This window comes from Anabrus simplex, chromosome 4 (genome assembly GCF_040414725.1).
Source record: "Anabrus simplex isolate iqAnaSimp1 chromosome 4, ASM4041472v1, whole genome shotgun sequence".
Taxonomy (NCBI): domain Eukaryota; kingdom Metazoa; phylum Arthropoda; class Insecta; order Orthoptera; family Tettigoniidae; genus Anabrus; species Anabrus simplex.
In genome coordinates, this window is record NC_090268.1 from 217,190,074 (window position 1) to 217,478,431 (window position 288,358).

The window sequence follows — 288,358 nt, forward strand, 5'->3', positions numbered from 1 at the left end:
TACGTTCTTGGGTTGTGAAATAGTGGAACTACGTTAACTGTATCACATTCACGCCAGTCCAATGATTAGGCTAAAATAAAGCAACTGATTTTTGCTCGTGGGTCGAGTGTGATGTCGCAAACTTACTTACAGCTTCTTCATGTATAATTTCCTGTGAACAGAAGGGCAAACTTCTGTTCACAGGACCTATTGTCCAGCTATATCAGTGCAGAAGTATGGAAAATCACAATGTTGATCTGAAAGGAAAGAGGGTTTGGCTAGGACTGAGAAAGAAGAATGCCTCATACAGTTTGTGATTTAGACAATAACACTCCTTCAGTTCATCTTTATTACCATTAATTTGAGACATATAAAAGAAACAGAAGAAAAATTCTGATGAAATATCACTAAAATACAAAATGAACTAAGATTAGCACAAACTTTCACAATCTCATGTCACAGAACAACCACCTTACAAGTTAATTGCAGAGAGCATAATACATCTTGTTCCATAAGCTGTGAAAATTCTTCTTTCTTGAGAAAACTACATTTCATTACAAAAATGAACATGCATTGCTTGGAATTTAAATCATGACCTCCTTGGTGACCAACCAACAGTAATGTTATCCAGATACCATGCCCCACTAAAAAGAAATTGTAAATGTTAATTAAAATAAGTATTTTTTTTAGATTCACACAAAATATTATTCCTCATTCAATTCTGGAGTTTGAAAGAAATACCCTACATAATTGAGTGTTTTAACCTGTTGGCTCGGTGGGCCGCACAGGCCCCACTAAATTTAAAAGCTAAAGGTAAAGTCCATTGGGATTTACCTGACCAACTTAAGGATAGTGCTGCACTCTGGTGGAATTATTGTGAACTGCACAGAGAATGATCAGTTTAACACTGTACACATTTATGGACCTGTGACAACAGTTGAAGTGTAGTCTGCACAGTAATGGCAATGTCCGACTTTACTCATATGGTGCGGCAAGATGAAGGTAGGTCGATTGTGTATATTATGAAGGTGTGATTAATTCTGAATATTGTGGTGTAAAATTTATGGATTTCACCACGAAATGTAAAGTAATATGCATTTCACTTAGTGGGACGTATTTATCCAATGAATTGTAGGCGTCATGAGGTCGGTGTTTACCAGACCACATCATGCACATTTCTTGGGTGTTTAAAGTGTCTTATTTCTGAAGGAATGTTTATGCCATTAATTTGTCGTACTTGTTTACGATCAAAGCGTGGTTCCACAACAATGGAACCGTTGGAGTGTGGATAATCCCCATTCGGTACAACAGGCAACATTTCAGGTACAGTGGGGCATGAATGTATGTCGCTGAGAGGCACATCAGTCTGACAGTAATACTGCAAAACCTCGTCAATTCATTGCGACGCAAAAATCCAACTTTGAATTACGCGATTTCAAATTAACCGCAAACTCTTAATTCAGAAATGCCAACCCTTGCTGTGTCACAAAATGTTCCAAGACCTGTTACTGCATGCAATTAACCTTGATTCACATTTTAAACCTTTCAAATGTCATGAAAGAAAACTATTTCCAATATGTACCCAAGGTACATTTACAGTATTCAAATAATGCACTTCGATAACTCACTGACATACATAACGTCACGCAATGAAAGGAAAAATAAGCATGACTGAAAGACGAAGAGAAATCTATGCTGGCTTCCCTGTGCAAGTCCTTTGTCCATTGGATGACTACTGATGCATTTTAGATGCCCTGTACTTCCACGGAAAGTAAACGATGCCCTTAAAACATCGTGGCTTATCAAACTTTCCTATGACGAGGGGAGAAAGTCTCTTGCTTTCGTCTGCATTACAACACAGTACCTGGGCACACAGGAATCAGTGGAAATGAAGAAGCTGACAAACTAGCAGAACAAGGCTCAGAAGGTCCTTCCATACAACCAGAACCGTTCCTGGGAGTATCACTCCGAAGTGTGAAACTGGTAATATCCCAGTGGACAAACCAGCCTCACTTAGACATTAGGAAGAGGCTAACCACAGCAAGGCAGGCACGTGGACTTATCGAAGGGCATAGCCAAAGATATAAAAAGGCCCTAATAAACCTGAATAGGACCAGAATAAGAATAGTAGTTGGACAGTTGACAGGCCACAATACCTTACAGAGACACCTACACATCATGAAAATCAGTCAGGATCCGATGTGTAGAAGATGCGGTATGGAGGAGGCTCTTGCAAGCACTAAGACATTGATATCTTGGCTCATTTTGTGAACCTGGAAGACCTCAGGAATGCCAACATCTGGACACTGGTATCCCGTATAGGAGCACTAGGACTGAACTAGGCAAACCGGTTTAAGGGACACAAAGGGTCTTCACAGACCTATGTGTGGAACCCTGCGAAGGCAGGGCTCAACAATTCCTAATCTATCTATCTATATACAACACAGTAAAGTGACTATCCTTGTACAATTTTCCACCAAGGAACTTCTCTCGTAATTCAGAAATGCCAACCCGTGGCGCATCACAGAGTATTCTAAGACCCATTAATGCATGTAGTTTCAAATGCCATGGAAAAAAATATTTCCAAAATGTATCCAACATGATGCATTTACATTATTCAAATAATGAACTGGGATAAATCACTGGCAAACAAAACCTCACGCAATGACAAAAAAAACTTTTCAATTACGAGGACAAATTATGCTGGCTCCCCTCTACAAATTCTTTTACTTTTTGGATTACTGTACTGTTTCCATTCTTTAGAGGCTTTGTACTTGCACGGAAAATGCCCGACGCCCTTAAAACATCTTGGCTAATCGAACTTTACTATGAAGAGGTGAGGACGTATCTCGCTTCTGTGTGCACTGCAACACAGTACAATGACCCCTACCACTGTACGATTTCCCAGCTGGCATCTCTCTTCTTTGAAACGATAAGCCAGTTTGGGCTTGGCATAAAAAATGCAGTTTTATCGGCATTGACGATATCGTTCAGTGCGTACGAAATGATTATATGAGCCATGCTTTTCCGCAAACTGTGGGCATCGCCAGTGTTCATGAATTCTGCATCTCTGAACACTGCCTGTTACATGATATTGTGGTATTCCTTATGGCGCTGAATGCAAAAGAATTACGATTTCACTCATCTTAGCTAATATGAAGCACACTGTAGACAAACTGGAGTGAGTGTGTGCGCAAAGCTACCCTTGCATGTTCCGGACGACGCGTTCCATCATGGCACAGATAAATTTTGAACTTAAATTACACCGTAAAATACTAGTAGAACCCCTATTTAGCGTTTTTGTAGGGACTGGAATTTTTAACCATGAATGAGGGTTAACCTTAAATCAAGGTGTCAGTAGAAAGAAACCTTTTTCCAGAAATCTTTGACTGTATTGACAAATTGCACCAACACACATTACTTACACGACAACAATACATTGACTTACTTTACCTGTACAAGTACATATTCACGCAACCGTTAGTGTCTCATATTTTTAAATAATCAAAGATGGTAGTTTGCTTTTTAGCAGAACTTTTCCAGAAAACCTTGCCTGTATTGACATAAACTGCACCAACAGACGTAATTTACACAATAATAACAATAAAACAAGGAGATACCTACCATATGCACCATACTGTAATTAGGCGTACACTATTTTATGTAACAAATTAATACAGTAGTCAAAAACCATAGATTCCCAGCACACAACAAAAATTAAAACATCCACAAATTATTTACACAATGACAAATATATAGAGTTATTTTGCCTATAAACAGTACATAGACCTATTTACACAACTGTCATTTTTTGAAATAATTGAACTTAGTAATTTGCTTTTAAGCAAACCCTTTTCCAGATATCTTTGACAAACTGCCAACACGCATACATACAGTAATTTACACAATAACAATAAAACAAGGAGATACCTACCCTACACATTATACTGTTTTTAGGTCTACAACATTTTATGTAACATTAAATTAATACAGTAGTGAAAGATCATAGATTTACAGCACAGTACAAAATCATAACACCCACAACAAATTTACACAATAACAACAATATACTGAGTTACTTTGCCTGTATACAGTACATATTTACACAACTGTCAGTGTCTCATTTTTTACATAATCAAAGATTGTAGTTTGCTTTTTAGCAGAACTTTTCCAGAAATCCTTGCCTGTATTGACAAATTGCACCAACACACATAATTTACACAATGACAACAATAAAACAAGGAGACACCTACCCTATGCACTTTACTGTAATTAGGCCTACAACATCTCCTATAACATTAACCCCCAGAACTCCTAATGGAAGTCCCCGAGACTCTACCATGTCATATTTTGTACTGTTTACGCTTTCCTTTTCTTTACAGGAAATTCTTGTATTATGCTCATGAAAACCGTCTTGTTATGATATAATGGCTTCGTTCATTATTTCATTAGTCATTCTTCATTATTGTGCTGTTTATTTTCACTTTGTTATGCTGATACCTAGGCTGAGACTAATGGTCTAGCCCATCGAGAATATATCGACAGTATTCTGTTGGCTGTTCTGCTGCGACAATGAGCTAGTTTCTACTGTGACAGTACCAAAGTAATAACTGGCTCTTACAAGTGATTTTATATAGCGAGCATGATTCAAGTGAAGGTGTTTTCAGTGAAGACGAATCGGACTATATACCAGAAAGTGATGTAAATGGCAGTGAGGAGGATGATCATGTCAGTGCAGTGAGTGAAATAAACTATGTGAGTACAGTTGCTGATATTGATCTTATTGATTCTGATAGTACACTTCAACCAATATACAGTGTGTATATGGCCAATTCCAGGCGTCGCGTGTTAACATTTGTACATTTCCTTTTAACATATACATGAAACTTACCATCTAAACAAATTGAGTTTGCATAATGTCTAGGTGATACTTAATAAACCCCACAAATGTCATTGTTATAAACCCGATGTATGCGATTTTACAAACTTTTAAACGTAGCGATCGGTGTTTACATGGGACGGATTTTAACTTTGCATACCTTTACGTTTTTTTCTAAATTCTGCGAATTGTGGCAACTTAACTTTTATTAGTGATGTTAATATATAGTAGAACCCCTATTTTGCATTTTTGTAGGGACTGGAATTTTTAACCACGAATGAGGGTTAACCTTAAATTGAGGTGTCAGTAGAAAGAAACCTTTTTCCAGAAATCTTTTATTGACAAATTGCACCAACACACATTACTTACACGACAATATATTGACTTACTTTACCTGTACAAGTACATATTCACACAACCGTTAGTGTCTCATATATAGCACACATTTACACAGCTGCCAGTCTCATTTTTTGAAATAATCAAAGATGGTAGTCTGCTTTTTAGCATGCTTCAATTTTAAGTTCAAAATGTCCATTTCCAATGGGTTTCTCGGTCTATAACAGAGCTGTCCACTTTAAACACTGCAACAAACCTCCTAACAATGTCTATGCTGGCAACAGCTTCACTGAATGATTGTGGTTCAATTTCTTTATTCCTATTATCAGCAGCATCGTCATCTTCATTATTCTGCGTTACTTCCTCTTCGCAAATTTCTTCAACATCCCGGATACCTGTAGTGATGACACCATAACCCACAAGTTCGTTGAAAGTGATGGGCACATTACCAGATACCTGCACCCAGTCATGCATGTCCCCTCCTGCTTCTTTACAGTTTTTGTCATCTGTACCCATTCCATCAAGTCCAGCCTTACGAAAGCAATTTGAGATGGTTTCCTCAGTAACCATCTTCCAAACTCCTGTGAGCATATGCATTGCTTGGCGAATGCCCAATTTAAGAACTTCATTTCTTTCAATAAAAGCAAGTGCCTTAAAGACAAGAGCTTTCCCTTACTTTCTGTTCAGGGTATGAATAATTCCTCGATCCATAGGCTGGAGTCTGCTAGTACAATTTGCTGGAAAGAAATGTACTTTCACATTCTGCAAAAATGCTAAGTCTGTTGGATGAGGACACTTGTCCTTAAAGAGAAGCACCTTCCTGTTTCTAGCACCCAGTGCTTCAAAAGCTTGAAAGAACTTTTTGAATAAGTCCGCATTCATCCAAGCACTGTTATTGCTAAAATATTTACACAGCAGCGTAGCATGGTTTCTGGAAATTTCCAATAACTATGGGATTCAGTTTGTCGATGCAGTCTGTATTACTACATAAGAACAGTAACTCCCTGCTTACTCATTCTTCCCCAATGGCATGGTGCTCCTTTAACACTTAAGGTTTTAGAGGGCATGAGTTGATAAAACAGGCCAGTTTCATCCACACTGTACAAATCCCAAAGTTCAAAGATTTGCAACAAGGATGGCAGCAGCTCTTCTTTCCAGTGATCCACACTTTCGTCGCTAACAGCGGAACACACTCCACATACCACCCTACAAGTAATCCAGCCATCCATTTGAAGCATTGAATTGTTGAAGCCCAACTTTCGCTGATATCGCACATGCTTTTATTTTTATAATTGCCCCATCGATTGGTACGTTTTCCGCACATGCTCCATTGAACCACTCCATCAGCTTAGATTCCAATTCTTCGTACGGTGACATTTCAACACCCCCCCCCCCCCCGCTATTTTGCTTTAAAACCACACTGTACTTCTTGATCCACAATCTTTTCCTTATTCTTTAATATCCCTGACAATGAAGACTGTGCAAGTCCCAGATGTTGAGCCATTTCATTTCCCGAATAGAGTTCACTTCCTGAACATTGTGCCATCATTAGGCTTCGGCCGCAGTCGGCTAAGTTCGAGCTCGCTCATGCGTGTAGCGAGGAATCGATATGGAAGATGATCGATCACGTTATATAAACACTGGGGTCGAGAGTATGAATACTGATAACGGAGGAACACACCTAAATTTGCTCACAACAACGAATGAATCACTGAAAGGGTTCTTATTGTAACCGGAGGATATTGCACATATTAATACAGGAATTTTCGATGGGCATAATACATTGTCATTACTTCTACTGTACTGCAGTGGCCAGATGTGTATCAGAGTCTGACATTTCACTTTTGTTCGCGCTCTGAATTCCTATCATGCCTTGAATCACACTTAGCAAGCTTATGACATCTTTTTCATACATTCTTACGTCCCATAACCGTAATGAATAGAAATAAATACTTGCTAATTTTAAAAGGTCCTAATTCCAAATGCGGGTTTTGCCGTAATTTTAATTACATTAAATCGAATATAAAATTGTATTATTCTTATGGTATCATTTCCGGGACCTGAATTTTCTTCTGTTAAAACGTAGGTTTACGTTATATCTCGAGGTCACGTCAATCGGGGTCACACTGTATTTTTTAAAATGTTAAGGCAGTTTTGAATTGAAAGTCAATTTCGGTAATGGGAGCGACACTGTTCTTTGAATTACGAGTTATCAGTATTTCAAATTAAACAATTTAAATAACAAGTAAAACTCTACCTAATGTCTCCAGGAACAGGAGATTCTTTGAATTAGGTGGGATTTCGAATGAACAGATTTAAAATTATTGAGGTTCTACTGTACTGCAATTTGGAGCATACGGCAAGTGTTCCAACATTCACTGGCCAAGCAGATGATTCTTCCATTCCAATATTTCTTCATCTGTTGGTTTACTTAACTGCTTTTCCATAAATCTTGGCTTCTTTGTTGAGAAGAAACGTGGTTGGCACTCTATACTTCTCTTCCGAGTTGCAGGTGCATTCAAGTGGGAAGAACTGCTCTCACTGTTCTTCAAGGCTTCATGCACCATGGTCATGAGTCTTTCAGCACTTCTGATGATACGTGGCAAGTGTGGATCGTCTACACTTTGTGTAGCACCAATGGAAATTTCAAGGAGCCTCTTAACTTTCTTCTTGTCGTCGACGACTTCACCTACTTCCTCACCAACGGCAGGCAGACACATCGCCATTTCCTCACATAATGCACCAGCTTTCACCTCTTCTGTACTCGGCCCAGTATGTACTGAATCAACCAAATTTGAATAACGTAGGCAGGCGTGAATATGTTTGCAAAAGTTACCACGAATGAGGTGATCCACACATGTACATGTGAACTGATGGATGCATACCTTGCACAAATGACAGCTTAAAGGACAACCATCGCAAGCAGCTGTTTTACTGAAATTTACCCAGTATGGACCTCGAGACTCTGCCTTTGAGGACTGAACTCTCCATGAACCTTCTCCAACATTTTCAATAGCTTCATCCTTCACAAGGACACTCTTTTTGTGGCTTTCAGAGATCATCGCCATACGCATTGTGGGTTTCCCTTTCACCAGTCGTATGAATCTCTCATACATCATGTCTTTGGAGAACCGAAGCAAAATGGACACGCATTTATCAACTCTCCTATTGATCTTACCATCAAGGTAACAGTACTTCAACTTCTTGTGGAAAGCTTCCAAGTACATATTCGTATTTAAACCCAAGCCTTTCCTATAACAAAAGGCCCACATTTCATATGAATGGGCATACTTGGACGAAAAGTACTCATGAAAAGACTGAAGCTCGTCATCGTTGGAACATATCTCTAAAAATGCTTCAAGAAGCTGGTGGAAGATTTCCTCATCCAATTCTACTAGGATGACAATTAATGCCTGCCAAACTTGAACTTGCTTTTCATCATTTCTTATTTTCTTCAAGTTGTTCTTCCACGATCTTAGGATATGCCAAGAGCACAGGAGTTTGTGATTGGGGACAGACATGACTTGAGACCATGAATCTCTTCATTGCAGACTGATCGGTTTTATTACTGATACAAAATGCAATGGGCACTCCAGCACCAAACTCATCCACTATCATTACTGTAGTTAACTGAAAGTCATAGGCATTTGTTCCATGGGTGCTATCCATCAGTACTTTGAAGTTTGTAAATTTCGAGAGCATCATCTTCTGGTATGGTGTCATAATCACAACCAAGAAGTCTTCAGTGTTCAGTTCACCAGTCTCATCCTCTTCCCCTTGTTTCTTATAACAAATTATAGGACAGTCAGAACCCAAAAGCTGTTGCTGCGTTACCCACATGTCCAGACTGACAAAGTCATTTGGATGTGCTCTATCACTGTCAAGATTATAATCTCTAATGATATTATAAATGTCCACCATATCAATAGCATGTATGCGCTCACTTGGAACACCACTCCTAATCTCTTTTAGAATCCGTTTCTTAGGAAGTCCATTCCTAAGTTTCCCAGCAATCAACTCCTTATCAGACCGAGTTAAACGCAGATACTTCAGACAGTTTGTATGCCCTACGTGTGATTTATGGAATATTACAAAAACACCATTACCACTTTCAGACACTATGAGTCGAGATGGACACAGTTTTCCTATTTTAACGCTATTTTCAGCATTAAAGAGTCTTTTACCTTTCCCATGAGTACAGCGCTCACCTGAACGATGACATGCAAAATAATGCCTTAATGACTGCTGGCTATCTCTTGTGCCTGTCGCTTTGGAATAAGAAGACAAAGTTTCTTTTTCCATCTTCTCCTTCCATTGATAGAAATCTACAGAGGAAAGAAGATAGAATTTTCCAATCAGAATATTACTATAATACATTCAGGTGGTCAAAGGCATTCTATCTGAAGAATTCATTATTATCTCAATGAAATATGCACAGAATTTGATAAATATCAGTGTACCTTGTGGAAATAATTACCTGCCATAGAACTGAAAGATAGTTCCTCAATATCCTCTTCAATGTCATGTTCTGACTTCAGGTGTTTACTGAAATCACTACCATACCTGACATGGGCATCACATATGGAGCAGATGGAGGATGGGATTTTCTGCTCTTCAATACCATGCACTTTGGTGACATGCTGTTTGAGCGAATAGGCTTTACAATATATTTTTCCACAGTATGAGCACAGATGTTTGGCCTTATTATCCGGGCTATTGTCTTCAGTGCTGGAATCTTCACTCGGAGATGTAAGAACTGAAAGAACATCAAAATATCCAGTTGCAATTTTTCACGACACAAATAAATACACTACTTAGATTTAAGTCTATAAGGAAAATTACAGAATTCTCAGAAGGAGACTGAAGGATGTTTGACTCTTACAATGGATCTGTCCCATTCAAAAAAAACAGCTTCGACTTAGAAGTCAGCACTGATTATGTCTGTTTAAACAACTCGAGGTGAAGTTCAGGTTTACCTCAGGAATGCAGGCTTCTCAATTCTCTGAACTGACTTGTGAGTAAAATATCAACAATGCCTGTCTGTTAGCCAGGTTGTTCTAAACATGAAAGAGTGATGGAAAGGAGCTAACAGTGCAAATCCCATTATGTGTTCCTTTAGATGTTCCTATCTTTCTTTATATGAAAAAAATATGATGCTCTTTAGATGGGCCCAACATCTAGGTCATTGGCCCCTAGTTACATGATATAGGATACATACATCTTCATTATATGGTGCACATAACAATCAAACACAAGAACAGCAAAACAAATAACAGAACCACACTGCAAGCACATAGTGTCTATTATCAGTACAACCACATGAAAGTTAGGAGACAAACCAGTGCAAAAACACACCAACTATGGAGGGAATGTCCTGAAGCACACGAACAGGAATAACCCTTTCAGACCGTGTTCGCCCAATCGTGCGGGTTCATATTTTATTTATGACTGAGCTTAGATGTTTTGTTGCCGCCACACTGGACTGCAGTGCTTGTGCGGGTCACGTAGCATGTACTTCAGTTTTTATTTAGCCCTTGACCACCAGGGGGCAGGAAGAAGAGTTAGAAAATACAGTTCATCGGCAAGATGGCAGGAATCAGTAATGCCTAAAGTAAATATTTATTTATTGCATTAATATTAATCTAGAAGCTTTACTGAGTATCAGGGTTATGTGAATGATGTTGATCCATGAATATCACTAATATTTGTCACAAATGGAAGATAATCATTGATTTTACTCGAATAGTCTCAAATCGGACGTTGATTAAGAAATACTGTCGTAACTAGCAAGAAATATGTATACGTATTTACTGGCTTTAAATAGGGACGCCATTACATTGCATTCCGCTGCTTGCGCCGTCTTTTGTTTCTTCATGAGGTCCAGGGCTGGCACCGATGAATGGGAGTGTGGGTATTTTGTTGAAAGGAAAATAGCATGATCCCTGGACCAATAAATCGTTTAATGAATCGGTTAGTGCACATGAAGTGACAGCCCATCAAATTACATTGAATGAGGAAAAACAAAAAAAGACACCTAAGAACTTCAGTGAGCAAAGACATCACACACAACAGTGTTAGACAAACAAAACACTAACGGAAGAGCTGCGACGTAGCAGAAATAGTAGTTGTAAGGCAGTAAAGTATGTATTCTCTATAATAAAATATTTCGTATTATTTCTTAATCAACCATCGATTTGAGCCTGTTTCAGTAAAAGCAATTACTATCTTCCATTTGTGACAAATATTACAGTGATGAATATTGAATTTTCACGTCCGCATTGTAATCGAAACAGACTTTCAACGTAACATGACCTAATACGTTGAAAGTCTGTTTCGATTACAGTGATATTTCGTGGATCAACATCATTCACGTAACCGAGTATCAGAATGTAATCAATAAAGAGTGTGAATTATTTAGCGAACGTAAATTGTGAACTTACAACATCGTTCATAATACCATGAGGTTTTGAATGTTGATACGCACAATTGTGCGGGCTATGTTTCCTTACAGGCAATGCATGTGGGAATGCTGGGTGCTGCCACCATAAGGACTCTGAAAGCAGAACTCGTACACTACATGAGAAATTTAATGTATAAGATTTTAATGGTTTAAAATGTTAACGTCAGTTTTCTTTCAGGTCTGAAAGGGGTAAGGAAGCAATAGTCTCTGGGCAAACCAGGAATATAAGGTCCAACAGAGGAGTGGATCTTAATAGAAGGATGATGATGCTCATTGTGTAAAGGGGCCTAACATCGAGGTCATTGGCCCCTAATGGTACGAAATGAAATAACAAAGTTCAAATTCATCCACTGACCAAAAATTTAAAAAATGAATGGATGGACATGGACCCAAGGAAAAAAACAAAACAAAAAAGAAACAATCAAACAGAAAACAAGTGGGATTCGACTGAAAAAAAAAAAAAAAAAAGATCATAAATAACAGTATTACTGACCAAGGGATCACTTATAAAGCACAACCCTGAATCAAGGATGCTTGATGTCTAAAGTGGTAAAAAATCCAGGTCTAGGGCCCCTCAGAATGGTACATGTCGCGAGTAAAGCAGAACCATGGTATTTGTCATGTTGGTGTACTAATCAAAAGTAGCAAAGACTCACTGTTCCACACAAGACGGTACTACTCACAAGTATTGTACTTCGTACAGGTAACGCAGACCTATGGTGTTTCTCACATAATGGCACCAATCATAGCCAACGCAAACCGATGAGGTACACCTAGGTGTACTAACCACAGGGACTCGTACTATCCCGTGCTGTTCCTCACATAGTGGGTACTAATCACAGGCAACGCAGACCCATGGTGTCGCTCATATAGTGGTACAACTCGCAGGCAACACCCAGACCCGCGGTGTTGCTCACATGGCTACGACTCACGGGTACTGGAAAACCCATACTGATTCACCCCCCTGTTGCTACTAAACGCGAACCTATTTCGCACCTAATATAGTGGTACAACTCGCAAGTAAAGGCGACTCATGGGTTCCCCGCGTGATGGTAATAATCAAAAGTAGTTTCATGGTTCTAAGAAAACCATCCCTTGGTCGCCCCTTTTAGTCGCCTCTCATGACAGGCAGGGGATACCGTGAGTGTATTTTTCGTCTGCATCCCCCACCCACAGGGGGTTGAGAGAGGGAAAAAAGAAGAAAAAGGATCAGTCACTTCGAAAAATGAAGTAACGGACGAAGAAAGGCAAGGGCCACAAAGGGCGTGAAAGTGAGACTCCCTAGGCCTCGAATGCTCTAATACCGTCGGGGTCGGAAAAGAACAAGAGCTGACCAAGGGAGGTCGGACAGGATAGACGAAAGTGAGGAGCCTGGCACAAGTAAGTGGAAGCAATACCAAGACTCAGCTAAGGGCTCCGTGGTCGCCAACCCACACTCCCAAGTTGAGAGGCCCTTGGGCCCCTTTTAGTCACCCCTTACGACAGACACGGGATACCGCGGGTGTACTCTACACGTGCGTCCCCCACCCGCAGGGGGTTTAATAGAAGGAATAGAACACTGTAATTAAAAGTAAAAATGTAAATGGTGGGTGGATGTTGATGTTACTGTGTGCTTTAACAATGAGGAATGGTGGATGAGAAATCACATTAGGTTATAAAAGTAAACGTTCTTCTGGAGCCTAGCGGGTGGGGTCCCTGGCTGTCGCAGTGAACAGATCTCTTCTCTACAAGGTATTCCACATAAGATTTGTGACACTTCAAATCCATTATAATGTTATAAAACATACACTGAACATACTGAATTTTACAATTGTTTGATCAAACAGAACATGTTCTAATTCACTTTCAAGACTTTTGAATACCAAGATTTGTCAAGCACTGCAAGCGATGTGACAGGTAAACTTTTGAAGTATTGAAAATTCTTGTTAAGTCTTAAATTTGACCATGTACAACAGGCTTTAATTTTGTGTTACACTGTTTCCTTGTTGCACTCAAGATTGTCTGGGAAGAAGTTAATCCTTCCAAACATACAGTATAATAAAAGTTGAACACTTGAGCTTACTTTTATTGTTTGAAAAGGTCAACTACTACCATATGAGGAAAATGCACTAAAGCAAATCAAAGAGGAATTTGGAAATAGAATCACAATCCAAGGACAGGAAATCAAAACTGAGATTTGCTAATAATAATAATGTTATTTACTTTACGTCTTGCTAACTACTCTTTTACGGTTTTCGGACACGCCGAGGTGCCGGAATTTAGTCCTGCAGGAGTTTTTTTACGTGCCAGTAAATCTACCGACACGAGGCTGACATATTTGAGCACCTTCAAATACCACCAGACTGAGCCAGGATCGAACCTGCCAAGTTGGGGTCAGAAGGCCTGAGATTTGCTAACGATATTGTTATTTTATCTGAGTCTGTAGAAGATCTGGAGAAATTGTTGAATGGTATGGACACATTCTTTGAGGAGTGCAGTCGAATGAAGTCTGGCGATGCAGGAAAATTAAGATTAGGAAATAGTCTTAAAGTAGGTGAATACTGTTACTTGGGTAGTAGAAATAATGATGGCAGAAGTAAGGACATAAAATGCAGACTAGCACAAGCAAGGAGTGCCTTTCTTAAGAAATCTGCTTACTTCTAACACTGATATAGGAAACAGAAAGATGTTTTTGAAGACTTTCGTCTGGAGTGTGGCATTGTATGGAAATGAAACATGGATGAAAACCAGTTCAGAAAGAAAGAGAATAAAAGTTTTTGACATGAAGTGTTACAGAAGAATGCTGAAAGTGAGATGGATACATAGAATTATGAAGTTTATTACTTTGCGTCGCACTGATACAGATAGATCTTATGGCAAGATGACACAGGAAGGGGCTAGGAGTGGGAAGGAAGCGCCCATGGCCTTAATTGAGGTACAGCCCCAGCATTAGCCTGGTGTGAAAATGGGAAACCATGGAAAACCATCTTCAGGGCTGCTGACAGTGGGGTTCGAACCCACTATCTCCCGAATACTGGCCGCATTTAAGCTACTGCAGCTATCGAACTCTATGAATTACGAATGAAGAGGTACTGAATCAATTGGCAAGAGGAGAACAATTTGGCAAAATATGACCAGAACAAGAGATAGAATAATGGGACACATCTTAAAGACACCTAGGATTTATTTGGTTGGTTTTTGAGGGAAGTGTGGTGGTGGGGGGTAAGAATGGTAGGGGTAGACGAAGTATGAATATGACAATCATATTAGAGTAGGTGTAGTAGTTACGTAGAAATGAAAAGGTTAGCACAGTATAGGGTGGGATGGAGAGCTGTATCAAAACAGTCTACGAACAGATTTATATTTATATGCCACCCTCCCCCCACGTCTGCCCCTAGCAGTGCTAGGAATGGCTTACCCCACAGTGCTTTTCTCCAAACATTAAGCCATTTAGCACCAATTTATAAGTTTGAAATAATTAAACAGAACCTCTTATAAATACCGAATTTAACGCCTGCATGCTTTTCACAGTCATTACCGTAATAATGTAGTATGGAAATTCAGAGAGTATCTCGGCAGATTAACTTTGTCTACAAGTTTTAAAATATTTTTGGTGCTATTTACTATGATCATGCTAATAACAGTATGGAAATGTGTATCAAGTAGGTCATAAGTATCTTAACAGATTAACACTAGGTATGAGATTAAAATGTTTAAAGTAGAATCTCTCCTTGGTGGTGATGGTGATTGTTTTAAGAGGAAGTACAACTGGGCAACCATCCTCTATATAACACTAATCAGAGGGAAAAAATGGAAGGGATCCGACACTTCGAAAAATGAAGATATCGGCCGAAGGAAGACAAGGGCCACGAAGGGCGTGAAAATGAAAGACTCCCTAGCCCTCGCAAACCTAATAGCGTCGGGGTTGGAAAAGAACAAGAGTTGACCAAGAGAGGTCGGATAGAACAGATGAAAGTAGGAGCCTGGCACAAGTAAGTGGAAGCAATGCCAGTACTCAGCTGAGGGCCCCGTGGTCGCCAACCCACGCTCCAAAGTTCAGAGCCCCTGGGGCCCCTTTTAGTCGCCTCTTACGACAGGCAGGGGATACCGTGGGTGTTATTCTACCGCCCCCACCCACAGGGGGAGAATCTCTCCTTGGCCTAGTCTGTATTCACGCACATTCCTACTTCGAACACCAGACCTTTATTCTACTGTAGAATCCTTGAGCTGACATATGGCCTGTCATTTCTTCATCAGATTCCTGATGCCAATATCTCTGATGGTTTGTTTTAGAGCCTTAAAAACAAGGTTTTCGATGCCCCATTGGAGCTTTGTCCTGTCCTTTTACTGTATGCCCGATTCATTATTTTGCCTATATTATCATGCCAAAGGGCCTAAATGTAGGGAATGGGTTCTTGTAGACAGGGTTATCCGCAGGGTCCTAAAAGGTAAGTAAACAAAATTGGATTCAGATTGACGGAACTGTATGGATTTTAATATGGAGCGGACGGACAGACATTCTGCTTTATATACAGTATATATAAGTATACATATTGCTACGGCTAATATACTTATCACAAGATTATTTACGCAGACAATATAATTCTCACCTCTAGATCCAGCGCGGAACTACAACAGACATTTAACGTGCTGGTGAAGTGGACAGCTAAGAAACCCTATCTGTTGTTTCCCTAACTTTCTTAAATGATTGCAAAGAAATCTCCCTTGGTAAGTTATTCCAATCCCTAACTCCCCTTACTACAAACAGATATTTGCCCCAATTTGTCCTCTTGAATTCCAATTTTATCTTCCTATTGTGATCTTTCCTACTTTAAAAGACACCACTCAAACTTATTCGTCTACTGATGTCCTCCCACACCATCTCTCAACATACCACTTAAAATACGAGACTCAGAGCCAACAGAAGGGCGGCTATCAACGCAACAGTACCGGTAGATAGCAAATGATAGCTTTCAACAAACATTAAACATTTTCCAGTATCTACTGACTTTTCCTGACAAGGTCTCAGACAACAATATTGCATACCGGTGCTAAGGGCCCTTTCTGCAATAATTCAACTGATGGTTCAGTTTCACCTTATGTTCATGATTCCATCAGCGGCCTTGAACATGTTGTATTTATGACATTCATTTTTTCTGCTTGTGTTTCACGCCCTCATCTCGTTGGCATTATGTCATTGTCACTTTGGTATTCCACTTACAATTTTAAATGAACCATTTTAATTATAATTTTAAAAGGAATAAGTTTTAGTCTCTGACAAAATAGTTTATGGTTTAATCATTGACAGTTTCCATTAACATGTTTGTATAATGTATCATTTTTCACATTTTTATGTTCTGAATTTTAGTAACTGGTTAAACTTTTAGCTTCCATATTAATATAAGGTATACTCTTGAAGATCGTTTTAGGCTGAAGATGCCCTAAATTGAGGGCAAAACATGTCCCATTCAACTGATAGTCTGTTTATGTAACCACTAAGTGGAAAGTACTGAATAGGTGGATTAAAGAATACCTTTATTATTCTTGAACTGTAATTTTCAATACGGACCAAAAATGAGATTTGTAACGCTCCTGTTTTGTCGGAAATTGCCCAGAACAAATCGAGCTGCTTTTCTTTGGATTTTTTCCAGTTCTTGAATCAAGTAATCCTGGTGAGGGTCCCATACACTGGAACCATACTCTAGTTGAGGTCTTACCAGAGACTTCTATGCCCTCTCCTTTACATCCTTACTACAACCCCTAAACACCCTCATAACCACATGCAGACATCTGTACCCTTTATTTACAATCATATTTATGTGATTACCCCAATGAAGATCTTTCCTTATATTAATACCTAGGTATTTACAATGATCCCCAAAGGGAACTTTCACCCCATAAACGCAGTAATTAAAACAGAGGACTTTTCCTATTTGTGAAACTCACAACCTGACTTTTAAGCCTGTTTATCATCATACAATTGCCTACTGTCCATCTCACAACATTATGAAGGTCATTTTGCAGTTGCTCACAATCTTGACTTATTTATTACTCTGTACAGAATATCATCATCCGCAAAAAGCCTTATCTCTGATTCCACTCGTTTACTCATATCATTTATATATATAAGAAAACGTAAAGGTCCAATAATAGTGCCTTGAGGAATTCCCCTCTTAATTATTACAGGATCAGATTAAACTTCGCCTACGCTAATTCTCTGCAGAAGTACCGGTACGTAGAGAAATAGACACAGAAAATGAGAAAATCTACGCTTACGCAGACAATAGGGTCACTGTAACAATAATATTATTATTACTGTAACAAAAAACTTGTAAAACATTCGAACAGCCTTCAACTAACTTACAACATGGGCAGAAAAGAATGAGCTCACTATAAATAGTAGCAAAACTGTAAAAATGACATTCAGAAGAGGAGGCAAACTATCGGCAAATGACATCGTGTATATGAATATTCCGATGAAAAACGTACCATATTTCAAATACTTAGGAATTACACTACAGACGAGTGGAGATGTCTGTGACCTTCACATAAAAGAACGAACCATCGCAGCAAAGGTGGCAATTAATAGCATAAAGAATCTAAGACAACTATCCCTTCCCACATCTATCACACTGTTTCGCTTAAAAATTGCTCCCATCATAACATATGGACTGGAAACCATCTGGACACACCTAAAGAAGAAAAATTTCGAAGACATAGAAAAAGTCAAAGCCAATTTCCTCAAAAGAGCACTATGTCTGTCAAAGTACACATTATCCTGACTTACATATGTACTGGCAAGAGAGCAATTTTTTATCGAAGACCTCCGCCTCAACCTGCTTCTACCAGCTACCAAACCCTACTTAGATATACTGCAGGAACTCAATAAGAACAGACAAGAGATATGGCCAGCGTTTTATTCAACGGATGCGACGATATACAGGGAATGGACACAAACCAAATATGACCTACGTCATGTACTGACAGGATATGCCTAACAGATAAATTCCTTGACCCGGACGATAACTGCAAGTGTAAATTATGTGGAGCCTACTGTCACCGATATCATCTGATACTGTGTAAATATCATATTATTATAACAAATCATACGGCCCTAACAACTTTAAGAGTAAATTAATTACCGCATAGGTCTAATTTAGCGATTCCCAAACTTTTGCATTTGTTGGCCCCCTTTATAAGATCTGCAAATTCCATTCCCACCAAATACCATTATTACACTTATTTTGTCAGAGAGGATTTCAGAAGTACCATATCATAGTTCCCAAACTTGGGGGGGGGGTTACAAGAGGGAACAGGCAACTTTCTTGGAAGAAAAAAGAAACAAGGGATGTGATAAATAGAAAAATGAATATGCATATGGCATTAAAACTTGAGTGACATTCCAATCGACCTGTCACAAAGTACCCCAGTTTACGTTATACGGAATAATGCAAACCAGAATTAGTTTATGTAAAACGCATTTTTATGGAACATAACACAGTAATAATACGAAGTGTTAACTAAATGAACATCCTTGAAGAGAATGTTACATTTTAAGTGATAAATTTCAAAGTGACCTATTTTTTAAACGTATTCTTTCTGTTCATTTTCATAATATAATATGGTGTATGGAATTTCTGAGCAGTGTTCTTCCTAAATGAAGGGCATAATATAAGTTCACTTTTCTCGTGAAAAAGTTGTGTTATACACCATGCGAGTTGTATAAAAACTCAGGACATATACAACTCACGTGACGATCTCTTTCATGTACCGAGAGCCTTTTTGACAAAGAGAATGCTTTCTGATCTGTTTTCCTCGGGCCAAGAACAAGGTCTTGTCCGACACATTGCAACACCTATTATACAGGAGTTACAGTTGCACCACGTGGCTGCTTCCAACACACAGCTGAGCGCGAAAGACTTCACGTGCCTCGTTAGCAAAAAAAAGAATAAAAAAAAAAACATGCCTGTGACTCACATGGCGTTGAAAATGGTAAGCAACTACAATGCTCCTGGGAAGTATAATAATTTAATGGTGGTGCTTACTTAACTAAAGGTGGTGATTATTGTTTTAAGAGGAAGTACAACTAGGCAACCATCCTCTATATAACACTATTCAGAGGGAAAATATGGAAGGGGTCTGACACTTCGAAAAATGAAGGTATCGGCCAAAGAAAGACGAGGGCCACGAAGGGCATGAAAATGAGACTCCCTAGCCCTCGCAAACCTAATAGCGTCGGGGTCGGAAAAAACAAGAGTTGACCAAGGGAGGTCGGATACGATAGTTGAAAGTGAGGAGCCTGGCACAAGTAAGTGGAAGCAATGTCAGGACTCAGCTGAGGGCCCCGTGGTCGCTAACCCAAGCTCCAATGTTCAGAGCCCCTGGGGCCCCTTTTAGTCGCATCTTACGACAGGCAGGGGATACCGTGGGTGTTATTCTACCGCCCCCACCCACAGGGGGATTACTTAACTAAAGGGACTCTTTCAAGAGCACTCAATAAAAAACACCATAAAAGCCAGTCTCTTACGGACTATTTTTGAAAGAATAATAAATTTAAAACAGTACATGAATTAACTTTTGTAATAAAACAGTAAATTTTCAAGTTTAGTTTGAAAACGAATGTTACATACCGGAATGTTGCAGACGTACATGATGAGCCAACGATTTCTTAGTAACATACGAAACCGTACAATGTGAACATTCGAACTTCTTTTCACGAGCTTCTGGTTCAATACCGTGAACAACCTTCAAGTGGCGATCAAGAGAAGATTTAGCAGAGAGCTCGTTACCACAAACTTCACACAAATACAACGTTGGAGTATTTTCTCCAGTCGAAGGGTCAATACCATGAATATTTCGGACATGTGTCATGAGATTTCTCTTTGCCGAAAATTTTTTACCACAATACTCACAGACTGTACTTTCGCATTCATAATCAACGTTTTCGGTAGCCATTGTTCGTACCATACAAAATTCCTCTCAATTAATATTCCGCCGTAACTCCGAACATGCAACACAAATAATTACGAATCAGCTACACCAAGCCACGCTAAACTAACAATGTAGCACGTGGTCAGTCAATGCGTAAAATGAGCCTGTGGTAGGCTCTCCACTCGACTCGTTCCCGCCTTCAAAACTCCTCCCCTTCCTCCCCACCGCCAACAACCGAACTTTGCCGAACCGTGAAGCCGGCCAAGGGCTGGTCTGCACTGATTCAAACGTGTTAAAATGGGAGACAATTCGACGGTGGCGCTCCTAGTGACGACCTGAAAAGTCGCGCAAAAATCAAATATCAATAGAAATGCATATACGAAAATGGATAAATAAATTACGTCTAGAAAGAAAGTATTATTGAGATATTAACTTCGAAGATGCTAAAGCAATTCTGGATAAATGAATGCAGAATTATTTAAAAGGTTATTATTTAAAGACTGAAATTATACATATAAACAAGATGTGAAATGGTCTGCTGTAAAATGGGTTATCATTCATTTGTGGATTACTTTTCTTGCTTTAGCATTCCTGCCTGAACTTTTACGGTTAGACTTATCTTTTTTCTCATTTAAAAACATTGTATCATCACATTAAGACACTTGTCAATAAAAATATCGGCACATTCCTTACACGCATGATGCAATGAATTAACATTTAAAAGGTGGACAATTTTCTTCGTAACTTGAAGCCTACTAACAGAAAGAAAATCTATAAAATCCCGGCTTTAATCTGAGAATAGGGATAAAAGAAAGAAAAGTATGAAAATGTTGTCGATAGTGATGCTTTGAGGAGTATTTACGTACAATTAAAGTAAAAATGTAACATATCCTTGGCTGTATAGTCGAGGATTTTTAAAGTCGCTGGCCTGGAAATGATCTGAACAGATCTTATAATTCTTATATAAGCGTAAAGTCCCTTCTTTCTTGTAGACCTTATCCAAATCACTTCTGTGACATTTCAAAACCCAGATCACACCTACAACACCACATCGGTATTGAAGGTTAACTGCTGCACTATACAATAAAATATAATAATATATTTAATGCAGCCAAATAGCCATAACAGAGAATATAGATTACATTGATGGGTTACATATTTGCATAATCACTTATAGACATTGTTCTTCTTGTACAGAATTCAATGTGGTACTGTTCACACGTTTTTCCACATAGTTTGCACTCACAGTATATACTTGGGTCATGGAAGTGTTTTGATTTGCAGAGTAGGTGATGAAAACCGTGAACTGCTAATCTTGTAATGACATGTCTTAATTCAAAATTAGCTTTTGTCTACGAGCGATCTATCATTGCCCCTGTGCCATATAAGTCTGGATGGACTTCTTCTCTCTTCTCTGTCAGATTTGCTAGCAGTTTCTTTGATGCACCAGTGTTCGGTAGTGGCATACTTGTCCTGAGATCTTCTATGAGAAATGATTCCCTTGCGAGGAGATATACAAGTCTAGATCGTGTCGTTTTTTATACACCTACCACCTTCTTTATATAGTTCGCTTTCACCTTTTCCAAGGTTGATAAGTTCCTAATTGTTAAATGTGTCCAGATAATTTCAATGCCATAAGTCATTATTGGAAGAATTTTTACTCTGAATAGCAACATTGCTGTCTCTAGACTGAGTGATCTAATGTCTTTTATTTCATGCATTGCCATCATTGCTTGAGTTGCCTTTTCTGTGACATGTTTTGTGAAACAATATGTGCTCGATTGCAGGGTGATGCCTAAATATTTGAAGTCTGGTACTATCTTTAATTTTTTTATCGCGAATGAAGGTCTCTGCTGAGGTGGGTACTCTCCCTCCTTTCCTGAAGACAATGGTGTCTGTTTTTGAGATGTTTATGAACAGCTTGTTTTCGGAGCACCAGTTTTGAACGTCATTTACAGTTTCCTGTAGTTTTGTTATGTATAAAATATGCATATTATATTTTAAGCCAGTTAAAATATGGGTCGAGCAGGTCAGAAGATTATGAGGTACTATAAAAATCTCTTTGTCACTGGAAGAATATATATGCAAACATAATATTACTTACACTTTCTTGTCACAAGGGTAGCGAAAGAAAGACTGCGCATTCTTCTCTACTTCATACTTACTGCAGCCAAACAAAGCACATACCTTTCCCCTCATGGTGAGAGGAGATATCAAGGAATGACACATACTACTATTTAATTATGTCAACTCACTGAAAATGCATAATTAACATCAAAAACTTCACACAAAAATACACGTACTCTTATGACATAATCAGTAGTTCTCAGGTCTACTCGCTAGAGAGAGCTCTAATAACTGTCCCTCGATATCCCGCTGAGTTCACAATTAAGTATTTAATTTATTTTCCACCTAGTCGATACAATGATTGCTTAAGGCAATTTTTAATGGTCAAAAGTGGTACATGTTTCGTATATTATCAACATCTTCAGCCACATAACACTGTTTAGATGAAAAATATATAAAATTGACAAAGTAATGCTTTAGAGGAAGTGTCCTTAAAATTAACACTTCCTCTAAAGCATTACTTTGTCAATTTTATATATTTTTCATCTAAACAGTGTTATGTGGCTGAAGATGTTGATAATATACGAAACATGTACCACTTTTGACCATTAAAAATTGCCTTAAGCAATCATTGTATCGACTAGGTGGAAAATAAATTAAATACTTAATTGTGAATCTATTGAAGTGCGATACGGACCATGAAGCTGATTTTATGTAATCCCGCTGAGTGTCGCGTATTGTCTCTACTGTATTTGGTTCAACCTATAGTACTGTAAGCCGTAGTGTTAAGTACTGGAAATACTTAAGTTGTGTGAGATTATGTGTATAATGATGCTGGATGTAGAAAGTTAAACCAGTAGTATTTATTGTCATATTTTCTTTCGTTGTTGTTGTAGGGTATTTATGGTTTAACTTCACTTTATTATCACTTCTAATGTTAAGCTAGTAGTAAGCTCAACCTATAGTATAGTAAGCCGTAGTGTTAAGCACTGGAAACGATATAGGCCTACACCTACATGTCGAAAGAATTGGAGCAAACTCAAGCATTTTAGACAACACATTCCACTCGTGCGTAATGCCGGTTGCACATGCAGCAGGGCGCACCTTGCCTCGTCTCGAGTTCGAATAATGCACGCCTCTAGTATCCAGGTAGGTGTACCTACAGTAGCCATCAGTTTCTGTACTTAGCTTATTCATTCGTGTACTTACCACTGCATACAATGTCAGAATGCGTATCCTTTATATTATACTGTGTCAAAATAGAGCTCGGTAGAAATGAAAGCCCTAGTCGCTTGCTGACACGTGTTTACGAAATGGAGAAGATGCGTAGTTTGCTATTCGCATACTATGCGCAAACAACATTCAGCTCCTTCTACCTATAGGCCTACGACACGCTGCTGAGACAAGGCTCTCGATATCTCTCGAAATATCTTGTGAGAAATAGTGCCTGCGCTAGTCTCGAGAAATCTCGAGACCTCGTCTCAAACTGCCCATCACTACTCTTATTACCATATAGATTTAGTTTTGCAAGAAGGATTTTATGACTTAGGTCAAAAGCCTTTGACAAATCCAAGAATATGCCAGTTACATTTACTGTGTTGTCAATTTGTTTTAATATATTGTTAATCAGTGTCGTATGCTGCTATCAAGACGTAGGCTACCACTAGTCTTAGGTTACCCCTTTTCAATGGTTGGTTTAGTGAAAGTCAAACCTTCAGTGTTTTGAGCTGCAGCCAATAGCGAAGCCTGTTGTGTTGTCAAGGCTGCTTCACAAGCTACTGCCCTGGACTCTGCTACTGCCAATGCTCAACCCCTGATCAGTGGAGATGGTAGCCTAAAGTCCGGCTTTGTGGTGAAATGGATACAATGTTTGCCTTTGGTCCGATGGCCTCCGTTCAAATTTCAGAATCAACCCCCTCACACTGTTAATTCTCCTGGCTTGGGGACTGGGTATTTATGACATCTTTGCCATTCATTTTATCCTTATTAGGACTCCACCAAGCCTATACAGATACCATGCACAATTATTATTAATGAATAAAAATGTTGAATTTTACAGCAGTTGTACCCAACCTTCACTGGCTAATTAGCCTCCTCGGGAGATCAGTAGTGGTTGTTCGACCCATGATCACGGGTTCGATTCCAACCAACAAAGGAGAACACTAACCCTGAATGATTCCATTCCATCTTAGCAGATCTACCTATAAAAAGTACATTGCTCCTATAATAGAAGCCCTGCAGTGTCTTCCTACAAGGATGTAGAAGTAAATACCAGCACTCTGTTATCTATGGTAATTAAGTCAGAAGTATGAGGTGAGGAGGTATATACAATGAGTAATGCAAGGTTGATAGTTAACAGTGGCGATCTGATGGACCGAAGCCTAGCACACCAATGCCCCTGGTCCCCGCTCCTAACGGATATACAGCAGGAAGCCGAGTGGGGTGAGTGGAGGGGAGAGGGACGAGAGTCTGGGCTGCGATATCAGTTTCTGATGCCTTGCTCTCAGAAATACTTTCAATGTTTTCTCTCACTGCTTACACGTTGTATAAATGGATCAATTGTCAGATGCTTTCATTATAATATGCTTTAGACTTCCTTCATTCTCAATTGAGGTTTGGGCTTCACTGACAGCAAATCAAAGTTATACTCCATCTCAAGGCGTAGCCATGCATTAAACTGTCAGGTGACCTCTCAAAACAAAGTGAAAATCAGTGCATCCACGTGTAGTTGTGAGGTACACAGACTACTGCGGGTCATTTGAGCACGTTGTACGTAAACCAGCACATCCCATGAGACATCTTAACGAGGTTCAGGTTGCAAGGGCCGTCGCTTTGATCCAGGAAGGATGGACTTTTCGTCGTGTTGCTGTGGATCTCAATGTCTCTCCATTACTTATTTAATGCTTGTGGAATCGCTACAATGAGGTGGTGGTGGTGGTGATTACTGTTTTAAGAGGAAGTATTACTAGGCAACCATCTTCTATATAATACTAATCAGAGAGAAAAAATGGAAGGGAACCGACGCTTTGGAAAATGAAGGTATTAGCCAAAGAAAGACAAGAGCCATGAATGGTATGAAAAGGAAAGACTCCCTAGCCCTCGGAAACCTAATAGCGTCAGGGTCGGAAAAGAACAAGAGTTGACCATTAGGGGTCAGGTAGGGTAGAGGAAAATGAGGAGCCTGGCACTTGTAAGTGGAAACAATGCCAGGACTCAGCTGAGGGCCCCACGGTCACCAACCCACGCTCCCAAGTTAAGAGCCTCTGGAGCCCCATTTAGTTGCCTCTTACGAAAGGCAGGGGATACCGTGGGTGTTATTCTACCGCCCCCACCCACAGAGGGATCACTACAATGAGACAGGCCAGTTCACAAGGAGGATTGGACAAAGTCGTGGATGCATGACAACCCCACAGGATGATCCATATCTGACCATCTGTGCATCACGGCGTCGTTCAACAACTGCCATAGAACTGAAACAAGACCTCAGGAGGGTCACAGGAGTCACAGTGTCTGACCATACAGTAAGGAACAGGTTAAGAGAAATGTCCTTACAACCCAGACGTCCTGTTTGAGTGACCTGTTTAATGCCGCAACAACGTGCAGCTAACTTTTTGTTTGCCGGTACCCACGTCAACTGGCAACTCCGCCAATGGAGATCTACGCTGTTCACAGACGAGTCCAGATTTCCCCCGACACAGCGTGATGCACGTCAACGTGTATGGGGACGCCATGGTGAGCAGTACATGCCAAATGATGACCAGGAAGTGACCGATTCGGGCAAGGTTCTGTGATGGTATGGGGTGGCATCAGCATTGATGACCAACGGATTTTGTCATCGTCCATGGTATTCTTACCACTGCAGGGTACATCGAGCAGATACTGCTACAGCATGTGTTGGTTGCTGCATACGGCGTTGGCCCTGAATTCATACTCTTGCACGACAATGCCAGGGCTCATGTAGCGCACATCATCAGAGCTGTCTTGCGAGAACTGGACATTCAAGAGATGGAATGGCCAGCGGAGTCTCCCGACCTTAATCCCATCGAGCATGTGTGGGATAGGCTTGACAGTAGTGTTCGTGGGCATCCTGTTCCACCACAGACTCTCCAAGACCTCGAACAAGTTCTCATGGAAGAATGGGACCTGATACCGTAACATGATCTCCGTCAACATATATGGAGCATGCCACGTAGGTGCCAAGCTGTGATAAATGCTCACGGAGGACATACACCATACTGAAGCTCTCCAACTGTGATATAAATCCACCCTGGAGGACCATTATCACTTTGTTTTCACCCCTATTTGGACATTTCCTTTTGTGTTCTGGAAATGCACGCAAATCCATCAATGTTCATTTATATTCTTCCACGGTAAAGAATAAAGATTTAGTTGGTAATATACCTGGGTGTGAGGTATTGTTTTGTGGAGCATAGCATATGTTTAAAAACATGTTCCCCTAATGTTCTTGAACTGTGTATATTTTCATTACATTTCTTTAAAACTGCATCAAGGATGCCATCAATACCAGTACAGAATTTAGCCTTTAGTTCCTTTATAGCTATTCATACCTCATCCAATGTGACCTGATTTAGAAACAGAGATTCACAGCATGAATTTATCTTTTTATTAATTGTTCAAGTACTGACAACACCTAGTGTACATTTTCTGTACTTGATGGTGGAAGAATAAAATATCTAAAATACCTAACCTAGATGGTGTTTCCCCAGTAACATTTCAGGAATCTCCAAAAAATAAATGTATTTGCAACTTCTCCATTGCTCTTATCATGTGACAATGTAATATTTGTATATTCTTTTGCAGCGTTTCCCATTTCTCTCTTTATTATGTCCCACACAGCCATGTTCTTATTAGATGATCTGGCAATAAGTTTATCATTATGCATTTTCTTTGCTTGTCTTATTACTTTTCTTAGTATGTTGATGCACTTTTTATAGTATATTTGGAATTCAGGTGTTGTAATGTTTTGTGTATATGTTGTGTGTAGTTAATTTTTTCTCCTACAAGAGTTTCTAATCCCTGTTATCCAACTACAAGCTGTCTTATATTCAAGCATACAGTTTTAAGAGGAAATGCTATTTCAAAATAGTACTTAAATATGCAGACAAACACCTTAAATTTATCATTTACATTTTCTCATTTATAGACATCAGACCATAATTCTCTTTTTAACAAGTGGTTAATATATGCAACGCCAAAGCCAACCAGGCTACAGTAAAAACCAATTAGTACCTAAACCTCAAGATAAAAATCGGCAACATTTCCAAAGATATTAACTTCCTAAAGGAATGTTTAAAACTAAGTTTAGTGCCTATATTTTAATGCAACTCAATTCAGAATCCATTCATGATCCAATCTATCCATCTCCCCTTCAGCATTCTTCTGTAAAACCACATTTCAAAAGCTTCTGTTCTCTTTCATTCTGAGATAGTTATTGCCCACATTTCACGTCCATGCAATATCACACTCCGGACAAAGGTCTTCAAAACCATCTTAATAATTTGTACTGTATATCAATAAGGATTGCAAGTGATAAATATCATTATGGTTCAACTTGCAATATAATCATAGTAATACCTCGCGACAAACACACTTGTAGGATGCTAATTAATTTATTATTTAACCACCTATTCAATACATTATAGTCTTATACAATCCTACAGGTTTGTTTGTTGCGAAGTATTACTATGACTATCTTTTTTGTTTGTTTGCGTATTATACTGCAAATTTGTGTAGGGTAAGAGAGAGTTACTGTTTAGTTGGAGTTGGAGCTATGGTTTAACAGGAATATACTTGTGACCATGTGTTGTGGGCGACATGCGGTTAGCAGTAAACTGTTCTAACTGTGTTTTAAGGTTGCGATCTCCATGTGGCGTGTGCTCAGTGATCGGCATTTGTTAAAGATGGTGGTGTGTTGATGTGTATATTTTGTTTGTGACAGCAGTGATTAAGGTTATGTGTACGTTTATGTGAAGTTAAGGTGAAATAAATAAGTGTACCAACTGACAGCATTTTGTGTGCGTCTTTGTGGATACTTCAACCTGCTTGTGCTAGTCTACATTTTATGTCCTCCTTACTTCTGCCATCACTAGTTATTCCGCTGCACAAGTAACAATATTTATCTACCCTTAAGATATATTCTGTATCACCTGACTTTGTTCGACATCATAACTTTTCTTTTAGACACTTATTTTCATCTAGACTTCACAAATAAATTCAAAGAAACAAAGCCAAATGTCCAGCTTTTGAAACAAGCTGTGAAGGATTAATAATATCTGCAGTGTCATGCCTGATGAATATTCTTTATTTTCGAAGTATTTTAATGATTAGATGCCATGAACTGCATAAAAAATTGGCCAATGAAGAAATATTTAAATTCTCAAAATGCGCAGATATTCGTAAACTGTGAACGGCCAATTTATGTGCTGTTTTAGTGTTCATGTACAGTTTTATGGTCTGTTATTGTTTTTCCATATTCTTCTGTCACTGCAACTTAAGAAACCCCTGAAAGAGTAGAATAATTCTGAATCTGAAATTTGTAGTTAATTTTTTCTTCACTCTTGAAAATCGACCAAGTTCTACCATATTAATCTTTATACATACCATATTTACTCGTGTATTAGACCTCCCTGGTATTCTGAAAAAAAAAAAAAAAAAAAAAGAAAAGATCTCACGTACAAGACCACCCAATGTAATTCGTCAGATAACGCATCAGAGAAGAAGAACATATACGCTTCGAAGCGGGTACAAGCCTTACTGTAGCTCCGATGACATCACACAAATTTGTGAATAGTTTCGTCTGTACGACACGTGCAATGCAAACACGCGTCAAAGTTATGTGGTGCATCTGTATTTCATAGTTAAGAAATGTCCACCTCTGTAGCGTAGACCTACTGCAGCTCTGATGACGTTGCACGAACAGGTGAATAGTTTCCTGTCCAATCCACGCAATGCAGCATGCATCAGTCATGCTATAATGTCTGTTTTTTGTAGTTAAGAATGTCTGCCAACGTAAAGGTTAAAAGGTTAGCACAATTAGCTTCTGTTTCCGGGGGCCCGAGTTGATTCCCGGTACCGTACTGCCAGAGATTTAAGAATGGCAGGAAGGTTGATATGAGGTAAAAATGGTGCATGCAGCTCCCCTCCATTGGTGGCATGCCTAAAAAGAGCTGCACCACCTCGGGATGAGGAAAAGAGTTTACTTTAGTTAAGCAATATTCATGGATGTTGGTATTAATAGAGAAGGTGTGAACATTATGTGATCGTTTAACATACATACATACATACATACATACATACATACATACATACATACATACATTATCATTATAGACTGTTATGCCTTTCAGCGTTCAGTCTGCAAGCCTCTGTGAATTTACTCAACGTCGCCACAATCCTCGATTTTCAAGTAGTGTTGTGGCCTCATTTAGTTCTATACCTCTTATCTTTAAATCGTTAGAAACCGAGTCTAACCATCGTCGTCTTGGTCTACCTCTACTTCTCTTAACCTCCATAGCAGAGTCCATTATTCTCCTAGGTAACCTATCCTCCTCCATTCGCCTCACATGACCCCACCACCGAAGCCGGTTTATGCGTACAGTTTCATCCATCGAGTTCATTCCTAAATTAGCCTTTATCTCCTCATTCCGAGTACCATCCTGCCATTGTTCCCACCTGTTTGTACCAGCAATCATTCTTGCTACTTTCATGTCTGTTACTTCTAACTTATGAATAAGATATCCTGAGTCCACCCAGCTTTCACTCCCGTAAAGCAAAGTTGGTCTGAAAACAGACCGATGTAACGATAGTTTCGTCTGGGAGCTGACTTCCTTCTTACAGAATACTGCTGATCGCAACTGTGAGCTCACTGCATTAGCTTTACTTCACCTTGATTCAATCTCACTTACTATATTAGCATCCTGGGAGAATACACAACCTAAATACTTGAAATTATCGACCTGTTCTAGCTTTGTATCACCAATCTGACATTCAATTCTGTTGAATTTCTTACCTACTGACATCAATTTAGTCTTCGAGAGGCTAATTTTCATACCATACTCATTGCACCTATTTTCAAGTTCCAAGATATTACACTGCAGGCTTTCGGCACAATCTGCCATTAAGACCAAGTCGTCAGCACAGGCCAGACTGCTTATTAGATTTCCACCTAACTGAATCCCTCCCTGCCATTTTATACCTTTCAGCAGATGATCCATGTAAACTACGAACAGCAAAGGTGAAAGATTACAGCCTTGTTAACCCCTGTAAGTACCCTGAACCAAGAACTCATTCTACCATCAATTCTCACTGAAGCCCAATTGTCAACATAAATACCTTTGATTGATTTTAATAACCTACCTTTAATTCCATAGCTCCCCAGTATAGCGAACGTCTTCACCCTCGGTACCCTGTCGTATGCTTTCTCTAGATCTACGAAACATAAACACAACTGCCTATTCCTCTCGTAGCATTTTTCAATTACCTGGCGCATACTGAAAATCTGATCCTGACAGCCTCTCTGTGGTCTGAAACCACACTGGGTTTCATCCAACTTCCTCTCAACGACTGATAGCACCCTCCCTTCCAAGATGCCAGTGAATACTTTGCCTGGTATACTAATCAATGAGATACCTCGATAGTTGTTGCAATCCTTTCTGTTCCTTTGCTTATAGATAGGTGCAATTATTGCTTTTGTCCAATCTGAAGGTACCTTACCAACACTCCATGCTAATTTTACTACTCTATGAAGCCATTTCATCCCTGCATTCCCACTATACTTCACCATTTCAGGTCTAATTTCATCTATTCCTGCTGCTGCTTTATGACAATGGAGTTTATTGACCATCCTTTCCACTTCCTCTAGCATAATTTCACCAACATCATTTTCCTCCTCCCCATGAGCTTGGCTGTTCGCAACACCTTTTACATTGAGAAGATGTTCAAAATATTCCCTCCACCTCTCCAGTGATTCCCTGGGATCTATTATGAGTTCACCTGAATTACTAAAAACACTGTTCATTTCCTTTTTCCTTCCCTTCCTAAGATTCTTTATTACTGTCCAGAAAGGTTTCCCTGCTGCTTGACCTAGTCTTTCCAGGTTGTTACCAAAATCTTCCCACGACTTCTTTTTGGATTCAACAACTATTTGTTTCGCTCTGTTTCTTTCATCTACGTACAAATCCCTGTCTGCCTCGGCCCTTGTTTGGAGCCATTTCTGATAAGCCTTCTTTTTACGTTTACAAGCTGCTCTCACTTCATCATTCCACCAAGATGTTCACCTTTTCCCATCTTTACACACAGTTGTTCTTAGGCATTCCCTTGCTGTTTCTACTACAGCATCCCTGTATGCCACCCATTCACTTTCTATATCCTGAACCTGCTTACTGTCTACTGTTTGAAACTTCTCACTAATCATATCCATGTACTTCTGTCTAATATCCTCGTCCTGGAGATTTTCTACCCTTATTCGTTTGCAGACAGATTTCACTTTCTCTACCCTAGGCCTAGAGATACTTAGTTCACTACGGATCAGATAGTGGTCTGTATCATCGAAAAATCTGTGGAAAACTATTACATTCCTAACAGATTTCCTGAATTTGAAGTCTGTTAAGATATAGTCTATTATGGATCTGGTACCCCTAACCTCCCATGTGTAGCGGTGAATAGCCTTATGCTTGAAGAATGTATTCGTAACAGCTAAACCCATACTAGCACAGAAGTCCAGCAAACGCTTCCCATTCCCATTAGCTTCCATATTTTCCCCACATTTACCAATCACCCTTTCGTATCCTTCAGTTCTATTCCCAACTCTCGCATTGAAATCGCCCATTAGCACTATTCTATCCTTGCTGTTGACCCTGACCATGATGTCACTCAATGCTTTATAAAACTTGTCCACTTCATCCTCATCTGCACCGTCACATGGTGAATACACGGACACAATTCTAGTCCTAATTCCTGCAACTGACCAATCTACCCACATCATTCGCTCATTTACGTGCCTAACAGAAACTATGTTGCGTGCAATGGTATTCCTGATAAAGAGCCCTACCCCAGACTCTGCCCTTCCCTTTCTAACACCCGTCAAGTACACTTTATAATCGCCTATCTCTTCTTCGTTATCTCCCCTTACCCGAATATCACTTACTCCTAGCACATCCAAATGCATCCTCTTTGCTGACTCAGTCAGTTCTAATTTCTTTTTTCCATAAGCCCCATTAATATTGATAGCTCCCCATCGAATTCCATTTCGTTCGCCAAGTTGTTTCCAAGGAGTCCCTCGCCTGTCAAACGGGAGAGGGACTCCGATACTCCCATAGGTCCGAGGCTTGCTTTTTTCTGAGCTCGGTAAATTCATGAAGCAGGATGCTACCCTACTTGCACATAGTCCAAGTGAGGATCTCCCCTCTAACGGGTTATGGACCACCGGTGAATTGTATAGTCCTAGCCGCCTGAGCACAAGGAGGGCCACAACTCAGAATATGTCCGAGAAGCCCACTCCCATTCCATAGCAACTGGTATCCTCACTCTCAGGACCACTTACTAGGCCACTTAGCCGTTGCCCATGGTTCACGAACTAGGACGTGACTGCAGTAATCCACAAACATGAACCATTTAATATCTCATAATTAAATTGAAATAAGAAATTAAGTGGTTCAACCTATTCAATACAAGTAAATAAGAAATGTAATGTTACATTCTTATTTGGTTAAAGGCGGTACTGGTAAATATTTTAAGGCACAGTGCCGGACATTGCGTGTGTTGTGCTACTCTTCAGGGACTTGCGCCTTGCTACATATAAGTCACTGATCTTCGACTTCTTCTGGATTTTATTTTAAAATCGTGCAGTGCTAACTCCTATCATCTTATATTGCTTCTTGAAAGATTTATCCTTTAATTCTTTGTTTTCCTATGCATTGTTTTTGTATTTTTAAGCGGCTGATGATGACCCAGATTAGTGGTCGAAACCGGTACCGCTTTTAACCAAATAAGAATGTAACACTACATTTCTTATTTACTTGTACTGAATAGGTTGAACCACTTAATTTATTTCAATTTGTAATACAGTTCAATACGGAACATTATGAAATTTTTATCTTTAATATCTCGTAACTCGGACAAATACACATAATTTTTGGAGGGAAGTAGGTTAAAAATGTGATTTAAAAAATCTAATCATAACGATTGTTTTTCTCGGCAATGTACCTAACAAATAATAATATTGATTTTACATCCCCACTAATCACTTTCACAATTTTCGGAAATGCCAAATAAAACATACTATGCGTTAATATAAAAATGGAGACAACGAAAGTATGAAATTAAACATTATGATAATAAAACACCTTACCACCACATCTGTAGATATACATAAATGCGGTAAGCTTTCCTGTTTTTTATTTTTATTCTTTCCATCGTGGAACTCCTACCACTATCCGGGCACTTGATAGCATACCTAACCTAAACAGTGCCATCTCTCTTATCTCAATTACAGCTGTTTAGATGAATTCTGATGTGATAAATGTAGAGAACAAGCATGCAATATACCGTAATTACGCAAATAATCCCCGCCACCGAATAATACCCGCACCCTAACTTTAGGAAGGCTGATTTTGAAAAAAGTGCCACATCGACGCAAATAAAACCCGCACCCCAATTTCGTGCCTCAAATTTTTTTAAAAATATGCGGGTATTATTTGCGTAAATGCGGTACTTAAAAATAAAGGTCTGGCTTTTAACAGCCGCAGTTATCCAAAGAATGCTTCAAGTTATTATGTATTACATTCAGAAGTACAGCTCGTAACATACGCTAGTTATCAGCTGGTGTGTTGGCACGCTTTTTACAGCAAGGCTTTATTCAGAAGGGATGGCTTCTGCTTCACATACACCAACTAGGAATAACAGGCACCATCTCCAGAAACCATTTGCAAGTAGATTCTCACTTTTTGGACCCTAGATTTGGGAACAAAACTATTTTTAGGAGTTTGGAATGACGACACGCCAGTAACAGGAAAGTTGGCAGCACAAGGCGACGATAATTCAAATGCAAGCCGTGATCAGGTTTACTATGTGGTAGACCTACTGCTCAACTGACAGAGACAAATGACTGTCCATTAATTTCGTTTGATTAATATTGCATAATACGATAATAAGATACCTTTATCCCTTTTCTCTTTGGGGTCGAGAATGAAGTGAGACGAATCTTCGTAGTGAGTTTCTATGACCAAATGCCCTTGCTGACATAAACCTCATCAGAGGTGTTAATGAGATGAAATGAATGACGTGATATAAGAGTAACTAAAACTGACTACATTTACTTTATATGTAGGCCAAAAAGTCATGTGTTCACCACTTATTCATCATCATCATCTTAAACCATCTCCAGTTTCCTGGGTGTGGTATATGAGCCTCCTCCATCTCATCCTGTCCTTGTACCATTCTTCCTCTGCCAACTTGTCCCTCTCAGCAGTACATCATTCTTAACTAAATCTATCCATTTCCTTCTTGGCCTTCCCACGGGTCGTCTTCCTTCTACTTTTCTGTCAAATTCCTTCCTTGCAGTTCTGTTTACTGGTATCCTCTTCATGTGACCAAACCACTTCAGTCTTGATATCTGAATCTTATTGAGGAGAGAATCATCTATTCCTACTTCTTCTCTAATTTTCTCATTCCCAATCTTGTCTTTCCTGGTTTTCTGGATCATAATGCGTAAGAATTCATTTCAGCTGCCTGAAGTTTGGAATTATCTCTATTGGTCAGTGTTGTGGTTTCGAGACTGTATGTAAGAATTGGTGTATAATAGGACTTGTACAATGTCATTTTTGTTTTCATGGGTATTTGCTCATCCCACAGCAGGTGTCTTACCTGGTGGTAAAATTGTGTTGCCTTATTGACCCGATTGTTCTCCTTATGTTTTGCTAGGTTGTCATTTGATATAACGCTACGCAAGTATTTGAAAACTGGAATGCTGTCCAGTTGGGCTTCATTTAACATGACTATTGGTTCTGTTCCTTCCCTATACACTTTCATCACCACCGTCTTGGTCTTGCTGATGTTTAAACCATATTTCTTATACTCCTCATTCCAGCTTTGCATTCTCTCTCCCAATTCCTCTTCTGAGTCACTCCAGATCGCAACATCACATTCAAATGTGAAGGCTTGGATATCTCCATGTTCTTTCCTTTTAATAGATTTCATTACTACATCCATTACAATAATAAATAGAAGTGGTACAATGAGCTGCCCTGCTGCACTCCTCTCTTTGTTTCAAACCACATCCTACTTGAATACAGCTTCTATTCCTACTATACAACATTTTCACTTTGTCTATGAGGCTGTCTCGCACTTGAAGTTCTTTCATGCATTGCCAAATTCTTTCCCTTGGTACACTGTCGTATGCTTTCTCAATGTCCAAAAATATTAGAAATAAAGGCTTGTTCTTCTCCCAGTATTTTTCCATTAGCATCCTAATTGCAAATATAAGATCTGTACCTGACCTTCCTGGTCTGAAACCATACTGCTCTTCTTCCAAAATTGGTTCAACAATATCTCTGATTCTGGTCTCTATTATTTTTTCCAATATTTTCAGGACATGAGACAGTAGTGTGATACCACGGTAATTAGTACATTTTCGTCGGCTTCCTTTCTTGAACAGAGGTACAATGATGCCCATCTTCCAGTCCTCAGGAATAGTATTTTCCTCCCATATCTTGTTGAGCAGTCTATAGAGCCATTGGATTCCTGGAATTCCTGCTGCTTTCAGCATATCTGCACTTAGTTCATCTATGCCCACTGCCTTTCCTTTCTTCATGATCTTGAGCGCATTTTCAACTTCAAGCCATGTAATTGGTGGTTCAGTTGTGGTTCCTCGACTTGGCTCTCCTCTATCCATTGTTATGTTTTCTGTATCTCCATTCAGCAGCTTTTTGAAATAGATCTTGAGTTATTGATTAATTTCTCCCTCTTCTTGTGCCAGAGTTCCATCATCACGTTCTATTGCTTTTATGGTCTCTTGATCCCTTCGCTTGTTTTTCACTACTCTGTACAGCAATTTCATATTTCCTCTACTGTCTTCTTCCAGTTTGTCTGCAAACTCATTCCATTTCTTCTCTTTTTCTTCCCTTACAATGTTTCTTACAGCAAGTTTCTTGTTCCTGTATACTCCTTGAAGTCTTTGTATTTCTTGTTCATTTCGTTCTTGTCCCTGTTTTTGTTTTTCCTTGTCCAGTGCCTTCTTTATTTGGTTTCTTTCTTCCACTGCTGTTTTCACTCTATCATTCCACCATGGTGTCTCCTTTTTTCTTTTGATAGAACTTGTAACTCCACATAGGTTTTTGGCTTCTCCAACAAAGGTGTCTTTGAAGGCCTTCCACTCTTCATTAACACTGGTTACTTCACCCTTTGGCAAACTCTGTTGAATCCTTAGTTTGTATTCTTCCTTTATTTGGACTTGCAACTTCCAAGTTTTAACCCTTGGTTTTTTCATAATAATTTTCTGCGTTTCATTAGTCTTATGTTTGAAGTCAACTACCAATAATCTATGGTCACTGTCCATGCTTTCACTAGGGATGACCTTTACATCTGTGATGTACCTGCCACCATCTTTATTCGTGATTACGTAGTTAATCAGTGTTCTGTACTGGCCATCCCAACTGTACCTTGTCATTCTGTGATTGTCTTTTTAAATTGAGAAATACTGCCTTCCAACGAAAATAGCTGGTAAAACTCAGAATACATTCATAAGTTTGTTACAGAACTGTATAGATTGTTTACATGTACAATTTATAGCTCTTCATAGCCCAAAAATTGTGTGTTCACTGCACAAAATTTGAGGTTTTCACATATTGGAATCCATCCCCTTACTCTTTTTGGCTGTAAAAGTGGAAAAGCAAGGGGTCTAATATGCAAGTAAATATGGTATTTTTGTTATCAGTATTATAATTTATGTATATAGGCTGTCACAGGAGGAATGGTCAATATTCATGGATATGACAGGAAAGATCATTTGAAGATAAAAAAAAAAAAACTTCATATGGATATATGACCTATTCCAAATGGTTTGCAAGACAGAACACATTTAATGTACATTTGTTTTTGTCTACTGGCGCATAAGTATGTGTCTTACCCACCCAACAAATTTTCCGCATGTAATATTCGCTATACAAGTGTTTGTGGGACACTGATACATGAAGAAAGTCGCCGTGTGCTGGTAGTAGGACTATGTTGCACCATGAACAAGGTGTTGCTGTTCTTGCACAGGTTACTGAACTGCATGTTCGGAATAAAAATGGGAACTTGGAAGAATACCAGTTTCAAGCAATATGCTGAAAACTCTACAATCAGGAATTCGAGGCGTCAGAAAGTGCCGACGGTATTCCTCGACAGCAGCAGGAGCACTACCATCACAGAAGCCGTAAACATACACTGTATCTGCATATGCTTCATTAGTGTAGATGTGTGGCATTTTAGCCAGCGTGTGTAAAAAAGTTAACCGATGGTTCTCTCCGATACACTCTCAATCGCTCGCACTACTTCACTCACAACACACTATGGACAACTGCGCATTCAATGAACTAGTTAAATGGCAAAAAGACATCCCGAGCAAAGAGGTTGAAAGCAACGAGGTAGGTTGGGCTGGAATAAAACATCAAAGGTTGAGTGGGTAAGACATATGTGCGTGAGATTAAATGTGTTCTATCTCTGAAACCATTCGGAACAGGGCATATGTCTACGTGAAGTTTTTTTTCACATGATCTTTTCTGTCATATCCGTGACTATTCCTCCTGGGACACACTGTATATTTGTATGTTGTATATGTTACGTCACAACATGCCGTTAACTACAAGAGTAAACATAGAGTACTGACTTCAAAAGGCATATAACAAGTTGGTATTTTATTTAAAATCAAGCTTAATAATTCTATATATTTATAATCAACAAATAAAATATTAAAAGATAGTGTAATGTAACTATGTGACTTAAAAATAAATAACTGAATGAGATGATGTGTGGTTTCAAAGTAGGGTTATTCAACTGAATTCTGGCCTGGTGTACTCATTTGAACGTATCCCTTATACACTGTTCCCTCTGCTCAGTGGACACGAGATTCAGACTGATCACATTCTGTGCTGCCACCTCTTCCTCAAGAACAGTCAGCAGTGAGAGTAGGACTTCCATTTCTGGTACCAAGTGGAGGTGATGTACTGCTTAACAACTTTGTAAACCAGCGATTAAAATCAAGTCTAAGTAGCAGTTGCGAGAGGTGAGTCCCACAAGGCTGGGACCGCAAACTGGCGAGAAGTTGAAGCAGAAACTTCAACTGTGTCAAAAACTCGTCGTTCATCTGCTGCAACTCGTTCTCCTCTTCGGCACTCAGCGAGAACTGCCACGATGTGACCTTCACACAGAAAGTCTCACACAAGGAAATAAAGGAGATCAAACTTCTGTGCACAGGATTGGCTTTAAAGCCTATAGTTTTATCAGAAGGAATGAGCGGCAGCTTGTGATCAGGTTTATTCTGAAACAAACAGAACACACGGTACTGATAAGTTTTGAACCATCATATGCGTCCGTTCAGCTCACAACTAGCTGCCTTGGTGGCAGTATGTCCGACTCATGACCCCAAGTTAACAGATTTTTTATTTTCTTTTTTTGTTTTTTGCTAGCGATTCAACATTGCACTAACACATCAAAAGTTTTCAGCTACGAGAGGTTGGGAATGAGCTAGAATTGGGAAGGTAGCGGTGGTATTCATAATTAAGGCACAGCCCCAGTATCTGTTTGGTGTGAAAATGGGAAACCACGTAAATCCACCTTCAGGGCTGTCAATAGCGGAAACTGAACCCACTATTTCCCGCCCACAGCACTGCGACTCTATGGGTAAAGATATAAAAGAATGCAACTTCTAGAATGCTCTTATCAAGGTCACAGCCACATGGGCCAGTGAACTCTTTGCCACTACAACATTCAGTTGGCATGCAATTAAGAAAGTTTTGGAACTTTTTAAATATGGGAGTACAAGAAGAGTGGACATTATTGCAACTGACAAGAAAAACAAGTCAGATTTTATAATTAATCTAACCATACAATATGAAACAAATTCTGAACAACCATAACAAGTTGACCTTAGAAACAAAAAAGATACATGAACTGACAGCAGAATACTTAAAAAAGAAATATACATTTGAGAAAACCTCTATCTTTAGCTTAATGATCAGTAACCGGGAAACTATTCCAGACATTCTGCAAGTTATCCAAGCGGCTAAGCCAGGAAGTGACTGTTCTCGCACTGCAAAGTTCAATACAAATTCTGTGGAGTCATTTATACTGTTTATGAAGATTAACTACAGCAAACTCCTAACTATCCGGTTGCGGATTAACCATACATAGTTTGGCAATTTAAAAAAATAATTAAAGCCTGAGTGGTTAAAAAGCGATGCCTGTGATCCGGGATTTGAACAGCTTCGTGATGTGGTAGAGGACAAGAGAGAAGACAGATTGAGGAACGCGTCATCATGCACACTGAAGCACTGAAATGTGCTGATCTGTCACAAGAGGACGCAAGACAAAATTCATTTGACTATACTGATGACTAGAGAGTGGAAGTTATGCAAAATGCCTTTTCTTTTTACTGGGCTGATGTACTGAAGTGTCACAGAGACAAACATGTTTCTGTGAGTTTGGGAACGGTAGGACCAGTTATTATTTTGCCTTTTCTGCCTAATTTAGCTTCTGTAGCATATTTGATAGTTTAATGCCTTTTTTTGCCTTTTACAGTAGTTGTGGATATTTTTGGCTGTTATTTATGTATGAAAATTAACCAATGGAAAGAAAAAATATATAATTCCAATGTACTGTATCAATAATAAAGAAAAAATTAATTTTAACTTAATGGATAAAAGATACCATTTACACAAACAATATTTTCATTTTACACAAATCTCTACTGAAAACTCCACAAGCCAAATGGTTGAGAGGGTTGCCAGATCCCGTCCTTGCTACCCAAAATTAAGAGCTGGTGGTGATTATTGTTTTAAGGGGAACAACAACTTGGTAACCATCCTCTACTAACATTAATTAGAAAGAAAATGGAAGAGGTCCAATACTTCGAAAAATGAAGGTATTGGCAAAAGAAAAAGAAGGACCATGGAAAGCGTGAAAATGAAAGACTCCCTAGGCCTCATAAATCTAATACCATCAGGGTCCGCGGAAAAAAAGAAACAAGAGTTGACTAAGGGAGATTAGGCAGGAAAGGAACCTAACACAAGTAAGTGGTGTTGTGTGTGTCCTGCGCGCCTGCAAGCTCCGCAGCCCACCGGGCATCAATGTTTTGAGAGACCACGAAGTGGATTGCACGGCTCTGATGTAATCGTCTGTGACGTCAGCCAGCACTATAAATGGAGCAACATTTCCGTCTCTCGAGGCACTTCCACAGTGTCCAACGACCAGACTACACCGCAAGTCAGACACGGAGGTACCCTCTTAAATAAGTGTTCTGAACAGGTGGACTGATTCTGGCCAGAAGGTTTCACCTCAGGACATTGCCTCATGCATTCTGCCTCCTGTAGCACCGTCGAGCATCCTATGCAAGCATTCTGCTACCCATACAAGTCCCCTACAAGTGCTCCGACTTCAATCCAAGCATTCTGCTATTTATGAACCTTAACGCAAGTTCCTTGCAAGTTCTACGCCTCCTACTAGCATTCTGCTAATACGGACTTTCTACAAGTTCCACTTGTCATTATACTAACTACAGATAGTTTTCAACTATCAAGGACATTCCTTCATTTGAGCAGACTATAATATCAAGATAAGAACTGAATGTACATAGGAATATTAACTTGTATAAATGTAGATAGTTCAGACCCTCAGTCTACTACTTTATGTTAGCATTGAACGTGTGCAGCTCATTAAACTTCAAGACAAGTTTCGTTCGTTTTGTGTACATATTGTATGAAAATTTCCGAGCAATAAACTTTTATGTTGTGCCTTGTATATCAAGTTCCTTGTATACAACACAACAATATTGGCGACGAGGAAAAGTCACAAGCAGGTACTGCCAATACAACAATATTGGCGACGAGGAAAAGTTACCAGTGAGTACCGCCAATACAACAATATTGGCGACGAGGAAAAGTTCCGCGTAGACACGCCAACAATATTAACGGAAAAAAAAAAAAGTTACAAGTGGTTACGCCATATCCACAATATAGCGCCGAGACACAAGTTAGGCACGCCAACACTCTGCCAACATTTCGTATTTGTGCAGTGACATTATTCCCAGTGAGTGCCCCGTTTGAACTGAGGACATCAGGCCAACATTTCACGGCACGGACACAGCACATGTTCTCCAGCGCATTCTCTCTGCGCTCGCTCTTTCTCTCTCCCTTCCAGGCGATCGCTGAAGGTCACTCTTCCAGCTGGTTCCCCTACACACTGTTTCGAAAGTTGTGCTCACTGTCTCATCCGTCAACATGGCTAGTACGGAGCAATTAGCAGCTATATTGCAGGCTTTGCAGCAGCAACAACAGCAATTCATGCAACAGCAGCAGTCAGCATTGCTTACAGCCATACAGGCTCTCTCTTCATCCGCACAGAACACCACCGTTCATGCCTTTTCTGTCTTTGACCCAGAGAAAGAAGAATGGTCAGTGTATTTAGCTCGCCTTCAACAGCACTTCATCTGCCACTCCATTACGGACGAGAAGCGCCAACGAGCTCTTTTTCTCAGTTCTGCAGGAAATACTACCTGCGAATTACTGCAGAAATTAAGCCTCGAAGAACAGATCTCGGAAGTTCCTTTCGCACAGCTCCTAGCTCGCATAAATGAACATTATGCTAAGGATCCCCACATTGTAGCAGCTCGCTATAAGTTTTTTCAATGTAGAATGAATAATAATACCAATATAAATGGTCCGTTATTGGACATTATAAATTTTCCAGCTAACTCATTCCTGGTTGCCAGCGTTTCGCCCCCGTGTGCTAGGCTGGGCTCATCAGTTGGCACCTAGCATTCCTACCAAGACGCTGGACAGTGCATACCGTGGAGGCCACTGCGTAGGCTAATTGCAGCCACCGGCAGTGCCAATGCACTATGAGAGACATTGTCTCATTATCAAAAATTGTTGCCTGCTTGGCCATCAGATGATATAGATGCTGATTCCCTATGGGAATCAACAATAATTGTTCCGAATGAGTAAATTTATAATACCAATATAAATGGTGAATTATTGGACATTATAAATTTTCCAGCTAACTCATTCCTGGTTGCCAGCGTTTCGCCCTCGTGTGCTAGGCTGGGCTCATCAGTTGGTACCCAGCACACCTACCAAGACGCTGGACAGTGCATACCGTGGAGGCCACTGCGTAGGCTAATTGTAGCCACCGGCAGTGCCAATGCACTATGAGAGACATTGTCTCATTATCAAAAATTGTTGCCTGCTTGGCCATCAGATGATGTAGATGTTGATTCCCATAGAGAATCCGAAATAATTGTTCCGAATGAGTAAATTTATAATACCAATATAAATGGTCCGTTATTGGACATTATAAATTTTCCAGCTAACTCATTCCTGGTTGCCAGCGTTACGCCCCCGTGTGCTAGGCTGGGCTCATCAGTTGGTACCTCCTCGATCTTCTTCTCCCACTTGAATGTGGGCCACTCCTTGGAGATTGGAGCATGTGTACCCGGGCAGTTGATGCACACAGGTGGTGGTGTGCATTCAACCCCAACATGCTTGCACTTCCCACACATTTTGCAGGTCGTCGAACCTGTACATCGCAATGAGGTGTGACCAAACCTTTGACAGTTATAGCACCTCATTGGTGCCGGAATATATTGACGAACAGTCAGAAGATACATTGCCACGTTTATCCGTTCAGGTAAGGTCTCGGCATCGAAGCTAAGGATGAAAGCACCCGTATCGAGTAGCTTATCACCCACACGCCTCTTCAACCTCTTCACGTCAGTTACACCCCGACGTGCTAGGTACCGGATCATTGTATCATTGGAAGACTTAACCAAATCCCTGTGGAATATAACTCCCTTGCAGGAGTTAAGGATTTGGTGCTTCTCGATTTTCACTTCTACCTTTCCAAATAACTTGGCTTTAAGTAGCCGTCTGGACTGTTCAGCCGTAGATGTCTTGATAAGTACGGATCCATCGCGGAGCTTGCGCATTTCGTAGACTTCACCAGCAACAATTTCTTCGATGGAACTACTGATCATTAAAGGACATTCATGAAGAAAACTCTTACCATCGACCCTGGAAGCAACCAGGAATCGAGGAAGACGTTCGTCACTTACATAATCCACTGGAACTGGAGTATACTGCTTTAGTTTCTTAGCAATCTTAGATGCTGTTTTTTGAAGGGTGCCACCCCTCGATAAAGAAGGAAGAGAAAGAGGTTCCGTTTTTGGTCCCACGAGTACTCCGGAAATATGAGGACAACAGGTTCCCTATGGGAATCAACATTTACATCATCTTATGGCCAGGCAGGCATCAATTTTTGAAAATGAGACAAAGCCTCTTATAGCGCACTGGCACTGCTGTTGGCTCCAAGTAGCCCATGCAGTGGCCTCCACGGTATGCACTAGCCATGAGTCTTGGTAGGTGTGCAATTTACTAACTGATGGGCCCAACTTAGCTCACTGGGGCGAAACGCTGGCAACCAGGAATGAGTTAGCTGGAAAATTTATAATGTCCAATAACGGACCATTTATATTAGTGTTATCCATGCCGCCTCGGGTCCGCATTTACCCGGATAATCAAGAGTTTGCTGTATGTGTGGATATGTCAAATTGTTTAATATGTGCATTATATTATAACCTCTTATTGAAAATAGTATTCTGCAGTGGCAGAAAGAAACTGAAATATACCATATTTACATACCAATCCCATTAAGATGAAGGTCTGACTCAAAACATTCGTGAGGAACACAGTGTGGGCTTGCTGAACTTTCTGGAAATCCTTGGTAGCACGAATAGATGTCTGCAACTGAATATACTGGCTTTCCAAAACATCTACTTGAAGATAATACTGCAGGTTATTAATGAGAAATATTAAATTGTTCCGCAGTTGCCATACCGCTGATCCACGATTCAGCTGCCTGTAAATAAGAAATCCACTCACAAAACAGGAACAGAGAAAGAAATAGTAAAAATTAAGGACAATTAAATAAGAGATTTCCACGCAACATACGCAGTTCTTTCTAACTATCATGCACAGTGTGAAAATGTGTACAAGGCAAGAGTTGTTCTCATCACTTATATTCTTGTCTTCTCCAGTTATGAATCATTTTCAAATGTATCTAAAATTAATTAACTGTGATATTAAACATGTCCCCCCCCCTCATTAAGAGCATCCTCAGCGATTGTAGGTCCAGCATTTTTTTAAATTGTCATTCACTGATTTCACATATACCATATATCCCTGAATCCACGACAACTCACACTTTTTCCTTCAAAAAATTAAATCAGCCTTAAAAAGTGCTTTGTGAAATCATGATCTTATAACGAATTACAAATTTAATCTGACAAAAATAAACACACAGATATCACTTAAATACTTCCTATTTCCCTAATCACTTTCATTAGAGGCATCGGAACCACTTCCATTGATCTGAACATCCTTCCACAGAATGTCATCCTCCCTCCTGTCTAGTGCCTTGGAGACAACACTTCTTAAAGCCCTCCACAACTGATCTGGCCCCAAACTGCGAGGATCCACTCCCCAAATAATGCTACAGGTGGCCCCACTGATTAACAAGTACTCTACGCGGTCCTTGAATGGCATATTTACCATCTTCCTGGGATAACAACAAGGTCTATAAGTGATTTGTTGATTTCCTCTTGCATGTTAGGAATGAGATGACTTTTAAATGTATCTAGAACCAACAGCTCAGGTGTTTTAGGAGAGCTCCAGACCTTCGGTTGCATCTAAAAATGATTCCTTGTGGCAATTGCTCTTTTGGCATATTTTTGCAGATAAAAATTACATATGTTGGTATCTTCCTTCCATCGGTGAGCATGCACATCACTGTCGTACGTGATTTTTCATTTCCAGTAGTATGTACCAATATACGTTTTGCCCCTTTTCTTCCAATGTTGTGTTAGAAGGCATTTCAAAACAAACATTAAAAATGGGCAGTACACTCTGAAGAAAGTAACAGTATAATTTTATCCCCAGATCAAGAAAGAAAGCCCTCACGGTTGCAAATTTGTGTGTGAACTGCAAAACATTGGGGTTAGGGCCTACCACTAATCCAAAATCCTAGTGATAAATTCAAGGAGAGAAAGCCAACGTGTGCTTACATTTTTAAAAATCTTATTAGTTTTAGCACCACATATCTCTTGATATACTTCCCAAGTCTTTTGGAACTTCTTTCAGGATAACAGAAAAGGTGAACGAGAAAGTGTTCAATACTGACTGGCGAATAAGCATTAGCTTTGATGGCATGGACACATCTGTACAAAAGCAAAAGAGTGACTGTCTCTGACATATTTGACAAAGCCTTTATTATTGCCAATCACTGTATTGGCACTGTCAGAAGCAATAGCTATATCAGCAAGCAACAAATTAACAAGCAAAGAAAATACCTGCGCCTGTAATCTCAGTATTCTCTAATAACAATAGAAGTAAAGTGCATACCTGACACTGTTGTACATCATAAAGCAAAACCACAAAACCCAGAAAGCGATCAAGCTTGACATCAATGGCATCTTTACTAGCATCAGCAGTAAAGGAAAATGGCACACTTTGCAAATATTGAAATTTTTTTGGGTGTTATTAGACAAAATTTACTAGTGCAGAAGTTTTTATTTTGCTACAACCATACTTTTGTGCGGTTTTTGAATCCGGAAACATAGCTTTGAGCAAATTTCCTGCAAGATCAAAAGACTGCAATTGGAACATTATGCTCTACAAGGAATGATGTACACAGCAACTCTGAATTTGTAACACTATTTTCCCCACTATTCACAAAGAAATTTGTTACTGGTTTATTATTTGCTTATTTATCATGCGATTTAAGTTTCACAGATTCAATGAGCTTTCTACAATGATCTCCACCTCCATGGGCTGCAGAAATATCACAACACCACACACTACAGAACATATTAACACAAACTTTCAAAGATACTAAGGCCTAACAAGATTTTTTTGGAGCACATTATTTTTATTTGCTGCCCTGTTGTTGGAAGCATAGGCATGCTTCATTTCTCCAGCACAGAACACTTCTTAACCACAAAATAACCAGAATAAGAAACAAGGACCATGTGTAGTCAATGGCAATGGCAAGAACAAAGATCAACTAGATGACCAGAGTGAGGTACGGTGGGAATGAATGTATGCTCCTTGAGCATCGTAATGTTGTCCCATTGTCACTTGGCGCTTCATTTAAGATTTAACTTTTTTTGTCTTTTTTTAAATCTGGAAAGTAAAGCATTGATTTTTACATAATCAATTTGCCATTAAGTGTAATATTAGCAGAAACTCCATAATTGTTGGCAGGTCTGTTTCTGTGTAAAACTTCTTGTCTCTCAAGTATTGTGAAGATAATCTAAAGAGAGCACTGAGCATGAAACACAAAATCTCTTCCAGCCATTTTTATTTTAACACTATGTTAAGTAACTTATAAGAATGAGAATGCTACATTAAATTAATGGAGAGTTTAATGGCATGCACTGTTAACTAGGGTGTGTCTTAAACCCTATTGCTTCATAACACGTTGGGTTTTTGAAACTGATTTAATTTTATGTAGCCATCTTCTTTCATTCCTTTAATAGGTTAAAAATATCTTTGGAGGGCATGCCGAAATTTATTAAAATTTTAAGCTCTGATTGTATGAGTTCAGGTGAACAGGTGTTCCTAACATCAGTCCACTTGATACTGTACCGGGAAATGACTGTGGGGTTTGAGCATGGGAAGGATCTCGGGTAGTGTTCGGTGTATTATGGAGCAGGTACAGAGACGGATAGTATCGCAGGGCAAATAATAGATGGTAGTTCTTTTTGTAAAATTTATTAACAATATCCACAGATATACCACCCTGCAATCTGAATTGAAAGCTCAAATTCGTAGCTAATATTTGCCAAAAATGTAAAATCAAAGATTTATGTTCTGATCTCCTTGAAGTCTGTTTGCTTGAGAATAAAAAAAAAAATAATCATCACTCTTCCATAGACCATGAATAACCTACAGTCTTTCTAATTTGAATGTAAACACAAGATATCACTTTGCACCTGGGATCAGTTCATTATTTATGGTGCTGATCTACAGCCTTTCTAAATTTTAAACCACAAAAATGAACAAACACTTGTCATGGAAAGTTTGATAAATTAATAAAATATTTGGTCTCTTGCTGAGTGTCTTTCAGTTCATTTGAATTGAAAAATGGAATTAATAAAGCACTTGAAAATCCTATTCATCTAGGTAATGTGAATTCAAATTAATTAATAACTTTGAAAATGAATTTATAGCAAAATCTGAACTTCTTTTAAATGAAGATAAAATTATGAATTGATATCCACACGAAGCACTTGTAATAGCACTGCACTGGACTAAGTGCTTTGTAAAAAGTCAGTCAGTTGTGATTACTCACTCAGAATACAAGAAGATCTGCTTACGAGTGTTGGAGTTGGAGACTTGGTGTCTGGAACATTCCGCGGAGTGCGGGCGAAGACTCAAACTCAGCACCGGCGATGTTCAGTGAAGATACCACGTCTATCTCCCTCGTCGACGTCCCTCAATGGGTACCATAACTGAAGAAACCATGTAAATCCCTCGTTGGAAGCAACGTTTGATAGCAGGATCTCGTAGCACTTTTGCCAAGATTTCCGTTGTTCTTGGAGTAATGTCGGAACACGGAAAGTTCAAATGGCACTATTGAATTCACAAATATCATGGATATTAATAGTACACGCCGTCGTAATGCACAGTTATATTTTTACACTGATTTTACGATGTTAAATTAACATTCACAGTCCATGCTGCAGAAAACACAGTTCATGGGTTTGAGAATTAACACAGTTCATAATCGTCACTAATTATGTCAGAAATACGATTGTAAAGTAGTGAACACAGTCCATAAGCACTCGAAAATGTGATTTGTAACAGTCTCTATCCCAGTCTCTGAGCAAATATTATTCACAAAATTAAGGCGATTTTATGGTTGTATTTGCACCACACTAGTCTGTACTATTTAGTATTATTGTCAAAAGTCCTTAATGTTCACTGGGTTTCTCTCAGTGGTGATCGAAAGATCGAGAAAGTGCACAAGGAAAATAGTTAAGTTTTGCCCTGTTATGGGACGAATGTCGAGTAAATAAAGTTACACACAGTTCACTGATATATCATCGTAAGAGAAATATGTCAGACTGGTTGAAGTGGTTTTAAATTATGATTTCAGTTGACGACACGTAATGATGTAGGATATTAACACAGTTTCTAGAAATATGTAGCGTTAGTACAGTTCACGATGTCGTGTACCAGTCCGTAAAATATTGGACACTTCAATTCTCACTTCAAATTATAGCTTTACTCTGTTAATAAATTCACAAGTATACGATAATTCACCTTGAGAAACTTCTAGAATCTTAGCGTCGTCGCGGCGCGGCGGAAACTTTACGTACGGTGCGACGTTCTTTCACTATTTCAACAGCGTTTGAGTACGGCCATGATTATGTCCTCGCGAATCGCGACGGAGCATACTTTCTGCACACACTGTGCACGCACACTAGTCTGTACACGGGACTGGTTATGGCCTTGGCCCAGTGGCCTATATATACCGGTCTGGCAAGCAGCGCTCGAAATCAGGTGATGAAGGGGCGAGTATTCCTCCCAAAATTTAAATTATCATATTTCGAAAACCACTGGATGGATTGACTTCAAATTTGCAGGATTTTACTTCCAGAGCATTAGCTACAATTCAGCGTTGGTCTCGTGTTAATCGGTCTAGGCATTAAAAAGTTCGTGAAAATAGCCGAGAAACTTCTGTAGGGGAAGTAAGCTGCAAGCGGCGCTGACGTCACTTGACCTTGCTTGACTTCCGTTCTCCCTCGTGTAGTGCAGTAGGTACGAGAACATTCTCTCACACAGCTGTTCATGCATCGGAACGGAATTATTATTATTGATTTAAGCCCACTAAGGAGCGCTGGTGACTAGTTCTTCCTCGATGCTCTTCTTTGTTCCCAATATCTCTTGAGCCCTGCTGATAATTTCTCCTTTCTCTCCTGTGAAAGGGGCTTCCGACTTCTAGGAACTCTAGGTGGTGGGGTCCAAGACTGTACCATAGCACAAAATTTGGAACGATCTTCTATATCAATATCTGAAATCCCAACCGAATCCAAGTCCTTCTGTACTTCATTAAGCCACAAGCTTCCAGTCTTGTAGCTTTTAACCAAAGAAAAGATCTTCTTGGTAAGCCTGTTGCTGTCCATTCGTTGTAGGTGTCCATAGAACTTAAGCCTCCTACGTCGCATGCTGGTATTGGCTGATTCTAACTGTCGATACAGCTCAGTGTTCGATTTAAGTCTGTAGGTTCCATCTGGGAGCAATCTCGGTCCATGAATTTTCCTGAGGATACGTCTTTCGGCTTTCTCTAGATCATCCATGGTGCCTTTTTTGTTCATCCGGAGGGTCTCTGAGGCGTACAAAAACTGTGGTCTGACAACAGTTTTGTAATGACAGATCTTAGCATTTTTCGAAATGCACCTCTTATTATAATGGTTGTGGGATAGTTGGTACGCTGCATTGAGTTTGTTACACCTTTCTAGGATGGATGTACCGTCTCTACCATTGGGGTGGACACATTCACCAAGATAGCGGAAGCGATTGACTTTCCCAATCGTTCCATGTATGGTCGTCAAAGGGGGGTTACCGGGATGCCGAGTCTCAAAGTACTTAGTTTTGTCATACGATATGTGTAATCCAGCCTTCACCGCTATCTCGTGCAGGGCTTCAATAGCAATGACAGCATCCTTAGAGTTGTTGGTTAGGATTGCAATGTCATCTGCGAATGCTAGGCACCTGATCTCAATCTTTCGAGTCCCGGCTCCAATGGCAACTGGTTTGATTTCTAGATTCCTCAGTGTACATTCCCAGTTCTTGATGACTTTATCAAGCACTAGATTAAACAGAATGGGTGAGAGGCCATCACCCTGCCGTACTCCAGTTTTTATCTTGAAAGTCCGAGATAGTTATCCCCTGAACTTCACCTTAGATGTTGTATCCGTAAGAGTCTGTTGGATGAGGGTGCGTGTGTTGTAATCAACACCTCGTTCTTGCAGTACGGAGAAGAGTGTCTGGCGGTCGATGGAATCATAAGCTTTTTTAAAGTCGACAAAAACCACAGCGATGTTCATACTCCTTACTTGTTTTAGTTGGAGAATGGTTTTTAGGTTGAAGATCTGCTCGGTACAAGACCGTCCCCGCCGAAATCCTCCTTGATATTCACCAATCATTCGATCACACTGGCTTTCTACATTGTCCAGTAAAATCCTTGACAGCACTTTGTATGCTACTGACAGCAGAGATATCCCTCGGTAGTTGTTGACATTACTGTGGTCACCTTTTTTATGTAAAGGGTGTATGATAGCTGATTTCCAGTCATCAGGGATCCTGCCAGTCTCCCAGCAATCGATCAAGATCTGGTGTATGGCCTCTGTGATCTTATTTCCACCTGCTTTTAGAGCTTCCTCAATGATGCCATCTTCCCCGGGTGCTTTGCAGTTCTTAAGATGTCCGATGGCATTAGCAAGTTGCTGCATTGTTGGTGGGTTAGATGGGAGGTGTATCTCTGGAGGATCTTCAACAGGTAATCTTTCCGTGGGCTCTTCGCAATTGAGCAGCTGCTCAAAGTAGTTTGCCAAAAGTTCCACGTTCTGGCTGTTGCAGGTGACCAACTCCCCGTCCGTATTCTTAAAGTGAAGACATTGTGGTTTATAACCTGAAAGTTCCTCTTTGAAGGCCCGATAAAAGTTTCTGGTGTTGTACATTTTGAATTCTTCATCTAACTTCTCCAGTCTTGACCGATCGTAAGATCTTTTCACACGTCTGATGGTCTTACTCGACAGTTTCCGCATCATTCTGAAATTCTCCCAATCTTCCTTTCGTTTAGTCGAGTACCACTTCGTCCACGCTGCGGCACGCTCATCAACTGCAAGATCGCATTCAGTATCGGAACGGAATTGTATGCTAGAAAATAAAATTTATAAGTGCCAGGGCCTATGCCTTCCTGGTACATCACTTTCAGGGGATTTCATGATAGTAACAAAATCACTGATACTATTAGATGCTAATATGTTTTTCACTCATATTTCTGCCATCATTTTGTCACAGGAAAGTTTTACAGCTGTTTCTGAATCTGCGAATATACATGACATCAATTTATTGCTGCAACCCATACTTGCATAACTGAGGCAAAGATAACAAAGATAATAATCCAAACAATGTGTATATTTGTAATGTTAAGAAGAAGAATTGTTATGGGATCTACTATAATCAAATACCAAATATTAAAAAAAAGAAAGTCTGTACAGGGAAATAAAAAAACATAAGGCTAATTTAACAGTAAAAGAAACATAAGAATACGGAAAATACGTACAACCTGGCAACCCTAGTGTTAACAAAAGTTGATAAAACAACCATTCTGTTAAACAATCCCATTAAACCAGTTTTTTTTATTTTTTTATTTTTTTGCTAGTTGCTTTACGTCTCACCGACACAGATAGGTCCTATGGCGAAGATGGGACGGGAAAGGGCTAGGAGTGGGAAGGAAGCGGCCGTGGCCTTAATTAAGGTACAGCCCCAGCATTTGCCTGGTGTGAAAATGGGAAACCACGGAAAACCATTTTCAGGGCTGCCGACAGTAGGGTTCGAACCTACTCTCGAATACTAGATATTAAACCAGTTTAATGTGATGTAAAATCCTTAACAGGGTTTGAGGGAAACCAGCCTAAGTTTTTAAAAAGCAGGTCTGATAATGTTAAACATGGTATCCTTGTAAATGGAAATGATCATGAAGGTGCCGAATGGCATCCTGCAATACATTGTCCCAAGCATCTTGCCCCTCTTGCTGGCCAGGGCAGTGGATATGAATTGTCCTGTTGAAAAAGCAAATCATCTTCCTGTTGAAGAAATGGCAGAAGCATGGGCACAACAACCTGTGTAATGTAGCGGGCACTGGTTATGTTACCCTGCAGAAACACAAACTGTGACTGTGAGTTGTAACCAATTGCCCCCCACACCATGAACCCTGGGGTGGGACCTGGATGTCGTGGGCAAATGCACTCTGGAATAGGCTATTCACCCGGTCTACACCATACACGTGTATGTCCATCACTTGCATACAGACAGAACCTCCTCTCATTACAGAAGACAACAGAGTGCCATTCCCCTCTCCAGTCAACTCTTTCACGACATAAGAGTAGCCATGCTTCGTTGTGTCAGTGGTAGTCTGGCCAGAGGCACAAATGATCATAATCCGGCTGCAAGCAGACATTTTCCAATGATCCTTGGTGACACAGCAGATGCAACATGTGACCAGATTTTATTACTGGATGATATTCGCACAATGCGTCGATCTTGACGTGTCGGTACTATACGGACATCGGGAGCCTGGTTTACTGGTGTGCGAATGTTCCAAAGACCACTGCTGAAAGCAGCGACACGACACCAATACATTGTGCCCAACATGTGCAGCAAACTGTCAATACATCCATGGAGTTTCCCGCAGGCCCACAATGCGACCCCGTTCAAATGACTGCAGTTGTTCAATAGGAGCATGTACTCGCCGGCAGGGCATGGTTATGCCCTAGAATGAATGTTGCAAACACTGTTCACCTCTCACCTCAGCACAGTTACTGCCTGCAGAGTCAAAACAGAGTGCACACGGACAGGCCTACTGAGCGCCATCTGATCGCAGATGTCCGTGACGATCAACAGCCGAGATTTTCTTCTGGAGATGTGGAGCAAAGTTTTCTGCAAAATGTAAAGAATTTCACCTTGTTTTCTTGACACGGTAAAAGCCAAAAAGCTATATTATCATGTCATTACTAATTTCCGATGATACAATAAATACAAACATGAATACATTTCTGTGTTATGCCCCGTTAAGCCACTGATCATGACGCGCGATGGGGTAGAATAGATAGTAGCCACTGCAACAGACTGTGTCTCATGCATATTCAATTACACTGTTTGTGTTTTGAGCTGTTTACTGGAAGAAAATGGGGAATTCTCTAACAAAGGAAAGAAAGTGGTTTAGTGTTTATTTAACGAAGTGGGAAAATGAAGAAATGTATTTGCGGTTATCTCCTGCGAAGAATAACAGTTTTACAGCAAGGTTCATTACATGCAACTGTGAGTTTTCCATCATATATAATGTCAGGTCAGGAGAAATCCTGCTACCATATGTGATTTGTGACTGACCGGCCGAGGGTTGGGCGGCCAGTACCAAACCTGACAACTTAAGGGTATACCAACGGCTAAGGGTGGAAGAATTCCCTTTAGGACGCTTGATGAAGTCTTTGCATCAGAAATAACACACAAATTCATCAACGAACTGCTGCCTTGTATATGTGGCAGTGGAATGCTAAAGGCTAAGGGAGAAAAACCGAGAAGAAAAATCCTCTTCGGCGATAGGTCTAGCAAGTCAGCTGGTAGAAGTACTATACAAATTGCTTTCAACTGAAGAACAAGCCTCGGAACAAAAAATAACTCAACTGAAGACCAAACTTTGAGTACTTTTGGACATAAACGATGACTTACGAGTCCGAAGCTCATCCGAACAGTATAAGAAGAAACACCAAAAGGAGAAAAAATAACAGAAAAGCCAGCCTTAGAACTGCTACCCTGAACATATTAACACTGACTGGAAAATGTAACAATATAACAGACATGATGAAGCGTAGACACATTAATGTCTTGGGTCTAAGTGAGTCGAAGTGGAAGGGATGCAACACAAAACTACTGAATGATGGATACAAACTGTACGGGTGTGGAGATAAGACAAAAGTAAGGAATGGAGTTGGCTTTGTTCTTCACAAAGACATTGACTGTATTTTTGGTGTTACTTTCATTGATGAGAGGATTATTAAGCAAAGGTGTGTTTGAAAGGAGAATATCTAACAGTTGTGCAGGTCTGTGCTCTGCAACAGGGTTGTAGTGATGAACAATTTATAGCTATCATCCCAACTGTACCATGTTAGCTGAACTTCCTCGAACAAGTAGAGGAGAGTATAAATGAGGAGAACCTATTACTAATGAGTGACTGTAACGCCCAGGTAGGAAGAGATACAACTGGATATGAAGGGATTATGGGCCCATTTGGATATGAGACAAGGAACACAGAAGGAGAACTTCTACTTGATTTGTGTTTAAGGAATAACTTGCTGATACAGAACACATGGTTCTAGAAGAAAGAAAGTCATAAAATAAAACAGTACAACTATGATGGTAGCTATAAGTTGGTAATAGATTACATGATAAATGACCTGAAGAGGGAGAACAAGTGTGAGATGTGAAAGCTACCCGTAGTGAATGTCTTGATAGCAACCACAAGCTTCTGGTGGCTGACTTGACAGGAATCTAGGTGCAGAAGACAAAGACCAGGAAGAGGATACCAAGGATTAAAAACTGGAAGCTAAAGGAAGAGGGCTGTAAACAGAAGTTCCAAGAAATGATAAAAAGCAAGTTACCAATGTCAGAGTCTAGCTGCAGTGATGTGGAATGGAATCATTTTAAAACTAGTTTCATAAGTAGTGCAGAAGGAGTGTATAGAAGAACAAGCAGGAAAGTAATGAATATAGGAACGTCCTGGTGAAATGACAGAGTGAAAGAGGCGATAGCGAAAGGATATAAGGCCAAGAAATTGAGGGATGTTGAAAGAGCCAGAAATAATGACAAAAGTCAAGTGAGACATGCGAAAAGGAAAAAGCTAGACCATGAATACTGAAATAGGGAATTAGAAGTATAAAGGATTGTGAGAGAAGAAAAGAGAAGAGAAGAGAAGAGAAGAGAAGAGAAGAGAAGAGAAGAGAAGAGAAGAGAAGAGAAGAGAAGAGAAGAGAACAGTTCCAACTTCTACTACCTCGTAAAACATCTACTTTGGGATAACAAAGTGCCCATGAGAAGCAAGATGACTCTATATAAGTCATACCTTGTGCCCATTCTCACATACAGTCTAGAAACAAGTATACTGTAAACTGCAGGCATGTGAAATTAATTTTCTATGAACCACCCTCGAAAAAAACCACAGAAGAACCATGTAAGGAACAATGACATCAGAATGAAACTGGAAGTGGACTCGACAGAAGAGAAGCTAAGGACTTTGAAACTAACATGGTATGGACACGTAAAGCAAATGCCTGGCACAAGATCACCACGTGCATGCCTAGAGAGAAGGCCAGTGGGAAGACTTAGGAAGAGATGGCTACACCAGCTGAGAGAGGAGATATTTCTGGATAGACAATGACGGCAGAGACTCATTCAACAGCACCTTACCCAGCATGCTAGAGGGGTTCTGTGATGATGATGATGATGATGATGATGATGATGATGATGATGATGTGAATTATATTTAACTGCTCAAGCCGGTTCGACGTGTACGTGTACGGACCCACAAAACATAAGCCAGGAGCGGTTAGACGTATACCTGTACGGACTAGGGTAGCGATGTTTTAGATGTACATCTGTGTTCCATCTGTTGGTTGTCAACATAAACTTTTAGCACGGCTCGCAGCACAGGGTATCATTCTATGCAGGGGAGTATCTTCTACTGTAATGCGGCAGTGTGTTGGCGTAAAAAGAATTTGTTTCATCAATGTCAATCGTTGTAAACAACATGGCGGCGTCTTTGTATGGTCTGCATTGACCTAATGCAGCTCTCGAACGCATACCAGGTGAAATTAGTTAGTTATGAGAATAATCTGAGTGATAATGAAAGTGTTAGTGATGAAGATTATGCACAGTGGGAAATTACATGTGATGTACAAAATGATAGTAATATAAGTGAATGCTCACCCGAGTGGTCATGGACACCTGTTGATTCAAGTTTTATTCCAAGAAGGTAATTAGGCATTTTTTTTTTACTTTGCATGCCACATATTTGTATGTAAATACAACATCTGCATGATATGAACTACGTATCCTCTTATTTTGAACAAAATCAGACAAGTCGTTGAGAAGTTATAGCTATGTCTGTGACAGCATGTAAAATTGTAATATTTTTCTCAAATTTATTACCACTGTAGGGTAAAACTTGGCCAACTTTTAATACCGGCTTGAAGGGTTAAAGCAACATGCCAAACATAAAATGTGCAGTGCAATCTTATCCTAAGACAAAAAAAAACAAAAAAAAAACCATTTTTTAAAGCAAAACAATCCTGAAGAACATAATGTTATTGGTTTTACGTTCCACTAACTACTGTTGAAGATTTTTAAAGATGCCAAGGTGCCAGAATTTTGTCTCATATGAGTTCTTTTATATGCCAGTTAATCTACTGACATGAGGATGACGTATTTGAGCACCTTCAAATACCAACTTGGAGCCAGAAGGTCAGCGGTCCATCGTCTGAGCTACTCAGCCCAGTCCTGAAGAACAATAACTTTTTGTAATGTTATGTACGTTGATGTTGCACATTTTAACACATAATACAATAAATCTATTTAAATAATTTAAACAGTTATTTTTGTACAAGTCAGTGCTCTTATCACAATCTTTGGAAGAAAGGAAGAAAAAAGCAATTAACACCATTGAAAATCTGACAAGTCTTATCGCATAGAAACAGCATGTTATGATTAAAATGGAAGACTTTGTTATCTATGGTATTTTATCCACTGTTTATTTTAACTGAAGCTCAGTTGCTGTCCGGGTGGGAAGATTGTTACATGAGCACGAGGCAGACACATAATCTGTTAAGTACATGCCTGAAAGTTTACAGGTGGCAGAAATACGAGGACCGAGTCCTAAGTCATGGCAACTATTTTTTTTCTCGTGAACAGGATAAAACACGCAAAATCTAAGATATGCATTTGGAAATATAGGGCATGTACTTATGCAAAGTGATTGAAGACAAATTCTGACTGCCGGAGATTCTCGTAGGAAAGTGACACAGGCCATTGGTAAACATTGTTTTATTATGGTATAGACAGCAAATACACAAGACTACATACAAAGGACAGGTCTCCACTGGTTACAGACCTTCGAAATAATCACCCAAGGTTTCCACTGTGCGTTGCCAAGCGGCGGGGCAGGCGCTAAATACCATTTGCTCCATGTGTATCGCTAACGTGTGACACCTCTCTCCGAAATGCTGTTACGATGTCCCCTTTGTTACCAAATCGTTGTCCACGTAATGGCTTCTTGACTTTGGGGATTAGATCATGCATGCATGCATGCATGTCATTGGCGTGCATTTCTGCCGCAGAGAACTGCTATTTTAATATACGATTGTTGCTCCTGCTTGTTGACTTCCATTTTGTGATGCTCTCACTCACACACTGAACTTGGGGGCATGCTTAGACCCACACTGTTGTTTACATACACCATCTAGTGGCATCAGACGCAAGTACATATCGTACGTTTCCAAATGCATATCTTAGATTTTTCCTGTTGTCTCCTGTTCGCGAGAAAAACAATAGTTGCTATGACTTACGACTCATCCTACGTATGAAGCGAGAAAAAACTGCTTTAGTTATTCATAATCTTTTTTGTGGTGGTGCCAATATTCCTGATGATATTCAGCAAGTTTATAATGATTATTTTCACCATGTCTAACTGGATGACTTGGAGATTTCAAAGCAAGCTGCTCTCGGGTGTTACTAGGCGCAAGACCAAATCTACACACCTTCCTTCTTGCTGACGGCTGCGCTTTGCTGATTTTGAACCCAGTCTTAAGAACTCATCAAAAATAGAGTTTCTTTTACTGATGACAGTACATAGCGTTGTATAAGCAATCCGTAAGTCTGAAGCAATTTCAGTTTTTGTTTTGTGTGGATTAGTGTCCACTTCTCGTATAAATTTTACTTTTTCATGTAGGGTATAACTTTTCCTTTTTCTGTTCTCCATGGCTGATCAAAAGCAACTGAATGACAAAACTACTGTTCAACAGTAAACACCAGATACCAACAACGTGGACATTTTACTTCTCCGTTGTTCCACGACAGAAATTCTCATATTCAAACAAATTTTCTGTACAGTATTTTCTATTTCTTTCCGCACTGAGACCGCCCACTTTGCTTGTAATGTATCTTAATCTTTGGCGGCATTGTGAAGGTCAAAAACGATGAAGGTAGAGGAGGAGCGAGATAGAGAGTGAAGGGGACTCCCTCGGTTGGTCTTTGTTAAGCCGCCAGTAAGTAAGGGTCAACAATGTCAGTTGGCGAAACTCTTTTGTGTTCTGTTCCAGCACCAAAACCCGACCGCTCTACTTCCGCCTATGCCGACAGAGAGGAAACTGCATAAATGCAGTAGTTTCTTTTAAAAAAGCACATGCTCATTACAATTACGTAGAACTCAGTTATATTTCACTGACATTTATATTATAACAGCAAATTACTTATAAACGGATTATGTATAAATAAGGTTTAATTAAAACGCTTTTAAATTACATTTTGCCGGGATCTAAAGGAAATCACGCACAAATACGAATCATGTAGAACAGAGTTACGTATAAAGCAGGTTCAACTGTATAAACAAAATTGGTTCAACTCGTTTGCGGTTATTGTCATTTGGCATAAAATGATAGCGGGAGATTTTTTCAGAAAAGTCAAATAGGGTACATCACGTAAGTTGGACACGTGGGTTTGAAGTACCAACACTGGAAAATATTCTTGCTGTTACGAGCGGACAAAATGACCTAAAGTGAAATAAACATGAACTAATAAAAGTACAATTCGTGTAATATCATAATAATGACATACCGGCAAATAAAAGAAAGAAAATTGTCCAACACGAGAAGGGCCAGGCATCGAAGGAGGGACCCTGCTAAATTTCCCGAAACTGTTCACATCCAATCTTGTCCATCCACCCTTTTTCTTTGATACGAATTTTACTTTAGACATTGTTTTTCGTTTTAGAACAACGTAAGGTGCAAGCTTTCTGCGATCAGCTTTTACAGCAAGCACTGCAGTACCTCGTTGTTTTTCACTTTGGTAAGTGTGTACGATAACACTCAATGTCCCTTTCTTATCGATTGTTCGACTTTGTGGCATAGGGAAACTGATTGGCGTCTCACCTACGGTTCCTTTTTCGGAGATCAAATATTCCTTCACTTTATGCTTCTCAGTCACGAAGTGATAATCAGTTGCTTTTTGGTTGAAATCATTCAGCGTTTTTTGGCATAATCTTGTTCTTCATCAAAGAGAAGAAAATTTCATAAAATTATTCATCCAGTCGCAGCTAACCTTCAAGTCCGAGACACTGATTCCATGTGCAGTGACTATTTCTCGTCCTTTAAAATACAGCATTTCACGAGAAAAGGCATATACAACGTTGCGTAATGAAATCATATATTTAAGCAGATCCTCCTGTACTTGAGGAAACTTGCTGCTTTTTGGTCTGTGAAATGCTTTGCGCGACTTGTTGGTCGCTTCAAGTGCACTTATCTGTTAGCGCGGCAGATACGTTGCATTCGGACACTGAATACTTTTGGCCTAACTGATCACTGCGAGTTTATATGATGCATTATTACTCTAATACTTGCTCGGCTAACAAACAACTCTGAGACGACAGAAAACGAATGTCCCGTACCCGAAACACTCGTAAAATATGTTTGTACCAGACTGGAATTGAGCATCACGAGTCATTTCTGGGCCGATTCTCTCAATGAACTAGTGCAGTGGTATTTTCTACCAACTGATAATGGCACGTTGTTCAGTATTTCTAATGTCCTATTTTGCAATGGAAAGGCTGTTACTTGAGTAGCTGACATCTTTATTTCGAAACGCATCCGGACCTGCGTGATGGATGTTCGAAGAAGTGGGTGCGTCAAATACGTGAACATTTCTTTTTCTCCACTTTGGACCAAAAAATATTGGGATGCGTAAATTATGTGAGGGCGTTAATTATGCGAGTAAATAAATAAATAAATAAATAAATAAATAAATAAATAAATAAAAAATAAATAAATAAATAAATAAATAAAAACATATAACTACGTTGTAGCATCAGAATATCAAAACTGAAATCTATCTTTTTGAATTTCAGTAAATTCTGTCCAACAAATTTAAACTGAAGGTAAATGCTTGCTTTTCAAGTTAAGACTTCTGATTTTAAAGAAAATGACTGTTACATTGTGTACAATAAAAATATAAAATAAACAAAAAGAATTACATTTTCTGACTGAGGTGTCATTTTCGGAAGACTGTAACAAATACTCTAGCTACAATCTGTCAAAAACTATGCATGGATGATCAAATGGAGGATTCAACAACTTCACCTGTTATTCAAGATTTCTCGGTACCATTCTGATACTTACGCTGAAGACTTCTCAGTAATCTGGTTGCTCCACACAGTATTCAGTTCAAACTGAACTTTAGTTACACGCAGTAAGAAACCAAACAGATGGTTGTAATTGTCTAGAACTTCTGTGCTAAACAGGAGATGGAGAGGCCAGCTCACTTTGTAGTTCAGACTGAGCAGCTGCCATCCAGGGAGGGAAGCTGCAAAGAGGAAAGAAATATCACACTAGCAGGTGAATACACAAATTTCAAAACAAATAAAATTCACTGTAAAATATGCCCTTAACTTCACGTTTAAGAGTACCGTATAGTAATCTGAAATTGTACCCAACACCTCACAACGCCATGTGAAGTGCCTGATTCTTGGAGCACTACCTTCTTCTGGACCACTATCTTCACAGATACCAGGGTTCCAGAAACTTAACAACAGCTCCTTAAAAATATCAGTTATCAGCGAGAACTTTCAATACAATATTTATGAATTTTGCAGGCATATGATACAGTGAAACCTTGATTCTCTGTTTTCAGAGGGAGGGAGAGGAAGGTACCTTGGATTTGGAATAACTCGGACTACACGGAGGGAAAATGATGAAACATGAAAAAATAATAGGCAACGATTTCTTACAGTGTTATTCCATGGATTAAGGTTATTTTTTGAAAAAGTCCTTAATTGACTTCTGTTTCTGAATTTTGCACAGTTCTTGTGCAGCAACGTCACACCATCACTTGAAGAGCAGGGTGTCGGTGGGAGTTGTCTCTGGTTATGTTCTACGTAGCGTAGTGCCACCTCCAATGCAGTGAGATCCTTCGCTATGAGACATATTTGATGCCGTCTCTACTAAAACTTCTACCTCACTGTCTTTTGGTTTGTTTATTCAACATTTCAATGAGTGATGCGCCGAAGTTCATACTGTTTATCACTCTTCATCCATTCTGTAACATCGATTTCACTAGCATCTTTATATCTTATTTTAATTTATTTATTTCATACCACCAACAGAGATGTTTCTCCAATTACAGGTGGCTTAGTCATTATGCATTAATTATTAAAAATAACAATCCAGGTATCTGTGAGATTAGATCTGATAAGTCTGGCATATCATCATCATTTCTGTCATCAGACTTACTATCTGCAGACTCAGCACTTCCATGATTTTGCGAGTGTCTCTGGCTTCACTTCATTCCATGATTCTGCTAACCCATACACTGCATACCTCATGGTTACCTGTGTAAAGAAGTTTGTGGTGCTTTTCTTACATTCTGTTGCTTCCAGGACTGAATGTAGCAGGCGGTGTCGATACTTCTTTTTAGACATTCCAACGCGCCCTGATCCATAGGTTGTTACGTTAGTGGGCAAATATAAAGCATGAATTCCATCATATTCTAGTTCCTGTTCATCTGGATATGGCCCTGCTTTATCTAGCAATAAAACTGCTTTAATAGGCAGACCCTTCTTTCTCAGAAACGTTCTAGTTTCAGGTGTGACAACAAACAAGCGCATGATCTCAGTGGAGAGGAGGCAAAGTAGGATGGCATGGCAGGAATAAGCGGATAATGAAATACTGTAGAACTCATTTAAAACTTGTGAAAAAAAAATTCAAATAATGCTCGGATTTAACAAAGCATCAGATTTGTGAGACTCTACTGTATGAATAATTATAATCTTACAAACACTCCTAAACCAAACCAAACTATAGCCCTAATAGACCTTGGCCTACCAAGCGACCGCAGCTCAGTCGGAAGGCCTGCAAGTAACGAGGTGATGCATGGTCAGTGTGACGAATCCTCACGGTCGTTATTCCTAGCTCTCTAGACTGGGGTCACCATCTCACCATCAGATAGCTTCTCAGTTAATGATAATCACATAGGCTGAGTGGATCCAGCCCAGGTAAAAATGCCTGACCTGGAAGGGAATCTAACCCAGAGCATCCAGGTGAGAGAAGGCAAACTAGACCACAGGTCCAGCTTCGAACATCTAAGAGTTTTGTCTGTACATTGCTCAGAATTTAAAAAGAATTGTGTTTTTGTATCAGTCATATCTACAGTAACAAGGAAATGTGCTGCTTAATTTTCAGTGATTTCTGTTTGTACTTACAAGAATTAAACAAGGCTGTAATCTTTCACCTTTGTTGTTTGTAGTATACATGGATCATCTGCTGAAAGATATAAAGTAGCAGGGAGGGATTCAGTTATGTGGAAATGTAGTAAGCAGCCTGGCCTATGGTGACGACTTGATCTTAACGGCAGATTGCGCCGAAAGCCTGCCTTAGAACTTGAAAATAGGTGCAATGAGTATGGTATGAAAATTAGCCTTTCGAAGACTAAATTGATGTCAGTAGGTAAGAAATTCAACAGAACTGAATGTCAGATTGGTGTGTTCTCCCAGATGGTAATAATAATGCTATTTGTTTTATGTCCCCACTAACTACCCTTTTACGGTTTTCGGAGACGCCGAGGTGCCGGAATTTAGTCCCGCAGGAGTTCTTTTACGTGCCAGTAAATCTACCGACATGAGGCTGACGTATTTGAGCACCTTCAAATACCACCGGACTGAGCCGCACTAGTTGCAAACAGAGGATTGTGGCGACGTTTAGTAAATTCACAGAGGCTTGCGGACTAAATGCTGAAAGGCATAATAGTCTATAATGATGTATGTATGTATGTATGTACTGTCTGTCTGTACGCGCATCACGAGAAAATGACTGAAGATAATTTAATGAATGAATATTGAATTTTCACGACCGCATTGTAATCGAAATCGACTTTCAACCTATTAGGTCGTGTTACGTACATTTAGTACATGTTGAAGAGATGTTAAGTACAGAACAAAAATGGCCAACCAGACACCAGTGGGATCCATACCACTTAGTCGAGCAGCTCGTCTCCTTTCTCCCAAGTCTTCCCAGCCCAAACTTTGCAACATTTTTGTAAGGCTACTCTTTTGTCAGAAATTGCCCAGAACAAATCGAGCTGCTTTTCTTTGGATTTTTTCCAGTTCCTGAATCAAGTAATTCTGGTAAGGGTCCCATACACTGGAACCATACTCAAGTTGAGGTCTCACCAGAGATAAATATGCTCTCTCTCCTTTACATCCTTACTACAACCCCTAAATACTCTCATAACCATGTGCAGAGATCTGTACCCTTTATTTACAATCATATTTATGAGATGTCCCCAATGAAGATCTTTCCTTATATTTATACCTAGGTATTTACAATGATCCCCAAAGGGAACTTTCACCCCATCAACGCAGTAATTAAAACTGAGAGGACTTTTCCTATTTGTGAAACTCACAACCTGACTTTTATCCCCGTTTATCATCATACCATTGCCTACTGTCCATCTCACAACATTATCGAGGTCATTTTGCAGTTGCTCACAATCTTGTAACTTATTTATTACTCTGTACAGAATAACATCATCTGCGAAAAACCTTATCTCTGATTCCACTCCTTTACACATATCTATATATATAAAATAAGAGTTTTGTCTGTACATTGCTCAGAATTTGAAAAGAATGGTATTTCTGTATCGATCATGTCCACAGTAACAAGAAAATGCAGTTTTTACTTTTCCGTAATTTCTGTCTGTCTGTCTGTCTGTCTGTACACGCATCACAAGAAAACGGCTGAAGAGAATTTAATAAAAATCGGTATGTAAAGTCGGGGGGTGAGCCGCTACAATCTAGGCTATAAATAATTTTATTCACGCTGAGTGAAATGGTAGTTTAGGGGAAGGCCTAAAATTCAAATCTCAAATATTTATATTATTAGTGGTCATATCGATAAATACTACATAACTAAAGTTATATAAAATTAAATTTCTGATCATTTACGTCTTATACATTTTTACCGTACCGGCTATGATAACACAGATATTCATGAATTTGGATTTTTGTTGCTAAGTCCATATCAACGCCGAGCCCCGACAAAATGGGTAAACAGAATTTAATGAAAATTGGTATATAGAGTCGGGGAATAAGAAACTACAGTTTAAGCTATAAACAATGTTATTCACCCTGGGTGAAATGGTAGTTTAGGAGAAGGCACCTAAAATTTAATTTTTAAATACCTATGTTCTTGATCCTATGGAAAAGTACTACATAACAAAAGTTATAGAGAATACAATTTCCGATCATTTATGTTTTATTCAGTTTTACCGTACCGAGTATGATAAGAGTGGTATTTCAGAACCGGAAGACGGTTAATAATGTGAAGGCCTACAATATCGAAAGCGCGTAACATTAATCAACAATAACATTACACTGACCGTTGTTTGTTGTAATGTTCTTTGTCTCTTATGCTGACATTCAACTCCGATAGATGGGATTACTGCTGTGTACCGAGTATAACAGCCTAACTGAATATTGGCGGGAATAGCTGAGGAGTTAGATAACTTTCTTCTTTAGCATGCCATTCCTCTGGTTCGTACATTTTCTGATACTGCTGGTACGTAACACACTGGTTCATCATAGTATGCCAGCTATTCGATACCTACTCCGACGCGCTGTTTTGAGTGAGCAGTGTGCGCACTTAAGTCAGAGACTCAGTTAGTAGTAGTATGAACTAGTCTAGAATTACAATTTAGGCCTATTCCAAATTATAGTACCACAATTCACTAAATAACTCAAAATTCAACCCTGAAAAGAGCCGTTTTTTAAGAAATGCTTCTTCCTCTTCCCTTTTATTAAATCTACATTAACTTTATTCCAAATTAGCAGCGTAGATGTGGTTTCTTCTCTGGCTTGGAGGAAAAATTGCCTCCACGACAGATAGTTCCTTCCCCCGCCAGTGTAGTGAATTGAGATTTTCTGATTCATCAGGTACTCCCAGGAAACAGATAAGCAAAAGGTCATAGTTTTTGCCTTGGGACTATCCACTATTCAAACCCCCCACCGAAAAAAGGATGAAGATTGTTCACGGATCATGAATGTCTGCGTCTTGGTCATTCCAGCTCAGTAGCTTTGGACTGTTAGTTCGGCAGCATAGTACTGTTCGTTAAAAGTGAGAAAATGTGTGGTTTCTCATTTGATCGAGTATTTCATATGAAAGCATTGCTTTTAATCGCGCCATTCCTACTGACGTCATTGTAATGACCCATGTTCATTTCAGTTGGGAAAACCACTAAGAGAGTCTTTCTGAGAATCTATAAAGGCAGGCTGAGAGTGAGTGTCTGCCATTATAATGAAAACTCCCCAACCTGATCGTGACTGACGGTAGGCAAGCTGGCCTACTATTACAATGAAAATTCCCTAACCCAGTCTTCATATGAGAAAAGTCGTTGGTGACTTCCCCGTCATGTTTCTAGGGCAACGTTAAGAAGGTGGTGGTGATTATTGTTTTAAGAGGAAGTACAACTAGGCAATCATCCTCTATATAACACTAATCAGAAGGAAAATATAGAAGGGGACCGACACTACGAAACGTGAAGGTATCGGCCAAAGAAAGACAAGGGCCACGAAGGGCGTGAAAATGAAAGACTCCCTAGCCCTCGCAAACCTAATAGCGTCGGGGTCGGAAAAGAACAAGAGTTGACCAAAGGGGGTCGGATAGGAGAGATGAAAGTGAAGAGCCTGACACAAGTAAGTGGAAGCAATGTCAGGACTCAGCTGAGGGCCCCGTGGTCGCCAACCTACGCTCCATAGTTCAGAGCCCCTGGGGCCCCTTTTAGTTGCCTCTTACGACAGGCAGGGGATACCGTGGGTGTTATTCTACCGCCCCCACCCACAGGGGGACAACGTTAAGAGCTATGCAACTTAATACAATCTTGCTCACAACGTTTACACTACCTAACCTAGAATTCCGTATAAAATTTAGAATTCCGTAGCGAAGCACGGGTACATCAGCTAGTCATTGATATATATAAGAAAACATAAAGGTCCAATAATACTGCCTTGAGGAATTCCCCTCTTAATTTTTACAGGGACAGATAAAGCTTCACCTACTCTAATTCTCTGAGTTCTATTTTCTAGAAACAGAGCCACCCATTCAGTCACTCGTCAAGTCCAATTGCACTCATATTTGCCAGTAGTCTCCCATGATCTACCCTATCAAATGCCTTAGATAAGTCAATCGCAATACAGTCCAATTGACCTCCTGAATCCCGGATATCTGCTATATCTTGCTGGAATCCTACAAGTTGGGCTTCAGTGGAATAACCTTTCCTAAACCCAAACTGCCTTCTGTCAAACCATTTATTAATTTTGCAAACATGTCTTATATAATCAGAAAGAATGCTTTCCCAAAGCTTACATACAATGCATGTCAAACTGACTGGCCTGTAATTTTCAGCTTTATGCCTATCACCCTTTCCTTTATATACAGGGGCTACTATAGCTGTCTGCTATATCTTGCTGGAATTCTGCAAGTTGAGCTTCAGTGGAATAACCTTTTCTAAACCCGAACTGCCTTCTATCAAACCAGTTCATAATTTTGCAATGAAGTCCAATATAGTCAAAAAGAATGCTTTCCCAGAGCTTACAAACTACAAGTCAAGCTGACTGGTCTGTAATTTTGCGCTCTATGTTTGTCACCCTTTCCCTGGTACACTGATATAGTTCCTTCATGCAAACAGTAATCAAATAAGTATTTCAGATATGGCACTATATCCCAACCCATAGTCTTTAATATATCCCCAGAAATCTTATCAACCCCAGCTGCCTTTCTAGCTTTCAACTTTTGTACCTATCTTTTTATAAATATATTTATTATCATAGGTAAATTTCAGTACTCTGCCATTATTAGTCTCCACATCTATCAGGATATTATCTTTATATCCAACTACCTTTACATATTGCTGATTCAATACTTCTGCCTTCTGTAAGTCCTCGCATATGCTCTCTCCTTGTTCATTAATGATCCCAGGAATGTCCTTCCAGGAGCCTGTTTCTGCCTTAAAGTATCTATACATGTCCTCCCATTGTTCCCTAAAATTCATATGGCTCCCAATTATGTTTGCCATCACATTATCCTTACCGGATTTTTTCAGTGAATTCAATTCCCTAGTGAGCTCCTTCAATCTCTCCTTACTCCGGTAACCATTTCTAACTCTATTTCTTTCTAATCTGCACTTCCTTCTTAATCTCTTTATTTCCACGTTATAATATGAGGGTCGAGTCATAAGTCAAGGCAACTATTTTCTTTCTCGCGAACAGGAGACAATTACATACTATCCACTGTGTTTCACTCAATGCTCAGTTCACTTGTCTTGATTATATGTTGTCCTCCATTTTTTTTTTCTGCCTAGATCATACTTATTGTCCGCTAGAAGAATTTATGCTGACTATGGTCGAATTTATTCAGTTTTCATTTAGACGGATAGTTTGAAGTTCCGTACACATTACGCCATGTTTTCGCACTTCCAGTACCACTTCAATATGGCCTTGTGTTGTTCAAACGACAATCTTACTTCATTCATTGCTGCACTGTCATCTGCTGGAAAACACGTGCCAAGATTGTCGCACCATTCACACGACCAACATCTGTTGAGAAAACTATGAACTATGCTACTGTGCAAGAATTGCAATGATATGACATTTTGTTCCAAAGATATTAACTAGACAAGAGTGTCTAAATTTTTCTAGACCCCTCTGTACAACAGGTGTGGCAACTCTAATACAATGGGATGACAGGCTTGAACACAACTTTCACATTTAGTAAAGTACTGGGAAGGAATAAACAAGTGTCAAATCAAGTTGTACAGAGATAGGAATATGAAAAGAAGCACGCAAGGATAAACACAATGACAGGGCAGTGTGGTAAGAGAGAACAAACAGGAAACACAGAAGGACAAGGACAGTTTCCACATTCTTGTACACAACCATCTTCAAATACATAGATGGGTTCTCTCCTCATCAATCCCAGTTCTTCAGCTGCTGACGAGCTCGTTTCTGTTTCTGAGTTTTATCAGGAGGGCGGGTATCAAGGGGTCATCTTGATAGTTAATCGTAACTATGTAATAATTCATTCCTAATTGTCCTTAAGAAACTTTTCAACTGAGTACATTCAGCGAGCAAGCTGAGAACAGCTGTATGCATGACGTAGCCGCAGGGGCTAGTTAGATCACCCGCCTGTCATGCTACGTGCAGCTAGCCTGAACTCGTACGTTCCAGATTCAAGCGTCACACCTTCCGGAACATTCGATGGAAAAAAAATTACAACTCCCATAATAATTGTGGTAGCGACTTGATCAACATGTCATTTTAAAGGGAATTACATAAACGTCGCAATGCTTGAATTTCAAGAAAATCCGTCAAGGGATTTAGGAGATAACCAGCTTCACGGCATATGTGACATAGATGTCCTATAACGTGCTCCAAATTTTTCAACTGTTCTACGTGATTCTACGTCTGCTACGCTTGATATGCTGCTACTAACCTGTGTGTGTGTGTGCTCTCTTCGCCCGTCGAGTTTGTACTGCTCGTGCTGCTTACCCTCCCTCCTTTCTTCCCCTACCGCCTCACTGTGCAATGTGTACCGTCTGCTCTCGTCTTTTCTGGATGTTTCCATCGGAATATAAATAAGGCCTGCTCTGGGCTTGATCGGCGAGTTGGATGATGACGACGACTTGTGTGGAGGGAGGACTATATTTTACTTACGCTAGCGGCTGGTCCGTGTGCCGTGTGCAATGTTTCTTTTTAAATGGTGTTTAATGTTCATGATTGAAGCTCAAGGACTGCTGGACGGGTGAGCGAACTTTAAATTTATTTTCCCTTGCTATACTTCACTTTCTTTTTTAATGCTGCACTTCCTGATTTCATCATGCCGTACTGGCTACTAATGACTGTTCACGCAAATAATATTGCTAGTCTGAGCTGTTGACGGTGGTGTTTTTCTTGCAACTGCATTACGATCTCTTTTCAAAATTTGACTTTCAATTACGTCAAGTGATTACTGTGATATGAACCACTGGATTCCAATAGACTTGGTGAACAAACGCAAGAATAGGACTAATTGTAATTTTATTAACGCCTAGCTTCTGTTTGAAAATTTGAATTCCATCAATGCTTGTAGGTTCTATTTTTCCTAATCCCTGTTGCCAGCCTTAGGTACTGTTCTCTTTCACGTCCTTCCCTTTTTCCCCACGTTCCTGCCCCGGGTTTTATCTTTTCTTCTACTTTGCTATTGTACAGTGGCCTAATGCCTTTCAAAACTTTCTTAAAATTTTCGTATTAATGGATAATATCTGTTTACCGTTTTGTAGGATACTCCCAATGTAAACTATTGTAAAATTCATCTTGCCTCGAGTCTAATTGTTTTCTTTAAATTGAAATTAGTGTTGTTAAATGGTCGTCCCATATGTTTTTTGGAAATCAGAAGTACCTAATCTTTAAAATATTGTTGGATTCTTTATTATCTGTTTCACTTTCTTTGGCTTGTAAAAATCCTTCTTGGTGTTGGTGCTAATATATTATTGTTACGAAAAAACTGTTCCTTCTTTTTCCCTGATTTTTATCACGCGCATTTCCATGTCCTTTAATTATCTGTACTTACCTCGGGTTCCTCTGGAAAAATGGACACAGTAAAATGCTTCCCTATGCGCTCTGCTGAAATCCTTCACTTTGAAAATTGAAATCTGAGTACTTGTGCATGTATGGATTTTTCTGGAGAGTTGTAAAATCCTTTTCGTGGAATGCCATCACTTGCATAGATTGGTGTTTATGTTACTGCGTTAGTCGGACTAGTGTCCAAGTTCATGACTTAGTTATATTCTTCTATGATCGTGTTTGTTTTGTTGGTATTTTTACTTACCATTTCCATTCTGGTGTATTGCGAGATTATTCTGAGTGTACATATCTACCCAAGTCTATAAAACCTAACGCCACAGTCCCCAAACCAAATATAAGGAGGGCTCAATACAGCCTCATAGCTCGGTCTCAGTCAGTCAGTGACAGTCGAGTAGTCAACGTGGCCCTACTCGCTGCCAGTATCGTCGGAAGCTATCTTCGTGTGGTTATAGTCTCGCTGAGGAACTCGGAATTTTTCTAAGTCTTAATAAATGGGACTTTAAATTTTCTCCAGTGATTTTTTTTCAAAGACTTGCAATATTTACGAGTGTTGAGGAACTCTGAATTTTTCTAAGTCTTTATAAATAAGACTTGCAATATTTACGAGTGTTGAGGAACTCTGAATTTTTCTAAGTCTTTACAAATGGGACTTGCAATATTTACGAGTGTTGTGGACTCTAATTTTTCACCAGTAATATTTACCAGTGTTGGACTTTAACTTTTTGCCAGTGATTATTCAAAGACTTGTCATATTTACCAGTGATGGACTTTAACTTTTCGCCAGTGATTATTCAAAGACTTGTAATATTCACGAGTGATAAACTCTAAATTTATTCGAAGTTTCCATGAGCATAGACTTGTGATCTCTGCCAGTGATTACTGGAAGACTTGTAATTTTTTCATTGATGAACTATAACATTATTGAAAGTATTCATGACCACGGACTTGTCACTTCCATGAGTGTTAAAAAGTGGATTCTTGAAAGTCTTTATGAACTTTGTCTCGTGATTTTACTAGTGGTGAGAAAACTCATTACTCAAGGTTTTCATGAACTTTGATTTATTCTGCGAGTGAGGAGGAGCACATTTTCGGAGTTTGCATTGATTCTATCAACCTCATTGTACTTGGGTAATGTGACTACCCTCAACATCGTCAGGAACCAGCGGAGGTCATCACGAGCATTGGGAACTTGAGGCATATTCCATGCAGCCAACCTGGATGGTCCGTCCGCATCTTGACGGAGTACTTGGGCATCTTCTGGAACGTGTTCCAGCCGGTGCGGCCTGGTGAGCTGGAGACCCGGGCCATTTAAAGGACAATGTGGAAGACAACCCCTATCTACCATGAGGTGATGTGCAATTTTACATGCATTACATGAATAAACTCGTATCAAATCAGATTAACATTTTTCTTGTAGATAGGACCCTGCCTCCTGTACCATGCCCTAGCTATTATTCATCCAGTTTAGCCCTGAGAACTATTCCATGCTTGCGTTGAAAATAAATCTTAAAGTCGGGCTCTTTTACTGGTACAGTATGTATCCATATTATTCTCTACAAGTAAAATATTTCTACTTTTTCTTAATTTTCCACAGACTTTACACTTTCTTTCAGTACAAGCAATTATTATCTTCCATTTGGAACAAATAATACAGTGACATTTCGTGGATTGAATTCGTTCACGTAACACCCGGGACTCTCTGAACTGAAGGCCAGTACGCTGACCATTCAACCGAGTCGGACTGAACAAGTCTCTACAAACTAGGCCATAAATAATGTTATTTACAATGAGTGAAATGGTAGTTTAGGGGAAGGCCTAAAATGTAATCCTCAAATACCGGTATGTTATTAGTGGTCCTATCGATAAATACTACAAAACTAGAGTTATATAGTACTAAATTTGCAATCATTCATGTCTTACATATTTTTACCTTACTGGCTATGATAACAGAGATATTCATGAATTTGGATTTTTGTTGCTAAGTCCATATCAGCACTGAGTCATGAGAAAATGGGTTAAGAGATGTCACTGAAAATCGGTATGTAATGTAGGGGAAAAAGGAACCACTGTCTACGCTACAAATTATTTTATAAGTTGCCCTAATATCACAGAGTCGGAAGACAACTAAATGTGAAAGCCTACAATAAAGAAAGCTCATAACATTAATCAACAATAACATTACATTGACCATTGTTTGTTGTGATGTGCTTTGTGTCTTCTGCTGCCACTCAACTCAAAAAGATGGGATTACTGCTGCGTACCGTGTATAACAGCCTGCCTGAATACTGGTGGGAAATAGCTGGAGACGTAGATAACATTCTTCTTTAGCATGCCATTTCTCTCGTTCGTACATTTTCTCATAAAGCTGGTATGTAACACATTGGTTCATCGTAGCATTCCAGCTATTCAATCCCTACTCTGAGCCATTGATTAGAATGAGCAGTACACATTTAATGGAATAATGGCAGAGGAGTGTTCACGGCTGTTTGCGGCCTGGTCATTCCAGCACGGGATCTTTGGACTGTTAGATCGGCAGCGTAGTACTATTGATTAAAAGTGAGAAAATGTGCATTTTATTCATTTGATCGAGTATTTTATATGATAACACTGCTGTTAATCGCTACATTTCTACTGATGTCATTGTAATGATCTATGTTGACTTCAGTTGGGAAAAACACAAAGACAGTCTTTCTGGGAATTCTGTAGTGAAGCACGGTTACATCAGCTAGTCTTTCTATATGTAGGGCCCAGATTCATATGCACTAAAGACTCCAAAAATATGCATGCACATATGCACTAAAAATGTTGAAAACATGCACAAAAATATGCACTAAAAATAAAACAAAATACACTTACCAAATGCAATATTTAATTTCAACTCATTGATAAATTGATAATCATGTTTCATTCCTTGCAAAATGATGCATGGCAGTAGGTTATCTACAGCTGCTCGGAACATTTTTCTGGCAAAGACTGTGATTCCACTTATGTAGTTGTTTATGGTTCGAATCTTCTTCAGTCCTGGGTTGGAGTCCAACACTGCACTGAGTTTCCTTTTAACTTTTTCTCCAGTTTCACCAACGGATAGCATTTAAAGAACTAATGAGTGTTTTGAATAATAATAATAATTTCGTGTGGCTATTACTAGCCGAGTGCAGCCCTTGTAAGGCAGACCCTCCGATGAGGGTGGGCGGCATCTGCCATGGGTAGGTAACTGCGTGTTATTGTGGTGGAGGATAGTGTTAAGTGTGGTGTGTGAGTTGCAGGGATGTTGGGGACAGCACAGACACCCAGCCCCCGGGCCATTGGAATTAACCAATGAAGGTTAAAATCCCCGACCCGGCCGGGAATCGAACCCGGGACCCTCTCAACCGAAGGCCAGTACGCTGACTACTCAGCCAACGAGTCGGACAGTGTTTTGAATTAACTGAAGGGATTCGTGTAAAGGTGCACCGTGAGTTTCTATGCCTTTAATTGGCTTCGAAAGTGACGAATAATGCACATGGACGGAACTGATATCTTTATATACAGTTTCAGATTCAAATGCGCACTTTGCTTTACGAACACATGCAGTATGACTATCATCAATACTTTTAACCACACCTTTCACTTGATTAAAGTTCTCAGGTAGAACGATATTGCGGATAACCAAGTTCCCCATCTTGTGAGAACAGGTTCCAGCAGAAGAGAAACCTGAGGCAGATGAGTGTTGTACATCTGTACACGATCCGGTGCTTTGAGGAACAGATTTTTTCCCACTGAAATTACTTTGTTGGCAGACTGAAAGAGGGTAGGTACGTATCTTTTCTGCAATACGATGCCATCCATGGGCCAAACATGTGACATTGATGCGATTTGGAAAAAATACTCCAAGAGACTGACCTGCTTTCATCATATACTGTGACTAAAAGGCGCACTTTGTAACAATCACTCTCCGATTCATTAGCCTACAGAAGTCACAGGGAAGTAAATGAGGTTTGCCAGGTTCTTCTGGACATAATTTACCCACTCCGAAGTTTGCAATGAATCGACCACACAAATCGCTTGTTTCATCTACTGATATCCGGGCACAGTTCTCTCCTACGTCAGATTGTATCGAATCCATGACAAAAGGATAGATTCATCTGGTATCCTTTGATTAGCGCAATACTTTTCAAGAAACGAGCGTAGATGTGGATTATTCAACCTTCATACAAAAGTTTTACAAATATTAGTGGAAAATGTACTAACTTCACACCGTGTTTCCATGTCAGTTAAAAGTAGTGTTGCGTATTCTTAATCTGTTCTTTTGATCTGAGATACGAAGTTATTTTCGAATTTTGTCGCACACTTCATCACCATCACTTGTATAGTCACTATTGCCTGATATCCACAGTTTAATTTAAAAAAGAGCTAGAGCTCTTATCTTTAGGCATTTTTACATTTTAATTTGGTAAAAACACTGCAATAGACGAAGAGCAAGTTGAACGCACCTGTTTAAGCAAACCTTGGGAGGCTACTATAAGGAGGTAGGAATGTCAGAAAGAAGGATATAGCTGTTGTGAAAAGGATCATTATCCATATACCTGCTTGTATAAAGACACTGAAAGCATTTTCCTTGATCAGGGAAGGCTTCTCGTGTGGCCAAGGGATGTACAACATATAGAACTCATTAGATTTTCATTTCATTCAGAAATCTTAGATAATCGATCACACAAGAGAAAAATATATCTGTATATGCATTAACGTTCATATGCATTTTTAAATAATCCGGGCCCTATCTATATGTAAACTGTAGAAAGTCTTTGATTACACCCTATAATTGAGTAATCTAAAGGCTAACATATATTTCAAAGGAATACTCACATATAGATTCATCATCTTTAGTCTTGTCTTTGACTGGAATACTGAAGGAGAACTTCTCCAATACAGACTCGTCATTCAGGAAAACTTTCCTCGCAGCAATTTGAAGAGCTTGGTTCACATCTAAAAAGTTAAGCAGTTAAATTATATCATGGTTTAACATAAAAACAGACAACTAAACATCAGAGCCATGAAAGTATTTAATTTTTAGTGTAAGTAATGCGATGGGGTAATAAACACACAAATTGATATATATATATATATATATATAGAGAGAGAGAGAGAGAGCGAGAGAGAGAGAGAGAGAGAGAGAGAGAGAGTGAGACAGATGTCGGAAGAGAGAGAACAGAAACATTACAAACTGGTGATGTTATATTCCTATGCCTAAGATTTATTCTAACTGCTAACTGCACGCATACACAGAGAGAATGAGTGGAGAATTAGATACCCTAAATAAAGGACCTAAATTTAAATGGCCAAGTTTTAGTAAAGATGATATCATTACAACTGTGCCAAAAATGAATCTGATATTCAAAAACTCTCTATGGATTCCCAAGGTGATCTAAGATATAAAATAAAGAAAAGACTCCTTCAATTAGTTAATCAACTCAAACCCCTGTTTCAACAGACAATATTAAATGTAACAGATCTTAAAAAGAAAAGAAAAGACGCCAACATTATTGCAACTAAAGCTGATAAGGGCAATTACACGGTCATATCAGATAGGAAAGATTACACTGAAAAGACAGAAGGGTTTTTTTCAGACGAGTCATTTTCCAAAGTCAATAAGGACCCTACAGCCCGAATCTGAAAAAATCTGAAATCTTTATTGAAAAATTCTGCATTTATCCTTAATGAACATGAAATTCAGAAGATGATAAAAATGAACCCTAAGTTACCAATGGTTAGAGCATTGCCTACAATTCGTAAGTAGGAATTCCCATCAGACCTATCATTAACTACAAGAATAGTTCTAAGATCTCTCAATTCATACACAAATTTCTTCCTAACAATTACCAGTTCCATAATAAATCACCAATTAAAAATTCAGCAGAGTTTTGTAACTTCAAACTATTGCCACATCACTATATAGTATGACATAACTAATATGTATGCAAATATCCTAGTCTTTAAAACAATAGACGTTATAAGAATGAATTTACCTAGTCGACGTTGACTAGGGAAATTAGAAATAGACTATTCATGAAAATCTTGGAGTTTGTTACAAAAAACAATTATTTTACATTTAATAATATGATACTGAGACACTCCTGCTTCTCTGTCTGTATTTATTTTCAAATATGTTTAATTAACCCCTCAAGCCAGCAATTTAATCCAGTGCTGCTCACTTCTCAGGCGGTATTTAAATTGAAGCACAGCAGAGGTTTAGACATCATCAAGTTAAAGAATTCATAACGTTAAATCTATGAAATATAACGTAATGAAAATTTTAGGACAGATTTTCATTAGATATTCTATTAAGCCTCTACGGACCGGGCGAGTTGGCCGTGTGGTTAGAGGCGGCTGTGAGCTTGCATCCGGGAGATAGTGGGTTCGAATCCCATTGTCGGCAGCCCTGAAGATGGTTTTCCGTGGTTTCCCATTTTCACACTAGGTAAATGCTGGGGCTGCACCTTAATTAATTAACTCCTAGGCCTTTCCTATCCCATCGCCGCCATAAGACCCATCTGTGTCGGTGAGACGTAAAGACACTAGCAAAAAAAAAAAAAAGGATGCTATGGCTTAGGTGGTCTTCAAAAGAAGACGAAACATGCATCAAATTATGTGTAAATAATTCAAGAATAAATGTATTTTCATTTGTAACGTGAGGTGTATCGATTAGGTTGACTAGTAAACTAATGTTCTTAATTTGTGCACACAATACCCAGTACTCCACAGCAGTACACACACAGTACTCGGTTCTCCCTGACAGTGCATACACAGTACTCCGTACTCCATGGCACACAGTACTCATTACTCGACGGCAGTGGACACAGTACTCTGTTTTCACGACAGTGCACACACAGCACACAATATTCCACAGCAGTGCACACAGTACTTGATACTTCATAGCAGTACACGCACAGTACTCTGTTCACCCTGACAGTACACATACTGGCACTGAACACACAGTACTCTGTTCTCCACGGCAGTGCACACACAGTACTTAGTACTCCACGGCTGTGCACACACAGTACTCAGTACTTGACGGCTGTGTACACACAGTCCTCTGAATTCAATGGTAGGGAACACACAGGACTTGGTACTCCACGACAGTGCACATATAGTACTCAGTACTCCACGGCAGTACACACACAGTACTCTGTTCTCCCGGGCAGTGCACACACAGAACTCTGTATTCAATGCAGTGCAAACACAGTACTTTGTACTCCACTGCAGTACACACACAGTACTCTGTTCTCCACGGCAGTGCGCATACAGTTCTCAGTACTCGATGGCAGTACACACGCAGTACTCTGTTGTCCACGGCAATGCGCACACAGTAGTCAGTACTCGATGGCAGTGCACATACAGTACTCAGTACTCGATGGCAGTGCACATACAGTACTCAGTACTCCACTGCAGTGCACACAGTACTAGATACTTCACGGCAGTACACACATAGTACTCTGTTACCCCGGCAGTACACACACAATACTCTGTACCCCACAGTACTCGGTACTCCCTGGCAGTGCACACAGTACTAGATACTTCATGGCAGTACACACATAGTACTCTGTTCTCTCTGGCAGTAAACACACAGTACTCAGTACTCCACTGCAGTGTACACAGTGCTCAGTACTCCACTGCAGTGCACACAGTACTGGATACTTAACGGCAGTACACATACAGTACTCTGTACTCCACTGCAGTACACACACAGTACTCTGTTCTCCCCAGCAGTACATGCACAATACTCTGTACTCCCTGGCAGTACACACAGTACTCTGAACTCCATGGCAATACACATACATAGTACTCTGTTCTCCATGGCAGCATACACAGTACTCTGTTCTCCATGGCTGTGCACATAGTAATCTGTTCTCACGACAGCGCATGCACAGTACTCTGTACTCCACTGCAGTACACACTCAGTGCTCTGTTCTCCTCAGCAGTACATCACACAATACTCTATACACCACAGCAGTACACACAGTACTCGGTACTCCATGACAATAGACACAGTATTCTGTTCTCAAGACAGTGCACACATAGTACTCAGTAATCCACATCACACAATACTCATTACTTCACGGCAGCACACACAGCATTCTGTTTTCATGGCAGTGCACGCATAGTACTAAGTACTCCACAGCAGTGCACAAAGTACTTGATACTTCACAGCAGTACACACACACAGTATTCTGTTCTCCCTGGCAGTACACAAACAGTACTCGGTACTCCACGGCAATACACACACAGTACTCGGTACTACACGGCAGTACACATATAGTACTCACAAAACGAGTCCCACAACTTCAAACTGAGCCACTCACTGGTTGCCTGTCCAGCATATATATAGGTGCCTGGCAGCTTGCGAACAGTCCAGAAGTTGGACATGCCCAGACTACTCTTGGCTTCCAACCCTATAGAGGTTTCTAAGAGTGACCGGAAGCTTCCAGCGAGATGAGAAAGAGAGAGAGACAGAGAGGGGCTGGCCTTGCACTCCTCGCTTCGTCCTAACTGGCCATGCAGGCGAGATGGGGCTAATACCTACGTAGTGACACTAACTGCTCAGGTGGGGCTAAGCTAGGTCGACAATCACTAAACCCTGGCAAATAAAATGGCAGACACACCATCACAATATTATCCTACTGGACTCATACTGGCTTCATAGAATATAAACTTCATGGTTCTGATCCGTATTGAATTGTAATTACAATATAATTACTAAAATTAATGTCGTAATGGTCCACCTTTCAATACTGTAATATGCAATATTCTAAATTACATAATTAGGGACTAGTTTCAGCTGGGGCTGGTCATCTTCAGCCTTAATGTAAAACATCTAATAACTAACCAAATGTACATGATTTATGTCAATTGTGTGCACGTATATTTGTTTAGTTGTTAGATGTTTTACATTAAGGCTGAAGATGACCAGCCCCGACCGAAACTAGTCCCTAATTAATGTAATTTAGAATACTGCATATTACAGTATTGAAAGGTGGACCATTACGACATTAATTTTAATAATTATATTGTCATACTGGCTTTGTCAGCGACAAGTTCTTTTACCCAACAATGCATGCTAACTCTTAACCGCAATTGTTTCTTTTTAACATGAAAGTGAATCTGCGATTGATGATGACTAAGGGTTCAGATGTAAAGTAGAAGTCATATTTCTTTCCTGAGCTCATTTTACCTGAAATCTGAAATATAACTGAAGACGGGTGCCTAACCCCGATTAAAACAATTTTATGTTGCATATAAATGCATATTTCAGCCATTTTTATTGTTTTAGTCATATTTTTGTCATTTTAGTGATATAAGGTCATATTGTTTATGTTTAGAACATTTTTGTTTAAACCTAGGCGTAATTTTTAACAAGGTATACATTATCTGCTTCGAGTATGAAACAAAGGATTTCAAAATACTGTAGTAGATGTATTTTCTTTTTCTTCTCCCGAAACAGGTAGAAGGTTTAGAAGATGTGATTCTGAGAATAAGATGCTGTTAGAATGTATACTGGCTGATACGAAAAAGCATGCTAATACTTCATTTTTTTGCTCCTTCGCTTGGAGAACAGAGTGATAATTGCACCTCAGGGCTATTTTACTGAATGAATGTATAAAGTTTTAATGTACCTGCAGTAGTTCTGTCAGTTTGTATGATTCAGTGTGTCTGCTATATTATCGCTAATAACTTTTTGGCACATTCAGTGTTAATCATCATCATCATCATCATCATCATCATCATCATCATCATCATTGGTTTGCCCGAGCCGGGTAGGGTGTTTGAAAACGAGCGTTTTCCAAAGTTGCCTATTCAAAAACATTTCGTTGTCCAAGACAGATTCCCAATTCCATCCTCTTCTCTCCACATCTTCCCTCAGTTGGTCCAACCATCTTCTTCTTGGTCTTCCAGCTGGTCTTCTACCTGTTATTCTCTTTTCTAAATAAGCACATGGTAACCTTGAGCTATTTATTCGTTTAACATGCCCAAACCATTCAAATATGGATGCCTTAAGTCTTTCCTCCATCAATTCATTTAGACCTGGGTTAGATCGGATCTCATAATTTTTCACATGATCAAGTTGGGTCTTTTGGAGGGCAGTTCTAAGAAATTTCATTTCACAGGCTTGAATCCTACTACAATCCTTTGATGTTAATGTGCAGGTTTCCAGAGAATATGTAAGGATGGGGATGAAATATGACTTGTACAGGGTCATTTTTGTTCTTTGTGGGACCTCCTCATCCCATAGTAGGTGTCTAACGATACTGTAAAAGTTAGAGCCTTTGGTTACTCTGTTTGTTATTTCTATCTCAGCTCTGTTATTACTAGCCATTACACTTCCTAAATAACTGAATTGGTGTACTACTTTAACTTGGTGGTCCTGTATTTTTATGTTGCATTCTGTATTATGTCTGCTGATTTTCAATGCTACTGTTTTTGATGGGTTCAATTTCATTCCATAATCATCAAACTTCTTACACCATGCATTCAGATTATTTTGCACTCCCTCCTCTGTTTCATCCCATATTGCCACATCGTCTGCAAACACCAGAGCCTGAAGATCTTTATTACCTTTTCCTTTTAGTTCCTTTAAAATGGTATCCATAACTGCTATGAATAGAAGAGGTGATGAGGCACTTCCCTGTTGTACTCCTTTGGTTGTATTGAACCATTCAGAGTGACCATTTCCAATTCTGACACAGCTTTTACAATTAGTATATAGCATTTTGATCTTCCTAATAAGGTACTCCGGTACACCAAGTTTTCTAAGACTTTACCAAATAGCTGATCTAGGAACATTATCATACGCCTTTTCAAGGTCCATAAACACAATAATTAGGTCTTTTCCTCTTTCCCAGTGTTTCTCTGCCAACATCCTCAAAGCAAATATCAGATCTGTTGTGCTTCTTCCAGTCTTAAAGCCATGTTGTTCCTCTTCTAAGACAGGCTCTACTACAGTAGAAGTCCGCTATAGCGAGTACGGCATATAACGAGAACCCCGTTATACCGACAATGTTTTGCTGTTCCTTCAAAATTCCTATATTAAACTGTGTATTATCCTTCGGTTACAGCGAGAGCCCTATCACTGACGCATCCGTTATTACGAGCGATTAAGCGCGCGCGATTTTTCTGTTACCGATATTTATGCACCCCAACGATTATGTTGCATGCAATAGATTATCTTCAGTATCGTTTCCTTGCTATGTCCACTAGCGAGTTCTCTTGACGACATTCGAAGGCGATGTCGGAGTCGTTTATCAATACCCGTCGACTGCTGTTCCATAAAAAAAATTTGAAATGAAAGAACATATTTTCATTATAAATGCGTAAATAACGTGTCCGATAACAGTTCTCAACTCGTTAAAAATAAAGGCTGACTAAACGATCCCTTAATTTTAATGCTAAATAGTGCAATAAAGTAAAAAGGGGACACACCTCGAGATATGGCAAAGCGCATAATAGATTTCGGAGGTTAAATTATATTTTCTCACTTCTGGTTAAATTACGGAAAGGTTATTATCTTGTAAATTTATAGCGAGAAGGTTATCATTTCTCTACTGACGCTTGAAGTATGTTTTCATCATATGTATAGTAGTATAGTACGGTTAAGTTAGGATAGGTGACGCTGTTGAATAAGGAAACTGAAACGTTTGCCTCAAAATGCGATCGATCATCTTTTGTACGGTATAGTTTTCTCACTACATATGTGCATTTGCGAGCGCTCTCATCGACATTTGAAGGCTATGTTGGAGTCGATTACTAATACCCAACAACTGCTGTTCTCTAAAGAAAATTCAAAATGAAAGAGGATAACAAGTTTTCGTAATAAATGCGTAAATTACGTGGCCGATAGCAGTTGTTAACTTGTTAAAAATAACGGCTGAAGTAAACGATCTCTTAATTTTAATGTTATATACTGAAATTAAGTAAGAATGTGATTCACCTCAAGATATGTCAGAGTACATCACTGTTTGATAGTTCATGTCTTCTCGCGTCTAGTTGAATTTCGGAAAGGCTATTCATAGGTCAATTTTTAGCGAGGAAAACTCATTTCTCTACAAGCGTTTCAAATACCGGTATGTTTTCATGACACATATACGGTTAGGTTAGGTGACGCCATTTGAAGAGGAAAACTGCGTGATGCCGTACTTCTCCGAATCCAAGACGTTTTTTCCCCTCAAAATCTCATGCGAAAAATCAAGTGTTGTCTTGCATTTGCGGCCTAACAGTAATGAATACCACTGGCAACTACCGCGCTAACCACGTTGCTTCTTTTCCCCCCCCCCGCGCGCGCACACGCACACACACACACACACACACACACACACACACACACACACACACACACACACACACACACACACACACACACACACACACACACACACACACACACACACACACACACACACACACACACACACACACACACACACACACACACACACACACACACACACACACACACACACACACACACACACACACACAAAATTCGTTGACAGTAAACGACCGCCTATTTATAATACATTGCTAGCCATGACAACCGGTTGTGCAGTGCCTGTGTGTTAACGTCACTGGATCTCGGGAAATAGTGAAGAGAGAATGGCATTCTATTAGCCTCTACAAAAACGTTTCTCAGATCTGCAAACTGGCATCAAAACATGCTAGCCTTCGAATTCTTAGAAAGGCTGCTAAGTGGCGGAGTTATAACGCGTCTACTGTACCTGACTTAATAAAATTAAGTTTTATAGACAGCAGGAATATTTTCGTGATGGATGGTCTAAAGATACTTGGAACAGGTATTGCCGGCAAATTTTCAATGGGTTCTTGTCGATATTATGATGCCAATTTTAAGTTAATGGTTATTAAACACTCTGAAATGTAGAATAATTGTGCAGTCGCAAGAAAATATGGCTCAGGCGTAACTAAAGTCAATATTTGGCATCAGCGCGAAGACAAAGATAGCTAAAAAATGTGTACTGTACAAAAGATGCATTCAGTGGTCTGCAACAAGGACGCTTCAATGAAGTCGAAAATGAAATTGTGAGGCACGTGAACGAAAAACGCAAGGGCGGAATGGCCATACCATGGCGCAATAAATTCACTTGCTCACCTTCAAAGTCCACAATTAGGCCTATACATTGCTAGCCGCTGAAGTTGGCCAAACCCGGCAAGCAAGACATACGTGTAGCGGTAGCCGGTTATATATGACGCTGAGTAAAAGTATCATAACCATTTTATAGACAGCAAGAGTGTTTTCCTGATGGATTTTCAATGGGTTCTCTTCGCTATTATCGTGCCAATTTTAAGTTATTGGTCATTAAACCCGCGGAAATAAAGAATAATTGTGCAGCAAAAAAAATATATATATGCGGCATAAAAAAACCAATGTTCGGCGTCTAAAAACAGTCTGAAAATGCGTACTCTACAACAAAGACATTCATATGATTTTACAAAGCATTTCTTGAGTCTGATTAAAATTTTTTGAAGGAAAAAGTAGGATTCGTCTTCGATTTGGAGAAATATGGTACCAATACTGTATTTTTTTTTTTCAGAATGAAATTAAACATACACTTTCACGTAGTTTCGGATTTCGAAAAATAACAAACAAGTAAACCGTCGTGTGGATATCATCTGCGGAAACGCAAGTTTTGAACAAACTGATTGCTGTTTTCATGTGTTTGGGGGTTTTCCCGACTTATATACAGAATGATATAGATGTTGATTCCCATAGGGAATCTGAAATATTTCTCCTGAATGAGTAAATTTATAATACCAATATAAATGGTCCGTTATTGGACATTATATTGGTATTATAAATTTACTCATTCAGGAGAAATATTTCAGATTCCCTATGGGAATCAACATCTATATCATCTGATGGCCAAGCAGGCATCAATTTTTGATAATGAGACAAAGTCTCTTAGTGCATTGGCACTGCCGGTGGCTCCAGTTAGCCTACGCAGTGGCCTCCACGGTATGCACTAGCCAGCGTATTGGTAGGTGTGCTAGGTACCAACTGATGAGCCCACCCTAGCACACGAGGGCGAAACGCTGGCAACCAAGAATGAGTTAGCTGGAAAATTTATAATGTCCAATAACGGACCATTTATATTGGTATTATATACAGAAATCGGATATAACGACAATCCGCTATAGCGAGTAAATTTCCCGCTGTTATGAATTCTTGCTGTAACGGGCTTCAACTGTATATCCTTTACTGCGGCTTCAATGAACTTCTCCATAATTTTAAGGCCGAGTGATAATTTTCAATTTTCCTTCTACTCCCTTTCTTAAAGACAGGAACTATCACCCCTTTTGTCCAATCTTCAGGTATTTCGTTATCCTTCCATATTGTTCTGAGAACTCTATACAGCCACTGTATTCCTGGGAGATCAGCAGCTTTAATCATGTCAGCTGTAATTTCATCAGCTCCTGCTGACTTACCACTTCTCATCCTATGGAGAGCTTGTTCTACTTCTGTCCATGTAATTGGGATATCTTCCTCTATTGTTTTCTGTCCTACATCCTCAACAGAGATCTCCTTAGGGCCATTTAAGAGCTTGTCAAAATACTGCCCCATTGTATCCGTGATATCTTTCATATTGCGAACTATATTCCCATCTGCTGTCTCCAGAGCTGTAATTGCTTTTTTATCTGATTTTTTACTTTTTACTATTCCATATATCATTTTCATATTCCCTTTACTGTCTTCTTCCAGTTTAGTTGTAAATTCTTTCCAACTTTTCTCTTTTTCTTCCCGTACAATTCTCTTGACTTCCAACTTTCTGTATCTATATTCCTTTTCCATCTCTTCCAATTTATTGTTGTCTATTTGGTCGCTGTTGATTCTTCTGTCAGACTTAGCCACATCAAGAAGTTTTTTGGCTTTATTCCTTTTCATTATGGCTTCTTTCCCTTTATCATTCCACCAAGATGTTCTTTTCTCTCTCACTCTTCTACTCGTTCTTCCACATATTTTATCTGCACTACCAACCAGACTTGCCTTAAAATCATTCCATTCTTCATTACCTTTCTTTGTGTCTGTTATTGGTATTTTAGCTCTGATTTCCTCTTGAAACTGCTGTTTGACTTCCACATCTTTCAATTTCCAGTCTTTAATTCGTGGTTTTTTCTTCTTGTTTACTTTAATAATAGGTTTGGTGACTTTTAGGTCTGCAATGAGAAGTCCATGGTCACTTTCGAGGCTCTCACTAGGTATCACTTTTACATCATGCACCTGTTCTCCACTTGACCTATCTGTGATAAGGTCTATCACTGATCTATATTGACCATCCCAGCTGTATCTCATTATCTTGTGGCTATCCCGTTTCTGAAACTACAAGTTCTTCACCAGAAGTTGGTTTTGTGTACATAGATCAAGTAGAAGTTCACCCTCCTCATTTCTATTGCCAAATCCATATGGACCAATAATGCCTTCATAACCTGAACTATCAGTTCCTACCTGGGCATTAAAATCCCCAATTTTCATTATGATCTCTTCATCAATGATGTCCTCTAGTTTTTCTAGGAAGCTTGCTTTTTGGTCATCGCTACAACCCTGCTGGGGAACATAAACTTGGATTACAGTTTGAGTTTCTCCATATAGGCATATTTTAGCTTTGATTAATCTCTCATTAATGAAGGAGACATCTGTTACACTATCAATGTCTTTATGGAGTATAAAACCAACTCCATTCCTCGCCACTGCAGGATTACCACTCCAGTATAATTTATATCCGTCCTCTAACATTCTTGTGATGCAACCTTTCCATTTGGTTTCACTTAGCCCTAGGATGTGAATATGTCTACGGTTCATTAAATCCGTGATTTCATTGCATTTTCCTGTTAGAGTCATAACGTTTAAGGTTCCAATCTGAAGCTTGTTTCTATGATCGGTTCTTCTCCTGCATCTTGAATGAACATCGGACATGACGTAGTCATTAGTTCCAAGAGTACTTGAAGTATTGTTGACATTCAGAATATGTTTCTTTCCGAGGCTTGTTTTTGTTTTGAAAGCAACTGCATTGTACTCCTGTACTGACTTGCTAGGACTAACGTACTAGAGGATTTTCTTTCAGGATGGTCTCCTTTAGCCTTTGGCAGTCCCCTGCCTCACTGCAAGGCAGCAGCTGATGAATTTAAGTGTTATTTCCCACACAAAGGTCTCATCTTATCCAACCTTCTAAGGGAAAACTCCTCTGCTCGCAGCTATTGGTTTTCCCTTAGTTTGCTTGGTTTGGTATCGGCCGCCAGACCCTCGGCCAGACAGTCGCAGGTAGTACTGTCTACCGTCGCATACGATAGCAGAATATATTCTGACCTGACACTGTATTCAGTGTTAATAACACACTATCCCTAAAATGCTTAAGTCATATTTTACTATTTTAGGTCATATTTAGCTAGTTTTTAGAGCATATTTGCTGGTATATTTTGTACTTCTTTAGGTCACAAACTTCCGATCCCTAATGATGACAGTGATGCAGAAACATATAGCGAATAAGTGTAGGTCTACATGTTAACAGTAAAATTAAAATGTTTGTAATAATTACTACTGTACTTTTTTTCCAATTTTAAGTAATGGTACCTGTATGTCATCTGTGTTTCATTAATTGGTTACACAACTGGTTGATGCTAGTTATCAAATTGTTAATTTGTTGGTAGTCGGGCCATCATACATAGTTGCTACTGGTTTGCGTCATTAATGACGCTATTGATTATTTATCTTTCAAGATGGTGGGTGCCTTAATTGACTATTATTTTCATCATAAATTTTTCTGTGGTGCATAAGAGATCTTTATGATAAACATTGGAAAAGGAAGCGAGTCTATCACACGGGTAAATACAGTAAATGTAAGAGAGGGCCAAGACCCTCACTTTGCCACTTGAAAAGGGATAAAATAAGCAAAGAAATAAATGTTCTAAAAATGAGAATAGTTCTCTTTGAAGAACTTTACTATTTTGCTTGTTGTTTTAAGGGGCCTAACATCGAAGGTCATCGGCCCTTACTATTTTAACAGAGTTGAAATAATTATACATATTTGAACACACTGCAATTATAATTATTTCACAAACAAAAACATGCTATGTATTTACATAATAAAAAACATATCAGCTATTTCAAAAACAATAAATTTTGAAGAATTGTTATTGAAAGGCTTGGTCAGAGAGAACACAGCCCGCCACAACATGAAGCTGCTCCTATCGACTGCTTAGGGATGCTATACTGGGAGCAATCTACCAGAAGTGATCAAAGGTCAAATATACAGTCTATTACAACTTAATGTTCAAGTTTGTTGTGCTGCGCATTTTTTTCAGTATGCGTGATTCTGATGAATTGCTGCTGTTATTTGCACTGAATTAAAAATCCTATAAGAGAAAAAAGAGTTCATGAAATCAAAAGATGTGAAGAATTAAGGGAATATCACGAACTATGTCATGAACTTCAAAATCATGAAGAGCAGTTTTTCATATATTACTCTATGTCTACAGAGAGCTTTGAAAATTTACACTATTTATTAGTACCGAAAATAGGCTGAGTTCTACAAAGATATCTCTCCACGTTTCCTCCTTTCTAACAACCACTTTGCAATCCATATGACCCGCATTATAAAGGAAATCACATTTTCTCATTACTTCCATATCCATTGTATACAGTGTGTGATGTTAGAGCTGTCTTCAAAGAAAGACCAAGGCAACCAGCTGCACTGTTAGACTGTTGTCTGTTTGAGCCATGTTCCGTCTGCTCAAGTTTCTGCTGTTGTAATTTTCTCAAACATTTATGTTTTACATCACACCGACACAGACTGGTAGGTCTTATGGTAACGATGGGATAGCGCTAGGGATGGGAAAGAAGCCATCATGCTCTTAATTACAGTACAGCCCTAGCATTTGCCAGGTCTGAAAATGGGCAACCATTGAAGACCACCTTCAGGGCGGCCAACATTGGGAATCAAAACCAGTATCTTACGAACGGAAGCTTACAGCTATGTGACCAAATCCGTGTAGCTGACTTGCTTGGTTCTTGGACATGCAAGTACTAACAGTTTTAAAAATTAATTTGAATTTTATAATTTCAGTACAGATTTTAGGCTAAAATACTTCCTGAGAAATGTTTTCTGTAAAAAATTGATTTTTGCAGAGAACAAGGTTTGCTAGAGCTAGAGTGAAATTAAACTTTAAGAAGCCGTACAAAACATTTTTGATTACTATTTACCACGACTAGTAGTGCTGCAAGGAGGTTTAGCCAGCACTGGTGCAGCCTGTTTGATGAATTCCAAGAACAGTTCACCACGTCCCAGTAGGAAGAAATCTTTCATCAATTTCAACTGTAGGAACAGCTTGTCTTTATCCACTGCCAGCTGCCATAAGTGCTAAGGAATAAAAAAGACAGAAACAGGTGATTATCACAGCTGAATGAGTGTACTTTTCAATGAAATCTTTACAAATTGCCTTATGTTGCACCGACACAGATAGGTCTTTGCACGAAATCAGCTTCATTTCCCGTATCATATCTTATTTACATTAAATCAATATAAGTAAACTACCTGTTTGATACTGTACATTTTCTTTAAGCAAATTAATTATTTGTAGAACATGTTTCATTCCTTAGGAACATCTTCAGCTACATAACATCACTTAGGTGAAATTACATACAATTTGCTTCTTCTCAAAAAATCATCTTAAAATAGTACCTTTGTTATGCTTGAAACTAATTTAAAAAAGTTAAAAATAATTAAAATTTGTGGGGAGGGTTGAGTGAGGCAGTGAAATGGAAAGGGAAGATGGATCTACTTATGTTCTAACCTAATTTAAAACAATTTCCCGTTCAATTAAATAGATGCTAAATTTTTTTGTTAGTATACAGCACTTTTGTTCATATGTGATGTGTGTGTTTTTCTTATGTTTTCTTAGTTGTTCATTTTTTTAAATTTTTGGAAAGGACTTTTTCATGTCGATGTTGCATCTTCATTAAAAAAGTATTTTCTTCTGCTACTCTTCTTTTCCAAACTGAGTACTGTTGTTTGATTTAATTTGGTGAAAATGGGTCTCTTGAGTTTTTGCTTATTAAGGGATCCTCTGAAGCTGATTGCTGTCTTATTGATGTTATGAAAAGCTACCCCGAAGTCTTGTTATGTCGGCATCCTACTGTGTCCTTGGAACGATCTAGCAGCAACTCTCATTCAATAATACCACTGATTTCCAGGTAAAAGTTTGTTCGAGTTACTTTTTCCCATGGCGAATCTTTCATTTCTTCCTTCTGGCTTTGACCTCGACAAAATTATCTGTAGCATACTGGCCATGTTAACGTCAAGGTATACGAATATTTCTTATAGGTAAGAAATGGGATACACTCATTTTTGGTTGTAATGGAATTGTTGGAATAGTTTTATTCCTGGATGAGAACCAAACATATCTTCACAGTTCCTATTTTTGTGTCCTACTGGTGTGACAAACAGTGTAATTGAGAAAGTAGACAGCATCGCTACAGGGTTATCCTTGTGCCACACTGTCTACTGTGTTGGAAGCAGTTTGTTTACGTGGTCTATAATTATTTTACAGTTGTGTGATAAAGATTTTAATTCAAACTATATACACCTGCAAGCTGAAGAACTTCGAAAAGGGATCGACTGGCAAATCAAGTGAAGCTGAAATTTTGATCTTGTAGGAAGAGACAACCAAGTCAGATTTGGATTTCGACAGTAGTTTGTGTATCATGGACACCAGTCAGGAATCCAGCACTGAATCACATGATTTACCAGATACTGACTCAATTATTGGGGAACATTCTGCAGTTTGAAGAAAAGCTTACTTTTCACAGGTAATCTCTCTGCTTAATGCTAATTTGCAACCAGTTGATTTCTATTGTATCGCAGTTACTGACAATATCACTGAAATGATGGTTGATGCATGAGACAACAAAAATGCAAAAATACATTCCAAGGAAAACGAAGCATAGGCAGAGTAGTTTCAATCAGTGGACTGACATCAACTGTGCTGATATGAAAGTTCTTAGGTTTACTGACATGGATTGATTTACATACATCATTGGTACAGAGTGAACAGATTGTATAAAAACTAGGCTAGGGGTCATGTAATGAAGTGTGGCAAAATGTTATTGAATTTGTGTTTCTGATATTTTAACAGTGAAGCAAATTGTATAAATCATCCCTTTTGTTATAAAGCTCAATAATGATGTCAAGCTTCTAAATGAATCACAAGAAACACCAGTCTGATGAATCTACGCTCCTATTCACAGATAGCTACAATTTTGCGAATATATTCTGAATAAGGCACATGAATATGAGGCAATGGTATTGAAACTACAGCTACACAGCAAAGGAACAACTTCTGACATATAATTGCCACATGCAATGGCTGTTATGATGGAACTTACGGATCCTTATTTAGACTGTGAATCAATGTTGTTTGCTGACAATTTCTACACATCTGTTGGACTGGCAAATAAAATTCTAGCTAGGCCCATTCACTTGGTTACTACCCTGCAGATGAATCGAGTAATGTTTTCGGGAGATCTAAAAGAAAAGAGAAATGACTGCTAAGGAGACTCAGAATGGCGGGACAAGTGCGAGCTTGACTTTGTTACTTCTGGAAAATGTGTTGGAAATAACTGAGAACCTTCAAACTGTCTGTAGCTTTAGATTATCACGGAACAAAGCGTGGTGTTAATGTGTCAGTACACAATACATCTTTATGGAAAACTGTCAGATGATATCACAAGGGAGCAATGGAATGGTAATTGGAACCACCTTAGTGAATTCATGGACTGGTTTTAGAAACTACCAACACTGCTAAAGCTTTAAAAAAAGTCGCATCAAAATGTTGAAGGAGAATTGTGCTCTTGAACAGGGTTCCCAACAGTAACCTAAATCTGTTTTCCCTGTGTTTTCCTTGCATTAAATTTAGTGGAACGTGGTACATAAGACTGATGCTCGAGCATGTACATCATACTCTGGAATCATCATCTAGAAACATATTTTGCATGAACACTTGCAATGGCATAAAGAACTTTAGGAAAATGTATCATAAGTCAAACAAGCTAGAACTTGTCATAAAGTGTCAATCCATGAAGTGGGTTATCAATAATCCCATCGTACAGCCACTACAAGAAATACTACAACCAAGAAAACAAACTACGGTACATTGCTCACAGCAAGCCATCAGACAACCACTCTTCAAATTAACGCTTGTATTCATCACAGACTTAATTCTTGAAATTGACAGGAGGGAGCTTGCCAGTTTCTAAACACACTCATAACAGAAGTGTTCAGAAACTCAGGAATAAGTTCCCAGTTTCTTTAGCAAATAGAAGTGTCGTTTGAATACGTATGTTGGTCAACTAGTGTGCATAGAAACAAGCACCACTGACACATTCCACTCTTTGTAGAATTCTTTTCTGTAATAATTTTGCTTTTCCATAATAATTTATCCTTAACCTGAGATGTAATCCGTAATAATTATGAGAAGTCCATAATACTGTTGATAAACTTAACCATAATCCTTGAACTGACATCAGTGATGAAGGGGGTGGACGATTTTCCTGAAACATGTATAATAAAATAAATCATTTTCTATCATTATAAGGTGTATTGACAAGGTGGACTCAACATAAAACTATTTTAAATAGTTTCTTTAATAGATTCATCAGTCCATAATAGTTAGCAGCTCTACGTTATCTAAATTACTTCGGTAGCTTTTAAAACACTGGTCACTTTAAGAAGATTAAAAAGATTAGTTATTGTCATTTCAATTTTTAATACACACCTCAAGAAAAGTTTTGCACCACCTGTATTGCTGCATGGCAAACAGATATCCTAAAGACTAGTAACATTACCTGTTAGTGGCCGTGGAGGTAATACATGCAGTCTCAGAATAGTCCAGAAGAGTGTTCTGTTAGTCACCTGTGGACACATGACAAGAGCACATTGGGTCCTGTGTGGCTGTGGAGGTAATACATGCAGTCTCAGAATAGTCCAGAAGAGTGTTCTGTTAGTCACCTGTGGACACATGACAAGAGCACATTGGGTCCTGTGCACATGCCTCGACAAGTAATTACCACTCTTGATTATACGCGCGTAGTGACACTGCGTCAGCAAGGCCTGTCTGTGAGGGCAATCACCAGCCTGGTTGGGTTGTGTACACCATACTAATGTTGTCAGGACATACAAAATGTTTAAGATCGTCCTTGCAGTGGTTGTCTGCGGTCAACAACAGGAGCCGACAACTGTTATGTGTGAAACCTGGCTCGCAGGAACCCGGCACACACTGCAACAGAACTGCATAATGTCTTAGAGCAGACAACTGGTAGGTAGGGCTGTGTCTATGCAGACAATCAGAAATGACCTCCATAGGGACCACCTACACTCAGGAGTTCAATGGTAAGCACCTGCATGTACATCTTAACACTGTGGTGCCCGGTACAGATGGGCAAGTGAACACTCTGGAAGAATGGCGGCGGATCCTCTTCACAGATGAGGGCCGAAGGTGTCTGACGCTGGATTATCCTCGAAGGAGGGTTTGGAGAAAGTGAGGTAATGCCAGATGAGTCATGTATGCCATCCAACATGCCCATCAGGGAGGTGGATCTATCATGTTTTGGAGCAGCATTAAGTATGGATGTTGGACGCCACTCATAGTTGTAGAGGGTACACAATACTGGAACAGAATCCTAGGGGCCTATTGTTCAACCATACTGACAACATTTTGCAGAAAGATTTGTTCTGGAAGACGACCATGTGCACCCGCACCGCTCCAATCTTGTGAACATGTTCCTCTGGGAGGCCCACATCCATTGGATGAACTGGAATGCAGTGTCTCTAGACATAAATCCCACTGAACGTGCCAGGTATATGCTGAAACAGGCAGTGCGATGATGAATGAATTCCTTCTCACCTGGCTGGCAGGCTGCCTTTAAACAGTGAGACAGGATCGACCAGGAAAGCTTCAACCACCCTGCGGACAGCATACAATGAAGGGTCCAATCATACCTCACCACATGGGATGGACAGAATCAGATTCCCATGTTTGACAAGCGGATATACGTTGCCGAAGAATAGTGAATGTGTTGTGCCTGTCGTCGCTTTTTATTTATACCAATCATGTTATGGATGACAAAGTGTGTACTTGCATCTCAAAACATATCCTGGGATCATCAGCAACCTAGAAACTCAGAACTCCAGGTGATGCAAAAGGTTTTTTGAGGTGTGTATTATTATAATTTAAGTTTTGGTTCAATAAGGACAAAGCAATTACAAATTAATTGAGGAAAGTTACTATCTGCGAACATTTAATTTTACGATCAAAGTAAATACCTGGAATTATGTTATCATTAACAGTGAAATGTAAGCTATACCAAAGTAATTAATGCAATACTAGATACGTCGCACGCCTCTTGTACTGCCACCTTTGAGCAGTTAGTACAAGTATGTCTTTTTCATTCGCTCTCCTTCACTACCAAACACACTCACTCTGCATTTTTCTCTTAAAGTACTACTCACTGCGTATAACTCATGTAGCATCTACTTATCAGTCTCGTTCAATCATCCCATTTGGTGCCCAGTCTTAGACTGAAAGCTTAATTTAGATGTGACAAGTCATTTCACTGTGTTTTCCCTATGTATTTTCTGCATTTTTATTTCCCTGTACTCTCACTGTTTTCCCTGCTTTTCCAGAAAATGGGTACCCTGTTAAACTGATCTGCCTTTTGAAAAATGTAGAAATGCCTTTCCATAACTGCAGAATAAATCTCTTTGAAGAAAGAGAAAAGGCTGGAGAATTCTAATGGAAAAGAATAAAATTCTACAGCAGGTTAATGAAAATGGAGTTGAGCAATTGCAAAGTTAGTTACTTTTCCCGTTTCTTACAATTTGCTTCACTTCACACCGACACAGATAGATCTTATGACAACGATGAGACAGGAAAGGGCTAGGAGTGGGAAGGAATAGACTGTGGCCACGATTGTACAACCCCAGCAGATGCCTGGTGTGAAAATGAGAAACCATGGAAAATCATGTCCAGGGCTGCCGATAGTGGCAGTGTTCTCTTTAGGACCTTTTTAATGGGCACACCTTCCTGTCGTTTTCAGAGGCCGCTCGGCTAATGCAACCTAGATAAGTGTTAGTTACATAATATTAATACATATATGAGTCATTGGGTGTTCCAAATTAAAATGTAAATACTGTAAAACGGTTAATTTAAATGACAAATTTTCATTATTGTCAGCATAATTGCATTATTAGATCGGAGTTTGTTTAGGTTGACTATCACGTAGTGTCATGTGGAAGCGGTGTCTGGAGTAGCGTGGAATCACATGTGAGCACTCGATTCTGCACGACGTTTCAAACCCATATCGCACTCCACGGCAACCAAGTGGTAAGTCCCGGTGTTACACGATTATGAATGAGCAGTAGAGCACTAGAAGTTCAAAATACTCTGATATGTCTTGTTCGTGATAATAACACTAAAATAGTTCAGTTATACAGTTAATGTTTACTACCTGACATTGTTAATGCCCAGAGGGGAATAAATTCGAAATTATATTTTCTACGTAGTTTACACCGCCCAGCTGATGAAAACTTCTGGTGAGAACACTGAGTAGGATTCCTGAATACAAGCTGACACCTACGTGACCCAAACCACACAGCCACTTGCTCGGTAAACTAACTGTAAACATTACTCATTCTACCTTAGAACAACAGAGCACTGAAGTGATGTAAAATTAAAACAATAAGTCTGCAATTCACATAACCCCACGGCACTACAGCCCTTCGAGGGCCTTGGCCTACCAAGCAACCGCTGCTCAGCCCGAAGGCCTGCAGATTACGAGGTGTCGTGTGGTCAGCACGACAACTCCTCTAGGCTGTTATTCGTGGCTTTCTAGACCAGGGCCACTATCTCACCGTCAACGATAGCTCCTCAATTCTAATCACGTAGGCTGACTGGGCTTCGGACAAGCCCTCAGGTCCAGGTAAAAATCCTTGACCTGGCCGGGAATAGAACCCGGGGCCTCTGGGTAAGAGGCAGGCATGATACCCCTACACCACGGGGCTGGCAAAATTAATAAAACATGAAGTAAGAAACAAAATAGCTGGGAAAATGTTATACATGCCTATAGAAGAATGAGAAAATACTTACAAGAAAGTAATTATTTTACATTCACCTCCATGAAACATCTTGAAAAACACATTTTAAATGAATACACGTTACCCTTTTCAGTTTTATCCCAATACTGGTGTGAAATCACTGAAAGTAGATCATAGTGTCTCAGCAATTGCAGCTGTCAATTGTCGGCCTATCACATACTAGGAGACTATAGTCTGAAAATGACCTTCAAAATCCACATTTGAACATGGGTACCACCAGAGCTTTTTTCTGGAAAAAGAGGTGCCCGAACTCACAGGAGGGAAATTAAGGAAGAAAACATGGGATTTACTGAACATTTAAGAAAGCCTGTGATTTTCATCGAAACCTGAATTCGAAACGATTTCCAAATCTTTGACATGTCATTATCCTCCTCAGTTCGCTTTCTGGTCTTGCTTTTTGTATCCATGGCTGAATGACCACCTTGTAACATAATGGAAAATTCTAAGTTCCCATGGAGGGAGATCTGGGAGATTTATCTCCCGTATGCAGTTATCAGACTGTGCCACTTATAATGGGCTTCTGATAAGTTCACCTGCATACACCCCAGTATCAGTTGGTAAGGTCTGACACATCCCACTCTGATGAGTCTACTGTCAGACCTAAGACGAAACGCTGGTTAATAGAGCAAACGCCTGAAAAGCCTTACATCTGTTCTGTTCTTGACATGCTCTATTGGTGAAAAATATCTAATTCCCTCCATGGGAACTTAGAATTTTCCATTCGGAATTGCTAGGCGGGCAATAATTCCACTGTGGAGATTTATCTCCCGTATGCAGTTATCAGACTGTGCCTCTTATAATGGGCTTCTGATCAGTTCACCTGCACACATCCCAGCGTCAGTGGGTAGGGTCTGACACATCCCACTCTGATGAGTCTAGTGTCAGACCTAAGACAAAACGCTGGTTAATAGAGCAAACGCCTGAAAAGCCTTACATCTGTTCTGTTTCTAACCTTGTAACAACCAAGTTTTGACATACTTCGTTGGATCAAATACCATCAAAGGAGGTCTAACAATTCTTATAAATAGTAATGAGGTAATGGTTTTCACTGACAAAGGTGATCTTTCTAGTCACAATCAAGTTGTTCTGAGAAAATCCCCTTTCACACTCACTTGAAGATATAGCTATTGTGTTGAAATTCCTCTGAACCCGAGAAAGTTCGCTGGGCATTTCTTCTCTGAATTTCAGATGATCTCTGAAGGCTCGAATAGCTTCTCTTTCATTCAGTTGGAATCTTCTTGCCAGTGTGCCTATTTCCGCTTCTCCATACAGAATATTTTCTCTTGAGTTTGCTGGCCAATTCTTAGAATCCAGAACTCTTGCACATCTTGCCAGTTCAGTGTCTTCTTCGGAAAGTAATCTTTTCTGTAGAGAAGTTTTAAGTTGTTCATAGAAATCATTTGGGGAGATTGGTGGATCATAAATTCTGTTTATCTTATGCAATGGAACACCCTTAGACTGTAGATATGCAGCTGCCTCAAGAGCTTTCTGATAGTAAGGGCCTGAGACAGACCTCCTCTTCTCCTATCACTTACTAGGAGACTATAGCCTCCTGCAGATCTAAGCTTAGTTCAGACAGTTCTTGCAAAGCATCGCAAATTAATCCCAGATCCAAAATAAATTCCACAGGTGTTATTTTCCTGTGAAGACCTTTATAAGAACATTTTTACTTCAAATTCCTGCCAAACAGCCAAAACAGTTCTATAGCTGGATGCAACCCATCTTGTGGACAGATTTCTTCCAATTTTTAAAATCTGCGTCTCCAGTGTAGCTGCACATGACTGGAGCTGCCTTGCATTCTTTGGAGAGGCATGATACATAACATATAATTTGTCCATAAAACCCTTAAATCTATTGATGCCAGAAACATCTTTCATAACATCATGTACTGATAATTCCAGTCTAAGGCTAGCACAATGCCACAAAACAATGGCAGGAAATCTGTATTTGAAAAGTTTTGAAACTCCAAACATTACTGCGGCACCATCACACATCAGTGAAACTAAATTTTCCTTTAGAAAATCTTCTGTGAACCCTAGTGCTCCTACAGAAGACATCAAGCTTTTGTAAATTCCATTTGCTGTTACGTTATCTAACTCAATTAAATCAAAAGGTTGACCGGCTCTGCCATTTTTATTTCTTCAATGTAGGTGCCAACATATACTATCAGAACAGACTTTTGACTTAGAGTAGTTGATTCATCAAGAATAAGAGAGTACTTTGCTCTTTGAATCAAGTACATTTTTTATCAATCTTGTTCTCCTTTCACTGCCTATGTTGTTTACTATATTTATACAGGCATTACTTGAATGCAAAATTCTCCCCATATCAATCCCATTCAATTCTTGTAAATCAATTTCAGCTTCAAAATTGTAGAAAGACTGGTTCTTTCTTGCCACCTTATAAGCAGTACGAAATACTTCCTTTTCTCTCTCTAATGACTTTAGACATACTGTCTCAAGTTTTTCTTTTTTTTTTTTTTTTTCCCTTCTTCAAGTATTTTATTAGCACTTTTATGTCCAGCACTTTCTTTGTGGTCAAAAATCTTCTTCCTGAGAGATGTTAGCTTCTGTTTACGATTTTCTCCATAAGACACAATTTCACAGTTTACCCACTCTTTTGATAGTTGCATACCCACATTCTTCTGTACACCTAAACTTCCAACAATTTTGCACAGTGAGCAACCTAACTTGCCGTCATGAAAATACAACCAATTGTATTTCTTTACAAAATCGTTCTTTTGTTCTACAGTCCAACAACCAGGCCACAGACTTTGAAATTCACTTTGAACTTTACAGACCGTTATGGAACTCATCGACACATATGTTGCTTCAAGTTACACACTTGAGTTTGATCATACTCCAGTTTGATGGACTGATGAACTGCTTGGGCACTTTTTGAGTTTGGTGGCAGGCACACAAAAATATTCTGAAATTCTTTTCATTCTCATCTCGTGGTCGACATATTTAGGTTATGTCTATTGCCGCGTAAGAAGTAGTACAAACTATGGCTGAGAATGCAACAAACAGAGGCAATTATCTACATCAACGAACAACAGTGCTCTATATTGAGGGCAATCCAGATGAAACGTAACTAGAACTGGGACCATTATACAAAACACCTACAAAGTGAGCAAAGAAAAAACAAGAACGAATACCGTATATCCATACCGCCAGCAAACCGGAAGAATGTTTTTGATTTCGATTCTCGAAATAACAAGGCGATATGCGATATTTCCTTTTCAATTAAGGTCATTTAGCGCGGTAACAGTAAAAATAATATTTTTAAAATTCCTTAACCTGAAAAATAAAATTATTTTTGAAGTCTCAATATTGTTTTAGAGATTTGTATCCATGAAGAGGTTCCGGAATGCTGTTCCGGTGTGTTCCGCCAGGAAAAAGCCCTGGATACCACACATATTTTAGTACAGCAGTTGCATAGTCTCAGTGAGCAAGCCTTAATCCCATGAGAATCTCTGGAACATTCCCATTCACATAAACTTTTTTTTTGCTAGGGGCTTTACGTCGCACCGACACAGATAGGTCTTATGGTGACGATGGGATAGGAAAGGCCTAGGAGTTGGAAGGAATCGGCCGTGGCCTTAATTAAGGTACAGCCCCAGCATTTGCCTGGTGTAAAAATGGGAAACCATGGAAAACCATCTTCAGGGCTGCCGATAATGGGATTCGAACCTACTATCTCCTGGATGCAAGCTCACAGCCGCACGCCTCTACGCGCACGGCCAACTTGCCCGGTCATAATCTTTTTAACGGAGTTGGTTCTTGATTGCGGTCAGGTAAATGCTGTGAGCCTCTAAAAAGCTGTTGAGACACCATCCTCTTATGAAATGGGGCATAATTCTTAAACAGGAGCAGTTCTGTAAGAGGTACTTCCTTAGGTGCATGCCAAGGATCAACCAATGGCCCAATGGATTCTACAGTCTTCCTGGCTGGACCCAGGGTCCTTAAAGTCCTCACTTTTACTAGAGCTGACTGGGCAACAAACGTAAGATTTGACTTAACCATTATCTGCATCTTTTGAGGAAGCTGTTCCAAGTTCTCTGGTTGAATACTCCACTATCACCTTATAGCTTGTTTTACCTCAAGGTCATCTAGTTTCTCACAAGTACATGAATTGTTGGGTACTTAGATCCCCCTAAGAAATTAAGCAAGTCCATAAGAGAGAGGCACCAACAACAGAAATATACACTGTTTGTTATTTTATAATTTATATTGTTGAAGATGAAGCTTTTTGGAAAAAAAATGACCCCAGAATTTGAATCTTCCAGTGTTTTGAAAAATGCTAACATATCTTCCACATGTGGGCTTATATACTGCAGCCTTAAATAAGGAATTCCATCTTGTACATATAGGCATTGAGAAAGCTAGAATTTCATCCATTTTTCTGGTATTTCCATATTTCTCTCTTAGAAATGCAGTGTAGTTACCTTTTCCTTTTCATGTATTTAAAAAGCATTCTTCGTCTTTACTATAGGCATGTTCAATTCGTCCAGCTCATTTTCAAATATGCAGCCCACATCAGACGAATTGGCCGTGTGGTTAGGAGCGCGCAGCTGTGAGCTCGCACCCGGGAGGTAGTGGGTTCGAATCCCACTGTCTGTGTTGGTGCGACGTAAAAAAAAAAGAGCAAGCAAATATGCAGCAGACAAGGTTGACCTTATAAGCCCAGCACTGGGGATGACTTATTTCTTCAATCATTCCTTGATGAGAAGTTACACATTTTGTCATTTAGCGTGCAGAGTCCATAACTACTGCCACTAAATGCTCCCATTTAATTTTGTGGGAATTCAAAATATCTAATATAGCACTGGCGCAATTGGCAGAATCTAGAACAACGGAGGCACCAGGTGGGTGTTCATTTCAGCTGATGGTACTGTTGGACGAAGGAGGACCTACACCTACCATTCTTGTCAGTTGTTTCATCACATCAGAAACACGTCATTGGTTTGCTTAGTTCTTCCTTAATTTCTTCCCTCCTTCTTCCACCGATTTCTGATGGATCTGATTTGCTGATGGTAAATCTCCACTTCCGCGAACGTACTTATTAAGCCAAGTACAGACAGCAGGACTGTCTACTTTTTTCTACTGGTATGTTAGCTTTTACAAATGCAGAAGGAGGGTCCAAGATAAACCCTTGTTTCGAATCCTTCGCGCCACTAGCATATGATAATGTTTCTTTCAAAGTGGCCACTCTAGGAACACTAACTTCAAGATGCAAAGTTTCTCGGCGTTTTGAATGCTTCTCCAATTTGCAACGCTTGTCTAAAGCATCTTTCCTGCAATAATCTACCCAACAATCACGTATTTGAACATAAGAATGCCACAAGAAATTATAAATCTTTCATTCTTACATTCTTTAAGTCTTCCCGCAGCAGAAACTGTTACCTTCGGCATTTTAAAACTCAATTTTGCAATGCTCAGTAAAAAAACCACTGTTATCACACAGCTGATTGTAGTCTCACGCCAGTATAAAGTCGTAACCACACACAAAATTTCTGAATTCCTTTCATAATATTTAAGTTATGCCTGCCTCATCTTTGCTTACTGCTAACTTTGGAACTACCATGAAGGAAAGGTGGTCTGCCAACTGATTCACGCAAATAACACACGAGCTTTGATGATAATGCACAATTTGTGCACTTTTTATTAAATTACAGTATACAGAATTCTTTTGTGTGAATTACACTTGACACTGTTGTAACAGGAGGCAAATGTAGTTCCAATCTGAAAAACAATCAGTAACTATTTTGAGGAAGTCGGCCAAACGATTCATGCCACGAGGTAACAGGTGTTCACTACCGGCCACAACGCTACCATGCGAGACATTTGCCAAGTAACGAGACTGTTGACAATATATTGCAGTACCTATTGCCCCTCAAAAAACTATACAATAGATCACTCTCGAATTTACACCAGACAATTTGAATATCGGCTTGTGGACAAGAATGTTTGGGTTGGTGTGGAAAAATATTTATAAAAATGTTATCTCGCAGATTGTGGTGTTTGTGGTGTTATTCAAAGTATTTTTGCTATTTTGATATTTAAATTCACTCCTGGACAACACAAAACTTGTAAATACATGAAAATATAACCATCCTAACATCTAAACTTGAATTTTTGTTTTATCGCTAATTAACAAAAACTAACACCTCTAACCATTCCACCATCTGCAGGGTATTGTCATTTTTTGAATATGCCATGCATACATAAAAACTAGCACAGAGATGTGAACGAAGGAAAGCGCACCAGATCTGGGCCACCCATGATGGGGACGTGTAGATCAGTGAAGGGAGAGCACAAGTGGGATTCACGGATTAATCTCCAACTCTGCTAACCGAGCCATCTAAGTGCCAACTGCAAGTATAAAGAAAGCGGGAAGGAACAGTAGGGGAATGCTTGCAAGATCAACAGGTAATTACGCCTAGGAGCCACATGACAGAAAAATGGAATGACAAAGAATAATTGGATTTATCTAGTGTCTCGAGTTGATTACATCTATTAAGTTATGTCCAACATTCAAATTTAGTAATTATATAACATACTGTGGGAACCAAAGCTCATTCAACATTAAGAGTTGGCATGGTTTTGTTGGTGATTCCCCTAGTGAGGCGCCATCCCACGGATATGATAAAAGGGAGAAGGACGAGGGAACGCGCATTCTATTCTGATCCAGAGCTCTTGAGAAAGGTTGTGCGTGACTTAATAAGAGTCAACAGAACAACACAGGTGTGGAGCTATACTACAGCAGTGTGCTAGTAATGGCAATTATCCACTATGGACTATGAACTAACTAAGAGAGAAGAATATTTAATTGAGGTCAAAATTGAAACTACGAAGCTGAATGCTAGGACAACAAAGAGAGCTATAGGGCAATAAGCAAATAAAGTGTGAAGGGAAAACTAGATAAAGGCAGAAGTAATGAACAGGTTTTAATCAGTTATTTAATGCTTAACTCCACGTCTATATGCAATTGCACAGATAACTAACATGCTATCCAGGCTGATTGCAGCGATAACAGGCGATGTTGGACCTGGAAAGCAAAGTACCATAAAAGAAATAGCTGTTTTCAATGGATACAATCCCTCAATCATACAGAAAATAATCAATAAAGTGAAATTGAAATTGGCCACTAACCTCTCCCCAATAAAAATTAATAAGCCTAAATATGCATCATTCACCTACATTAACCCCATTATACATCAAATCGCTACCCCTTTAAAAAAACATGATATTAGGGTAGCCTATAAGACCCATAATTCTAATCAAAAGCTATTTTTCAACCACAATAAGATAAACTCGGACAACAATAAATTTTCGGGCTCTGGCATTTATAGACTGAAATGTGCTGAATCTAACAGTTCATATATCGGTCAAACTGGTAGAAGCTTTGCAATTAGATATGCAGAACATTTCAATGCCCAAAAGCACAATAAACACTCAGCCATGAGCATCCATATGAAAGACACCGGACATAGCTTTACCACAATCGAACAGGATCTCCAAATTTTAAAAAGACTAGATAAAGGCAGGCCCATGACCGAGTTCGAAAATTTATACATTTTTTTTGGACCAAAAATATAATAAGAATAAAAATTTAAATGATCCAATAGACAACCGAAGCCCTCTTTACGAACAATTAATATTTTCGCTCAATAGTTTAAATCTGAAAGACAAAAGACTTGTTAACATCCTCAAAACAAGCTCTCCAAGCACCCCCACTAAGCCGCTCAACTCATCACGCCCCTATACTCCCTCCAATACACACAACTCCTCCCCAAGCGCCAATCACATACCCACAGCCCCGCCTTCTCAAATCCATTCCCCTCCTCTAAGACGTCACACGTACAACACGAGGAGCAGGACATTAGCAACAGCCAGTGCTCCACAAACCTTCTAACAATTAGGTAACAGCTCAACAGCTTTCAAGGTAAGTTTTAACTTTCACATCTTTCATTTCTCGATGATTTCCCCTTTTTTTCTCTTTTTCCGTCATTTCACTTAACTAATTAAGACAAATCCTCCATTTTCAGATTTCCCTCGCATGTAGGACAGCTCAAACACCGATTGCACTGCACAACATTTTCGACCGTTGCCCATTCAACCAACAACTGACTTTCCCACACTTCAACAACAAAATATATGCAAACCTTTAGTCAACTAGGAAGAACCTAATGATGTTTTTAACTATCTTCATTTGAAGGCGGTGTTGTTTTAACTCTGTCTTAGCACAGCCTCATTTTATAATCAACAAAAGCTGTTCACTTGCACTGTGCACTCCATTCAAATAGAGAGTGACCAACGGAGTTGACTACCTCATGAATCCTAGGGTGAATCATTTTGGTTGGAGCCAAATTACAAATAGACAAATTAGAATGTTTTACCTCATCAATTTTAACAATTATAAATAAGTGTACAGTAATTATAAATTGTGTTTTATTTTGCCAACATTTGTATATACTATGTAGAACTACCATCGAACTCAATATCATATAGACTTTGATTACTTTCATTTTTATACTGTGCATATGATGGCCTCATTTTAATATTAAGAAACCACTAGCGTATTTTACTATGTGTAACTAGTCTATTGTTATTTCGTTTAGGATAGGACTTTGTACGTGTTTTTTTAATGTATTCTTTCTTACATATTATGTTCATAATTTCCAACCAGACGTCTGGTTTAATTTTGAGGTGCTTTGATATGACTGATGATGCCCCACAAGGAGGGCGAAACATGTCTCCATTTTAACGATGTTTAACTAAAAATGTTAACATCCTGTAATGTATTGAATAGATTGGAGTCCAATAAATTCTCTAATAACAATATACATATCGGACACACAAAGGGCTTCCAGGTCGGAGAGGATGAGAAAGTTCTGGGAGAAGAAAAAGAAGAAATTAACTGAAATGTATTGATTTAAATGCTCCAATGTGGGCATAAAATATGTAAATAATAAATAAATAAAAGCTAATTTAAGGAATAAGTGCTGTCCAGACGTTATGTGAGTAGAGCGAAGAGGGGGGAATTCTTTTAAGTGTGTATGGTCATTTAGGTTGGTTACATTAGCATTTTTGCGATGTAAATTTCGATTACCTCCTTTATAGGCCTATTCAAAAATTTACTTTTATTTTCGATGTATACAATTTTTAGATTTATGTTGATGTCTGTGAAATGGTGTGAACAGTTGTATATGTGCTCCCCGAAGGCTGAATGCCGATGATCGCGTTTTTGTGTTCTTTGTATCTTGTGTGGAAATTATGTTTCGTTTGACCTATATGTAGCATTGCAGTTACGTTCTTGGCACTTTAAGTTCATAGACTCCTCACTTTGAGAAAGGGTCTTTTTTGTTTAGGTTGCACTTGCTGGGGCCTATTCCACAAAAGTATGGTCTTGTACATTACAAGTTACTAGTGTGGGTTCTTGTAATGTATGGAGTTGTACATTTCTGTTCCACAAAAGATTGATAGTCTCTTGTATATTACTAGTGAATTGTTACAAGTTTTACAAGTGACAACATATCAATAAACATACTACGTCATAGCATGAATCAGCTGTTTACCTTCATATTCCATTCGTTGAATTAGGTTATGCTTGCCTCATTAATCTTAATATCGTATTTTAAGTTATGTAGCAAAGATTCAAAGAATTTCTCAATGCTACAATGTTATTTTTCAGTTTATTTCTTTGATGATAGGAAATTACTCCGTTATTATCACCCATTCTGTTCTTCCGCGATCCTCGCATATCTTCCACGATAGTCTGACATACCCACCTTGGTCTGTCATTTGGAATCGGATGCCGCTAATAACGACATTCGGCCGCCAAACTTAATTGTTACAAAATTGCACACTCTGCATGAATTGTTAAAATGGTGTCAAGGAAAGGAAGTTATTCATTTTGAAGGAAATAGAAAGAAGGAAAGATATTCATTTCGGTGCATTCAGCGAGAGTCTGAAAAAACAAGACAAAATAAAGGGTTGGATGGAAATATTTGATTTGGAAAAGCTCATGGAGCTTTTGAGGGGAAAAGTTGGATTAATGACTGGAATTACTTGGAATTAATGATTCCAGGAATGTCGTCCTTGGAACATGTTTGTTCAGTATTTTCAGCTCAAAGAACATTTTGAGGAATTTTTATATCATTTATTGCAGCCACCACAGAATGTATTGACCTACAGACCGAAGATTTTGCCATCCCATGCATATGTGCAATACCATGGTACTGACCACAATTTCCTAGCCAAAGCAGTGTTGTTAGTAGGCCTAACTGTTGTTTAGCAGAGAGAGATTTATTTCTGTTCGTAGGATGTTTCAACCTATGATAAATGTCCATCAAAAGTTCTTCCACTTGTATTGTGCTTAACCTAAAACTCTCACTGTATTCAAATAGTGTTAAACTGGAAGTTTATTCTTTCCCTATACAGACGGTAGTTTTCATTTTCATTACCATCACTATCACTTCTGCTAGACCACATATTTATCCAAATGTATCTGAAATAAGTATATTTAAATAGCACTAGTACATTTATATATTATTGTCCTTTCACTGGTAGAGAATAGTTCCCAATTCACAAGTAAATTACAAGTACTAGTACTTTTGTGGAACATACCTATAAAAATTCACTGGTAATTTGTAAGTATGGAGTAGTAAAGTACAACTGTAGAAAATTCTTTTGTGGAACAGAAACTCTGGTATTTGTACTAGTTACTAGAGAATTTACTTGTAATGTACAAGACCATACTTTTGTGGAATAGGCCCCTGATGTGTCTCCGTAGTGTGTTGTTCATTCTAAAAGCTACTTTTAAACCTTGTTTCTTGAAAATATTAGCTACTTTGTATGTGTTCTTGTTAACGTAGTTGAGAACCACGTATTTTTCTTTGACATGTGTGGTGGTTTCCTGGCAAGTTTTCTTATGTTTGTTTAATAGTTTATCTACTCTGCCTGGAGGGTGGTTTAGCCATTCTAACCTTAAAGACTTCTACAGTTTGTTATATTTTACTTTACACCATATTCATTCAATGTGTTTAGATCTAGTCAATCTATAATTCCAGCCAAGCTATTGGTCTTATATATTTTTAAACTACCACAACTGTTTTCAATTCCAATATAAGAACTTGTAATTAGTTTTTAAGATTATAAACGTTGATGAAAATGAAAACCTACAACCTGCTTTCCAGTCATTGACCAGATCAGGGATGTAATGAATGAATCATATACAGGCTATTAGTCTGATGGGGTCGCCACTCCCAAAGTGACTTCTTAATGACTGATAAATGCTATGAAATGAGAATGCACAAATCTCACATGGGGTGACCGGGATAAGAACCACGGTAACCAGCGGTGAGAGGCCGACGCGCTGCCGTCTGAGCCATGGAGGCTCTATAAATGTTGATAAAATAAATTTTGAACAACATCAGGATCCTGATCTAACTTTGAGGTGTTATGATGGCTGATGATGCCTGTAAAACAGGTGAAACATGTCCCGTTCAAACTATTGTAACAAGGATTAAATCCTAATTATAAAGATTTTTATGTATTGAATAGGTGGTTAATCAAATAAATAATTTGTAATTTTAAGAAGTACATTGAATTTCAATGCGGAATAATAATAATAATAATAATAATAATAATAATAATAATAATAATAATAATAATAATAATAATAATAATAATAATAATAATAATAACAACAACAACAATAATAATAATAATAATAATAATAATAATAATAATAATAATAATAATAATAACAACAACAACTTGTAAACCGTAATGGTTGCGAACACTTGGGTGCAAATTCACATTGGTATTCTATCAAAAACATCTAAAACTTCACTAACGAGGTCTTCTTTCTTCTCCTCTACCAGATGTGCTTTCACTGCATTTTGCAAAGCCATATATACAGTAGCACTGGAAGATGTTCATGGATACGCTGGTGCTCCCCGGCCGGGGATGAAAAGCTCAGACGGTTAAGGCGCTGGATTTCTGAGCCCAAAGTGGCAGGTTCGATCCTGGCTCAGTCCGGTGATATTTAAAGCTACTCGAATGCATCAGTCGTGTCACTAGTGTTACTGGCACATAAATGAGTTCCTGTGGGACAACATTCTGGCATTTCTGCATCTCCAAAAACCGTAAAAGTAGTTAGTGGGAATGTAAAAAACAATAAGATTATTATTACTCAACCAGGTGATTTACTTACAATAGGCTTACTAATACTGACATATTGTACAATAGAGGCAGTATTATTTATATTTCCTTGTATATTCATTGATTTCCTCATGCCAGGATTTCTAGAGGAATGTTGGCTTGCATGAATGCTTCTGTTGTGTCTATTACAAATTGCTCTCTATCACTTTTCAACTCCTTTGCGATGTGTAAAGTATCACCCATTGTTATTTGCCGCTTAGGATTACATTCGTTTGCTTCATTCTTCTTCTTTGTGTGCGTTTCTGATACTCTACAGTGTTTATCGCATGCGCCTTTTCGTTTTCATGTAATTCAAACATTACAGTATTTACACATTAGAATCTTTCTTGCTGCATCAAATACACAGAAACCCTCATTGTATTTCTCGGCCCTCAAAAAACCTGTCGTGACTTTAGTTTTCAGCATTTTTATACTTAAATGGTGAAAATTTGCCAAAAAAGGTTCATAAGTAGCAAACTCTCACTGCACACTGCTGTATCTACGACTAGTCTTGTTATGATTACAACGCCATTTGCGGCGATTGATAACAGACATCGATTTTTATCGATTGCCTTAGAGATAGCAGAACTGAATACATATATTTTCGATAACACAGTGGGCATCGCTTTGTGTGCATTTTTGTAGAAAACATACAGCGCTATCAAGCAACTAAGAAGGAAACTACAATAGTTAAGCTGTCAGAAGCATTTAAATGTTTATCAGAGAGCTTTTCGTACCAAGTGGGGTATACCATATTTCATGATTATTTGCCCAATTCGCGCAATAAATCAGATTTCACGATACAGTACTTTAAGTACTTAGATCATATATAGGCAGGAAAGAAGACATGAAAAAAATTGTGCATATCGCTCTTTCCAAAAAATATGGTCCTTACTGATAAGCCTTCTGAAAATGGTACAAACTCATGCTCCACACATGTGAATCAGTCATGCACTTAGATGCGATTACTTAGCAAATACATAGATTAATATATTGCATCAAGCACCTGCGCGATTATGCAAAGCACAGTAATAAATTAAAATTCGCTAGAATTGTCTCCAAATGGCCCCTAAAATATCTAGAAAAGTCACTAGTCGCTACCTTTGAAATTCTGTCACTAAATTACTAATAAGAAATACTCAAAATCTAGCGACTTTTATCTGGAATTGACGAGACTGATGTGAGCGAAGACTAACATAGCACGCGAGAACAAGAGATTGACAATCTATATAATATGCATCACGATATACAGGTTTCAATAAACATCGCACATTCACACACATTTCTCGTATTAATAAACATCGATATTTCATTTGAAAGCAGCCAATGAGCGAAGAACTTTCGGCCATGGTGTACAAAGCTGAAATGGCGGGATTTTAAAACAAACGTTTGAAGTTCACCAAAAAATAAGCTAAATCCGGGAGAAATAACAGCATAATCGGGAGGCGGGAAAAAACTGTCGAAAATCGAGAGACTCCCGCCTAAATCAGGAAACCTGGCTGGTATGAGTACAGTTTGTGTCACGCTACAGATTATGATCATTATCAAGGCGAAGAACGGGTATGTGTAATTGCAGAACTGAAAAATCAATTAAATAACCCTGTCGAGCATTCAATCAGTGAGTCAGCAGTTTGATTGAGTTTTAAAATTTTGTATTTAATTGCAAAGAAACTTAAACCATTCAGTGGAATTCGAGAAGGAAAGTTTAATTCTAGCCGATGAGGAGAACTGTACTCTACCACTACTAACAGCACTATGTATGGCACAGCATGTCCCTAATGTAAAGCGATGCAGTCCCTTCGTCCTGCTCTACGCCTGAAGCACCTCACCACTCTGCGCTCTTAAGTCACACGGGCTCTCCGACGTCACACGTAGGCCAGTTGGTGGACACTGTATGGTTTAAGGAACGTACTATATTAACTTTTCGAGAGCCGAGCTGTCTGGTTAAATGTGTTGACCAACTGAAAAGAAAACTAACTTGGCTTTAGGATTCATTATTAACCACAAAAGAGATTAAAAGAGTAAACTTACCTCTGTTACACAAGAATGAATTTCATCAATAGTTTTCTCAAATTCAAACACATCCAATATTTCCGTGGATTGTAACTCCTGCAGTTTTATGAAAAATTCCCTTTCTTTTCCGCCCCACATGGATACTTCATTTCTCACATTCTGAGTTGTTGATAGGTCTGCAAAGACAGAGATTATCATAATTACATCCAATGATAAACAGAGATGATTATGAAGAACTAGAAGTACGCAGGCAAGTCAATAGTATATACAATTTTGCTCTAATTGACTTTAGGTTGGTTCTATGGCATTGTGTGCTCACCAGCCACTAGATGGCACCATAGTCTATGTCTGGTAGATTTCAGCTTTATCAGATTAGTACAGCTTGCGCTGTTGCGATGTAAAGATGGCCACGCCACTCTCTGTTTGCACCAAAGAAGAGCAGCATTTCGTAATCTGTGTTTTGTGGTCTGAGGGTGTACCAAGAGCGGAAATTCATAGAAGACTTTCAGCACAATAGGGGAAAATGTTTTGTCACAATGAAGTGTTTACCAGTGGATTAAACAGTCCAAAAGGGGCCGCACAAGCGTGAAGGATGAGAAAAGATTCAGGCATCCATCTACAGCCGTCACTGATGCCAATATTGAACGTGCATGATATGATCCTGAATAGCAGAGGAGTGACTGCTGATGACGTGGCAAACCATATGCACATTAGCCATGGTTCTGCATATAAAATCATGCATAAGAGGCTTAACTTTCACAAAGTCTGTTCAAGATGGGTTCCAAAACAACTCAATGAAGAGCAGAAGCGCAATCATATGAGTATCTGTCAGCACCTACTGGATCGTCATGCTAACGAAGGTGAAACGTTTCTGAAATGGATCTCACTGCAGAAGAAACATGGTTTCACCACTTCAATCCAGAGAGCAAACGTCAAAACATGGACTGGAAGCATCCCGGATCCCCAGTCAAAAAGAAATACAAGAGTCAAACTTCTGCAGGAAAAGTGATGATTACAGTGTTTTGGGACTCTCAAGGGCCAATCCTGGAACATTACCAGGAAAAGGGGGAAAGAGTAAACAGTGAATATTGCAGTGATATACTGATAAACAAGCTCAAACTTGCAATTCACAACAAACGCAGAGGTTGATTGTCGGAAGGAGTTCTTTTGTTGCATGATAATGCGTGTCCACATACCACCGCCCATACCGCTCAAACTCTTCAGATGCTGCACTTCAAGGTGTTGGAGCATCCTGTGTACAGTAACGATCTCGCCTCATTGGATTACCATCTGTTTGGTCCACTTAAAAATGCTCTAAGAGGCCGTCGATTCAGCTCCAACAACAGGTGAAGGAAGCGGTGCATATGTGGCTTGCTGCGCATCCAAAAACCTTTTTTGCAGAGGGTAACAGAAAGTTTGTGAAATGGTGGACTATGTGCACTGAAAAGCAGGGTGACGACATTGAAAAATGATATCAATAAGAAATGTGTACTTTTTAAATAATAAATTATGAAAATTGACTGCAGATACTTATTGACTTGCCCTCGTAGAAGTACACATTAATATTTCTTCAATGGAAAAATAGATCCAGGAGGAATATACAGATTATAGCTACTGGTATTACATGAAAGTAACGATAAAAGCACAACAGAACCCGAACACTAAATCAAAGCTGTGGTACAATGAACTATAACTCGCTTCCTAAACATAGGGTTTTGGAATATATAAGAATATAAGAATATGTATATACATGTCTCCCATAGGTTCAACCCCTCATCCATGTCATGGAAGATGGGCAACATTATGAAGTTACCTGTGGAGATGTTTTAGAGTGGTCTTGTGTGCCCCTTGAATGCCATGGAAGCTGTAAAGGTCCCACAGGAACCCTAAAGAGTGATGGTTAACAGTGCTCTGCTTGAAGTCTTCAATGGCAAGTGCAGCAGAGGAGGAGACCTTTGGAACAGCAAAGCTGGCAGAGGGCGCAATCCTCCTCACTTAGGGGTTAAACCACTACCTTGTGGCCTGGAGCAATCTTCAAAGGCTAAGGCAACCTGTACAGAGGCTTTAGGTGACAGCCTCACCACCAAGATTGGGTTGCTGTGGCCTAATAACTCCTACAATCTTAAAAAATCACTATGGTAGAAGTCCACTACAGCAATAGTTTCTTTCTGCCCATAAAAATTCCTGTATTAAATAACCGTTTATAGTGAGAACCTTATGACCAAGTAAGTTGAGCATGCATTTAGGGGCGCGCAGCTGAGAGCCTGCATTTGGGAGATAGTGGGTTCCCCACGGTTGGCAACCCAGTAGATGGTTTTCCGTGGTTTCACCCATTTTCACACCAGGCAAATGCTGGGGCTGTACCTTAATTACGGTCACGACAGCTTCCTTCCCACTCCTAGCCCTTTCCTATCCCATTGTTGTCATAAGACTTATCTGTGTTGGTGCAATGTAAATACAATTGTAAGAAAACAACACTACAGTAAAATGTCAATGTAACGAAGGCCAGTTTAACAAAATGTTCAGAATAGCAAAATTATATTTACGGCCCTTCCCCTTTCCCTATTTAATGTATTAGGATATTTCATTGTAACGAATTTTGAACTTTCAGTATAACGAATTACAACGTAGCCCTTTTGCTTATATTTAACATTTTCCCCCTTCAAAATATAACGGAAATTCATCCTGTTTTATTTTTTTTGCAAGTTGCTTTACGTCGCACTGACACAGATAGATCTTATGGCGACGATGAGACGGGAAATGGCTAGGAATAGGAAGGAAGCGGCCGTGGCCTTAACTAAGGTACAGCTCCAGTATTTGCCTGGTGTGAAAATGAGAAACCACGGAAAACCATCTTCAGGACTGCTGACAGTGGGGTTTGAACCCACCATCTCCCGAATACCGGATACTGGGCATACTTATGCGACTGCAGCTATCGAGCTCGGTCATCCTGTTTTAATCACCTGGTATTTCGCACAACATGTCTGTATACAGCTAATACAAGACGGCACACACTATACAACACACGAGTGAAACTACCTGATTACTAGGGGCCGTATTTTTTGGTAATAGCGATACGCGTAAAATTTTTTCATATCCTCTTTCTTACCTATACATGACCTTCTAGATACTTGAAATACCGTATTTTAGTAAAATGAGTTCGCGAAATATCACAAAATCTTATTTATTGCGCGAATTGAGCGAATAATCACGAAATATACCCCATTTTGTACGAAAAATGCGAAATATGCGAAATATTATCGAAAAAGATCACCAGAAACGTTTAAATGCTTTCAGTTCAGTTGCTTGATAGCGCTGTATATTATCTACACCGATCTACACGCAAATCAATGCGCACTGTGTATCGGAAGTACATGTATTCAGTTCCGCGATCTGTAAGACAATCGATAAAAATCGATATCTGTTATCGATTACACCAACAGCGATCATGTAGCAAGACCTGTCTTCGATAAAACAGTGCGCGTTATATTCTTTGGCAGTGTGAGTTCGCTACTGATGAAACTTAACCGGCAAATGCCCAGCATTTAATTATTAAAATGCCTAAAACTAAAGTTACAACAGTTTTTTCGAGGGCCGAGGAATACAAGAGTGAGGGGTTCTATGTATTTGATGCTGCAAAAAGAATACTAATGTGTAAATACTGTAATGTTCGTATTAAGTGGGAACGAAAGGACACGTGTGATAAACACTGCAGGGAATCAGAAACTCATAAAAAGAAGAAGAATGAAGCAAGTGAACATAATTCTAAGCGGCAAATAACAATCGGCGATACTCTACACATCGCAAAGAAGTTGAAAAGTGATAGAGAACAATTTGTGATAGACACAACAAAAGCATTCAAGCAAGCTAACATTCCTCTTGAGAAATTGGATAACCCTGGCATGAGGGAGTGGATGAAGAAGTATATAAAAGGTAAGATAAATAATTCTGTCTTTATTGTAAAATATGCCCGTATTTGTAGGCCTATTGTAAATAAATCATCGGGTTGAGTAGTAATAATGTTTTTACGTCCCACTGACTACTTTTATGGTTTTCGGAGACGTGGAGATGTCGGAATGTTGTCCTGCAGGAGTTCTTTTACGTATCTGTAAATCTACTGACACGGGGCTGACGTATATGAGCATTTTCAAATAACTCCGGACTGAGCCAGGATTGAACCTGCCAACTTGGGTTCAGAAAGCCAGTGCCTTAACTGTCTGAGCTACTCAAACCCGGCCGTGGTATTTGAAGGTGCTCAACTACGACGGACCCATGTCGATATATTTACCGGCATGTAAGAGAACTTCCGCGGGACAAAATTTTGGCAACTCGGTAACTCTGAAAATCGTAAAAGTTTTCAGTGGACGTAAAACCAAAACATTAGCAAGTTACTGGTATAATAGTATTCCTGTATTCATTTCTATGCTTTTTTTCTACAGGTGCTGGTGATCTTCCACAGGCAAATACTTGCCGCCAAAATTACATTCCACTTGTTAAAGCAGAATATGAAGAGGAAGTGAAAGAAGCTGTGAGAAATAGAAAACTGATAGCAGTTTTCATAGTTCTGTTCCGTATACTTCCTGTAGATGTCCTACCTTCAAAGTTATACGTTGCTTCAGTGAAAATTTTGCAGAATGTTGATTCACAAGAGTGTTGTCAATCTATAAACAATGCAGTTGTGAAGTACTCTGTAGACTACAATGATGTTGTCAGCATATCCTCTGACAGTGCCCCATATATGACAAAGTGTGTGCGTACTCTCAAAGGTTTAATTTCAGATGACTTAGTTCACGTGCAGTGTTGGGCCCACAAACTAGGTATCATAACCAAGCTTGTGCCCAGCTACTTCACCAGTCTGAATAAGTGCGTAAGTATGACTAAGAAAGCATTCAAAAATACCCGGAAGCGCAAGCATAGGTATTTGAAATTCCTTCGGGAGAAATACAGTCGCGTTGAGAAGACGTTCAAACTTTTCCCGATGCCCGTATTAACCCGCTGGGGATCCTGGCTCGATTCAGCTGTCTATTTACAAGAATATCTCTGTGATCTGGTTGAGTACTTTAAAGAGTCAGATGATGTCAGTGACGCTGTAAAATATTTCAAGGATCTAACCAGCAATGAGCAGAAGGCTATATTGTGTGAAGCTACCTGTGCTAAGGAACATTGGACCTCTGTATCTCAGTTTGTAACAGTGCTAGAAGGATTACACTATCCAACTGCCCACAAACTCACCCCTAAACTAGACATTATAATTGGAGGATTTGATTTAGTCAGAAAGTTAGTTTTAGATAAAGAGACTACTGTTGCCCTGAACCAGCTTTCAGGAGAAAAAAAAAGATAGAGAAGAGATAAAAATCAAGAATCTGGCGAAAAAATCCACAGAAAAGCTGAAAAAAATGATCGAACAAGATCCAGCTAGAAGAATATTTCAAGCCACTGCGGCACTATTTTATCTTCCGAATGTGCTCAGCAATGAAGTGAACTCTACTCTCATGGACAGTGTGAAGAGCATTCCTATTCTTGCTAGCATATCCACGAACAGTTTCTTCCAGGGCTATATGGCTTTGCAAAATGCTGTGAAAGCACATCTGGGGGAGGAGAAGAAAGAAGACCTCGTTAGTGAAGTTTTAGGAGGCTTGATAGAAGACCACAGTGTATTTGCATCCACGTGTTTACAAGCATTATGGCTTCCGACATCTAATGTGGACAGCGAGAGGGGCTTCTCTACTTACACAAAGATACTTTCTGACTGTCGTACAACTCTGCATGCTGATAATGTTGAAACAATGCTTAGTTTGTACTTTGGAGATAAGTAGTTGAACAGTAAAAAAATGTAACTATGTATAAATTGATATTACAGGGCAGATCACCTAACTTTATTTCGAAGTATCAGTGATTTACATATTTGTTTCTGTAACATTTTGTATTATTTGGTTGTTCTAAGATTTAATAACAAGCTTATATTATAAGAGTTCTCTTTAGAAACCCTTATCACAAAATTAGATTCAGCCCATACGATAAGGAAGATTTCACAAGAAACATCGATCGGTATGACAGTTTATTTCACGAAATACCTACCGAAATAGCGTTAGTTTTAACACCGAAATCAACAGTTTTATTTCACCAAAAAATAAGGCCCTAAAGGCCTTGGCACACAGAATGCGGGCTGCGACCACGTTCTGCAAACTCTGCCCGCAGCGGGCTGGACGCCAAACAGAGTTTCGTAATATTGTATCATCTCTGTCACACACACTCCGGTCTGCGACAACGATCTCATCCAGGACGTAACGGGCTGCGATCAGTTGTGTTTCGAGTCTGTTGCCCGCATAGATTATGCGTTCTTTCTTGAAATGGACACGGAAGGACTTATCGAAGAGGTGAAAAAATACCCATTTTTATATGAGCGAGGACATGTTGAGTACAAAAACGCCGACAAGAATACAGAAAGGTGGAGGGAGATAGGACGTGCATTGAACTCGGACGGTTTAAGTGCGACAAATTTAAATTTTCATAACTTGTTTAATTATCATTGTATGTAAATTGTTCTACCAAATAATTACTAATAATGTAATTATTTTAACTATAAGTACATCTTAATTTAGACTGGATAGATGTGCAATGTTTTGTCAGGTTATCTAAAAGCGAACCCTTTGGACAAATCATTTAAAAAATATTGTTTACAACAGTTCAAGTGTCTTTCAATTATTTACGAAGTATTGGCGAACTTCCAGGGCAGCGTTGTTTGCTCTACTTTGGTGTTTGAGGAAGTAAAGCATGTGGTTGTCCGTTTTCCTCTTGATTTTGTACTTCAGCGGTTACGTCGCAAGTCTTATTTATAATAATGTAATTATGTAGACAACAGGCTTGGACAATGAGCACCGCTGTGCCGACGTCAGTTTCTATAGGTCTGTGAAAGATACGCCATGTTTGAACTAATATACCAAAACCGTTTTCCACAACACGTCGAGCCCAAGAGAGTCGTCGGTTGAATTGTTTTTAATGTGGGTCGTTGTGAGCAGCAGTCTTGGGAAAGGGGCGCATTAAGAATGTGTGTAATCCAAACCCTTCATCTCCAACTAATACGTGAGGGACTGGTAAGTTCATCCCTGGTAGAGGCTTTGCAGGCAGAATTGTTTTTCCAACAAGGAAATCACGGTAAAAGGATGAGTTTTCAAAAATACCGTGGTCACTCAGCCTCCCGTAGCTGCCAATATCCACTACTAGGGGTCAACTATAGCCAGAAGACCTACGGAAAAATATTGTTTATAGCAGAAGTAATTTGAATCGCAGTTGGGTGGACATTTTCTTTTTACATGTTTCCCTTCGATGCTCCCTACACAATTGGGGAAGTTCCACATTTATCGAAATCTGGTCTCAGCTCGTTTCCACGTTTCGGCGGTTGGCGTAGGTAGGTATAAGGGCTGCAGTACATTCCAAATTTCTTTGCAGTCTTCCTTTATAATAGTTGAGACAGTTGAGCGCCCAACTCGAAATCGAGGCTATGGAAGCTTCCCAAACGAATAGTGCAGCCCCTTCAGGGAGTAGTGTTCCTGTGATTGAAGATCAGCAATCACTCTCCACACAAACGCCGCAACCCCCAAACATGAAGAAAAATTCTAAAGAGCAGAGTGAAGACATCAAACAACTAATAAATTATTTTGATACGAAAAACGCCTCAAAACGTCAACCTGACGAAATAGATCATCTTTTCATGAGCTACGCTGCAACATTTAAACGTTTTTCGCCGAGGAGACAGGTCAAACTGAAAATACAGTTAGCTGAGCTATTTGGTAAGGCTGAACTGGAAGAAATCGATGAACATTATTCATATTCTTCAAGTACTTCCTGTTGGAGTTCACTGGGCTCAGATGAAAGATTCTATCGTGATTACAGCAGCAGCAGAGATACCAGTTCAACGATTGGTAGGTTCTCCAATGGTCAGAGCACTTCTGCGGCTACAGAACAACCTGTTTGTACGGAACAATTTCAACCGCAGGAAGGTGATCCTCCCACATCAGCAACAATCGGAAATCTAAATACAATAGACATATACGAAGGTGGAGCTAATTTTTTTGCTCAGCAATAAACTACAAACCCTCTGACTTCACGTCAGCTTTGTTAGCTTGCCAATCTAAACATTCCATTTCGTGACATGAGACAAAATATTTGTATTTTTTATCATTAACAATTTATAATAAATTTTGTTCATAAGGTATATTCTAATTATTTTAAATAACTTACTTAAAAAAATTGCCAGCCTTTCTCTTGCAGGAATAGGCCTCCTCCAGTTTGTTGTGAATTTCTTTATAGTCGGTTCCAGTAAATTACATAACATTTCGAAACACTCACGAGACATTCGAAAGTAAGTAAAAAATCTATCTTCAAAACTCTCTAATTCTCGACATAATCTGTGATATTCGCCTAAATGTTCTCGTTGCAAATTTATTTCGTGAATCCATTTCCGCTTCTTATTCTTTCTCATAAGGACAAATAATGCTAATATTTCCTCTTCATCAGAAGAACACCACATATTTGAATATGTTTCTCTTCTGCTGACAAAACGCAGGTGGCCTTTCTAGCTGTCCGCAATGTGTGTGACATCTCCGGATCGCAGACCGCATTGGGTTTCACGACGTCCTGCCCGTGGTCGCAGCCCGCATTCTGTGTGCCAAGGCCTTTACTGATTACGCATCAGGGGAAGGTAAGCAAACACATCACAATTCTGACAAGTGGGTTGCCTACCCAACAACATCTGAAGATTATCTTGCTCAGTTTTGGTATACCGGTACTGAAAGTCCTTATCAACCAATGAACGTTACGGTTTCACATCTCTACCTTCAGTAGCGCATTTCGTTTATTCACATCTCATGATGTGTTCATTGTTTCCTTTAGTTCATGAAGCAACGTGTGTATTTGTGTGCCAGTTAACTCGTTCGCCAATATGAATCAAAAGAAGCAAAAGCAGTTTTCTTTAAAAGAAAAATGTGAAATACTTTGGGAAGTGGAGAAAGGAAGAAAGAAAGGAGCAATAGTGAAGAAATATGGCATCCACCCTTCAACACTCTACTTTCCTAAAACAGATAGGCCTAAGTAAGATAGAGCAGAATATTGATGTTAATGCCCTTGGCCCACAATGAAAGAAGATGAGGATAGCAGACTATGAGGAGGTGGACAAAGCCTTTTATACAGGGTCTGTCAAAATGCGGACCAGACACATTCCTGTCAATGGCCCACTGTTATGCGAGCGTGCACGATCCTTTGCATGTTTGCTTGGATTTCTGGAATTTATGGGGAGTACTGGTTGGCTTCATAGGTTCCGGGAATGATATGGCATTTCCCACAATGTTGTAAATGGTGAAGCAACCAGTGTCCCAAAGGAAGTTGCATCTTCATGGCGGATGGAGACCTATCAGCTGTCTCGAAAGAATATTCGCTGGTGGATATTTATAATGCCAAACAAAATCCTTGAATTCAAGGGGAAGTGTTTTAGGGGCAAAAGCTCAAACGAACGGATAATGGCTCTTTTGTGCATCAACTCCACAGGGATGGATAAACTGAAGCCTCTCATAATTGGGATGTTTGGGAAAGCAAGGTGCTTCAAGGGAGTAAAACATCTCTCCTGTGAATACAAGCATAACAAGGTGGATGACATCAGTAATCTTCGAAGAGTGGTTATTGTGCCTGGACTGTAGAATGAAGCCCGAAAAGAGGAGAAATCTTCTCATCATAGACAATTGCTCTTTTCACAATTGTGTACCTTGCCATTTGGAGCATGTGACAGTTTTATTTTTGCCTCCAAAAACTACCTCAGTTCTGCAGGCAGTGGATCAGGGGATAATTCACATGGTGAAGGGGCATTACTGAGCTTGCGTGGTCCAGTGTATGCTACGTAACATTGCCTCAGAGAGAGAAATTAATGTCAACTTATTGGAAGCAATGCAGATGTTCAGTGCTGCATGGAGATCACTGAAAGAAGAGGTAATCTGCTATAGAAAAGCTGGAGTGGGTTATGGAGAAGACAACATTGCAGAAAGTGAAGAGCTGGATGCAGAAACAAAGGAGAACTGGAAGCATTTGTGTGAAAAGTTGGATGTGCCAACAAGTGTAAATCTTACTGATTATGTCACCATGGACTGTGATGTGTTAGCAGAAAAGAAATTCACCGAAGAAGAGATTGTGGCACATATTATAAGTGATAGGAATCTGTGTGATGATGAGGTGGAAGAGGAAGCTGTACCTCAAAGTGTTCAACAAAGTTTGACTCTTGTGCAGGCAACAAACATGGCACGTAGTCTTCAGAATTTTCTTCTGTCACAAAGTGATGTGCCAGAATCTGTGTTAAATTCAAGTGCAGTGGTTGCTGACTACCTTGAATTCATTTGTATCCGGGAGTATTCAGAAGATAATATCATACTTTTTCAAAAAATAAAGTCGATGGCATAACGTACTGGTAGAAGGTAAAATTTGAGAAGTTGTAAACTTTTTGCAAGTACCTGTATTTTATATCATTACTTCATGTATATATAAATACAGTTGAACCTGCTTTATACGTAACTCGGTTCTGCGTAATTTGTATTTGTACGCAATTTCTTTTAGGTCCCGGCAAAATGAAATTTAAAAGCGTGTTAATTAAACCTTATTTATATATAATCCGTTCATACGTATTTCGCTGTTATAAGTATTAAATGTCAGTGAAATATAACTGAGTTTTGCATAATTGTAATGAGCATGTGGGTTTTTTTTTTAAAGAAACTACTGTATTTATGAAGTTTCCTCTTTGTCAGCGTAGGGGGAAGTAGAGCGGTCGGGTTTCGGTGCTGAAACAGAACATAAAGAGTTTCGCTGAATGACATTGTTGACCCTTACTTACTTGTGGCTTAACAAAGGAAAACCGAGTGAGTCCCCTTCGCTCTCTATCTCGCTCCTCCTCTACCTTCGTCGTTTTTGACCTTCACAATGCCGCCAAAGATTAAAATACATTACAAGCAAAGTGGAAGGTTTTGGTGCGGAAACAAAAGAAAATACAGTAAATTTGTTTGAATATGAGAATTTCTTTCGTGGAAACAATGAAGAAGTAAAATGTCATGGTGCCGTTATCTGGTGTTTACTGTTGAACAGTGGTGTTGTCATTCAGTTGCTTTTGATTAGCTATGGAGAACAGAAAAAGGAAAAGCTATACCCTAGATGAAAAAGTGAAATGTATATGAGAAGTGGACGCTAATCCACACAAAACAAAAAAAGATATTGCTTCAGACTTAGGGATTGCTTATACCACGCTATGTACAGTCATCAGTAAAAGAAACACTATTTTGGATTTCTTAAAACCGGGTTCAAAATAAGCAAAGCGCAGCCGTCAGTTAGAAGGAAGGTACGTAGATTCGGAGAAAGCACTTTTCACATGGTTCCAGCGAAAGCGGGCTGCAGCTCTACCAATTAGTGGCGACATGCTGAAGGCAAAGGCGATAGATTTAGCTAAAATGATGAGTATCTCTGCTGATTTCAAGGCTTCATCAGGACGGTTGCAAGGATTTAAAGATCGTCATGCAATCACAAGGAGAACAATTTGTGGTGACTCAAAAGCTGTGGACGACGTCATGGTGCAACACTGGAAAGAAGAGGTTCTGCTGGGTATTGTAAGCAATTATCAGCCTCCAAACATTTACATTTGTGATGAAACCAGCCTATTCTACAATCTCCTTCCTAATAAAATATTAGCTGAAGAAGGTGACTCATGCCATGGAGGGAAGAAAAGTAAAATTCGTGTGACAGTACTTCTCGCCACCAATGCAGATGGATCTGACAAACTTCCTCTACTTGTGACAGGAAAATTGACGAATCCGAAGTGTTTTAAGGGTGCGAAAACAAAACCTACGGAATATGAATCCAACAGAAATTCTTGGATGACTATGCTTCTAATGGAACAGTGGTTGAAAAACTGGACATTAAAATGAAAAAGAAACAGAAGAATATCCTCCTTCTTATGAATCGATGTGCAGCACATACATACAATTGCATTGTCACACATAGTGACATACACGCCAGTTCCCGTTTTGACGTGCCCCATTTGGAGGTGAGCAAATATTTGTTATCATATGGCATTCCCCAGACAATGTAATCTTAATCATAACTTCATGATCTATATGTGAATGTATTGTTCAGCTGAAGATGACCCTATGTACGGGGTTGAAACCGGTACTGTAGCATAATAAGTGCAATAAATAATTATTGATAGGTGGAAGCCCTTTCCTATTTCTAATTGTGTAGTTCATCAATACGGATATGAAGATCATAGATTATGAAGATGTTCCACTGTTGTTTGAAATATCATTTCAAAAGACTGCAGGAGTTTCAAAAGCTCTTTCGAGGTTTGGTAAACCAGGAATTTATCCACTGAATGCAGATGTTTTCACTGATGATAACTTCCTTCCAGCAGCTGTTGGGGCTATACATGAGGTTACCAGAAACCTGATCATGAAATTCAAGCTACCTCCAATTCAATTAATGTTTCCATCACGCAAATATCTCCCTTACCACAGGTAAGTACAATAAGCAAATGATCACAAAAATAATTTATTCTATTATCACCACCTATTCAATACCAGCCACGTGCTACATGGGTGAAATCATAATACTATATACACTTTTCAGGGACATGTTTCGCCCCTTGTTACGGGCATCATCAGCCTGTAGGTCATATGTATGAAACATTATCTATTCATTCAAGGATGACACTGAAAAATACAATACACCTTAAAAACATCTTGAGTTAACATGTTACAATTATAATATTAAAAATGCCACATTACACAGTAAGAGTATTGAGATTTGATATTGTATATACTCTCTTCTTTGGGTACATCAATCCCAAATGTTCTGTATCTGTACTTGATAAAAACAATATCCGTTAGTTATAAACAACAGCTGGATATTTACGAATGAATTAGATAAGTTGAGAATTGTGATTAAAGTGTTGTAAATTTTAAAAAATGATTGTATGTTTTCTGTCACATAAAGCGGTGTTACAATTCCAAGTGTAGGCTGCTGCTTAATTGTTGAATTGTGTCCTTGACGTTACGAACAGTCGTGTGAATATTCTTACTTGTAGAAGTGATTATTAACCTTTGAGAGGGATATTGTCTGTAATGAATTAAAAGAGAAGTTAAAATTAGTATTTTGAAGCACGCGTATTGACAAGAACTACAGAACAAACAAGAAACTTTGTCACAGAAGGTTACAGAGAAAGAGGAAAAATTACAGGAAGAATTGAGAATAATAAAAGAGAATGTGGAGAGAATAGCGGAAGAAAAAGTTTAGAATTGTCAGAGAGTACTACAGCAAGAAATTAGAGGTCAGAATACAAGAGAATTAGTAGTACCGGGTGGTTTATAAAATAGGGACCAAGATTTGCCCAAGTTTTCTGGAAAACAGTTTAATCCTATGGAATTTGTAAAATTAGTCAAGAAATGATTTGCAAGTAAGTTGAGGAATAATATTATCAAATGGGAATACATGTTGGAGATCTTGCTGAATGCCTTTGTTGGTGAAAGTAAAACCTGGTTTCAAGTGTACTGTAATAATATGTCTAATTTAGGAGTATTTAAAGAAAAGTTCATTGACAAGATCTGGGATGAAAATGTACAAGGTCGTGAAAGAGAACATATTATGTTTGGTAAATATAGACAACAGGAGGGAGTATCTATGACAGAATATTTTCTGGCACACATGCTTATATGGAAGAATCTTAACAGTATTGGTTCAGAAGTTGATATCGTAAGGATTATGTTAAAACATTATTCTGATAGGATTAGGGAAGCTGCCTGTATGCCAAAAGTTAGTACTACCAAAGAAATGGAGGTAGTATTAGTTTCGAGGCGCTGAATAGTAGCGTAGGTGGTAATCGACCGCAAAGCAGAACTGTAGAGGGAGCGGGAAACAGGTCAGATAATTATCAGAGGAGAGGTAATAATTATGATCAGCAGAGGATTAATAGAAATTTCAATAGTGATAGGGGTCAGCAGAGTTACCAGAGACAATCCGAAAATGGGAGGCGTGAACATGTGAATTATGTGAGAAATTCTGGAGAGAATAATCACAGAGATAATAATAGGCCTCATACAAATGTTATTCAGGTGTCATCATCGAGCCAGAGCACTTTAAACTCTCAGCGGACTGGATAAGTAGGTCGCGTGGACAGTCCAAAGGTATAAGTTGTCAGAAACTTGTAGGTAGTGTAGATAATTGTGTAGCGAAAGTAGAGTCAAGAGAACAATGTGATTGTGACCTAAGTAATGATGCCAAATGTTTGAAGTAATGACGTAGTCATAGATAATAAAGTAATTAATAGTAGTATTAATTTAGACATAAGGAGTGATCTGTTAAGTAATGTAAGTACTTATAATGCTGAGGATATAAGTAGTGAGGTAGTGACGTCGACGATAGATTATGATATGGAGAAGGAAAGTGAAGGTATTATTAGATTCTGGTAGTGAAAGGTCATGTATTAGCTCCAAGCTTTACGAGGAAGTTCTGAAGGAGAGTCAGAATGTAACGGAAATTCCTGTGAGGCAAGCCTTCATTATAACAGCTGTTGGTAGTAAGTCACAGCGTCAATAAAATTATAGTGGTACCAATCACTATTGAAAATGAATGTAACTTTCAGCCATGCCTTGCTGTACCTAATCTTGTGTATTCGGTTATTTTAGGAGCTGACTGGCTTACAAATCATGGAGCTAGAATAGACTTTGATTTAGGTAATGTTTGTTTGTTGTGGGGGAAAACTAGCAGAGAAGTATGTGTAAATTATGGTGGGTCTGAGGTAGGTGTTGGTAATGTGTGTTCTATTAAAGATATCAGAGAGGTGAGTGCAGGTGTTCCTAGTGAGAGGAAATGTTTTGATGTGTGTCACGTGTCTATACGACATGATCCAAGGGATAGTCTGTATGAGGCAGTGGTGAGAAATAATTTGAGTGAATTAGAGAAAGAGCAATTGTGTTCGATGTTAGTTGAGCATTGGGACATATTTAGCAATAAGCCAGGAAGAACACACTTATATGAACAAGAATTTGTAGTACATAACCATCATTTGTGGGACCTAAGTCCCCCATTCAACTTAAATATGCTAGTGCCGTCGAAGAACAAATAAACATTATGCTGGATAACGGAATAATTGAACCAACTTGTGGCCATAGTATTAATCCTTTAATTATTGTTTCCAAGAAGGATGGGTCTGTCAGGTTATGTATTGATGCCAGGCTGATGAAGAAGAGAATTGAGGCAGATCAACAGAGGCCTGAAACAGTAGAACTCATTCAGCGTTTTGAAGGAAAAACATGGTTTTTCCATCATGGATTTGTCTTCTTCATTTTGGCAAATTCCCCTCAAAAAAGAGGATAGACCTCTCACAGCCTTTGCACATAAGAACTGTTTTTATCAATTTGCCAGGGATCCATTTGGGACAAAGACATCTCCTGCAGCGTTGATTCGTGCTATGTCTAGAGTTTTAGGTAGTCGAGATAGAGGGGATTTTGTCACGATATATATTGATGACGTGGTTATAGCGTCTCACACTTTTGAGGAACACATGGAACATCTAAACATAGTTTTACAGAAAATTAGAGAGGGGAGCTTCACATTAAAACTGGATAAGTCAACATTTTGCACACAACAGATTACATTTTTGGGCCACACTGTATCTGCACAGGGGATAAAACCAGAACAAACGAGATTAAAGAAGATTAACAACATGAGTACTCCATGTAATGTTAAACAGTTAATATCATTTTTGGGATTTGTAATTATTTTAGACGTTTTGTTATTCAATATGCAGCGTTGTTAAAGCCATTTAGAGGATTATTGAAAAGCGGAGCTAAATGGAAGTGGACGGTTGAACATGATGAGGAATTTCTTAGGCTCAAAAAAGGTTTTGATGATGCCATTATGTTAAAATACCCTATGCTTGATCGTGAGTTCATACTCATGACCGATGTATCGGAAAAGGGTATTTCTGGATGTTTGTGTCAGAGGAAATTTGGATATTGTTTCCTTGGCGAGTCGGGGACTCAGCTTGACAGAAAAAAGGTATACTATTACGGAAATTGAGTTCTTAGCCATTATTTATTCATTAAGTAAGTTTAGGATGTATTATTAGGAAATAAGTTTGATATATGGACAGATCACCAGGCATTAGTCTGTTGTGTGTGTCCTCCGTGCCTACAATCTCCGCAGCCCGCCCGACACATGGATGTTTCCAGAGACCACGAGACAGACTGCAGTGCGCTGATGTGATCGCCGGTGACGTCAGCCATCGCTATAAAAGGAGCAACATTTCTCGCCTCTCCAGGACTCCCACAGTGTCCAACGACCAGACTACACCGCAAGTCAGACAAGGAGGTACCCTCTTAAAAATGTGTTCTGAATAGGTGGACTGATTCCTGGCCGTGAGGTTTCACCTCTGGACATTGCCTCATTCATCCTGCATCCCGTAACCACGTCAAGCACCCATCCAAGCATTCTGCTGCTCACTCAAGTCCCCTACCATGCTCCGACTCCCATCATAGCATTCTGCTATATATGAACATTATACGCAAGTTCCTTGCAAGTTGTATGCCTCCCGTTAGCATTCTGCTAATACGAACTCTCTCTACAAGTCCCACTTCTTATTATACATGACCGATAGTTTTCGACTATCAAGAATATTCTCTCATTTGAACAGACTGTCTCATCAAGACAAGATTGAATGTATATAGGAATCTCAATTTGTAAATATTATTCAGGCCCTCAGCCTACTACCTTATATTAACATTAAATGTGTGCAACTCAACAAGCTTCAAGAAAAGTTTCGTTCTATTTTATGTACATATTGTATAAATGTGTTGAAGCAATAAACTTTTATGTTGTGCCTTGTATACCAAGTTCCTTGTATACAACAGAATCTATCAGGTAATACGGAGTCCAGGTATGTAGAGATAAGGAATACTGGTATATGTGGGGATTGTAACGAACAATATGACAGAACGGGAAATATTACGTCATCTCATGTTGGAACAAGAGAGGGAGGATGAGATGTATGCTATCCTGACCTTGCTATTCTGACCTTGCTAAGAGATAAGGTATGAAGGAAGGTAAACATGAGTACAAACTAAGTAGTGGTTTCCTGTCAAGGAAGTGTCATTCAGGTCAATTTAAAGTTTGTGTACCACAAGTCATTACAGGAAGATATGATCTGGTAATACCACAAAGAACTCTGTAATTTTTGGGCAAACAAGATTCTTTATGCTATTCAAGGGTATTTTGTGTGGAGGAATAGGGGAAGGAGTATCAGGGAATTACTTGCAACTTGTGATCTATGTCAACGCAGTAAGCATCCTAACAGGACATTAGAGGGGCCATGGCAGGCGGTCATTGTAGACAAGCCAGGCCAACTTATATGGTTAGATCTGTTCAGGCAACTAGTAAAGTCTCGGTATGGATACCGATGTGTGTTTCTTTTGATCGATGCCTTCAGCAAATGCCAAAATGTATACCCTGAGAAAAGCTACTGGAAGGGGTTGCCTGAAGCAGGTTATTGATAGATATATTCCCGAGTTTGGATGCCCACTCAGAATATTATCAGATCACGGCAGTCAGTTCAGTTCAAAAATATAGAGTACCAAGTTGAATGAACTGGGTGTTAAGACCATATATTCGTCTATTCGATACCCACAAGATAATATGGTCGAACGGGTCATGAGAGAGATCGGGAGGATATTTAGAGCTTACGTACACGATAGCACAGTTCGTGGTTTTCACGACTAGGTGATGTAGAACGAGGGTGTAATTTTACTACATTTCATGAATCTGCGGGATGTATGCCTTATGAAATACATTATGGTAGGAAGCCAACCGATCAAATTGCAAGTATGCTAGGTTTAGACTTGGGAGAGGGAAAATCTAAGGATTATTATATCCAGCTGGCCAGGGAAAATTTAATCAAAGCAGGAAATAAACGCATTTGCCAGCAGAAAAGGGCAAGATTGGACTAATTCAGTTTGTTAATGGTTATGAATTTCATGTTTTTGGTCCGTATTGAACTGAGAATAATATATAAGTAATAATAATAACAACATAAACGTTTCCACCTTTTCAATACTAAAATATATTCACAAAATTATAAATTACATGGTACTAGTTTCGACCCATCTAGGGGTCATCATCAGCCGTATTGGAGCAAAGATCACTTTTGGCGAAATCCTAAGAAAATGTTATTTTAAAGAATGACAAGTGAATGTGGTAGATGAAATGAGATGTTATTATGGTAATAGTTAATAATACAAGGAAAATACATATTAAGAGGTTTTTAACAAAGAATAAAGTATAAATGGGGTGTTGTAAAAATTAGTAAGTTCTTGCATTGAAATGACATATATAAAATTATATATGGCTTAGGAAAAGGGCTTAAGGTGGGGCTGAAGGGTGCGGGAGAAAGTGTAATTGTCTTGGAAAAGTACCTTTGATTAAATTTAGGATTGAGTTAAGGTTGGTTGCATTATTGTTTCTGAGGAAAGTGATAAATAGATCAAAGAGTATGTTAGGTTTCTCTGAGATTTCATTGAGATTGTGACTGGCATTAAAGTATTGGTCTAGGTGTATGTAGTAATTTTCCATTATGTTGAGTAAAGGGCCTTTGTTTGCTAATACGAGGATGTCCATGTCTTGTTCAATATTGGTGAAATTATGTTTATAATCTTGCATGTGTTTGGGCGATAAGGTGCTACTCAAGAGTTCCATTTCCATCATCTGCAGAGGCGGGAAATATGTCTAAATTATTTCTATTGTATCAGGGGTATTTCACGATTGTGAACTGTATCAGGAAGTGTGCATATTCCTTAACAGATCAGGAAGAGAATATTGTCGGTACTTACAACATAAAAAATTTAAAGAAGTTATATGAAAAGGAGAGAACGGGACACTTAAGAGTTATCTATGATGACAATGTGTGAAAAAATTCTCATAAGTGATATTTTATAAAATGTATTGATGTGTTAAAAAAAATTTTTTTTGTATACTCATTTAAAAGTGTTTATATGTATCAATGTTAGTGTGATATATGATTAATTAATTAATTTATTTATTTATTTATTCACGAAGCACGATACAGCTACACTGATCAAATTTCACTTGCACTGTCAACAGACTAACAAACGTAAACTTTCATAATAAAATATAACAAACATATCAAAATATAACAAGATCAGGTACACAGCCTACTAATAACAACTGTCCAAATCGAAAACCATGAGAATGTCCATGTTCATAGCCAAGTTGTCGTGGGTCAAGATGACGGTATAATCCCTTCACATCAACTTATCTTTAAGAGACTATTTACACCCCTCTCGAATATGCTTTTATTTGATGCTATATCAAGCTCTTGTCTCCTATTAATATTGTTAAAGAGTGTTGGGAGACGGATTAGGAAAGATCGTTGAAGTATTGAGTGCTGAGTGTGGGGAATGTGGAGAAGGTCTTTCTTTCTGGTGGAGCGGGAAGGAACACGGAGAGAGAAGAGTGAGACAAGATGTTCCGAGTGGTAATGCCCATTTAAGATCCCGTGGAGGAAACTCAGGTCAGCTATCTGTCGCCTGATGTGCAGTGGTGACACATTAATTGCCATTAATACCTGCTGCATAGACAGATTCCTGAGCTTGGGGTTTCTGTTCCTTACAATTACAGCAAAGAAGGACACTGCTCTGTCTAACTGCTTAGTATTGGAGGGGAAAGCTGTTGTCCAAATCGGAGAGCAGTAGTTTAAGAGAGGTTGAATGATTGTGAAGAAGAAGTGACGAAGAGCAATGGGGTCAGAAATTTCTCTGAAGCGAAAGAGAATGCCTAGTAATTTCATAGCCTTGGTTATATATGTTTCTATGTGGGTCTTAAATTGTCATTTTGTATCGAATATTACACCTAGATCACACTGTTGCGTAACTACGGTGATGGGCTTGTCAAGTAGGTAATATGACGTCGGTAGAGGAGATTTACATAGTGTTATGGTCATGTGGCTGCATTTTTGTGGATTGGGGATACGTTTCCAAGTACGGCACCAGTTCGACAGGGCATTAAGTGAGGACTGTAGCAGAGCTGCATCTGCTGGATTCCTGATCTCCCTAAATATCTTGCAGTCGTCAGCAAAGAGTAGGGTATTCGTTGTTTCGTTGAGTTCGGACGGCAGATCGTCCATAAATGAAGAGAACAGTAAAGGGCCAAGAGAACTGCCTTGTGGGACACCAGAGGTGACTGGTAACCATGAGGATGAAGTGCCTGATATTACGACTCTCTGCCAATGGTTATGTAGGAAGCCAGCAAGAAGGGTCAGAAGACTGCCATGTATATTAAATCGTTCGGAGAGTTTATGGAGCAACAGAGTCTGGTCTACAGAATTGAAAGCTTTCGAAATGTCTACGTAGCAGATATCCAGCTGTGATTTAGCTGCAATGGCCTGCAATGGCCTGCGATGCAAAGTTATGCAGAGTGGCCAGGTTTGTTAGACAAGAGCCACCTGGCAGAAAACCATGCTGCTTGGTTGAGTTATACGGCAAAGTGAATGTGAGGAGACGCTGGTGCATAATTTTTTCAAAGATAAAGGACAGTGTGGGGAGAATAGAAATTGTTTGGTAAGATGAAACATTAAATTTGTTGCCTGATTTGAGAAGTGGAACAATATTTGCCTTTTTCCAGGTAATAGGAAAATAGCCCGCAGCTATCAATCGATTCTTTGTTTTTTGATTTATTTATGAGGGAGGTGAAATGTAACGGTTCAAATCCTGTTACAAGTATTCATCTGTATTATTATTATTATTATTACTATTATTATTGTTTGATTCAATTATATAATCTGATTTCACTATGTATTAATTATTGCTTGCTTTATCATATTTAATTTATTGTGTATATATGTGTGTGAATATTAGCATTAAAACCATGTAAAGTGAGACTTACTACCTAATATCATATATGGATATGCTTTGTGAAACCTGTTGACATTGCAACACATGGTGCAATACTGCTACCATAACTGTCGAGTCATCGCTCTGTCATTGTGTGCATTTAGCGATGAGCTCATATTCAGGAAAACACCTAGATCGCCTTAGGCAATTTTACCATAGTATGCAACATTTGTAGCCGGGTGGGCATGAACATCATTGTAATTTTTAGAGATTACGTAGGTGTGACAACTAATGGCTATATAAGCTGACCGTGTCTTATAGCGTCACTCAGTTGGATACAGAGCCTTGCTATACGGAGTATTACTGAGATTTAAAGTTAAAAACTTCATGATTGTTCCGTATTGAATAGAGAAATAAGAAGATGTACAATATTATAGGGAAGGATCCACCTTTCAATACTCCGTAGTAAAAAGTAGTTACAACCTGTTTATTGGGACCGGTTTCAACACATTTCAAGTGTCATCATCAGCCAATTAGCGAAGATCTTAAAACAACTAATATATTGAACACAGGCAAAATATTAACATTGTATCATATTGTAGCAATTCAGTTAATGTTCAAAACACAATAATCACAGTCAAGAGAGTAAACAGAACATCACTATCTTGCGCCGAAAACAAATATATTTGAAGTTCATAAGCAGATCAAGTATGCACTTATGTAAAGTCGTTGCTAGGCAGGTCTTGTAGGCATTTGTTTCTCTGGCCAAAGAGTAAAAGGTGACATGAATGAAGTCTTAGGAAAACAGTGTAGGATTTAATTTCGTCAAAATCAAAGTGGATATATAGGTTTTAAAATAATTTAAAACGTTAAAAAAGAATAAAGCCAAATAAAAATATATTAAAAAATGGGAAGAAATAATGAAAGAAATACGAGGTTCAACTCGAAACAACTTGCCGTAGTAATTGATAAAGAAATGATAAATAGAGAAAGGGGGTAGGGAACGTTTATTAGAGGGTGGTGATGGTGGTTATTGTTATTAGAGGAAATACAATTGGTTTGCGAGGGCTAAGGAGTCTTTCATTTTCACGCCCTTCGTGGCCCTTGTCTTCCTTTAACCGATATCTTCATTTTTCGAAGTGTCGGTTCTCTTCCTCTTTTTTCCTCGAATTAGTGTTATATAAAGGATTGTTGCCCAATTGTATTTCCTCTAATAACAATAACCACCATCACCACCCTCTAATAAACGTTCCCTACCCCCTTTCTCTATTTATCATTTCTTTATCAATTACTACGGCAAGTTGTTTCGAGTTAAACCTCGTATTTCCTTCATTATTTCTTCCCATTTTTTAATATATTTTTATCTGGCTTTATTCTTTTTTAACGTTTTAAATTATTTTAAAACCTATATATCCACTTTGATTTTGACGAAATTAAATCCTACACCGTTTTCCTAAGACTTCATTCATGTCACCTTTTACTCTTCGGCCAGAGAAACAAATGCCTACAAGACCTGCCTAGCAACGACTTTACATAAGTGCATACTTGATCTGCTTATGAACTTCAAATATATTTGTTTTCGGCGCAAGATAGTGATGTTCTGTTTACTCTCTTGACTGTGATTATTGTGTTTTGAACATTAACTGAATTGCTACAATATGATACAATGTTAATATTTTGCCTGTGTTCAATATATTAGTTGTTTTAAGATCTTCGCTAATTGGCTGATGATGACACTTGAAATGTGTTGAAACCGGTCCCAATAAACAGGTTGTAACTACTTTTTACTACGTAGTATTGAAAGGTGGATCCTTCCCTATAATATTGTACATCTTCTTATTACTGAGATGGTAGTAGTCAGTCAGATGGTCGATGGATAGTCGTGTGGAGAGTAAGGCCACAGTTGGTCAGTCAGTGAGATGGACAAACAGCAGACACATGGATACTTAGTCAGCAGTCACCATATGGATTAAATGTTCGGAGCGTGTTTCGTATATCTGTTCGGTCGAGTTTTTGTGTCAGTGCGGTGACAGCCAAATATTGAGTCGTCGTAATTCAGACTAACTTTTCTCAGTGAATTACTTGTAAAGTTGATTGTCAAGTGTGAATCTAATTTCAAGTCATGCTACATCTCATCAGTGAAACAAAAAGGATACATCACCAAATTAGGCTTGAGATACCTACAGCTAACACCAACTCAAAAGAATACGTCATAATAACGCTCAAAGTGTTGAAGGTACTGTTACGTGAACCGTTGAGGGATAAATTTCTTGTACAACTTTTAAATGTCCGGTCAGGAAGATTTCAAATTTAATGCCTACAGTTTCCTTCAGTTACAATGTCAGAATTTTATATTTTCTTTGGTATTATCGCAGTAGGTCTTACTAGTTAAAGTCAATTTTTACTAAAGAATATGTTCATTACCACATATAATTGAATGTTCCATTTCTATAGTATAACAGATAACCTCACATTTTAATGGGGAAACCGAACATCAATCTCCTTTTCCCAGAACCTATATGTTATGTTGTCATAGTAAGCTTATTACCCCACACCCTAGAGATATTAAAGATTCTTCATTTATATAGTTACATGTATTTGTGATCCTATTATAGTCACAGCACGACGAATACAAGTACAGTATAAAGCACTTGCATAGGGGAGCCAACTGTCCAATTAAAAACACATGACACCAACAAAACAAATTTTAAAAACACAGACATATATTTAACACAAATATCAAGAATAATAAATAACTTTGTAGAGTATCTGAAAAGTTTGGAAACGATTAATGGTTCAGTAGGGTTTTCTTTTGTCACACATTAGGCTTAAGGTCTTTAAAGAAAGAATGTATGAGAGGTTGCTTCATCTTTTTTTACAAACATTAGTTATGAACTGCTCCATATGGGCCATAGCCTTAATTGTAGCATCATCAGCATCACTTGTCACAGATCCAACACAGCTAGAGCGGCAAGTACATAATTTTTCAACGGAATAGTTGCCACCTGTGCCGCATCTTTGCCGTATTCAATATCAGCTCCCTCTGGTGTCACGTGATCACAGCTGATCATCATGGCGGGAACCCGCTCTCCTGAAGTAGTCTCCGCATGGTTTATGGCGATGTATTCGGCGAAAGTCATACAGACATCGGACTTTTGTCATAACTCTTCCCATTCATCTTCATTGTCATCATCTACTTCATTTAACAAACTTGATTGTCGATGAAGGAATAGCGTTCCAGGCAACTGTCACACTCCGCATTGTATCCACCACGTTCCACTTGTGTATTTCTCCCGCCGGAATATTTCTAGCGGCTTCATGGAGAAAGTAACGCACCAGTCACTTTCTGTGGACACGTTTTAGAGATAAAATTATACCTTGATCTAGGGGCTGCAAGTAGCTCGTAGTGTTGGCCGGCAGAAAAAGAAGACACAAATGTTTAAAAATTAAATTATGTTTGTATGCAGTGCAGTGATCCAACAACAGAAGTATTTTTCTGTCCTGGCATGCCATTTTGCGCTCAAGACATACCAGCCACTCCTCAAAAATTTTGCCTGTCATCCAGGAATTTTCAAATGCCTTGTATTTGCACGGAAAGTGCCTCATGCCCTTAAAACATTGTGGCTTCTCGAAGTTGCCTATGATGAGGGGAGAAAGTCTCTTGCTTCTGTCCGCATTGCAACACAGAAGGACTCTGACCCTATCCTTGTAAGATTTCCCGCCATGGCACTTCTCTCCTTTAAAACCATAAGTCCGTTTGGGCTCGGTATTAAAAACCAATGCAGCCTCATCGGCATTGAAGATATTGTTCGGTGTATACGAATTGATTATGTGAGCGACGCTTTCTCGCCAACTGTCTGCATCGCTAGTGTTCATCATCCTCTTTGGTGTTCACTGATTCTGCTTCTCTGCACACTGCCTACCACGTGATATTGTGCCTTTCCTTAAATTGCTGAAGCCACCTGTTTGAACACAAACTCCAGCCCCCTCTTTAGCATCAGTTCAATCGCCTTCCCCTTAATAATCTCACTATCAACAGGGATACTGTTCGCTCGAACATGCCAAAACCACTCAATCAATTCCACTTCCAACAGAGTGTTTAGCTCCTCGAATGCGGATTCAATTTACTGTATTTACACCCTGCATTTCTTGAGCTTCTATGCTCTCACGAATTTTTTAAAAAACGTTGAAAGCTTGGACAGAAATTCCAAAGTCTTTAGCTATTTCAGTTTTTTCTTTTTTTCTTTTATCGACCTCCTTTATAATTTTAATCTTCTCGCTCAGTGTCTGGGAAGAATACTGACGCTTATCCATCTCGCAACGCAAATGAGGAACACACATGCCCAAACTAAAATACCGTAACAATAAACTAAAACACAGTATAAATAAAATACAATAACTTTGAAGTTTAAAACTGCACACTAAAATTTAAAGTATAATGAGTAATTACAATACAAAAGAACTATGATTTCACTAGAATTTGACAACTCTGAAGCACGTTGTAGGCACACCAAAATCAAAGTTCGGAAAGATGCCCCTGCACATTCCGGAAGACGTTCTATTATGATGCGAAGAATTTTTAAATTTAAATTACACCATAAAATATTATTTTTAACAAAATGAAAGACAATTTCGAAAAAAAGTCTGAATTCTGATTGTACCGGAAGGTACACCTCAAAGCCGCGCATTCAAAACTAGCGCCTAAATGAACTCCTCTATTGGTGAAACAGTGAAACTGAAACTACACCAACTTGGAACTTTAATCAGAAGATGTCACCACCTAAATATTGAGTAATTTTGTTATTGTGCAGTTTCCTAACCTGAGGGAATTTCTACTTGTTTTGTTTGACATTACATCAAGAAGTTTGGACATTCTTCTGCAGATGTCACCACTAAAAACTATAAAATTAGAGGCTTAAAGCCCAAAGTGTTAAGGTTCTGAATCCTGGGTTTTCCCCAATCTTGTTTAATGATTGCTACTTGTACCTGTAATATTGCCATTAAAAAATTGTTAACTTTGAGTTCTGAAAATATAACCTTCAGTTTAAATTTTTAATTAAATTTGATATTGCAGTTAGACCAATTCACCCCAGCACCTTCTTTCACCTCTACGTTCCACGGATACCCCGGAACATTGATAATGGGACTGACACTGTTCTTTAAATTACAAATTATCCGCATTTCGAATTAAACAATTTAAATAATAGGCAAAACCGTACCTCGTGTTTCGGGGAACGAGACATTCTTTGAATTAGGCGGCATTTTGAATTAACCAATTTTGAATTATCGAGGTTCTACTGTAGTGATAATCAATAGTGATTTTACTTTTTAGGTTATTGTTGTTATTGAAGAAGTCTTCTAGTAAGACAAAACATGTACTGTATTACGCTTAGACATTAAAATTACATGTATTTTCACTTGTGAAGTGATGTGTATTGATTAGGTGGGCACTTTAAATAAAGTTTCTTAACGTCAGATATGGTATTTTATGCATGTGAAACCCAATCTGATCATGGTTCGATGTAGGGGTGAACATATTAAATCAAAGGTGTACTGCACTATCGTCCGGTGACATGGGACTGAGACTTCGCCAGTCAGCAAAAGTGCCACCATGGAGGTGCGCATGTTATGCTGGTTTCTACAAGTTTCTCTCTGGCAGGGGATGTGAGTTGTTCCCATTCATGAAAATGGTAAAGAAACTGGTAAGGTCACTTGCAATTTCTACAACTCCACTGTTAAGGGCAAGTGACCAAGATAATGATGGAAGAAAAATGGCAGACAAGAAGATTGTTCATATCAAAATGAACCCTTGATTCGGACACTACCACTGATCCACCGAGTCACGATGATGATGATATATAGGGCACACAACAGATTACTTACCATTTACATCCATAGGATTGTTCCCAAACATAAGAACTGTTTGGCCTACAAACAGAATCTTATATGCCAAAGATGCTGCTATGTATGGTGGCAGTACTTCAAAATCAATCACATATTCACAAAAGCCTGGATAAAGAGGGATGTCATTTCCCTGAGTTACAGATTTAGAATCACCTCCTGGCACTGCCGATTTTGAATCACTTCCCTGGAAAGAAGAATGGATATTGTCATTGGAGTAATTCAATACAAAATATAGCTGTCAAGATGCACGGATAAACAGAAATTATATAATTGGGAACATGCATCATTTTCAAAAATATTTTTTTTGAAAAGTACACCAATGAAATAGTACGTAAACATATTACATTGTGGTATGTTGCCTTGTTTTCTACCATTAAAAAAATATTTAATAGTGCCTTTCCGCAAGGCGAGTGAAACGGCCTCTGACGTAAGCGGCGCGCTGTGACGTCACGATCCAGTACCGCGGCTCTACCAGCCGTTGTGCATCAGCCGTTGCTAAAAGCCGATTGTTTATTATTCATGATCGCGAATAACTTCGAAATGACAGAAGAAAGGTTCAAAACAGCACAGTCAGACAACCTACCATGTATAGATGTCATCATTCTTGAAAAATGTGACTTTTGTGGCCGCAGAAATTAGCGGATAACAAGCAAGTTTGTAAGTGGTGTCTTTTATATACCTGCAATGTACTGTAACCCATAGTATTAGGATAACAACGAACCTGGATAGATATCACATCACTTTCAACATGTCCTTCTAGACTGATTCCCCTATTAAAGAATAACATTACATTTTCGGGCTTTCAGCATTAGTAAAGTCAGAAATCGGATTTCAGCACTAACATAAACATATAGGTAGCATTATAGTACTAGTCCGCTTCTGTGGTGTAGTGGTTAATGTGTGCCACTCCCGGAGGCCCCGTTTCGATTCCCGGCTCTGCCATGAAAGTTGAAAACAAATAGTACGAGGGCTGGAACGGGGTCTACTCAGCCTCGGGAGGTCAACTGAGTAGAAGGGTTTCGAATCCCACCTCAGCCATACTCGAAGTGGTTTTTCGTATTTTCCTACTTCTCCTCCAGGCACCTAAGGCCACGGCCGTTTCCTTCCCTCTTCCTTGTCTCTCCCTTCCGATCCTCCCATCCTCCAACAAGGCCCCTGTTGAGCATAACAGGTGAGGCCGCCTGGGCGAGGTAATGGCCCTCCTCACCAGTTTCATCACCATACTCAAAGTCTCACGTTCCAGGACACTGCCCTTGAAGTGGTAGAGGTGAAATCCCTCGCTGAGTCCGAGAGAAAACCAACCCTGAAGGATAAACTGATTAAGAAAGAAAGATCATAGTACTGTAGGTCTATAACCTATCATTTCTGAAAAAATATATATTTATGGTTGGGGCAATTGGCCTACCCACTTCCGGGGCCCATGAAAGAGAATTAAATATCTTTGTGGAGGGAAAAAGTTAAACATGATAAAGATAAATATGACTTCATCTAGTTTTCACACGTTGGGCTGAGTGGTTCAGACGGTTGAGGTGCTGGCCTTCTGACCCCAACTTGGCAGGTTCGATCCTGGTTCAGTCCGGTGGTAGTTGAAGCTGCTCAAATACGTCAGCCTCGTGAAGGTAGATTTACTGGCACGTAAAAGAACTCCTGCAGGACTAAATTCTTGCACATCGGCGTCTCCGAAAATCGTAGAAGTAGTTAGCGGGGCGTGAAGCCAATAACATTAATTTCATTTGGCTTTTAACAAGCTGAGCACATCAGGAAAGAAAAGTGTTCTGGTGACATTTTAGTCGCTCAATACAGGAATGTCTTTGGGTGCTGTGACTTTTACTTTTGTTTCTGTTTTTGCTGTTTGCTTTACGTCACACCGTCACATATAGGTCTTATGGCGACGATGGGACAGGAAAGGCCTAGGAATGGGAACAAAGCGGCCGTGGCCTTAGGTACAGCCTCAGCATTTGCCTGGTGTGAAAATGGGAAACCACGGAAAACCAAATTCAGGGCTGCCAGCAGTGGGGTTCAAAACCTTCTATCTCCCAGATGCGAGCTCACAGCTGCGCGCTCCTAACCGCACGGCCAACTCGCGCGGTATTTTTACCCTTCGGTTTATTGACTTGGCTAGTATAACCTAAAACTTAGGCTAAGTTGGATAATATTTTAAACACCTACATCACTATTTTCACCTGTGTGCAATTATGGTATTTATTTCATTAATATTATGACAATTATTATAATTGAGCATTGTTAACTTATAAGACCCCAACAGACAAGCAGTGGTTTTGTGTAGAGTTATACATTTGTTAAATTCACGTTGTTTCCTTTCATGATGTACACGCCTATTCTTTGTTACATTATAGAGTATTCAGATATAGCCTAAATTTCTTTACCAATTAAGCTCTTCAATAAAGACATACATAACTGTCCCATGCCAAGATATATTGGTAGAATTAGAGCTGTCAAAATAGTTCATAACCCCTTTGATTTATTATCTTGACATGGATCACCCAAAACATAGGTTAGGTTTGGAGAATACTTTAATAATCAGCATTATTTAATGCACTGTTTATTACTTTCATATTCCAAGATGTAATTGAAGCATTTAAATAAAGCATCATACATTAAAATTTAAAGTTTTACCACTAAAACAGCTGACATGGAAAAGTGATTTGAAAATTCAAACAAATTCATCTTACGTTAAAATCTTCAAAAAAATAAGCTGTAGACTTTTCCGATATATCACCAGCATTTCTCCGGCTCGCCAAAATCCACTTCTCCCTAGTTTTAGCGTCTTTGGAACATTTATAAACAATTTGTTTGGTATGGTATGCGATGTGCTATTGCACATCGGAACTCTACACCATTTATAAGTTTTCTGCCTCACTGTCTGCGCAGGATTCATTTTAAGTCTAAAATATACCACTCAGATTATTATCCGATGTATAGACCTCGAATTTAACCATACTAGACACTAACGTAAAGTAGAAATACGCGAAGTGTATCCTGCTTCTCACAGCACACTATGTGTTATTTCGTCTGCTAATTTAGTCAACCTGTACGATGACGTCAGACCAATGAGATCGCGTACTTGCGTGACGTGACATTTTCGTAGATTTTTATCATGTTTGGAGTTATTATTTGTACATTATGATCACATTTTTGAATTCTGCATGAAATTTTGAATCAGATTAGCATATTTTTAATTAAAACCCCGGATCATGCATGTTCCCTATTGGTCTGTTATTGGAAATTGTACATTTTCCACCTAACTCGTTCTTGGTTGCCAGTGTTTTGTCCCAGTGTGCCAATCTGGGCTCATAAGTTAGTAATTAGCACACCTACCATGACAAATGGCTAGTGCATGTAGTAGAGGCCATCGACTTTGTATCTTTTACAAAAAATACCTATTTTTCTTATCTATATGACAAATCCATTCCTGATGTTTTGCCATGAAGTTTTGATTTGTTAAGAAGGAAGCCATACATTCCTGTGTTGACCCAACTTAAAAGCTTTTCAGACTGTCGAACACACAGGTTAAATATACTGTAAATATTACATTATAACATGCCTCTGTTGAACAGTGTGTATTTTTATTCGTTGTTTAATAATGTGTTTTTTTTTGTTTTTTTACAGGTATGTTATAGTGTAATATTTATATTTAACTTGTGCGTTTGACAAACTGGAAAGCTTTAAGTTGCATCGAGTTTTGATGCACCCTGCATACCCTGACACCTAGATCCACAACAACTTCTGTTCTTTGTATAGGCCTACTGAAGGATATCTGTACCAAATTTCAATCTCATAGCACAAAAACAGTGACAGAAGGAAAATCAGTTTTGAAAAAGTTGGAGATAAAACTGTTTGTGCATTGTGCCTCAATTAAATCTGCCTGGACTTTTAAGAGTATCAGTTTGTTGCTCTGTTCACTCCATTAGTTGTGATAAATATCCATCCACTGCATGGTCTTCTAAGAGATTAAATTTTTTTTTTTAAATCAACAAATCCACCAGATTACAGAAACTGGAGTGACCCCCCCATAGCCGTTAGTCATTCACACGCAGACCTTTAAGAAATATGCCCTCAGACATTTAAAAATGACTTACAGTGACAGAAGAAATGTGAATTCATGGTCAAAATTTCCCTCATGGATATCTGTAAGATCATAATATTTCTATGAACATTTCCACATGTACAGTACTAGAACGTTGATGTCCATTACAGAAGTATGAAGAATATACATAAAATAATTCAGTAACATTTATCGGTGATCCTCTTCCCACCCTGAGGATTCTTGCCAAGTTATACTTCCTCTTTCACTACCATTAGCTTATCTCCTCTCTACTACTCCCTAAACTATGCCATAACTTTTCTGAGCTCTCCATTTGACAGAGACTGACATAATTCATATTGAAAATTCATAAATGTAAAAATAAATTCATGTAAATATAAGCATACCACTTCTGATTCTTTATCGAATTCACTCTTGACTGTACGAAGCGAGAGGCAAGGTGAGATGTCTCCAGCCCGCTGAATGAAGAATTCTCTGTAAGTATCATTAAGGTGTCCATACAGCAACCAACTGGACAGCTGCTTCAGCATAACAACGTGACAGCCATGAACCAGTCTGCAAGAAATGAACGCCTTTCAATACGGAATGTCCAAAGATAGGTTTCTTAAGATGACTATGAACACTGAATTATTAAATTTTAGAACAAAGCAATATTCCAACAAAGCACTGAGGTGAAACTGCTCAAGCTCTTTACTGTAATATCGAGCGCACCAGTCCAACCCTACATAAAGGCGAAGTGGCACAGTACTGCAATCCTACTGACGTCCTGCCTCTAGGAGAATTGGGCGTGGTGCATTGCATGCTGTAGGCTTATTTTGACTCTTTCCATTCCTCTCTGGTCTCTGACAATGTAATCAGTGTGGTCTGTGATATGCAGGAATGTCCGGGTCAGCGAGTCTGCGATCCAAGGGAAGAACCATTTCCAATTAAAATTTCACGACCTATTCGAGAGTCTAATTCAGGGCTCCAAGGCCCAAAGGCCTAGATACTTACCCTGATGAAAGCAAATACATACATACATTATAGACTGTTATGCCTTTCAGCGTTCAGTCTGCAAGCCTCTGTGAATTTACTAAACGTCGCCACAATCCTCTATTTGCACCTAGTGCTGTGGCCTCATTTAGTTCTATAACTCTTATCTTTAAATCTTAGAAACTGAGTCTAACCATCGTCGTCTTGGTCTCCCTCTACTTCTCTTACCCTCCATACCAGAGTCCATTATTCTCTTAGATAACCTATCCTCCTCCATTCGCCTCACATGACCCCAACACCAAAGCTGGTTTATGCGTACAGCTTCATCCATCAAGTTTGTTTCTAAATTAGCCTTTACCTCCTCATTCTGAGCACCCTCCTGCCATTGTTCCCACCTGTTTGTACCAGCAATCATTCTCGCTACTTTCACGTCTGTTACTTCTAATGTATGAATAAGATATCCTGAGTCCACCCAGCTGTCACTCCTGTACAGCAAGTTGGTCTGAAAAAAAACAAAAACTATGTAAAGATAGTTTCGTCTGGGAGCTGACTTCGTTCTTACAGAATACTGCTGATCGCAGCTGCGAGCTCACTGCATTAGCTTTACTACACCTTGATTCAATCTCATTTACTATATTACCATCCTGGGAGAACACACAACCTAAATACTTGAAATTATCTACCTATTCTAGCTTTGTATCCCCTATCTGACATTCAATTCTGTTGAATTTCTTACCTACTGACATCAATTTAGTCTTCAAAAGGCTCATTTTCATACCATACTCATTGCACCTATTTTCAAGTTCTAAGATATTAGACTGCAGGCTTTCAGCACAATCTGCCATTAAGACCAAGTCGTCAGCATAGGCCAGATTGCTTACTACATTTCCACCTAACTGAATCCCTCCCTGCCATGTTATACCTTTCAGCAGATGATCCATGCAAACTACGAACAGCAAAGATGAAAGATTACATACAGCCTTGTCTTACCCCTGTAAGTACGCTGAACCAAGAACTCATTCTACCATCAATTCTCACTGAAGCCCAATTGTCAACATAAATGCCTTCGATTGTTAATAATATACCTTTAATTCCATAGCCCCCCAGTATGGCAAACATCTTTTCCCTCGGCAACCTGTCATATACTTTCTCTAGATCTACGAAACATAAACACAACTGCCTAGTTCTCTCAAAGCTTTTTTCGATTACCTGTCGCATACTGAAAATGTGATCCTCACAGCCCCTCTGTGGTCTGAAACCACACTGGTTTTCATTCAACTTCCTCTCAACTACTGATCGCACCCTCCCTTCCAAGATGCCAGTGAATACTTTGCATAGTATACTAATCAATGAGATATCTCGATAGTTGATGCAATCCTTCCTGTTCCCTTGCTTATAGACAGGTGCAATTACTGCTTTTGTCCAATCTGAGGGTACCTTCCCAACACTCCATGCTAATCTTACTACTCTATGAAGCCTATTCATCCCTGCCTTCCCACTATACTTCACCATTTCAGGTCTAATTTCATCTATTCCTGCTGCCTTATGACAATGGAGTTTATTTACCATCCTTTCCACTTCCTCAAGCGTAATTTCACCAACACCATCTTCCCATGAGCTCTGTTGTTCGCAACACCACCACGAAGATTTCCTTTTACGTTGAGAAGATTTACAAAATATTCCCTCCACCTGTCCAGAGATTCCCTGGGATCTATTATGAATTCACCTGAATTACCCAAAACACTGTTCATTTCCTTCTTCCCTCCCTTCCTAAGATTCTTTATTACTGTCCAGAAAGGTTTCCCTGCTGCTTGACCTAGTCTTTCCAGGTTATTACCAAAATCTTCCTACGACTTCTTTTTGGATTCAAAAACTATTTGTTTTGCTCTGTTTCTTTCAGCTACGTACAATTCCCTGTCTGCCTCGGCCCTTGTTTGGAGCCATTTCTAATAATCCTTCTTTTTACGTTTTCAAGCTGCTCTCACTTCATCATTCCACCAAGTTCGCCTTTTCCCATCTTTACACACAGTAGTTCGTAGGCATTCCCTTGCTATTTCTACTACAGCATCCCTGTATGCCACCCATTCTCTTTCTATGTCCTAAACCTGCTTACTGTCTACTGGAAATTCTAAGTTCCCATGTGGGGAATTAGATATTTTTCCACCAATAGAGCATAACTCCTCTAATGGGTTATGGACCACCGATGGATTGTATAGTCCTAGCCGCCTGAGCACAAGGAGGGCCATGCCTCAGAATGTTGGAAATGCCCACTCCCATTCCGTAGCAACTGGTATCCCGACTCTCAGGACCACTCACCTCACTAGGCCACTCAGCCGTGCATGTGACTACAGTAACCCACACCATGAATCAAATACAGTATACCAAAAATTTATCAGTCCACAGATAAGAAGAGGTCTAACCATGGGAAGACAGCAGCATACTGTAACATCATCAGCTTCTTTTTGCCGCCTGCTGTCCAATTATTTTCAATGTAGGTATTCTCCATCTCCAGCCTGCTGTTCCGTAAATATTCTACAGCAACTCAAACATCATATTGGACCTTGCCTGCTCTTCGACTGCCAGCTTCGTACACTACACCGTATCTTGCTCACAATTCAACTGACTGCATGCCTGGTATTGCCAGAAATGTGGTCATCTGACTGATGCAACTTATATTTCTCCATTCTCGAAAAGTCTTGTTTCTCCTACGCCCTGATTTGCGCTGTATAAATACTAGACATGAAAATTCAATTCTGCTTAGACATTACCAAATAATGAGCGGAGTACTCCACTCTGTAACTGAACTTCCACTTTCCACGACGACACGGTTCTAACATCTTATGTTCATGAAAGCAAGGGAAAGATTGAGGTAATTTAAATTTGATTGGCTCTTTGAAGCTAAAAGTTCTTTCAGGTGTGCTTCTCAAACACACCTCCAGCTCCAGAGCTATGCTTCGGATGATTGAATATGTGATGATACAAGCTAGACTTGGTTATTCCTTTTAAAAATTTTAAAATTCCAAACCTTTTTTGTGCTGTTTTCAATAATTATCCAAATTATTTAGATTTCTTCTCTTCTTTTCTAATTTACCATGGGGACATATAGGCTGTTGAGTATTTTCTGGAACTACTTTTAAATTTTTTTAAAAGTTTATGAATCAAGTTGATGTTATTATTATTATTATTATTATTATTGTTATTATTATTATTAGTCCACTATTGTATTATCCATCACCATTGCCAAGCTATCTACCAAAAGGGGATGAAGCTAAAGGGGATGTTCAGTATTCCTGGTAGTTTACTGAACTTTGAAGTTAATGGATCAAATTAATAGCCTATTACTGTAATCCTGTGTGGATTTTTATATTATTATGTGTCACAATTCCCAGGATAATTAACCTACTTTGATAGAGCCTGTGAAAGGACTGTGGGTAATAGCAAATATTCCTTTTTAAAAAGTCCTTATAGTTCAGTTCATTATTTTCTGAAACTTATGCGTCCCTTTGCATTAATTTTTTTTTCCACCTTAATCACTCACACATAACTTCCTAGCTCGATCAAGTAGTCTCTAAACGGCCAAACAATTTTTGGTGTTATTAAGTATTGTGAATAATTATTCTGTCTATACTGAACATGTTTTTAACCCCCTTTTTTTAAATTGCACTGTAAATGCACTGAACTGTTTTTTTTGGATGTTCAATTCTAAAGGGTTAATAACCTCTTATGAGATTATCTGTTGTATTATGAGCTTTAAAAACGCATTAAAAAAAGGAATATGAATTTTCATGATCTGGAACCACATTCTCTTTAAATGACATCTCAGACAAAACATTGTAATATGAATGGTATTTTTTTGAATACATGAATTATGATTGTTTTGATATCACTTCTTTCCTTTCAAAGGGGATTATGATTGAAGCCTTTTCTCTTCAACACAGTACCAAATGTACGTAACACGACCTAATAGCTTGAATGTCAGTTTCGACTACAATGCGGTCGTGAAAATTCAATATTCATTGACTTGGCCCTCAATGGGCGACTTATTGCACTCTACAGTGTGATGGCAATAGTGCCAGACCTGTAGCTTAGATCATTTCCAACAGAACAAAGATGGCCTACGCCACCATAGCTCAATTGGTAGAGCAATCGATGCAAAATCGGGAGGTTGTGCATTCGGATCCCACTGGTGTCTGGTTGGCCATTTTTGTTCTGTACTTATCATCTCTTCAACACAGTACCAAATGTACGTAACACGACCTAATAACTTGAATGTCAGTTTCGACTACAATGCGGTCGTGAAAATTCAATATTCATTGACTTGGCCCTCAATAGTCAACTTAAACGCACTCTACAGTGTGATGGTAGTAGTGCCAGACCTGTAGCTCAGAACCTTTCCAACAGAACAAAGATGGCTTAGGCCACCATAGCTCAATTGGTAGAGCAACTGGCACGGAATCGGGAGGCCGTGGGTTCGGATCTCACTGGTGTCTTGTTGGCCATTTTTGTTCTGTACTTAACATCTCTCCAACACATACTCAATGTACGTAACACGACCTAATAGGTTGAAAGTCGGTTTCGACTACAATGCGGGTGTGAAAATTCAGTATTCATTGACGTTATGATATTCATACATCAATAGGACTCCACTGCAGATGCTGGCAAAGTACCGTATGCATCAAATGAATCTAGAAGGTAAAAACAATGACGAAAAAAATAAATTATAACCACTATCAGTAATATACAGAACACCAGGTTATCGTAAGCATCAGTCATTACATCTTGAGCGCCTGAGTTAGAATCTTGTAATTTGTGTACAGATTATCGTAAGCGACAAGTTTTAATTCTGGAGGGAACGTGAGATGCGTCACCTTCAATGTTCACGACTGCTGTCAGTCAATGCTGTAGTACACATTTTGTAACTGCTTCAAATCAATTTGGCACTTGAAACATAACGCAAAGCCTGCTATCGTATGTTGATTGACAGCTAGTATATTAGTGGAATGCAGAAGAGGAGCGGGAAAGAAATAGAAGGGGCTGCTTCTTGTGACAGACTTGACTGAGCAAGTGCGGTCAGAAGCTAAACAAATTGGTTCGTTGTCAATACATATTCCTACCATTCATGCATGAAGTGAATCATGCCACTGAAAATTCTAAACTGAAGTTAGCAACAACAAGAGGACAAACACGAGAGATTGTTCAGTGTTTATAGTTTTATGAATAAGGAAACTGAGGGCAAAAAGAATAAAACACAAGAACAGTAGGCTATAAAAAAGAGTTATTGAAAGTACAACAAAAAAAACACCAGATGCAACAAAAGTGTTATAAGGATGGTCAAGAGAATTTTAACCAAGTTGGCCATGCGGTTATAGTCGTGTATCTGTGAGCTTGCGTTCTGAAGATAGTGGGTTTGAATCCCACACCGTTGGCAACTCTGAAGATGGTTTCCATGGTTTCCCCATTTTCACACCAAGCAAATGCTGGGAATGTACCTTAATTAAGGCCACAGCCGCTACCTTTCTAATCCTAGCCCTTTTCTATCCCTCCGTTGCCACCAAAAACCTTCAATGTGTTGGTGTGACATTAAGCAAGTAGGAAAAAGAAAAAGTAGAATAGAAACAGCATGAGAATGAAGCAGCTTTGTTTGGTACACCAGGAAAAACATGGAAAGGAAAGAAGCGTGCAACAGATTTTAAAGATTTCGATACACAATCCATTTTATGTTCTTCACAAAACAACTCCATCAATATCTAAATTATGACCTGTGTCAGGAGATAGGATTAGTTTTCAAGGAGGTTGTATCAGTTTGAAAAGTACTGTAAAAGAGTTGGGTTTCAACTGGAAAAAGATTAGAAATAATAGAAGGATTATAATCGAGGTCGCGTATATGGCGAAAGACTTGCACCAGGCATCTCTGGAGGCCACATGCCACGACATGACAGTAGTTATCTTGTAAATAAATTTGTGAGCGAGTTGCTGCGGAAACTGAGTGTACTTCTGACGAATGATGAGTGATATCCAAAAAGGAGATTATGATAATGATGCTTATTGTTTAAAAGAGCCTAACATCTAGGTCATCGACTGACCAGAATTCAAAATGTGATGATGAAGAATGGATGGATGACTATGAATTTAAAACAATCAATCAGTGGATCCGACCCGCAATTTCAGACCTTATCAGAAACTATATTACTGACCAAGGGACTGCTTCCAAAGCACAATCCTGAACTGATGATGTTTGTTGTCTAAAGGAGTTTAATATCCATGTCAACGGTCCCTCATAATGGCACTTATCGCTAGTACAGTACAACCATGGTATTTCACAAGTTGCGGTATTAATCAAAGGTAGCTTAAACTCACGGTGTTCCAAACATTATGGTACTACTCACAAGTATTGTACGTCGTACAGGTAACTCACACCTATGGTTTTTCTCACATAATGGCGCCACTTGTAGGCAACGCAAACCCACGGTGTTCCTCACATAGATGTACTAATCACAGGGACTTGTACTATCCCACAGTGTTCCACTCATAGTGGGCACAAATCACAGGCAACGCAGACCAACGGTGTCGTTCATATAGGCAATGCCCAGATCCGTGGTGTTACTCACACAATGGTACAAATCACAGGCAACATAAGCCCGTGATGTTCCGCATATAGTGGTACTAATCACAGGTACTGGGAACCCACAGTGAACTGCTCTCTGCTGCTACTAATCACAAACCTATTGTGTACCTAACATAGTGGTACTACTCGGAAGTGAAGGCAACCCATGGTGTTCCCCGCATGAAGGTACTAATCACAAGTGGTTAAATGGTTCTAATTCAATCATTCCATGGTCGCCCCTTTCGACAGACAAAGGATACCGTGGTTGTGTTATTCGTTTGCGCCCCCCACCCACAGGGGATACAAGGAGATTAGCGGGTGACAAAAGACGAGTATCTAAACCTCAGGCCTACTTATGACTCCAAACACAGTGATCTATTACCATAAACAGATGGGGAGGACTGATAAAAATGTTCCTTTCTAAATATTGTACTGTAATCAGTGTAATTTCCACTCTGATTCTCTTATTGTAGTGTAGTAAGTCAATTTTCCTATTGTTCTTATCCACATTTCCTAATATAATTATTTAAGAAAATCTCTTATTATTCTCATGATTTACGTTCCATCAAACCAATCCCTCCAAAATATCATAAATGCTACAAAAGCTATCGTAAGAGACCACTTCGTTAAACAATGCACTCGAAAACGATCGGCAAACAGTCGTGACATTTATAACTTTAAAATAAGTTCCTTTTCACTATGATTGAATAAATACATAACCTAATATGACAGTAAGGTGAAAAAAAAATTCATTTCTGGAGTTTAAAAAAACCCTAAACTGCCTAAATTGTACTTGACTCACTAATTGTTTTTATCATCTCTTATAAAATTCATATTTTGCCGCTTACGATACTTTGCCCTTCCAGGGATGATATGGATCAGAGAATTTAAAGCTGAACAAGAGGAAATGGAAAAGAAGGAAAGGAAAATCAGGTGGGAAATTCCCGAGATTAAAGCAGCATTATTATTGGTCTGAAAGGCAATTAGTTTGAAAATATCCTCAAATGTAAGGGAGAAATATCCTAATTCCATACTACCCACAGGAAGAGAATGTTTCAAAATATTTCCAAGCAAATGGGACAATGACATGTTTGTTTATACCAGGCACCTTTTTGGCATTGCCTTCTGTATTTCATTTTTCATTACACCTGCATAACTCCTGTACTAGCAGTAATGGCCTCTAGGAAGTTCAAATAAGAGTAAAAAATTAACTAATATAATTTGTTCATCTGTAGATTGCATGAAAGTGCAATTTAGATATCTACCTACCGGGCGAGTTGGCCATGCGGTTAGGGGCACGCGGCTGTTAGATTGCATCCGGGAGACAGTGGGTTCGAATCCCACTGTCGGCAGCCCTGAAGATGGTTGTCCGTGGTTTCCCATTTTCACACCAGGCAAATGCTGGGGCTGTTCCTTAATTAAGGCCACGGCCGCTTTCTTCCAACTCCTAGGCCTTTCCTATCCCATCGTCGCCATAAGACCTATGTGTGCCACCAGCAAAAAAAAAAGATATCTACTACCCTTAAGTACGCTACAGAAGGGAAGCACCCAGCTTCTGTGGTATGCTTACTTCACTATGGGCAGGAGAGGGTTAATCAGTTAAACAAATGCTCAATGTTTGCTATATGTCTTAGTGTAGCTATGCTATAGTTCTTGGTGGAGCCCAGTGAGGTTGACATCCAGAGACCTAGCTAGCCAGGGAACAAAGCACACACTGCGAACAGCACGATGTGTTATGCTAACAGTATGAGACGCACATCATCAGCTGGAATACTAGTTCTAGTAAAGTGTCCAAATGTCACTGATAGCATTTCCAATGCCCCCTAAATGAATATTAGATACGATATGAATGTGTCGCTTATTACACTCCATATCATAATTCCAGGTGTCCATTCTGAATGTCTGCTGCAAAAAAAAAAAAAAAAAAACCAATGGATTTTTCACACTCACTTGCAGTTCTATGTCTATGGACATGAATAAGCCCATCACTTTGTCCAAGACCAAAACTACACTAATCATTGAATACCACCGGCTTCCATTCACCTCTCAAATGGACCTTCTCCTGACATCACTAAAGACATTCTCTGCAATGAGCAGGTATCAGTGGTACCAGAGGAATGCAGTAATGTAGACCTACCTTCCAAAATCAATTTCTTATTATTCATGTGAAAACGTGTAGGATACAGTGCCCTTCTGCCCAGGCACTCATAAGAGCTTTTAGCACACAGAGGAAAAAGGGCATGAAGAGGGCTTGTAAGGAACACACAGGCACATTGTAATGAAAAGTATGACAGAACGTAAGATATAGAACTGACCTTCTGATGGCATGGGCAACTTCTGGAACTCCTGAAGAGAGATGTCGATAGAGAATGCACAAAAACTTAAATCCATGGATATTCTGTTGCTTTATCTGCAAATAATACACATCCAATTGATTACACATATAATGAAAATCTGGAAACAAACCCAATTTCAACTAGTGTAAATTCATGTTCCAAGAGCTGTAACACATGCTAAATGATTTTTATGATAATCTATCTAGACAAACATTTATTCTAGATCCCTCGACAAATGAAGATGATAGGACCCCTCTTCCTCAACATCACAAAGTATCAAACTTTTTACAATAATGGTTACAGACAGAAGGATGTTAGTTATTTCCCCCTTTCAAATACACAATTTAATGCAATATTCAAAACTAGTAAAAAATAGAAATTAATTATTAATCAGACCCTAACATTAATGTCATATAATAGTTTAACTAAATATGGTATTCTGAATATTTTCCACTGTCCTATTGCAGATTCTGAATCAGAGATTAATATCTTTCCTTTTACAATTTGCCTTACGTCACACAGACACAGATAGGACTTACCGGTGATGATGGAATAGGAAAGGTCTAGGAGTGGGAAGGAAACGGCCATGGCCTTAAGATACAGCCCGGATTCATATCATTTTTTCTTTCTTTTTTTTTGGCTATTTGCTTTACTTTGCACCGACACAGATATGTCTTATGGCGACGATGTGATGGGAAAGGCCTAGGAATGGGAAGGAAGCAGCCGTGGCCTTAATAAAGGTACAGCCCCAGCATTTGCCTGGTGTGAAAATGAGAAACCATGGAAAACCATCTTCAGGGCTGCCGACAGTGGGGTTCGAACCCACGATCTCCCGATTACTGGATACTGGCCGCACTTAAGCGACTGCATCTATCGAGCTCGGTGGATTCATATCTGATGGCCTATTGATATAGTATATTCATTATTGGTAGCACTCTGAATTTTCTTACTTTGACAGTCGTAAAATTACACACTGCTTTTCCTCAGAAACATAATGATAAAAGGTCAAGGCAATATTGGCTGAACCAAACAGACAAACACGAACAATCGCAGAGTTATAAAGCAGAGCTCAAGAGACGTGTTATGAAATATTAAACTAAATACCGTACGCAAATGCTTTTTAGCTGGCATTTCTTTTATTGGGCTTACAATAATGTAATCAAGCCACTTCTCCTAGTGCACTATCACATAGGACACTTGCAGTGGTGTCTTAATAGCGCACCTAGAAAGGTATCAGCCCACAGCTACACTGGGGCAAAATGCTGGTAAGGCCTAAAGAGCTTGGATATTTTAACATTTCCAATGAAATTAAATTACGGTTTGCTTCTTGGAACTTAAATTTGATATGTCATGTTTTTCCATGTTCAAATTTTGTTTATAGTAGCATCAACAGTGTTTAGGGATATTCGTAATTTACTTGCAATGACTTACGTGGCTCGGTTACTGTCAGAAACTTTACCTTCTGAACTATGACTAGTAGCAAGTTGTGAATTTACCAGTTTTTCTTTTCTGTTTCCTTTTGGAATTTATCCCATAAAGCCTTTTAATTCAACACCGATGTAATTACCTTCTTTGACACCACAAAATTTTGCTACAGACACATTTCAGTAATAGCAGAATGCAGAAAGGGCAGTGAAGTAGCCTTCCAAAACAAGATGAATTTTCTTATGCATTATGCAATATGTCAAGGATGGAAGAGGATTGCGAGATCGGCATGGGAACTTCATGTCCCTCAGAAGCCTACGGAGCAAGTGACTGTTACAAGTAACTATTTTCATTTTGTTCCGTATTGAAGATAACAATAAGTAAAATTGTGTTATGAAATCAACACACCTGCTATTGCACTTGGTTTGTTCCCCTGTGAGAACAATGACCTTGGCATTCACACAGCAGAACCAAGATCTCGCGCTAAACTCGTTAGCAGAGATTGGAAACAATCCTCCGCAAAATGATCAAAAATGCACCATGATTGGTACCAAAAGCCTGAGTTGGCAAGCCTACTGTTATATACGATATGTGAAAACACAAAACACTAACAATATAACATGAAGTAATTAAATTTATAATGGTAAAAAGGGCAAAGATAGAGCTTGGCATTAATAATAATAATAATAATAATAATAATAATAATAATCATATGGCCTCAGCTACCGTGTGCAGACATTTCAAGTTGACACCATCTGGCTGTCTGCTTGTCAATTTTGACGTTCTGTTTTAATCTAGACCCACTAGATGGCAGACCGAGTAAACCGAAACTCTCTTGGGCGTCTATGGCTGAGATTTAATTAATTCTGTCGGGTAAACACCAAATGTGTCACCAGAGATCTTTTACATGCCGACATCGTACGACATGGAGTGTCGAATGGACTTTCTTCCGCCCTTCAAAACTCCAACTACCTCTGCCAGGTTTGAACCCGCTATCTTGGGATCCGGAGGCCGACACTCCACCACTGATCCACAGAGGCGGCTAGCTTGGCATTGTATGGAAGTTAAACATGGAAAATAACTAGTGCAGAAAGAAGCATTTGAAATGTGGTGTTACAGTAGACTGTTGAAGGTGGGATAGGTAGATCGAATCAAAAATGAAAAGATACTGAATCAAAGTGGTGAGAGGAGAACGATTTAGTGAAATTTGACCAGAAGAAGAGATAGAATGATAGGACACATCTTAAGACACCCAGGACTTGTTCAGTTAGTTTTTGAGGGAATCGTAGGTGGTAAGAACGGCAAGGGTAGACCAAAGCATGAATATGACAAACAGATTAGAGTAGATGTAGTCGTTCCGTAGAAATGAAAAGGTTATTAGCACAGGATAGGGTGGAGGGCAGCATCGGATAATTCTGTTCAGTGGTGAGGGAAGGGGAAGTGCTGCTCAGTCATCTTATGACTTGTGTATTAAAGAGTAAATGTAAACCGGTCTCTGGAGTGATGACTACAACAAAGATACACATATTATTCCCACCTTTCTTATAATTCAATCAAATATGATTGTGTAAAATTCCAGGATATCGTAATTTTCTCTATATTTTCTTATTCCAGCTTATTTATCCTGTCCATATAAATATACTCATGTACAGAAAATGTACTTTCAATATAGAAGAGAACAAAACTTAAAATTAGGCAATAAGCCCATACCACCATCGACACAACTTCATTAACATGAAACACGCAGGTAATTACTGAGTTTTATTGAAAATGTGTATTTGCAAATATTTCTCAACTCTGCACACTCTATGCCTACCAAGTGGCAGAGTAAACCAGACCTCTAGAGTGTCTATGGCTGAGTTTTAACGAACTTCACGGAGTGTTGAATGGACTTTTATCTGCCTTTCAAAAATCTGACTATCTCTGCCGGGTTTGAACCCATGATTCTTGGGATGCAAAGGCCGACACTACCACTTCACACCTTTATTAATGAACACTACATCCACAACCTGGAGGACTGCCAGCAAATTCCGCGTGAAGAGGAGTCGCTTGAGATGGGTGCACAGGGAGGTGGGCTCCTCACCATGAGTGGCAAATGTAGTGTTAGCCCTAGCAGCTACGTCTTGTAGTATTTCTATTTGTTTCACTGCTCTTGGGAGGTTGTCTACAAGGATCAATAGATAATCAGCAAAGGCCAGGCAATCAAATGCGATACTAGAATTTTTGAAGTCAACTCTTTTCTCCATTCTGTTCTCCAGAACACAACTAAACAGGAATGAGGAGACACCATCCCCTGTCTCAGTCCTATTTTAACTTTGATTGTTTCCGACAACTCACCCAAGAACTTAATATGTGAGTATGTGTCTGTGAGGGTCCGTTTTATCTAAGATTTATCACTGACTCTGAACTCCATGAGAATATTTACAAGAGTCTCACGGTCCACTGCAACAAATTTCATAATCATCCTTTTCTGCCTCATTGTCCTATTCTTGATCAATAATCTGAGGATGAAAATTTGTTCCGGACTTGAACGTCCCTTTTGGAAACTGCCTGGTATTCCCCCAACTGTCTATCCAGGAGGGCCTCCACCCTAGTTTAAAATGCTTTTGACAATATCTTATATGAGATGGGAAGAAGCAAGATGCCTCTGTAATAACTGACATTCATTTTGTCACCCTTTTTGCACAAGGAGTGAATAAGAGCATTCTTCCACTCCTTTGGGATCTCTTCTGTTGCCGAAGATACTAACAGTAGGATTACCATAGAACATGAAGATCAATGATCTGATCAAAGTGGATAGTTCCTATTTCTGTCCTTTTTCATCAACAGTCATCCGCTCTACCAGTCCAGAACTTTGCCACAGTTTAGCTCTGGGTAAGATAGCATTCAAAAGTCCCACTAAGATCTTCATTGTTAGTGCACACTGAGATCAGAATGTTTAAGGTATTAGTCTTTCACATAGCACCATATGTTTGTGAAAGTTGGCCATTAAAAAAAGAGATAAGGAAGGAAGCACATTGATACCTTTGAGTTATGGTGCTGGAGAAGTTTTTTTCATATACGTTGGAATGCCAAGAAAACAAATACTGTATTTACTTACATATTAGACCCCTTTTTCCCCTTAGTTCAAGTAATTTGGATTAGATATTGTATTGTTGTTGTTAGTCGTTTAGTCGCTTTCCACTCTCCGTGACCCCATAGACCGAAGTGTGCCATTTCTTCCTGTCATATACTATTTTCCAAAGTCTTTCTAAATTGAGAGCCGTGGCTTCCTTGATGCCTTGAGAAAGGGTGATATTAAAATTGGGGCTTATTTGACCCACGATTTTCATTTTCATGTTCTTGACGTAAATAATATTTAAATGTGTTGTCATGCACAAGTGAAGATTTAAAAAACCGATTGTTGTAGGTAGACTGGTCAAGAACGTTGTGAATGAAACTGTTAGCGTCTTGATTTTGGGTCTCATGTAATGTCAAGGAATTGACAAGAGTACAATATTAAGCTGTTTCATAGTTTTAGGCTGCTGCTTAATTGAGAAGGAACATCCTAGACACTTGATACAGTCTTGTGTGAATATTGTTCCCGTTGATGTGTTGCTTGGTCTTTGGGAAGGATCTTAAGAATATCTGTAATGAAGTAGAAAAATAATATTGAATTAAAAATTTAGAGCATGCGTTGTGATAAAATGTATTAAATTAACACCTCTTAACTGTAAAATGACTTACTTGTTCAATTAATACTAGATGGACCTGTCTGTTCCAGCAGCGGCTGTCTTATCAACATTTCTACTCCTGGTGTTGTACTGGTGCGGTAATGGAGGAGCGGGGCATGGAGGGATAGTGGGGGTAGGCTGGTCTATGGGCGTGTGTGCTGTTGCTGGAGGGGAGTTTCTAGAAGCGATATGGGTGGGTTTAACTTTTGGCATGGTGGATGAAGCATTTGAGTGTGGAGATTTAAATAATTGAGGGATTTTGTTTTGATCTGAATTCACGATATTAATTAATCTAGGTGTTAATTCGTACAAAGGATTTTTAATTTCATTGAGGTCGTTGAGATTTTTATTCTTACTGTAGGTTTGATCTAAAAAGATGTGTAGATTTTCCAGTTCATTCATTAATTTCCCTTTACCTATGCTTCTAATGATGGTAAGATCTTTCTCTATGGATGTAAAGTGATGGCCCGTTTCTATCACATGTTGGCTCATTGCTGAGTACTTATTGTGTTTTTGAGCGTTATAATGTTCCAGATATCTCGTGTTAAAGCTCCGGCCAGTCTGTCCGATAGAAGAAAAATCACATTGTGTACATGTTATTTTATATATGCCGGACCTTGAATAATGGTTGCTATTGTGATTGACCTTGTTGTGGTTAAAAAATATGTTTCGATTGGTGTTAACTGTCCTGAAGGCTATATTAATATTGTGCTTCTTTAAAGTATTTGCGATCTGATGGACGGCTGGGTTGTTATATGTAAATGAGGGGAAACTAGTTTTTTTAGGTTTTTCTGGGACGAGGTTAGTGGACAATTTAATTTTGATTTTATTGATCAAACGGTTGACCATATCTATTTTAAACCCGTTGAGTTGAGCAAGATTCCTTATGTACTTCAGTTCAATTTTTAAATTGTTGGGAGAAAGAGGGATTTTTAAAGCTATATAAATTAAATTATAGAAAGAGGCTTGTTTTTGGGACTTGGGGTGTAGGGATGAATTCATAATAGTTAAGGGAGAATGTGTAGGTTTCCTGTATATTCGAAAATCGAAGGTATTATGTCCGCGTGTAATAGTTAAGTCCAAAAAGTTTAATGAGTTCCTAACCTCATCCTCTTTAGTAAACTTAACATTGGGGTCAATTTTGTTTAGGGACTCCAAGATCTCGTCACTATTAGTGACATTTTTGTCGAAAATTACGAAAGTATCGTCTACAAATCTCAGCCATAAACATACGCCTTTTATTTGTGTTATAATTTTTGTGTGTTCTATTGTGTTCATATAAATGTCTGCTAAGATGCCAGAAAGAGGGTTGTTACTTGTTACTTGTAATAAGTGCGATTGTTCGGTAGTTTAAACATTCTTTACCGCTGCCCTTCTTTGGAATTGGGATGAACAATGAGTTTTTCCAATCTTTTGGCCACTGTTGGGTTTTCCATATTTGCTGACATATTGAATGTAGCACTTTCACAGCATCCTCTCCTAGGATTTTGAACAGTTCTGCTGAGATTCCATCATAACCACTTGCCTTATTGTTTGCAATACTTTCTAGGGCCCACTTGACCTCACTTCCTAAGATATCTGGTTCTGGCTCTGACAACAGAGTAACTTCGTCATCAGGAGTATTCCCATCTTTCCTATACAAATTGCCTACATATTCCCTCCACCTTTAATCTCCTCTGCTTCAGTAAGATCTTTTCCATTTTTATCCTTTATCATTCCAATCTTCGCCTGGAATTTCCCTCTGATGTCTCCAATTCTTATGTAAAGATCTCTTGTCTTACCCAGTCTGTTATTTTCCTCAACTTCCTTGCACTGTTCATTCAAAAAGGCATTCTTATCTCTTCTAGCTAGTTTCTGAAACTCTGCATTTAATTTAGACATCTTCGATTTTTCCCCTTTGATTTTTGCATTCCTTCTTTCTTCTGCTATTTGTAGTGCTTCACCCGATAACCGTTTGGCCTTCTTCTTGTTCTTTTTCTTGGGAATATGCTTTTCCGCTGTCTCCTAAACACCACAGCGTGCTTCTGACCATAGCTCTTCTGGAACTCTTAAATCTAATCCATTAAATCTGTTTCTAACCTCTACTGTATATTCAAGAGGTATGCTATTTAGGTCATATCTGCTTGATGGTTTGGCTCTGTCAATCCTTTTCAATTTGAGCCGGAATTTGGAAATTAAGAGCTTGTGATCTGATCCACAATCAGCCCCAGGCCTTATTTTGGATGACTGTACAGCACTCCTCCACCTTTGACTACAGAGTATGTAGTCGATCTGATTCCGACATTTACCATCTGGCGAGGTCCAGGTGTATAGGCGTCGTTTGGGCAATTGAAACAGTGTGTTGGTAATGACCAGTGAGTTGTCTTGACAGAATTCTAGGAGTCTCTGTCCAGCTTCATTTGTTGTGCCAAGGCCAAATTTTCCCGTTACTCCATCTACAGTTTGATTTCCTACTTTGGCATTCCAGTCGCCAATAATGAAGACTACATCCTTCTTTGGTGTTAACTGTAGCAAATCTCGTAAGTCTTCATAGAACTGGTCAATATCTTCCTCTTCAGCTTCTGTGGTTGGTGCGTAAATTTGTATGACTGTGATGTTAAAAGGTTGGCCTTGAAAACGTACAGACATCATTCCATCAGTTTTAAAATTGCACCCCATTATAGTGTTACGCACCCTGTTGCTAACTATGAGGGCAACTCCATTTTTCCTTTGGTTTTCATGTCCAGAATAGTAGACCATGTACTCATCTGTAGCAAATTCACCAATATCAATCCATCTCACTTCGCTTATTCCCAGTATTACATAAAATCAGCTTCATGGTCCGTATCGCACTTCAATAGATTCACAATTAAGTATTTATTTTCCACCTAGTCGATACAATGATTGCTTAAGGCAATTTTTAATGGTCAAAAGTGGTACATGTTTCGTATATTATCAACATCTTCAGCCACATAACACTGTTTAGATGAAAAATATATAAAATTGACAAAGTAATGCTTTAGAGGAAGTGTCCTTAAAATTTTAAGATTTTTTTTTTCATTTTCTTCATCTCAAACCCCCCTCCCCCCCACTCCACCCACCGGTTTATCATGTTTTAGACTTACTTCTCCCAAAAAAATACCTATATTAGCCCAAGTTACAAGATATCAAACAATCATTTTGTTAATGATCTCACCTGCTATATTAATAGCAATAATCGTGAATATTTCTCAACTAAAGTAAACTCATTTCACAAGGGGGTCTAATACACGAGTAAATACGGTAGGTGTGTTATTCAGATCAGACCCAATCTACCTCTAAGGGCCTTTTAACATGGATGTGTTTTTGGGCTGAGGGTCTGTCTGAAATTAGCGTGGACAAAAAACTGGCTCTGTAACTAGGCAACCAATGTACGTCATATGGATGGAAGAATGACTCCAGTTTGGTGGATGGAAAGACATATTTTTGGAAGACGCTGATGTTGGATGTATTAGACCTATAAAGGGAGGGAGCCTAAAACATATTCAAGATTTGATAGTTCTTTGTATATCTGAGAAAAACTTTTTTTTTTTTGTGAAACTAAATCTCAGCCTGAATCTACCAAAAGAATGATAATGCTTCAGAAAGTGGATGCACCGGCTGGCATTGAGGAGGATAGACTCTATCAAAGAAGCAGCAAAGTCATCACTGAAGGCACTTTCTTCCAGGTCTTTGATATTTTAGGTTGGTGCAGCAATGTTTTATAAGTTCTAACAGCCACTGTAAGGTTCAATCTGTTCAATCCTCAGTCCACCTAATTCTGCAGGTGTATTAATATGGCTAGGTTCAGTTCTTCTATTGTCAACGGTGTCTGAAAGGAGTAAAACGTGCCTAAACTGGAATGTGACCTCCTTTGTTAATGGGGGTTCTCCTGTTTACAAAGGGTTATGTTATTACTGTAAAAAGAAAAATGAAAAATAGATTTATTTTATTCTCTGAATCAACTTATATGGTTTCTCTGTTCCCACATGTCTTTCAAAGTGTATTGCCACGACTTATTCAAAAGAGAACACTGTGCAACCTCCTTCATGTCTTGCATTAGCTCCACAAGTTCTAAGACATTTTTGGAAGCAACAAATTCCTGAAGGTCACTCCCAGCAGGCAGCGCTTTTTCCACATGTGCATGTTCAGCCCCCTTTCTTTGTCTTCATCAGTTGTTTCTTTCTTCCATGGTTTCATTCACGCTGTTTTCACCAGCAATTTTGGAGGCTCTTTGAACATCATCTGTTGTGGCAAGCTCATCATAAAAATTTTCAACTTCAACTTGCCGATTTTCTTGCATACAGAGATTGGAAATTTCCTTTACATTTTCTAGTGCATATCAAAAGCATCCAGTGATGCCTGTGCATGGAGACCAGCTTTAATGAAACACTTCCCCATTGTTTCAGGGAGAATTTTCTTTCTGGTCTGATGGATCAAGTTAACAGTATCAAGGATATTAGCCTGCTTAATAAGTTCAGAAATTATAACGTGCTGATTTTGGCAACAAGCAGCTGCAGCACAAACTTCCTACAAAAGGATTTCAGTGCGTATTTTACACCCTCACCCATATGTTGCATAACAAGTTGTGTTGGGTGGGGTAATAGGCTAGCTTCAGTTTAAACAAATTGATCTTTAATGGCAGGTAACATCTACAAACAATATGACCTACCGACATTGATTTTTCATTCTTCCCAAAATTCCATTGACATTACACTGGAAGGGAATTACGGTCTAGGTGCCTGAAAGGTCTACATGCTGCTTTTTCTGTCACAGTAGGTTTCACAATTTCACTAGCCATGTTCATATAAATAAAAAGTGAGTTAATTTAAAATATTAGTGGAACTGTTTTAATTGAAATTTTAACGGAAGAAGTTTTAGTCTCCGACAAGATTATAGTTTAATCACTGACAGTGTTTCCATTAGCATCTTTATATATTGTATCATTTTTCACATTTTTATGTCCCGAATTTTAATAACTGGCTAAACTTTTAGCTTCCACTTTTAATATTAGTTGTACCGTCATTTGGGGTTATTTCGGACAAAACGGTACTTTTTCGTTTCACGGTTGGTCACTCTGAATTTTCCAAGATAGAATTCCCGCGCTCGAATTTTTTGAATTCAAGACAAATTCCCGCGCCAATTTTAGCGCGTATATCCTGCATTGCTTACGAAATTATCACGTTAATAATGGTCGTTGTTGTCGGTTTCATTATAGCCTTGACAATTGGTACAAGAACTTCTTAGTGTACACAGGTATTAAAAGAGTCCAGCTGCTGTTCACTATTGTCTACCATTTGTTCTGTTGTGTTTGAAAGTATCCGTGAGGCTTCTACGAAGTTTATCTTTAAACACTTCGTTCTACACACATTTTTCTGTGAATCTGTGCAAGGCTGGGGTAATTTCGGACTATGCCGCGTGTGTACAAGAGAAGATTAGGAGGACAGTTGTATTGCAACTACGAGAAAAGTAAACTCGATGCGGCAGTAAATGCCATTAAGGCTGGAAAAATGTCCTACCGCAAAGCCGCGGAGTATTTTCAGGTACCGCGATCAACCCTGGAGAATAAGGTGAACCGCACCAACCCCAAAGCAATCGGAGCACCACCTGTCCTGGACACTGAAGAGGAGGAAATGCTTGTACACGGGATCGTCCGAGCAGCACACTGGGGATATCCTCTCACTTCAAGTGATATTCAATATACTGTAAAGGGGTACCTTGACAGGATTGGAAGAAAGGAGAGGAGATTTACCCAGAATCTTCCAGGCGTCGAATGGGCAAGGTCTTTCTTAAAGAAGCACTCCAGCATTCTCTCCGTTCATCTCTCAGAGAACATTAAGAGAGCTCGTGCGGAGGTTAGCTCGGAGTCCGTGCGCGAATTTTCGTTAACGTGCAACCCACTCTGGAAAACATTCCACCGGCAAATGTCATAAACTATGACGAAACCAACTTAAGTGACGACCCTGGGAAGAAACACGTGATTGTTAGGAGAGGGATTAAGCATGCGGAGAGAGTAATGGACTTCTCCAAGACAAGTATTTCTGTCATGATGTGTGCAAGTGGGGATGGAAAACTACTGCCCCCGTACGTTTTGTACAAGTCTGAGCATCTGTGGGATACCTGGCAAGAAGGTGGCCCTCCTGGCACCCGATACAACAGGAACAAAAGTGGATGGTTCGATCTACCGATTTTTGAAGACTGGTTCTTAACGGTGGCACTGCCGTATTTGAAACAGCTGGATGGACCAAAAGTCATGATCGGGGACAATTTATCGAGCCATGTGTCTCTCTCAGTTGTTCAAGAATGTGAAAAGCACAACATTTCTTTTATCCTTCTCCCACCAAATAGCACACATATTCTACAACCTTTAGACGTGTGTTTTTTTGGGCCACTTAAGAAAGCCTGGAGGGATGTGCTGACGAACTGGAAGAAGTGTACACGTGGGCCTATATCTAGAGATGCTTTCCCATCTCTTCTGAAGGAGACGCTAGACAAGATAGAGGCGTGAAAAGCAGATAATATCAGAAGTGGCTTCCGCAGCACTGGATTAATTCCTCATGACCCCCAGAGAGTCCTTAAAAGGTTTCCAGAAACATCAGATTCAAATGCAAAGGAATCGTCTTGGTTATCCACTTTCGAGACAGTACTATCTCAAGCTCGTTACGGCTCTGGTTCTACCGCATCATCTCACCGTCGTAGACTGAATGTTCCTCCAGGAAAATCTATCGTGGGTGGTCACTTACGTGACAGTGAAACTGCTGTACAAAATCAGGAAGAAGTTCCACAGTTATCAGATGACCAACTATGCAGTTCCACACTTGGACTAGAAAGTTTCGTCGTAGTGAACTACGATTACGAGTCTGGGAGCAAGAAACAAACTAGGCAATATGTTGGTGTGACGGTCAACATAGGAGCTCAGGACGTCGTCGTAAAATTCCTACGGTCACACAGGGGAAGCAAGAAAATATTTGTGTTTCCGAGTGTCGAGGATAAGGACACAGTTCTGAAGGACCAGATTGCCAAAATTCTACCGGCACCAAAAGAGAAAAGGGGAATATTCACCTTTGATACAGACATTGTGTAAATAATCCACATGAATGACTAAATTGAATAGAAAGTAAACTATACTGTATTTTGCGGCAAAGTTTTGCTTGTTTTGTTATGTAAATAAGGAATAATTCTGCTATATCATGCACATATATTTTTTTCGCAAATAACTGTCCGAAATAACCCCATACATGAGGTAATCGCGGACGGTAACTTAAAAACACTGCATGTCCGAATTTACTGAATTTGACTGTTACTCTCTTCATATTAACATCATTAGCTTCACCACACACATAACTTCGGACACATTTTAATATTTTTTAAAACACGACGATGTGCGTTCTCGTGTTTCTTCCAGTGTTCATTTTATCTCTTAGATATGTACCTAGACGTAGAAATTAAAATAATATAAATTAAATTCGTTAATAAGCACCATAACAAAAAAAATCGCTAAAAGTGTCCGAAATTACCCCAAATGACGGTACTATTGATGATTGTTTTTAGGCTGAAGATGCCGTTAACTGAGGGTGAAACATGTCCCAATTAACTGTGAGTCTATTTATGTAACCACTATAAGTGAAAATAAAAGAATTGAATAGGTGGATTAAATTAAAACACCTTTATTGTTGTTGAATTATATAGAGGTATCCGGATACTTCTGATCAGGTAGTGTAGATATTCAATTTTTACTTTCTTGACTGTTACTCTCTTCATATTAACATCATTAGCTTCACCACACACATAACTATAAACAATGTTATCGCACTGTTTGAATTTCTCAAGCCACACATAAAATGCCATTAAATTTTCTTTATATAACCATTTTTGCTGTCTCTAAAGCTTCAGCTTGAAGGAATGGTCCTGAAATAGGCACTCTTCTTGCAAAAGTACTAAGAAACTACCTGAACATAGCATCACTGCCTGTATATCTGGTATATTTTTCTGTTCCTTTCGACCATTCATCTTCAAACTTTATTTGGTGTTTCGAGATGTCATAATTTTGAGTTTTTCCCACTTTAAAAAGCACTGCCAATTTTTTAGCTGGATATTTGTTATTTCAAGTTCTTCAATCATTTAAATTTTCTTTTCCAGTGGAAGAGTCTAACATTGCAAAAATACGGCACTAAATTGAATTAAGAAACCTTGTCTGGAAAAAAGGAAGTACCATGGAAGTGTAAAGAGATAACGCACAAAATGTATTATGCACCCACATTGACTTACACGGCTTAGACCTGGTCAATGACAAGTAGGGAGGACAGCAGAATTGAAGCCAGTGATATGAAATATCTAAAAGTATGATAGGAAAGATAGATTGAGAAACAGAGATGTAAGGAAAAATGTCTGAATGGTAATCCTAAATGGGAGACTTGACAAGAGTAAACTAAGATGGTTTGGACATGTAAAGAGGAAGGAGGAGAAAAGAATACCAAAATGGAGATGAAGTTTGAGGGAAAGAGAGCGAGAGAGAGACCTCAAACAAGGTAAATTGATCCAATAAAGAGGAGGACAAGAAGAAGAAAAAACTGGACTGGGACAAAATAATGGAAGAGGAATGATGGAAGGATGGAAATAGGGAATGTTGAAGATGAATGGAAAAGTTTTAAGGAAGCACTGGTCAGATGTGCAGAAAAGGTATGTGGTAGAACTTCAGGAAATGTGTAAGACAAAGAGACACAATGGTGGAATGATAGGGTAAAGATTAAAGTGAAGGAAAAGAAAATGAAATGGAAAGCATGGAAGACATCTAAGACTGAAGAAAGTAGAAGAAAATATGTGGAGGCAAAGAATTTGGCCAAGAAAGTAGTGGAGGAAGAAAAGAGGAAAAGCTGGGCCTTATTTACACACAAACTGAGAGATGATATGCAGGACAGCAAGATATTATTGTATCGTATCTTAAAAAACAAAAAGAGAGATCAAGTAAACACCACATTTGTGAAGGATGAAGGCGGCATAACACTAACAAAGCCAGAAGAAATATCAAATAGCTGGAGAGAGTATTTTCAGTTGATGAACAGGAGAAATAATGACAGTCATTCAATGGACCACCAGGAAAGGCAATTAGTTGATTGAGAAATGGATAAAGAAATTACAATGAATGAAATGGCAGTAAGAAAGATGAAGAATGGAAAAACTGCTGGAATGGATGAAATTTCAGTGGAGATGATAAATGCAGCTGGAGCTGTAGGTCTGCAGTGGACATATCGAGTTCTCAGGATTGTCTGGGAGAATAAGGAGGTCCCTGAGGATTGGAAAAAAGGAATAATCATCCCAATTTTCAAGAAAGGCGATAAGAAAGCGTTAAAGAACTACCGGGAATTACTCTGATATCCCATGTTGCTAAGATAATGGAGAGGATACTGGAAAGTACTGTAGGATAAAGCTGAGGGTTGAAAATCAGATACAGGAAAATCAGTTTAGTTTCAGAAGTGGAAGGTCAACAATAGAGCCCATTTTCATTATGAGATAACTAATGGAAAAGTAATTGGAGCCATGGGAATGATATGGTGATGACATTCATTGACACTGAAAAGGCATATGACACTGTCCCTTGGAGTAAAGTTTGGAACAGTATGGTGCAAAAAGGAATTGGACAGGGATTAATAACAATGAGCATGGCAATGTACAAGGAATGTTTTAGTTATGTGCAAACACAAGTTGGCAGGACAAGTTGGTTCAAAATCACTTGTGGGCTGAGACAGGGAAGTGTTCTATCGCCAATCCTGTTTACAACAGTAATGGATGACTTCATGAGAACAGCAAAAGCAGCATATGGAGGAAGAGAAATGAACATGTTGATATTTGCAGATTATATTGTGATTTGGGGAGAAAAGGACGTGAATGTTCAAGAACAGTTGGATGTGGCGAATGGGAAGATCGAAGAATGTGGATTGAAAATAAGTGTAGAAAAGAGTAAAACGCTTGTTATGACTAGAGGGGAGAAAGAAGGGAAAGGTCAGATTAGACTTGCAGACAAGCCCCTGCAAGTAGTGGAGACGTTCAATTACCTGGGGGAGTGAATTAATGGAGAATGCTCGAATGGATGCTGAAATTAGTAAGAGGATTCAAGCTGGAAGTGGTTTCTACATAGTGTAAGAAACATGTTATGGGACAAAGATGTGCCAATTGAAGCAAAGGAAACTATGTACACGATGTCTTATGTACCCATAACAACTTACGGAGCAGAAACTTGGACAATGCCAAAGGATGAGACTCGAATACAGGCAGCCGAAATGAAGTTCTTGAGGAGTAGCCTATGATACAGAAGAGTAGAAGAGACAAAATAAGGAATGAGAAAATCCGGGAAGAAACTGGACTGGAAAAAATTAATGATAGAATAGAGAACAGCTGATTAAGATGGTTTGGGCACATAAAACTGAATGAGTGATGAAAGAATGCCAAAAAGAAAGTGATGGAAATGCAAATACAAGGAAGGAGAGGCCGCGGGTGACCACGATTGAGATGGAAGGACACAATCCAATGCAGTATTATAGAAAGAAACCTGGACTGGGACACAGTGCTGGTGGAGGAGTGGTGAAAAGAAAGAAGAAAGTGGAGAGGAATAATATTTGTCCCTATCCAGCTACAGCTGGATAATGGGAAATTATGATGATGAAGAATGGTGGAAGGAAAATGGTAGGAGGAGAAGTGCCATAAATATCCCAAGCCAGTAGAAATTGGATAAGGGGATAGGAGGATGATAATATGACGATGATTTTAAAAAGCGGAGGGGTGAGACCTGAGTCTTGTGACAACCCATCACTTAATGTATGAGATTTACTTATGATACCATTTAAATGCACTCCAAAAATCTGATGCACTGTATATTTATCTACAGGGTGGTGAGGGTCTTGAATCTCTTTGTAATCTCTTCATAGTGTTGGTGGTTAGCGCTTTCATCTCGTCGGAACAACAACCCTGTACCAGTTCACAACATTATGTACTTAGTCCTCGGCAAAACTGATATGAGTTTGTCCAGAAAACCTAATTATAATGCAACAAGGAATTTTCTAAATCTGAGTATATATCAAAAAAGGTGGAAGGATATTTCCGTCCATTGCTTATCTTCTTCTTCCTAGCGTTTTCCCCGCTGGTGCAGGGTCAGCTGTTTTAATCTTGACTCACCATTTTGCACAATCTTCGTCTTAAGTTGAGTGTCTTCATATCATCGTTTACGGAGTCACGCCAGCACTGCTTTGGATGCCCACGTGGATGCTGCCTATTAATTTCAAAGAAGTGGGTGAAATTAGCAACTGTTCCAAGATGTGACCATAACATTGTGCCCTCTCAGTGATTGGTGTAATGCCCCTTTGCTGGCAAACGGCATCGTTTTTGACATGATGCAGGAGTGTGATGCCCATCGATCAATGGAACATATGCATTTCCGTGTTGTATAATTGGCGCTCCATAGCTTTGTCAGCTGGTCAACATTCAACACCGCATAAAGTAACAGGACGTACTACCATGTGGTATATTTTGCACTTCAGAAGTACAGGCATCCTTCTCGCAGAGTATGCCTGTGACTTTCCCCCATCTCATCAATGCTGCCTTTATCCTACTTCATCACCTATCACACCATCAGTCTGTAGGCGAGATCCTAGATACCTGAAGCTTGCAGTCTTCGGTAAGGTCTCTCCATCAACTTGGATGGAGCCATTGTTGGGGATGGTTTCTAGTTTTTCGGTCTTCTTTTTGTTCAGTCTAACACCGCATTGAGAGAGACGGCTGTTCCAAACTTCAACTTAATGTTGGAATACTCTTCTGTTGGTATCAGCAAGTTGGGACATTGTCTGCATATGAGTGTGTCCAAGGGGCATGACTTTGCAGGTACCGTGTGATTGTGTCCATGATGATGACACACGAGCAATGGGGACAGTGCGGAGCCTAGGTGTACACAGGCTTTTACTGGGAAGCTCTCCGAGATGCCGACAGCACAACGTATACGACTTGTGGTGTTCGTGTATAGCATCTTGATCTAATTGATAAGCATTTCTGGTACACCTTGGTCATGTAGTGCATACCACATCACACGATGTGGAACACTGCCTAAAGCCTTTTAGAGATCAAGGGAGGCAATATGCAGTGAGTATTGTCTCTCTCGGTGCTTTTCCATGAGCATTCTGGTGACGAAGATTGCATCAGTTGTTCCAGCACCCTTGACAAAACTGCACTGGTTGGTACTAATGCTGACAATGTCACTCAGTCGTCGAAGGATTATCTCAAAATCTTCATTGTGTGTGACAGGAGGCGAACTGGATGGTAATTTGCACATTCTGTTGGATCACTTTTTTTTTTTTTGGCTTCAAGATAGGCACACTGATGCTTGTAGCTCAATCACAGGGAACAGAGCTAGAGTCAAATATGGCACTGAAAAAGTTCGTCACCCAGTTGATTGCGGGTTCTTTTAATTTCGGCAACTTTCAGAAGTCTGCCGGAAGGTCATCTGGTCCTGGTGCTTTTTGGCTCTTCATACTCCTAACGGCAATGGTGATTTCCTCTGACGTGATGTGGAAGATAAGACCTGCTGCTGGATTACCTTCTGGAATAGGAAGAATTGGGAACTCAATATTAGAAATCTCTTCACAGTATTGTTGCCAACGTTTTGAGGATGTCCTGTCTAGTAATCACTGAGCATCTTTGTCTTTTATGCACACACAGTGTTCAACATCCTGCGCTAACTTTGTCCTAGCCTTGGTCAGCCGGAAGATATTTTTCTCTCCTTCCTTTTGAGTCTAGCGTTGTATATAGGTCATTACAGTGACTATCATTACAGTGACTATGCCTAGCTTTATTAACCTCATATTTAGCTGTGACATATCTTTCCCTGTTCCTCTGAAGTGAAACCCTGTTTCTATATGCCTTCCTCTTTTCATGCACCTTTTCTTGGACTAGGGACCGCACATAACCACGTTTGCTTGCCGATACAGTGGAAACTAGGTTTTGTTGTACCCAAGGTTGCTGTGGCGGTTGCAGTGACATATTTGCAGAATATGGTTCAAGTGTCGTCAATTGCATTCAGGTCGACAGGAGGAAAATTTAAACTGCCTGCTAGGGTTTCCCTCTGGTCTTTAAGCTTCCATCAATTCAACTACTCAGGCTGAGTAGTTCAACGGTTGAGGCGCTGGCCTTCTGATCCCTCCTTGGCAGACTCGATCCTGGTTCAGTCTGGTGGTATTTGAAGATGATGATGCTGATGCTTGTTGTTTAAAGGGGCCTAACATCGAGGTCATCGGCCCCTAATGGTACAAAATGAAATGACAACAAAAGTTCAAAATAATCCACTGACCAAAATAAATAAAAATGTCATGAAGAAGGAATGGATGGACATGAACCAAAAAAACAAAAAACAAGCAAACAAAAAACCAGTGGATCCAAGTCAAATAAAAGGTCATAAATAATGGATAACTGACCAATGGACAACTTATAAAGCACAATCCTGAACTGAGGATGCTTGATGTCTAAAGGGGTCAAAAATACAGGTCGAAGGCCCCTCAGAATGGTACACGTCGCGAGTAAAGTAGAACCATGATATTTGTCACGTTGGGGTACTAATCAAAAGTAGCGCTCACGGTGTTCCACACAAGATGGTACTACTCACAAGTATTGCACTTCGTACAGGGAACGCAGACCTATGGTGTTTCTCACACAATGTCGCCACGCATAGCCAACGCAAACCGATGAGGTTCCTCACCTAGGTGTACTAACCACAGGGACTCGTACCATCCCGTGGTGTTCCTCACATAGTGGGTACTAATCACAGGCAACGCAGACCCACGGTGTCGCTCATATAGTGGTACAACTCGCAGGCAACGCCCAGGCCCGTGGTGTTGCTCACATGGGTATAGGAAACCCATAGGAGAACCCCCTCTTCTGCTACTAATCACAAACCTATTTCGTACCTAATATAGTGGTACTACTCGCAAGTACAGGCAACCGTTGGTATTCCCCGCGTGATGGTTCGAATCAAAAGTAGTTTCATGGTTGTAATTCAATCATCACTTGGTTGCCCCTTTTAGTTGCCTCGCACCACAGGCAGGGGATACCGTGTGTGTATTATTCTTCTGCGTCCCCCACCCAGGGGGGAAAGGGAGAGAAAAAATTAGAAGAAAAGAAGGGATCCATCACTTCGAAAAATGAAGTAACGGACGAAGGCAAGGGCCATGAAGGGCGTGAAAATGAAAGACTCCCTAGGCCTCGAATGCTCTAATACGATCAGGGTCGGAAAAGAACAAGAGTTGACCAAGAGAGGTCGGACAGGATAGACGAAAGTGAGGAGCCTGGCACAAGTAAGTGGAAGCAATGCCAAGACTCAGCTAAGGGCCCCATGGTCGCCAATCCACACTCCCAAGTTGAGAGCCCCTTGGGCCCCTGTTAGTTGCCTCTTACGGCAGGCAGGGGATACCACGGGTGTATTCTGCATGAACGTCCCCCAGCCGCAGGGGGTAATGTGTTTGGTCCGCGAGAGGTATTTTATTTCCCTCAAGTCCACCGGCAAGCCGGTTAGGACCCCCCTATCCGCCACCCGGGACGTGCAACGTGGGAGTATCACCTCTCCCCCTGTTATGCCAGCGTAGCAGGTTCGTGGGGTATTTGAAGGTGCTCAAATACGTCAGCCTCACGTCAGCAGATTTACTGGCATGTAAAAGACATCCTGTAGCACTGAATTCCAGCACCTCGGCATTTCTGAAAACTGTAATAGTACTTATTGGGACATAAAGAGAATAACATTATTATTATGATTATTATTATTATTATTATTATTATTATTATTATTATTTTGAGATCACAGAGTCGAACAAGGATAAAGTCGATTTGGCTGCTTTAGTCACCATTGGTGTAGGTGATGAGGTGGTTGATGAGCTGTTTGAAAAACATATTACCAATAACCAAATCATTTGTCTCAGCGATGTCCAAAATTTGAGTTCCATCAACATTTTGGGTACAACTGTTATTGATACCATAAAAATACACACACGATTTACAGAACAGTATCATCACCCATTTCCTCCCAATGTAAAAGCAATATAAATTGTAAGCCTTCTAAAAATGAAATAACGGAATTGATAGTGTGAAACTCTTCATGCACATTTTCAGAGGCATACATCATCCCTCTGTTTGTAATGTTACTTTTCACTTCAGTCTTTACCTTTCACGAGCCCATTAAGAACTATTAATCACCATTAATCACAAAAAATACATTTTCATTGCTTTTCTAAAACTCTCATATTTTTAAGTTTTAGGTATAATGCCATTACAGGTAGGCCTATTTGTGAACTTTACAACCCTATATCATATAGATATGTTCATGTGTGAAAGTATTGCACTGCCAACTATGTATAACAAGTTACTGATATATGTCGTGTGTATGTAACGTTGGGAGTTGCTCGCCAAATACGTGAACACTGGCATGATAAGTCTGTTGTCAGAGTTGTGACCAATTTTGGTATCCTAGAGCAACTTATGCATGTATATATAGAGACATATGGCTCTGGAGAGGCCTAGTGCACTCTTTTGAGTCCTGTATCTCTGTGAGGATGGGGCCCGAACTAGGATGAAATCTAATGTTGAAGATGGCACAAACACCCTGTCCTGAGGCAGAGGAAATATTAAACTCCTCGATTTGGCAAGGAATTGAACCCAGCATGCAGCTAACCAGTTAAACATCAGCACAACTGAGGAATGGATTTACCAGAAACTGGCATTGCCACCTAGAGGATAAAGTATTAGAGGTAAGAAATGGTGGTAGCCATTATTTTCTAATGACACTGACAGTGCTGTTGAGAATGCTTGGAAGATATACAGTCTGGTGACAGGCTCTACCTTAAGTCAAATAGACTTTAGATCACAGATAGTTTTATATCCCTCCATCGAGCGTAGCTGTGAGTTTGCATTCGGGAGATAGTGGGTTCAAACCCCACTCTCAGCAGTCTGGAAGAGGGTTTGGTGTTTATGATATTCTACCCGCAGCCACCACCAAAGAGGAACTCTACGGCTGTACCTTAGCCAGTTCAGCCTGCATTTAAATCTGAAAACTAGCCCAAGCATTCTCATGTTCAGATTCAAGACTCTGTCCAGTATCTGGGATCCTCCCAGCAGAGCATAAAGTGTGCACAGCATGACTTAGAAGGAAAGAAGTTGCATTAATAGTGTGCTAGTTCACCTCTGATCTGATGTGTATCACAGTATGGTATGTCCAGTAGCCTTGGCCAGTCACCAAAAGTCCAAGAGTCTTCTAAATAACTAGAGATGTGCCAGTTACATTGATACTTACAGTTTCTCTCTTTGACCGCATAACTAACAAGACAATTTAGCAGAGGCTGGGAATTGTTCCCTACTCACGAGAAAATGCGGGAGGGGCACCTGAAGTGAACACGTTCTGACAGCACTGGCTAATACTGTCACTTACAATGCCTACAACTTCGCCGCCAAGGACAAGCAACCCATGAAAGACCTAAGACACACTATCCATCAATACTAAGACAGCTCAGCTTGATCCAAACGTTGCATAAAATGGCACTCACCGATCCAAAGAGTGGCATCACATTTCCAAGAAAACAAAGAGAAATAAGACCGAATATTCCCAAATTTCTGTTTTGTGTTGAATGCTGGGAGTGTTTGAAACTGTTTAACTTCTTGTACAAAATTATGTTGATATCCTCCTAGTCAATACTAAAATATTTTATATCCAATTAAGACAAAACTTTACATAGACAAAGACATGTTTCAACCCGGCATAGGATCAACCTCAGTAAGACATATATAATAAATTAAAAACATCAGAGACACAAAATAAGTTTCTTCTTAAAAAGCATGATGAAAATTAAAAACTGTGAGATGGTGATCATTAAAATAGTCTTGAGCTGCAGGCTTTCTTTTTCAATGTTTTTGTTGCCCCCTGGAGTAGTTCAACTAATATCTATAAACTGTTGGCTTATTTATTATGTTCAGACATAAGCTGTTACTGAAGTTGAACCATCTGATTTCTAGTCTGTAAAATGGATAATAAAAATCAAATTAAGAGTTTAAAAAATGGTGACTAATAGGAAAACATTTAAGGTACTGTAAGTTATGAAGAATGAAAATTAATTTACGATACGTGGCTCGCTTGTATTACCCATGTTCTCTGACTACGGAGTCCAGCTCTCGACTGACTTGCTCCTGTAGTCGAGGCGCAAGACGTGTTGCAAGGAGGTGGAGTGGGGAAATGGGGCAGGGTTTGTGGGAGAGTGGGAGTATGTGGGATTATCGGGGTGGTGACAGACTGAGTGTAATAACTGTTAATTCCTCTGTTCTTGTTTTTTACTACAAATAACTGGAATGAAAGTTTCCCATATTACATTTTTTTTTCATTTGTCTCATTTAAGTTGAGGGCTGGATTCTTATACTGATTCATGAAATGAAAATCCACAGCCTGTTTCCAGTCATTTGACTGGGTCAGGAATGGAATGAATGAAGTCCCCATCTAGCGGCGAGGATAGGAATTGTGCCAAGTGCTGAAACCTGTCACACTCCTCTGGGGCAATGATTAATGAATGACAGATGAAATGAAATGATGTTGGAGAATGTTGCTGGAATAAATGAATACAGGGAAAACTGGAGTACCTGGAGAAAAACCTGTCCTGCCTCCGCTTTGTCCAGCGAAAATCTCACATGGAGTGACCGGGATTTGAACCACGGAACCCAGCGGTGAGGCCGGCGCACTGCCGCCTGAGCCACGGAGGCTCTTTTTATTGATCCATACTAATGTAAAAATTCTCCAAGATGTTGCGTAGGTGACCTTATTGTTCATGCTGAAGAATTTTTAGATCTTGATCTGTTGTGGTACAATTTTGATTATGGTTTTTGTGATGGTTGCTCATGGCAGAGAAACGATTATATTTTAAAGCATTGCAGTGTTCTGTATATCTTACGAGGAAGTTCCTACCAGTTTGTAAGACGTAACCTGAACTGCATCCTGAACATACCAGGTTATATATCCCAGAAGTGATGTATTTATCTCCTCCAGCAACATGTATTGAGTTTTGACTGCGGGAGCAAGTCAGTAGACAGTTGGACTCCATTAATCAGAGAACACGGGTGGTACAAGCGGGCCACGAAATGTAAGTTAATTTTCATTCTTCATAACTTACCTTAAACGTTTTCCTGTTAATCACAATATTTTAACTGTTAATTTGATTTTTATTATCCATTTTACAGACTAGAAATCAGACGGTTCAACTTCAATAACAGCTTACGTATATCAGCCTATGGCTGAACATAACAAAGCCAACAGTTTACAGATATTAGTTGAACTACACCATGGGACAACAAAAACAATGAAACAGAAAGGCCTCCAGCTCAAGACTCTTTTAATGATCACCACCTCACAGTTTTTAATTTTCATCATGCTTTTCAAGAAATTTTTTAAACTAAAACTTCATTTTGTGTGTCTGATGTTTTTATTTCATTATATATGTCTTACTGAGGATGACCCAATGCAGGGTCGAAACATGTCTTTGTCTTCGTAAAGTTTCGTATTAATTGGATGTAAAATATTATAGTATTGACTAGGAAGATATCAACATAATTTTGTACAAATTTGTAAGAAGTTCAACCGTCAATATGGATCTAACGTGAGATTCATAGTCTGTAATACTGTTTATGTCAACTATCCTGAAAGTACTTTCCTTAGTGGCCCCAACAAGAGAAAATCACATGAAGGGGTTTGATATTATGTGGGAGCCTCTAAAGAATGATCCAATGCAGATGAACTGATCTTCTTTGTGTTTTAGTAGTGGTGTGTCATGGCCAAAGTATAAGCACATATCCATTCCCTCTTCTTGTAACTTTTGCTTGTCTGGGCCCCTAATGAAAGGACAATTTTCACATGTTCTGATTCAATCAAAACATACAGCTGCAAAATAAGTATGTAGCAAGCTGACCTGAGATAATAGTCTGCTGAGAATGTAAAACAGAGTAGAGTATTTTTCTGCCACATATTTGATACGTGTCAGAGGTAGATGTGGGTCATTTAAAGCCTCTTCTTCCAACTTAGCAAGCTCTTTTCTATATGGTTCCAACACATCATTCAGTGTATTGCAGAAGGCTTGCAGATATAAGCCTTTTTGTAACTTATAAGGGCCTTCCAAGCCCAAATTTGTTTCAATAGTATCATCACTTCTGTTGTCTATGGCACCAACATCTGAAAGCAAATCAAACAAATGTTTCAACAAGCTATCCTGCACAGTTGTTTATAACTACAGTAAACTCCCTCTAGTTTGACTTCAGTTAGTTCGGCCGCCAGAAAGTCTGGCCGGTTCCTGTCCTTGAGTCGTGCTTTTCTTCCTATTTATATATATATTTTTTTTTTTACCATTTGCTTTACGCTACACCGACACAGATAGGTCTTATGGCGACAATGGGATAGAAAAGGCCTAGAAGTAGGAAGGAAGTGGCCATGGCCTTAATTAAGGTAGAGCCCCAGCATTTGCCTGGTGTGAAAATAGGAAACCATGGAAAACCATCTTCTGGGGTGCCGACAGTGGAGTTCGAGCCCACTACCTCCCGGAAGCAAGCTCACCGCTGCGTGCCCCTAACCGCATGGCCAACTCGCCCAGTCCCTTCCTTATTTCGCGCCCCACTCTGATAGAAGTCACCACCTGTCACATGGAAAGACCTCAAACAAAATATAGTGCCCATTGCAATGAAACATTCTTCTCCAATACAGAGCTATCGTAAGTGTTGGATCAGTGATCATACGTGGCAGCTCATAGAACAGCGGAAACAACTGAAAGAAATAGGCTTGCACATTCGAGACAGGTACTTTGAGCTGTGGCGTGAAATTCAACGTAACTGCTGCTTAGACAAACATAAGTATCTTTCAGGAATCTGTGGAGAAATTGAAGCTCATGGCCATCACAATGAGACATGAGATATACAGTACACCGTAAAGTAAAACACTGATGGTTATGAATTTCATGTTTTTGGTCCGTATTGAACTGAGAATAATATATAAGTAATAATAATAACAACGTAAACGTTTCCACCTTTTCAATACTACAATATATTCACAAAATTACAAATTACACGGTACTAGTTTCGACCCATCTAGGGGTCATCATCAGCCGTATTGGAGCAAAGATCATTTGTGGCGAAATCCTAAGAAAATGTTATTTTAAAGAATAACAAGTGAAATGAGATGTTATGGTAATAGTTAATAATACAAGGAATATACATACTAAGAGGTTTTTAACAAAGAATAAAGTATAAATGGGGTGTTGTAAATGTACCGGGCGGTACACCTCCACACCGTTTATTTAAAAGTTGCGCCAGTTGAAACTCCTCTTCTGGAGGAAGTCTGAACTTTATCTACGGTCTTAATTTCCAAATTTCTCAGAAGATGTCACTACCTGGAAAATTTTGAGTTTGTGAACTGTGTCATTTTCGACGTACTTTTGTCTTGCTTGTATTAAGAAGTGTGAACTTTCTCTTCTAGAGGACACTACTGAAGATCAACAATAGTGCACCCTAGTGTGGAGTCAAAGAACTATTTTGTTGGAAAAAATTTAATTACAGGAGTTTGTTCTTTGTTAAATTTCTTTCTGTCATTGTTTTAGTTGGCAATATTTACCCCTTTCTTCCCCTTGTTTTGAATGTATCCAATCACGAATTTTTTCAATTAATTTCTGACCAATCTGGTGTATCTTTCCCCAACTTGAATCTGTTGCGGGGTCCTACCCAATAAAATCTTTGTGGGAGGGTGTTTTCTTTCCCCTAACGCCTAGAACTTTCTGCGAGAGTATTTAAACTGCTGATTTTAGGGTCTCCGAGCCACTTCTGTTCCATCTTTCAGTGTATTAAGTACATAGCGGGAGGCGGGAAGCGCCTCTTTCCTCGGCAGCGGTCAACAATAAGGTAATGGCCGATTAATAAATTTTTTCTTTGCCAGCTCAGCAGTTTAACTTTCGGGGCATGTTCTAAGCGTTCCCCTACGTAACCTTTTCCTAAAATGTAACTTCTCTTTTCGTCTATTCTCTTGTAAAGCGACATACTGGGATAGAGAGTGTTAACCCTCTCGAGCTCCCACTCACATTGTTTGAGGTGAACTTATTTTTCGCAACCTATTCTTCAGTAATGTAAGTTAGTAGTTTCTTAAGTCACCTCTGTAGTATGGGATTAGCCCTTGCATCAGTGGCCTTAGAGCCAAAATAGGTCTTAAAGACAAAGTGTATTAGGAGTGCAAGTTCGCCTCCTCTCAAATTGTGATTTTAGAGGTCATGTATTAACTTTCTTGTCATTTAACAGACCTCAGTAGATTGGGTATTTTGCTCCTGTGTATATGTCCTTTGAGGACGGCTTAAAGGTGGAGTTCGGAGTGGCCTATGATAGGCTTGTATTTTAAGGGGAAGTTGCCCTTTTTGAAAATTGTGTTTCTGCCTCAATGAGGCTTTTGGATGTAATTGGAAGCCGGTGTTTCTGGCATGTTTGGGGGTTTTCGGCCCCTTTGTTGTATGGTGTTCATTGTAAGGTTGGGCTCATGGCTCAAGAATTATGTTTCTGACCTTTTGAAGCCCCAAATGGGGTACCTATGTAAATGTAATTGTCAATCGTGTTTCGGCTACTAAGTACCTGTTCTATTTGTTGTTACCTAATTTTGAAAAGAAAATATAACCTTGCTAAATTTTAAAATTAATTTCACTTTAGTAGCTTGAGACCCCTTCACCACCCAGCACCTTCTTTCATGCATAACTACCACCAAAACACGGTAACAAGTGGTAGCAGAGCGTGGTTGAATGGGTCTCAATTTAGCCCCTTTTGACGGCTAAGCTCTGTTTTGATCCGAACTCTAACCATTTTCTCAGTTGCTGGAAATTTTTTATTGAGGTTTTTCAAAATTTTTCTGTTATCATGCCCGGCCCTCGCGATGTTCTCCTCCTTAACTACTTGCGCAAAGAGGAGTTGATCTACGAATTAACTATTAGAAACGTGCAATCTGGAGGCACGGTTGCTATCGACACTAACAAGCTTAGAGACTCCCTTGATTTGCCCATTTCCATCCCCAATTTGGGAGAGAAAGAAATTGATGACTCTCTTTCCACGATCGTCGAGAACATTACTGGGCTAGCATCGGTCGTTAGTTTTTTTGATGAAAATGATCCGTCTCCTAATCAAATTAAGCGTGTGCAAGGCAGGCTATATCATTTTTCAAATAGAGTTAATGATCTGTTGTCTCTAAAGGTGAATGACGTTCAGAGGAAGGAAGCTAATACGCTCCTTGAAACTATTTCTGAATTGTCTAGTAAAGTCACTCAATTGTTAACTGGGGAAATTCCTCCCAAATCTGATCAACCCACCATAGTGAATGTAGGTAGTGAGGAAGAGTCTCCTAAGGGAGAAGTAAATAGGAAAACCCCCACTGCTCAAACTATCTCTGCCCCATTGGACAACGAGTCTGAACGCCGTGCATCGTTGAGTAACATCCGTGCTGAATTAAATTCTTTGCCCCTGAAACCTCTACCTACTATGTCACCCGGGTTTAGCAGCTTGCCTCATCCATTGGCAATGTTGCTAAGAGGTATCTCTAAGTTTTCTGTCAACACCACCAGTGAAGTTATTTCATTTTTAAGATTTTTAGTTGAATTTCAGGATCACGCCCTTGTGTTTTCTCTTTCCCCTTGTCAAATTTTACAAATAATCTATCCTTATGCTATTGGTGTTCTCTCAGATAAAATAGTAAGAGCTATTACTGAACAGTCATCTATTGAAGATTTTCACGCACACTTGCTTGCAAATTTCATTCCTGCCCGCGCGAGGTCATCTCTGATTCAGAAATACTATTATCGGGTACAGCGCTTGGATGAAAACTTGGCTGATTTCATACAGGACATTAAGTTTTATACTAGGGTGTTTGCCCTTCATTTTCCTGAAGATCAGATTGTGCAGGCTATTGTAGAGGGAATTTCACCTCCTTATGGGTCATATTTGTGTTTCGCGGCGTGCCCGCAAACCTTCTCGGAACTTGAAGCGTTGGCCGTCTCGGCGGAAGGAGTTAGATACGCCGATTCTTTGCGTGTCGCGAAAGAACCCCCGCCTTCCTTTAGTAACACTCGGCCTCCACCTCGCCGACCAGTCAATCCCCGTAAATGTTATGCGTGCGGGGCGCCTGACCACCTGCACAATAAGTGTCCTCTGATCAAGTCTAGTAGGGCAAATAATGGAGCTGGTTCATCACAAGGCTGTTTTAAATGTGGGGCTTTCTCACATATCGCCAAGAATTGTCCCAATTCGAATAGCACCCCCTCCTGCTCAACTTCTGGGGTAACTTCCAACAACAATCAAAAGTGACTAGTGGCTTCGGCTGAGTCAACTAATTCATCTTCCCGAGGCTCAGCCCCTGGTAAGCAGATCGAAAATCCTGGGAACGTTAAATCTGCTAATCTGTCCTTTGAATGCCCCAAAGAGTGTCTTAAGATTGCGGTGGATACCCCCGCACCTGTTCCTTTCCTTAAGATTGAGGTAAATAACGAACCTATAACAGCTCTATTAGATTCAGGCAGTGTTTGTTCCATTATTTCGGCTGAATGGTACTCGAAATTGAAGTCTGTTTGTAACCTACCTGTCTATGACTCTTCTCCTGTGAAATGTGTTTCTGCTAATACATCTCCATTAGAAATTCTAGGTTCCTTACTGGTCAAAATTCGTATTTTTAAATTTACATGGAAAATTAAATTGTTTGTGGCCAAGCAATTGTCTTGCCCCATTATATTGGGAGCTGACTTTATTTCTCACACTGGTCTTGTGCTCGATCTCCAGTCTAGGTCGTGCACATTCAAATTTGCTTCTAGTTGTAAAATTCCACTATTAAAGTGTAATTCTGTGTCATGTTCTTCTATTTCGCCTACCCAGGATGAGATGTTGTTAGACCTTAGACATCTACCTGAGGAGCAGGCTGATAGTATTCGCAAACTGTGTCAGTCGTTTCCCGAGGTATTCTCTGATACTCTTGGCGTTACTGACCTGATCGAATACAAAATTGAGGTCACGGATTCGATTCCTGTCCGTTTTCCACCGTATAGGCTATCTCCACCTAAAATGAAGGCTCTGAAAGAAATCATCGATCAGATGTTGAAGGATGGTATTATTAGGCCCTCTAAGTCAGCGTATTCTTCGCCTATTTTTCTAGTCCCGAAACCCCAAGGGGGCTTCAGGCCTGTAATTGACTACAGGGCTCTCAATCGGAAGGTGGTGTTACAATCTGTGCCCCTTCCCGACCTTCATTCTTGCTTTTCATGGTTTCGTAAGGCCAAGTTCTTTACTATCTTGGACTTGAATCAGGCCTATAATCAAATTCCCCTTGCTGAGGAGTCTAAACACCTTACAGCGTTTGCCACGGACTGGAATTTATATGAATACAACCGCGTACCTTTCGGGCTCCCCACGGGAGCAGCGGTACTCACTAGGCTACTAGATAGGGTCTTCTCCGACATCAAATTTGAGTACTTATATCACTACTTGGATGATGTCGTCGTGTTTTCGGAGACCTTCGAAGAACATCTAGATCATCTGCGAGAAGTTCTGAATCGCCTTCGTAAGGCTGGGTTAACTGTCAAGTTGTCCAAGGTCGCTTTTGCTAAGCCCTCTATGTCATTCCTAGGGCATATTGTGTCACCTGATGGTGTAGCAGTCGATCATTCTAGAACACAGGCCATCCGGGATTTTAAACCTCCCAAGAACATTAAAGGTATCGCCAGGTTCATTGGTATGGTGAATTTCTTCAGAAAGTTCATTCCTAACTTTGCTAATAGAGCGGCGCCATTGAACCTTCTTCGTAGGAAAGGCATCAAATTCGAGTGGGGACCTTCTCAACAAGCCGCTTTTGAAGATCTGAAATTAGCTCTGTGTAATGCCCCTGTCCTTGCCATGCCTGATTTCTCAAAGAAATTCATCGTCCAAACGGACGCGTCGTCGTCGGCGGTAGCGGCAGTCCTTCTTCAAGAGACTGAACTAGGGAGGCGACCCATCGCCTATGCATCTAGGACTCTATCGGCTCAAGAAGCCAAGTATTCCATCTATGAGCTCGAAGGGTTGGCAGTCTTATTTGCCTTAGAAAAGTTCCGTCTCTATCTGGAACATGTCAAATTCGACCTGGAGACAGATAATCAAGCATTAAGCTGGGTCTTAGGTAGGCCGCGTCGTACTGGTCGTATAGCCCGTTGGGCCATCCGTATTTCTGCCTTCCAATTCAATGTCAGGCATATCCGAGGTACCGAAAATGTTGTCGCTGATGGACTCAGCCGTATGTTTTCAGGCGACGTTGAGAAGCACGAACCGGTCGACAGTTCATCACCTCCCGAGTCCATGCTATCTGAGGTTAATGCCATCCTAACAGATGTTCCCATGCTGTTTAGGGATATCGAGAAATACCAACGCGAAGATCCGACGCTGGCTCCGATAATGGAAACCCTTTCTTCTGGGGAACATGTTGTCCCTTATGTTCTGAGGAATGGAGTTCTATGTTGCCCTTCGAGGCATGATAAGATGATGAAAGTTGTTGTTCCAGCGGTTCTTGTACCTATGATCTTCAAGTATTATCATGAGACCCCATTAGGAGGGCATCTTGGTATCTTTAAAACTCGTGAAAAGATTCGTGATATGTTCATCTGGAAGGGTATGGACGGTGAAATCCGTGAATTAGTAAAGGCATGTAAATCCTGTTTGCTTAGTAAACCGACCATGTCCACTAAGGTAGGTCTTTTGTCTTCTCATCAAGCGTCGTGCCCCATGGAGTGCCTGTATATTGATTATGTGGGACCCTTCCCCCAGTCAAAGGGGAATGCCAACAAGTTCATCTTTGTATGTGTAGATGGTTTTACTAGATTTTCCTGGTTATTTCCGACTAAGCTGGCTACCGCTCAGTCCACCATTTCTTGTCTTAATACTATCTTTGCTTCTTTTGGTCCTTGTCAATACATAGTTTCCGATAATGCTAAGGCTTTTACATCTAATTTATTTCGTAAATTCTGTTTTGACTTATCCATCTCTCATGTAACTACTTCTGCTTATTACCCTCAACCATCTCTGGCTGAACGGGTTAACCGTAATCTCAGGTCCGCACTCATTGCCTATCATCATGAAGATCCTTCCAGGTGGGACACGTCCCTGCATTGGATAGCTTTTGCTTTGAATTCAGCGGTTCATGAATCTCACAAGTTCACTCCAGCTTCTTTAATGTTCAAGTTTGTTCCCAACTCGCCGCTCTCTAACCTCTGGTCTCTGAATGACATTCTACCCGAGATAATAGATCCGGACAACATTAAAGATCTTTGGAAGAAGGCTAAAGCCAATCTTAAAGTGTCTCATGAAAAGGTTAGGGAAAGGTATGATCGTGGACGGAGACCCACCCCTTTGAAGGTAGGTGACCAGGTTATGGTCAAAAATTTTGTTCCCGCGGGCAAGCTTGCCCCCAGATTTCATGGGCCTTGTATCATTCTCGATTTTCTTACGCCGGTTACCTTATTGTTAAGTAATCCAGCCACCGAGAGGATATTTAGGGTTCACCTGTCCCAGGTGAAACCGGTGTAATTTTGTGTTAACTTGCTTCATATTATTTTGAAAGGATATGAAAGTTATATATTTTTTTTTTTTTGAGTTTCACTTTTATGGCATTCTGCCCCTTCTATAATATTTTGGTTTTAGACGTAAGCCTTTTGTAAAACCCGCCCCGATCCGTTAAACTGCCATCCTGTTCTTGCCACGGCCATTACCACGCTCCCGTCTCCTGCTCCACCTTACACTGTGGCTTCATTAGATTAAATGCCACGGATATCTACACGCCGCTGGCCCCTCAACCTCTCCATAATGCCTGTGCCTTCAAAAACACGATGGTCCAACACAATTCTGCCGCCTAGCCTTAATGTTTCAGTGCCCCCGCAGCCGCGCAGCGCCGCGCAGCAACTGGGGAGGGGGATGGGCCCCCTCCTCTCCAGCGAGGACGACATGTGCACGGCGAGCCGGAGCTCTCCTCCCGGCCAAGGCTGATGTGCGGCGCACGACCTGCTACTTGCCCGCAGCCTGTATATGTTCACCGCGGGCGCGGCGTGCTTCAACACCTCTGCTCCCCTCATAGTGCGGGCGAGCGGTATCTCAGGGTACTTAAGGGGTCCGAGCGGCCTCCTTTTGGACGCAAGCTGCAACGGCCGGTCCGGCCATCCAACTTCATCAACATCAACTACATGGACAGTTACTATAAGAGATAACTACATTTGGGAATTCAACAGCAATATCTGATGGACATTGCAAATTTTTCCTTCACTTTTAAGTAGTAAAAGCTTATCTTCAGAAATTCAACTTCTATACACCTAAAGACTTCACTTCACCTCCAACAACAAAATTTTGGAACCGAATTAAGAAATTTCTCAAATACTTCTGCAAGTTATCTTAATAGCAACATCAAAACTTGGAACTTATTTTCAAACAAAAGTTTATGTTCTTCTGTGTTACCCCGTGGAGGAACTTTTGGGGGGGGAGGTCTGTACCGGGCGGTACACCTCCACACCGTTTATTTAAAAGTTGCGCCAGTTGAAACTCCTCTTCTGGAGGAAGTCTGAACTTTATCTACGGTCTTAATTTCTAAATTTCTCAGAAGATGTCACTACCTGGAAAATTTTGAGTTTGTGAACTGTGTCATTTTCGACGTACTTTTGTCTTGCTTGTATTAAGAAGTGTGAACTTTCTCTTCTAGAGGACACTACTGAAGATCAACAATAGTGCACCCTAGTGTGGAGTCAAAGAACTATTTTGTTGGAAAAAATTTAATTTCAGGAGTTTGTTCTTTGTTAAATTTCTTTCTGTCATTGTTTTAGTTGGCAATATTTACCCCTTTCTTCCCCTTGTTTTGAATGTATCCAATCACGAATTTTTTCAATTAATTTCTGACCAATCTGGTGTATCTTTCCCCAACTTGAATCTGTTGCGGGGTCCTACCCAATAAAATCTTTGTGGGAGGGTGTTTTCTTTCCCCTAACGCCTAGAACTTTCTGCGAGAGTATTTAAACTGCTGATTTTAGGGTCTCCGAGCCACTTCTGTTCCATCTTTCAGTGTATTAAGTACATAGCGGGAGGCGGGAAGCGCCTCTTTCCTCGGCAGCGGTCAACAATAAGGTAATGGCCGATTAATAAATTTTTTCTTTGCCAGCTCAGCAGTTTAACTTTCGGGGCAGGTTCTAAGCGTTCCCCTATGTAACCTTTTCCTAAAATGTAACTTCTCTTTTCGTCTATTCTCTTGTAAAGCGACATACTGGGATAGAGAGTGTTAACCCTCTCGAGCTCCCACTCACATTGTTTGAGGTGAACTTATTTTTCGCAACCTATTCTTCAGTAATGTAAGTTAGTAGTTTCTTAAGTCACCTCTGTAGTATGGGATTAGCCCTTGCATCAGTGGCCTTAGAGCCAAAATAGGTCTTAAAGACAAAGTGTATTAGGAGTGCAAGTTCGCCTCCTCTCAAATTGTGATTTTAGAGGTCATGTATTAACTTTCTTGTCATTTAACAGACCTCAGTAGATTGGGTATTTTGCTCCTGTGTATATGTCCTTTGAGGACGGCTTAAAGGTGGAGTTCGGAGTGGCCTATGATAGGCTTGTATTTTAAGGGGAAGTTGCCCTTTTTGAAAATTGTGTTTCTGCCTCAAGGAGGCTTTTGGATGTAATTGGAAGCCGGTGTTTCTGGCATGTTTGGGGGTTTTCGGCCCCTTTGTTGTATGGTGTTCATTGTAAGGTTGGGCTCATGGCTCAAGAATTATGTTTCTGACCTTTTGAAGCCCCAAATGGGGTACCTATGTAAATGTAATTGTCAATCGTGTTTCGGCTACTAAGTACCTGTTCTATTTGTTGTTACCTAATTTTGAAAAGAAAATATAACCTTGCTAAATTTTAAAATTAATTTCACTTTAGTAGCTTGAGACCCCTTCACCACCCAGCACCTTCTTTCATGCATAACTACCACCAAAACACGGTAACAGTAAAAATTATAATCATGGAAATCAGTAAGTTCTTGTATTGAAATGAAATATGGCTTAGGAAGAGGGCTTAAGGTGGGGCTGAAGGGTGCGGGAGAAAGTGTAACTGTCTTGGAAAAGTACCTTTGATTAAATTTAGGATTGAGTTTAGGTTGGCTGCATTATTGTTTCTGAGGAAAGTGATAAATAGATCGAAGAGTATGTGGGTTTCTCTGAGATTTCATTGAGATTGTGACTGGCATTAAAGTATTGGTCTAGGTGTATGTAGTAATTTTCCATTATGTTGAGTAAAGGGCCCTTGTTTGCTAATACGAGGATGTCCATGTCTTGTTAACCAACATCTTTAAGAAACAAGGCGTTAAAATAGCCTTCAAAACCAACAATAAGAACATGAACGTTTTATACAATACTTCACACATCAACAAGACCAGCAGTTTTTTAAAATCAGGAGTTTATAGGATCAAATGTACCACCTGTAAAAAAACCTACATCGGGCAAACCGGGAGAAACTTCATTATCAGATACCATGAGCACACTAACGCAATAAAATACAACAGGTTTTCAGCCATCGGCCAACACATGCAAGATTTTAACCATAATTTCACCAATATTGAACAAGACATGGACATCCTCCTTTACTCAACATAATGGAAAATTACTACATACACCTAGACCAATACTTTAATGCCAGTCACAATCTCAATGAAATCTCAGAGAAACCCAACATACTCTTCAATCTATTTATCACTTTCCTCAGAAACAATAATGCAGCCAACCTAAACTCAATCCTAAATTTAATCAAAGGTACTTTTCCAAGACAGTTACACTTTCTCCCGCACCCTTCAGCCCCACCTTAAGCCCTCTTCCTAAGCCATATTTCATTTCAATACAAGAACTTACTGATTTCCATGATTATAATTTTTACAACACCCCATTTATACTTTATTCTTTGTTAAAAACCTCTTAGTATGTATATTCCTTGTATTATTAACTATTACCATAACATCTCATTTCACTTGTTATTCTTTAAAATAACATTTTCTTAGGATTTCGCCACAAATGATCCTTGCTCCAATACGGCTGATGATGACCCCTAGATGGGTCGAAACTAGTACCGTGTAATTTGTAATTTTGTGAATATATTGTAGTATTGAAAAGGTGGAAACGTTTACGTTGTTATTATTATTACTTATATATTAAGTAAAACACTGTCAAATAAATACAAACCTCGTGTATGGTCCATAGAAGATTCTAATGGTCATAGGACACATGATTTTTAAATTGTATTGAATAGATGGAAACTAGTTTCTAGCTAGTGGCTTTACGTCGCATGACACAGATAGGTCTTATGGCAATGATGGGATAGGAAAGGCCTAGGAGTTGAAAGGAAGCGGCCATGGCTTTAATTAAGGTACAGCTCCAGCATTTGCCTGGTGTGAAAATGGGAAACCATGGAAAACCATCTTCAGGGCTGCCGACAGTGGGATTCGAACCCACTATCTCCTGGATGTAAGCTCACAGCCGCGTGCCTCTAACCGCATGACCATCTCGCCCGGTAATAGATGGAAACAGTACTGTGAGGAGTTGTATAAAGAAGAGACAGTACAGCCGATGATTTAATGGCGAGATTTTGAACAAGAACCAGACATCTTACTTCAGTAAACATAAAGGGCAATCACAATGTTGCGACCGCACAAAGCACCGGGTTCTGACAACATAACAGCTGAACTACTGAAAGAGACGAGCGATATTGGCACTCAAATTATCACAGACATTTGCAATAAAATATGGAGAAATGGCAAATGGCCAGCTGACTGAGTTACACCCATCTTCATCCCCTTGCATAAAAAGGGCTCAACAATGAAATGTGATAACTATAGGACTTTATCATTAATTTCACATGCTAGTTGTTTATCTTGAAAGACAGACTCCAAAATTATATTAGTTCACAGATTCCCCCTGAACAAGCTGGTTTCATCAAAGGAAAAAGCACAAGAGAACAGCTGTTAAACATCTGACAACTAATCAAAAAGAGCAGAGAACTCCAGCTTCCTATGATCATTCACTTTCTAGACTATAGGAAAGCCTTTGACTGTGTTCACTGGGAGAAACTTTGGCAAGTGTTATTGGAAATGGGAGTTCCAAAACATCTTACCTGGTTGGTAAAGAATCTATATGAGTCTAACACAGCAGTTGTCAGAATAAATGGCAAGGTGTCTGAAATCTTCGCCAAGGCTGTATATTGTCACCCCAGCTTTTTAATATTTATGGCGAGTACATCATGCGAACTGCATTGGCTAAATGGACTGGTGGATTTCCTATTGGTGGCAGAAAGATATTGAATCTCCAATATGCAGATGATACTGTACTGATTGCCATGGATGAGGCAGAAAAGACAGAGCTTTTAGACTGTGTGAGAACTGAGAGCATCAGTTTGGGTTTGCAGATCAACATGCAAAAGACAAAAATCATGGTAGTTCATAGGCCTGGCAAGCTGAACGAACTCAGTGCCTTCAGCAAAATGGAAATGGTTTCAGAAATATTGTGCCTGGGTGCCATTATAACTAGCAATATCAGCTGTGAAACAGAGATCAGGAGGATTGCCATGGCCAAAAACATCATGTCTCAGTTATCTCATATTTGGAAGGATCGTTCCATTTCTGTAAAGCTAAAGATGAGACTAGTACAGACACTGGTATTTATCTTCCTCTATGGTGCTGAAACGTGGACTTTAGGAGTTTCAGATTTGAATAAGATCAACTCATTCGAGATGTGGTGCTGGAGAAGAATGCTTCGCATTCCTTGGACAACATTTCGAACCAACGAATCCATCCCCAAGGAGCTGAACATCAGTACCAGGTTATCGGCAAAATGTCAACAGAGGATTCTCCAATTCTTTGGTCATATTATGCATCGTGGAGAAGGATGCCTTGAAAAGCACATAATCTTGGGAAACGTGCCTGGAAAGAGGGAGCGTGGGTGAGCACCGATACGCTGGACAGATGGCATAAAACATGCAGCAAAGATATTGTTTATACAATCTATCCATATAGCAGAAGACCGTGAAGGATGAAAATGGGCACAAAGAAATATCTTCAGAGATCACGATCCTCAGGATTGAGGGACCGATATAGACAGACAGTCTCTCTAGTTTCCGGGTACATCAGTTGGTTGATAGTTACGTTAATGTGCAGACATATAGTGTGTGTGTTTCCAATACTGAATAGTAACGGGTGTCAAAAGGATAAGTACGTGTTAGTATGAAACAAAGACTAAATGCCCTAGAGCGTATTGATAAAGGTGAATCAGTACGAAGTATATGTAAACTTCTTAATGTTGGGAAAAGCACGGTCAATGATGACAGTTCCTGTACTTGAACAGAAACAGAAAAGGCACTTTCAACAAGATACACCTTAAGAAAACCAAAAAATGAATTGTTAGACAAAGCGTTATGGGTTTGGTTCATGCAGGAGCAGCGAAGAGGCAATCTAATAAGTGGTCCAATTTAAAACAAAATTATTATCCTACACTCAAAACTTCAAAACGAGCAGACACTTTTTGGGTAGTGATGAATGGTTTACATGCTGGAAGAAACGTCGTGGAATTCATCTCCTTGGCATTTATGGTGAAAAACTTTCAGCTGACAACACAGCAGCAAGTGATTTTTCGAAAACGTTTACTGACATCATTACCTAAGCATTTACTCAAGAGCAAGTATATAATACTGATGAAATGGGGCTAAATTACAAACTTTTGCCTACAAAAACTTTTACGGTGCTAAGGAAATTTCAGCCCCCAGGTTTTAAGGCCAAAAAAGAAAGAATTAGGGTTGCGTTGTATTCAAATGCCTCAAGGACCCATAAGCTGCCCCTTTTTGCGATTGGAAAATCAGCAAAACCAAGGGCTTTTAAGAACCTGAACATGTCATCCCTTCCAGTGTACTATACATCACAAAAATCAGCTTGGATGGACTCTTACCTACTTAAGGAGTGGTTTATAAGTGAATTTGTTCCTAAAGTGAAACACCACTTGACAAGCTTGAAGTTGCCAGTATAAACACTGCTATTACTTGACAACACACCCACTCATCCAGAGGAATATGGATGTGAAGGTGAGAGTGGTATTAGACTCTCATTTCTGCCACAAAATGTAACAAGCATTGCACAGCCAATGGATCAAGGGGACATTGAATGTTTTTAGAAGAAATACTGCCGAAAGCTTCTCTCAGGGATTTTAGTAAAGCTGGATAATGAAGACAACATAAATTTGATTAAGGCCTTGAAGAAAATCAACATGAAAGATGTGATTTACATAGTGGCTAAGGCATAATTATGATGAAATACCGGCATCCACACTGTAAATTCTTGGAGAAAAGTCTGGTCAAATGTACAAGAGATTATTCAAGAACATAAAGAAGAAACCCTTAAAGTAGATGACAAGCCTATTTTTAGGATTTACCTCAATGTGACTCATTTAGCCCTCTTCAGTTCCTTCATCACAGACTTCTTCTACTTCTTTGTCTTGATGAATAACATACTGAACAGTCTCTTCATCATTTAATATTTCATTGTCAAGTTCTTTATCACCATCTATCCAATCCAGAATGCCTTGTATTACAAGGCTGCCCGAGTTAGGCAGTTGCTGTAGGTCGTGTAACAGAATTTTATTGTCATCTTGTTGACAAAGACATAAAGACAAGCTGTGGAAGTAAGAAGAAATTGAAGGAACTTACTAGGAAATTGAATCTAGCAAAGAAGACAGCTAAGAGTAATATGATGACAAGCATAATTGGCAGTCATACAAATTTTAGTGAAAAATGGAAGGTACTTTAAGGCAGAAACAGGTTCCAAGAAGGAAATCCCAGGAATCATTAATGAACAAGGGGAGTGTGTATGTGAGGATCTTCAATTCAATCAGCAGTATGTACAGATTGTTGGTTACAAGGATAATGTCCAGATACAGGAGGTGACTAATATTAAAGAAGTATTCAAATTTGCCTAAGATAACAATGGCATTTACAATAAGATACAAAAGTTGAAAATTAGAGAAGTAGCTGGAATTGATAAGATTTCTGGGGATATACTAAACACAATGGGTTGGGATATAGTACCATATCTGAAGTACTTACTTGATTATTGTTTGCATGAAGAAGCTATACCACATGAATGGATAGTTGCTATAGTACCCCATTGTATAAAGGAAAGGGTGATAGACATAAAGTCAAAAATTACAAGCCTGTCAGTTTGATATGCATTGCATATAAGCTTTGGGAAAGCATTCTTTCTGATTATAGACATGTCTGCATAATTAATAACTGGTTCGATAGAAGGCAGTTCTGGTTTAGGAAAGGTTATTCCACTGAAGCTTAACTTGTAGGGTTCCAGCAAGATATAGCAGATATCTTGGATTCAGGAGATCAAATGGACTGTATCGCGATTGACCTGTCTAAGGCATTTGATAGGGTGGATCATGGGAGACTATTGGGAAAAATGAGTGCAATTGGACTAGACAAACGAGTGACTGAATGGGTTGCTATATTTCTATAATATAGATCTCAGAAAATTAGAGTAGGCGAAGCTCTAACTGACCCTGTAATAATTAAAAGGGAAATTCCTCAAGGCAGTACTATTGGACCTTTATGTTTTCTTATACATACATAAATGATATGAGTAAAGAAGTGGAATCAGAAATAAGGTTTTTTGCCAATGATGTTATTTTGTACAGAGTAATAAATAAGTTACAAGATAGTGAGCAACTGCAAAATGACCTTGATAATGTTGTGAGATGGGCAGCAGGCAATGGTATGGTATTAAACGGGGTTAGAAGTCAGGTTGTGAGTTTCACAAATAGGAAAAGTCCTCTCAGTTTTAATTACTGCATTGATGGGGTGAACGTTCGTTATGGGGATCACTGCAAGTAGCTAGGAGTTAATATAAGGAAAGATCTTCATCGCCGGGCGAGTTGGCCGTGCGGTTAGAAGCGCACAGCTGTGAGCTTGCATCCAGGGGATAGTGGGTTGAAACCCCACTGTCGGCAGCCCTGAATATGGTTTTCCGTGGTTTCCCATTTTCACACCAGGCAAAATACTGGGTCTGTACCTTAATTAAGGCTACGGCCACTTCCTTCCCATTCCTAGGCCTTTCCTGTCCCATCGTCGCATAAGACCTATCTGTGGCGATGCGACGTAAAAAAAATAGCAAAAAAGTCTTCTTTGGAGTAATCACATAAATGGGATTGTAAATAAAGGGTACAAATCTCTGCACATGGTAATGAGGGTGTTTAGGGGTTGTAGTAAGGATGTAAAGGAGAGGGCATATAAGTCTCTGGTACGACCTCAAATAGAGTATGGTTGCAGTGTATGGGACCCTCACCAGGATTACTTGCTTCAAGAACTGGAAAAAAATCCAAAGAAAAGCAGCTCGATTTGTTCTGGGTGATTTCCGACAATGGTTCCGTATTGAAGATGACGTATATCACTAATATTATAATAACATTTATAGATCCACCTGTTCAATACAATACAATACAATACAATCCACTATTTCATATCGTTAAAATTTATACATAATACTTAAAATTCATAGGTACATGTTACACCCTCTTTTTATGGGCATCATCTCATCAGCCTATATCAATCTTAAAATTATTGGTATAGGATCTTTCTAATCTTATAAATTATAGAATAAAATGTTGAACAATGATCTCATAAAATGTTATAGTATAACATCTAAAATGACGACAATGCACAGAAAGTAAATTAAAAATATAGTAAATTAACGGTTTTGAAGATTATAACGCGGTTAATCTAGAATATTTGAGCGTTTAAAACCAAAATGGATCCTCTTCTTATACACCATTAGGACTGTGACAGCCTTGAGTGTGAAAGCACAATCATCCAAGGGGGATATTTATTCCACTTCCATAACATGAGTTCAAGATAGTAAAATCAATGTCAAATATGATGCCCATAAAAACCGGTGAAACGAGTACTTATGACTTAAGTATTATGTATACACTTTAACCACATGAAATGGTGGATTGTATTGTATTGAAAGGTGGATCTATAAATATTATTATAATATTTATGATATAAGTGGTATGTTCCGAGCTGTCAGTGGATAGATGGCGTGGAATGACATTCGTAGACGAATAAGTTTGAGTAGTGTCTTTAAAAGTAAGAAAGATCACAATATGAAGATAAAGTTGGAATTCAAGAGGACAAATTGGGGCAAATAATTTACGGGAAATGGAGTTACAGACTGGAATAACTTACTAAGGGAGATGTTCAATAAATTTCCAATTTCTTTGCAATAATTTAAGAAAAGGCTAGGAAAATAAGATAGGGAATCTGCCACCTGGGCGACTGCCCTAAATGCATATTAGTAGTGATTGATTGAACTCATTTCAGGTGAGTACACTTGGTAAAGACATTAATACTACTTGCCTAATAACTGGTTCTTTATTTATGTACTGCAGTGTTCTCCCTAGAAACATTTTAATGGGCAGACTGCCCTGCTAAAATAACCTAGATATGTGCTAGTTCTATAATATTAAGTGATATGTGTCGTCACCAGAAGACCTATCTGTGTCGGTGCGATGTAAAGCAACTAGCAAACAAAAAAACAATTATATGCGCTAGTTCTATAATATTAATTTATATTTCAGTCGTTGGGTGTTCTAAATTTAAATTTAAATTATATAAAATGGTTTATTTATATGACAAATCTTTTTAATTGTCAGAATGATTGCATCAATTACATTGGAGTTTAAATGTTCAGCTTGACTACCACATAGTGTCGTACGCGAGCAGAGCCTGGAATAGCGTGGAATCGCATGCGATTCCGCATGACGTCACAAACCCATATGGCACTCCACAGCAACGAAATGGTAGGCCCCTGTGTTACATGATTATGAACAAACAGTACACCAGTACAAGTTTAAAATACTCTGATGTCTTCTTTGTGGTATCACTAAAATAGTTCAATTTCACAATTAATGTTTACCCGACTGATATTATTAATGCCCTGAAGGGAATAAATTGAAATGTTATAATATCCATTTTTTTTATGCCCTATTTCCCATCCGGCTACTCATTCCTGAAACCCAGCTGTTGAAAATTTCTGGGGAGAACACTGATACTGTATTTCACTTAAGCTTCAAATTGGTATTTATAGCATATTGTCAGTTAGTCTGGTCTAGGGTCCCATCCCGATGTGGCCAAAATAGAGAGAGTCTACTGTACAGTATTCTACAGTAGTTTTCATTTTAAGTAATGTTAATCCTCAGATGCATTTTGATGTGATAATGTCTTATGCATGGCGTTTGTTGATCTAGGAAAGGCATTCGATAATGTTGATTGGACCGAGCTATTTGAAATTTTGAAGGTGATCGGGATCAGATAACCAGAGAGAAGAATTATCAAAAATCTGTAAAGAAATCAGTCTGCAGTGATAAAAATAGAGGGCTTTGGAAAAGAAGCAGCAATTTAGAAAAGAGTGAGGCAAGGTTTTAGTTTGTCTCCCCTCCTTCTCAAAGTTTATATAGAACAGGCAGTAAAGGAAATCAAAGAAAAATTTGGAAAGGGAATCACAATCCATGGAGAGGAAATCAAAACCCTGAGATTTGCCGATAGTTATTTTATTTGAGACTGCAAAAGATCTGGAGAAATTGCTGCATGGTATAGACAGAGTCTTACAGAAGGAGTACAAGATGAAAATAAGTAAGTCCAAAACAAAAGTAATGGGAGTGCAGATGAAGTGGGTTCATTTTAATCCAGTCAGGTGATGCAGGAAATATTAGATTCAGAAATGTTTTAAAGGAAGTAGATAAATATTGTTACTTGGGTAGGTAAATAACTAATGATAGCAGAAGTAAGGACATAAAATGCACACCAGCACAAGTAAGGAAGGACTTTAAGAAAAGAAACGTCCTCACTTCGAACACCGATATAGGAATTAGAAAGACACTTTTGAATACTTTTGGCTGGAGTGTAGCACTGTATGGAAGAGAAACATGGACAATAACTAGCTCAAAAAGAAATAGCTTCAAAGCTATAAAAGCTTACGAAACGTGCTGTTACAGAAGAATGATGGACGTGAGAAGGGTAGATCAAATCACGAATGAAGAGATAGTGAATCAAATTTGTGAGAGGAGATTGATTAGGCTAAACTTGACGAGAAGAAGAGATAGAATGACAGGACACATCTTAACACATTCACTCCCATATCCAAGTTATTGCCTATAGCGCGTGTCCATGCTCTGGACTGTATCCGAGTTAGCCCGGATAAGCGCAACTTTGATTTGTTGCCCGTGCAGCTGTGGTTTATTTTTTTTTACAAATATGTGCGACAGAGATTAGTGTAATACCCTTATGAATTCTTCTACCTGCTTTTACTCACCAGAAACCACATGGCTTTGGAGATTTTCCCTTCCAATGCATTTTTTAATTAATTTTCTGAACGAAGGCTAGTGCTGGCCAAGCTAGCTGCGTAGTTGGTTTGTAATTGTATAAATGTTCGTATAGTCACGTTCTGAAGTGTAACCAGGGTGCTTAGGGACAATGTAAGTGTTGACGAAATTGCCGACATCCTATTCAATGAAGACTCGGGTGATGAACTAATTCCTGAACTAAGCGAAAGTGACAGTGATGACAGTGAAGCAGATTCTCCTGGACATGTGCCAGAAAGCACAGTACCTGAAAGTGTAACATTAGCTACCACACCTTCCAGAGATACTAGAGGACTTCTTTAAGGTACGTACAAAATTTTGTTTCCGTATCTTGTTTAGTTTAGAACTTATTGTGGAAATAATTTGTTGTAGTTTGCTGTGCCACTAAGAGCTGGAATAGCTGGGCCAGCCATTTAAATAGCCCGCTCAGATAATGGGCGTGAATGTGTTAAGACACCCATAAATAGAATGAACGGACACATCCTTCAAAACCCAGGAGTTGTTCAATTAGTTTTTGAGGAAAGTGTAAGCGTTAAGAATGGTAGGGGTAGATCATGGTATGAATATGACAAACAGATTAGAGTAGATGTAGCATATAGTAGCTATATGCAAACAAAAAGGTTAACACATGATAGGGTGGCATAGAGAGCTGCATCAAACCAGTCTATGAACTGATGACTCAACAACAATATCTTATAGTTTCGTTTGCTGGTAGGTAAAAAGTTGACTGAATGGAATTCAGTAGGCGTTTGAAGCTTAAGATATCAACATGTGGGTTATACACCCCACTACACAGCTAGGTGTGCCAGGTGGAGGGGAGAACTGTGGAGTACAATTTTGGGTGCACAGTCAAGAATTTGGTTCAACCCCCATGCTGTCATGTTCAACTTTAGTCAAACAACGGTCACACTTCGTCCCCTGCCATATTTGACTGCAGTCCTCAGCCTCAGAATATTATTACCACGTGGCACCATGTTTGACTTGTCAAAAAGGGCAGAAGATAGCTTTTACACTGCTCTGCTATGTGCTGCTGCCTAGTGGCAGTTGAAAGAAGGTGTCAACTTTAAATATTGCAAGATACGCCATTCATCTCACCACGCGCCTGCTGGTGTATTGTACTACCGGTATGTCATTAGTGTGTGGAAATGGGTTCCTTTTAATGCGATATGAGTTTTAAACTCATAACTTAAACTTCACAGGGTGACTTCTGGACATAATGATGGCACAGTCAAAGAAAGGAAACCGGAGTGGCTTTCCGAAAGTACGTCAGACACTGAAACGTAGGTAGATGATTCACAATTCTCTCAGAGACGTGAATAGTTACCACACCCGAGAAACTGGAGATGGTTTAGGATGATGATGGTGATGATGTGAATAGTGGTTCAGAGTAGAAAATCGGTGATAGTGTTACAAACAAAACACCGTTTTATTGGACTAACTTAATCCAGAACACACAAACACACTTCATTAATTAGTGGCTATTTATGGAAGTCTCTTGTTCTCACTGGTATTTACCTGGAACGGACGATGCCTCCAAAATACTGATCGACAGGTCTCACCCTTTACTTTCTCTTCGCATGGACCAGTCACTCCACTAAGCAGTTCCCTGTAGCTGGGTCTGCTGACTATCACAACTTCACAACACATGACTGCTTCTCACTTGGCTTGACTCCAGACAAGACCGATAACTCACAGGACTGCTCCATATTCAGGGTGTAACATAATTACACCAATAAAAACACAAAAAAAAAAAAAAAAAAAAAAAAAACACGGATGCTCTTCATGTTATGTTAAGAGCAATGGTGCAATCGGATTAGCAGAGAACATTTTTGTTTTCAAGAAAATGAGGTTACTTTGCTAATACCGGTGTGCAATCAAATTGATAAACTTGCCAACCCTCCCTTGAGTCTTATTTTTAAGACAGCTTTTGGCTAACCAAAGCTCCCAGATTTTCTGAAGTTTTCTCACAAAGTCAGTTCCAGCTGATGAGGTCATGTTTGCATTTCAACAATAAAGATAATTAGGTAACAAAAGGTCTCAGCCGATATGATCCTCTTTTTTGAGATCAGGGGCCGATTCCACGAACGAACTTTGCAACTTTTCACTTTGCACTTTTCAGTTCAGATTTTGTTCCACCATCGCTTTTCAGATTTAGCTTGCAAAGTGAAAAGTTAGAAATCTTTTCACTTTTCAAGCCTGTTATGTTCCTCCATTGGTACAGAAATGCAAAGTGCAAAGAAATGAAGTGAAAAGTTTTCATAAATCTTGCAAAGAGATGATTCCCTTTTCATATGTTAATTAACAAATATGTACATTAGTTTCTCGGCGTAGAATTTGGTTTAGTGACATAAACACGTTACGACGTGAGCTTTTGTTACCATCAAGTGAGGACAGTGATGAAGAATCCAATAATAGAACGTACAAAGACAGGATTAATTTTCATAACCTCACTTCGACGTAATATTGCGAGTGATTTCGTATTATCCCAACAGAGGCTTGACTATATTCTTGAAATGATTGGTCATTTATTGAAACATAAAGAAGTAAATTCCTTTCCGAAAAAGAACAAATTCTTATGTTTACATTCTTTAGTAAATGGTGCCCAGCTGTACTGTGTAACAGCAATGCATGGGACATCAAAAATCAATTATTTGCAGAACTGTTACCAAAGTCGTAGATGTTATAGTAAATGTAATATTTCCTAACAGTTTGTTGGCCTGATAATCCACTTAATATAGCGACGGGATTTCTAATGAAGGGTGAATGTCTTTCTGTGTGTATATGTGTTGACGGTACTCTCGTTAACATTGATGTGTGTCATCATTTAAGAGGTTATCTTTAAAGTTGTCAAAAAAGGATGTCACGTTTCTCCTTGACAACTTCCATCACAGCCAGCTTTTTATAATAACCTTTCTTTCCCATGATAAAAACTTTAACGGTACGGCAATTATACCGCCAAGTTCGCCGCGAAAAGTAAAGCATTAAAATCATAGAGTATTAGGCCTATACAGTTTGCTCATGGAATAAACTCGATCGGATCACTCATTCGCAAAGACTTTTCACTTTGCGAAGAAATTGAAAAGTACAGCCTAGTTCACGGTGGAACAGAAAGACTTTGTACTTTGCAAGAATTGAAAGGTGAAAAGTGCAAAGTTGAAAAGTTGCAAAGTTCGTTCGTGGAACAGGCCCCAGATGAATTATGGACTTGAAGGACTGTTACGGTGATATTTTTGAGTGTGGGTGAAAACTCTGTTGATGAGAGTACAATAGAATTTAAAGATCGACTACCATTCAAGCAATATCTACCCAGTGGATTCGAACCCCACTTTCAGCAGTCCTGAAGATGGTTTTCTGTAGTTTCCCATTTTCACATCAGGAAAATGCTGGGGCTGTACCTCAATTAAAGCCATGGCCACTTCCTTCCCACTCCTAGCACTTTCCTATCCCACTGTCGCCATAAGACATACTTGTGTCGGTCCAATGTAAAACACATAATTAAAAAACTAATCTATTCCACTGATTGACCTGCTGTTCATTCAATGATATCGGCCTAACTGTTTACTGTTCACTCCATGATAATGCCAAAAATTTGATGTATTGTGACTTACTATCTTCTCCAATTCAATGCCTCAATTCTTAGCAAAATATTCTAAATGATATTCTCCCACTGGCCTGCATAATCACATGGCAAAATGTACAAGTTCAAATGTCACTTGTTGTACATTATTATTACTTGGGGGAGGGGAAATGTAACATTTATGTATATGCTTGTTTTATATTCAGCAAGTCTGAGTGCAAACATGTTTTGGCACTGGATTTGAGAAAGGTAAACTATGATTTGACTGTGAAAATGGATTTGAATGAAGAGACTATAAATATACTGTATGTCCAACTCTTGTTCCATTCCTCTACAGGGTTGGGTATGAAGTGAGATGCATCTTCATAACGAGTTTTTACGACCAGATGCCCTTACTGACAACAACCTCATCAGAGGAGTTAATGAGATGAAATGAATGTGATATAGGATAGTAGGAAGGGAGAAAGTGAAACCCGGTGCCGGCACGTAGCCTACTCCTGTCAAATAACACCAAAGAGTCTGCTCAAGGCTTTAAGTCTCCAGCCAATGGATGGATCACCATCAACTGCCATATGTCCTCACTCCATATGAACACTGCAGAGAGGTTCAGAATTTAATGCAGGCTTTTGGCATGCAATCTAGTGATTAGGAATTGTATATCACCACCTCTCCCACCCTGCCGGTCAAAATCATGTTGGCAAAAAATTTTCAACTATCAGGACTTGAACCGGCTAACCACGGTGCCAGATCATGTAGACTTGATGCTTTAACGATCATGACCATGAGAAATGAATATGATCATTTTAAATACATGTATAGAACATAAGTGCCAACCTAAATACACTGATGGACAAGACAAGAGAATCTCTTCCTAAAAATGAAATCGTAATTGTTAAATACCAATTTTTGGAGGTAATTTACATTAAGGAGTTTTTATCCGAACATAAATGCATATTCTGCAGTTTGGGAGAGGAATATGATGTTTAAGGGATCATAAATTAACTCTAGGAACCACTTTCACGTGCTAGGTGCTCATTGTATACAGGAATTAAAGATCGTAATACAACAAACAAATCCCACATTGGTACAGCTATGATAAGCCTTATCCTACTCAGCGGTTGCTCTGCCTGAAGGCCTGCAGATTACAAGGTCAGCATGATATATCCTCTCAGCCATTCCTCTTAGCTTTCTCTCACACCGTAAGAGCGCTCCTCAGTAGTTCTCAAGTGGACGTCCAACCAGCCCTCACATCCAGCTAAAAATTCCTGACCTGGCAATGAATCGAACCTGGGGCCTCTAGGTTTAGAGGCAGGTTCACACCCTCTAGAGCTTGAGGCCAGCAAGGTCATAAAACAACCTATTCACAATCTGTGAGTCACTTCAAGTGCAAACTTGAAAGAAGAGTGAAGGAATATCAGAAAGGTAACAAACTGTACACTAATGCTAGAAGGATTTTTTTTCCTAAAAGGAAAAAAATTAATTAAAATTTCTCAAAATGAATTTAATTAAAATGTTATAATTTTTTATTATCATGTAACATGCATATCATCCTACAGATCACAACAGGTCCTGTACCAAAGTAAGTAAAATTTGCCTCATTCGTTATCGGATCAGACATATTTTTAGGAAATGTGTTATTTAACAACCAGTCTAGAAAGCTAAGAAATGGCCGAAAGGATCCGTCGTGCTGACCACACGACACCTTGTAATCTGCAGGCCATCCAGGCTGAGCAGCAGTCGCTTGGTAGGCCATGGTCCTTCGAGGCTGTTGGGCCATGGGTTTTGGTTTGGTTTTTGGTTATTTAACAAAGTTTCATTCTAATTATTCATGTCTACTATATTTCTTGTCTTAATAAACAGTTCACTTGAATATTATTTACAAACTGACAAGCCAACTCTCCTTTCCCATAAAATAATATTAACAGCAACAGGCAGTTTACTTCACAAAATTTCAACTTACCAATTTCTTGCCCAATCTGGCAGATATTTTCCTCCACGAAGTCCTTCAGATTCTTGTAATATGATGCAATTTGTTGTATTCTATCCAATACTGCTCTTTCACCAGGATGTAGAAAAGTTCTTAATTCAGAACCCTACAAAAGTTAGACAATTATAACAACAGCATCTGCAATACACAGCAAATTTTAATGGATCAAATGAAGATTTACGAATATATGTAACAAACCACAATTCTCATTAGTCATTACTTTAAGAGAGCCAATGCACATCATAATGCACATAGCATTCTGACAAATATATCTTATGACTGGGGGTCATCCGAAAATTTGTGTAACGGAACACGACAAAGTGTAACCACGGCAACCGTGTAGGCAGTGATGTAAGGTATGGATGGATGGTTAGACAATGTTACCTAGCTACTGTGCAGGCTATGTCTTATGGCTGGTTGCCATCTGAAATTAGTAGTCCTTGATGGATGACCATGACTGTGAGACATATTTGTGATCAATTGATTTTCGCAAAAGAAAAAGTGCTTTCATTTTAGTTTATCTCCTAAAGGTTAAATTTAGTTTAACATGTTCAAAATTTGCTCATGTGTGTTCACAAATGTATCTTCTTCTTCTTCTTCCAATACAGAGCTATTTATCAGGACTTGATAAAAAGAGAAGAATGAATGAATGAATGCCATCATGTATGAACATGCAACCTCAAACTTGTAGTTTTTATGAGCAAATAAATGTTGCTTAATTTTAAAGAACTGATAGACCTACCTTACATAATATTTACTTCTCATACTATATTTTGTCATAAATGCTTAAAAATAAGTAATATACAACTTTTTGATTCAACCTGTACAAGAACAGAGAATAAAATAATGTTCTTCCATAAACTTGCTGTCAGTAAAATATTGGTATGTTAATAAAAAATGACAAATAGTTTCTTTTGACAGATGTAGACGAATAAGTTTGAGTGGCATCTTTAAAAGTAGGAAAGATCACAATATGAAGATAAAGTTGGAATTCAAGAGGACAAATTGGGGCAAATATTCATTTATAGGAAGGCGAAGGGATCGGAATAAATTACCAAGGGAGATGTTCAATAAATTTTCAATTTCTTTGAAATCATTTAAGGAGGCTAGGAAAACAACAGGTAGGGAATCTGCCACCTGGGCGACTGCCCTAAATGCGGATCAGTATTGATTGATTGATAGATGTAACTCACTTTGTGATTGCCCGGCTCCATGGCTAAATGGTTAGCATACTAGCCTTAGGGCTGGGGGTTTGTGCTGTCTCCAGCATTATAATTCATCTTAGGTAGGGTTCCATGTTCAAAGATGCGCAGGTGCCTATACGATGTTAACCCAAAAGACCTGCACCAAGTCACTCCAAAGGAGAGCAAAAGTTCAGTTACTGCAGCACTTTTTCAGCGCAGATATCTAGGTGTTACATGTAACAAGCTTTAACAGCTTCATTTTAGATAAAAACCTGTATTGACTATAAAATCAAGTAGCGAAAATTTACTGCTTCAGCCCCACATTGACTTGAAATCCTGAAGCGTTCAATCTTAAATAAAAATTAAGGAATGCCTATCAAAGATCTTAAGGATCTTTTATTGAGAAATATTATAAATTAAAGGTTTTTATTCACAACGACGATCATTTTACGACTTTATGAATACAACTGTTAGTCCCCACGAACTTTATCATCAAGAGTTTATGAACAATTCAACCAGTTTTATTGACTATGTGACTTGCAACTTTAACCAAGTTTGCTAATAATTCTTTTTAAATGTCCTTGTATATAAAAGTGTTTCAAATTGTCTTTCCAATCTAATAATGTACTTATTGTATTCTGATACATTAATGTAGTTTATTCTAGCTGATGATGTCCCTTAGGGGACGAAACATGTACTAGATGTAATAAATTATGTATGCATTGAATAAGCAGACCACTTATAATATTTAAGTTAATCTTAAATGTTTGCTACTTGACATCTAGACACACTGTCATCGGTTTCTTTCTCACCGACTTCTCGTGATGGTCGTGATCGTACGGTGTACAGGGCTGCCAACTCTTGACCTTAAGAACTAGTCCTACATTGTTAGGTGCAGCGGAGCTAGTTTTCAACTTACGAACTTGCGGATTGGTTTGAACTGTGACTGAGGAAAGGGGGTGTGGGGGCGTAGGCCCCCAGGTTAGAGCCGCGAAGCTGCTGTTAGGCCTCTAGCATTCTGTACGGTTATAGCAGCGCATTCAAAAAGCTGAAGTGATTTATCATGCTGGTTAGTGACAAAGCTGTTGGTCTGGATAGGTTAGGTCCGGCTATTGACAAAACCTTTGGTCAGGATTGGTTAGATTAGGTTATTGACAAAACTGTTGGACTAGGATCAAGCAATCGGGGTCTCAGGGCATAATCCCCCAAGTTAGGGCCGCAAAGCAGCTGTTAGGCCTCTAGTATTCAATATAGTGAGAGCAGCGCTTTCAAAAAGATGAAGTAATTTATCATGCCTGCTAGTGACATAGCTATTGGTCTGTATTGTACATTGTTTTGTTACAGATTGCATTTAGTTGTGTCTTTATTGTGCGCGGGTTGGTAACAGAATGCATTTCACTAGACTGCTATGAATGATGTCATATCTGATTGTATCTCAGCCAATAGAAAAACTAAAGTGTGTTTGAGCAATGAATAATAGCATGTGATAAATTATATTAGGTTATAATCTCTCTCTCTTTGTGGTTGACTGCTTCCTGTCCTTTTTTCCCCCTATATGTGGGAAATAATTCAGACCTGAATGAGTTAAAAGAACAGGTGTTCCAAGATTGAAAATAAAAGCACACAGAAAATATATGGTATAAAGGAGATGAAGCATAATTATGTGTGTGTATATTACATACTGAAAGATATCATGTAAGGAGGACCAACTGAGGATTCAGTAAATGATTTATTTTAATCATGGACATCAGCTGCACAATTGAATAAGAGTTCCAACACTTCAAACATAAGAGTAAACGAGCTATAAACAAAATGAAAATCATGCTTTTTGTTCATCTCCTTGCCTAGGGAGACTGCAAAGAAGAGAGAACACCACACCAGTGCCTTGACAGGGATTCCAAAGAATATGGCATCAGCAAAAGATTTCACTGACAGACTTCTCAACAGGATCCAAGTAGGAGGAAACTTGTAATTACTAAGGAACAGGAAAAATACTCTTACAAAATACAAGGGTCACCTAACAAACCAGTCAAATATGTTCAGAAAATACAGCACACATGTGAAGAGTAGTGCCATACGGCTTTGCTGCCATATTTAGTTGAGTAAATAAATTGATATGAATTTTATTAGTACCTCTACAACTGTATGAGTGAATTTCAGAATTTGTCACACAAAGTATCAGAACGAACCAAATTATTCTGCAATTTTTAGACCATCATAGCTGAAGCTTTCTAACATAAAGCCTCAAGTGGAAGTGTATTACAATGTTTGTATTGATAATATATAAGTAATAATAATAACAACTTAAACGTTTCCACCTTTTCAATACTAAAATATATTCACAAAATTATAAATTACACGGTACTAGTTTCGACCCATCTAGGGGTCATCATCAGCCGTATTGGAGCAAAGAACACTTTTGGCGAAATCCTAAGAAAATGTTATTTTAAAGAATAACAAGTGAAATGAGATGTTATTATGGTAATAGTTAATAATACAAGGAATATACATACTAAGAGGTTTTTAACAAAGAATAAAGTATAAATGGGGTGTTGTAAAAATTATAATCATGGAAATCAGTAAGTTCTTGTATTGAAATGACGGACCAAAAACATCAAAATTCATAACCATTAATTGTATTGATAAGCTGTTGACGTCAATGTAGGTACCTTAAAAAGTACTTTTATGCTCTCTTGAGTAGTTTTTCGACAGTCTGAAATAGCTCTTTACATATTATATGACTTTCAATAAGAGTGTGATAAATATTCTTTAATAATGTGTTAGCCAGTCTGTTAAGAACGCCAAAGGCTGGCATGATTTTATTACATATTGCCCGAACACGAGTGCATTAAGAGATGAATTCAACAAGAATTGATCTAAAAACTCGGTAACCCTAACTCGAGGTATTTTTCAGTCAAAAATTTTGAGTGTAATTTCAAGAGAAAACAGTACGCTGGTTTATGAAATATTATATAAATTGTTTTAATAAATTATACGATTTACAATAAGCCAATAGTGAAGTAATATCAGACTGCATCATAATTTCAAGGTTATCCATACAAGTGTCCATTTAAAATACATTAGTATCATCAGCAAATAAAGACAACCGTCTATACAATTTTAGTGATCCAATCTTATTCTTATTCTTCATTTCCAGTCTTCTGGGTCGGGTTGTGAATTTAGGACCTTCACAGTTTTCTGTCTCTTCATCAATCCCTTCCTTCCTCCAATATTTCTTCTACTTTTACTCCTCTCTTCTCTATACTCTCCTTCACTGTATCCATCCAAATATTTCAGGGCCTTCCCCGTTGTCTCTCTCCTATTATTTTCTCCATAAATACTTGCTTTGGAACTCTATCCTCTTCCATTCTCATGTGACCATACCATTTCAGCTTACTGGTCCCTATCTTGTCTTGTTTAGAGAACCCAATTCTCTCTCCAATTTCTATGTTTCTGATATTAATCCTTCATGTCTTCCCAATTATTCCTTTAAGGAATTTCATTTGGGCTGATTGGATTCTTGTTCCATCATGTTTTTTTGTTGTCCATGTGCCCACCGCATATGTCAAAATTGGTGTGTAATACACTGAGTACAGAATTTTCTTGCATTTCTCAGAGACGTCCCAGTTTCGCACTATACCTCTCACACATTGGTAACACCCAGTAGCTTGTTGGATTGTCTTTCCGTTCATTTATTTTTCCATCTTCTGCAAGTATATTCCCCAACATTTGGAGCTTTTCACAACTTCTTATTGTCTTCCATTTACTTCAATATTCCCTCTTCCTTCTCGTCAACACAACTGTCTTACTCTTCTCCACACTTATTTTCATTCCATGTTCCTCTATCTCCCGATTCCATACAGTAACTAGTTCTGGTACTTCCATTTCCTCTTCTCCACATATTACCATATTGTCTGCAAAGAGGAAGGTCTTTGTCTCTTTGCTTCCCATTTTTTGTTGTACACTCTTGTGGATTTCATCCATGACTGTGACAAAAAGTAGAGGGAATAATACACTTCTTTGTCTAAATCCTGTTTCTACACTCCCCCAATTTGGCAGCCAAGTCCATAGCAGTGAGCCTGGCCTTTGATTTGCTTCTTGTGAGGAGAAACATTGGTGTTTGTTTTCTTTGTCGTGCCAGAGTTATCCTTTATCTTTGGTGACAAAGAGCCAGTCTGTGCCGCTGAATAATTCTATTTCTAGTGCCTACACCAACACCAAATTTAGTACCTAACTCTCTTTGTGTCATGAAAGTATTCCGAGATAATGCTTTTTTTGCTTTACGTCGCACCGACACAGATCGGTCTTAAGGCGACTATGGGAGAGCAAAGGCCTAGGAAAGGGAAGGAAGCAGCCGTGGCCTTAATTAAGATACAGCCCCAGCATTTGCCTGGTGTGAAAATGGGAAACAACAGAAAACCATCTTCAGGGCCGTCGACAGTTGGGTTTGAACCCACTTCCCGGATGCGAGGTCACAGCTGTGCGCCCCTAACCGCATGGCCAACTCGCCCAGTTGAGATAATGCTACAGTCACACTGTGCTTCCTGGGAGTTGTATCCACTGAAGATACAGGCATTACTAACAGCATAAGGAAACCTCAAAATTCCTCAAAAGTGATACACTTTGAAATAAATACACTTTTAACCTAAAAGAATTGTCACACAGATTAATTATCAATGAATAAGTGCAAAGAATGGATAGTGTGTGCAGAAACTAAGAATAAGCAATGTGTAGCATACTCTAACAAACCATTGGGAAAATAATGAAAAAATACCTTGTTGTGATTAATTCATACGGTACTGTAATTACGAAGTGCTGAAATATTAAGAGAAAAATTCCTTATTTTACCTTTGTTACTAAATTTTTCAACTTACCTGAAAGAAGAAGTCTGTAATTGAAAGATAAATTTACATCCCAGGAAAATGAAGTCATTGCCTGTTTTCATCTAACAGAAGTGCTTTACCTATGCATTCCCTACATCTGCTACCCCGGATTGGAATTAGTCTAACATAGGCACTCCACTCACTCCGCTCGCTGTACATGGAGGCTCGGCAGCAGGTGATGCTCTCTTATTTCTGTTCTCAGCTTAGTTTACGGGATTGCCAATAGAAGCGTCTTTACAATCTGCCAACGATCTGTGAACTGTTACCAACTGTTAAGGAAATGTCCAGCACGCGCGACGTTCAAGGTTACATCCACTAAATTAACTTTTTTCTTGCTGTGTGGGCAGTATGCGCCACGGCGATAGTTAAGAACCTTTAAGTAAAATTATCACTAAAATACTTTATTTATAAATTAGTATTGTGATCATTTTAAGTATGCGCCGCGGCGATAGTTAAGAGCCTCTCGAAGGGAGTGTGGTCCCGAAGGGGCCATTGTTCTCTTGACAGAGCTTCGTCTGGATTTGCAAACATAGGTTACAACTACTAAATTACATTTTTTTCTTGCCGTGCAGGCAGTATGCACCACGACAATAGTTAAGAGCCTCCCAAAGGGGCCACTGTTCTGTTGACAGAGCTCGGCCTGGATTTGCATACATAGGTTACAGCTACTAAATTAACTTCTTCCTTGCCGTGCAGGCAGTATGCGCCGCGACAATAGTTAAGAGCCTCTCGAAGAGAGTGTGGTCCAGGAGAGGCGACTGTTCTCTTGACAGAGCTTCGCCTGGATTTGCAAACATAGGTTACAGCTACTAATTTACAAATTTTTTCTTCCTGTGCGGCCAGTATGCCCCGCAGCAATAGTTAAGAGCCTCTCGAAGGGAGTGTGGTCCTGAAGGAGCCACTGTTCTCTTGACGGAGCTTTGCCTGGATTTGCAAACATAGGTTACAGCTACTAAATTACATTTTTTTCCTTACCGTGTGGGTAGTATACACTGCGGTGATAGTTAAAAGCCTATTAACAAAGCCTTTTGCTGTGTTTTTATTTTGCGTGGGTTGGTAAAGGAAGCAGTGAGTTAGGAATTCTGGGAACCATGTCATGTCGGCCAAAGGCTGTGCTCGTAACTGGCCGGCAAATGGTCAATGGTGCATGAAATCTTTCATTGGGTTATAAAAGTAAATGTACCGTTATGGGCGGTGTGGTAGGTCCCTGTCATTCTTAATGAACATCTCTCTTTTAAAAGGATTTTAAGGTAAATTTCATATATATTTCTTTGCGAACTCATGTGTACTGGAGTGCCTACACTACATGTGTACTCCCAGATTTTATATCACTGTCCATTAAAAGAGGTGTCCGAAACCAAAATTTGACTATACAGCCTAACGTAAAATCCGGCTACCACAAGTTTTTGAGAAATCCTCTTAAGCCATTTTTCCACGATGTCATAACAGACAAGACATAAACTGAACCCACTTCAGATTTTTGTAAACCTAGTTCAAAATAAAAATGATGTGTACTGTATAGACAAAATGACAACTAAACAACTACAATCATATGGTCTCAGCTACCGCGTGCAGTCATTTTGACGCCAACCAGGCTGCCTGCACATCAATTTAGACATTTTATTTACTCTACCAGACTGCAGAGTAAACCAAATCTTTGCTGGGTGATCTGTGCCTTAATTTTAATTAATTTTGTCAGGTGAACACCAAATGTGTCACGACAGATATCTTACATGCTGACATCGTACGACATGGAGTGTCAAATGGTCTTTCTTCCACCCTTCAAACATCCAACTGCCTCTGCCGCGTTTGAACCCATGATCTTGGGATCCGGAGGCCGACACTCTACTACTGATCGACAGAGGTAGTTACAGACAAGATTATCACATAGTCCTAGATGTATAGGTATACAGAAAGGCTCACCCTAGAATGACTGAAAAAGCTGCCCTGAAAGCCAGCCAGAGCCATCAAGACCTCATGAAGCATGATGAATTCTTAGCAGCAGCACCTAAAAAAAGAAAGAAAAAAGAGAGAAGAGGTTCAGTTGGATAAAACATATAATTGTGGTGTTTTAAGAGGAAGTACAACTGGGTAACCATCCTCTATTAACATTAATCAGATGGAAAAAAAAAAATGGAAGGGGTCTGACACTTTGAGAAATGAAGATATCATCCAAAGAAAGAATAGGGCCACAAAGGGAGTGAAAATACGACTCCTTAGACCTCCCGAACCTACTCAACACCACCAAATAAACACAATGGTTCACTAATGGGTCTGCCCTGTCAATATTTATTGTTTTCACTGAAACATCATTAATCTACATTATTCATTAATTGTAGATGTTTAGAGAAATTTGTATCAATCTCTTCATAAGCGATATCAAAAGAACCTGCAAAACATCCTTACTTTCTAGGACCTAAGACAAAAATTACAATTACTGAACATTATTGTTACAAATCCAAAATCTTAGTGCTAATTATACAGTTTTCTTAATGATGATCTTTCCTTAAACCTGCTGCATCTGTTCTTGAAATTAATGTTTGAAAAAACACACTTTAAAGTTTATGTAATTTAGCATCAATATGATATGGAGAAATACTAAAAGATTGGGACTGTCTTAAAATACATTACAAGTGAATATGTGATTATATGCTGTCACACACATCATCCATCAACATAATTTTAATTGAATTTACTACTGCTTTTTTCTTAAATAATGTTTTCTACTGAACACGGTCCAAATTAGGGCTGAAACATTTATAGATTTTAAATCTTAAGTGTCAAAGACACTTTTACTGCATTGAATAGGACGAAAATGTTGTAATAAATTGTTATACAACTAAGCATAGCTGTCAATAAAGAAACCATGAAATATACAGGGTTATTCACCTAACATGTTACACGGAAATAACTTCTAAACCATTAAGGATATCGGCATTCAGTTTTCAAGCAAGTTGCGTTACGTCACACCAACACAGATAGGTCTTATGGCGACGATGGACAGGAAAGGGCTAGGAGTTGGAAGGAAGCGGCCGTGACCTTAATTAAGGTACAGCCCCAGCATTTGCCTGGTGTGAAAATGGGAACCACGGAAAACCATCTTCAGGGCTGCCAACAGTGGGATTCGAACCTACTATCTCCCGAATACTGGATACTGGCCTCAATTAAGTGACTGCAACTATCAAGCTCGGTCATTCTGTTTTCATATTAAAAAATGGTACCCAGGGCCTTGTAAAATAACATGCTACTTAGTCTCATGGGGTGATTAATAACCGAGATATTGATACTAACTCCATATTTTTAAATGGAACGGCACAAATTCATACAGCTGATTTAAAAGTTCCTCTGCGTACAAGTTCAAATATGTAAGTATTTTCAAAATCGGACAATTACTTTTTGAGATATAAGTACGAACAGCAAGTGCTGTTTTGCATGCCGCATTAGACGGCGTGAAGTCGGGCAAGGACATATTGAGGCGCAAGCAGTTTCCTGGGAGTGAGTTCAGCCACAGAACAGATACCAGGCATGTAAGCACCTCGTACACATGTGATGGGTTTGCAAAGTGTGTATGACAGGACAGAAAGGGTTGATGTGTTTAAAAGGAATAGAATAAGTACTTTGCCTTGAAAGGAACATAACGAAAGCTATAACTGTCACTGGTTTTAGTGTGCAGTTCATACTACTCTATGAGTTGAGAAATAAACATAACACAAAACACCGGAAGACCTCCTTCTAGAAAAGCAAATGGTCAGAGCTGATCGTGGTGAGATGGCAGCAACACTATTATTTATGTTTTATTTTACACGCATTAATCTCCGCAGAGCTCCAGTGCAACTGTAGTAGTGTGCATTCGGGAGAGCGTAGGTTCGAGTCCTGCCTCGCCCAACCTGAAAGTGATTTTCATGGTGTCCCATGTTCAACACCAGGCAAAAAACGGATAGGTACCTTTGTGATAGGCCACGGCCGACTTCCTTTCCAAATCCTTCCCAATCCCATCCGTGAGAAAAAAACGCTAAACTGACCGCAGACTATTACAGGTCAAAACAAAACAATACAACTTTAATCTCTCTTCCCCGTTGTGTGTTCGCCAGTCATACAATAACGTTGCACACCCAGGGTATGTTACGGTACATCACATTATGTTTACAGTACATGCCTGGTATCCGTTCTGTGCCTGGAATCAAGGCCAGGAAGCAGCTTACGCCTCAATATGTCCATACCCGACTCACGCCGTCTAATGCGGCAGCAAAACCACGCATGCTGTTCTTATTTATATCTCAAAAAGTAACTGTCCGATTTTGAAAATACTTACATATTTGAACTTGTAGGCAGTTTATCTTTTAGGCCAGCTGTATGAATTTGTGCCGTTCCATTTAAAAATATGGAGTTAGTATCAATATCTCGGTTATTAATCACCCCATGAGACTAAGTAGCACGTTATTTTACAAGGCCCTGGGTACCATTTACGAATATGAAAACAGAATGCCAATATCTTTAATGGTTTAGAAGTTATTTCTGTGTAACATGTTAGGTGAATAACCCTGGATATCTTGTGGTCTGATAAGTGGGCTCGTACTGTCAAGTTCTTTGTAAATTTAACTTGATTTTGTAATCACTGGAATAACATCACATTCCCTCTCAATACATGAAGTTTCATTTCGTTTCCTCTACTCCTTCTGGGAGCTTCAATTTTTTTTTTTAATTTTTTTTTTTTTCAGGTATTGTATAAATAACTAGCTTCAGGAGGAATGGTAAGGTTTCCCTCTCAGGGACTAATATTAGACAACACTAATTATACTCAGTGGCCAAACGAGCAAGGAAGATTCTCAGTTTGTACAGTCCCCAGGATCTAACTCCAGCCAGACCAAGACATTAATAGCACCAGCGCTTTCCTCTCTTGCCCAGAAGGCGCTATTGCAGCATGACCAGCCCTATGAGTGACACTATTCACAACATCCTATGCTCTGACTCAGCAGCTTCCCCACTGTCAAAGCCATGGATGAGACAGTCTTTATTTGTTTTACGGCCCACTAACTACTTTTACAGTTTTCAGGGATGCTGTTGTGCTAGTATTTGTCCTGCAGGAATTCTTTTATGTGCCAATAAATCTACCAACACAAGGCTGACATATCTGAGCACCTTCAAATACCACCGGACTGAGCCAGGATCGAACCTCACAACCTGGAGTCAGAAGACCAGGCGCTCTACCGTCTGAGCTACTTAGCCCAGCACTGAGACTCTGATGGAGCCTACATCTTAATCTGTCCTGTGCCAAGAGACAGATGAAAAAATACTATATCTATCAAGAAAAAGCAGCAGAGTATTCTTTTCTATGATCCTTCTTCAAAATTACATTTCACTGGCCTGGATTTTTCTCTCCTGTCTTTTCGTCTGTGTCCAGGTTTCTGATGCATACGTCAGTATAACACAATCCAATGGATCAGTATAGATGCATATTTCATTACGAATAAAACATCATTCTTGCAACTTTTTTTTAAAGCTGCTTTACGTCACATCGACACAGATAGGTCTTATGGTGATGATGGGATAGGAACGGGCTAGGACTGGGAAGGAAGCGGCCGTGGCCTTAATTAAGGTACAGCCCCAGCACTTGCCTGTGTGAAAATAGGAAACCACGGAAAACCATCTTTAGGGCTGCTGACAGTGGGTCGAACCCACTATCTCCCGAATACTGGATACTGGCCGCACTTAAGCGACTGCAGCTATCGAGCTCGGTATTCTTGCAACCTTTCATTAGCGACAGCATCTGACAGCATGATAGTAGCAATATCAGACATGCTGTCACATCGCCCTGGTATAATAAATACATCAATATGTATACATCAATGTCTACAATGAACTGAGGAGCTAATTTGTAAACTTGCAGACTTACTGTCTGTATTTAGGGCCATGTGCTCACGGATTCAGCATGTTGCCAAACATGAAGAAAGAGGGTGCAGCAGTGGGTTGACAAGAAAGAGAAGTCCCAGGCAGAACAATGATTTGTGAAAAAGTCCTTCCAATAATAAACATAATTTGAGCAGCAGAGCTGCTGGAGGACACCTACGGTTGTTATGACATGGTGTGAACAGTAGATTAGATTATACTTATGGCTGAGTATTCATGCACTGTCACTTCAGATACAGTACAAGCAGAAACAAACCTATCAATGGTACATCATAATAACCACTACCCAACAGCTTTAACTGTCTACTGATAATACCCCATTATAATGAGCAAAGTGGCTGTATGGTTTGGGTCACGTAGCTACCAGCTTGCATTCAGGAGATAGTGGGTTCAAACTCTACATTCGGCAGCCTGAATATAGTTTTCCGAGGTTTCCCATTTACACACCAGACAAATGCTGGGGCTGTACCTTAATAAAGGCCATAGTCATTTCCTTCCCGCTCCTAGCCCTACCCTGTTCCATCGTCGCCGTAAGACTTATCTGTGTCGGTGCGATGTAAAAAGTAAAATAAATCAAAAATAGTGGATTTAAAAATATGAAACCATTGTAAACTAATCAGAGTAGGTTAGAGGCACATGTCACTGCAGCAAGTAACCCTGTTCTCGACTTCAAGTAATCAAGTTTCAACTATGACACTTGAAATGCCCAGATTGCCCCTTCAATAACGATATGTCCAAACAATTAGCTTTACAATTATGCTTATGCTGAAGCAGACGTCAGCTGACTTGAATTATGCATTCATCAACAACATTACTTTGCACCATTAACAACAATCAACAGAGTACCGGTAGGTTAAAAAGAACGTTTGTACATGGAATGTGAACAAGGACTGGGTGTAGGATAGTATGATACTTTTCACACAATTCAACAATGTGATTTGAACACCAACAGACATGTATTATTCACCAGAAACACAAGTTATCATCAACTGCAAGTAACTTTTCTGCTTTTAAACATTCTGGACTTCGCAAAGCGTACGTCTTATGGCGACAATGGGACAAGAAAAGGCTAGAAGTGGGAAGGAAGCAGCTGTGGACTTAATTAAGATACAGCCCCAGCACTTGCCTGGTGTGAAAATGGGGAACCATGAAAAACCATCTTCAGGGATGCCGACAGTGGGATTCGAACCCACTACTTCCCGAATACTGTCCGCACTTAAGCGACTGCAGCTAACGAGCTTGGTATTATTGAGTTTTGGATATCACATAGATATTTGCCTTTTTGCTGACATGACTGTTGCCATTGTTCATTCCACTGCTCAGAGTTCCCATAAATTGGTTTGGGGAATTTGATTGTGATTTGATAGCTTAGACCAGGGCCTCTCAAACGCCCAAAATCTCATGCGTGCAAATTGAGGCGCAAGAGCTCCGTGCACTGTGCATCGCTCCCGCTCGGCACGACTCGGACCAACGCTTCGTCTCTGGGCTACTCGGCTCAATTTGGCTCGGATATGGAGCGCTACGCAGCAAGTGAGGAAGAGGGAGACAGGGGGAGCGAGCGAGACAGGCGTGGGGAAAGAGAGAGAGAGAGCGCTATTGCTCCAAATCGAGGAGTGGGGGTCTTCACTCTGGTCAACCAAGCGAAGTCGTCTTTTGCACCGTGCACAGTGCATGCACCAAGCGCATGCACCCTGAGAGGCCCTGGCTTAGACCTTCTCCATTACCCACCTCACTTGGCATTTTATCATATTTTTATATATTATATATTATATTATAGATATATATTTATATATTATAAGCATTTTCTTATAATAGTTTTAAGTATGCTCGCTTTGAAAGGTATTGAATAATCTAGATGAGTTCGTCTGAATGATGTCAGGTCAAAAATTTATGAATTGTGTAAATACCCATAGAAATGTATATTTTTGCTCATCTCCTACGTTCTGCTTATCATAGTATTTTGTTAATAACTGCAATTTTGTGCAGATAGGATGTTGGTATCATGACATTTTGTTAAAGATGAATTCAGTTTGCCTTATTCTATATATGTTGAGGATGATGACAGAAACTGTTATTAGTCTTATGATTTAAAATTGTAATGCAGGGCCTATAGAGTTTCTTCTCTTCTTTTTTTTTTCTTCTGATAGTAGGAAACAAAGTCCAAGGACTGAATTCCATTACCTAATACAGACCTTACTGTATTCATATACACCATTGGTAAGGTGTAGGGGTCGGATCACCATCATCTAGTTGTTACTTTTTTTTTGCTAGTTGTTTTACGTCGCGCCGACACAGATAGGTCTTATGGCGACGATGGGATGGGGAAGGGCTAGGAGTGGGAAGGAAGCGGCCGTGGCCTTAATTAAGGTACAGCCCCGGCATTTGCCTGGTGTGAAAATGGGAAACCACGGAAAACCATCTTCAGGGCTGCCGACAGTGGGGTTCGAACCTACTATCTCCCGAATACTGGATACTGACCGCACTTAAGCGACTGCAGCTATCGAGCTCGGTCATCTAGTTGTTACAGATTGTATGATATATTTATTTTGACTTCAGATTTATAACAGATGTATGTATGTTTAGTCCTCAGCCCGTAGGCTGGTTGGATCCTCAACAGTTCCGCCATCAGCTGTCATAGATGGCCTAGGCATCACTGAAGAGGTGTAATATTCTATGTTTTCAAAATAAATTAATTATCGATTTTCACTCTCAAATAGTTAACTGAAGTTTTGACGAATATTTCATACAAATCTTTGTAAAACTTAATGCTGATGATCTGTGTTCTGTTTCCAAGGCATGATGCCACAGCCATTTCTCTATGTCCTCTATTTGTTCTATCTCATTGCGCGATTCCTCTACTGTATCTTTTATAGAATAAATGACAATATCATCCGCAAATTGTATACAGTAGGTACTTCGATTTTTTTAGTACCTGATAACTTTTTCCAACTGTAGCGTATACAGTAGATTAAAAATCAGACTTAGAATATCGTCTTGGGATAGTTCCGCGGAGGTATACCCAATGTATAGGTGTAGACAGTTGCTTTTTCTTAGTCTGGCTTTTATTAGTAACTCTCCTATAATATTCATAAATTGTACATGGAAGTTTCAATTATGCAGTTTGGTTAAGAGAATCATCATCACCACCACCATACGCACCTTTTATATAAAAGAATATTGCCGTTGAGCATTCTCCATGTCACTTAGCAAGACATATATCTGTACAGGATATATTTAGGCTAGAGCATCTATCAAACTTCTTTCACGTAACTATCTAACAACTGACAGCAATCCAAACTCCCTCCAACTTACCGCAGCCATTTTTGTTTATCAAACAAACAAACAAAAAAAAGAGATCTTAATACAGTTTAACCAACAAACACAAAATGAAATTACCCTAACATTATAAAAAATTCTCCCCTCTCTCCCTCTCACTAGTTGAAAATAAAAACCTACAACCTGTTTTCCAGTCATTGACCGGGTCAGGGATGTAATGAATGAAGCAGATATAGGCTATTAGTACGATGGGGTCGCCACTCCCAAAGTGATTATTAATGAATGATATATGCTATGAAATGATAATGGAGAGTGTTGCTGGAATGAAAGATGACAGGGAAAACCGGAGTACCCGGAGAAAAACCTGTCCCACCTCCGCTTTGTCCAGCACAAATCTCGCATGGAGAGACCGGGATTTGAACCACGGTATCCAGCGGTGAGAGGCCGACGCGCTGCCGTCTGAGCCACGGAGGCTCCCTCTCACTAGTTGTTACACCAAAAAAACAGTGGAGAATACGTGACACTATGTGTGATATTATCACAAGACGTTGAATGACAGCGCACCTAGCGGCCGGGCCTTCAAGACGATGTGTAGTAGTGAAAATTATCACCTGTCCGGCTCCATGGCTATATGGTTAGCGTGCTGGCCATTGGTCAGAGCGTCCCGGGTTCGTTTCCCAGAAGGGTCGTGAATTTTAACCATCATTGGTTAATTCCACTGGCACGAGGTCTGGATGTATGTGTTGTCTTCATCATCATTTCATCCTCATCACAACGCGCAGGTCGCCTACCACGCGTCAAATAAAAAGACCTGAACCTTGTGAGCCGAACATATTCTCGGACACTTCCGGCACTAAAAGCCAAACGCAGTTTCACTTACCGATCACCTGGTGTAGTATGAAATTTAGTTCTTGGATTTGCGTTGAGAATTTATCCGGGGACAACATTCATTTTTCTTTTTTTAGAATTACAATGAGACAAGCATTGAACCATGTCTGGTAAAGTTTATGCTGTTTTTGGCTGCAGTAACTTTGAACTTGTGAAGCTATCGAAGTCTCTTTTTCAGCTTTCCTCGAGAAAGAAAACAGTGTAAGAAAAACTCAATTATGTAAAATATTAGTGTACACATAGCATTAGGTTTAACACTTGTTGTCAACGAGTATTCTTATCTTAGATTAATTAGACAATAGCTTATAAGTTGTACTCATATGTTGTTTTCTTTCGTTCTAGGTGTGGTCAATGGGTTATGAAATGTAGGAGAAGTGATATAGATGACATTTATAAGAAAGAAGGACCTAAATAGACGTTAGAACCTATATTTGCCTATATCCCTATAATTCATATTTTTACTGCTAAATCGGTTAACAAAGAAATTGAAGCCACCTAGAAATATTCTGGAATCTGTTATTTCACATTTGGTGGTCTGTTTTAGACACGTAAAAACATTTTATCACCTAAAAATTCGAGGTCTAGTGAACATCATTGCATGTTTCTGTAGTTGTTGGTAGTGTAGTGTGTTGTCTGAATATGATGTGAAAAGTGTTGGAACAAACACAAACACCCAGCCCCCAGTCAGAAGAATGAATTAGATGCGATTAAAATCCCCGATCTGGCCAGGAATCGAAATCGGGGCCCTCCGAAACGAAGGCTTCAACGCTAATCATTCAGCCAAGGAAATGGACAAAACAAAAAGTATTACTGTGTTTCATTATTTCTATCAGTATTTGCATTCAAATTTCGTACACAAAAAAAAAAAAAAAATCATTATTCCTATCAATTTTAACATGCAACTTTTGTAGTTTCAAATTCATCGCCTGATTTACCAGGTCGGGCCACCAGGTCAACATGTCTCTCAGTATAGTATGAAGGGCGTACTATATTGTTTTATACTTTATTTTTTCTATCGAAATGAAGTAATTTACACATCAGTAGTTGTTACGTCCACCTTCTCAACATAATCTCCTTGTAACTGTATGCACTTTTGCCATCTATGTGTCAGTCTCTCCAGACCTTCTTGAAACCATGCTTTCGGAGTGTTGGGTACCCATGCCTTGACAGCTGTGTCCAATTCTGCAAAATCCGCAAAACGGCGACCTCGCAGAGATGTTTTAATGTTCCCAAGCAGGTGATAATCACTTGGTACCAAGTCGGGAAGTATCGTGGGTGTGGCAGCACCGTGAATCCCATACGATCAATGGCAGCGGTGGCCTCTTGGCTAGTGTGGGGCCGGTCATTGCCATTTGCAGAAGCACACATTTAGCCGATTTTCCTGGCCGCTTAGTTTGAATGGCACGACGTAAGCGCTTAAGCCAGTCAATGAGGATGATGCCCTTTGTGTCCCAGAACATTCGCTTGCCAACTGATGGCACTGTTTAACATTTCTTTGGCGGTAGATTTCCCCTATGCTTCCATTGCATCGATTGTTGTTTCGTTTCGTTTCGTTTGTGGCTCATGGTAATGGAGCCACGTCTCATCACCAGTCACAAGCTTAGCCATGAAGTCGGCTGAATCTTGATCATGGCGTTCAAAAGTTCTCTGCACACGTTCACATGCCTCTGCTTTTCGTCTACAGACAAGAGTCTAGAAACCTACGTGGATGAAACCTTCCCCAACTGTAAGTGACTCTGCACAATCCACTGCAGGGTGTTTCGGCTAATTCCCGTGGCTACCTCCATTTCCGTAAGAGTGATGCACTTGTTTCCTTGGATGGGCTGTTCGACCTGGGCAATGTTGGCTGGTGTTGACACTGTCACATTCCTTCCAGAACTGGTTCCATTGTCCACCGATGTTAACTGTTTTCCGTGACGGCGCATGTTCTCCACAGTCTGTCACCAAGGGCCGACGAATTTCTGTAGTGGTCACGCCTTCTTCCCACAGAAACCAAGTCGTATAGCGCTGTCTCTGGCGATTGCTTTCCATATTGTCTGCTCCTACTCTAACAGTGTTGTGAAATGGCTATGACGAGTGCATTCGTTGGCACCTGTGCGTGTGCTGCTACCAAAAGTTGGAGCAAGGCACTAGTTACACGTCACCACCTTCAAAAGAGAAATGTGAAACATACCCGGAAGTACAAAAAATAAAGTGTAAAACAATTTGTACGCTCCTCATACAAGAGAATATGGATGCGACCAGTATTGTCTAGTGTATTTGGTTACTCTCATGACTGATTATAGTGACTCAAGTCAAGGACAAGTTTTGCTTCTCTTATAAGTTGATGCCATTTTATGCGACAGTGCGTCCTCCGGACAGTAGTTCAAAATGGTAAGTTAGTGATCTCTCTTATCTGATCAAACGAATTTTTTTGCAACTCGTCCTCGTGATTTTTGTCATAAACATTTCCTTCGCCAATTAGTTTGTCAAATACGTCTTCATTTCTCCTCATAATGTGACCAAAGAATTTCAAGCTACACAACTTGGCATACACATATTCCAACTTCCTAGATGACAGAATCATTTGTCCATGATATTGGAAACATCATACACAACATACACAATAAACTAAATAGACATTCAGATACATAATTGTAGAAACAACAGACATGTAATATAATTGTATCAGTGTCCTTATAATGACAAGTCATTTATGCACCTTCATTGCGTTCTACCATCATTTGGTAACTACAATCGGGGAGTGGGGGAGGGGGGGAATCAACTGGGCCAACGTATGGAACTAAGTGTTACCTGTGCAATGAACAGCGTACGAGTTTTTACCGTACTCAGAATACTATTTTCTGACTGAATTTCTATGAAAACTATAGTGCAAAGTATGAATGAAATATAATCTGAAACTATGTGTAAGTTTGTCTACCTCTTTGTCTCGTTTATTGATGGGGATGGGGACACGGGTACAAGTAAATTACATATTTGTTGTTCCTACAATTAAGAGTATCTGAATGTTTAGTTTATTGTTTGTAGTCAGACTCCGTCTGTAGTATTATTCAATAAATGAAAGTTTTGGGGGTATTAATGTCCGACAGCAGGAACAGAGATGAATTTATAAGGCATATTTTACAGTCGGGCACACTTCCGGATGCCAAGCTCAATTGAGAAACTAATGATGATGAAATGAATTGTGGTGAATGAAATTGGGTAAGGTGGTGGAAGGATTGAGCTATGATCTATGAATAGGTACTCCCGGCATTTGCCTAAAAGTGAAAATGGGAAACGACAGAAAACCATTCTCAAGACAGCTGAGGGTAAGGCTCGAACCCGCGCGTCTTCTAAATGCACAGCTCTATATCCGTAGCGCAATAACACGCTCGGCCACTGCACTCGGCAATATGAAACTACGTATTGAAATTAAAATTTAAACAGTTTTGACTTGACGTAGGTATTTCTGTTATCCACACATCGTTTTGTTTAGGACGCTCCACTGAATATTTTAGTAGAAAAATTATGAATTTTATGTTATGACCACGCCCATATCCTGAAAGCAACACTTAAGCATTTTAACACTCTTAACTGAACAATGATGCTTAATCTCAAGATTAACATTAAAAGATAAAATTACAGGACAATATCCTTGTGGTCAGTTGTACTGTACATATATCTAAAGCCTAATTACTGTTCTTACTCATATTTGAGGAATGTCCGCTGGACTACTCCATCTTCTCTTCGTAGTTTCATTTCACGACATTATTTTGGTAAATATCAAGGGAAGAATCCTTTAGGATTAATAATTTTAACAGTATTAACCTATGTAAAATCTCCGTAGGCCTAACTCTAAATTAAGTTAAATCGGCAATCAAAGTCAGTAAGTACCTTTTCCACAGAGAATATTAATTTCTACCACACCTTAGTAAACCACCAGCGCCACGTGTCAAGCTATGAAACTGTTCTGATTAGAATGAATGGACCCGTTTTTTCTAGGCCGGTAGGGAGCTAGTTAGAGCGGCGCATCAAGTCGACCGATATTTTCAAAAAATAGGTACAAATATAAACAATCTTATGGTCCTCACAGCCACTTTTCAGTGTTATACATTTCACGAATGTATTATCTTAGTTATTTTGGTATATATTTGAGAAGTTTGGCAACATCGCTTAAGGTTTTTAAGCCAACTGGCAATATAACCTGCCGGGAGTGCCGGGGATTCACCGCGTTTGGCGTTAAATTCATTCCACTTTTATTTGTATTTGGATGCTCATTGTTCCGCTGCAAAGCTCTCTTTGCTGCAAAGTAAGCTAGTTGTGTGCTACCTGTCAGTGTTTGGCACGAAGAATACATAGCAGAACTTGCTTTATGAGACAATATACCGGTATCCCATTTACTTAGTGACTATTTACAAGTAATCGGAAGCGTGGAGCGAGTGCTTCGTGGTGGCTAAAGTGGTATTACTTCGCTCTATTTATGTGCAAACACTAACCGTCTGGTTTCCGCTGGGTAAGTGGCCTATAGTAGTCTTTTTATTCTTATTATTAGCCTTTTTCCCAGTTAACTGGTGTGGCACGAGGTGGATTTGGGCTAGATGTACGGCCGAATGCCTTTCGTGACGCAACTCTACGAGGAGGGGTGTGATTAGTATTGGTGTGGGTTTTTTTTTTTTTTTTTTTTTTTTTACGGCGAACACAAACACTCCGTCTTCAAGCTAAAGGAATGAACGATGCTTCTTAGTGTCGTTAATCTCAATGTAGGTACCTACAACTTTCAGCACTTTCTTCTGAATAGCTTTAGCTAATTTCAGCTGGGATAAAATTCCATTAACGTATGGTCACTGGTACAAATGAGTTATTATACGTACTGTAGTGATGAGTGGCTTGAGTTCTTGCAAAACATCCTGCAGCAAACTCTGATTTTTGGGACTCTGAGAAAGCACAGAATATAAGGAATCTAAAAATATGGTTCCGTAAAATGGGGTGAATAGGATCACTTTCATGAGGAAGAATTAACCTAGCAACAGAATAAATAACGAATTATCGTCCTTTTTTTTTGTTTCAGTACATGAAGCCTACTATATTCTATAACTTCATGCACAAATATTCCTAAATTCCTTCATATTTCCTTGATTTTAACCAATTTTTTAAGTGATCCTTTTCACCCCTTGACTGGGGTCAGTAGGATCAGGCATAGTTGTTCCATTCACATCATAACCGGGGTCAATGGGATCAGTCAAATCAAAATCTCTTTATTTGCAAATGAGGTGTCTACCTCAGTGGCAAATGGTACACTAAAATACATTATTGTCAAGCACTAAATATTAAATTAACAAGAGAAGAAAATTTTCCTATAATACAATATATACAATTTACGCTAACCATTTTTTCTATTAAACACACAGCTCATCCTTAATAAATTTATTTTATTTACAAAATTCTACTTATAATATCTCCTGTACTACTTACAAATATAGTCAACTGATATACAGTATGTGGAATTACTTCAAATGATACTGTACAACTGGTATAAGATTAAAATTTACATTGCATTTATTTACTTTTTTTTTTCTTTACCCATTCTGGAACCAAGGTAGCATAACGACCTGCTGCATCTTAACCAGAGCCCCTTTTGCCACCACTTTTCAGAGTTCCTGAAGGGCCTTCACAGCTACCGTAGCGGTCCCAGGGCCCTCGAAGTCCCCACTGTACTTCACCCCTACAGGCAGCTCCCTACTTTGGCTGTCCAACTCCTTAGACCAGGGGATGGAAATAATTTATTCACACACATTTTTTATTTATATTAACCTGCACTGGTCGAATGCCCTCTAACACTTCATTTATTTTCTCTGTTGCTGTTTATTCTCTTCTTGAATATTTGTACAGATTTTGGAAAAGGATCAAACACTACCCCTGGTAAACTGTTCCACTCCTTCATATCCTTCCCAATGAATGAAAATTTACCCCAATCGCTTCTGCTAAAATTCCTTCTAATTTTATATTTGTGGTCAGTCCTGCCGATATAATTATTTTCCAACTGAAGCCTCTCACGGATATCTCCCCATGCTGCTTCTCCTGTATAGACTCTATATAGCAGACTCCTGCAGCCAGACCCACCGCGCAGCACTTCGAACCCACGGGCCCCGGCAGCCCAGCCTGTGCAGTGCCTTTCTCTTTCTGACGTGGCAGCGTACTGGCCCACAGCACTGGGCTCATACGGCCCACCGCAGTCCACCGCACTGGGCGGGCTCCGTGGAATAACCTTGAGTAGTTCTCCACAATAATGTGTGCGCTGTGCACAACGAAATGTTCACGTCACACTACTATTTGGATCATTCACTCTACGAATTCCGTACGCTACTAACATATTGCTAATCGCATTTTGAAATTAAACGGTAGATATTTCTCCTGCACTGTAATAATAATAATAATAAAAAAAATAATAATAATGATAATAATAATAGTAATAGTAGTAATTGAAAACAAACAGAAACTTTATTATAACCTAATATTCATTTGCAATTTACATCAAGTTAACTGAAAGTGAATCTAAATAACATGAAGCATATTCATAGGACTTCATTTGCGTTTACCTCAAAATAAAATATAAACAGAAGTGACGAGCAATTTGCCAACAACAAAAACAATCCTGAACATAGCTTTTCCTTAGTGTGAGTAGTTTATTGGTCATTGTTAATGTGGTGGAATGGAATTACTGTGAATGAAAAGAAGAGCATCAGCATTGTCGTGCGTTGATAATGAAGCCCGCTGAACTGCAATTTATCTCTGAAGCTGAACATGATGCTTGCATACATATTACTTTCTTAGCGATCTGGTGAAATTTTGGATAGTTTTGTCAATTTGTTTTCCAATAGGATGCTATATCTATCTTCTTGCATTCTACAATTTTGCTGTAAATATCTTTCCAGCTCATCTGTTGGAATAGGAGCATCATGAACGTCAGTCCACGAAGAAAATTTCATTACTTTGGCAGGTTGTGGCATAGTCGTGGAGTCCGATGAAATGGCATATGGCTTTTAGTGCCGGGAGTGTCCGAGGACATGTTCGCCAGATGCAGGTCTTTTGATTTGACTCCTGTAGGCGACCTGCGCGTCGTGATGAGGATGAAATGATGATGAAGACGACACATGCACCCGGCCCCCGTGCCAGCGAAATTAACCAATTAAGGTTAAAATTTCCAACCCTGCCGGGAATCAAACCCGGGACCCCTGTGACCAAAGGCCAGCACGCTAACCATTTAGCCATGGAGCCGGACACGGAAACATTAGAATGCTCGTCATTCAAGCACACCTCGTTCATCATTTTTTATCTAATCATAAAAAAGACAAAATCAGTCCAACTCCTTTAATCTACACTAATATAATAAAGAGAGAGCGCGAATTTTGTTAGTTTGTGTATATCTGGAGGGTAATCTCAGAAACTACTGGACCGATTCTAAAAATCCTTTTACTAATGTAAATATACATTATCCCTGAGGGACATGGGCTGTATTTTATTTTCAAAACAATTCAAGGTGGGGGCGACAGGGAAGGCGTAAAAATTATAGGCTCATATAGGCGAAATATCGAATTTGTCATGCAAGGACAACACTAAGCTCATTTTAAGTCCCTTGACCTAAAGAACAAATCTCGGTAAGCCCTATGGGCCCGAAAACTATGTTTTACGGCCCTGAAACCGACTGTTATGGAGATATTAGCACCACACTACCCCTGCTCTCGGAATCGGATAAGGAAATGAAGTGCCGTAACCATGGCAATGCCAGCTACAGGGTTCTACAGCAGCGCGATTATGTGTGTACGTTTGGGCATAGCTGCCAACCAAAATTTGTATACATAATCCCTGAGCATATCTACAATATATCTCCAAAAATTAACATGTTACAGATGTGAAGTGGTATTTATAATCTCTTTTAAAAATAAATAGACATGTCTCTCTTTTTTGTTTTTGGAAAATCCACATAGGAGGGGGTGGAGGAAGGGCTGATAAAGGGGTTGAATTCTTTTTATGCGGATACTTATATCTCAAAACCTGAAGATGTTACAGATGTGGAAATACATATTTGTAATCTCCTTTAAAAATAAAGAAACATGTTTTTTTTACTTGAGAGAAGACGTTCTCACATGTTCAGTTCTATGTTGCACGGTCATCTCAGCCCCAAAAGGCAATACGAAAAACTTTGTTTACAATGGGTTTCTGGGGTAAATGAAACTCAATTTTTCAGTGAGGTTTTATACTTCAGGGATTTTCAGATAATGTCTTAGTACAGTACCGAGGAACGATTACTTTTATCAAATTACGAAATCCACGCGAGAAGCCGCGAGTAACTGCTAGTGTGTACATAAAATTCACCGCAGATCATACAGCACACATACTTAACGTCTTTCCCATCACCGTCAACTGCAGGCTTGAATACCAACCAAATACGACTTTTAAGTTTAGGATCCGGTTCAGAAGTCTTGTATTGTGCGGTTTTTAGTTCGTTTGTTGCTTCTTTTTTTACTTCACGATTTTTTTTGCCATGGTTTCTTTTCTTTTGGAATTACAGTCCACATTCATTTCCGATAACAGGATAGACGGAGAAGTCAAACTGAAAACCACAGCAAATTTGATCGGCTCCACTCGACAGTATTGCAACGCACCCCGGTGACACGCAGTACACTGTACACATTGAAGCAGTCAGCCCATTGAACTATCATAGCGCTGTCCTTAGTTCACCGCGTCACGGGCTTCATTTGTTCGAGCCTTTCAAAGCCCATTGCAGTGTACTGCTGAAGCAGCTCATGGGCTGGGCCTCGCTGCAGGACTCTGCTATATAGTCCTATAAGTCTAGTTTTCTCCCTTCTCTTACTTAAAGTTTCCCACCCTAGTTCCTTTAACATTTGTGATACACTACTCTTTCTCCTGAAATCCCCTGTTACAAATCTTGCTGCTTTCCTCATCACACTATCTATTTCTTTTATTAGGTATTCTTGGCGAGGATCCCAAACACTGTTTGCATATTCCAATAATGGACGAACCATACTTAGGTAACTTTTCTCTTTTAATTCTTTGTTGCATCCTTTAAGTACCCTCATTATGACATGTAACGATCTGTATGCTTTCCCAACAATGTCATCCACATGACCCTTCCAGTGCAAATTACTTTCAAATCTTACACCTAAGTATTTGCACTTGCCATCTTTTGGGATAACTACCCCATCCAAAGTATATTCAAATTCAGTTTTAAAACTCCTGTTTGTAAATGTTGTAACAGTTGATTTGCCTCCATTAACCTTCATATTATTCTCTTCAACCCATATTTGGATACTCTCAAGGTCCCTTTGTAATTCTGAACAATCCTCAATGGTATTTATTTCCCTATAAACAATTATGTCATCTGCATACAATCTTATTTTTGATGTTATATTATTCCCTAAATCATTTACGTATATTAAGAAAAGTAATGGACCGATTATACTACCCTGTGCAATTCCCTTCCAAACTTTCTCTTCCTGCGATACGTTATTTCCTACTTTGACTTTCTGAACCCTTGAATTTAGAAATGTTTTTACCCAACGTGTAACCCTTACGTCCAATCCTATTCCCTCCAATTTCTTTAATAATATTCCATGTTCCACTCTATCAAAGGCTTTGGAAAGATCTATGGCTATGCAATCTAACTGGCCTCCTGAATCCAATTGGTCTGATGTGTCCTGCTGAAATCCCACCAGTTGTGCCTCACAAGAAAATTTCTTTCTAAATCCATACTGGCTCCTCATGAACCAATTTTTATCATCACATATCCCTCTGATGTACTTTGATATTAAACTTTCCAGTATTTTAAAAACTGTACTGGTCAGGCTGATTGGTCTGTAGTTCTCTGGTTTCCTTTTATCACCCTTTCCTTTATAAATTGGTATTATTATAGATATGGTTCATGTTTGTGGGTTACTGTAGTCACGTCCTAGTTCGTGAACCATGGGCAACGGCTGAGTGGCCTAGTAAGTGGTCCTGAGAGTCGGGATACCAGTTGCTATGGAATGGGAGTGGGCATCTCGGACATAATCTGAGTCGTGGCCCTCCTTGTGCTCAGGCGGCTAGGACTATACAATTCACCGGTGGTCCATAACCCGTTAGAGGAGAGATCCTCACTTGGACTATGTGCAAGAAGGGCAGCATCCTGCTTCATGAATTTACCGAGCTCAGAACACTTTAAGCAAGCCTCGGACCTATGGGAGTAATGGAGTCCCACTCCCATTTGACAGGCGGGGGACTCCTTGGAAACAACTTGGCGAACGAAATGGAATTCGATGGGGAGCTATCAATATTAATGGGGCTTATGGAAGAAAGAAGGTAGAACTGGCTGAGTCAGCAGAGAGGATGCATCTGGATGTGCTAGGAGTAAGTGATATTCGGGTAAGGGGAGATAAGGAGGAAGAGATAGGAGATTATAAAGTGTACTTGACGGGTGTTAGAAAGGGAAGGGCAGAGTCTGGGGTAGGGCTCTTTATCAGGAATATCATTGCACGCAACATAGTTTCTGTTAGGCACGTAAATGAGCGAATGATGTGGGTAGATTTGTCAGTGGGAGGAATTAGGACAAGAATTGTGTCTGTGTATTCACCATGTGAGGGTACAGATGAGGATGAAGTTGACAAGTTTTATGAAGCATTGAGTGACATCGTGGTCAGGGTCAACAGCAAGGATAGAATAGTGCTAATGGGCGATTTCAATGCGAGAGTTGGGAATAGAACTGAAGGATACGAAAGGGTGATTGGTAAATGTGGGGAAGATATGGAAGCTAATGGGATTGGGAAGCGTTTGCTGGACTTCTGTGCTAGTATGGGTTTAGCTGTTACGAATACATTCTTCAAGCATAAGGCTATTCACCGCTACACATGGGAGGCTAGGGGTACCAGATCCATAATAGACTATATCTTAACAGACTTTGAATTCAGGAAATCTTTTAGGAATGTACGAGTTTTTCGCGGATTTTTCGATGATACAGACCACTATCTGATCTGCAGTGAACTAAGTATCTCTAGGCCTAGGGTAGAGAAAGTGAAATCTGTCTGCAAACGAATAAGGGTAGAAAGTCTCCAGGACGAGGAAATTAGACAGAAGTACATGGATATGATTAGTGAGAAGTTTCGAACAGTAGAGAGTAAGCAGGTTCAGGATATAGAAAGTGAATGGGTGGCATACAGGGATGCTGTAATAGAAACAGCAAGGGAATGCCTAGGAGCAACTGTGTGTAAAGGTGGGAAAAGGCGAACATCTTGGTGGAATGATGAAGTGAGAGCAGCCTGTAAACGTAAAAAAAGGCTTATCAGAAATGGCCCCAAACAAGGGCCAAGGCAGACAGGGATTGGTACGTTGATGAAAGAAACAGAGCGAAACAAATAGTTGTTGAATCCAAAAAGAAGTCATGGGAAGATTTTGGTAATAACCTGGAAAGGCTAGGTCAAGCAGCAGGGAAACCTTTCTCGACAGTGATAAAGAATCTCAGGAAGGGAGGGAAAAAGGAAATGAACAGTGTTTTGATTAATTCAGGTAAACTCATAATAGATCCCAGGGAATCAGTGGGGAGGTGGAGGGAATATTTTGAACATCTTCTCAATGTAAAAGGAAATCATCATGGTGGTGTTGCAAACGGCCAAGCTCATGGGGAGGAGGAAAATGATGTTGGTGAAATTATGCTTGAGGAAGTGGAAAGGATAGTAAATAAACTCCATTGTCATAAGGCAGCAGGAATAGATGAAATTAGACCTGAAATGGTGAAGTACAGTGGGAAGGCAGGGATGAAATGGCTTCATAGAGTAGTAAAATTAGCGTGGAGTGTTGGTAAGGTACCTTCAGATTGGACAAAAGCAGTAATTGCACCTATCTATAAGCAAGGGAACAGGAAGGATTGCAACAACTATCGAGGTATCTCATTGATTAGTATACCAGGCAAAGTATTCACTGGCATCTTGGAAGGGAGGGTGCGATCAGTCGTTGAGAGGAAGTTGGATGAAAACCAGTGTGGTTTCAGACCACAGAGAGGCTGTCAGGATCAGATTTTCAGTATGCGCCAGGTAACTGAAAAATGCTACGAGAGGAATAGGCAGTTGTGTTTATATTTCGTAGATCTAGAGAAAGCATATGACAGGGTACCGAGGGAAAAGATGTTCGCTATACTGCGGGACTATGGAATTAAAGGTAAATTATTAAAATCAATCAAAGGCATTTATGTTGACAATTGGGCTTCAGTGAGAATTGATGGTAGAATGAGTTCTTGGTTCAGGGTACTTACAGGAGTTAGACAAGGCTGTAATCTTTCACCTTTGCTGTTTGTAGTTTACATGGATCATATGCTGAAAGGTATAAAATGGCAGGGAGGGATGCAGTTAGGTGGAAATATAGTAAGCAGAGTGGCCTATGGTGACGACTTGGTCTTAATGGCAGACTGTGCCGAAAGCCTGCAGTCTAACATCTTGGAACTTGAAAATAGGTGCAATGAGTATGGTATGAAAATTAGCCTCTCGAAGACTAAATTGATGTCAGTAGGTAAGAAATTCAACAGAATCGAATGTCAGATTGGTGATACAAAGCTAGAACAGGTCGATAATTTCAAGTATTTAGGTTGTGTGTTTTCCCAGGATGGTAATATAGTAAGTGAGATTGAATCAAGTTGTAGTAAAGCTAATGCAGTGAGCTCGCAGTTGCGATCAGCAGTATTCTGTAAGAAGGAAGTCAGCTCTGAGACGAAACTATCTTTACATCGGTCTGTTTTCAGACCAACTTTGCTTTACGGGAGCGAAAGCTGGGTGGACTCAGGATATCTTATTCATAAGTTAGAAGTAACAGACATGAAAGTAGCAAGAATGATTGCTGGTACAAACAGGTGGGAACAATGGCAGGAGGGTACTCAGAATGAGGAGATAAAGGCTAATTTAGGAATGAACTCGATGGATGAAACTGTACGCATAAACCGGCTTCGGTGGTGGGGTTATGTAAGGCGAATGGAGGAGGATAGGTTACCTAGGAGAATAATGGACTCTGTTATGGAGGGTAAGAGAAGTAGAGGGAGACCAAGACGACGATGGTTAGACTCTGTTTCTAACGATTTAAAGATAAGAGGTATAGAACTAAATGAGGCCACAACACTAGTTGCAATTCGAGGATTGTGGCGACGTTTAGTAAATTCTCAGAGGCTTGCAGACTGAACGCTGAAAGGCATAACAGTCTATAATGATAATGTATGGATGTATTATTATAGATTCCTTCCATTCCTTTGGTATTACACTATTATTTATGACAGAGTCAAAGAGAAACTTTAAATAAGGCACTATGTACCACCCCATTGTCTTTAACACCTCCCCAGTAATTTGATCACTTCCTGCTGCTTTTTCTTGCTGGAGCAGTTGGATTTCTCTGAAAATATCTTCATTTGTGAATGAGAAGGTTCTTGTTTCCATCTGTGTTTCTCCCTCTCTATCTTCTGTTTCAGTTTCCAACTCCTGACAATCATTTACTGAATCTCTGAATTCCCTACTAAAGAGGTTTGCTTTCTCAGTATCTGTTAAATAGTGTTCACCCCCTTCTCCCGCCATTGTAGGATTTTGGATTCCTTTTCCTTTTCCTTTTTGATTCCTGATATATGAATACAGCTTTTTCATTTCCCTTTGTGGTCATTATGCTCTTGAAGAATGCCATTCATATAATACTCTTTTGCTTCCTTTCTCACTCTATTCAGTTCCCTCATTAGCTGTTTTCTATTTTCTCTACTCTCCCTACCTTCTTTGATTTTCCTGTTTACTATGCTACATTTTCTTTTAATTTTCTTATTTCCCTTGTAAAATAAACAGGGTCAGAGGTCATTTGACCCTTCTTAACAGGTACAAATCTCTTCTCTCCTTCCCAAATGATTCCTTTGAATTTAGCCCAAAGTGTATCCACATTACTCCCTTCACTTATCCAACAACTGAATTGTGATTTAAGGTAAGTCCCAAATTCATCAACTTTAGTTTTTCTGTACAATTTCTTGTCTTGTGTGACCCTCTTATTAAGCCTTTTTGGTACCAGTCCCACATCCATTATTACAGCCTTATGGTCACCTATTCCTTCAATTACCTCAGTTTTATCATCAATTTCCGATGGTTTAACCAAGAATACATCTAGTAAGTTATTGAGACGAGTTGGTTCTTGTACTACTTGTGTAAATCCTCCCTCCCAAATTAACTTATTTGCCAGTTTCTGTTCATGGGCTTCACTTACAGCTCCATTCCATTCAACTTCCGGCAAGTTTAGATCTCCCCCAATTATTACCACATCATTATTATTGTTTTTATGAGTATAATCTATTGGTTTCTCAAATATTTCCATGTCTCTTTCCTCTCTTCCAGGCCTGTGTGTTCCTATAATTCCCACCTCCTTCATATTATCACAAATTAATTTTATCCCTAATATTTCATCCCTTTCATCGGTAAACCATTCATGTGAACAATAAGTTTCCTTCACCAGAATAAACACCCGCCCCCCTTCCTTTTTATCTTCTTGGTCTCTACGATAGACTGTGTATCCTGCTGGAAATACTTCTCTCTACCACGATTCCACTCCTATCACCACATCAGTCTCATAAGATTCCATCAATGTACTGAATTTTAATTGTTTATTTACTACACTCTGACAGTTTACCAAGAGCAATCTCAGACCCCCTTCGTCCCTAAAACTTGACTGTTGCAATTGGGTAACTTGAAATTCCTTACTTTCCTGAGTTTCATTTTCTAGTTGGCTGAGCCAGCTTGAAGTACAGCTGGCTCTTTCTACTCAAGGGAGTTGCCTTTTTTACAGTACATATCCTAAGATTAATAAAATCTAGAACAATATTTGCTATCTTTCGTTTACCTGAATTGTTTAGATGAAGGCCATGCTTTGTGTAACAGTGTCTCTCAAAACTGCTGCTATCAATTACCTGTGTATTACAAAAATGTTTTCAAATTTTAACCATATCTGTATTAACTTTGTCCACTTCAATGTTCACACACGAGTCTCTAATCAAATCATGCCTGTGGGGCACGTTCACTACAAAGATGTTAGTGTGAGTCAGCTTACCTAGTGTACATTTAAGTTCAGAAATGACATTCTTAGCGCCGTTGTGAGCTACGTCGTTCGTCCCGCCGATGATCACTTCTGCATCACAACTTCCGAGATTTCTTGCCGCCTGCTCCGTGTTTTCCAGTACCTTCTTCATTGGGGCCCCAGGATAGACGACAGCCGATACTGCAATATCTTTATTGTTCATTTTCTCCGCAATTCCCCTCGCCTGGCTATCACCAAATATAAGAATGTTCGACACTTTCGCCGGTGCACTGTGTGGGATTTTAGGCCTAACGTTGCCGCTTCTCGTAACGGGTTTTGCGCTATACGTTTGACTGCTTCCCGTACGGATACCTTGCGTATCGCTTACTTCCCTCAGGGCTGAAAATCTATTTTTGGTGTCAATTACAAAATTGTCCTTATTTAAGTGTACATTTTTCCTCCTAGAATCTGAAGCAACTTGACACCACGCGCTAGAATTCACAGAGCCACCTGTGTTCTGAGTGTTTACTGGTACCGGTACTTTCGATTCCAGTAAACGTACCTTCTCCTTTAAAATCTCATTCTCCGCTTTTAATGCTTGTAAATCCTGTTGCAATAAAGAGAGAATTACAAGTACATTATCATTACCTCCATCCTCTAAGGAATGAGACGCCAGCGATTCGTTGTCCGTTGTAGGCCTAGGTTTGTTACCGCTATTCAAATTGCTCTCGCCACAGCTAACACAGGTCCAAGTATCTTCATTTTTAGCAAAACCAGCACTACATACACACTCAAAATGGTACCAAATTAAACACTTTTCACACTGGATACCATTCTTCACTCGCTTCTTGTTTACACCACACTTATTCCCGATTATTTTGCAAGAGAACCGGGATGTATCTTCACTTACATCCTTCGCTGATAGTTAAAACACATGACTACACTTTCTCTTATAGTTTAATGTTCTGAAATAACTAAAACAAAATTGATTGGGTTAAAAAACATTGTTGTTAAAGTAAAAAGTAAAAAAAGAATAGTGTTTTGAATTAACCTTCGGGCTCACAAAATTAGCCACAAATCGATCCTTCTCTTTCTTCTCTGCAACTTGACCAATGAAAGAGTGACTCTCACTGGAACTGGTGCCTGGTTTACTAGTCAGAAAAGAAACCAGTAGCCAGTGCCCATTTTCAACTTCCTCGGCAGGAACTTCTATTTGGTTATTTGCATTCCTTTCTGAATTCTGTCCATGCAAAGAAGGTCGGGAAATACCAGATCACTGTTGGCTGGTGGAACATCCACTTCCCAACCAGACTTGTTAATTTTTGAAGAGGCATGGGAAAACAGTCTTTGAGACAGATGCTTCATTTTTTCCTGGCCCTAGTGTCTTATTAATTGTATCCTTAGCCAATTGTATGGTCTCAGGATCATGGTTCTTGTAAGCCGTTTCATGCGCATCTCATTTGTAAGTTCTTGGCATGGTGATCCTATTCAGCCCAAACACACCTACAAAAATTACAAAGTGATATTAACCTAAATTCCGGAAATGCTAATAGATGCAAAATATTGCCTATTTCACACATGATTCTGGAAATTGTTTTGAATACAGAATGCTCACTGTGGTTTCGGGGAATTGAATAGTTTCTGCGATTCGGACAAAGTTATTTCACACCCATATATTGTCACAGTGGCACAAATGGTGGGAAAACGTACTGGTGTCATGGCAGGCAACCACCACACATGAAATTTACTGGATTCCCAGGAGAAAATAATTCTTTATACCTGGAAATCTTTAAAAATGAAAGTCATTTACTCGTTGATAAGTGAAGTCAATAATTTTATCACTTTATGAACCCATTCAACCCATTTTACGGTATGTGCCATTCAATGCGATGAGAGGTTGATGCATGTATTAATGCTAAAGGAGAACATTTTGAGCATTTCATGTAAGAAAGAGTTTCATGTGTTATGATGGTACATTCTGTTCCTGTGTGTTTCCCATGATTAATGTACCACTGGTATGTTAGTTGTTGAAAACAAGTTCTAATATGGACATAAAGCATTTCCAGACCCATGTCTATCTAATATATTTTCTTCTTCTATGTGTCAGGAATGTTTCCTTAAGGTCTGTTATTGTTGGACACATACATATAAAAAATTAATTGTTTTATGAGAAACACTAAATATCATGGTATTACTCCAGCCCAGTTGACAACATATTTCTAATGTTATAAGAAAGTGGGAATTAATGAAATCTTAGTTGGAGTGCATCTCAGAGGAGAGATGTGTTCATTGCGATGTCCAGGAACCCATCATCCCACCACAAGAAGTACATTTATTTTTATAACCTAATGAAGAATATTACACATCATTTTCATTTCTGAAGTAGCTACTTGCATTCTTTTTGGCCAGTGTAAAGTGGCACGTGATCTCGATCCCGTCAGTAATGTTAATCATAATCTGTTACCAACCCCAGCACAATAAAAGCGCACCTGTCCAGATCCTATCCTAATGTCTGCACAGCAAGAACCACTCCAGACCAATGGTCTTGTCTAGATCCTATCCTAACGTCCGCACGGCAAGAACCACTCCAGACCAACGGTCTTGTCCAGATCCTATCCTAACGTCTGCACGGCAAGAACCACTCCAGACCAATGGTCTTGTCCAGGTCCTATCCTAACGTCCGCACGGCAAGAACCAGTCCACGAAACTATAGAGGCCTAGGGCCACTTCACGGCTTCTAACCTGGGGGCTTACGCCCGCAGACCCCCTTTGCTTGTCCCTATGTCACTGGTCTTATCAAGGTCCTATCCTAATATCCGCACGGCAAGAACCACTCCAGACCAATGGTCTTGTCCAGGTCCTATCCTAACGTCTGCACGGCAAGAACCAGTCCAGACCAGTCGTGTTTCCACACGAAACTAGAGGCTTAGGGCCACTTCGTGGCTTCTAACCTGGGAGCTTACGCCCCCGATAGTTACTTTAATATTTGATGAAATAAATAGCACTTCTTAAATCAATACCTAGTTCTTTGAAAATCCCTTCAGGCGCATGACCTTTGTTAAGCATGTTGGCATGCTTGATATTAGTTTCCTTGTGTCATCGCCGGGCTGAGTGGCTCAGACGGTTGAGGCGCTGGCCTTCTGACCCCAACTTGGCAGGTTTGATCCTGGCTCAGTCCGGTGGTATTTGAAGGTGCCTCGTGTCGGTAGATTTACTGGCACATAAAGGAACTCCTGCGGGACTAAATTCCGGCACCTCAGCGTCTCCGAAAACCGTAAAAGAGTAGTTAGTGGGACGTAAAGCAAATAACATTATTATTACTATTATTATTATTCTTGTGTCATCCATCTGAATACAACCCCATTCATTTTGAATTCTTCTTTCTAGCTCAGTCTTGGAACTCTCCAGTAATCTGCACACTCTTCTTTTCAGCTTAGCCCATAGATTTTCAGTTGGTTTCAAGTCTGGTGTTTGGGGAGTGTTTCTATTACTTCAGGGCAGTTATACAAAAGCCAACTATGCACAACTGAATATTTTTGCATTGGGTTACTGTCCTGATAAAAATTAACACTGACTCTGATCTTGTCCAGCCTCATGGTGTAGGGGGCAACACGGCCGCCTGTCACCCGGCGGCCCCGGGTTCGATTCCCGGCCGGGTCAGGGGTTTTTAATTACATACATACATACATTATCATTATAGACTGTTATGCCTTTCAGCGTTCAGTCTGCAAGCCTCTGTGAATTTACTAAACGTCGCCACAATCCTCGATTTGCAACTAGTGTTGTGGCCTCATTTAGTTCTCATACCTCTTATCTTTAAATCGTTAGAAACCGAGTCTAACCATCGTCGTCTTGGCCTCCCTCTACTTCTCTTACCCTCCATAACAGAGTCCATTATTCTCCTAGGTAACCTATCCTCCTCCATTCGCCTTACATGACCCCACCACCGAAGCCAGTGTATGCGTACAGCTTCATCCATCGAGTTCATTCCTAAATTAGCCTTTATCTCCTCATTCCGAGTACCCTCCTGCCATTGTTCCCACCTGTTTGTACCAGCAATCATTCTCGCTACTTTCATGTCTGTTACTTCTAACTTATGAATAAGATATCCTGAGTCCACCCAGCTTTCGCTCCCGTAAAGCAAAGTTGGTCTGAAAACAGACCGATGTAAAGATAGTTTCGTCTCGGAGCTGACTTCCTTCTTAAAGAATACTGCTAATCGCAACTGCGAGCTCACTGCATTAGCTTTACTACACCTTGATTCAATCTCTCTTACTATATTGCCATCCTGGGAGAACACACAACCTAAATACTTGAAATTATCGACCTGTTCTAGCTTTGTATCACCAATCTGACATTCGATTCTGTTGAATTTCTTACCTACTGACATCAATTTAGTCTTCGAGAGGCTAATTTTCATACCATACTCATTGCACCTATTTTCAAGTTCCAAGATATTAGACTGCAGGCTTTTGGCACAGTCTGCCATTAAGACCAAGTTGTCAGCATAGGCCAAATTGCTTACTACATTTCCACCTAACTGAATCCCTCCCTGCCATTTTATACCTTTGAGCATATGATCCATGTAAACTACAAACAGCAAAGGTGAAAGATTACAGCCTTGTCTAACCCCTGTAAGTATCCTGAACCAAGAACTCATTCTACCATCAATTCTCACTGAAGCCCAATTGTCAACATAAATGCCTTTGATTGATTTTAATAATCTACCTTTAATTCCATAGTCCTCCAGTATGGCGAACATCTTTTCCCTCAGTACCCTGTCATATGCTTTCTCTAGATCTATGAAACATAAACACAACTGCCTATTCCTCTCGTAGCATTTTTCAATTACCTGGCGTATACTGAAAATCTGATCCTGACAGCCTCTCTGTGGTCTGAAACCACACTGGTTTTCATCCAACTTCCTCTCAACGACTGATCGCACCCTCCCTTCCAAGATGCCAGTGAATACTTTGCCTGGTATACTAATCAATGAGATACCTCGATAGTTGTTGCAATCCTTCCTGTTCCCTTGCTTATAGATAGGTGCAATTACTGCTTTTGTCCAATCTGAAGGTACCTTACCAACACTCCACGCTAATTTTACTACTCTATGAAGCCATTTCATCCCTGCCTTCCCACTGTACTTCACCATTTCAGGTCTAATTTCATCTATTCCTGCTGCCTTATGACAATGGAGTTTATTTACTATCCTTTCCACTTCCTCAAGCATAATTTCACCAACATCGTTTTCCTCCTCCCCATGAGCTTGGCTGTTTGCATCACTACCATGATGATTTCCTTTTACATTGAGAAGATGTTCAAAATATTCCCTCCACCTCTCCAGTGATTCCCTGGGATCTATTATGAGTTCACCTGAATTACTCAAAACACTGTTCATTTCTTTTTTCCCTCCCTTCCTAAGATTCTTTATTACTGTCGAGAAAGGTTTCCCTGCTGCTTGACCTAGCCTTTCCAGGTTATTACCAAAATCTTCCCATGACTTCTTTTTGGATTTAACAACTATTTGTTTCGCTCTGTTTCTTTCATCTACGTACCAATCCCTGTCTGCCTTGGCCCTTGTTTGGTGCCATTTCTGATAAGCCTTCTTTTTACGTTTACAGACTGCTCTCACTTCATCATTCCACCAAGATGTTCGCCTTTTCCCACCTTTACACACAGTTGCTCCTAGGCATTCCCTTGCTGTTTCTATTACAGCATCCCTGTATGCCACCCATTCACTTTCTATATCCTGAACCTGCTTACTCTCTACTGTTCGAAACTTCTCACTAATCATATCCATGTACTTCTGTCTAATTTCCTCGTCCTGGAGACTTTCTACCCTTATTCGTTTGCAGACAGATTTCACTTTCTCTACCCTAGGCCTAGAGATACTTAGTTCACTGCAGATCAGATAGTGGTCTGTATCATCGAAAAATCCGCGAAAAACTCGTACATTCCTAAAAGATTTCCTGAATTCAAAGTCTGTTAAGATATAGTCTATTATGGATCTGGTACCCCTAGTCTCCCATGTGTAGCGGTGAATAGCCTTATGCTTGAAGAATGTATTCGTAACAGCTAAACCCATACTAGCACAGAAGTCCAGCAAACGCTTCCCATTCCCATTAGCTTCCATATCTTCCCCACATTTACCAATCACCCTTTCGTATCCTTCAGTTCTATTCCCAACTCTTGCATTGAAATCGCCCATTAGCACTATTCTATCCTTGCTGTTGACCCTGACCACGATGTCACTCAATGCTTCATAAAACTTGTCCACTTCATCCTCATCTGCACCCTCACATGGTGAATACACGGACACAATTCTAGTCCTAATTCCTGCAACTGACAAATCTACCCACATCATTCGCTCATTTACGTGCCTAACAGAAACTATGTTGCGTGCAATGGTATTCCTGATAAAGAGCCCTACCCCAGACTCTGCCCTTCCCTTTCTAACACCCGTCAAGTACACTTTATAATCTCCTATCTCTTCCTCCTTATCTCCCCTTACCCGAATATCACTTACTCCTAGCACATCCAGATGCATCCTCTCTGCTGACTCAGCCAGTTCTACCTTCTTTCTTCCATAAGCCCCATTAATATTGATAGCTCCCCATCGAATTCCATTTCGTTCGCCAAGTTGTTTCCAAGGAGTCCCCCGCCTGTCAAATGGGAGTTGGACTCCATTACTCCCATAGGTCCGAGGCTTGCTTAAAGTGTTCTGAGCTCGGTAAATTCATGAAGCAGGATGCTGCCCTTCTTGCACATAGTCCAAGTGAGGATCTCTCCTCTAACGGGTTATGGACCACCGGTGAATTGTATAGTCCTAGCCGCCTGAGCACAAGGAGGGCCACGACTCAGATTATGTCCGAGATGCCCACTCCCATTCCATAGCAACTGGTATCCCGCCTCTCAGGACCACTTACTAGGCCATTCAGCCGTTGCCCATGGTTCACGAGCTTGGACGTGACTACAGTAACCCACAAACATGAACCACGGGTTTTTAATTGTAAATTATTAATATCCCTGGCCTGGGGACTGGGTGTTTGTGTCATCCTTAACGTTCCTTTCCTCACATTCAATACTCTACACTTCTGCAATTCCACTTACACGCAGGTTCCTATCGTATGGTGAACGTAGTGGCCAAAGATCTACAGAGGTTAACGTCATGAACAAATATAATTTTTTTAAAGACTTTTATGCAGATTTTCTTTTGAAAATCTTAAGTTGGTGAACTGTTTCAGGATAGACCTCCTTACCACACTCCTGGAACAATTCTGCTGCTAATTTAGGGGTATCGAGCCTGAGATGTTCCTTTATCTTCCTTACAAATACCTGTACTTCTTGCTCAGTGAGTTTGAGGACTTGACTCCAGCCCGTCTTCATTGTAGAAACTTTATCTTCTAGTGCCATCAGTTTGGGTCATTTCTTCTACTCATCCAAAGACAAGCATCTGCAGATAATAATGCTGCATCATGTTGTGTTGGGAATTGGGCTGTAAATTACTCTTTTTTAGCTCTTCATTTGGCTTTTGTCTAACACATACCTTGCTATAAGAACTGATAACTTGAAATTTACACTCGTGGACAAAAACAACGTCCTTTCGCTAAGATTCACCTTTATTAATAGAGTCCGTGTCAAGCTTTTTCTGTTTACTTCACTAATGAATGGTTTCTTCCTGCCAGCTATACCTTTGTGTCCTCTCCTCTTAAGCTGGTAAACTGTTTCAGGATAGACCTCCTTACCACACCCCTGGAACAATTCTGCTGCTAATTTAGGAGTATGGAGCCTGGAATGTTCCTTTATCTTCCTTACAAATATCTGTTCTTCTTGCTCAATGAGTTTGAGGACCTGACTCCAGCCCGTCTTCATTGTAGAAAATATGCTCCTTGTTATATTAAGCAACTTTCTTATTTGCCTTTGAGCCATCTGCTCAGTACAATGGAATATTTTCATCTGGTGTTTCTCAAAAGTATTATTCTTTCCTTTCCAATCCATATCACTGACAGTCTGCAGACCAACACCAGGATGTACAGAGAATTGTGCTTCAGAGAGATGACAGTGCATTGAGTATTCAAAGATATAAACTTCATTGTTGTTTCCGTATTGAACTGAGATCACAGAGATAAGTTATTGAAGTTATTGAAAAGGTTGAACCTTATAAATAACTTATCTCAGTGCATTGAGTAGTAAACACAGGCAGAAGTTGCGGAATGTCTGAATTTTGAACTCGTGCACTCCTGTCACATTTCAGAAATGTACGGTGTTTATTTTGTTACTACAGAAGTCTGATACTGAATTATTAGTGCCTGCATTTGTGGCACTTCAGCATCCTTCTGTCAACCCACGTCAGTTTTATTCCTGTTTGCAGTGTCAGATAAAGAAAGTAATAGGAAGAGAAAAAGCTCTCACTAAATAGTAATGTAAGTCACCAAGTACAAAACTAATTCAGTTTAGAAACTTATTGAGTGATGACATCCTTTCTAGAAGCTTCCAGACACTATCCTATCAGAGGATGGTAGTTGTGTGTATGCACTTGCTACTGTTGCCTTGTAAAACGTTTTTATTGGCAGGGTGAACCAGTGGTATAGTGTTCAACATGGGTTGCTTTAAGGAATTTCTGTGCTTACTAGGCTTTTTTCCTCATCTTATATACCATAATATAGTAGTTTTTGCTGATATTTATTCCTGAACCCAAGGTTATAAAGTCAAATTGGTGGAGGCATGGTCAAAGAAGTGATAGTGGACAGTGCTCAAGGGTACGGAGGGTCAAATCGCATTCAAGTAATTTATTTTAAACTGCCAGTTGTCTGGAATGTGGCAAGGTATGTACTTGATAGTTTCCATGGATTGATTTGTTTATTTGGGTCTGAAAAAGGCCATTGGTATCGTGGTATATTGTATGGAGTTGGGTTGGAAGAGGCTAAGAAACATGTGACAGGATTTCAGTTACGTACTTCATTTAATGCAGCAGAACTAACGATCTTTGCATTCGATACAGAGCAGTGCAAGTTGTTGTGAGGACTGTCTGCCATGTTGCAATATCGCCGGCGTAACAGATCGGCATGCCTCAGTGATGAGCTGTCTTAAGGTGACCAGGATTGGCTGGCTCCCTCTGCATATACCAGTTGTTTTATTTGCAACCCCGTCCCTTCTCCCCCCAGTAAAAAATCAGGTGTGTATGATTGGGTGATCTGGTTAGCCAGGGAACATGTCCTCCCTTTCGTCTCCATTTATCAGGATATGTCACATGGAGATTGTTTCAGACTACCACAATCACAGAATGCTATCCAGGCTTTAAAATCATGACCACAGTGCTCCTGGTATAAATGCAGTTGGTACAGGTGAAACCGCTGGATATGAAATATATACATAAATGACGCCTGGCTGCTGTTCATCTCCTTTGCAGTGGTCCGTGTGCTAGCATGAGGATTTTGCCAAATAGCATCCAACATAACCTCTTCATTGTGAGCAGATGTCACGGTATGATTTCCAACAGGCCGTATCCTTCTCAGGGATGCAGTTCTCCATAGATGAGTAAACTTAAACTTAATGTATCCACATACTCATTGCTGGAATACATCACGAGGCAGTAAATGAGCTTTGTGTTGTGTTGTGACTTGCTTTGAAGGAGGCAGGTTCGCGCAGCTGCATACCTACTTGCCATCACATGTTGTTATCGTTCCAGTGTGGCACACTTTGTCCTACCTGTGTCCTACAAAGCTTGGAACATGTACGACGTAGTTAACTGGTTGCCTGTGTCATAGGTACAGACCATCACCTCCCAATCCTCGTCCAACCTAGCTCCATACCCCATGTTGCAACAATTCCAATGGCCCTTTACAGGGCCAGATAAACAAAACAGTCATTGGAAATTCTTAAGTATGCAACTTTGCCACATCCCAGGCAATTGGAAGTAAAAATAAAATTACTTGCATGAGATTCAAATCTCCATACCCTGAACCACTGTCCACTATCACATCCCCAACTGTGTGAGCTATTGTGAGGCTTGACATGCATCAGGCAGTTCCCAGCCTATACAGTACCTGTTCCTGGTTTTAAGTGTGCACGTCCTGTTGTAAGGTATGTGTTCTTTTTGTATCTCTGCTCGTTTTACAGGTCCATAATGAATTAATATTACCCTGGTTAATGAGGGGACTGATGTATTTCATAATTGAAGTAAATGTGGTGGGTTGCTTAAAACTAGATCACCATGGGCAGATGGACCACCTGTGTATGTTCATCCAGGAAACTCCTCATCATTTTCTGCCTCATTGGACCAGTGATAAAGTGTCTGACTCATGATCCCAAGTTCACATTTTCAATCCATGCTAAAGCAGTTGAATTTTGAAGGACACTCAAAAAATCTTCACAATCCAGGTAATTGTTGTAGGTGTATTAATGAGGTGTGGTGGTGAACGTGGTATCACCCAACAAAATCAAATTAACTCAGCCACAGTATTCATTCTATTATAATTCCGCTTTCGTTGCTAGGTCAGAATGTTGCAATTATTTTGCAGACACCTCTTCAGAAGACCTTCACCACAGTAGCTGAGGATATTTGATTGTGTTATTTTATTTCTCATCATCTTCTCTAAGCAGTTTGTCTTGTTAGGTAGTGAATTACAAAATACAATGAGAAGAAGACTTCCACCTAATCAATACTTATTAAATTAAAACTACAGGACTGGTTTCAACCTTTCTAGGTCATCTTCAGCTAGTCACACAATCACATATAACATATCATGCAATCATAAAACATTACTATATCTAACAAAATGCCTTTGCTGGCAGGACCTAGTGTTTACAGTGCACTATGTCTTCTGGTATAGGCTAGAGCAATTTTGTTACTTTCATAGATCTGTCTCTGTCTTATCCTTGGCTTTGACAATATGAAAGTGACTGAGGTATGAGCAATGCTAGTAATGCCAATCCTTATGCAGCCAGTCCCTGCTATGAATGGTATGAAAATGTTGCTCATAGGGTCGGTTGGTGTATGCATTTCAGTGGGCTTGGCAGACTGATATGTAATAGCAACTCTGGCTCGGTGAGGAAAGCAACGGGAAACTACTTCACTCCTCATTTCCCTAGTACGCCTCTTCAGTGATGCCTAGGCCATCTATGACAGCTGATAGCAGAGCTGTTGAGGATCCCACCAGCGGAATTGCTGACGGACTGAACATACATACATATCTAACAAAGAATGTCATACGACGATAACATGTCAAATTATTCTAATGATTGGGGGCAATTGTTGAATTGGAAACTTGGTATTCACTGTCTATTCATGAATAACATACATGAAAAACATATTCATAAAAGTTTAGATTGTTCATAGGTATGAGTTTTTCTGAACTTAGGTGCTAGCTTTGTAAAACATGTATGGTAACACAGAAAGAGCATGTGCATTGATCACAATTTGTTAGTCATATGAAATGTTGGGCTTGTGGGTTGCACTTCCTTGTTTCCTGAACCTTCATTTGTACATTGTGATAGAATCTTGTGCCCAATGTTTATTTGCCTTAATTTTTAAAAACGAATTAGTTCTGTCCTTGAAGTCTTGAAAAATAGACATTATTATGAACACTGTAGAGATAAAACTTGTGTTAAAATTCAATGACCTGCATTGTGGGTATAAATTACACTTTAAAATGTCAGGTTCTCAAGTATGAGTTTTATGTCACCATATATATACGAAACATAAAAATACATGTCAGTGCTGAAAAGCAATATATGAGATTGTGTTAGCTCAGTTGTGACTTGAGTGGAAAATGTATATTTCTAAGGCATGCACACATAAAATCCATGCTGTTTGTGTTGGAGGGTAAATCATTGTTGTGTATGGATGTGACAATTATCTGTGAAAGATAAAAGTGAAAGGTGAGTAATTCTATTTTAGTAATTGGGAATGTATATTAGTCATGTGGAATGAATGTGTATGTATGTACTTACTGCTGTTGTTGATTTGATGTTGTGTGTACTGTAGCTTGGGAGCACGTTGTACACTGCTCCGTGTTCGTCTTGGGCTAATGTTAGTGGCTGTGAGTGGGAGGGGTGAAGGGGCAGGAGTAGTAGCTGTTGAGGGGGTAGGGGTGGAGCTGGGCATGTCTTTAAGTGGTTCTTATAGATTACGAGGCAGTGAATTAACCAATATCTTCCCACTGTCGGCATTTATCGTTATAAACATTTATGACATTATATTCAAAAGGAGAAATAATTTATTAGACACTAAATTGATTAGTGCAACATTATCTACTGTATGGGAGGGAAGGATTGTCGTGCTCTGCACCTTTTTGATCATCTGGTTGTTGAAGTATTGTCGTGTCAATGAACCACAATGTCGCATCCATCTTGGTAAGTTACATTTCATTATACATAAAGTGAATTTAGAATACCTTTTGTACATTTCGCAGCTTAACATATTATTTAACATGATTTTAACTTATCCTTGCTTTATTAGAAGCTGTAAGCAAAGCCAATAAAGTATAATGTCGACATAGGTTAACAGTGGGCATGAACGTGACTACCATATTAGTGACACCTACCTGTGTTTTATTTTTCTCAGGTTGACTTTGGAACAGATTATTAACCTCCTTGAAGATATGGATGACTTCGCTGAAGGTACTATATTCACAGAATCGTCCGAGAATGTTCTCAACAGTGATGGCGATAGTCATGATGATGAACTGTGGGGATTTGAACTGACTCTCAGCATATGAGCTTCAGGTGGGAGCATAGTTTGTTTGAAGGTCATAGAAAGTGGTGGTGTGAAAATTAGGCAAGGTATTGTCAACATCAGTGAGGCAGAGATCCCGGTAAATGTCAATGATTGAGAACGTTCTCCCATACATTGTACATCTACTGATGATGAACAGTATGAGAGGAATAAATAACTTAGGGTCAGCATAAATAATCATTCTGTGAAAGGATGAGGAGCATTTTGTGTGTGGGAAGAATGTCAACAATGTTAATAATTCAGTAAAATAATTCACTTTGTCAAACTATCTCAATAATGACTACTCTCCTATTCAATTCTTTGACCTATTTCTTGATGACAACATTCTTGACTTCACTGTGTAGTGCACTATAATATATTCTGTTGGGAAACTGATTCACCATTTACATGGGGGAAAAAATGAACTTTGGCTATTTTTTGCTGTATTAGTATTTCAGATGTTCGTTTCTGTGATAATTCAGAACTAGATGGAAATGATCGCTTCAACAAAATATGCCTTATCTGGAACATGTAAATGAGTGCTGACTGTGATATTACCCTGGCGACATGTATCTTTCAGTGGATGAGTCTGCGGTGCCATATTTTGGTAGCAATGGTGCAAACAACACATACATGGAAAACCAACCTGTTGTTTAGGATATCTTACTCTAGAAGAACCTAACCAGTGAGCGACTACTGGTACTGGGAGTCGATGGCTCCATCATCACGAACACCTCAGCCTGGTTTTTGACAACTCTTTTACATCACTTTACTTGTTAAACTACTTGAAGGAGAAAGGGCATGAGGGTACTGGCACCGTGCGTCCCAATCGAGTGGAAAATTTTCCTCTTCCTGTTGTCTAGAGTTTGTGGTTTATAGCATTTGTGATAAATGCAAAATGCAAAACTTTGTCAGTGTACGTGCCTTCATCTTGTATGACACCTACGAGTGGTTTTTAGTGATTTTGAATTAGCGATAAAATGTGAAATTGGTTCAGAATGCAAAATGATACAATTTATGTGAAATAGATGCAAAATACTCAGTTTTATATGACATAGACATATATCTTTTTAAAAATGTTGCATTTTCTTAAAAAATAATCTATATGTTATTTATTTCAGGGAAAAAAAATGCAAAATTATATAATTTATGTGAAATAGATACAAAATACTCAGTTTTGTATGAAATAAACATGTATTTTTTTAAAACGATGCATTTTCTTAAAAAATAAGATATATGTTGTTATTTATTTCAGGGGAAAGAATTATTACAGCACTTTAAATCTTTCAGTGTTTGGAATATCTTTCAACAGCTAAAGATAAGTGCAAAGAACAACCAATCAAACAGCTTAATACACTTTCAAGCACACGCGTTCATTCGCTTTGTGTTGACCCTTGATCATAGCTGGTTATTCTAGATGTAAGTGTTGAGTTGATAAAGATGTTGATTCCCATAGGGAACATGAAATATTTGTTCCGAATGAGTAAATTTATAATGCCAATATAGTTGATCCGTTTTCCAGCTAACTCATTCCTGGTTGCCAGCATTTCGTCCCAGTGTGCTCAGTTGGTAAATAGCACACCTACCAAGACGCATAGCTAGTGCATACTGTGGAGGCCACTGCATAGGCTACTTGGAGCCACTGGCAGTGCCAATGCACTATGAGAGACTTTGTCTCATTTTCAAAAATTGATGCCTGCCTGGCCATCAGATGATAAAGATGTTGATTCCCTACCATCAACAGCGCCATATGCCCTCAGTGCATATGGACACTGCCGTGAGGTTTGGAATTTAATCCAGGCTTTTGACACACAATCTAGTGATTAAGAAATTGTATATCACCACCTCTCCTACCTGTCGGCCAATATTCTGATAGTAAATTCTTTTTCGATCAATGGGACTCGAACCGGCTAACCACAGTGTCAGACCAAATAGACTTCATGCCTTAAAGAACAAGGCCACCAGGTGGGATTAAAACTATAATGAAATATTCCAAAAAAATATTAATTTGGGAAGATATGGGTTAACTAAGTCTGTCAAATCCTTCAAATGTTCAAAATCAAGTATGGGGAAATGTAGAATATCTCGGTGATCTGACCATTGTCAATGACCCTTTCTCATCCAGAGATAATCCATCTGTACCCTGGCCTGAACTTAGTTTATTATGTGTGACTTTTGTGAGATTTGATAGGCTAACTCTGCTGCTGCAGCTTTCATGTGTATAAGAGGATGATATTTATTTAGAATTGCATCAGGTAGTGATTATTGTTTTAAGAGGAAGTACAACTAGGCAACCATTCTCTACTTAACACTAATCAGAGAAAAAATGGAAAGGAGCGACACTTCAAAAATGAAGGTATCGGCCAAAGAAAGACAAGGGCCACAAAGGGTGTGGAATGAAAAGACTCCCAAGGCCTTGAATGCTCTAATACCGTTGGGGTTGGAAAAGAACAAGAGTTGACCAAGGGAGGTTGGATAGGATAGATGAAAGTGAGGAGCCTGGCACAAGTAAGTGGAAGTATTGCCAGGACTCAGCTAAGAATCCCATGGTTGCCAACCCACGCTTCCGAGTTCATATCCCCTGGAGCCCCTTTTAGTTGCCTCTTACAACAGGCAGGGGATACCGTGGGTTTTATTCTACTGTCTCCACACACAGGGGATAGAATTGCATCAGCAAAGAGATACAATTCATTAAGGTTCCCCACATGCTGTGCATTAAGTGTCTTCTCGAAAAACTTGAAAACAGATCTAAGGTGACCATTTCTGTGTTCAACTTTTCATATGTTCACATCTTCAATAGAGAGCTGTCTCTGTCCACATCCACAATACCTGGTTGTTCTAGAAATGATACAGCATCACAGTACCCACTATCCACTAAAACTATGTGACCATTTTGAAACCAGTTTTGTGAGGAACATCCTTTTCTGTGGTAGCCATGTCTGAGGATTTCAGGGAAGATTGTAACCAACAGGAGTAAGTTTCAGCAGGTGTCTCTTTTGTGTGGATAGAGTACAACAGACTTAAAACACAAACATTTCTATTATTATATAAGTACAAAACTGTCAGATACATCTTGAAAAAGGCTAGTTCTGAGTTATGTGGAATTGAAAGTTTACGTGTTTCTATACAATCAGATATTCTTGGTAGCTTTTTATTTCTTTATCCTTCTGAGACTGTAGAAAAATGACACATAACATATTGTACATGTTCAAAACCACTATATTTCAAAAAGGTGCAGTTTTGAAAAGTTAACACGACAATTGTGAACATTTCTATAGTAGCCTACTGGCTGGGAGATGAATCAAGAACCAAATAAAGAGAGGCGCAGTTACTCAAGACTACAGCAGGGAGGCAATTATTGATGGGCTTTTAGTGTGAAAACCACATGCTGAATGTGTAGCACCGGGCGAGTTGGCCGTGCGGGTAGAGGCGCGTGGCTGTGAGCTTGCATCTGGGAGATTGTGGGTTGAATCCCACTGTCGGCAACCCTGAAGATGGTTTTCCATGGCTGTACCTTAATTAAGTCCATGGCCGCTTCCTTCCAACTCCTGGCCCTTTCCTATCCTATCGTCGCCATAAGACCTATCTGTGTCAGTGTGACGTAAAGCCCCAAGCAAAAAAAAAAAAAAAAAAAAAAAAAAATGTGTAGCAGTCATGATAGCAAGTTGTGTGGTTCATCCCCTCATTCCCCTCTCTAGAGCGTATCCAGGGTCAAGCCACAGGGGTGTGCAGACAGGCAGGGAAGCAAGTACCTTTCCCATGTGTGCGTGTTTGGTTCATGCTAGATCTCCTGTCCTGTAATTTTTTTGGTTTAGTTTGGTTTTGATTAGTAATATGACTTATTACAGTACTCAACCAGAGAGAGCTTTAAAAATGGAGAGAAATATAAATAACTCAAAATCAATAATTTTTTGAGTTGTCACACTTTTGAACCACATGATTGTTATGGTTTGTCAGGTTTAAGACTGCACAGAAATTGGAAAACTGTGCTCCTTTGAACAATGTAATCTTGTCTCATTATCGATTCAGTCCATTCCCGAATGTAATAAAACTTAAAGAGTTAGTTTTCTTTTATAAACAAAACTTTTAACTCCGCCATTGTCCGGTCCCAAGTCCGGAATGAGAAAGGAGGAGGGTTTGCTGGTCTGGCACCCAGCTGTAAAATTGCCAACGCCGAGTGTTGGGCGGCGGGAAATAACCTGACTCCCTAAGGGGGCCAACGGCTTCGGGCGAATGAGCCCCTTTGGGTGGGGTGATGGTCCCCACAGTGGAGGAAATGCCACTGGAATCCATTATGCAGCGTCTGTTCTCCAGGTTAGGGGCGGCTGCACAAGGCGTCTGTACTCCAGAGGAGCGGCCTCATTATCACCTCACTGGATCACATCCAGAGTTGTAATTCGGGACCTAGTCCCACACAGGTGACACCTTGACAGTCAACCATGGAAGGTCTTTTAAGGAATACTCCACCGGCTGAACCAAGAGTTCAGAGAAGGCAGCATTCGGATACGGTGGGCTGCCACCTGAAAGATACCGTGAAGTCGGAGGCACGGAAATACCCCAGTACTACATACACGAATGAGACAAAATCAAGAATCAAACCAAAGCAGATAACATACTTCTCTACACACAACATAAACTCACTCATGCAAACCGGTAAACTAAAAGTGATCACCGACATAATGGACCAACACAAAATTCTTATCATGGGATTACAGAAAATTAGAAACACTGACCAGGATGCCTTGGAATCTCAAGGGTACAGACTTTATAAAGGTATACCCGGGAAGAGAGTGATGAAGAATGTCCCACAATTTGGAACAGGATTTTTGGTCAGCCTTAAAATAATAAACTCAGTTCAAGAATTCAGATCACAGTCTCCACGACTCTCAACGCTCACCTTAAAGGCATCTAATAAAATCTATACTATAATAAATGCCCATGCTCCCACTAATGATAAGAACAACTCCTCAAAAGACCAGGAGGAAACAGGAGAATTTTGGGACCTATTGGGCCAGACCATAGATAACATCCCCAAACACCATATAAAATTATTAATAGGCGATTTCAACGCTCAACTAGGCAGAGAAAGAAAATACCGTGACATCATCGGAAAATGGCCAGCACACAAGAAAACAAATAAAAATGGAGAGAGACTAGTTGACCTGTGTAGAAACCATAATTTAATCTCAAAATCTACATGTTTTAAGAGGAAACCTCAAAAACTCGAAACATGGAAACACCCTGACTACACTAAAGGAGAATGGCAACTGGACCACGTCTGCATGGACAAATACCACCACAAAGAGATCTATAACGTCAAAGTCCTCCGAGGAATAGACACAGGTTCAGATCACTACGTAGTTAAAATTAAAATTAAACTCACTCCCCAGAGGAGACAACAAAAGCAAGCCCTGAAAACTAAAAGAAAAATAGATCCTACCCAGCTAATCAACAACAAAAATTACCAGAAAGCAACTGAAAAAATAAAAATCACAGACAAACTTGAAGACTTAGTACACAACCTTAAACAAATTGCAGAAGACCTAGCTCCAATTAAACCACGTAAAAAACACCAATGGTGGAACAGTGAATGTGATGAAACAGTGGAGAAAAGACATCAGGCATGGCTATTACATCAGTCCCAAAAGACAGAAATATCCTATCAAAAGCTAGTAAAACAGAGAAAAGAAACTACCCAAGTCTTAAGAAGAATAAAAAGACAACATCATAAGGACACCCTGCAGTTAATTGAAGAACAGTCCAGTAAAACTAAATCAAGGGACTACTACAAAACCTTCAGAAAGCAGCTCCAAAAATATGAACCCCCGACCCTACTGATGAAGGATGAAGATGGTAAGCTGGCCCATAACAATAAAGACAATGCAGAAATTCTGGCTAAACATTTCAACAAGCTTTTAAATTGTGAGGAACCTACAGAACTCCTTCATTTGGACACCAACACCCCGATAAAAACATCACCAGAAAACATCAATCCCCCCACAATAAAGGAAGTCTACCAAGCTCTGAATAAATTAAAAAACTACAAAGCGCCAGGAGAAGATCAGACCTTTGCGGAAATCTGGAAATATGCAGGAACCTCAGCAAAAGTTGCCCTCCATCAACAACTTGTCTCTATCTGGATTAAAGAAGAACTACCAGAACACTGGACAACAGCCCTCATTCATCCTCTGCACAAAAAAGGGGACAAAACCGACCCTAATAACTACAGGGGAATCTCTCTCCTAGACATAACATACAAAATATTTTCAATAATCATCCTTAATAGGATAAGTTTACAACTTGAGAAAGAACTAGGAGAATATCAAGGAGGTTTCAGACCCTGGAGGAGCTGTCCTGATCAGATCATGAGTCTTAAGTTGATAATGGACTATAACAGGAGAAGAAACAGAGATATGGTGATAACATTTGTAGATTTCAAGAAAGCTTATGATTGCATCCATAGAGAATCTCTGTTTAAAATTTTAAGACACCTTGGACTACACCCCAAATTAATAAACATGATAAAATTGACTCTCACCAGTACCAAGTCAAAAGTGAAGTTTAGGGGTGAAACATCAGAGACATTTGAAATTAAAACTGGACTACGGCAGGGAGATGGGCTCTCACCACTATTATTTAACTGTGCTCTAGAAATGGTAATGAGGGAATGGTTTAGAAAATGTCCCCCCAAAATAAAGATTGGCCGAAAAATCAAAACAAATTGCCTGGGTTTTGCTGACGATTTAGCATTACTAGCAGTGGACATAAAAGAAGCAAAAACCCAGATATCAGAACTTCAAAACATTGCAAATAAAATTGGCCTCAAAATATCATTTGAAAAAACAGAAATTATGCCCCAAAAACCAACACAGCTAAAAGAAGTCACCATAAATGGTAATAAAATCAAAATAGTAACTCAGTTTAAATATCTTGGAGAAGTAATAACACATAACTTAAATGAAAAAATCTAAATCCAAGTAAGAACAAATAGATTAGCTAAAGCACAAAAATTAACATGGGATATCTACAAAAAGAAATGTCTATCAAGAAATACAAAAATAAAACACTACAACACAGTTATAAAACCAGAAGCTACATATGCAGCAGAAACACTCTTTTACCTGAATAAACAATCAAAGACTGACAGACTTCAGAAAATTGAAAGGAGGATTGGAAGAACCTGTATCAACAAAAAATATCAGAAAGATATAAAGTCGTGTACAAAGAGCTAGAACCCATTACAGATACTATGCGTAAGAGGAGACTGGGATTCTTTGGACATATCATGAGGATGCAGGACTCGAGACTTCTGAAACAACTAGTACAACACAATCTCGTCTCAAAAAAAACCACAACAGGATGTAAATGGATCAGAGAAGTAAGAGAGGATCTGAAGGAAATAGGCCTTACAACAGAAGACACCAAAAATAAGATAAAATTGAATACAAAACTCAAGAATACAAACCTCCGCTTTACCCTTACACAAAACAAACCAACAACATGCACATTTTCAACTGAGGAAAGGGCACGAAGATCGGAGCGTCTGAAGAAGTACTGGGAGGACCGCAAAGCCCGAACAATCCCTTCAAAGAGACCTGAACGACGGACTGACTAAAGTGATCCTATGTGGTCATAAAAGAAGAAGAAGAAGAAACAAAACTTTTAAAAAATCTCTCAAACCTTGTATTATTTTATATACTGTAAGTAGGTAGCGAGTCCTTTTACTTATGTACCTGCATTTTCCATTCTGAACAACTCGATCACAGTATACTATAGTTAAAGCATTCTTGTTATCGGTGTGATGCACTAGGAATCATCATCGCTCTAATCATTTTCATCAAAACAACCAGCTTTACTTTTTCCAACGTGCTATCTGATCCTGTTGACAGCCAACCTGTGTACTTCACTACATGTTTTTGCATCTTCTAGCGGCTCAGTATGGACATCTCAATTTCTCCTACCCTCCTGCAGAGCTCAGGCTTTGAAATCACTTCTGGCCAGTAGAGGTTGAAAATCCTTTGCAAATCAGTGGTTGACAAAGTCTGCAATTTGGAGGTTATCAATTTTGTTACTCTTCATGTCTTTCTGCAATTTTTGGATTGCTTCAAAAGATGCACTGTTTTGTCCTGTTTTGCTTTGTGAATGTGTTTGTGAAGTTCTCTGTGTAGCTCCTCTGTCTTTATTAACTACACTGCCTAAGTAGGTGAAACTATTCTTATCTTCAATTTCATCACTGTAAAGAGTAAACAAAGTACAATTTCATGATATTAATCCTTAAAGCTTTAATCAAGACTCCTACCTTTTTTGCCTGCTCTGTCAGGTCTTCGAGCTTCATTTGCATATCACCACGTGCTTCAGGAAGGAGACAGAAATCATTAGCAAAATCAAGGTCCTCCAACCTGCATTATAAATCCCATTGGATGGCACATTCCTAGTCACTCTTTCCATTAACACATCGGTCACAATCAGGTACAAGAATACAACCTTGTGGCATTCCCAAATGCACAGATAATGGCTCAGACACACAGCCCTCATGAATGAGTGTAAAGTGTAATCACGGTACATTTCTTGATTGAGTTTGGGGATTTATGCTGCCGCCTCATAATGCCTCACCTCCTCTCACATGGTTTCTCTGCTGATCAAGTCAAAAGCTGTCTCGAAGTCAACAAACTCTCGATAGAGGAGAGATGAACATTCGATAAACTGCTCCAAGATTATCGGCAAGGTATTGATTTGGTTGATGCATGATCGATTCAGGTGGAAGCCTGCCTGCTCCCTTTGAAGCCTCTTAGGGTCATAATCAAGAACAAAACTGTGAGGCTAAGTCAACTTTGTATCCACCAAAGTAATCATTTTCATATTTATAATCAAAACTTTGACCAAGACTTTATTTAACTTCCGAATTGAAGTGCATCACCTTCAGTCACTATGTTGTCTATCAGGCATTGTAAATCTTCAGAACAGTCAGTAAAGATTACAGTGTCATCTGTGTACTTTGATGATGCTCGCTTGTTGTTTAAAGGAGCCTCTGTGTACTTTCAGTCTACCATTAAACTTTATTCCATCCTCCGCCTCTTGCAATGCACTTTGGAAGATCTGGTCAGAGCGACGATAACACACAACCCTGTCTCACTCCCTGTTTTATGTCAGTTACCTGTGTTTCAGGGTGTTCAATCATTACTGAAGCCTCTTGCTATTCATAGAAATCGCTGATGAAAAAATCAAGTCTTCACCATCTATCCCTTTGGTTAGGAAAATGTGCATCAGTCGGTATGTTTGACACTATCAAAAGTACAATTTATAAAGAAAATGTAGACATCTTTTGTTTGGTCTCCGCAATTTAGGAAAAACACCAGTATACTGACCAAGGCCTCTCATGAACCAAACACCTTACAGAAACCAAATTGTTTATATTCAGATCTACTTCATACTATTTCAAGTATTAGGCTACCATTGAGAACACTTTAGGAACTTGGCTCATGAGACTGATCAGTCAGAACTGTTATAATTATAAGCTATAAATGTCATTTTTGTCACTACTGAAATAAGAAATAAATTGACCTTTTCAATAGAATATATCAAGTAAATAATATTACATCAGTCTTGGGACTAGTTTCAGCCACTTAGTGGCCATCTTCAGCCAAATAAAATTTAACAGACTATGTGATAACTAAAACATGTATACCAAAGGCAATGTTGTAGGAATAATTACATTATTAAAATACCTAATAACAAAAGTTATGGTTATGATCTTCTTGTCATAATATGTCTTTAAGTTGACTTGAGACCTGAGGTAAAGAAGTAAATCTGGAAATGATAGCCAGAATTAGGAACGAATAAACATGCAGAAAATAAATTAAAAAGGAGGAAAATTATTTATTTCTTATAGTCGGAACTGGTTAAAATGGTTGTCTTTTGGTTTCTTGGGTATCCGTATTAAAAATTGACCTCAGTTGCCTCTTCTGGAATGTAACCTGACTTGTACATACTGTTGGATTGGATTAAGTTCATCAGTAAGTCAGTATTGTTTTTGTTAGTCAATATTTCAGGGTGGATATCATCAGGCCCAAAAGCCTCCATGGCTCAGGCAACAGCGCGTCGGCCTCTCACCGCTGGGTTCAGTGCTTCAAATCCCGGTCACTCCATGTGAGATTTGTGCTGGACAAGGCAGAGGCGGGACAGGTTTTTCTCCGGGTACTCCGGTTTTTCCTGTCATCTTTCATTCCAGCAACACTCTCCAATATCATTTCATCTGTCAGTCATTAATCACTGCCCCAGAGGAGTGCGATAAGCCTCGCCAGCTGGCACAATTCCTATCCTCGCTGCAAGATGGGGGCTTCTTCATTCATTCCATCCCTGACCCGGTCAATGACTGGAAAACAGGTTCTTTAGGTTTTCAATCATTCGTATCATCAGGCCCAGTGCTTCCCCTGGACATCACAGACCAGGATTTATCATTTTTACAACTAGTTTGTGGATTCATGTGCATTAAAAATAGAAAATATGCACAGACTTCATTTTGCTCCGTAATGTATATTGAGTTTAATTCTTACAATATCTCTCCAGATGTTCAGATGTAAATCTTTTCTGGTTATCAGCAAGAAAATGATGTCTTCACTTCACATGAATTTAGTGGACCTGCTGTTTGTTTTGCTCTGTAATTCTAAACTGTCTGTAACTCACCTTGCAGCAGAATTGCATTAATTTTTGTTTCACTGCCCCCAAGGCTTGATTTTTCCCTCAATTTTCTTAATTTCCTCTGACATTTTCCCATTAGTACTGGTAACATTTTGAAAGAAGTTGTCACAGTGTTAAGCAGATTCACTGCAGTAGTCAGCTGGAGACACGTCCTCCAAGGTTGGCAGTTATTTCAGGAAGTGACAAAAGCATTCCTGTTGAATTCCTGTGTCTTCTGCAATGCTGAACTAGTATATGTTGGATCTTCTGGGTTCAATAAATACAGCATCTAGGAGCAAAGCACCTAAATTATGGAGAAAATTCAGAGGAATTATCAATGGGCCTGAATTCTAGTTCCTGAAGTTATTTTTCCACACCGCCACCATGTTCATAATATTTATGATATTCATTAAAAATTAGAATATACATAAATTTGGATGAAAAATCTTGTATAAATTTAAAACACAAGGTGTTTTCTTTTGCAATCCACCAACAAATCCCTACTGGACCAATTTTTATGAAATGTGATTTAGATGAACAGTACTTACTTGTACTGTATATCTGTCAACACTTTATTTCAACTGTTATTAGTATCTTGTGTAGAATGCAGCAGTTACGTGGAAGTGAAAAGGTTAGAGCAGGATAGGGTAGTGTGGAGAGCTGCATCAAATCATTCTATGGACTGATGATTCAAACAACAACGTCCAATAAATAAGTTTCTCTATTATTTTTTTTCTCTGTAATAAACCACGTTTTAAAAGTAAGTTAGTACTGTAGGAACTTTCATGGGATTATGGTGGCTGTACTTGACCTTCAACAGCATGTGTTTGCTCCAATTCGCCAGTACGGCGCCAGCTGCGTGTCCGCTTGTGAACACTGTTCCATTATTTGCTTTTTCACGGTGAAAAATGAAAGGCTATCAATATTCATCACCATTGATGTGTGTTTATGGTGAAGGATGCATGAGCACGAAAATGGTTTGCTACTGGCCTTAATGGTTCCTGGAAGGACGGCAAAATGTGCATGGTGATGAGTGCAGCGGCAGGCCCATTACTGCTCCAGGCAATGCAGCCACTGTTGCAGTTCAGAATGTGGTGGACGAAGATTAACGCGTCAGCATTGATGAGATAATGAATCGACTGCCTCCTGGTATGGAAATTGGACACTACTCTATTGCGCTGATCCTGTCAGATGTCTTGCAGTATCAAAAAGTCTGTGCAAGATGGGTCCCACGTTTACTTACTGATGCTCACAAGCAACAATGGATCGAGGCAGCCTGAGCTTTCCTGCAAATGCTTCAGAGAGAGGGAGATCAACTGTTTTCCTGCATGAGAGCGGGGTCCATCATTAAACTCCAGGAACAAAACGACAAAGCATGGTATGGAAGAAACCTGGCGAACATGTACCAAAAAAAGAGGCCAAGACCTCAGCCTCTGTGGGCAAAGTTATGGCTACTGTCTTCTGGGACTGTAATGGTGTTCTAGTGGTTGACTACCAGCCCTGATGCACTACAGTCACAGTTTTGTCTCAGAAAGTGTTGCTCTTTTATGACAATACGTGCCGCCATTCAGCTCAAAGAACCAAGGATTTGCTGCAGAACTTCAAATGGGACCTTTTCCCCATCCACCTTCAAACTGAATTCTGCGATCAAATCAATTCTAAAGTTATACTTCTTCGACCCAGAATGGTCAGAACGTACATCAGTGTAAATAACTTAATTCCTGAACATGAAAATGAAACTCTCCAATTGTGCATAGAGTTTCTGAACATCTTAGAGCTAAGTGGCTTACCTCCTCTTACCCTGAACTTAAAACCTGGAGCAATTGTAATGTTATTAAGAAACTTAAATGCTTCAAAGGGGCTTCTAAATGGTACTAGTTTAAATGTACGAAAAATTCTTGACAGTTGTTTGGCTCTCTAAATCATTACGGGATTAAGTGTTGGACAGAGTTTTGACTCCTAGAATTGATTTAATACCATCTGACACTACTTTCCATGTAATTTTAAAAGGCCTCACTTTCCTGGGCATTCAGTACGACGACTAACAAAATTCAAGGGCAGACTTTAGACCGTATTGGTGGGTATTTACCCTGCCCGTATTTAGCCATGGCTAGCTGTATGTAGCATTGTCTCGAGTTCGGTCATTTGACAGTTTGTAAGTACAAATAGTGCCAGCGAGCTGTAAGATAATAAATGTAGTGTTTAAGGAGGTGCTCTAACAAAACTACATTTCAGAGACATTGGACCCAAATGTCTCTGTAAATAGGTACTACACACTTCAGTCTGTAAGTTAATATTCCTGGAGTCTGTATTTAGCCACTGCAAACTACAAGTAGCAAATGCTGTCAGTCAGCAGTTTTTCAGTGCCATAAACATATACTTTACTGAACAAGGGACTTAGTATTTCATTGAATTTCAATGGATTTAGACTAGTCAATTATTATTTGTCTAGTAAATAACCAAAATATAAGTTAAGAACAAATATAGTGCAGTCCATATGAACACTTGTTATTAGAATGCACTGTACTTTTAACCCTGGAGCACAGACCTTCTTCAATTATCTTATTTCACAAACGTTCATTATTTTTATGACATGACAAAAATAAGAGAAATTTTGCATAACTTTTTATATTGAATATCAGTAAGAAATAATGCAGGGCACTGTCTAAAGGCTCAAAAACAATAGTTATGACATCAATGAAACATTTATTTCAAATACTTGAAAACAACAAACACTACAAAACATTGTTGTGATTCTCCTCTTTTTTTATGGACGTATGTGGCAGATGATGTTCCAGCTATTTTTTCATGATGGTGTTCGATTTCAAGGACCAACTGTATAGTGTAGTGAGGCACAAATAATGTTATATCCATGGAGAGGGTAGCTCATTACTCGGTCAAATTAGGAAGTATTTCTTCCTTAGGACATTCTTCTTTTCGCAGCTGGTGTTATGAATGTGGATTACCCACATCATAAAAGTAATTATGAGCCCATATCGTAAGCATTACTGACTTGGTTAGATTTAATGAAGTAAAAATGACGACCTTAGGAAAGGCCGCAACTGTTTCCTATGGAGTGCATGGAATTTCCTTATGCAAGTCATAAACATTAAAGCTGGGAAGGTACTGAAGAGATGGAAGCGCTCGTGATCTTCCTGTACTTTTCGCACAACAATGAAGAATTGGCAGTTGTAAAAATTTACGAATGTTTGTGTTATAGGGTTAAATGATTCAAGCTTATCTTACAGTACAACTTAGATCTATGCATATATATATTAAAAATACAAAGGTTTCAAGAAGTAACTACTAAGGTTTAATAAATAAACCAACCTTCTTCACATTCTCAATGTGCAAACAGAAGTGCAGTCCTGTACTGAGACATGTTCTAGGAACTTCTGACAATTTCTCTTTAAATATTTCAATCCTTTTTGGAGCTTTTACAAGCAATATTTTAAACTGAAGAAATTACATTGTCAACCTAACGATGCTGGAAGCAGATTTCTTTTTCTGCAGCACGATGCAAGGCATGAACAGTACAACTCATACGAATCATTTTGGTGTAGAAAACTTTTAAAGAGGTAATGCAGCATTTATCATATATGCTGCACATCTGTTAATAATGCTAGGATTCTCTCTTCATGCTCTGTGGCTAGCCACAATCAACCTGGAAACAGAAGAAACAGAACAATTTATACTTTATTCAGGCTCTTAATTCACAAATTTTTGTGTAGTTATTTTCAGGATAGTACTTTTGTGAGGTCTCTCTCACTGCCCTTGCAGTTGTAGCCTGATAGGTTTTTGTCCTAGGGCTGGGGTCATCCGAGAATTCGTGTGGCGTGATGTGATGTGACGAAACGTGTAACGGAAGTGACAATACAAAATGTTTTACCTAGCAACAGTGACACTGAGAGGTGCACGGGCTGTAAATTTGTATAAATAGAGTGTGTTGAAATAGAAGGCACTAGTTTAAGATACGTAGTGTAGTACCATAGCCATCTAGATCTACGTTGCATCAAGTTGGCCACGGTAGTACTAACATTCAAATGACTGGTCTCCTTCTTACGGTGCACACTGTAGAACTAATATGTAAATTCACAGCCTGCTGCTTAGGCTATGTCTTATGGCTCGCGGTCATCTGAAATTAGCAGCCATTAACACTTTCAACACTACCATATTTTCACATGCACGCTGGCAGTGAACTGAGTCTTTATCCTGAATTTTAATACATTATTACACAAGAGCGAACCATAGTACATACCTGATTTTTATATCATATGAAGGAGTCAGCCAACCAAAATAAAGATGTTAATCAGGAAGTGCATATATCTAATGTAATTTAATTATACTAGTCCTATGAAAAACATAAAACATTGTACGAGAAAAACTTTTACATTCAAATTATACCAATAAGCCTACTCAAAGAATAAAAATGAATAATTTAATGTGGCTATTTAAGCCATAATTACATTTGAAATACGAAATTTACCTATTTAAGAACAGTTTATTTTGGTATAGTAGCCCTGAAAACATCGAGCAATGCACAGTCCAATCTTGCAGTCCTTGCACCACCGTCTACTTTCTTTTCGTGGTACAGGTGAATCATCAGCCTGGGTCTCTTTGTTTAAACGAAAAAATAAGCCAACATTTCCGGAGAGGTGAAGTATTTCAATCGTTTGTATTTGGAGTAAAATAATGAAACTAAAAACTTGCATTTGAAAGTGACGTAGTAAATACAAATCTTGCCCGAACTATCACTTGGATATGTTCTGGCTCGTAAGCAGAGCATTCATCATAGTCATATTTTTCTGAACCCACTACTACCAGCAAAATATCCAAGGTATCACCGTCATTGAGCTGGTGTGAGGACATGTTTGTACAGTAACACAGTTGAGAGATTTGGCGCGCTCAGCACTAGCACCTGGCACTTCGAGTGCTTTGATAGAGGTCATGGCAAGGAGAAATTATACTTTTTATCATTTCAGTTTGAACTTCCCGATAACTGCTGCATTCTAGTTGACACTAGATAAACTACCACCTTCAAGCAAGGGACGGGAATCATATGGGATACGTGCAGCTGCATTTAAACACGTGCGAAAATCACGACCGTATAGCATACGCCGCCGTTCACAGTGAGGTAAGCAGTGCACCCGTATCCCGTACGGGCATAGTGTTGAAAGTGTTAATGGATGGCCATGGCTGAGAGGGCTATTCATGATCATTTGATTTTTGCAAAGAGAAAAGTGGTTTTTTTTTTTTTTTTTTTTTTCAGCCACAAATGTCTTTCTGCTTTTCAAATAAAATAAAATAAAGAGTCCGATGAAATGGAGCTATGTCACTGTGGCTGCATCTGCTTACTTTCATTTCATGTCGATATCATGCACTGCTAAGTCAGTGCCTTCCGTATTATTGTCAGTCTCCCCATGTGGAACCTCTCATTGAACTTTGGCTTCATGAAAGTGGTCATGGCTTAATTAGGGAATAATTGGTGAACTACTTTTTTAACACTGCATATTATCAGGAGGGAGGCCCTGCATCACTGAAATCCACTTCTCCAACAACTACATTATCTAATTACTTCCCACAGGAGTCAATAGTTTGAACCATTGCAGTCCAGATAAATTAATCTCCTGTGTTGTCTCTAATGTCCTAGAGGATCTGTAATTCAAATAATTTATTTTCTTTCATAAAGAAAGAAAACTGTCCCAAAATTACGTAAATCAATGTAACCATAGAAATAGTTGTAATAATTTATGTAAAGAAAATCAAACCCATGGCACACAGCACTGAAGGACATTGGCCTACTAAGTGGCCACTTGTCAACGTGGCAGCCTGTAGATTACATGGTGTCATGTGGTCAGCACGATGAATTGTCACAGCCATTATTCTTGGTTTTCTAGATCAGGTCTACTGTCTCACGGTCAGATAGCTCCTCAATGGTAATCACATATGATGAGTGGACCTCAAACAAGTCCTCAGATCCAGGTAAAAATCCCGTACCTTCCCAGGAATCAAACCCGGGACATCCAGGTAAGAGGCAAGTGTACCCTAGGCCACGGGGCCTAGTAACAACAGTGCCTGCTCCACTTCCAAATAGGTTTTGTTCGTAAGTTATCAATTAACTAACTATAATTAAATGAGAGACACATTATATTAAATAATCAGTGGCACATTATGGAAGAATGGGAGCTGTAGCATAATTTAAAAGAGGAGGCCTAAAATATCCATAACTATAAGATATAATGTATGTACTTGCAGATAAAGTAAATTAAATTTTCTTTTGCTGCTTAACCAAATATGACAAGAACTGATTTTACTACACAGCTTTGAATAATCTAATCTGTTATAGAAGGCATTAAAAATAAAGGCCTTTGAATGTGCAGGACCTATAACTTGTACTACTTTTGCTAATGCTTAAATCCTTAATGGCTGTCAACCACTTCAGGAAGCTGAAAATACGTAAAAATCCTGACAGTTTCAACAGAGACACTGGCTATCAATTAAATAATATGTGGTTACCAGCCATTAAGGATTTATATAGGTAGATCTTTTCCCTGTCCTTTCTATATTGTTATTTTACTTCGATGTTTTCCAGATTCATACGTTCATTATCACTAGATGGTTCATTCCAAGCTAGGTCTTATGTGTCATACTTTCATAAGTCATTGGCTGTCGAGTATGGCTGAAAAATTCTCGTCTATCCGCAAGATGATAGCTGGGTGAGGTTGCTTTACACAGGTGAAAAAATGAGAGTATCCTCCTAATTCAATACATCATATATTCCATCGTTAGACAGAGTAAACAAATTCAAACATGTTTCGGCTCGTTTGAGCCATCTTCAGTGAAAAATGAGGGGTGTTGAAATAATTTACATAATACAAGTTTAAAAAATGCCCCCAAAAAATAATGAAGGAACAAATGAAAGGACAAACAAAAGAGAGCCTAGACGGAAACAAAACTAGCACAAATATACAATATTTACATCATTATGAGGAGAAAAAACAATTCATTGCGACAAAATTCAGTGAAACAGGTGTTAATAACAAAAAATAATAATTGAAACTAAAAACTGTGTTAACCTAAGAAGAAAAGAAATGAAAACAAATGATACAGATGGAAATGAACAATAGGTGCACATGGTGAGGTTGCGGACCTCATAGTTTACAAAATACAAATCTAAATTTGTTACAATCTCAATTTTGTCAAGATCTTCTCTTAATAGCGCCTTCAGTAATTTCTTCTTCCCGTTCGTTGGAAGGTTTCTCTTTGCAAGTTGTCTTTAAGTTGTTGTACAGACATATCTTTCAGTATCAGTTGTATTTAGTTCTGATACACTTCCACTCGTATTCCAAAATTTATTCTTCAGTCCTTGTCACGGTCGCCGATGATGTATCCACATAGACGCACACATGAAATGCTGTCAATTGTGTACACTGTTTTATTTACAAGTTATATACATGGCATTATACACACACATTAATGAACTGCCATCTTGACAAACATTTGACTGCTACAGTAGCGTGTCACAACCAACTACGAATGTAACCAATTCACATACTTCACTTCAAACACTTGGCTAACATGACTTCTACACAAGTCTCATTAAAACAACTCCACTCTACCCTCAAGACTGCCTCTTTATATACGTTGCCTGGCCAGGCGTCTAGAAGAATATGACACAATATGTTTTCTCGTAATTTTGAGAGTCTTCAACAGCCTATTTACAATGTAAGGAATATTCTACGTAATTCCAGTCGCACATTGTGTTGTTCTGGACTTATTACAGTGTGTTGCACAATATTGCAGTGAATTATACATCATATATACAATAAGAATAAATTATATGCTATTAATTATGTGTTCTTGCATTAAATAAACTCATATTAATATACATACAGCAGATGTTTCATGACATAACAAATAATACGATCTTCCATACATAACTACTGTACCAGGAGCCTTGGCATATCATTTGTCTAAGTCTTTAATCATTAAGCAATGGTTCAGCTTTAGCGTCAGAAACAGCTGCACGAACGAAAGGGTTCTAGAACCCTTTTCCATAACTTAAGAATGGCTTAAAATACAAAAATGGGAGCACCAATATGAAGCCCGTATTTTGAATGTATAAAAATCCATTAACTTGGAAGATATAGCAGGTAGAAGTTTGTCATATTGAACCCGAGTGACTTAGGCCCATAATCAATCATGATTTGATCGGTAAAATAATATGAGACATTTATTGAAATACAGAGGAGTGTATTTGAAAATATTTCGTTTATGTAATGTTGAAATCAGAGCGAAGGAAGGACGACAGACTGGAGCCTGACGGATTAGCTCAACACGACAACTTTTAGCTACTTCACAGCAGGGAATATCATTAGTTGGCGTACAAGGAAATACAGAGTCCACAAATAAGTCTTGGTCAGGAAGAGGAAGGGGGAGAGTCATACAAAGAAAACCCACCACATGAGTAAGACCTTGGGATATTTTTGGTAGGACGGAAATTCCATGACCTCATGGAAAATTACAGCGGCTGAGTGTACGTTCGCTAGCCTAAGTTCGAGCAGGTGGAGATTTAAATCACGTGACCGCTTGCCGGCCAATAGTAAAAATTTGATGGGAGACTCAGTGATACCATCTTAAGGAATGATGGATGAGATATTTTCGTAACTACAAAGGTAATCAGTAATAAATTAATATGAGTACGCGGATGGATGTAATGAATTTATTAGATGTCACGCATGGAAAAATAATCAATACTTATTGGCAAATTAATTAAATTGAAGGCTGGATTTCTTGGAAACCGGACAGCTTGAATCTCATTGGCTGAAAGAAGACCACGTTGTCAGGGACGCTTACGAAGGCGCGAAATGTGAGGAGCGAAATCCACCCATATCTCCTAAATCTGTGATCACCTGGAGTTCATATTTTATCCAGCAGATATGCTAGCGGAGTGGATTAATTTGATGTAAATTTTAACTTCCAATTCGGAGTGCAAGTACCGATGTTAAAAATCCACCCCCTCCCTAAGGGGCATGACGTCAACAAATCCGCGGGAAAAAGGCTTCATCCATATATACGGAGCTGAATTGACGGTCGCCAGACACTTGTCTTGAATCGTTGGAGCTGAATTGACGGTCGCCAGCACACGTGAATTGAATATCGGGAGCTGAACTGTTGGTCGCCGGTAACTTAGAATTCTACGGACGTACAGTCATTTAATGGCGCGAGCATCCGCCAGTGTTTGTAAAGTGTGATCGCGCTCAAGCAACATGTTAAATCTGGAAATAGTTAACGTAGGATAGTGTTTGTTATTTGTGAATATCAGTGACGTAAAGTAATTATCCTGCAAGAGAGTAGTATAAAATATATCACCATAAGTACGTACATAATAGACTGTGTGACGAACAGTACTTTAAGGAAGTAGTAGCCTGTACTTAGCTATACCGAACCGATGTAATGAACACGTCAAGAATGCCGTATAAATCGGGCGTATCGCGACGGGCGAAATAGTTGACACCTCGTCGTACGTGTCCAGGTCCATTGTGCGGTAGGTGGACGAAGATTAAATAGTGTAAATATATTAAATTCTTGGGTCTAGGATAGAAATTTGTTGTATCCAAATTAAAGTATACAGTGTTAACGTAGTAAATGGTGAAGGTTTGTGGTAATCAAGATATGAGTGTAAAATAATAATGTGCCAGGAAATCTTTTGTGAAACTACGCCATCAAGGATGGAGGAGTAAAACGCAGAGAGGGGCTGGATGAAGCCTCTCGTCTGCAAAGCTGCAATGGAATACCGATAACTAAGATGAGTACTAAACTGTAAAATATATTTGGGAAATGTTATCGTGATGGGAAAAATGGGAATAATTTGATTATACTTGGTTACCTTCTGTAACAAGATGGGTCGCTTAACGACCCCATCCTAAATTTGTAGCACGGACAGTAGTAAATCATAATAATGTAAATAATCGGGTCTTTTATGTATTCGGTTTGTTGGAGATGTAAATTTGTATATATAGTGTAGTACGTTAAGTCATGCATGCATTCATATTTTCTTTGTAGTTAATAATTTTCTTTACCTTTGATTTTGATTATGCTAGTTAAATAAGACCCGATATGTGCTTTTATGTTTTGTCATTTTAACGAGCCATTTAATGACATGGAAGGAAAATCCAGCTTCGCCATACCAAGAGTGTTTTGTTGAAATTAATATGGTCATATTTTCAAAGTGAAGTTGTTAAATTTGTGAGATGCGATTAATATAATATTTCCAAGTAAATCATATCTGGAGTGATTAGTGCCAGAATAAATTGAATTTGTAAAAGGGGTTATGCGTTAAACATATTACGAGGGGACTACCGAGTTACAGGCGAAAATATTATTTTTTTAAATAATAATAATAATAAATAAATAATATAACTACTTTTTTGTGAAGATATATTTTTTTTTTAAATATGATTCGGGGATAATAATAATTTATGTGATCAAGTGTTGAGTTTATTGGGAATCATTTAATGACGGGAGGTCGTTTTAATTTGGAATTAAAGTGCGTGATAACTTAATTTGATCGATTAATAATATTCAAATGTAGATCGGTGTTAATAATCCGTACATGTTAATGAACGTGTGATTTAAATTACGGTCCAATATTTTTTACGTATAAATGTCGCGTTTTGAAGTTGCGATTCATTAGCCGGAACATGTAGTGCTAATATTACGAGACCATGATTGTCAAAATTTGGTAAATATAATTTCAAGATGTTACGATTATTTGTGGAGAATGAACTAAGGCATAGATCCAAATGAGATAGAAAATGTGAAAGAATTTGCAGTCAGATAATAAAAGGTCGTACGATGTCCGAAATGAATAAATAAGTCAGTTGATAATTCTGTGAGGAATAAATAAATGAATCGAGGAATATTGAGATAGAGAGGAAAATAAATTCCGTACGAGAGACACTTAGGATATTGATATGAGTGTAAAATGTACGGGCAGTGTCACAGAGAAATACTGAGTTACGCAGCGGGTAGAATTCGAACCCGTGACAGCATGTACGAAATAAATAGACTGCACAGCTATTCGTTGAGATACAACGGATCTAAGGATAATGAGAGTTCAGATTCCACAGAAATGGTCGTATATTGTATTCATTGTAATAACGAGCGAGGACAATCATGATGTCGTGATAATAATAATAATAAATATTGCAGATAAAGGATTGGACCGCCTTAATTAATTGAGCGTTGATAAGGATGTTAAACGGGAATCTAAATGATAATATGCAACCGATAATAATAATAACAATGTAAGGACGATGTTAAATCATCGCGGTCAGATTAATAATAATTGCCATAATAATAACTGTAATGATGTCGTTGGTTGATCAGTGAATTAATTTGTAATTGCGACCGATATCTTAATATATAATTTGGCGGAAGTGACCGGTCTATTAATAATAATAACCTTTTTAAGTGACGTGAATAATAATAATATCTTGAGTCACCTAGTCATTAATAATAATAATAACCACGAGAGGGATATAATAATAATAATAACAGTAATAACCATTTGTGTTTGCATCCCGCATAATAATGATGATATTAATCAAACGTGACAGTGCCAGGAACCGTTGAATAATAATAATAATAATAATAATAATAATAATATTAATAATAATTTCGAGGATGATAATTTCGTGGATTAAATTGTTTGGTGACAACATCCCTCTATTCGTATGTTTGAATAATGAGAGTGATAATATTAGAATCATTTTTTTTACCGCGTTATTGTACGGTCTCCGTATGGGACGATGTTACATACTTGCGTGTTTGTTTACTTCGCTCGCGATGCGAGGGGGGTCACTGGCCACGGTATTTCCCACCGCTTCTCGTTATCTCATCTGTGTCAGTAGTCTACTGAGGCTAACTGGAAGCAATTCAGATCACATGTAAATAAAATGTAAATGCTAATTCATTGGTATGGTATCAGCTGGATATCGTGAGATAGGGACTGTCCGTGGAATCCAGTTTTCGCACTTCACGAGAAACATTACCCAGTCCGAGTACCGGTCTCGGAAAAATGTATATAGCCGGAGTACATCATCTTAGTTAAATCGGGAAGCCGACCGTAACATGGGTTATGCTCGGGCTCCCGATAGAAGGAAGCTATATCCTTGAGTAACGGTTCGATTCAAATGGAATCGATCCGTAAATTATACCTCCAAAATGTCATTTTATTTCAGAAGCAACGCAGCAAGATATTGATACCACTTGCGGTATGGCAAGCGATTTATATATGTAACATGTGTGTAAATTCAAATATTGTTGCCACGTGTATCAAAGTTTTATACGTCAAATGGCGTAATAAACCGCTCCTTCTGGCAAATTATTTCAAAGGAAACCACTCTCATAATCTTTTTATTGTAGTTAGATAATGCCCTTTTTAAAGTAACAGTCACTTCCTAGTCCTATCATGGAGTCCTTAAATTCAAGTTACAATCGAGCCTTCCCCCTTTTAATTTTAAGTTGCTCCGTTCATCCCCGTGTTCTATTATGCCGTTATATTTATATTTGATGATTTAAATAATGAACCGACACCCCTGAGATAAATGCTAGTCTGGGACTCGGGAGGTGGACGGGTGCAAAATGGCTGGCCCAAAGTGGGGCTTTAAGAACGGCAAAGTGTTGCTTTAAGAACGGCAGAGAGGCCAATATTTTTTCTAATCAATTTTTATATTTTTATACTTTTTTTTTCAAAATTTTATATTTTTAATTTTTGATTTTTATTAATTGATGACCGCATCACGGTCAAGTGTGTGTTCACTTGTAACGTAATATCATGCTAGAGTAAGGTTAGTTTCGAACGGAGCTAGATTTGGCTAGTTATTAATATAATCCATTGCTAATCTCTTCAAGTTTGGCAATGATTCAAAATTCAATAAGCTCGAAGATTTGATGTTTCTCTTTTCCCATATGGAATTTAATATTTTTTTTGTTGTTATTCAGGACTCCATTTAAATGTCATTGGACATGAGATGAATATTATAAACAGCTGTTTAGGAAGGCTTGAAATGGTAAAAATTTACTGAGCACCAGTTCAAGTTATTAGTTAAAAAGAGGTTGAGATGGTATAAATTAAAATTAACGTATTTCAGGGCAGGAGATTTCCAACTTCATCGTTGTTTTTAATGTTGTTGTTGTTGTTATATTGGAGCGGTTTATTGTGAAATCTTAGGCGCAAGCCAGCATTCAAGTTGAATGACCGGCAAATGTAAACAAGTTTTATAGTCAAAATTTTTTTGTTAAATGAAAGTTAGTGTAGGGGTATAATGTTATAGGATAGGGCCTAGACCCAATAGCGTATTCCTTCGTGTGCAGCAAGGTGAGAGGCCGATCGGCCCTTTTGCTTTCTCAAGAAAAGTTATAATGTCTGACGACGGTGGGGAGCGATCCCAGGACATAGTGGTAGAAGGACAAGGAGAGATGAAAGCTCTCACGTTAGAGGATTTAATGCGGAACTTAACTCTGAACATGGAACGTAGGTTAGATCAATTACAGGCCGATAGCGTGTCAGTTAAGCAGACAAATGACAAAATCATAAATAAAGTTGATCAAGTACAGGCTGCGAGTGTTTCACTAGAGAATAAGATCGACCGAGTACAGGCTGCGTGTGAAATAAATAAATCAGAACTCAAGGCGCAAATAGATGCAGTTCAGGCCGCGAGCGTAGCGATGGGACAGGAACTTAGGGACCAATTAACTCAAGTCCAGGAAGCATGTCACTTCGCGAAAGACGAATTAAAAGTGCACATGGATGCGTACATTACCATCGTTAATGAAAAGGTTGACCGCGTTAGAGATGAGGCTCAAATGGAACGCGCAGAAATTAAGGAAAAATTGAACGCTAGTGTCAAGGAACTCGCCGCTCTACGATTAACAGACAGAAAAGACATAGAATCACACATAGAGGAAATTCGGGATGAATGTCGGAAGGAGAATGACATCGTCCGGGGACAAGTAGAAGAAAAATGCGCGCAGATAGCTGGCACCTTGGACAAGCATGACAAGGGCATGAACGAGTTACGTGGGGAAGCCGCACGTACACTTGTCATCGTAGCAGGACTGAAAAACAAAGTCGAAGAACTAACTATAAATTTAGAAGACCGTAGCCAGAGAATAACTAAGTGCGAAGACGCAAACTTAGCGTTATTCCAGCGGACGGAAGATCTAATCGAACAGGGCCAATCATTTGCCGACACGGAAGTTCGCCTATTAGAACAACGCAAGGCGTATAATGGGCAAAATTCCGGCACAAAAGAAATAGCCAGTTGTAATCCCGACGGAATGGATGACATCCGAAAAGACTTGGAGATGTTGAAGGCTAGGTTGGAACCATCAGCGTCTAGCCAAGATTTTAACCTCCAATATCGCGAATACGAACCCCATGATAACCAGGGGATTCATAAGAAAGGAGGCCTATCCCATGCTGATACACACGGTTTCAAGTTTGAAAACAGAGATGGGTCATCTACGTCATCAAATGCTATCCCGACATCGGTGGTACACGTCATTAAGATGTCTGATGACAAGCCACCAAAGTTCGATGCCCGTGGGCATATTACCCCGAAAGGTTTCATCCGGGAAATCGCCGGTTATATAAGTGAGAATAAAATACCAGTAGAGCGACAACTGCGAACGGTCGAGAAATTCCTAGACGGAGCACCAGCTGTATGGTTCAGGGCTTTCTTGTATACTTTTGAAGATTTTGAAGGATTTCGGCGGGCTTTTCTCCAAAAGTTCTGGAGTATTCAGGAACAGCAGGAGTTAAGGCTGGAAGTATACTCCAGACGATATGCAACATCTTCACCAACGAAATTCTCTGATTACTTTGTGGCACAATTTCACAAGCTACGGGAGCTTGATAATCCAATGAGCGAAACAGAATTGATTAGCGCCATTGGAAAGCAATTGCCATTCGAGGTCCAACGAATGATGATAGCGTCAAATGTCCAGACAGCTGTCGATGCGGAGGCTTTATTACGTCAATTAGACCTCACAACGCATCATTCGAACCCAAGACAAATTAGGAGCAGGGACCAACAGGTGAATAATATCGAACGGACAATCGAACCGAAGACCACTAGTACGAAGAACCAGGGAACTAGTACTGATCCAGAACCTCGTCGAGCATATAATACGGAGTGGAAGCCGCGACAATGGACGAGACCAAGGAATTTTGCGGAAGGCAACCGGCAAACAAACCAAGGAAATTTTCGAGCCGACAGGGGATACCGTGGATGCCAGAGAAGTAATTATAGGCCGTATCCAGCTAGGAATCAAGGGAACCCGAGATATTACCAGGGAGAATCTCGTCAGGAGAAGGATGACAGATACCAAGAGTCTAGGCGGTATATAGAAGAGCTGAACAAGAGAAAATGGAAGGAGGCGATCCATGATCGAGGCCGTGATGAGGAAGCGACAGGAGCGGAGAGCTTGCAATTCCAAAGAGCAAGGATAGGTGGCAGCAACTTGAACCCAAATGCACAGACGTTCGATTCGGGACAAGGAAACAAAGAGATGTGACTAGAAGCAGAGGATGAACGAGAGGAAGCAGATGACGAGCCGGAAGAAGATGATGTCGAAGAAGAGGATGAAGAAGATGACGGAAGGGAAGAAGAAGTCCAAGTAATCCATACACCAATTGAAGCAAGGCCATGTCCAGAGTGTGGAGAGATAGACAGCGACGTGCAGGAATTTGTCAATACGATCCATCAAATCGAAAGACAGAACGAGGAGTTAAGGGTCAGGAACCAGATGTTGAGAGACGAAATCAATAGCCGTCGCAGAACAGAGGATCCGATGTCAAATCATGATAGTGATGATATGGACACATCATAAAAAAAATCTCATGATGCTCACTAGATTTTTTTTTACCTGGGCAAGAGGAAGATGAACCCGAGTGACTTAGGCCCATAATCAATCATGATTTGATCGGTAAAATAATATGAGACATTTATTGAAATACAGAGGAGTGTATTTGAAAATATTTCGTTTATGTAATGTTGAAATCAGAGCGAAGGAAGGACGACAGACTGGAGCCTGACGGATTAGCTCAACACGACAACTTTTAGCTACTTCACAGCAGGGAATATCATTAGTTGGCGTACAAGGAAATACAGAGTCCACAAATAAGTCTTGGTCAGGAAGAGGAAGGGGGAGAGTCATACAAAGAAAACCCACCACATGAGTAAGACCTTGGGATATTTTTGGTAGGACGGAAATTCCATGACCTCATGGAAAATTACAGCGGCTGAGTGTACGTTCGCTAGCCTAAGTTCGAGCAGGTGGAGATTTAAATCACGTGACCGCTTGCCGGCCAATAGTAAAAATTTGATGGGAGACTCAGTGATACCATCTTAAGGAATGATGGATGAGATATTTTCGTAACTACAAAGGTAATCAGTAATAAATTAATATGAGTACGCGGATGGATGTAATGAATTTATTAGATGTCACGCATGGAAAAATAATCAATACTTATTGGCAAATTAATTAAATTGAAGGCTGGATTTCTTGGAAACCGGACAGCTTGAATCTCATTGGCTGAAAGAAGACCACGTTGTCAGGGACGCTTACGAAGGCGCGAAATGTGAGGAGCGAAATCCACCCATATCTCCTAAATCTGTGATCACCTGGAGTTCATATTTTATCCAGCAGATATGCTAGCGGAGTGGATTAATTTGATGTAAATTTTAACTTCCAATTCGGAGTGCAAGTACCGATGTTAAAAATCCACCCCCTCCCTAAGGGGCATGACGTCAACAAATCCGCGGGAAAAAGGCTTCATCCATATATACGGAGCTGAATTGACGGTCGCCAGACACTTGTCTTGAATCGTTGGAGCTGAATTGACGGTCGCCAGCACACGTGAATTGAATATCGGGAGCTGAACTGTTGGTCGCCGGTAACTTAGAATTCTACGGACGTACAGTCATTTAATGGCGCGAGCATCCGCCAGTGTTTGTAAAGTGTGATCGCGCTCAAGCAACATGTTAAATCTGGAAATAGTTAACGTAGGATAGTGTTTGTTATTTGTGAATATCAGTGACGTAAAGTAATTATCCTGCAAGAGAGTAGTATAAAATATATCACCATAAGTACGTACATAATAGACTGTGTGACGAACAGTACTTTAAGGAAGTAGTAGCCTGTACTTAGCTATACCGAACCGATGTAATGAACACGTCAAGAATGCCGTATAAATCGGGCGTATCGCGACGGGCGAAATAGTTGACACCTCGTCGTACGTGTCCAGGTCCATTGTGCGGTAGGTGGACGAAGATTAAATAGTGTAAATATATTAAATTCTTGGGTCTAGGATAGAAATTTGTTGTATCCAAATTAAAGTATACAGTGTTAACGTAGTAAATGGTGAAGGTTTGTGGTAATCAAGATATGAGTGTAAAATAATAATGTGCCAGGAAATCTTTTGTGAAACTACGCCATCAAGGATGGAGGAGTAAAACGCAGAGAGGGGCTGGATGAAGCCTCTCGTCTGCAAAGCTGCAATGGAATACCGATAACTAAGATGAGTACTAAACTGTAAAATATATTTGGGAAATGTTATCGTGATGGGAAAAATGGGAATAATTTGATTATACTTGGTTACCTTCTGTAACAAGATGGGTCGCTTAACGACCCCATCCTAAATTTGTAGCACGGACAGTAGTAAATCATAATAATGTAAATAATCGGGTCTTTTATGTATTCGGTTTGTTGGAGATGTAAATTTGTATATATAGTGTAGTACGTTAAGTCATGCATGCATTCATATTTTCTTTGTAGTTAATAATTTTCTTTACCTTTGATTTTGATTATGCTAGTTAAATAAGACCCGATATGTGCTTTTATGTTTTGTCATTTTAACGAGCCATTTAATGACATGGAAGGAAAATCCAGCTTCGCCATACCAAGAGTGTTTTGTTGAAATTAATATGGTCATATTTTCAAAGTGAAGTTGTTAAATTTGTGAGATGCGATTAATATAATATTTCCAAGTAAATCATATCTGGAGTGATTAGTGCCAGAATAAATTGAATTTGTAAAAGGGGTTATGCGTTAAACATATTACGAGGGGACTACCGAGTTACAGGCGAAAATATTATTTTTTTTAAATAATAATAATAATAAATAAATAATATAACTACTTTTTTGTGAAGATATATTTTTTTTTTAAATATGATTCGGGGATAATAATAATTTATGTGATCAAGTGTTGAGTTTATTGGGAATCATTTAATGACGGGAGGTCGTTTTAATTTGGAATTAAAGTGCGTGATAACTTAATTTGATCGATTAATAATATTCAAATGTAGATCGGTGTTAATAATCCGTACATGTTAATGAACGTGTGATTTAAATTACGGTCCAATATTTTTTACGTATAAATGTCGCGTTTTGAAGTTGCGATTCATTAGCCGGAACATGTAGTGCTAATATTACGAGACCATGATTGTCAAAATTTGGTAAATATAATTTCAAGATGTTACGATTATTTGTGGAGAATGAACTAAGGCATAGATCCAAATGAGATAGAAAATGTGAAAGAATTTGCAGTCAGATAATAAAAGGTCGTACGATGTCCGAAATGAATAAATAAGTCAGTTGATAATTCTGTGAGGAATAAATAAATGAATCGAGGAATATTGAGATAGAGAGGAAAATAAATTCCGTACGAGAGACACTTAGGATATTGATATGAGTGTAAAATGTACGGGCAGTGTCACAGAGAAATACTGAGTTACGCAGCGGGTAGAATTCGAACCCGTGACAGCATGTACGAAATAAATAGACTGCACAGCTATTCGTTGAGATACAACGGATCTAAGGATAATGAGAGTTCAGATTCCACAGAAATGGTCGTATATTGTATTCATTGTAATAACGAGCGAGGACAATCATGATGTCGTGATAATAATAATAATAAATATTGCAGATAAAGGATTGGACCGCCTTAATTAATTGAGCGTTGATAAGGATGTTAAACGGGAATCTAAATGATAATATGCAACCGATAATAATAATAACAATGTAAGGACGATGTTAAATCATCGCGGTCAGATTAATAATAATTGCCATAATAATAACTGTAATGATGTCGTTGGTTGATCAGTGAATTAATTTGTAATTGCGACCGATATCTTAATATATAATTTGGCGGAAGTGACCGGTCTATTAATAATAATAACCTTTTTAAGTGACGTGAATAATAATAATATCTTGAGTCACCTAGTCATTAATAATAATAATAACCACGAGAGGGATATAATAATAATAATAACAGTAATAACCATTTGTGTTTGCATCCCGCATAATAATGATGATATTAATCAAACGTGACAGTGCCAGGAACCGTTGAATAATAATAATAATAATAATAATAATAATAATAATAATAATAATAATAATAATTTCGAGGATGATAATTTCGTGGATTAAATTGTTTGGTGACAACATCCCTCTATTCGTATGTTTGAATAATGAGAGTGATAATATTAGAATCATTTTTTTTACCGCGTTATTGTACGGTCTCCGTATGGGACGATGTTACATACTTGCGTGTTTGTTTACTTCGCTCGCGATGCGAGGGGGGTCACTGGCCACGGTATTTCCCACCGCTTCTCGTTATCTCATCTGTGTCAGTAGTCTACTGAGGCTAACTGGAAGCAATTCAGATCACATGTAAATAAAATGTAAATGCTAATTCATTGGTATGGTATCAGCTGGATATCGTGAGATAGGGACTGTCCGTGGAATCCAGTTTTCGCACTTCACGAGAAACATTACCCAGTCCGAGTACCGGTCTCGGAAAAATGTATATAGCCGGAGTACATCATCTTAGTTAAATCGGGAAGCCGACCGTAACATGGGTTATGCTCGGGCTCCCGATAGAAGGAAGCTATATCCTTGAGTAACGGTTCGATTCAAATGGAATCGATCCGTAAATTATACCTCCAAAATGTCATTTTATTTCAGAAGCAACGCAGCAAGATATTGATACCACTTGCGGTATGGCAAGCGATTTATATATGTAACATGTGTGTAAATTCTAATATTGTTGCCACGTGTATCAAAGTTTTATACGTCAAATGGCGTAATAAACCGCTCCTTCTGGCAAATTATTTCAAAGGAAACCACTCTCATAATCTTTTTATTGTAGTTAGATAATGCCCTTTTTAAAGTAACAGTCACTTCCTAGTCCTATCATGGAGTCCTTAAATTCAAGTTACAATCGAGCCTTCCCCCTTTTAATTTTAAGTTGCTCCGTTCATCCCCGTGTTCTATTATGCCGTTATATTTATATTTGATGATTTAAATAATGAACCGACACCCCTGAGATAAATGCTAGTCTGGGACTCGGGAGGTGGACGGGTGCAATATGTAACCACTTGTCTGTCACTTGACACAGTGAACTCACCCCAGCGGGGTATATATAGGTCAACGACTTGAGAGGTATACTCAGTTGAAATACGCAACTCAACCATGGGAAAAAGTTATGCTGCTACGTCGCGTTGCACGAAATAAAAGTGAGTCATGCAGTAAGACTTTTGAATTTCGTTGTGCGAGATCGCAATAATTGGAAACTTCAACCGCATCGTGAACGTGTGGAATATTGTAAAGTACTAGAAAATTGAGTTTTGTAGTACAAGACACGAATTTCTTTAACAAGTAGTGAACTCGTGATCTTGAATGTGTATTCAGGTAGAACTTCGAATACAAGTGTTAAATTTGCCAGTTTACAGTGCATTATGGACTTTGCTAATTCAATGTATATTTGAACTCTGTCGCGATCATGTACGGTAGAAGAAATGTGCGCAATAAACTAAACTTACGACTATTGACAAATCCATGAATTTTGAGACATCTGTAAGTACGATGTGAAAAATGAGGGGTGTTGAAATAATTATTCTAATCGAATACTCAGTGATTAATAAGATTAAATGTGGTCAATTTTCATGTATTTTTGTGAATTTTTGAACAGTATCATTAGAAAAAAAGGACTGAACATTAAGGACATTTTATGTCGATAATAGGAAATATGAAACCTTGTTATGAGAATTCATACATAAAATCCACTTAAGCAGTGAATGCTAGAATTCAGACTATTGTAGACATTGTATTAATTGAATTTACGCATGAATCTCATAGACTGTGACACTCATACTCATGCTAAACTTACTACATGATTTGTGCATATTCTGAACTGTGCCTAGTGTCTAATTCCATGTCATACAAACTGTGTAGTTAAAGACTGTGCTTTTGACTTCATAACTTAAGAAGTGATCTCATTTTTATCGTAAACATTTCCACAGAGACCTGACATATAGTTCAGACTGTGATAAAAAACTGTGCTATTTCGAGTCACATATTAACTGCTACATTATAAAGTGCAAGTACGAACTATGCTTTCAAACTCATCTAAGTGTGAAATGCAACTCATTACTATTAATTGACTGTGCTATGTCTTGCATTATCGTGCCAATTGAACTTTCCCGTCTATCTGTATTTCTTTCTAATAAACACCAGAAATCTTGGCGAAGTGTCGTAACCTCACATTACTTTAAACATCGTATCCAGCGTGGGACAGGCAATATCTTGGAGATACGTGGTACACTGAGGGATTAGATGTGGTAACTTCAAGGGATGATACGTGGTAACTTTGAGGGATAAGATGTGGTAACATCGAGGGATGGAACGTGGTTCGCTGCTGTTGGTGCTGAGTTTGACCTCAGGCTGTTTGCCGTAGGAGTTCCAGTCGCCGAGCTGCGGAGCCGCACTTCAACCATTCCTATAGCTGAATTCAGGTGATATAAGTGTATTTTACAATCTTTCTTGAGTGAATAATTACACTAAAACATGAAATGACTTACTGCCAAGGCACTCAATCATTCTCAGTACTCTAGTGCTACGCTTATCAAGTGAAAGTGCCTGGTCCATAAAAAAATATTTTTGATCGTGTGAATTCCAATCCTACTTTACTTACTTACATAATCCGGTCCTCTTGTACCATGAGGTGTCAAGGATACGAGTGAACTCCATCTACTCCTATCTCCGGTAATGGCAACGGCCTCTCATACAGAGAGTTCCCTCTCCTGCAGTGCTTCTCTAATCCCCTCCTCCCATGTCTTCCATAGTCTTCCTCGAGCCTTCCTTCCTTCCACTCTCATTAACCTCATTAACCTCGACAAGCAGTCTGTCGACATTCGGTGGACATGGCCAAACCATTTCAATTGATATTCTTGTGTGGTTTTCTCCAGTGGCTTCATATTCAGTACTTTCCGGATAGCTGTATTCCTGATCCTGTCTCTCCTGGTTTTGTCTTCTACTTTCCGGAGGTACCTCATCTCTGCCCCCTGGATTCTGCTCTTGGTTCTTTCTGTTAGCACCCAAGATTCACAGCCATAGGTCAATGTGGGTACAAAGGTGGATTTGTAAACGGCTAACTTTGTGCCCTTTGAGATCTCCTTCTTGTTGAGGAAGTTTGTTCAGATGGCATTAAACAAGAGCCCTGCTGTTCCTATTCTTTATGTTATTTCCTCCTCCATCTTCCCATCTGAGTTGATGATTGAGCCAAAATACTTGAACTTGGTGACTTGCTCTAATGGTTTACTATCGACCATGATACAGTGCCTCTCCTCATTCCTGCTGATAACCATAGTCTTTGTCTTGTCCACATTCACCTCCATACCTTTTTTCTTAAGCTCTTCCACCCATACATTGATGTTGTGTTGCAGTTTTTGTTTGCTGGAGGCAACAACAATCAGGTCATCAGCAAATGCCAGGTCAGAAAATCGTACTGGCTGCATGAGGTAATTTCCGACCGTCAATTTCTTGATTCTCTCATGACACAGCTTCATAATTTGGTCGAGGTACACGATGAAAAGAAGAGGGCTAAGACTGCAGCCCTGCCGGACTCCTTGTCTCATAGTGAACTCTGCTGACCTCACATTTCCTGTCCGCATGTAATTCCGACCATTCGTATACAGACTCGTGATTGAACTGCAAAGTGACTTGCTAACTCCATACTCCTTTAGGACTTTCCAGAGTTTGGACCTCGGGACTCTGTCAAATGCCTGTTTCAGGTCAATAAAGGCAGCATGAAGGGTCTTGTTCTTCTCCAGTAGCTTTGCACTGGCCATCCTAACAGTAAATATGAAATCTTGCATGCTTCTATTTGGGTTTCTTCAAGTTTAGCCTCTACCTCCTTTCTTAATCTAGTCTCCAGGATCTTTGAGAAGACCTTCCCAGGCACTGATAACAAGGATATGCCACGATGATTACTGCACTCTTGATTGTCTCCTTTCTTAAAAATGGGGATGATGACTGCTACCTCCCAATCCCTAGGTACTTTTTTGTTCTACAGGCCTCCACCGTAATCTTGATTAGAAAGTCTTCTGCTTTCTTTCCCAAGTTCTTAATCATTTCTGGGGCGATTCCATCATGCCCTTGGGCCTTCTCGTTCTTGAGTTGTTTAATAGCCAACTGCATTTCATTTATCCTTAAGTCCTCTCCTTCTTCTTGTTCTCCTTCTCTCCCCATCTCCTCTTCTTTCCTCACTTGACTATGGGCTGTTTTCACTCTTCTTTCCATTCAGTAAATCATTAAAATATTCTTTCCATCCCTCCATTATTTCTTTCTCTTCTGTTAAGATTTTACCTTCCTTATCTTTTATAAACTTTAGAGGGCATTGCTTCTCCTTTCTCATGTTTTTCAGTGCTCTATAGAACAGCTTCTGGTTTTCTTTATAATTTTTCTCCATTCTTTGTCCGAATTCTTCCCTAGACTGTCTTTTCGCTATTTTCAGTAGGTCTTTAACCTTTCTTTTTTGTTCCTTATACATCTCATGGTCCTCAGCATCCTTGCTTCTTAAGTATTTCTTCCATATTTCCTTTTTCTTTCTTGCTTCTTCCTTGATGTCATCATTCCACCAGCTTGTTCTTTTCTTGTACTCCCCCACCTTTGTTCTTCCACATACTTTACTTGCCACTTCTAATAGTATCTTCTTGGAACATGTTCCACTTTCCCTCCAGGTCCATTTCCTTGATCCTCTCCTCTATCCTCTGACACTCCTCCACTTCCAGTGTGAACTGCTCCTGTACCTCATTGTTCTCTCTTAACTTGTACACCTTAATATTTTCTTGCTTCTTGTTCTTAGGTTGTTTCCTCTTTACCTTTGCTGTTATATCCATTGTTGTTATCAAGAGAAAATGGTCACTTCCTATTTCATAGCCACGGTATACTCAACAATCTGTCACCTTCTGGAGGTGATCTCTCTTCACTAACAGATAATCTATGATGGAGCGCTCATCTCGGCTGGGTTCCTCCCTCGTGTATGTATGTATCATCTTATGTGGGAACATGGTGTTCACTGCGACGAGATTATTGGCAACGCAGAAATCAACAATCCTCTCACCATTGTTGTTAACCACATGTTCACCATGCCGGCCAACAGCTCCGCCACTTTCCTCTGGCTGGTTTCCGACTCTGCTGTTGAGATCTCCTAATACAATGATTTCCCCTCAAGTGTCATCCACCATATTCTGGAGTTCTTCGTGGAATCTATCCTTCTCCTCCTTTCTTACATTGTTGTTCACTCCGTAAACCACAATAAAAGTCATCAGCTCTGTCTCAGGATCTAATCATATGCTGACCGTTAGAATCCTATCCGTGTGGAATTTCCATTCTTGAATCTTGTTTCTGAAGTTCTTGTGGACCAGTAGTGCTACTCCTGATTTGGCCCTTAGTCTGATGCTAACTTCACTATAAATGAGTACATGTTCGTTCACCATTGTATCCACCCCTTGACCTTTCCTTTTTGTCTCTGTCAGTGCCAGCACTACAAGTCTTGCTCTCTCAAATTCTGCCACTAGTTCATTCTCCTTTCCAGCTAATCCTCGTATATTCCATGTTCCAAATCTCAAAATCCTTTTCCTCGCCACGTTGCCATTGGGTTCAGCAGTCCGGTATATCTCTTGTTTTGACTTTTCATGGAAGTAATTTTTAAAATTTTTTTTGCTGTTCGCTTTACGTCGCACTGACACAGATATGTCTTATAGCGACAATGGGATAGGAAAGGCCTAGGAATTGGAAGGAAGCGGCTGTGGCCTTAATTAAAGTACAGCCGCTTAAGTGCGGCCAGTATCCAGTATTCGGGAGATAGTAGGTTCGAACCCCACCGTTGGCAGCCCTGAAAATAGTTTTCCGTGGTTTCCCATTTTCACACCAGGCAAATGCTGGGGCTGTACCTTAATTAAGGCCACGGCCGCTTCCTTCCCACTCCTAGCCCTTCCCTGTCCCATCGCCGCCACAAGACCTATCTGTGTCGGTACGACGTAACGCAACTAGCTTTCTTGTGATCTTGCCATTTGCTCCGTACTTATTCCTAAGGACTACACGACTTCCAATTGTCGTCTTATTTTCTGGACAGTCTACGAGATACCAGGTCTTGTTTCTTGGAATAGAGACAAATTCATCTGCCATCGCCAGCATCCAATCATTTTTCTCTGTACCTGAAAATGCCATCTGAATTGGAACCTCAGCCAGGCATACTGAATCAATTTGTTCTCCATCATTTTCCTGGTAATACTGTCAAGGTCTGCTTTGTGTTCCCGAAGGAATCATTCTTGGTCTCCCATGAGCATGTCGAGATTGCCCTATTTCTGGTTCTAGTTCATTTTCAAAAACATGAAATTCCTCTTCTGACTCATCTGGATCTTTGACGCTTCCTGTACGTTCTGTGCGACTAGGAGTTATGTTTACATTGATGAAAGGATCAACCTGCTCTGGCTCTATGTTGGGGAGATCATCATCAAAGAGCTCTTGTCGAAGAAATACATTTGTGCACTGACTTAGGAAAATATCTTGATTATATTTTTGCTCTTTTCTATCTCCTTTCAAAAACTTGACATCACGTGAGATTTCCACTTTTTGTTCCTGTGGTATCCAAATTCTGAAACCTGTGGACTGCTCTGCATATCCGAGGAATATGCCCTTTTTTTCCACAAGGGTTCGATCGATTTAGGCAATAGGTTTCACATCCAAATTTTTCGAATTTACAAACATTTGGAACCTTTCCAGTCCAGGCTTTGTAAGGATTGTTCACCCAGTTAACTTGTAGGGCATCTGTTCCTAATGTAATTCGTTGTTGGAACAGCCTCTGCCCAGAAAGAGTGAGGAAGTCTGGACTGCATTAATAAACATCTGGCCATCTCAACGAGTGTACAGTTTTGCCTTTCCTTTACTCCATTTTGTTCTGGGTTACACGGAATCGTCAGGAGTAATAGAATTCTGGAGTCCTTCAACATTGCATCAAATTGGTAATTCACGTACTCTGTACCATTATCAGGTTGTAAAATCTTTATCTTCATGTTTTTCTGTGTTTCCAAATGTTCTCTGAAGTCCTGAAACTCATTAATGACTTCATTTTTCTGACGAAGAAACTTCACTTCGCACCATCCAGTTGTATCTTCGACAAATGTGATGAAGTAACACGCATTTCCATTCGAGAAACCCTCATAGGGCCACAAATATCGGAGTAAATCGATTTCCCTGGTTCCATTCTCATATTGGACTTCTTTGGAAAAAGGATATGTGTCATCTTTCCTTGGAGACAGATCTGACATTCTAAATCCTCTTCATTGTCGATGAGTTCGATTTCCTCTGTCCTTTTATTCTTCACTGCCTCATGTAGATCTGTCATGTTTAGATGTCGCAATCAAATGTGCCACTCCACAATGGACCTTTTTCCCATATCTTCAGCTCTGGCAATTTTTCCCTGTTCTTCGGCGTACGACCCATTAACATAATAAAATCCGTCTTTTCTGTGTGCGATGAATAAGGTACTATCGTTTGCATCTGTAACTCGAGCAGATGTTTTGTCAAACACTACGCTGTGACCCCTGTCTACGATCTTCCCGAATGAGAGTAGATTAGTATGCAGATCAGGTACGTATAAGGCATCGCATAGGTTGAAACTTTTATTACGAACATCAATGTTTATTGACATTGTCGCAACACCTTTTGCACTTATTTTCTTCATAGAACTGTTCACTAACTTTAAATTGTCAGAAACATCGGATTCTACTAGTGAAAAATAGTCCAGATTTTTACACGTGCGATGTACAGTCGCTGTCGAGGCACCATACTTTATCTGTGTTGCGATCCGTCACGAACTTGCATGAGTTCATTTCTGATGTAATATATAGCGAGGTACTTCCTTCAGCCTTGTGAGCATTATTATGATCATTTTTACTCGATTTGCACTCTTCTGCCTTATGACCTATCTTTGTACAACGATAACAACAGAGAGATCTGGATCTTCCTTTTTTGCCAATATTGAATTTGCTTGTGGGCTTTCTATAATTCCTGTTATTGTATTTTCGTTCAACAGTCATACAGTTTTGCATCACGTTGTTTCGGTCACTGCTCCTCGCGTCACTTTCTTTGACAATTTTTATGCCTAATACCTTGGGCTTTGGTAGTTCGTCGCAGGATTCTGTCACGCACCAAAAGTATTCAAAGCCGAGAAGTAATTTGGATAACAAATCATTGTTGATTGCCACGTCTATACCATTCAGCTTATCCACGGTCCGACTTGTTGGCTGAATGGTCAGCCTACTGGCCTTCGGTTCAGAGGGTCCCGGGTTTGATTCCCGGCCGGGTCGGGGATTTTAACCTTAATTGGTTAATTCCAATGGCCCGGGGGCTGGGTGTTTGTGCTGTCCCCAACATTCCTGCAACTCACACACCACACATAACACTATCCTCCACCACAATAACACGCAGTTACCTACATATGGCAGATGCCGCCCACCCTCATTGGAGGGTCTGCCTTACAAGGGCTGCACTCGGCTAGAAATAGCCACACAAAATTATTATTATTATTAGCTTATCCACGGTGTCGAAAAATCTCCGTAAATGATAGCGTACATCCCCATCTTCACTCATTCTTTGAAGCACGATCTGCTTTAATAATGTTGCTTTCTGCGCTGGCCCCTTCGATTGGTAAATCGACTCTAGTTTTAGCCACAGTTCACGTGAAGTGACACAATCTTTTACCTGTTTCAATTCCGATGGTTGAATCGCCAAGATGATATCTCATTGCAAGCTGTCCACTTCATGGCTGTATTGATGAGTATAATCAACAAATTAATTTATTAATTATTTATTAATTTGTTGATTTGTTGAAGATGATATCTGACATTGCTTCACTGTCACGTTATTCCCATTCCGTAATAGTGGCCGCGTTCTCGTTTACCGGTTCATGCTTAACCTTTGTCCCGGCTACATACGCCCATGCATGAAACCTTTGATAACGTCTCGATGCACACCATACTTGAAATGTTCATCTTCACACACTATTTCTTTGCAGAAGACATTTGGCTAAATGTTTAACTCTACCTCGTCAACCGTGCGCAACATGATATTTCCACGCCTCTATTTTTTAGCGTATTTTACCACTACACATTTAAGCACTTTCCAAACGCGCATTCTGGGTCCATAACCTATTGAAAAGGTATGATGTTTCGGAAAGTAATAAGGTTTATATTAGAATGACACTATTTATTACATACATAAATCACAGATGGATACAGTGAAAACAATAGACATGGAGATTATAATCGTGACATGTCAGAATGGAAATAGAAAGGTAGTGTGTAGGAGGCGCTACTTGATGGTGGCTCAGATAGATTCATATGAATATTATTATTTAGCATATGCCATTTACATGACATTAGTGATATAAAACTAAATAAATACATAAAGAAAACAATATATTAGGACAGCACAATTATGCGAACAATGTTCAAAGTTGTACATCAAGTTTGTTGATCCATGCAACGGCCTCAGGAGTAGCCATGATAATATCCTTACAATCACCAGTCCAAACTCGCCGCTCACATTCATGAGCAATGTGATCAATGGTCTGACGGGGGGCACCGCAGTCACATTCGGAATTAGTCACTTTCTTCCACTTGAACAAGGAGTCCCTAAATCTACCATGTTTTGTCCTTAGTCGGTTCAAGGTTATCCAAGTTTGAGGGCGTAAGTTGAACCCTGCAACTGTTTGGCTATGGCGGAAGAAACAATGTAGCAAATGTTCTGTCTATGATTACCACCGTTGTCTCCAAGCTGCCATGTAACTGAAGTTGCTTCCCAGCATGCTTTGAGCATCTCGTATAGGTGGATGACGAGGCTTCAGCCGCTGTTGATAGATGGAATACCTTGATGGACTTGAAGTTGTAGATTTTGCTCAATTTTCTGGAACTCTCGTACAAGGGCACATGAGCGACATAAATCTGGTGGTGCAATTCCACCCAGTACAGGAAGCCAATTTATTGGGGTAGATCTGATAGTGCCAGTTATCATACGCATAGTGGTGTTCAGCTACGAGTCAATAAGTTTCGTGTACGGGTTATTAAGCCAGATAGGGGCACAGTATTCTGCACATGAATAAACCAAACCCAGAGATGAACAGCATAGAATGTCTGCCAATGCTCCTCATGTAGATCCACACAATTTATGTATGATGTTATTTCTAGTTTGAAACTTATTCACAACATTTGAGAGATGTTTCTTAAAAGACAATGTGCAATCAAAGATTACTCCTAGTTATTTGGGAAACTGATTGAATCTGAGAGATCTGTTGAAGAAGGTGACATAGGATGAAACTTCAGTTTTGTTCACACCAGGAGAAAGCCTCCATTGTTTAAAGTACTTTTCAGAGGTGTTTAGATTGCTTTCCAAGCTTTCCTCAACATGGTGTAGTTGACTGTGTTGAGTTGCTATTGCAATATCATCAGCATAGCAGAACTTTCTACGAATGGTGTCTGGTAGATCACTGATGTAGGGGTTGACTAATAGTGGAGAGAGAATGGAGCCCTGAGATAAATCGTTTTTTAGTTTCCTTACAGTGCTCATTTCATTTCCTATAGTGGCCCAAATTTTTCTATTGCTTAACATGTTGCTAATTATGTGAGCTGCTGTTCTACATGGAATGATCTTCAGAAGTTTGTATACAAGACCCTCTCTCCAAACAGTGTCAAAGGCTGTAGTAAGATAAAATAATATTGCGCCGGTTTTAATTTGCCTTTGAAAGCATGCTTCAATGTATGTTGCAGCGAAAGAACTTGATCACAGCAGCTTCTGTTTGGTCTAAAACCTTCCTGCTCTGATGGGATTTGATCGAAAATCCTGTTGATCCTGTTGTAAATAAGTCTTTCAAACAGTTTGTAGCAGCAGCTGAGAAGTGCTATAGGTCTATAACTGTCTGGTAGATCACTTGACTTTCTCAGTTTTAGTTGGCGATTACCTTAGCTGTATTGAAATCTGGAGGTAGTATCCCAGTCTGGAATATATCTGTGTAAAACTGAGCAAGCCAACTCCCTGTATATGGTCCTGTATGTATTAGGAACTCTGGGTGAATGCCATCAAATCCAGAAGCTTTCCCAGATTTAAGCTCTCTTAAAGAAAGATCAATTTCTTCCACCAAGAAAGGTTGGGCAAAGCTTGGTATAGGGGCAGCTGCAGTTTTCATAATCTTCAACTGATGTCTGACATATCTTGTATGTTTTTTATCAGATGGAACACATGATGTTGAAATAATATCATTCGCAACTTGGTCTGGAGTAACTTTGTGCTGTTCTCTGATTGTTGGGGCACTTTCTCCAAAAGTCTCTGGGTTGTTGTCTTCCTGGTACTTTGCTCACCTCAAACAATTCTGGAATATACTCTTTATGAAAGCCTCTTCGAATACTTCTCTTGGAAGCACAATATACTGTTCCAATGAAACGTTTATAGCTGTTACTCTTGGGTGGTATCCAGCGAATACATTTATCTAGTTCAGTAGAAAATTTTTTCCAATCAGCTTTGTTGAAATTCCATCTTGGTTGTGGATTTTTATTTAATGAGGGGAACTGTTATACCAATTTCAACTATTACTGGTCTGTGTTGACTACGTGGGAAGTCATCCAGAACTTTTCTAGAAGAAGATAGAGGACAACCATGTTCATTACAACTCACGAAGCACAAATCTGGATTATACTCTTTTCTCCAAGCTGCAGACTTGAAAGTTCCTTTGTCTTTGGCATCAAAAATCAAATCAACATTGTTCGCTTCTGCCCATTCAACGAGTCTCAAGCCACATTCATCATTTGATTCATATTTCCACTCCTGGTGATGACTGTTGAAGTCACGTAGATAGATGGAAGGTTGTTCAGTAGTAGATATAACAGAATCACGCCATGGTACATTAGGAGGTTTATAAACATTTGAGATAGTAATATCATTTACTTTAATTACAACTATGTGAATATTCCCATCTACACTTTGCCGTAGCAACGTAATATTGGTGATAGAATTACAAGCAAATGTTGCTATACCATAGGAGGAACTGTCATAAGTCACACTTACTGCAGCGTAACCAGGAATATGAACTCGTTTACTGAATTGATCTTCATCTTGCACATGTGTCTCCTCAATGAGAACAGTATCAACACTGGCTTCCAGTAGCAATTTTGACAGATATTCACATTTTGATTACTGATCACTTCTATGTTCACCTGACATATCTGCATGCAAGGTCATAGTATCCTAGATTGAAAATCAGAGCTCTGAGAAGAGCAGCTTTCTTGATATGACGAAGTCATGTATAAATAGCCAGGAGAATATACTCTCAACAGAATGGGTATGTGGGAAATTGGGAGTGAGATTTGTTGATCCTAATGAGTGGGTAGAAGATAGGGATCTACACTCAGATGGCCTTCGCTTGAACCGCAATGGTACATATAAGTTAGGAGGTGTGTTCGGAAGAGTTATAGGGATGTACATTCAGGGAAATGGGGTGGACAAGGGAATGCTGACAACAGTGTAGGAAGCATGAAGTCAAGTAAGGATGACATAAAGTTGTTAGTGTTTGTAAAGAAAGGAATAGAATTAAGTATTCTTATAGATATACATTTACCAGATACTGTAATTGGAATTGAATCATAGCTGAGAAGTGGTATTATGAATGCAGAAATTTTCTCACGGAACTGGAGTGTTTATTGTAGAGACCAGTTAGGAACTATAGGAGGGGGAGTATTTATACTGGTGAAAGAAGAGTTTGTAAGCTACAAAAAAAGTGAAGGAAGAGGAACGTGAAATTCTAGGTGTAAGACTAATCTCTATAGACAATAGGCAACTTGATGTTTCGGGGGTATACAGACCTAGCAAGGCTGGCACTGACGTTGATGCAGAGTTATTTAATCAGATAATCAGCTGTGTGGGGAATGATACCGAGAGGAACGTTATTGTAGTGGGTGATCTGAATTTTCAAACCGAATGTTAACTGGAAAGGGAATGCGAATGGTTAATAAGTTGTTATGGGAAGGACATCTGAATCAGAAAGTGATGGAACCAACTACTGTAGAGGGAAAAATATTCTAGATGTGGTGCTGATAAAACCAGATGAGCTCTATGGGGAAATTGAAGTGATAGATGGTATAAGTGATCATGAAGCTGTCTTTGACAGAGTTAAAAGTAAATGTGTTAGAAAGGAATGTTGTAAAAGTAGGACTATTAGGCAATACTATATGATGATAAGAGGGCAATGCTTTTTTAAAAAATTATTATCAATGGAAAATGGTAAATAAAAATGTAAACAGCCTATGGGATTTTGTTTAAAGTAATTTTTGAGGAGTGTTAAAACAGGTATGTACCTTTAAAAGTGGTAAGGAATAGTAAAGACCCATTATATTATAAGAGAGATTAAGAAAGAAGTGAAGATTAGAGAGAAATAGAGTTAGGAATGGTTGCAGAGGTAGGGAGAGATTGAAGGAGCTTGCTAGGAAATTGAATTCAGTGAAAAAAATCAGTTAAAGATAACATGATGGCAAATATAATTGGGAGCCACATGAATTTTAGGGAACAATGGAAAGATATGTATAGATACACTAGTGTCCAAAAGTTAAGCATAAGCAGGGCAACAGGAAATAGACCACAAATCGCATGACATATGCACCTACCAACCTTACGTGTTCGCTCTGTATAGGAGTGTTCCCTACTTTGACTAGCGGCATAACCGCAAGGTAAATACAGCCAGTGCCTGCGTCCCATATTCCCTCAGTCGTGTTTGCCCTGTTATAGTGTGCGGAGTGTAGCCTCATGGTGAACGTGACAACATAATGGCACAACGACGCCATTTGGACCCCGTTGTGCAGGGTAGAATACTCGGCCGCCTGGAAGCAGGCCAGACACAGACCAAAGTCGCTGTATCCTTGAATGTGCCAAAAAGTGTCATTTCCAGGCTTTGGAGACAATTTCGAGACAAGGAGATGTTAGTCGTAGGCCAGTACCAGGTCGCCCAAGGGTAACCACCCCACAGCAGGACCGATATCCGGCCTTAACCGCCCAACGAAATCAGAGTGCACCTGCAAGACAATTGTCGGCGGAGCTTGCAGCTTGCAAACTGTGTACCGGAGACTCAGAACAGCAGGGCTGTTTGCCCGACATCCAGCGGTGTGCGTCCCGCTCACTCCAGCACAGAAACGGGCCCGTTTACTGTGGAGCCGTCAACATCGAAACTGGACCATGAAAGAATGGAGGCATGTGCTCATAACAGATGAATCCCGCTTCAGTTTGCAGAACGATTCCCGTCGCACATTAATCTGGAGAGAACCGGGTAGCCAATACAACCACAGGAACATCGTGGAACGGGACCAGTATGGTGGTGATGGCAT

General features: G+C 39.3%; 1 protein-coding gene across 1 annotated transcript; it reads right to left on the reverse strand.

Annotated features, from left to right (window-relative positions):
- Positions 1 to 38,495: 38,495 nt before the first annotated feature.
- Grip75 (gamma-tubulin complex component 4) lies at positions 38,496 to 215,295 on the reverse strand. Its single transcript, XM_067146385.2, has 13 exons — positions 215,135 to 215,295; positions 207,992 to 208,076; positions 199,975 to 200,107; positions 174,920 to 175,179; positions 150,799 to 150,893; positions 141,294 to 141,462; positions 136,821 to 137,025; positions 110,038 to 110,195; positions 88,852 to 89,008; positions 75,459 to 75,578; positions 61,126 to 61,309; positions 44,540 to 44,756; positions 38,496 to 39,165 (listed from the first exon to the last, which is right to left on the reverse strand). The coding sequence occupies exons 2-13, from the start codon at positions 208,052 to 208,054 to the stop codon at positions 38,791 to 38,793; spliced, it is 2,136 nt and encodes a 711-aa protein (XP_067002486.1). The 5' UTR covers positions 208,055 to 208,076; positions 215,135 to 215,295; the 3' UTR covers positions 38,496 to 38,790.
- Between the last annotated feature and the right edge of the window lie 73,063 nt (positions 215,296 to 288,358).

Excerpts from the sequence above, each read along its gene's own strand:
- Grip75 (XM_067146385.2), bottom strand. The coding sequence starts at position 208,054 with ATGCTTCATGAGGTCTTGATGGCTCTGGCTGGCTTTCAGGGCAGCTTT. Across the intron at positions 137,026-141,293 it reads TCGATAAAGAATCAGAAGTG|GGAAGTGATTCAAAATCGGC; the intron begins GTATGCTTATAT and ends TCTTCTTTCCAG. Across the intron at positions 110,196-136,820 it reads CAATCCTATGGATGTAAATG|ACCTATCAACAACTCAGAAT; the intron begins GTAAGTAATCTG and ends CTGTCTTTGCAG.